Source organism: Dicentrarchus labrax, unplaced genomic scaffold (assembly GCF_905237075.1).
Source record: "Dicentrarchus labrax unplaced genomic scaffold, dlabrax2021, whole genome shotgun sequence".
NCBI classification, from domain to species: Eukaryota; Metazoa; Chordata; class Actinopteri; family Moronidae; genus Dicentrarchus; species Dicentrarchus labrax.
In genome coordinates, this window is record NW_026136701.1 from 17,075,267 (window position 1) to 17,347,433 (window position 272,167).

The following is a 272,167-nucleotide window of genomic DNA, read 5'->3' on the forward strand; positions in this document are numbered from 1 at the left end:
TTAGTCAACTGTATCATTGGTGGGATCCAAATATGTTTAAGGCCAAGATGTATAAGACTGAAAACCACACTGTGGTTAACATCTTTAAGCAGGAACAGCACTCCTTTCACTCCTTCCTTGGTTTCAGGCATAAAACCAAAATCTCTTTCTTTTTTGTAAGAACAGGGCTGGAGTGGATGTCAGTCATGTGGTCTCTCAGATGCAAAAGGGCAACATGTTATATGAAATAAACCAGATGACATCAGTTCATCTTTGTCCAGTTTTGGGGGGGGCTCTTTCAGATAAACAATATGATTGGCTAAACTAAAATTCCAAACCAATGGTGTATCATTTAGGCAGAGACAGGCAGTTTGATTTGATAGGAGGAATGGATTGTTCAAAAGATTGTGATGGCTGTATTGGTTGGCGTTTTCAGTTACGCCTACCAGTAAGGAGTGAGATCACCACTGAAAACACAGTCTTCCAGGAAGCAAGTTTTCTATGAAGTCACAATTTTATGGGCCTTTAAAGGTTTCCATTGGCTCACAGACTGTTTTCCAAGAATTTCAATTCCCCATTTCTATGAGTCTTTGATTCAGCCTATTAGCTCAAAAAGATATTTTCAGTAATATATTAATGTCAAATTATTATATTTAAGTGTGGATCACACCTCTTAAAATACATATAGTACAGTAGATGTACTGATAAAGTCCTCACATATATGTTATATGTGTTTGCAACAACAGATGATCTCATTGTGGGAGGGGACAGATCACAAAAGGTTTCTAGGAAAAATTGAATGGGAGATTTGTGATAGGGAAATTATATGTGATTATGAGCCTTATTTAAGGAAAACCATCCAGGCTCAGCAGGAGTCTTTTGCCCAGCAGACTGAATGGACAGCTGCACCAGGGACTAGGATTTGACTCAAGCTTTGGAGCTGGATTCTGGATAAAGTGCTGGAGGATCAACAGCCAAATCCAAACTGGACTAATTGAACACTAGAAACTCGTTCATAACCATTTAAACTTAATTTAAACAATGGTTTTCTGTGGTTATACTTGTTTATTCCGCGTTTGATGATTTTATGTTTTTTATTTATTTTAAGCAACTGGGTGGTGGAAACCTTGGAAGCTGTAAGTGTCATTTTACTCTGCTTAACAGACCAGCATACATATTGATTATGTACTTGACTTGCTTCAGTTTACTGCATGGTTGAGTTGTCTGTGTTCATCCTATAATCTCTGAGTTAAGTTGAGCTCATGACTTTTGCACCGGCTCTTGGCTCTGTTTTCAGTCTTTAGAAAATCTAGGCCATTGACGGGAGACTTTGATCAAACCAACTCATTCTGCTCCCATCCAAGCTTGTGGGTTTGGTGGGAGGGGCTTATCAGAGGGATAGGAAACAGCAGGGGGAGAAAAGCGAAGGTTTTGCATAGGTTTGCACAGATTTAGCCTATTGCAGCTTTAATATTTAAATAGCTGCTAATTTATTTGTATTGAGGTTAAGCCTTTGAACTTTTTATTTGATTTAAACATTATTTTACATTTTATCTGTGATTTGTATGTATTTCAGTCTGTATTATTCTCTTTTGGATAACACAAACAATGTGTTGTTGAGGCTGGTGATTTGGTGATTTGGTGGTTGTTGTGATAAATTTAGCTGAAGTTCTTTAGCTAAACTCATGTTGAATAAATTATTATGCAAACGTGGTATATGTACTTTATGTTACGTGTCAAGAGTCTGACCTCTTCACCCCTGGCAAGGAAACCCCAAGCTTAGCACAGCAGGGAGTGGGGCGGGGTGATGACTACTTCCTCCCTCTGTAGACTCAGACCCTACAGGTGTATGTAAGGGTGGAAGTGGAGCTTATGGAAGGCTTTACAGTAGAGTTAGATAGTGTCAGATATGCACCTACCAAAAGAAATGAAAAATGAAATATTGGTTGACAGATGGCAGGTCCGTGAAGCTGCTCATAGGGTTAGAAAGCACAACCTTTGTCCTTCTTGTCGGTACTCCACAATTATCTTTCCACTCTCTTATGATATTTGCTTTACGATGTGCAGTTCCTTACTATACTCCTCTCCCATCTTTCTCTTCTGAAGTAATGATCCTCCCAATTATGTTATCATCTCTCATCTCAGGTATCTTGGCTGCAAATGTTATACTACAGTATATCTGTAGTGTGGTTTTAAATGTCTGAAAGCAATCTAAAACGAATCTCAGACAGAATATGGGGGAAAGAACTATTAGATTTCAGAATAGAAAAAAGTTTAATGAATTAACAATATCAGGATGAAGAAAAATGGGCAGGTATCCTTCTTTATTGTTGGCCAAGTCAAAGGTGATGCTTTGACTTTTTACTGACAAGATGACAAGAAGCAGCGTGACCTTTTAACCTGTCAGTCCGTTCACACAGAAAAGCAGAAGGGGTGGTTGGTTTCCTTGTCGAGAATTCAAAAGGATCCCATTTCCTTCACAGCAGCATATGACTGATGTTAACTTCAATGCGGCCGGCCCTGCATGACACATCCTCAGAATAGAATAAGTAGATTGAAAGATAGGGATACCAAGTACAAAGACTTGTAAAAAGCAGTAATGGGCAGTGTGTGCCCTTCACACATTTGATGAATGTCCTTCACACATTTAAAATGTTACATGCCGGCAATTAAGCTAAGTTATTGAAAATGTGTTGCATAATTTAATTTTTTTTAATTTTTATTCCTGTGTCATTTGGAGGGATGGCCTATTTTTTTCTAAACAGGCTTTCTCAGTCATTCAGTCAACACATCTCACACAAAGTAACAGTTTGGTGTGGTTTCTAATGGGTTTGCGAGTAACAGTAAAATCAGCACCGCCTTCTGTTAAACTGGAAAAGTACTGAAGAGAACAGGAGACGTGGAGGTCATTCTCACTGGTTGCAATGCATATCTCTCAGCTGTTTGTAATTAGGCCTGATTTTTTAAAGCCACACACTTGATGAATGTTGGTGAATGTCACTCATGATGTTGTCAGTTGTGCTGCTGGTGGAACCAAATTTCTGCCTGTGCCACAGTCTTTGTGTTTCAGAACCTGTTTGTTAGCATGAGGCTGAAATTATCTGATGTGTCAGAAATAAAAACGTGGGTATTTTGGAGGGCTGTTCTGAGTCCCTGGGAATGATCATCTTTGTCTTCACTGGCCTCTCAGCTGCAATAGGGGACCCAAATAATTCTTATCCTGATCAGGAGATAAAAGTGGCATTTGCCTTTGGCTTGGCCATTGCCACATTAGCCCAGTGTATAGGTCATGTCAGCGGTGCCCACCTGAATCCTGCCATCACCCTGGGCCTCTTGGTCAGCTGCCAGATGAGTATCCTCAGGGCCTTTTTCTACATAATAGCTTAGATTTTGGGAGCAGTGGCTGGCAGTGCCATTGTGTATGGTATTAGGCCAAACACCACAGATTCACTTGGTGTTAACAAGGTAAGGTGGAATCCGTGTGCTTCCAATTTCCCTGAGTAATGCTCCCCTTAATGAATGACATGCACTGTTCAGGTTGAATGGCATTTGGGGAATTGTCTCCAGCCTGGTCTTGTTTCCTTGTGAAAGCCAGACACTCATTGTCTAAAGTTGTGTGTTCTAATCTATAAGAAAAACACATTTGCTAACTGCTGGTGATAAGTTGTTTAATTTAAATGTCAATTTTTAATTATCACTACTGGTTTAGCTGTCATGCAACAAAGGCAGGCCTTCTCTCACCAGGGAGTGTTTTTAGGATAATAGCTTGTGCTGTTCTTTGCGGTAATTTGTTAAGGACTGAACTCACGCCGCTAAATACTTAAAGCATGGTCGAACTGTTTTTTTTTTTTTTTTTTTTTGTTTTTTAGAAGCATGCTTGATTCCATTTAAGGTTTTTGAGGATTTTCTTTTTCATAATGCAAGAGTTACAGAAGAAGCAAAAGAGTCTCCTAATCATAATTAACTACTAATCTGGAGACAAGAGGCAAACTGAAGTGTTTTCTCCTCTATTGCAGTTAAATGGAATCAGCCCTTATAAAGGTTATGGTGTAGAATTCCTGCTCACCCTCCAACTGGTCCTGTGTGTGCTTGCAGTCACTGACAAAAGATGTGACGTTGGTGGATTAACACCACTGGCGATTGGATTGTCTGTAGCGCTGGGTCATCTTGCTGGAGTGAGTATATCAAAACCTTTCCCCCCTCATTAATCTAATAGATGGTTTCTCCATCTTGCTCTTGCCTGATACAATGGATTGGCGTAGGATGGACTGGCTGTAAATCAGGTTTGCATGTAATCTGCTCATGTACAGCCAAGAGAGCCAAGTGGTGTTTTCCTCTGATATGGTTTACAGATCAGCTACACAGGATGCGGTATCAACCCAGCTCGATCCTTTGGGCCTGCAATTATACTGGAGTCTTTTGATGATCATTGGGTATGTACTGTGGAGCTTTAAATCCGGTATTTTACAAGTGTTGGACTCATGAGTCATTCTTATTTAAACAGGGATGTGTCTGTCCTGTTTTTGTTCATCAGGTGTACTGGGCAGGACCAATGAGTGCTGGTGTGGTGGCAGCTCTTCTGTACAATTTTCTGCTGGCACCCAGAGATGAGCCCTTGAGCAAACAAACAAGAGTCCTATTCTGCTGTAGCTCACAAGAAAAGGAAATTCGTGAGCCCCTTCTGGAGGATGTCCGCGATTGTTCAAAAGAGCTAATCTGAGTAGATATTTCTACTGTATACTGCTCATTTGTATCAAATAAAAATTTTCTAGTGCTCAAATGTGACCTGAAGTCTTGTGCAGCACATCTTTTTCCTGTTTCATCTCTTTTCTCCTCCCCTCTGCACACAAACCTCTTCCACTATAAATACCAAAGCACCTACATGTTGGTTTAACACATTTGAAGCAGAGATGACAGAAATAAAAAGCTGGGCTTTTTGGAGGGCTGTGGCTGCAGAGTTTGTCGGCATGTTGCTGTTCATATTCATTGCTATAACTGCTGTCATTGGAAAAGATAAGAATAATGAGGGGGAGAACATTGCTCAGGAGGTGAAGGTCTCTCTGGCCTTTGCACTAGCCATTGTCACACTGGCTCAGAGTTTGGGGCACATCAGTGGGGCACACTTAAATCCTGCAGTCACTTTGGGCCTACTGGTCAGCTGCCAGATCAGTGCCATCAGGTGTGTTTGCTACATACTGGCTCAGATGCTTGGGGCAGTTGCAGGTAGTGCTATTGCGAACGGATCTGGGAATGGACTATCCCCTGGTGTTAACAAGGTAAGGGGTCATCCCTGTCTGTTTTATACATTTGTTTTGACAGGAAATGAATTGGGATTTTACGTAATTTCCATTTATCTTCTGTTGATCTTGTTTTGTACAGCTAAAGACGACTCTAGGACAAGGCTTCATCATAGAGTTCCTTGCCACCCTTCAGCTGGTTCTGTGTGTGATAGCAGTGACTGATAAGCGACGAAGTGATGTTAACGGTTCTGCACCGCTGGCTATTGGGCTGTCAGTGGGGCTTGGGCACTTAGCAGCTGTAAGTGAATCACAATCCCATATTCTGCTAAATCTGTGGTAGGATTTTACAGCAATTCTGACAAGACCAACAGCAGACTAAAATCATTTCAGATGTATGTTGTAAAGGAGCCTCTTAATGGAGAAGGTTACCACTTCAGCCAAGATAAGTGCTGTAGGGATGGATGAGGTTTTAATTTGAATGATAGAGGGTGCAGTTAACAGCAATTTGCTGAAGATTATTATGTTAGATTTGTTTTAAGACTGTCAGGTGCTGATGCTTGATTCCTTTTGTGGTCATTCGCAGCGCTGAGAAGGATATCCTGTTCAGTCAGCATCAGTAAGGGTCTACTTGAGACCACTGTTCCTCTGTGCCAATACAGTTTTCCTGTGTTTGGCAGGAATTGTCATGATTCAAGACTGTGTTACATAATTTTGCCGTGTGTGTGGCTGATGTGCCAGCAGTTCAGGAAGCGGGTGCAGCAAATCACAATTGCAACGACAGCTCCACAAATGTCATGTTATGTTGAATACAAATTATCAGCATGTGTCACATTTTTATAAGTGTATTTTCCTGGCACCATAAGGCAACTTGCAGAGCTACAAATGGGTCACTGCCTGGTGCCAAGACTAACTTGTATAATGTGGCTATGAGAAAATCATTAGTATCACATGTGTTAAACTGCATTACAAAGAGGAACAGTGGCCACAATTAGCCTCTCACAATGAACAACCTTAAAGATACTTGGTCATATATAACACTGAACACATCATTTTTAAAAAGGGTTTATTTTGGTCAATCAACACTGAATTTTTTTATTGTACTGTAAGATTACCTTGTGATTGCACAAATGGCCCGCACAGTTAATTTGCACATACATAGGCTAACTGCATATTCCCAAACTACTAATATGAATATAATTTGTTGAATAACTAAATCAATTTGCTATTTACAGATAAGTTTCACTGGATGTGGTATCAACCCAGCTCGCTCTTTCGGACCAGCCGTGATACAGGGTCAAATGACGAATCACTGGGTAATATCAGCAAAAAGTTTGAAGCTTTTCCTCTAAAATCCAATTTTGTTGACAAATGTAGCTGATCTCTGCTTTCATTACAGGTCTACTGGCTGGGGCCCATGTGTGGCGGCACAGCAGCAGCTCTTATCTATGATTTCCTTCTGTGTCCGCGAAGGCAAAACTTCAGAACGGGCTGGAACGTCCTGCTTAATGGTCCAGAAGATGAAAATGATGCAGGTGAAATACTTGGAGAAGGCAACAGCAGCCCGGGGCCAAGTCAGTGGCCGAAAAACTGAACAACATGCAACATTCAACATATGATTCATAGATGTGCTTTAAATATGGCTATTGATTAATTTTTATGGTTGCTTTTTTTCATGTGTGTATTTTTAACCAATGAATACGTTATAATAAATATTATTTTTCATCCAATTTCAGTAATTTCTTTAAAAAATTGCAAAGTTCAAAATATGGTCTACATTTCCTTATCTACATTATGCAGCTACCAGAATAATGCATTGTATATTTAGGTCTGCTTGACCCTGACATTATTTCTTCATAATGGATCACATACTGTATACAATATTATTCTATTCAAGGTGTTTGGCGACAGTCCCAAAAATCAACACAAGGATGTGGATCAGGTAATTGCACATAAAAGCACTTTAAATTCTTCATAAGAAAAGGCATGATTAGACAAGATGTGGACATCATGGAGATTTCCTGTTTGGCTGTGTCACAAGAATGTCCTTTCTCCATCTAGGCACACAGCCCCTCTCACATCCCGTTTTATGGCTTATGGGTATTTGATGATCCCCACACCCTGGGCTAATCATTGAATAACCATCAAGTGACTTTAAACTGCACTGTTGAACATTTCTCAATAGAAACCATGTGGTCTTAGGGCAATCCAGCCAAGGTCGTTTAAGTAGATGCAAGTTATTGTTAGCTTAACCACCAATCAGGGGCAGGATAGCCGCTGTGGTTGGATGCACATCCCAGTGTTGAGCGTTCCCATTATTCTGCTCTGTGTGAATGATCATTAACAAAATGTCTGTGTCCCAAATAATTTTACAATGTCCTGTGAGGGAGTAAAGGTGTTCCTTTTTGTTATATTATCATGTGCAAGTTCCACTTATTGCAACACAACTAGCCAGGTGAAATCCATGATGGAAAATCACCAATATATAACACAAACTTTAATGCAACATACAGCATAAATGCAAGAGATAGACACGCAAGGGGAAGAGGCTAAACTGATCTGCAAAACCTGCATAAATCAACATATTTCATTACATTTAGTTGCAATGGGTGGAATAATAATATGTATCTACAGTCAGTACATCAATCTGTATGGTTTTCCTCCCTTTAAGGAGGAATATTACTCTGCTCTGGTGTATGTTACTAAACACTGTCAGTTTGGTTACCCATACTAAGTTGCACTATGCTATTAAATTCAAACCCATCAACGCAGGAAAGCTGTGTTGATGGGTTTATCTCACTTATATGACATGACACTTCACATGATTTTTTATGGTGGAATTTCAGAGGCCAGTCATATGACGCAGCCAATCTAAAAACTCTTTCCTTTGTGTGCTTAACCTCGGAGGTCAGAGCATTGTGTTTAGCCTCTTGTTTTGAAGTTTGTCCTCAACAACATGGACAATGCTCTTTTTGTTGCCCCTCAGTCATTTTGTCTGAGACTGTCCTTCATCAAATTATTTGGCTCTCATGTTGAGCTTGATTATTCCATGACTTGGCATGGGACAGTGTTCAGTGGTCCTCTCATTATGTTTATCAAGACAAAATAAACAGTTGGGGATGAAGGCTTAACCTGATTTAAACTGATTTGAGTTAACAGTATAATATTCAATCCAACAATATGACATATATATATAACTCACAAACACACAACTTCACAAATGAATAGTAATACATTAAAGAACTGGAAATATCCTATAGCAAATGACTATCAATGAATTGATCCTAATAACAAAAACTGCCTGATATAACTTCCTCTGTGCCATAGCTCAATTATCCAAAAACTGAAACACATTAATGATTCACAGTGCTGCACTCAGTGACATTCCTCCATTACAATGAACATGGGCACTGTAGTTTATTTTTAGTTAAATCCTACATATACCGGCTTGCTGCTGTGCCAAACAAATGCGCTATTTATTTCTGTTTGAATTATATTTGCTGAACGCTGCAGTACCCAGCTAATTTACGTAGTCTTTTTTTAAAAACAAAACTACATATCTGTAACCTGTTCTTAAGGATTTACATCTTCAGAAGGAAATGTGGTGGGGGGCCAAAGACAGCTGAGAAAGAACTGAGAGACAGACTAACACGTTACTGATGTTGGTATGTTCATGTGGGTTTGTTGTCAAAAAGAAAAATACAGAGTATATACCTGCATTCAAATGGACATACACTGGCTCCAACTTGAGGACTACTTGCCTTTAACCTTAACCTGAAAGCCCCCTTCATCACTCTTCACCCCATCTCCACATACTGACTGATGCTGGGTCCTTATCTGCAACCTAAGAGTTATTCTTCATGCTCACTCCCTTTCTGCTTTTCATCAGTTTTTGGCAATGGTTCAATAAACGCTGTGTCAGAAAGGGAGGGTTGTGGGGGTCGGGCACAGCTAGATATCGGGTGAACTGTGTGCACAACTGTGCTGGTGAGAAACAAGGTGCCAATCAAAACTGCAGAGTAAAACAGTTCTCACTTCCTCTTTTTGTGACCACTCTGACCATACAGATGTAGTAATGACCCTTCAGCTCTTTCTGTGTAACACTACTGGCCAGCATTTTAACAGCTTTGGTGTTTTTCTCCAAACATCAGCACAACACCCTTAGGTTCAGTTAACTGCTTTTGTAACTGCAGGCCTGTAAACAGTTGTCAGGAGAAGCAGAGGGTGACTAGTCCTACTACAACAAATTACTTCAGAGGTCCTGACCCATGAAATTGCTTTGTAAACACAAATAAAAATGGGCCAGAGTTTCTCACATTGATTTACAGGTGTTTTAAGGCACATACTAACACATGGCATCAACCAAATCCAGGTTATTAATGCCATTATAAAAAAAAGTTAGATTTTCAACTAAACCAACAAAACAATAACTAAATCGATTGTTTGTGTGACTCCACCTTGAATTTATTTGTATTTGTATTTACTTGTATTTAAAAAATTACGGACAGGGCTTTTAATGATTGACGTTGCAGTCTAATGCACCGCTGGTTCTAATGTGCTGTGTGATCAGTACAATGCTATCAATGACTTTAGGCCCTGCAGCCCAGTAGTTGTAATGTAAATATGACGCACACACATGCAAAAAAACACACCAATATGACTGCTGTGACCTCTGTGGAAGGTAATGTCCATGTGACGTAAAATGCTACAAGGATTATCATCAGGAAAGGGTGTATTTCATGTTTATCCTGCCAAGGGTACAGGACTTACACACACTCACGCACACAGACACCACTTAGTTTTTATGTGTATGACCTGACAGCTTCAACTAGGAGGCAAAAATACTGTGCAACGCTGCCGCCCTCTGGTGTAAATTGGATTTAGGCCTGCATGCTGATAGTCACACTGAAGGTCATAATGCAATTACATCAGTAATAAAAGTTAGACTCGCATCTTCTCATCCTATTATGAGATTTAATCTTTCTCAAAATATCTTCCATTATTTCACTCAGGCCGTCATCATGCTTAGTACCACATCTTCCCTAGACACTAAGATGTGACAGTTTCACATATTTGATTTTTTCAGAAAGCATGTTTTTGAAGTGTGTTACTTAATATGCCCATCCAGTTTATCTAATTTTAACAGGTCATAAAACCGGGGACTGTGTTTAATAGTTGTTTCATTTATGAGGAAACATGATACGCTACAATTTGTTCTATTTATCATGGAGGAATTTGTTGCTCCTATTAAAATGAAGGGCAGGTGGCACCACACTTTCTGCATTATGTGCAATTACATATAATGTAACTAGTAACCTAATGATACACAATGGTAGTTACTGAGCAAATCAAATCACAAAGAGGTAGCAGTGTTTAATGTTAAAGCTGAGTTATGATTAAACAAATATTAAATTAAGTAAATTAAAAAGACATTGACAAAATACATAAGTACAAAATAGATAACTGGCTCCAGGCAATATGACAGACAGTAACGTTATGCTCCTGAACGCACCCTTACGCACAGCCGAAGAAGAAACCGGAAGAAGTTTAGCGGCAGTTCCGGTCGCGAAGGTGTAAAGATGTCGCCGTCCGTGTTTAATTTTGTCGACGCTAAAGACAAATTTACGGTGAGAAATCGCAGAGTAGCCTTTGTTTATCAGAGCAAGTGTTGTCACATACCCTATTCTGTCATTTAAGTCACAGTTAGATAGCAGGCTGGTTACTGCAAGTTACTGTTTGCGCTTCTGTTGCTGTCCTCATAGCAGGTAGCACAATGCTAGCTATCTGAACGATGTGTCCTCTCTCATAAACCTGCTCTGTTTACTCCTCACACACCTACAGGCGTCTGCCATACACGCCCTAGCTGCTAAAAACGGCAAGCAATTGGTAAATGCTTTCAACCAGATCCCGGGGAAGTAAGTAAAGCGAGTGTACCTTCTGTGTAAGTTATGGATTTAACATCAGTAACGTTGGTTCATGAAACATCTCTTCATGTGTCGTATGTTTACAGTGAGACAGAGAAGAAAACCACTCTTGACCAGGCGCTAAGGGGTGTTCTTGGTGATCAGATTGTAAGTAAATTATTAAATGTTATTGTTATTATTATTATAGAAGTGACCTGGCTGTATATTTTAAAATTTAAACCCGACATTGTTGCGTTTATGTCTGCAGGTAGAGCAGAAAGCGAGCTGTGATGAGTACTTGTCTCTCATCTACCTGAGCATTGATGCAGTTACAGAAGGTATGTTACTCTTACTTGTAGGAAAGACAGCAATGAATGAAGGAATACTTAGTTTTGTTTCGTACCATTCACATTACCCACCTGACATGGGATTACATGACACTACTAGGTTTTTATCTGTGGTACCTTGATGTCCAGCAGTTGCTTTTGCAGTAAAACAGAATTGAGACATTAAATGTAAATGCAAATACCTTCACAGCACTGGCTTGCAATGGTATTTAGGATGGATTTAGGAGCATTGTTCTTCTTGTTGAGGCCTCACTCAAACTGGCTTCATCTTATGTTTGTGACTTTTTGATTTCACATTGGGTTTTATTTTTCATTTTAAGTTTTAAGACTGCATGAAATAGTCCCTCATCCCGCTTACCACATACCGACTGCACTTGTTTACCACTGCCCATGGGATGTTTTTCATGAAAGTGCTCCTATTTGCCTAGTTGCAAACCTAATTTCATTTGTAGTGCTTGTGAAGTAGTAATGTATGTGTTGTTAGCGCTACCATGAGGTTGAGTTTACATTTTGTTTTCTTCACATTTATCAGTGAGTCCTTTTATGTGTCATCTGTTACTGCTACCAGTAATGTCTACATTAAAGGACCAGTTTGTAGGATTTAGTGGCATCTAGCAGTGTAGTTGCAGATTACAACACCCTTGCCTCATTCCAAGTGTTTAGGAGAAACTACGATGGCCACAAAACTAAAGGCCCTGTAGAAAGATGGCGGTTCGACATGGCGGCCTCCGTAGAAGAGGACGCCCTTCCTTTGTAGATAAAAATGGCTCATTCTAAAGGAAACATACCTATGAATATGTTATTCCATTCCTGCTAATATTCTCTCCTAAATATTACACACATCTTTAATGTCACCAATGTTGTCGTCTGACTATACACAAACCGTACAATTGTTCAGATAGCACCAATATCTGACCACCTGGTGCTGGTGGACATGTGTAGGTTTTTTTTAGTTCAGGCTTTCCCAACTCACAAAGCTTAAGATTTGTGCTCATCAGGCTTTTGCTGTCTTGTTTCAATCTCTTCATGTAGGTATCTGTTCTGCTACAACTCCTTTCCTTCTGCTGGGGGATGTACTGGACTGCCTCCCTCTTGACCAATGTGACAAAATATTCTCTTTTGTCGAGGAGAATGTTTCCACCTGGAAATCGGTAAATAAGCTATAGCCTCTCAGTAAAGGCAGTTGAAGTATTTCTCCAGCATAATATAAATTAATTTGATCACTATGTCTACGCTCCTCCATTTCCTAGAACTCTTTTTACACTGCCGGGAAGAACTACTTGTTGAGGATGTGTAATGGTAAGGATTGTACTTTATCCTTGTTGATGAATAAGACTTTTCATCTTTAAAAGACAGTTGTTTGTAACATACTTCTCAATCTTTCTAGATCTTTTAAGGAGGCTGTCCAAATCTCAGAATACTGTGTTCTGTGGGCGAATTCAGCTTTTCCTGGCACGTCTCTTCCCTCTGTCTGAAAAATCAGGTAGGAACGGCATTTGTGTATGTTATCTTTGAATAAATGAAACCATTCCAGCCACGTCAGATTAAACTTTTTTTTAACGTATCCTTTGTGTTAATTCCAGGTCTCAATCTTCAGAGCCAGTTTAATCTGGACAATATAACAGTGTTCAACAAAAATGAACAAGAAAGCACTCTCGGCCAGAAGGTAAAGAGTAAACACCTGACCGTAACAGAATTTTAAAATCTGAAAGTTTTGGCTTTAATATTATTTTATGGTTTCCATGTTTTTAGCACACAGAAGAAAAGGAGGAGGGTATGGAGGTGGAGGAAGGAGAAATGGGAGAGGATGATGCTCCTGCACCATGGTGAGTGAAGCTCTAAAATAAACATTCAAAATTTTCAATTTAAATTATGCTTTTGCTTGTTACTGTTTAACTATGAAATTTTCCTTTCAGCTCCATTCCAATTGACTACAACTTGTACAGAAAGTTCTGGACGCTGCAGGACTACTTCAGAAACCCTGTGCAGTGTTACGATAAATTCTCTTGGATGACATTTCTTAAGGTAATGCACTTGAGCACAAAAGCTGAGGACATTTTTTTTAATCGACGCTCACCATTTGTCAGAAAATAACAAATACCGAAGCAGATGCTGCGTAGTGACCCATTGCCAATGTGAAGTCCTCTTTGTCCTGCACAGTACTCAGATGAGACCTTGGCAGTGTTCAAGAGCTACAAGTTGGATGACATGCAGGCCTCTAAGAGAAAGCTGGAGGAGCTGAGAGCAACAGGAGGAGAACATGTCTACTTTGCCAAGTTTCTAACTAGTGAGAAGGTGAGAAAACTCTTTATGTTGGAATTTGACTACAGTATACAATATTTCCATACCATGTTAAAACAAAGCTATGTTCTTAAAAAAAAGGTTGGATATTACCTCACTATTTTTTTTTTCTTCATCTCCAGCTGATGGACTTGCAGCTCAGTGACAGCAACTTCAGGCGGCACATTCTACTGCAGTACCTCATCCTCTTCCAGTACCTGAAGGGTCAGGTCAAGTTCAAAAGGTGAAGCACGTCTCTGCTCTGACCTTGTAGAACAACAAACTTACATTTGTGTGGAAAAAAACAGTCATCAGTTGTTGGGTGCTTCATATTTTGTATTTCTTTTTTTCCTTGTACAGCTCTAACTCTGTTCTGAATGATGACCAGACTACGTGGATTGAAGAGACAACGAAACTGGTTTATCAGGTCAGTCACACAGATATCATGTATACTAGTAGATATTGTAATCCATAAAGTAATGGGCCTCACTGTCTTCACATTATCTTACCTTGATCATTATAGACTTACATAGGAGTCAGCACACTGAAATCAGCCATGCCAATAACTTTGGTTTGATTTGGGAAGGTTTTGAGATACTTGCCATTTAGACAGTTTTACTTTTTAATTGCATTTCCTTGACCTGTATTAATCTGTGACTGTTCTCTTGTAGCTGCTGAGAGAGATCCCTCCTGATGGAGACAAGTTTGCCACCATGGTTGAGGTAAGCTTTGGGAAAACTATATTAAATATTAAATTAAGATGGCTGTACACAGTCGCATCCTGTCAAGTTTGTTGTTCGTAAACTAGAAATGTTTCTTATCTTTTGACAGCATATCCTCAACACAGAGGACAACTGGAATAGCTGGAAAAATGAGGGATGCCCGAGCTTTGTGAAAGAAAGGTGAAGCAATTATTTTATTTGTACACTGATTAGTCAGTTGTGTTATGACCCAGCCCTTAGGCAGCAACAAATAGGAGACAGTAACGGTTAAACAAAAAGATATTTTATTAAACCAAATTAAGTAAATTAAAGTGCCAATTAAGGATTATTGTAGAGTGGATGTCCGTATAGTCAGTGGAGTGTGTGTATGTTGTAAGATGTGAGATAAGGCATGAGGATAAACTAATACTAAACAAACATACTAAACCAAACAGATGGGTACCTGTCAGGGTGAAAGCAGACAGAGAGAGCACTGCAGACAGAGAGAGAGAGAAATATTTGCTCTGCAGACAGAAATACATAACCTGGGAACACACCAGGGCCCTCAGGTGTTAACCTGACTGCACCAGATGCTCGGGAAATTGTTTGGAGAAGGGCTGGCACTCGCAACAAAATACTCTGCAGATGATTGGATGAACCATCTGTCTATTACAAGAAAACTTCAGTCAGATCAACAAACCATATGACGCTGTCAAACTATTACCGAAGTCAGTTGGGAGTCTGGGGGAAAAACATTTTTTCATCAGGAAAAGCCTTCAGCACACTACTTTTCTCTTCTTTAAATGAAGAAATACTCTTCAGTTCTGATATAACTGGTGCTGATAGCTCCTACACTAACCTCTTTAGCAGCTGCCATTGTTCACAATTCTCCTACATGTTGACACACGCACAGCTGCCAGTAGTTTTTCATAGGATGTTGATTGGTCCGATACCACTGTAGAAACACATAGATTGAATGTTAATTCCAGTTTACCCTAATGGTCACCTGTGGAGTGAGCAGAGAGACAGGTGAATCGCAAAGCATACGAGATAACACGCTTGTTTCCTCTTTAACAGGACAGTAGATGACAAACCCAAAAGACCAACCAGGAAAAGACAAGCTCCAGAAGACTTCCTTGGAAAAGGGCCGGACCGCAAGCTTTTCATGGGAAAGTATGTGACTTAATACAGGGGTGGGCTATAGAACACAATAACACACAGATGAAGGAGATTTTGATATATTAAGTCGGAAGTTTGAACACTGCTAAGCTTCCGTCCTGCTAAACTATACTACAGGATGACCAAAGCTCAAGTAGAGTGAACAACAAACCTGTGTTTACTTTCTTAATTCATTCGTATGTTTTGTTTTGTTAGTGATGAGTTGACTCGACTGTGGAACCTGAACCAGGACAACATGGAGGCATGCAAGTCAGACAGCAGGTCAGTGGTTCAGAAAACCAGGTAGCAACCCCCATCTACAATCACATTCACCTTAAAATCAAAAGCTTTTTTTTTTTTTTTTTTTTTTTTTTTTTTTACATCTTTTGTCTTTCTTTCAGGGAGTTCATGCCATCACTGGACGAGTTCTTTGCGGAGGCCATTGAACAGGCCGACCCTGCTAACATGGTTGAGGATGAGTACAAGTAAGTTGGCAAGAATCAAAATCTTAAAGAGCATTGGTGGCTTTGTTCCAAGTTTCCTCAACATGTGTTTGTGTGACTCTTCTGTATCTTCCTGTAATTTAACGCAGGGTTGTGCGGAACCCAAACTACGGCTGGCGCGCTCTAAGGCTGCTCTCCAGGAGAAGTCCACACTTCTTTCAACCAACTAACCAGAAGTTCAAGAGTCTGGCAGACTACCTAGACAGCATGGTTAGCAAACTGGCCAAAGAACTGCCGGTAAGGATTTTCTGGACTTTAAAAAAACAGTATCCCTAATTTTTAATAAGACCACACGATGGCCACATAAACTGTTGACAAGCGCTGATATTGTGATTTTAATTCCATACACGTAGAAGGATATCCCTTCTGAAGAGATCAAGACGGGAGAAGAGGATGACGACGACAATGGAGACAATCTTCTGAAAGACAGCAATGACAGTGAGTTTGAGTAGTTATTACAATACCTCTTGTTTAGGGTCACACTACTGTTTAACCCACCAGTAGCAACTCCTTTTTATATGCATGTTTTTACACAGATACATTCATTTAGAAGAGGAATAAATAATCTTGAATTCAAGCTTTCTGTAGGAATATATAGAACATTTATTTACACCCTAACATAGGATTAAGTAAAGAATTCAACTAAAATGTAACATGCCTTGGTTTATCCTTCCCCAGCCCCCACTTGACCCCTGTATTCCTTTAGGGTCCTGGTTTCAGTGATTAAATCGCCTCATCCTCCACTTCCGTCCTTTTTAGATTAAGAGATTATTTTTATACTCCCTATTGTCATTCTTCCAGGTCCGAGCATACAGAGCAAGATGGTGACAAACCAGCAGATGGATGACATGGCAGCCAAACTGGGTGCTCAGTGGAAGACACTGGCTTCTCATTTGGAGATGAAGGCGGCAGAGCTGCGGGAGATCGAAACAGACAGTGAAGATGTGGACATGCAGGCCAAACTGCTGCTTGTCGCCTGGCAGGACAGAGAGGGAACACAAGCTACTGTGGATAACCTGGTCACAGCTCTTAATGCTGCAGGATTCTCCCAGATAGCAGACAGCCTCAGTGAGGCTTAAAGTCGATCATTCATTACCCATCAGTACCTCCATAACATCATTGCAACATCCTTTTTCGTACCAAAAAATGGAGACTAAAATTTTTGTATGTACTGTAGGCTGGAACAAGTTTTTTCACTGTAGAAAAATCAATAAATGTTTTTTTTTCTAATAAAACAATTGTTAGACCCTTCATTATCTCACTCACAGTAAAGAATCTCACATTTTGGTATAACAGTTTATTTTCACCACCTATGAAAAGCGATCAGTCAATAACTTATTACAGAGTGGTGATGGTTAGGTCTTACACATTGTGGCAGAGTGATCAGAAAACCTGCAAGGAGAAACGAAGTGAAGCATAGCATTTTAATGGTACAGATGTCAAAAGTCTGAAATCAGTGTCGGCAAGATCAATGTTGGAGGCTTGGTGAGTAAACGGTCACAGTTGAATCTCAAGTCTTTATTTAACTGCACACAGTTCACCACAAGGGCAACCTGTTCTGAACCGGGCTCCCCACACACTTCCCCCAAAAAAGCATTAGTGAAGATTTGGCAGAAAGAACCTCATCTGTCAATACATTTGAGAACAATTCCAGGAGATGACGCAAGCCAAGCACTTAAGAAAAGACCTGAGATTGAACCCAAGTTTTCCAGAGGGCCAACAGGTGAACAAGAGCAAGTCTTTACAGTGTTACGTGAAAATCTCCATAATACATCTGAGAAGATACAAGCCAGAATGTCGAGGAAAACAGCTTGGCTAGGCATTTTTGTACAAGTTGATTAAATGACTAAAGAGAAATATTTTGCTTTTTATGATATGAGCACCTTATCAAAGGCTTTAAAAATATACAATGTGTATAAAACATTTAATGAAACTGCAGCGCTAGACTTAAAAACCTCTTTCAAGGATCCAGTCCAGAGATTGCCTCTCGTCATATCTCCATTTTCAAAGCCCACTACGGTTGAATATTTAACACCATTTGACAGAATTTGTTTTACAAGCATCCGTGTTGGTTACAAAAACAAAAACAAAAAAAATTAAGGTCATCAAATCTTTAAAGACACCAGTTTTACTGCACATCTATGCAGACAGTGCTTGGAAATGGCAATTTGTATGCATGTGTTGGATGTTGTCTTTGTCTTCTAGGCAATCTTCCACAACTACTGTTCCTCTTCAAGTATTTCCAGCCTCCGGGGGCCGTACAGTAGAACGTATGCTATATGCCAGTCTCCGCCACCAGACAGTCGCAAGATGTCCTCTGGAGACACCACACTCACTTTGTCATCATCAAACTTGACCCACTCATCTGGCAGAAACCACAGGAAAAAGAGGAAACATTAGGTTTCTGAACATCTGTGTACACTTAGGATTAGGTTCCTGTATGCTTTTATGATTTGTGACTAACCAAGTGTGAACCTATCGTCACCCATTGCTTTGTGGAGTATCGCTTTGAAGCCTCAGAGTTCAGTGCGAGTCAGCGGATGACGTACTGCGAGTTGATCTGCGCTCATTGGCTACGCAGTTTTGACTCGTCCGTAGCCGGAAATAATGGCGGCTCGCCTGGTCACACACTATCTCGTATAACAACTAAACGGTATACTAATGTTTCTGAAATGATTTTAAGTGAGAAATAGGCAACACAGGACCATTATCTAGCTTCATATTTGATCACCACTGCCTAGTTCGACAGTTCTGAGTTTTGTGCTCTGCACTGGACACTCACTCAAAGTGACCTCTCAATCAAAAGGTAGCCCCGCCCAAAAGCACACATGACTTTTTGTCTATTTTACTCTCAATTGGACCATAATTTACTAAATGAACATCATAATGTATTGAAGATTATGTGAAACTAGCGACTGAGACCCTAAACTCATCAGGAAACTGTTTACTGAGCTCATAAATGAAGTGACAAGTGTGGTATTGCAGCAAATGGAGCTCCCCCTGCTGTAATTTACATAGAATGCAGGTTTTAAGACACTTCTGTGTTGGCTTCACTTCAGACCTGGAAGCTCTATCCATTATATATACTGCCAATGGTCATGACCAATACATGCTGAAATACAGTGCAGTGTGAAACAACTATGGTTACCTTCTTTCCTCTTGACCCACCCCACGTAGTGACCTGATGAGCTAGAACGGCCTTGGTGTGTCAGCACACCCTGCAGGTCGTAGTAGCCACTGTTGTTGGAACCAACATCTGTAGGAGAAACAGCAGCATGTTACAGTTCAATACACTGCAATACATTGGCTGAAATAGCACACCTTAAAAGAATATTATATTATACAGCTAGATACTCAAGTGTGGTGCTTAGCAGTGTGGGATAATAAAATATTTCAGGATAAGTGTAACAGTGCTATTAGCACAGTGAAAGAAAACGGCTACCTGCCTATTCAACAACTGATCTTTATTTATGAATGTTAGAAAATGGTGGAAATTTTGTGATAAAGCAGTTTCTCTAATTCTGGAGAACCAAAATGTTAATATCTGAACACACTCTCTCCTTGGGTTGCTGTTAAAGGTTTGTGTACAAGCCCATATTTATTGAAGGATTTTTATTCTTAAACTAAATTTCAAACTGATATACATTACCTACAAAAGGCAAATAAGACCATCAGTGAGAAGATTGGCTTTTTCTATACGGTTATTAATTTAATGTCTGCCACCTGGTTAGATTCCCCTTGACTTTATTCCCCCTTAAAAAAGTGTACAGCGAGTTACGGTGTCATGTCCCAACCTACCATCAGGAAATGAGAACGGCTCATATTTCACTTGTGCAGTGTCTGGCTTCTTCACCAACTAATGCAAAAAAAAACAAAAACATTGTGAGACACTGTACAGAACTGGTAATTACACTGTACAGGAAGAGTGGAAGCTTATCAGGCATATATGGCATTACCTTTTGCTGCTGTTTCTCTAGCTTCTTGTCCTCAACCTCCTTAAACTTTGACCTGATTGGCAGCATTTTCTCCTGGAGCTCAGCAGTGCACAGCTCATAGACATCAAGCATGAGCGGGAATTTGACATCCTTCAAAAAAAAAAAAAAAATTTTTTAGACTTACTAATAAAATCACCACCTACAGAAAGCCCTTTTGTAAATTAGAGACTAACGTGGCTGAAGACAAACCTTAAGAACTTTAGCATTGACAGACTCCTTCTCTTTGTAGAAAAATCTGACCATTTGAACAGTCATGTAGGCAGGGAGACGGCTGAGTTTTGACTAGAGGGTTAAGAGGATGGTTTCAGAAATTAAATATAAACTCAAGTTTGCAGATAAAGCATTATATAAGAACTTCTGTTAAATTACAGGGAAAGAAAAAAACCAACTTACAGATTTTATATACAGGGCGTTTCTTTCCAAGGTTGTAGACATTTTTGTGATTTCTTCCTGCAGTCTCTGGAGAGATAAAACAAGCAGAGACAACTTGGAATACATTGGAGAAAAACTAACCATGTGCCAGATTGACATGTATAACTCCAATTAAACCTGAACAAACATAAAACATCCAAGTACAGTTTTAAATATCCAAACTAACCAAGTTTCAAGTGAAGGATTATCAAGTAGAAACTTCTCTCACAAAGAAAACACACACTTCTGTTTTAATACATTAAAAAAATATTCAGCTGCCTTTTTTTGGAGTCTGATACATACCAGCCTCAGTCCTGTTGCAAGGTATTTGACTTCTTGGTTGATGAAGCAGCTGAGCTGGAGCTGGCTTTCCTTGCCCTTGATTGGCTCCTCTTCCTCAGACTCTGTGCATTTCATACTGAACAGGAGGGTTAAGGAAAAGCTGAGCAATGTCACACAGCTGGGAGACCTTTGCAACTACGATACGACTAACTGCAGTTTATGACCGAAGCTTTTACAGTCAAACCAAGAAATAAAACGTGCAAAGATGCGTTCAACAAGGAAGGATACGTAGTTTCGAATTCTACGCCGAAATACTGGTCGATGAAGTTTTTCTTCGTGGACGCAGCTCCGCTCTCAGTGTCAGTCTATAGATTCAAAGACAAAAATGGAACATGTTATTTGTACTAATCAATTGCAAATAATTTCGTCATAAAAACACCACATGGTAAAACAAACACAAAAAAACCATTAGGTTTTACCTCCATGGGAGTCTCTGCCTCCAGTGGCTCCAACTTTTGCTGAAGCACTCTCATCATCTGCAGCCAGCACTCATTGGCATCCTGAGAGGAAAAACAACCCAAACAAATCGCAAGAAGTGAGACCATGTCTTTATATTTTCATTAAATGTTAATGATAATGATGATTGGTGTTCAATTGATTCACATAATTTTATTTCTCATGAAATCACTTAATGACTCCTTGTGTCCTATATGAAAGCATCTGCATTTGCCACATGGCTCCACTCACATTTTTCCTTTAATTTGTCACCCTTCTGCAGCTACAAGACATATGGCATGGCTGCATCCATTCCAGTAATAGCTTAACATTGGTGAAGAGTTTCTCACCTGCTGGAGGTACTGTCCCTGGTCACCCTTCTCAGCAAACTGTGGAAAGGCCATGTGAAGGAACTGCAGCAAAATAATGGGTGGGAGGCTAGATGAGGTCTTGTCCATGGTCTCATACAAGTCACGAAGGGCTGAGGATGCAGAGATAAGTACATATTCATTTTATATGCATTAGTAAGTTTAAGACATTAAAATATGCCTGTGATTTCACAAAGTTCGTTATTTGTGATGCCTCATACCTGCTGTGATGTATTGTGATGGTGCATTTGCTCCTGAAGATCTCAGAGCACCTGTATACCTAGAGAGAAAGAGATGAGTTCAGCAAAGCCACAAAATCAACAGCCAAAAGGAAAGGAAAAACAATGAGAGGCAAAATCTCACTTAAACACAATGTCCCTTTATATTTAGTGTGTTACATATTCTGAGCAGAATAGCAGAAAACTCACCTTCTGAGTGCAGTTTTGAGCTCTGGCACAGAGCGCAGACACTGCACTGTGGCATTCATGTAACAGGTATTGCCCAAGTTTGTCAGCCCACAAGGCAGCTCCATCTGAAAATGACAAGAGTAGGATAAGTTTCTTAACAGTTGAGAAAAAATAAAATAAAACAAAGCTTCTCATTTTCAGAACGTGATCTCCCAAAAAGGGGCACATACAGTATATTTAGTTCATTATGTCCTCTACTTGGTAAACATCACATTGAGGAAAACCTGTTTAATTGGCCATGTCAGTGCGGATAACAGCAATCACCATATTTGTTTTAGGCGTACTGGTAATTTTCAAGCTTACTCACCGCTGAGGCCAGCTGCTCCTCAGTCATGTCCTCTACAAACATGGGCCGGACAGCAGGCTCCTCAGGAAGGGCATCTGCTGAGCCCATCATCAGCAGAGTCATTCCCTGCAGAGAGAATAGAAATAAGCAAAAATTCACATTTGTTCACATGTATTTGGTAGTATGGCTCTGTGGACTAAGAAATGTTTGTTATTTCCAAACATATTTGAAAATACTCACATTTTTCAGTTTAATGTTTCCCCACTCGTCATCCTAGAATAAGGACAAGACATTAGTTAGCTTCCTAAAAACAATTAATGGACAAGGATGCAGTTATTTTTTTCCTATTGTCTCAAAATCCCAATAAAAAGTGTCAATACCGATTTACCTACCACTAAGCACATTAGTAAATCTTAAAGAAAAAATGTCATAATTTTCCATTTTCACCTGCAAATTAATACACATCTGGTGCTCTAGTAAATATTTACATCAGCAGGACAGTGTACTGCTGTGTGATAAAGAAAGGTCACGGCACATGGCTCACTGGTGTGTTTTAAAGTCTATAATGTCAATAGTATGCTTTGGCTAGACAAGCTTATTAGTAAGATCAATGAATTGTTGGTCTAGGCATTACCATGGGATTTGACACACAACCAGAAACATTATAGAACACTGAATCTCTTAACAAAAGAAAACCTACACCTCAAAATCAGATGCATGGCCGCTGTTCGTATGCCTACCTTCAGAGTACCTCCCTTCACCATGACCTTCTGTCTGTCAGGCTGAACTCCTGTCAGAGCAAAGAGCTGAGCCTTGAACACCATGGGTGGTTCCTCGGTGTTCAGCTCCACTGCATCAAACTTCTCTTTGCCCCATTTCACATTTACTGAAAGAAACAGAGGAATAAGCACATACGCACACGTTAGCTTCCCAGAATGAGTGTTGGCAGGCACCGTAACTTTTAACACTGCCATGTATGACACAGCATCTAGTGAGCAGCAATGAAATACCCCATGCACTCAGACAGCTAACAGTCCAACTGGCTGTCGAGCTAAAAACACAACGTGAAAGCTGATACACAGATGTTTGACTGTCAATGTTGTGAGATAAAACTGCTGATTAGACATTTTAGAAACCCGTATACGGTTGCTGTCATGTTAAAACGACAAACTCGTGTTCTTTAAGCCTTATTTTTATCCAAAAAGCCGCAGCTGCAGTGAAAAGCTTATAAAGTGTACACTCACGATTTGGCTAACTTGGTTAGCAGGGCTACCTGTGCTAATAAAAAAGGCGTGATTCTGTTAATTTCATATTCGTATGAAATTAGACGTGTAGCTGCAGGGTTTAACCTGACAGGAATATGAGTAAAATGGCTGGGTTGTGCTGACAAACAATGGCTCTACATTACAAATGACACAATCTTACTTCACGTTAACTGTTACTCTGCTAACATTGTTAGCCGACACTTAGCGGTGGTAGCTGCTTTCAGGTTTGTCATATGCCAGTTAGCATAGCCGGCTTCACCAGATACATTGTGTAAACTCCACTAACCAAAACAGCAACACACCTACAGCAGGGTAACACTCTCCTATGTTCTGTCTACAAATACAGATTTTTGTAATAACTCCACCAGTGGCCTAACAGACTACCAACTACCGTTAGCATGCTAACTGGATGTCATGCTAAAGCTAGCTAAGCTAGCATGCTAAATGTAATTTACGTTACTGCACAAAAACACGTGTAAAGGTCCTCGTTCAATACTCTTTTCCAATGGCAAGTAATATGTCGTGTTAGAACAGCATCATACCTGTAAACACCGGCATATTTGGCAACCGTTTACTTCCTGAACTCTATTTTTTCCCTGTTTCGATCCACCGGTGCGCGAATGAAGAGTTGGCTAGTTCTCAGTCTGAACTTCATTCAAACAGAATGACGCTGCAACAACACGCTGGGAACTTATCGATGCGTTCTGACATCTGCTGGCCACCCTGACGCATGCAATGCACCCAGACTACACACACCCAGATTGTCTGTGCTCAGATCATTCTCCCACATTAATTACAGTGTTTATGAGTCAGGGTTGTTGTTACTGGTCCACAACACTCAGGTGATAGTTTTCCCTTGTTACTAATATAACATTGATGGATTAAACCTACTGGAGAACCCAGGGCAAAAAATGAGCTGCACCCATTAAACCCCTGCTGCACCCATTCTGTGTGTACAGTTGTTTTTCACTGGAATACTACACAATATTAACTGTGCGATCCTCTGATTAAACACGAATTTGTTTGGAATATAATAAAACTAAATAATGGAGGTCTTAAACCGAGATTTTGGCCTCTTTATACAGGGTTTCAAACATATACTGTCAATGGTTATAAGACTATAAAATAAAAGAGGACTCAGATACTGTACTTCCACATATTCTCAATTAAATGATCATAAACCAGTTGGCACACAGGAGCGTTTGGGTGATCCAGTCTTGGGATGGATCGATGTACAGCCTGATAAACATGAACATGAAACCTGTGACGTGTGTCTGCAGTGAAAACTAGTAAACAATGAATGATACAGATATGTTTATTGACATATCCATCAGTGCGGACTCCAATGCAATTAACCATGCAAATTATCCAAGACAAGAGTAGATCATAGTTCCAGTGCTTTTTTTTAACTGAACAAAACGTTACAAATAAAAAGATTGCGGAGGTATTCCATAATCCTTGTGTCTCTCTCTCTCATTATATACACTGTGGGGGGGGTTTGCATTAACGGGACATTACCGTGTTAAGAGAAACAACTTGTAATTGTTAACAAGGACAATCATTGACACAGGTAGGCTCGCTTTCCCATCCCGAAATTTGTCATTATGATATGAACCGAGTCTGGGGACTTTGTTTTGACACGCTAACTCTATTGCAATGTGTCCATAAAGAGGTAATCTAATATATATATTTTATATACTCAAACCAGAGAAAATGAAGTTCCGATAAAACCACAAATGCGTGGCGCTTTCTTAAAAAATAAATGATGGAAGAGTTAAGATTTGTCTTGTTTTGGAGAAAAGAAAAACAAACAGATATGGCAGTAAAATCAATATCCAAACATTAAGGCACTAGGTGGGCCAAATGCTACACCTGTTTAGTCTTCTACAAATAATTTACAATTCAAACAGTGCAGTTTTACATTTGTTAACTTAATGTTTTCCTTTTGAACCATTTATCTATGAATCAATGTAAGGCAATACATTACAAAAAAAATAAACAATACAAGAAAAAAAAATATTACAGAGACAATGTACCAAATAAACAGAAAAAAAAAATCATTTAAGTTTTAGGACTCCTATATGCCATTACAATGGAATCTTCCTTATGGCTTGGAGTAATAAAAATAATTATAATAATAAAAATAATGCATAGATTTAAATGATGATCTTGCATGCTCCTCACTCAATACTCAAAACGTCTAATACTCATGTCCCAATACTCCGTCCCAAACCTGATAAGTGACTTGTAGAGTGATAAGAATAAAGGCAAAAAGGCCAGCGATATTAGATGAAGGCATCAGTCTTTTTTTTTTTTTTAAGCCGGAAACAGAAGTATGCTTGCATTTAGCTTGAGTATGTCAGGTGGGGAAAGAAATTACAAAATGGATATTAATTTTCCACCCCTGAGACACAACCACTCACTGCAGATCTGCAATCCCTGTATGACAGTACCTTTAACTGAACACATACTTGCAGTAGTCCCAGCAAAACCCCCTTTTACCTTCCCATTTCCATCATAATTGTCATATAATTTGAAACACAGAATGTCTCCATGACATGAGTCCCTCTATCGCTCCACTGTCCATCTTTAGTTAAAGACGAGTGTGCCATCTTCTGGTAGAAATGGAGAGCTGCGAGTTTGTTGAGTTGGATGATGGTTTCCTCTTGAATGCTGAGAGGTGGCGGATGGGGGGTATCAGGCGTCTTAATGTCCATGATGCCTTGTGTCTCACATGTGTTGCAATCTTCCAGCGCTTATTGATATATTTTTTCTTTTTAATGAATTTTCTATGTAATACAGTTTTCTCCGTTTTTGAGGATGAGGAAGGAGGGAGGAGGGAAAGTTTAGAGTCCAAACGGTTCAGATGGTTAACTGAAAGAAAGAACAGAGACAGGTGTCCAGTAAAAGAAAATAAACAATATATTTACCTTGGTTAGTAACCCAATCTAAGTCAACATATGACAGACAAGCTGGTTTACAGACACTGCAACACCATTAACACCTTTGCATCATGTTTGACAGGTAATGTAAAACCCTTTAACGAGAGTTGAATAGTAAGTCTGTAACAACACATTAGTGCCAATCAGAAAAATCCCAAGTGTCAACTGGAAAGAGCCCAGGAGTCAAACAACCAACCAACCAACCAACCAACCAACCAACCAGGAAGTGTCTCGTGTTAGAAACACCAAGTAACACAATTAATAAATAGACAAGTTTAAAGCTGTAGAGGAAAAGTCTAAAATTAAAAAAAAAAAAAAAAACACTTTCTGAAGGAGTTCCTGTCAACAAGTGCTGGATGTTGTGTCTGCTGCTTGGAGGCTGGACTGCGCTCTGCTACAACACAGGAGACAAACAGCAGGTCACGCGACTGACTTGACCACATCTGAGCCCACCAGATGGAACAAAATTAGACTTCTGACTCCAGTCCACCCTCACTAACTACCTACCACTAAAACAACATTACAATGCCTTACTGTATGTCAATTATCTAATTAAGAATACATCCAAGAAGCCTGGACATCAGTCACAAATTTGAAAAAGTTACCTCAGCTTTCCTGTATTGCTTTTAGGGTTCTTGCGGAAGGACTGGTTTGGTCCAGAGCGAGTGGACATAGAACGAGGTGAGGCTCTTGAAAATGTGGATGGCGGGGTCTTAGGGATCTTCTTTCCGAGGTGGCCAATCCATTTCTTCTGCTCATCTTGGGTCAGGGCCAGCAGGAGCATGTCCCGGGCAGAGGTCACATCGTAGTTTACTGTAGGGGATAGCACAAGTTGTTTGCAGACCAATTATTTAATTCTGATAAATAAGACCTCAAAACTATCCTGATCTCAAGGTTGCCTGTGGTTTGACGCTATTGCACAGCCACATACAGACTACACGGTATGTAGGCTGATGCATGTAATGCAGAACCACAGTAGCTGTATGCTGTTAGAAACATGTCCTGAGGTTAACACAACAAGCCTACTGGCGTGCGAGTCAGTCGCACTTTGTCAAGTGTAAATGCAACACTGGCGCTGGAAGACCTGGCGTCCTTTTAATCAGTTGTTTGGGAACAATTTGGGTTCCCAGTCTACAGCGAAGGAGAAACAGCTGTGGATAAGACGAGGAGGATGTGTTGCCATTGCTCCATCGCTGTGCAATATCTAAATGTTTGGGTGCTTTGAATGTTTATATATAGCCAAGGTGGAAATAAACACTCACATGTACAAGTTTAGTATTTTGTACTTTCAATTTCAAAGCATGTTTGTGATTTTTATAGCCCACAGTGACCTATTGCCTTTTGGGAAGGAAATGAAAATAGTATAGCAAAGCTGCCAGTGGGCAAAATGCTACCTCAGTCGCAAGCAACAGGACTTTTTTCTGTCTTTGGAACTGGCAAACGTATCCTTTTGCATTTGTTTTTTTCCCCCACTGTACCAAACTTGCACTGAACTGTGATTTGTGTGTACCGTTACTCCACAGATAACATTTAAGTTACAAAACCTTTTACCCATTTAATATCACGTTTAACTCAAATTCTTAAAGTCATTGTGAATATCACCAATGAGTATTCAGTCATTGCTAGGTTAGGGCCTCAACATCATCTGCAAAGTACCTTAAATATTTACAGTTAATGATAGCTCATATTCTTGGGAAAACAAGGTATGAAAAAAATAATATATTTGTTTATGATAACACCTTCGAAAAGCCATGGACAGGACTTTACCTTTGCAAGGAGCAATAACATCCTCCTTTTTGTCAAGGTGGTCCTTGTGGCACTTGACGTGGCAGCGGCGACACTCCAGGGCCGGAGGCGGCTTGAAGACGTGCCACAGAGGCTTGGAGCAGGCCTCACAGTTGGAAGGGAAGTGATATAGCGTGGGGATGAACTCGTGGCCTTTGTGTGGGAGACAGTTGGTCTTGTCGCCCTGAGGGACCGTCTCCATGTCCGCCTCCTTCCTGCACTCTCCCTCGTTGGCATACAGGATCTGAATACAGACGGAGAGAGGGCCACGTCAAAACAACATCGGCACAGAAATAAGCATTTCTGAGGCTTCACGGAATCTGACTTGACATTTTGACATCAGAAGTCCAGGGTGAATACAGAAACATCTAGAGAAATGTAAAGGACAGGAAGAAGCCACCCCACCTGGAATATCCTTGGAATCTCTTCTGTTTCAGCTCGGTACACGTCTCCTTGTGTGACAGGTCTTACGTGAAACAATTTGCTACACAAAAAGGCACAAAATAAGCAATTACATATCAATAACACTATGACCTTTCCTAATCTGCAAACACAACCCCTGCAGCATGATCTCTGTGGACAGACAGGAAGGAACAATACTTACTCGATATCTAGTACCATTGAGGGGTTGGATTGTTCCTTATCCTGCTCATCATTGTAGAACAGAATCTTCTTACTGCTCACAACCACATACTGCAAATATTGAAAGGACAATAAGAGGAAGACGGATATTGCCCTCAAGGGGATGGCAGCATTCTCAACAAAGAACAACAGACTTCAAAACAATGCAGGTACACAGAGGAAGCGCCAAATAAACACAACGTACCTGCTTCTTCCATCCGTATCGCTTGATATTAGCACGGTTAGGAATGGACAGCCAACCCTCCAATCTGGATTCTGAAAAGCAGTCCAGACGCAAAAAACAAACAAATGAATGCAGTGAATTAAATGCACTGTAGAAAAAAAGGCCATGCAGTGTTTAAATCCAAACTCAACTGGGGGAAAAAAAAAAAAGAAAAGTTAAGTGACAAAGAACATGATTGTTCTATAACACCATGTGAACCCCCCCCTTAAGGGGTTCTGCCAGCGTTAAGGTAACTGCCCTGGAGTAAGTTGATAAGAGATGAGTTAAGATATCCCATGCTGCTATTACACACTCCCCATGCAGGAGGAAAATATTAGACAAGGGTAAGTCCTTCTTACAGCATGTTAACACAGCATGTAAGATCTCATCATTTCAAATTATGTTAAAAAGCTCTTTTGAGTTTTGCAGCAGGGATTAATATTTGTTTTCTCTCAATCAGCTTGATCACTCACTCCTTTCAAAAGAAACAACCGTGTGCATCGCAGGTTATACACATAATTCCAAGTGCATGCAGCCGAAACAACATAAGTTAAAAGGGGGACCGGTGAACTAAGAGGGGGCTTGTCTACTAAATGTGACATTGTGAGGGAGGTGTCCAAACGAGCAGAGCTTCTGGGTGAAGTCAGAGTGTTAAGTGTTTGTAGCATACAGTGCCATGAATTAAAAACAGCTTTTTTCAGTTTCAAGACACGTTTTGAAAGTAGTTGCTGAGAGTGAGGCAGTAAAACTTATTCTGATGGTAACCTCAGATCTAAGTAAATTCACTACCAGCATCTTTTCTTAACATCCCATTAAAGTTCATCATAGATTTTTATGGTCAAACTGGAATGACAATTTGGAAAGATATTTTTCTCTCCGTTCCATCAGGCTTCTTTCAAAAGTGTTTCCACTTCTTTCAAAAGTGGTTATCTCACCTCTGACTAAAGAAGATTTAACAAAAGGGGCAAAAAGACAAAAAAAAAAAAAAAAAAAAAAAAAAAGACACACAAACAGCTGCGGCACAGGCCAGGCAAGAGGGGCTGGTCTACTCAGTTACTCACAGAGGGAAAGGAATAGAAGTTACAAAGATAAGAAGAGCAAGGAGAACCGGCTGGATGTGAGAGGAATAAAGAGAAAATTATTTGAATCACAGACACCAGCATATATGAAAACAGACCATATTTGTAAATTAAGATATGTGTTATTGTACAGCAGTACGTATGGCAGCGTAACGAAATTGAAAGATTACCTCCGCTTTCTTCCACTTAATGTATTAAACCTAAAACAACATGCTCCTGTTGAATAGTGTCTGGGAGGCAGGTTTTAGTGGGAAAGGATATATATATATATATTTTTTAAAGGAACCTTCTCCAAATACCACCGATTTTATATATTTGGCAAATATGATAAGGAAACACGAGGAGGGTACAGTATGGTATTCAAACGAGTGAATCGTGAATGCCCATTATCAACCCAGCACATCTTTTGTACATTGAGAATTAAGAACCCTAAAACCCTTGTTATCGTTTTGCTGATTTGAACAAGACTAGTCACACAGGAATCCTGCATTTGGGACTCGAGTTTATTATGCATAGTAAAAGTAGCAGCAGCAGTGTCCAGTTAGGCCCTGCGGTGACCCTACCTGCGAGGTTGCTGTCTGTCTCATCCGTCTGCAAGCTGGTGACACTAGAGTTATCCATGCGCTGTTGCAGGTCGTTCAGTTTCTCCCGAAGCTGCTCGATGTCGCTCTCTTTGCTGTCCAGCTGCATTTGCAGCTCGTTGCGATATGTGCATTCCTCTGCCAGTTGCTGTTGGTAGAAAAGCCACAAGTTAAAAACAGGGAAACTTTTGGATTTTCACTGAGCCCTTGTATCCTTACACTTCCTTAACTTACCGCCTGCATCTCGCTCAGCTCCTTCTGATACTTGATGGCCATGTGGTTAAACTTCTCCTTCTCCTGGTTAAGTTCCAGCTGAAGCTTGCGGTTTTCCTTCTCCTTCTTCCGCAGGTCAGCAGTACTGCCCTTCTTCTTCTGGTCCAGCTTCATGTCCTTGCGGTTCATGATCTCTGCCAGCTTGTTCACCGCCTGATAAATTAAAGCAGGTGAACAGTTGGAAAATCATCAGCCACCATTCTCTACTTGCATTACTACTGTTTGCAAATCCATTCTGAAAGATCTTTACCTGAGTCTTCAGTGTGCGCTCTGTATTGAGGACCTTCTCATAGGTGGCCTTGATTGTATTTGCAATCTCTTCTTTCTGAGCTTCATACTCTGTCAAGAAAAAAAAAAGACTTTGCTTGTACAACAACGTAATTATAATATAGCAAAGAAACATAAAAGGTCAATGACAGGACAGTACCTTCCTCCTGAGCATTAAGTTTCTCATTTAACTCAGCCTTCTCTTTGCTGAGGTTTTCCACATCTTTGGTCAGAGTTTTATTGGATTCTTCAAGCTGCAGAGAAATTTCAATATTAGCACCACCAAAAGTTGAGACAATAAATAAAGCTGAAACCTACTAAATGTACAAGACAAATATATATTGTGGAAAGGAGGCAATTTAGGTTGTGCTCACCCGTGCAATAGTAGACTCCTTTTCACCAATCTCCTGCTTATGTCTAGTCCCTGCCTTCTTGCTCTCCTGACTGAGTTCAAAGTACTGCTCCTCCTGAAGTGCCCGGGCAAGTTGCTCTGATTCGGCCTTGGTCACTGTCAGATCCAGCTGGGCAGACAGGGAGTCCCTTTGTGCAGGATAAAAGACATTTTAAGTTATATAACCACATCTCTTAAGCTGTTTTTTTTTAACCATCAGACCATTATATAAACTCAACAAAACAATAGGACATCAAATCATTCATAAATAATCAATATGTGTTAGCCTTGAAACCTTCGGTGAATAGAATTTAGTCTCTTACCTTTCACTGCACAGCTCCTGCACCTTTTTATGAGCCTCTTGTACCTGCCGGTTCCTTTCCTCAATCTCCTCCTTTAGTTCCTTGACCTGAGTTTTGTAAAGCGTCTGAGGGAAGGACAGAGATAGTTTAGTCACTGGCTTTCACACTAAATGAAGAAGACAGGAAAACTAGGGAACTGAGACTTATACTTACAGAAAAATACTGTTCGGCCTCAAGCTGGTCCTGAAGTTCCCTCATCTGTCCCTCGTTGCCTCTGTATTGTCTGTTAACACATTAGTACTTCGTTTTCATATATTCAGTCCATGTATCTAGCTAATTGTACACTGTCACTTTCCAAACAACACTCTTTAGCCGGGCAAACAGAGCCAATCCACCTCTGTAGTCAAATGTAACTAGCACCACATCCAGCAGCACTGGCTGCAGCACTAGCCAGAGGATTAGCAATGGAGTGGATGGAGCTGGACTCAGAGTAAACCCCTAATCCTTTGATGTAAACACTGTCGCAGAACAGCTTTGGCATAGCCCCCTAAGCTGGAATAATAGCACTTATTTGAAAATAGCAGGCAATTGTGGGGCAATTTACGCCTTGACTTCCAAAGAGCATTATTGGCCCGTGCAGCAATAACAGAAAATTAGAACTCCTGGCTGGAAGCTGCTGCCAGCTAGGTTCACAGTAATATTAACCGGCACACTGACCTATGTAACCTCAAATGTTCATGTTTTCCTAGTTAACATTATGTAAGTGTTTATTCTATTTATTACCTCAGACAAGGAGGTTTTTTGTTTTTGGTGCCGTTTGTGGGTTTGTTTATTTGTGTGTCAGCAATGTTATGGAAAAACTACTGGCCCGATTTTCATGGAAATTTGGGGGACGCTGTAGCATGGGCCAAAGAAGAGCCTATTACATTTTGGAGTGGATCTGAATTGCGGGGTGGATACACATAATTATTTTTCACTTTCCTATGGCAAAATTAACTGAATTCATGTGCAAACATGTCGTTATTGAAGGTAGGCCACTCACTTGGTCAACTGTGCCAGCTGGAACTCCAGCGAGCGTTTACTCTCTAGTGCTGTGTTGGTCTCCTGTTTGAGCTGCTTCTCTGAACACCTAAGGCGGTCCACCTCCTGCATGCGGCCCTTAAGGTCGCTCTGAGCCAGCAAGCGCTTGCTCGACTCCTGTTCGACCTGTACCCGCAGATTCTTCACCTGGAGAAGAAAAAAACATGAGAAAGATGAGATATCGTAGATGAGAGGCACAGAAGAGCTGTTCGCAGGCATCTTTTATCTTATATAGCTGAACATTCAAAGGGACTGCTATAGTGAGAGGGATTACTTACCTCATCCTCCAGCCTTTCTTTTTGCTTCATCAGCTGCTCCATCTTCTGCACAGACTGCTTGAGGTCAAACTCCAACATTGAGCACTGCTTCTCGACCTCAACTACCCGGCTCTCCGCTCGCATCCGCGCTCCGTTCTCCTCAGACATCTTCTGCTGAACAGCTGGAGTAAGACAGTGACGGACAAACAGTCAATTCCTTGTTCTACTGCCAACTGACAGGATATCAAGCCATCCTCAATGATCATTTCAGTGTGCTGGCCACTTCCTAACCCAACCAAATCTGACAGTAATCTTTCATTTTGAATAACAATAGGAAGGGAAAAAACAGTTAGAATACTATGTGTTGTGATCATTTATCAATTCAGCTGAACAAATATGACAAATCTGATCCGATCTGCAGCAGCTAATCCACATTCTCTATTACTAAGGGGATACTCTGAGCTGTATTTGTGGACTGTGAACTACACTGAACTGTGAGTTATTGGAGATGTGTGCGTGCAAAGGCCTTTCAGATGAAAAAAGGACTTTTTTAAGAAAACGCGGACAATGATGAGCCTCAATTATTAGCAAGTGAACTTGCCACGGAGGGACTGGAGTCTATTCCAGCCTGTACTAGGTGAAAGGCAAGAAACCACCTTGACAGATCATTATTCTATTGCAAAACTGCTTTAGAGTCCAGCGTTAATATGCAATGAGGCAATGTTCTGACATGCTGACTGGCTTGCACTCCTTAAAATTCCTCCTACCCAAACATACCCTTCAGGTGAGTCTGATCAGAGAGTAGACAAGAAAGATCAAACACGAAGAGGAAGACTGGGTCAGAAGGAAGTTAAATAAAATAAAAGGTGGAGAGGCAGTGGAGATGGGCATGCTCTGACATAGGACTAGCATACCATTCATGGCAGCTGATTTGGCTTCTTCAATAGACTCATATTTGTCAGTAAGCTGTGCCCGCGTCACCCCATGCTCTGTCTGTTCCTGCTCCACACGCTGCTGCAAGGTCTTCAGTTTGTAGTTCAGGTCTATCTCCAAGTTGTTCTTTTCCTATGGGGAGAAGTAATGACAAGGTAAACACCATGAAACAAGCTGAACACATAACTGTCCTATTATGTAAACAGAAATACACAAAATAACAGCAATTCCTTAAATTCAACAGGGTGGAAGCACAACTACACAAATACTACCACTTGTTGTGTGTACCTTCTCCAGGTTATTGCTCCTCTCCTGGGCTTGTTTGCGTTCTGCCTCCACTTTAGAGAGGCTGAGCTTCAAGCTTTTGTTGTCCTCTTGCAGCCCTGCCATCCTCGCTGAGAATGGATGATAAAGACAAACAGTCACCATCATGGTGTTTATGATATGAAGCTGGTAACCTTTTTATTACAGCCAGTCAGAAAGCTCTGAACTTTCTATAACTTTTCTTTAACTTTCACCACAAAGAAACTAATCTGACACACTTCAGAAAATGACTCAGCCTCCATCACGCTCCCTCCTTCCCTACAAAATCTAGGACTTTCATAAGCTTGTTCCTATTAAAAGATAAACTGGCTGACAGATATATCAGAGACTGATTTGACTGCTGCGGGTGTTGTGAGGGATGGCTTCTATTACACGGAATTTCTGCAGCTGTCTCAAATGTCTAAATGACAGTGGAATTAGTCTAAAAGAGCTATTTGGAACCACACTGAGATGGTTTAATGTATTCAAATGAATGTTTATAAAACTAAAGTAAGTTTTTTCCCTGACGTGATAAAGAAACAAACAAAAATTTAAAACAATATAAACACTGCAATATTGTTTGCTGTTTTTTTTGGTGTTGGAGTTGCATTTGTCAGCGCATCATTTGTGGGTCACCTTGCAGCTCTCTGATCTCCTCTGAGCCCTGGCTGTAGTTCCTCCTCTCTGAGTCCAGGGTGCTCTGAAGAAGCAGGAGCTCCTTCTCCAGCTGGGCCTTCTCCCCGTCCGCTGCACGGCTCCTCTCCTGCAGCTCACGGTTCAAGCTCTCTAACTGGCTCATCGATTTGGCCATCTCCGTGTGACTCTTCCGCAGTCTCGCTGCTGTGTCAGACTCTGCACGCAGGAGGTCATTGGCCTCTTCCAGCTTTCAATCAAAATAAAGAGGACCAGAAGGGAACGTATAGCTTAATGCATTGACCTCCACTCATCCAGACTGTGTGTGTGTGTGTGTGTGTGTGTGTGTGTGTGTGTGTGTGAGTGTGTGTGTGTGTGTGTGTGTGTGTGTGTGTGTGTCTACTGTATACCTGATTCTGCAGCTGGACAATCTTGTCATTTGAGGCCTGAGAGTTCTGGCTAATCTTCCTCATATCTTCTAGCTGCTCCTTTAAAGTTGAAACTAGAAAAAAAAAAACACACATGGGAAATCAGACAACGCTCAGGTTTCAACACGCCCCCAACTTCCTGATTAAACTCAAGTTAGATTACATGGACAGCATATCAAGTCTTCAATTAAAATGGCTTACTGCTTGTCAATCCACTTAATTGTGTCTTCTGTTGCGAGTCAGTGGGAAAGTCAGAGAGACATGTGCATAGTTTAACACTATGACATATGTCTTAACCAGATCAAATAATACGGACAGGATCAAGACATTAACATGCAACAAAACTATGTTCAAATACTGACTGCATCCCCCACATCACTCTGAGAATATATTTAAATTGTCAAGTGTAATTCATAAAAAGTGTGTATCATACATCGGCAGGAGCTCATCATTACCCTCATTCTCCAGATTGCGTCTCTTCTCTGCCTCCTGGTCAGCTTTTCTTTGGTACTCTGTGAATCTGTGCTGCAGCATGATCTTGTCTTTCTCCAGCAGAGAAACACTGGCCTCTGCACTCTTCCTAAGGTTTGCCTGTAGCAAGGAACAACAGAGCAGCTGTCAAGTGGCAGTTAGAAACCGATCCTAATTCTAGCCCCGATTTTAAACACCGAGCTTTATTTAAGTTCATTTTTTATTTTATTTCATTACATGTTATGAATGTATTACCAAAATAAAAGCTGTAGGTACAGTTTATGTTTTTTTATGGTTATAATTGCATTCAAAGCAGTAAAACATGGATTTATAATTTGTCTATTAGAAAGATGTTGAGAGAAAAAGTGTCATGTAACCTCTTCATCCAGTTCTTTCATGATCTTGTCAATCTTGGTGTTTGATGTCCTGGGGAGAACAGAATTTGAGAAAAAAGTATTTCACTATATTGAATGTACCTTACAATAATCAGAAAAATCCCATGTACAAATGTCTGGTGTACTAAACAATGAAGGATGCACATGCAATAAGGGGGCCATGTTGGCATTTATAAATATCTCAATTTAAATAGACACCATAAAATTATTTTTTCAGAAGTAAATATGTAAATGTCTCTCTGTCTATATCTTGAGCGGTCTATTTTGTGGCCGGTGTCTGATCCCTAAGAATTTGCATTATTCTGTACTTTGACTATGTAAGCGCCTACCCTTTTGTGTATGAATAAATGTCCTGCACCATACCTGCATTTCTGCTCCAACTCATCCTTCAGCTGCATCTCACTGTGGAGCTGCTCCTCCAGCTGGTAAATCCTTTTCTGCAGGTTCTCCAGCTAAACAGAAACACAAAATAAACTTCCTTAAATTCATCTTCATAGATGCAGACAGATATTGCAGATGCCTGCAATAAGGGAATCACAGCGATGATGGAAAATTGGCCAAAAACTTAATTGTGTTTTTCTTCTTGAAAATTGTAGCCATCTACTCACATGACTCTTGTCTTCCTTTGTGGAGCTGCTACGTTTGTCACTGGTCTTTGTGGCGGTGGTTGACTTTCGCAAAAGGCTGGAAACAGAACACATTTTATTATTGGTATATAATCATTACAGTTATATTAAAACCTCTCCTCAACGACTATCACTATTTCTTCATATAAGTATAAATAGCAATATTATAAATTATGAGAGCATTTACAGGCAAACAGAGGAGTTAGTGAAGCAAAGTGATATTTGCACCAAAAAACTACTAAGACATGTCTACCATGAAAACAGTACACTCTATGGTATGCTATTAAAGTCACGAGACATGAAATACTGACTGAACAATGCACAAAGTCACATACAACAGTGTAAAAATCCTATTTTTCATATATGTGCAATTATGCAGACAATTTAGTGTAAGAACAAAAGCAGATTGATCATGGACATAATCACTTACTGCTGATTGCTGTAGTAAGTGAAGCCTACAAAGGGGAGCTGGTTGCCCACAAAGGCCTTTGGTATGGGAAAGGTCTCCTCCTCCCCCCGGTCCTCCTCGATGTCATCAAAGTTACTGGTGTCAACATCACTGCTCAGTTCAGGCACTACTGGGGCAGCCGCTACACGAGACACAGAAAGATGGAAGATTCGTCATGATACGAGATAAAACAGGACCACAGCAGCTCATCACATATAATAAGTCAGTCCGTGATACAAGCAAAATTTAAAACACTGAATTAGAATGCGATCACAGCATGCTGTTAGTTCTTTAAATCAGTAAACACACCAGTAGATTAGGCCTATAATTTTAATTAAGACCTGTTAACAACCAAAATTATCATTACATGTGCAAATACATCTGTTATTTATATGCTCATAACAGGCCTTGAAAGTGGTCTGTTAACCCCAAATCACATATCATAATTTGTTCTTCTGCTTCAATTATGTTCAATAAATATTTTCACAATCATAACTGTGTTTTTAGGTAGATTACCTTCCAGATAGATAAAGAGACACAAAAACAGTGTTTCAGTTTTCTCTGCACAGAGTTTTTCTGGATCACAGATCTCTTTTGAAACCCTCTTTAAAACAAAAGGAAATCGCTCAGCTAGCAGAGCCGGTCAGCCAGTGGAACGACAGGGGTGGCAAACACCAAAGTGCTGACTTCAGCCTAGTAAAGTATTAAATATAAAGCCACTAAAGAACTGACTATAGCTCCTGGATTTAGCCCTACATTTCTAATCCCTCTTTGCTCCAGTGTCAATCCCGGCGCATTAACATTTGCGATGGACTGCTTCCCCCGTTATTGGCCTAAAAAAATGCTGTGCTGCCAATTATTGCTCTGAGCAGGAATCACGTTTAGTCTTGGAAAGGATACTGAATGAATGGCGCGTCTACAAGAATTTCCTGCAACTGTCTGTAGTAGGTCAAATGGAAAACATGATCGCTGGCTACATGATTGCAGTAACAGTTAGCAGACTGCCAAAAAGAAATGGGAGGTGTGAAAGTAATCAGCAATCTTAACAGAAAAAAATGTTCTTACTGTCTCTGATGACCTCCCATGTCCACTGGTCATTCTTGAAGAAAGGATGCCTCTTGATCTCATCTACACCATTGCGTCCAAGTCGAACTTCCCTGTTGGGGGGGGGGGGGGGGAGGACACACTTAGTTTGATGCTTGATCATTTCCACAATTATGTTTGAGAACACCAGTACAAGCCGTTCTTAAATATCTAGATTCTTTCCACTGAGGGTCCTCTAAGCTGGGAAACAATCAGTGCCAAAACAAGTGAAGGGTCTTGTGATAAGAACCTCTTCAAAATGTAAGTGCTTAGTCTGTCACTATCTAACCTGTCAGTCAGGAAAGCACAGATGAGATTCTTGGCATCGTTAGAGATCTCGCTATCGTCAGGGAAGGTCAGGGCATTCTTGTGGTTCATAATTTTGCTGTAGGTCCCCACGAGGGAGTCGGCGTAGAAAGGAGTGTCGCCTGTGCACAACACAAGACAAACAATGGGTTACTGATATGTCCACAGTACAAGAGCCAACTGTGTGAAACATACACACTGAACATGGAAAAAAATATAGGGGAAAGTTTCAGAATCTCATTTTGGTGTTTTATAACAGAGAGAAATGTAAAAATAACCCAAGATTGGAATTTTTAAAGACTCAAAATGTTATATTATCAATAATAATAATAATAATTATGACAGGTTAATATCATTAACGTTAAAAAGTTGAAGCAAAAACTCACCAACTAGCATTTCGTACAGGAACACTCCCACTGACCACCAGTCACACTCTCTGCCATAATAGCCGTCCCCTCCTTGGGATTTCAGTACCTCAGGCGAAATGTAGTCTGGAGTTCCCACTGCTGTGTCACATCGTACCATACCATCCTGAAGAGGAAAAACAGTACTTTTTTATATATAAAAAAAAAAGAATCCCTCAAAATAATTGTCTGTCAAATACCTAAGCAATCACCAAAACCATTTGAAATTTTATACTTAAAATATCTATTATTTATGCGGTGTGATAACATTCATTATGTCGATGGAATCTGAATGTGATACCTTGTTCATTTTCATGCAGGTCCCAAAGTCTGCCAGTTTTAAGTGGCCTGCTTTGTCTAGCAACATGTTATCAGGCTTCACGTCCCTGAGAAGGCAAAAATAATTCGATATGAAGCACACAAACAATACAAACTTGAGCGTATACCAAGAAAACCGAAGCACTTTGCCCGTGTGCAATGCGAACAGTTAAGGTTAGAGCCACTTGAGAGTGTCACTTGGAAAAATAGCTCTCCAAATCATAAGTGTCTGAAGGCGCTGCACTGTTCTGCAGCAATAGGTCAGATGTAATGAGGTATGAAGAGGCTGGGAGCTGAGAGAGCGGAATTTATGTTTTCTTGAAATTTCCTTTCACTTCTACTTCTTATTATTGAATACTGCTGTCATGGTGTGAATTTTCCACCATTGCAGCTGCGCACATAGCTTAGTGTGTAAAATAATATAAGTAATCATTTTATAAAAAGGAAAAAAAATACTATTTCAGGACTGTTCCAGATGTACAGCCAGCATCATGGAACTGAACTCAAGCAACTCTAAATCACTGCTGAAAGAACACAACAGAAATGTGAAAACAAAGAACTACAAAAAAACATTTTTATCTAAAAATGGTTTGAGAAACAGAGAAGCTGGATATTATACTGACAAAACAAATTACACTGTAGAAAGTGAAGGGAGAGAGTGGAATTTGGTGTTTAAGTAAACAGAGTCTGAGTTATGAAAACAAGTGGTGCAGCATGACACCTATAGTTGGAACATTAGCAAGTTACTAGTATTTATGCCAAAAACAGTGCCTCTGACCCTGGACTGTTTCCTGCTTATAACAAAGCCCCATTAGGTCGTAGGTTGTCACCACACCATCTAGATCCTACTGCTATCCTATCTAACCTGTCTCATAGTTACCAGTCACCATAAAAGATAAATGACTTTACATGTTCACTTGGGACGAGAGTGTAAGAAACGTTTTTTTCATCAGAAATAAATACACATAAAACAAACATAAATGTGACTTACTGACTAAAGCAAGCAACAAACAGCACGAAGGAGAAGGTGGAAGTTTTGTTGGTACCTGTGAATGAAGCCCATGGCGTGGATTCCGTCCAGGGCCAGCACCACCTCGGCCGTGTAAAAGCGGGCCCACTTCTCTGGGACATCATAGTTGCTCATCAAGTTAACTAAGTCGCCACCGGGCATGTATTCCATCACCATGTAGAGGTAGCGGTCGTCTTGGAATGCAAAAAAGAGCTGTGGAATAGAAAAGAGAAGACATAATCAGCTAAAACAAGGCACACAAGGCTGGATGTATGTGTGTGTGGTTTACAGATAATTATATCACACTAGTTTTAAAAAGGTTTTAAGATGCTTTCTTTGCCATCACATCATACCTGCACTACCCATGAGCTGTTGGCAAAAGCCATGATGTCCCTCTCCTCCCAAAAGAAAGCAGAGTCCGACCTCTTGATCATCTCAAACTTGCTCAGCAGCTTCATGGCGTATACCTTGCTTGTGGCTTTGTGTCTTACCTGGAAAAGACGATGAGGTGACAATCAAGACAGGCTTACTCACAAACTTCATTTGTTTTAGAGAAAAGCATGTTTATAGACAGTTTCACAGCACAAGAAACACAAAATGGTATCCTTACCAACTGCACCTCTCCAAATGCTCCTCTCCCAATAACTTTAACCACCTCATAATCTATCGCTTTCATGCGTAGATCACGAATTTTACTAATGGTATCCTTGTCTGGAAAAAACAAAACAAGCAAAGACATGTTAATAGAAAATAAAATCTGTTGTTGTTGTTGTTTGATATAGGTGAAGCAGAGAATGGGGTCCAGTCTTTGTTTTGCTGTCCCGTCTATGAGGATATAAGGGATGCACTGTTTAGTAAACTGTACTCCATTTATGATGATTTCTTAGGGAGCATTTCTCAACAGTTTCGTACCAAACTTTTTGTGCCAAGCAAGGCAGAAGACCGATGATAATCTATCATTTGTAATGGAAACAAACACTGTTTTTGTGTGTGTGTGTCTTGTAAACCCATGAGGTTTTGGGCACTTTTGTACATGACACGAAAATAAAATCAAAATTTAAAAAAAAGAAGAAAATCACATGCAGAGAGCTATTCTGCTCAATTACTGCATTGCACTTTAAGAGGAGAGTCTTATCCTTAGCCTTGTGCATAGAAGCATCACAGCAGATTATGGCTATATGTGGCTAAATTAGTTTCTTCAAGTAAATACAGTATGAGGTGCCTGAGGGAGCTTGCAGAGTATGGGTGCTATTTTGTTTTTAAAAACTCTAGAATGCATTTTATATGGACGATCAGCTTCCTTCTACCATTATCCAACATCATTTAGGTGTCATGTAATGTCGACATATAGCAGCGGTCAGGTTTCATAGGAACATCCAGCCTGTTGGAAAGCTGACAGCGCCTCTGCACAGCTGAGCTGGGATGCCGTTTAGGGAAAGTTTGTTACATCAGGGAGAGGCCAACTCTCAGTAAGCAGCAGTGCGAGCTCCCCTAGGGGAGATAGTATTCACTGTTAAGCCAAATTTGGTCATAGCTGAACTAGGAGGATAATTTTCAATTCGCATGGGTCACAACTGGCACGGGAACGCATGGAAAAGGGGCGTGCGGGGGCGGCCAAGTTCAATTGATCTAAAAATAAAAAGCAAGGCCTGAGGTATTAGAATAAGAACATTTAAGAGTGAGTCATTTCATCTCTCAGCATTGGTTCCCGGGCTCATGATCCCTTCTTAAAAAATCCCAGAGGACTAAAAAGACATATAAACCATGTTTAGAAAAGGTACAAATAGGACTTTATGTTGCTGTTACAAACATATACTGTGTGTGTTTGCATGTGCGTGGGGGTGGAGTAAAATTATTCCCAGTAGGTCCCAGCATACATACAGTGGAGCAATCGGCTGAGGTGACAGCACAATGCATGGAGGAGAGATTTCAGAGTACAGAGGCCTTCGGGCAATGCATGCTACTGACGACCAGTGTCTCACAAGACAGCTCGTCCATTAGTCCAAATCCATCGATGCATTTCTAACACTTGGCTGCTATACACTCAAGAGTGCTGTACCAAGAATAATAGAGGAGATGCCTAATGGCAGTTTTAGCCCAAGGGTTTACAGTAGGTTGGGTTAATTATTAAATGTGACATTTTACTTACTTACTGATACAATTGTTTAAAAGCACAGTAAAGATTGTAGCAGAAGTCATTACATGTACAAAAAATGTGTGTCAACCCTTTCGCATTTCCTCCCAACCATGTTTTATGAAGGCAGGCTGTCCCTGCTAATTTAGCAAACACCATAACTAAAGTTGTTTTGTTTACTTTGGTTAGAGGTGTTTTAGTTAAATTATATGTATTGCGTATGTGTAATTCAGGAAATTAAAAGGACGTATATCCCCCAAGATATAACCCTCATGCCCTGCCCCCACCTAACACATTGCTGGCTTTACAGGAACAAGTTCTGGGGTAAACACTGTAACATGATAGCTGCCATTTCCCCAGAAAAGTAAATGCCAAGAATTGGACAGTTTTACTTGATCTGATGAGGAAAGATCCTTTTAGCCTCACCGTCAGCCTTGTAATTGTGTTTTTCTTTGTTTTGTCTAAACATAGTTATGGGGGTTCCCCAGTCTGAGGGCACTGTGAAAAAGAGAAGCCATCACGATAGGCACCATGTGGGTCACCAGCCATTTATGAAAGCCCCTTTGTTGGGGACACTAAGCAGCAGACACCTATTGTGTCCAAGCCTACATAGAGGCGGTGACCCAAAAGCAGCCTTCTTTTCTGAGCCTAGGCTCATGCCCATATGTAACAGGGTCTACAAACACACATGGTTCAAGTGAAAGACATGGACAGATCACCGTTAAAGGAGGACATAAGGGGGAAAAGCATGATGTGAGCTACTTACATCTATTCAAAAAGTTGTCAATGCTCTTATTTTTCCGCAGGGCAGGAAAGTCAAGGTCATACACCAATGCATCCAAGCCATCCTGAGGAGAAAGGAGAAGGGTTAATAACCAGTCAAACAAAGCTACAGTGCCTACCACTGCAGCAACATCCCAGACAACATGTAAAAAGCAAACCGTCAGGCTGTTGGTCTCTGTAGAAACAGCTTTGAACAGACTTCAGTGTAAAGCTAGCAATGGGCTTCCAGCCTGGATTACATTCATAATGTCTAGCAGGGTTTTAGCTTATTACAAATATCCGGATTTCAGTTCTACTATAAACATTTACAGTTTCTTTAGTTTGATTAATAACAGATCCGCTGAAGGATCTCAAGGATTTTTTTGTAAACGGCATGTCTTGCATGTTGCCTGCCATAGAAAGTACTATGGTCAATTTAAATTCACAAAATCACTTTTCTCTTTAAAATCTGGCAGGAATTTTAAAAGTCATTTAAAATGCATGCTGTGCATCTGTAAATTCATGTTTTAAACAACTGCTGTTTGAATGGGCAAAACTGATTCCTCAAGCACTCATTTGTGTTTCTATAAGAGGACGCAACATTACTTACTATAACAAAGCTAACTACCAACAGAACTAAGGAAAAATGTCTGGTTTTATTGCCGTCAAGGTTAGGTTACTGATAGTCATACAGGTGAAAGTGCACATCTGCTCATGTAAGCATATGCATACTGAGATAGGTTGTTACGTCTGCGGGCTTGAGTCATCTGCTGACAAGAGACGCATTTATGACTGCTGCTGGAAAACCTTGAAGGTAGTGGGTTAAAGACGGACATTTTGAAAAGGAGCGTTTTGCAGCTCTACAGCTTTTATAAAATCTTACAATTGTATTTACATAAGTGTAAATTGTGTAAAAAGCGGGCTGGGTGACCAAAAGCAGAATTTCCCACCCTGGTCACTAAGTTTCTAATAAAAGCAACTGAGGAAACAAAGTACCTTTTGATGACTGGGGCAACAGGGTGGTGCCTCACAATAACCAGTGAGGTAAACTGTGTCACTTGACAATAAATACAGTGCTCCAAAACCCCCTGACATTAGAGAAGTTACTCCCACCTTGCCAGTTTCTAACCCTCATTATAACCCTTTTTATGACAATTTACACAAGTGTCAATAAATACAATTCAAAAGGACCATGCATAACACCCATTTCAAATAATGCTGTGACAGCTACAATGTTGTTATTCCGAGAACTACAAACATACGGTACAGTCTAGATTGGCTCAGGCTAGGCAGGGGAATAAGTGCTACTGGCGGGATTTAATCTAATCTTCCATAATCCAGAATGGCTGAAAGAAGACAGACACACAGGCCCTTGAACACAACATACCGTTATGCATTCCCTTTAGCGGCTGTGAGCCAGATGTTGAAACTGAGCATCTTCTGACACTTTGCCATGGGTCAGCAAGCCTACATTATCTTTCTTCAAAGGCCAGAGATAAATATTACAGCTGAATCGCACATAAAATGGAAAATAAACAACCTTTTTCTTCCCCCCACTTGTTCACATAAGTTACATCATCTCTGAACTTACTATCATAGCAAGATTCTTGTCATGAATGATCTGTTAAATAATGCCAGATTTCTTTTTGCATCTCTGAGCAAAACAATGATGACACATGGTGAATCAGCAGCTCAGACAAGGCGAGGAATCCTCTTAAGTAACTCTGCTTCTGCTCAGCAGTGGAGGTCAGGGCCATGCCCCCCCTCTATGAGACATAAAACGAGTAAGTGCCCTGCGGGATGGGTGGATGCAGGGGAAAAAAGGCATATGGGAGGGGAAAAGGAAAAAAATGGGAGGTGAAGAATGGCTGGTGGGAAGAATAAAAGCAGCATAGACATTCACCGGGACACAATGTGGGAAATTAATGACAGGGTAGGTTATGATCAACACACATGGCTGAGCTGAGACGAGCCATCATATACTCAGAACTAAGAAAAAAAATGTGACGCCAGTATGGAGAATTTACACAAGACAGACCATAGGTTGGGAGAGAAAGGGGGCCTTGTTGGCTATACAGTGTCCAGCCAGCCTGCACTGGAAAAAAAAAAGCCAAAGAACTGAGTCCTTCAGGACCCTAATCACAAGGCTCTGTGCTCAGCAATGCACGTTTGCATAACTTCCTGCCGCAGAGAACTCTGGACAGCCACAGTAACATTCCTTAACAGGACTGTACACGTCAGAGAGCTATTTTAGGTATGTGGCCAAACAAGTTCTCAACAAAAAGTGAAGGAAGGGAGGGAAAAAAAATCTATCCCAAGTACAGAGTCACATAGTGAGCCTTATTTTCAAGCAGCGGTGGTGCCTAACGCTACAGTATGACGGAAAGGAGGAGGGAGTGAAGGGCTGGTGCATGTGGGGCTGGCCGGGCCAATAGAAGAACAAATGAAGGAAAAAACAAAGAAAAATCGGAAGACAGCCATGCTTCTACTGACACAGTGTGACAAAAGAACCAGGTTTCAGCGAGTTATAAATAAAAAAATCACATTGTAGCATAAAAAAAACCCACGGCCTGAATTGCTAAATAGAGCAAAGTAGACTGAAGGAGCAAACTAGGCAACAATAAATTAGCAATTTTAAGTAGTAAGAGTGTGTTAGCACTGGGTGTGTGAGCTGTTCCAGGTTTGAATCTCAGCATCTGCATCTGCTGCAGTGGAGATGCAGATCTCTAGGAGGACAGGATAGGGACTGCATCAAGATATTAGGGGGGAATTTTATTCAGAGATCAAAGGTGTATGTCATTTTTATAATCTCTATATTTGTGTCTGCAAAATTAAGCAGCCTGTGTTTTTTTTTTTTTACAAACACATCTGTGTAAATACGATACACACACACAGACACAGGCAGGGTCACCAGGTTCAATTTATAAGTACAAAACATAAGTAACCTCTGCTGACTGGTTTGTAATCATCAAGGTTGAGGTTAGTAACCAAACATCATCTGTCACTATCTGGCTTTAGCTATCAGACCACTCTGCCGCTGGGCCAGATGGAGCAGCCAGTAGCACCGACAAAGCTCTGACCAAAATCAGCTCCAGATTGTCCTAACAAATATGAGGCTGATAGTCCAGGATCACTGACAACGCTCTTTTTTTAAGTAAGTAATTCAGGGTGATTTCCAGAGGTGAAACTGTTCCTAGATAAGCACTTCTATTTCACTTCTTGCAGCTCTGAAATTTCCATGTGCTCACGAGTTTCTGTGTGCTTTCCGGGCAAACAGAAAGAAAAATGCATCAATAATCAACAAAGCTGCACCACAAAATGGAATAAAAATGTAGTTGTGGTGCTGATAAACAGCATTACAACAAGGATCTATACTCTAAATGTATGTGGCTCTTGCTTTTAGCCTCGGGATACCATTATTCACTGTATTGATGGCCCTAAATCTATCAAGCAAGATCCTTTAACAATATTAATGGAATCTTAAAAGTTCGAGAGAATATAGTGAGAATATATCCTGTCAAAATAGGTCATATTCTAACACTACTAGAAACAGAGCACAACCATGCAGTGGAATCACTCGGTGCAACAAGCACTGGGCGGTTGCAGTCCACAGGCTATGTTTCATTATGTGGCAGTCTTGGGAAGAAAAAAAAAATGGCTGGGAAAACAAACCAGAGCTTGCAGGACTCCATGTTATCCTATTTCTGCTGATGCTGCTTCAGCCAGAGGGCAACACATCCCTGGGATTACTAAATAATAACATGAAAAACCATCTCATCACCCTATTAATGAAATGCGGTAATTATGTTAAAAAATGTATAGTTATACAAAACACACAAGCCAGTGGTTGACATTACATATGGCAATTATTTCTTTAAGCTTTAGGGGAAAGAAATCCACACACATCACACACACACACACACAACACACAAGCTCTTTTCCAGACATTAAAGTCTGAGTTAAAATTTCCATGGGAGACTCAGCCACATCATCCCTTTCTGCATGCCAGCACAAGGCATGTGGACTGGCCTAAGTCAAGCCCTACTTCTCACTTCCTTTTCTGCCACCTCTTCAAGACAATATGCTTTCCACATGTGAGCAATTGTGCGGCCATTCAGTTTACCGTGCAAATAAAAGGTAGTTCCATCGCAGGCTGTACTGTGAACACAAATGTGATCATACAAACCAGTGAAGCCATTCAAAGCACAAAATGCCACACTGCTTCCTCGCAGCTAACTTTCAGGTACGGGCAGTCGGATAGGAATGGAAATCTAAGGGAAAACCTATCCATCTGCTTAGGAATTTGTCAATTTGTTACACTTTGACATCCACCACAGAGATTCACTAAAGTTTTTGTTTTTTTACTTAGCACTTGGTTCCAACTCTTCTTGCACACTCCTGCTCTACATAATATCTACTGACAGGAAATCCCACTTACCTAGAAAGACTGCATATCTAACAACTCTACTGGATAAACGGCAGTGACAGTGAACCCAGGGGTGGCAAAACAGGGGCATTCCATTTCCTTATGAGGTCCCAGTGAGCGAGAATCACTGTCACAAATGCTTTCATGTCAAAATATAATTGAGTTATTCCAACAGTGGAGAGCACTCACGAGTTTCCACTGACCGAGCCTCTAGATTCTCAAGCAAAACTCTGCTGCCCTGCCTGCTCTGCCCAGGATTTCTGACCTCACCCTCGCAAATGACCATCTTATTACACATTTCGACCATCTTCCCTGGACAGGGGTCGTAGAGTCCTTTGTAAGTGGGACAAACTAACTGGGACTGTAGCCCTTAAGAAATAAGATGAAAGAGAAGCAGGAGGCTGTAAAGTTCAATGGGTGAATCAAAGGCAAAGGCGTTCCGTTATTAAAAGACTGGATCATTTAAGTATGCATTCCTGCACATAATCAGTCAGTTGAGGGAATGCAGAGCTACAAATAGCTCAGCCAATTGTTGTTCCCATAGCTGAATAGCTGAGGAGAGCAGTTTACAACTGGCAGCCCTGAACCTTTCTGACAATAGAGATGGATCAAATGCTGACTAGAGCCGTTGCCACAAACATGTTTTTTAACTCAAGAAGATGTAATTTATCATTAAAAAGAGAGTTTCCCATATTTTAGGCAACCAACTACAAATTACACATAAATTACATAATTCCGGATTATCTGAAGGATAACAAAAGTTGTTCAAGTGCTTTAAAGTGCTTTTGTTGCTTCCAGGCAGCCGGTTAGGAAAACTAACTTGCAGAGAAATGAAACGCGCTCGCAGTAGGTAATCCACCACAATGAAAATTTAGTCACTTTTGCTTTTGTCAGTTACTCTACATTAGCCTTGCAGGATAAAAAGTAGATGTGAGCATGGACCATTTTGCTAAAAAAAAAAAAAATGGTGGTGCATTCAAGGATACTGCGATCATCCAAGATCCGAGTGTAAGTTTCCAAATCAGTGCTTAGCAGTTCCATTACCATCTGACAATAAAAATATGACAAAGAGCAAAGAAAATCAATACTACAATGATATTACATTCCTGCCTCAATTACCACAAATTGACCTAAATGCTATACAGGCTAAACCCTAATTTTTAGCATCACAGGGCATAATTTGGCACACTCTTTTGAATGATTATGTAAATTACAAAACAAGACAAAGCAGGTGACTGAACGGCACTGAAAACAATAGCTGCCTGGAAAGTAAATCAAGCAAAGACCCTACATCATGCTTTAACAAATGGCCACAATTAATGTAAAGTATAAGCAAATTATACACAGAACACAACTTAACAGGCTTAAACATGGAAAACCACCAGTACGGTACTTGAAGGACAGATAATGGTTCTTCTCATGCATTGCTCCAAATAAACAGATTACAGAAAAGGAGGCTGAATAATTAGATTTTGCTAAATCTTCGGGTGATATGTCAAGTAAGAAGTATGGGGTTGACCCAGTACAAAATTTCATGTAGTGTAAATACACTTACACATAAATGGCAATTACTTCCCTCAGTCAAAACTATGCAGATCTGTTCATGAGTCTAGAATCAAATACAGACTGAAGCTGAGCTATCAGTGCTGACAACACCTTGCAGGTAAGGCTTGTCCATTAAAGGCAAAGGTCGCTAGAACAAGGGCAGGCCCTCTACATAAGCCAAACAAGGATGACTTTACTTTGGTTGTTACTCATGTTGGGCCTTAGCAGATTGCCTATGGAAGGCAATCAGGGCACCTCAGTAAAATGAAAAAAATGATTCTCAAGGCTTAAAATAAGGCAGTTATGACTGAAAACTGTCTCTCTCTGTACAAATGTTCTTCGTGGCCAGCTTTTGAAAACCCTGGTCTTGCTATATAATAGTTTCCTTTAAATGTTTTAACTGAGAATTGGGATAAATGTTGCTTGACAGTGAAAGCATGTCACATGGCAGTGGGGCCATAATTGGTGGAGAAAAAAACAAAAATCTAACAGAAGCAAGTAAAACATTTCACGCTAGCAATTCAAATTTCATAGCTTCTTTGCCACACAGCAGCATTATAATGACACACGTAGTAGTACGCACCTCCTTCGATTAGTCAACATACATATTGTTGTGGGACGAAATTTAATTGGAGTGGCAAATACTGCTAATGTGATTTTAACACATTCATTATGTCATTAATTTAATAAAGCAAGTGTCTCTTCATATGTAATTTTTTCATAGCTACAACACTAATAAGACCTATCACGTGAACTGCACTACTGGACAGTGTCGCTCATTTAGGAATTTCAGCTTATTCAACAAATATTCTAAATAATATGAAAATAAGAGCATCCACCCTAACATGTACCAGTAGCGTTCACACAGTCAATCGCAGTCTATAAATCTGGTTTGCTAGCCTTGCAGTTTCCTGTAATTACCCTTATTACAGATTTAGAGTCCAAATAACAGATGAAAGAGGGATCAAAACGCAGAGACGCTAATGCACCCCAAGTGTCAAAGTAAGAACAAAGACTGTGCCAGGAAACCTTTACATATCTCAAATAGAGGCAAAGCCCTCGCAAAACAAGTTCCAACGTATCATCTCAACCATTATAATTTAGCAAATGATGAACAGACTCTACCACTGAAGGACCAAATGAAAAAGCAACTATGGATTTGTATTCAATATATCCACAAATCAAACACAGAACTTCCTCTAGCCACTCAGAGACTGTAGCTGAGGTGAGTTAATCCAGACCGCATGTGATAAAATGATTTAATGCAAGATGTTGATTGTTGAAAACCAACAAACAAACAACAAAAAACATATATGGAATATGCTTAGACCCTTACTGTCAGTGAGCTTTCACGTCACAATGTCAGGAATTCTGTCTGTTCAGAAAGGCTCTTAGAGCACAGTGATTGAGGAGGGGGCAGCCCATCCAGATAAGGTGCTCTTCTCTCCAAGCAGGATTTATTTAGGGGGGTGAAGATAAGGGCGACAGGGTTGGAATACTGTGCTCAATAGGCCAGCCCCGGACTGAGTGGTAAAGTGCAGGCCAAATGTCACCATCGCGCAACACAGACCACGCTTCAACAGGAAAAAATGTATAATCCCAACAGTGCTATGTTTAAGACAGAAAAGTAATGCCAGCCCGAGACTCAGGTACAGAAACATGGCCAGTAAAAGGCTCGCATTGTGCATTCTGATGGAAGCTATTACTCATAGCCGAGCATGTTGGCTGCTTTATGAGTTAAATGTCCTGATTCACGGCATTCAGAAACATGAGTCTTCAGTCCACATAATTTTGGTTTATGGGTAGAGAGCAGAGCCCACACCCAGCTACCTCAGAGCTGCCTGCCTGCTCTCAACTCTCTCCAGACGTGCAGAATGGCTTTGGGACACACAGGGAACTCCGGGCCAGTCAAAGACAAGAGGTTATTTGATTAGCATGGAATTTTATTAAGCTGTGGGTGGAGTTGCATGGTGGCAGAGAGAGCCTCAGCAAAAGGCCTCCATTCATTGATCAGGCGAGATTGCAGAAAGGGGGGGAAAAAAGAGGAACAACACCCTTGTGTGTGTGGCTGCCAGCGGGAACAGTCCCCACAGCTTTTTGCCATTAAAAATGCAGAGTGTGTGCACTTTTAGGTGAGTTAATTGCCCCTTTCTGCAACAGGATGGGAGGTCATGGAGACTAAGCAAGTTTTCTTTTCAACAGACAGCTATCTACAGCAGCCTACACACAAACACTTCAAGTGGGTGGGGTTTTAGGACAAGCCCCCTTCCCAAAACAGGCTTCCCTGATGGGTTTTTTTTTTTTTTTTTGCTTTGTAAGTTAGCCTGCATGCTAATACATCCCATATCATACAATCAAGATGTAGGAATCGTTAATCAAAAAGAGTGTGCACATGCTGAATGAGTTACAATGCAACGACTGTGTGTACGGAGACACAGAACTACCAGTCATTCCTTGCTAGTTGCGAGCACTGAATCTGTGGCGAAAACTCAGATATACCTGTAAAAGCTAAACTTAGGTGCCGAGGTCAGTGCCTAGAAATTCAGGCCAAAATGTTCCATCCAATTACTCCCATTCATTTAGGTTTTTATCGCACCATACATCAGCGCGCAACTGCTCCCATGAGTCACCGAGAGCCAAATCCTTGTGAAAACACTGAGTGCCACTGTCACCCAAGCTGAGACGCTCCTGATATCAACAAACACTTGACACAACAACATCCCCTTGGCATCCACTCCACGGTGAGTCAGTTCCTGGGATTGCCGCGTGTAATAAAAAACTATGAAGGTGTTGCTTTAGGGTGTAGCACGTGGCAGCAGCAGCAGCCGCCTTCTTCCCTCAGACATGAGAGTCACTTCATGACTTGTCACCCCGTAGACAGGAAGCAGCCTGGGCAAACTCCAGCCAACAGGTGTACCGATGCAGCTGGAGGCCTGCAGGTTACAACAGGCTTGCAAGCAAGAATATCACTTCAGAATGAAGCTTAGATAAGTAAATCTAGACAAAACAGCACACCTAACCACCCACTTCCTAATGATCTAGATAGCACACTAGTGACATCACAAACCATCATCGGTTTGTACATGGGTGGCAAGTACATTAATACATAATGAACAGCACCAATAGTTTCAACTGGCCTAGATAGCTAAAAATAATCTGACAATGTGTGTCTGTATTGTGGAGAGCAGAAACACGGTTGCCATCTGTCAGTCAGTTTCAGTTACCATTGGGTTTTAATTACACTCTTTTATTGAAGATAGGTAATCACGTACTGTTAACACATCGCCGTTGACGTTAAACATCAAACCTACTGCTGTTAATTAAAGTTGCATTGGTTTTTGGCTGCGAGTTTATGCAGCATTTGACTGCAGGATGTCAGAAGTTCAAACTACTGACTGCTTTCTTTTCGCAAATCCTTAAAACACACACACACACACACACACACAGGTGTATGAACTTGATTAAGTATGTGAGCCAAACTGGCCTGTTGGCGTCAATATCAGCACATTCCTTCAGTGACAATTGAGACGACTTGTTGGTCTCCGAAAGAATTTCTGCTCCAAGGAGTAGACTGACCCCGAATGGTTGACTCGCTAGCTGCCTAGCCAGCTAGCAAGCCACAAACTTACCAGAAGACAATCCGTGTTTACTTCTGACTTTGGGTCCTTCAACATGGCATCGATTTTTTCAAATCGAGCCTCCATACTCTCCCTAGCAGTCATTTTTGCTGTCAAACTCAGTCCCGATGTTGGGTTGTGAACAAAAACAGCTCACTGGCGAGACAGAATGCTGGCTAGCTAGCTTTAGCAGCCAGCGGTAGCTAGCTAGCCAAATGTTCCTTTCTTCGTGTGAACTTTACGCCGCACGTCTTCACAGAAAACACATCGTTCTCCTGGAGCTTTCACACACGATGAAACGTTTAAGATTGCGCTGGATGTACAAAAGCCACATTTTCAGGGTCGAAAAGATGTTTTCCCCAGTATGAGTGGCAGACAACTTCAGTGGCAGAAGATAAATGCGGCGACAGATTAGTCAGCCTCCGCAGGATGCCACTGAGGATAAGGGCTTAAAATGTTGCTGCATCCAAACAAAAGGCAATTAAAACTTGTAATGTAATGTCTGTTTTTTTTGGGGGGGCACAGTTTGTAGGAAGGTTAGTCCAGGCCCGTTCCCATAACTGTGCCAGGTCCCTTTGCAGAAAACGACAATAGAATCTGACAGCTCAAAAGTAGAAGTGGTGGGAAGGAAAAAAAAAAAAAAAAAACTTCTGCTTCTTCCAAATTTCGATCAGTTCAAACACGGAGTCGTTACAACGTTTAACGGCAGTCCTTCCGCCGCCTGCCGTGCACTGTCATTGAGCGTCGACTGTTTCCCGTCCGGACTACTTTATCTCTCAGATCGAAGACATGTAAATCGGCTTTTTGATGTGTGTTAGTTTTCGGAAGAAAAAAAACAGCAGACGATGCCCGATTTTCTCCCACAGCTTGACCAACATGTCCGCCTTCCTGTTCAAACACCCCGGAGAAGCAACTTCAAAATGTCAAGTACTGCGCATGCGCCATGTCGAGGCGCGTTCAAAGAGTTCACGGACTGCTGAGAGCAACATGTTGCTGTTCACGGCTGTTAATATGTAAAACGGTAGATGCATCAAAGGGAGAGTAACACATTAAAAACTAATGATCAATATTTATTGTTTAGGTTTCCAGAAGTTAGAAATTTGGTCTATTTTATTTGGTAACTGGAATTATCCACATGGGTTGCATAATTTAGTTGTTATTTTACAATGCAGGGTTGTAAAATGCAATTTAAGTTTGTAGTTCCCTTTAAAAAGAACTATAGAATATATACAGTATAGGCTACAAAGATTTTCTGAAGTGGAAAAAATACAAATATATGTGATGTGTGATGATGTGTGATCAGAGTGCCATTCAATTCATTACTCAAGATAGCAGTCGCTCTCACCACTGTGCGTTATATTAAAAAGGCCAAATGGTCTTTGCTGAGATCTAAAAAGACATCAGTGCACCGGTGTTTAAATTTATTAGGTCATAGGTCATGCTGTCTAAGTTTCCAGGATATTTAACATCCTTGGTTGAGTTCAAAGTGAACAAATATGACTGCATTTCCCAAGAGATGCCTAAGACTGGAATGAACTTAATTAGATACTCCTTCCTTTACGAGACCTTTAAGTTCTATTCTATGACATTTGTTTTATAATATTTGTGTTTGATGTGATTTGTGTTACGACTGTTTATCATGACTGATTAATTTTATTGTGGGCTTTTACATATACGATATCTTGATGTCAATGAGGTTTCCTGGATAAATATCTTAACTAACTTTTCTTAACTAACACTTTTGGTAAATGTAATAATTCATATGGGTGCTCTTTGTATGTGCCATAATTTAATCGCATATTCTATTCGCATATTAGTAAGAAATTAAAATAAATTTAGTCATATTGGCTTCTAATGGTCTATTAAGTCTATATTTTCCTCTGTTTCACAACAACAACAGTTCTGTTTTCCAAATCCCACATTAGCTTGAACTGACCGGTATTGTAAATATTAAAGCAAACCATATGATAAGATAAGATCTGTGAGAAAATTATGATTGTTAGGGATTACATAAGGTTTAGGAATACAAGATAAGGTCAATAAACTTACTCTAGGAATATATATATATTATGTAAGGGTCAGTCGTAATCATATTTTCTAACTTGTACTGCAGAGATTTAAAAGTTAATCCTCAGAACACAGAGATTTGTCCCGTTAGATACCTCAGTTTGTACTTTTCTTTTCTACATTTGATGGTGGACAAGATAAGATTCAAGGATAAAAAGCTAATTTCATCATCTGCTGTTTATTTGTCTTCTGTGATCATGCATGATGTAGTTCATCTCTGAATGAGCAAAAAAGACAAACAGGAAATGCCTCTACAGCAGGAACTGCCTTAGTTGCTCCCAGGAGACTAACAGCAGGCCTCATCTATCTATCTATCTATCTATCTATCTATCTATCTATCTATCTATCTAACTATCTATTTATCTATCTATCTATCTATCTCTATCTTATTTACACCACAGATTTCATCAAGTGTCTGCACTACTTTAAAAACTAAATGTTTGTTCTCTTTTTTCTTTTCGTGTTCCTGCGAGTCTTCCTCAGCGTGTCACCCGACAGAGGGCAGTGTTTTACAACTATTATTATATTACAACTCCACCGTGCTCAGAAACCTGAAGCCCATGATCTTGATTTATTATGGCATTGAAATAAAGAGTTTACTGAACGGACTGTCACATTATTCTATGAAAATGGCAGCCCCTTTTTAATTTATATCAGTTTATATCGACTAAAGATGGGTTTTTTGGTTGTTTTGTTGTAAAAATGGTTTCTGCACAATCTGCGCAATACGAACAGTGCGGCCTGAACTGAATGCAGTTCCCTGTTTCTGCCAGTAGAGGGAGATGTTTTAACATTTGAAAGTGGGAGAAACACTGAAGCCTACATGTACTACTTAATGAGACACTTTATACAGGCACAGACTTCTATCTGCAGTTTAAAAGGAAAATGTAACAGGTAGGCTAATAATAATTTTCTAATATATAGTCGCATGCATGTAGCCTGTATATAATGCCTATGCTTGTACGCATATATAGTCTAGGCCTATGTATCAGAAATATTAAGTATTTTGACTTTGTTTGCACTTATGATATATTTCATGAGTTTATTTGTTTGTTTCATTTCTTTCCTAATTTATATCTCTGAATCTACCATTTTTCCCACGACGCTGAAGTTAGCTTCCGATTCGACAATTAAAGGGAAACTTAAGGGAAACTTAAGCGATGGATCCTCTTACTGTTGTGAAAGCGTATTACACGTTTTATACCCACTTTAAAATTTGTGAAACCTTTAGTCTGTTGTGAGAATGAAAAAAAATGTAAACAAAAATTCAAAAAAATAGAGAGACCCATATAAAAACCCACTATACATAGACTGGTCAAATCTGCACTAGATTACACCACAGAAGCCAGAGACCCTTTAAAACACAGTTTCAGATTTGAGATGCCTTTATTTGTGAAAATACTGAAAGGGGATAGCAAAAACAAACGCAACAGGTTCTTAAATAATATTGATAACTGTATTTATATAAGGAATGCAACCAAAAGTTGTAGCAGTACTTTCTACTGTAGTAATAGTGACAGTAAGGGGATGGGAAACTGAAAAATACTGCTTTCAAACCCAAAAGCCGACTCACACACTGAAAAAGAAGGAACATTACACTTTGTCAGCAGCCAAAATACAAGATACCAACAGGTTAAACAGGTAAAGAGGTTTAAGGCAGGCAAAAAGCAACCCAACAACCTTCCCAATACCAGGCAGAAAGATTCAGACTGTAAAGCTACTATAGGAGACATGATCCACAAAGTGTGGCAGCAGATGATTAGGCCACTGTTCAGGTCTATAAACTCTTTAGATAATGGGGTAATGAGGATCGTGTCTGCAGGCAGGTGCCCCTTAATGTGAAGATGAGAGGAGAGAAGAGCACGGTCTGAAATGATGGCAGATTGTATTGTACAGATCAAGGCGATGAATGAAATGATTTCTCAATTGAATTTATAGAATTCTGACAAAGTACTGACAAGCACACTAATGGTTGAATCGTGTTATTTCTAACACAGACCCTGGTAATGGTTTTTGGCAAAAGTGAAGAAAAAAACATCTACAGAGGTTGAGGTTGACCGTGGCCAGTTAAAGGAGAGATGAGAGAATAACAGTCATTTTATCTGAAAGAGTAAATTAACCAATTGACCACATTATGAGAAATAACAAATACAAATGAAATGGAGAGGCAATTTCAAACAGCAAAGGTTGCAATATGAATCAGTAATATAGCTGTTTTCCATGTTTTCACAATAGAATAAAGGTTTTGCAAACATGAAACTGCGTTTTAAAGAGTTTCTGGTTCCTCTGGGATAATGGTCTAGGTCTAATGTGGTCTACATGTGAAAACAAATGTGGAAAATCTCTAATTTATGCATTTCCATTAATAGAAAAACGATTTTACAAGTAAGAAACTGTGTTTTAAAGAGTCTTGATGATCTAGTCCAAATTTGCTCAGTCTCGGTATAGTGGTTTTTGATCTGGACCTGGTCTAATGTGGTCTAGATGTGAAAAAAAACTCTCTTATTTTTGCATTTTCACAAATAGAATAAAGACTTCACAAATAAGAAACTGTGTTTTAAAGAGTCAATGTCTTGATAATCTAGTTTAGATTTGACCAGTCTACGTAAAGAGGTTTTTATACAAAGACCTGGTCTAATGTCTTTTTTTCTTTTTTCTTTTTCTTTTTCGCATTTTCACAAATAGAATAAAGGTTTCACACATTTGGAAGTGGGTTTCAGACAGGTTTTACTTAAAGTGTCAAACGCTTTCACAACAGTAAGAGGTGCAAAAAAACAGAGGATCTTACAGCACTGCAAGTTAAGTTTCCCCTTAACTTCCCCCTTAACTATCGAATCGGAAGCTGTCTTCAGCGTTGCAGACTCTCTATCTCTGACATTGTGAGTGCGTCCTATTATACACAGCCCACAGTGTAGAATATAGGTTACATTTGCAATGCATTAGTTACTTAGGCCTCGCTTTTTTGCTTTTGTTTGTGTGTTGTTACCCTGCCATCGGAGCAACAAGTTGAAGTGAACTGTCTCTTCCGTTCAAGTGAACCAAACGGTACGTACAGTAGTTTCCTGACGTCACCTGGCGGCTCCCTCGCTGAGCTCAGATCAGCTGTGGCGGAGCGCGGCGAGCAGAGCTGCAGCGACAGCAGTGGGGGTTGGTGTTAGAGCCAGGGGCGCACATCTAAAACCACAGACCCGATTCCGTGCGTATAAAAGGTAGGCATGCATAGCTTTTTTCCCCCCCTGTATCCGCACACTCGCTTAAAATCACGTGTCATAAGTAAGCGCGTTACCGATTATAAACAAGGATTAGGAGTTGTTGACGCTGTCCGGAGGATGGGTCTCCCTGCAGCCTGGTGCCGGTCCGTCAGCGGGATTTAAACAGACCCTTTAAAGTTTGTTTTCTTTGTAAATTTCATTCGGTATTAAAGCTACTGCCGAGGAAACTCTACGGGATGTTTTATAGAAAGGGGTAATTAAAGTCGAGGCAATTAGATGTAATGAATTCATAAGTGAAGTCTGACAGTAAGAGTGTTTGAGTGCTCTGTAATACAGCATGAGTATCATTTTAACACTGTTATCTTAGTCTTTCATTTGCACATATTTGCGCAAATGAACAAGCTTTGCCTATTGTAGTGGCTGTCAGTGATGGTCGGCCACAAATGTGTGTGCAACCGATCTACATCCAATAGCCTCATTAGCCTTTTAACTAAGGTATTTTGCAGTGTAACGTGAGTGCCAGTATGGAACTTTTTGTGAAACCTGTAGCAGGGAAAAAAAAGGCCAGTGAAACTTCTTTTAAAATCTTTTGTCTCATGGGTATTTAAAGGATTGTCTGTGCTGCCTCAAAATGCAGATAGCTAGTATTAGATCTTTTAAAATGCCCCCCCCTTGCTGATTAATCATCTCTTAACAAATTAAACTAAAGTCAAATCAAGTATATCTGAAACCAGGCCCCTCATTTACATGTTTGCCTGTTGAATACTGTTGCAGTTGCCTAAGGCTCCCTGTTGAAACAGGCTTCAGCAGCCCCAGAGTCATATCAGATAAGAGTGACCAGGAGATGTATTTGGTGGTTTGTCATTGTAATTACAGGCAAACCTGTCTGTCTTGACTACATCTAATCTGCCATTCCTCATGTTTCATGTTCCAAAGGTTGCATTCCTCATGTCTCCACAACCCCCCTCTGTACTTTCAAAATGTCACTAGAGCTAATGACAATTACATGCACATTACAAGATCCTACACAACGCTACAGCAGCGTAGAGATGTTCATCTTAACAGATGCAGAGAGGTACTGAAGACTTGGTAACTGTAGCCCCAGATACCCAACAGCCACTTTTCATGTTAAAGCAGCATTTTAGTGTTGAGCAATTTCTAGTCCAGGTCCATAGAAAGTCACAATTCTGCTTTAAAATATTTGTATGCATGATTAGAAATATTGCTTCAAATCCTGATTGTTAACTGCAGATGCACATTTGTTACATCTACAACTATACAGAAAAAATAAGGAGTAACATGACTTTTCAGACAGGTAGTAAAATGTCACGTGAGTACATGTTCTGTACAAGCAGCGTGGATTGTGAATTTGATGCGTGGCCTGTCTTGCCTAGAGGATGCAGATCCATGTCAGAGAGGGCAAGGGCTGGAGGGGTCAGGGGGCTCTGAACGCTGGCCATCTGGCCCTTGGGGGGCTGGTTTCCTCACTGGTTGCCTTTGTTCCCAGCTAACAATTGGGACTTAATCTGGGAGGAGATAAGTAAGGCCCCCGCGACACCACTCCTGTGCTCAGACAGGTTCCCCTCTTTAGCCTTGAAGGAGACATCTCCGTCCTATGATGGTTTGTGAAGACCGTGAGTTGTTGAGGATTGGCAGTGGGCATTTTCTTTGTGTGATTGTGTGGCATCGTAACGTTTTATTTCTCAAAACACGAAAATTAAATTAGCCTAGGGAATGCTGCAAGTGAGTTGGATATAGTTTTGAAAACAGAAATGTGTTCCTCAGATTGGTCACACCTTCATTATTTAACCCTCTTTACACAGGAGATTTGCTGTAGATCAAAACTGAAAAGTGATACACAAATGCATGTTCTGTCCTTGTAGAGCAAAATGTTTAACAATTCAAATGAACCAAAATGGGATACACCAAACTAGAAATTAAACTATGTAGTTATAGCTCACCCTCTTTAAAATAATGATTCATCTTTTTTCAGCGCACTCGAAATAGTGTGTATCTTGTTATGACGTTGCTTCTTTTTAGATTTTTCGAAACTCTTTCACAGTTGTTTTATTGTGCACAAGACCTGCTGTGAGACAAAGAGGTTTTCCAAAAATGCAACATGTCATTTCTAATATGAGAATGTTCAACCCAGCTGTGTATAGATGGCTACTTCATATCCGTTGGTACATAAGGCAAATTGTCACCTGGGTAACAGCTGTTTATTCATTGTGTTTGCACAGTGTCTTATTGTCAGGGTAAAAATAGAAATGCATGTTCATTTGAAAGCCAGCTTTTTCATTTACATGTTGTCCTCTAATTATTTCTCTCTGTTATGACAAGCTAGCGTGTGATAGGTCACTCAGGTTTGTATTCAGTGTCATAACAAAAAGGCATACATGACAATTGATTGCCAGTCCAGTGAGTAACAAAGAGGTTCCAGTTTCTTTGACTTCAGCCAGCTCCAGAAGCATATCATTTTAAATATTGATCATTGAGGACAAATCTTTCACATGAAATACCTTTATGGATCATTCGCAAATACCAGTTAGATCACAAAAACAACACTGGGACTAGTCGGCAAAACAGGCGGATGCTTCTCTCTTGATCCTCTCAGAGGTGCTTCTTAGTGATTGTGGGCCTCTCTGATCCCGAGTACAGATGGTACAAGGGACAAAATCCCAACAAGAGAGATCAGCGCTATTGTTTCACACTTTTTTGAGCTTGATGTGAGAGGACCCAGAAAACAGGTGGCCTTCAAAATAACCATCATTCATCAAACTGCTGAGGCAGGAGTCAGGACCAATTTAAAAAAATATGTCCTTGCATGTCAACAGGCTTATGTTGACATGGACAGACACTGAAACACACTATATGATCTGAAAACAGCCAATCAAACACCAGTGGAGGTAGCAAAAAGTAGCAATACAACAGTGTTATCAATTACTTCCTTAAAAATACGATATAATAAATGAATAATATCAGCAGAATGTACTTAAGATATCAAATTATGACATATTGCCTCTATTAGGTGTTTAAGGTGACACTAAATGCTTTATATAGTATAATCTGTATACTGTCTGCAAGAATGCATCGTATTTTATACATATATCATATATTTTGTGGGTAAAACATGAATCGGCAAAATAACTGTCGCTATCACTTAAATACAGTGGAGTAAAAAGTACATTACTTCCTTATAAAATTGTTGTGGTGTATAAGTATAAAGTAAAATTTAACTACTCAGCAAGTATTAGTATCTCAAAACTGATCTTTTTCTATCTTTACTTATGTACAGTACTGTAGTTACATCCCACCACTGCCAAATTAATGTTACACAAACATTTATGTAATCATATTATGCCAAATACAAATAAATCACACAGAAATTGTGTATGCATTTCACTACCCAGCAAGATATTTTGTGATTCTTTGTACCCCCTTATGAACCTTTATTGCTTTAGCAGTGTCCAGTGTGAATTATTAACTCACACCGATGACTCAGACGCTGAACAGAACCGATTGAATTAGCTAATTACTAAAGCAAAAATGTAAAGAGTACCTTGCTGCTGAACTGCAGAGCCAGGCAGATGTGTTCTGCATGGATGCTTGTAAACTTTTAATCTGTCCTTTTTTATTGAGGGTCATGAATTCTCAGAACACCGTGTTCACTAGTGAGCATTAGTGTGAATAAAGGAAAGATAACTATTCACAGAATGTAGTTTGAAGGTTGTATGTTTTATTTTCTGTAGCAGATCTGGTTACATGAGTTCAAAAAGTGGTCATTTTAATAGATTGCCGTGATTTAGTATTTAACTTGAACTAACACTCATTCATCCGGAATCTGAATATTGTATCTATGTAATGTTTTGCTTCTTGCTATTTTGTCCACATGAGTTCCACAGAGCAAAAAGCTTCAAAGACATGTCTCAGAAAGTGGTCATTTTCTCCTGCCTTGGCCTTTTAAGTGAATCCTTCTTCAAAAACTGAAGCATGAAAGAGGAGGGAGGGAAAGCACAGAGATAAGGTCTGTAGATGAGCAAGGGAGGATGAGGAGGGAAAGAGATAGAAGACGAGGTTAAAACAGATGTGGGAGTGATGAAGAGCAAAACAGGGCAGCTGGATAGCTGGATGCAGACAGCAAGTGAGATACAGGGCAGCAATGTTTATTCAAACCTCACGCTTGTGGCTGGATGGTTTAGTGAATGAACATGCAGTGAAGGTGGAGTGTGCACGTTGTGGAGCACAATTTGAGACAAACTGTATGTACTGTATGAAGGTGCATGACACAGTCGACAATTGGATCATTAAAGCCAATCTCACAAAGGCCCTGTGTGCCCCTCCCCCGTCTGAAAGGAGATGTCAAAGGTCTGTGACCTCTTCCATTTATGTGCATTGATCCCTCTGGCAGGGGTGGGGCTTCTTCCTCAAAGCCCTCCACCATCAGCTGTTGTATCTTAGTTTCACCTGCAGGAAGCGGAGCAATTATTTCATTTCATTTTTAATTTCTTTTCAAATTTGTTTCGATTGTTCATGTATTGTCTTTATATTGATCTTTAAAACTAGCTGTGTATCCATGTTTCTTACTAACTATAGAGGGTATAGTGGGAAAAGTCAGAGGTATACTATAATATATCAGTATACAAATTAAAACCACTCGATATTTTTTGAGTGTGCTATGGTTTAGAGTTGAAACAATGAGTCAGTTTATCAGTCAATCAATCAAGATCATTTATCAGCAGCAGTTTTAATGATCAATTAATCATTTTTCAGTTATTTTCTAAGCAAAATTAATCTGTTCCAGATTCTGTTGTGTGGACATTTATTCTTTTTTACCATATTAGATTGATTAAATGATTAACTGAGATTATTGTCAGATGAAGCAATATTTTTATGAGTTGTTTCTAAATGTGGGGCACAAAGTAAATTGAAGAGCTACTCTGTAAAAAGTCACAGTTTAATCAGTGTATATCAGTTGTTTAATTTCCTTTCATTAAAAAACAGTGACAATATACTGACAATGTAGTGCATACTATTTACTATGTAAGACTGAACTGGGGACCTGCATGTGTTTTTATGAGTCAGGACTTTTGGTTAGAGTGTGTTTGAGCAAATACAGTTGTAGCAATTCATTAACTACATATTTTAGGTCTAGGACAAACTTCTCTTACCTAAATGTCTGACCATGAATTTGTGCTGCAGGGTGTGAGTCTACTTCACGCCTCGGCGTTTATGGCCTGCTCAGGAGTGAAGGGGAAAGGCTGTGAGGATGAAATTCCTCTAAGCTAACAAAAAAAGCCTTTCTTTCTCACAGTGTTATATTGTGACCTTAAGTGATGGAAGAAAGGAACTTACAGTCAGGAAGGTAGGACATGCAATACGTGGGAGTACAGCCAAAAAGACTGGCCTGAACATCCTGCTCTTTGTTGTAAGGGATGCTTGGGGTGCTGATCGCGCGTGTGTGTGTGTGTGTGTGTGTGTGTGTGTGTGTGTGTGTGTGTGTGTGTGTGTGTGTGTGTGTGTGTGTTTATGCATGAGTGGAACACGACCCCGGTAGATGGCACTTCCTGTTGTCTTGTTAGTTATCTCCGATTTTGACATGCAGGGCAGGTTCTTATCTGTCACTGCTGGATCTCCTGGTTGACCAACCGAAAGACTCAATGAACCCAATACCTAGTTTATCTAAGCCTTCCCGTCTCTGTAACAATAACAATACTCAGTCCTTTTCATTATCTCTTTTCCTGGCACTGTTACAAATTATTTTGAAAGGTATCTAAATACAAAGCTGTAATAGTCGTAAGAAGTTAAAACCCCCGAATTTGTACCTCCGTTGCATCCGTTTTCTCTGTCCTCCCTCCCCCAGATCAAAGTTAAAATAGCAGAATGATTCATAGAATGAATGGAACTTATCTGCACATGGCCCCAAGTCATTCGTCAGGAAGCATGTCAGGAGCAAAGTCAAAGGGTCGCCATCAAGCGTGAGTGCATTTGTGTGGTTGCAGGGGAGTGACGGCATGTCAAGGTGAAGGAGGAATTTCGGTCCTTTTGTTCCTTGAGCTGAAGTCTTCTCATTTGCAGCTCCAATAAACAAATGAGGCCCAATAATCTCGACACCTGAGTCCTTGAATCTTGCATCCTGCATCGCATCACAGGAGCACTGTTGTGGCATGAAGTGCATATCTCATGGCTTTAGATCAATCTCTTGGATTTGTGTGGGCTCCATTACATCAGTGCGAGCCCATGAAGGGCAAAGTGTGAATGCGGCTCAGTGGAGAGCACTTAGTAATAATATATCCTCATTCCTGCCATTGAAACCTGGAAAGCATCCAGCTGAGAATCCCTTCTCACACAGTACTGTTGTGGAACAGTGTGTTCTCACATGATGTACTGCTGTATCCCACAGATGCCAACCCGAGTAGAACAGTACCTGCGGCCAGAAATGAATGCTCGCAGCTTACGTGTTCTTTTTAAAGAGTACAGTGTGTGCTGTGCCCAAGTCAGTTAATGGTGTTTAGGTTGAATTACATTGTTTTGGCCTTTGCAACAAGGGCCAGTGTTTTTTTTTTTTTTTTACGTCTGAATGATTCATCACAATACTGGGTTTCTCTCTATTGATTAACATGGTAGTTAGACACACCTGTGACCCTCCTTACTTTAAAGGCCCAGTGTGTAACATTAAGGAGGCTCTATTGGCAGAAATTTAACAGAATATTCATAGGTATATTTTAATTAATGTATAATCACCTGAATATAGGAACTGTTATGTTTTTTTATCAACATATGCTGCTGGTTGCCTTCCATGGACTTCATAAACTGCCATATTTCCATAGTAACCCAGAATGAAGAAACCAAACACTGGCTCTAGATAGGAGTCACCATAATTTCTCCTTCACGCCTGGAAGGAGAGCATGAAGCGGGGGAGATACGATCTGCAATTACACCACTGGATGCCACTAAATCCTACACACCTTTAATTTTGCATTTCATCTGTGCCAGCTGCAACACTTAACATAAAAAAACAGATTAAATACCACAACTTGTGCGACACAACTAGTTGTAGTACAGTATGTAATATACCTTGACTTTCTTGCCCACACTTTTTGAGTTGTGTGGTGTGGTAGGTGTCATATCTTTTGTTTTAATCTGTTTTTATGAGAAAAACCCTGACTTATTCTCATTTTAGTCATGTAAAATGTTACTCTTCGTAGGAGATTAATTGTGATAAATTGCCATTTTATCTGACGCATCTGGTTAATTGTTAACGGTGCATTGCCAACAACAGCAACAACATCACTCATCACTACAGCAACATCATTGCCTTTGCACACATATTGTCCCTAAATCTCCTTACCCATACACACACACACACACACTTTCATATTGAAATACAAGGTCAGCGTGTGTTGATGCTGCCAGGGTTTGTGGGGGAGAGAGCTCTGTAGCAGAAGGCTTTTCCATAGGCTGTCACAGATTGTCCAAGGCCACGGTGACCAAGACCCAGCCCTCTGCTGCAAGGACTCAATGTTCCTTTGTGGCAAGGGAGGTCATTCTCTCTCTCTCTCTCTCTCTCTCTCTCTCTCTCTCTCTCTCTCTCACTCTCTCTTTTCATTCTCTCTCTGTGCACAATGAAAACTCAAGCATAAACAGAAAAATAACAGGCAGAACAGTACATAGAAAAGTCTTAACACAGGCAACAGATGACAGGAAAAGCCTTTATTAATGATTTGGGGAAACTGGGGATTTGGGATTACTGAATGGTGATATCACCAGATCTCAACCTAGGTGACTAACTGTTAGATTTTGACATAAGGAATATCTTTTGGGTGAATGTCGTTCATCCCTACAGTGGATTTCTAGAGTCTTATGTAATCTGTGCCAAGGAGCATTGTAGCTGTACTGGGGGCGTATCTGTGTTCCCAGAGTCCCAGAGATATTCCCAGGGGCCTAAATTTCCTAACCCCCTTACCCTAACCCTAGAACTGGGGAATAGAGGACTGCGTTGGGATTGGGATTCTACAAGATCCAATGCAAATTTTACAGGAGCAGACTTTCTGACTTTGCTGTGGGCGTTTACAAAATAAACTATGGGTCCCGGGATTTAGCTTGTGCCTGTAAGGAAGGGCAATATGACATTTCTCAGTACACAGTAAAATAACATATTTTCACACAAAATCTCTTTGTAGGTGAAAGTGTACACTCATTTGTGCGCCAATGGCATCATATTAAACTGTGAAACAAGAAGAAGACACAACAACAGGCTAAATGAATTCTTGTGGATGCAGTACACACAGAACACGCTGTCTGACGTCCTGTGAGGCTGCTCTGCCTCAACTGTGTGATTTACGGCCCTTTCTAATGGACAGATAGCTTTACTTGTTGCTAAAGTAACTCCTAGTCGGCTCAGTTAGCCATGCAGCTAGTGGTCCTATTAGTAGCTGACTGGGAGCTCTGAGGCCGTGTTCACACTGTTAGCACAGGAACGTTATGGGTTTATGAAAGCTAAAACTGTATTTAAGGTCTAAAGCAAATAGGATCACTGTTAGTTAGCAGCAGTTATCTGATAGATTGAAATTCTTCAATAGGGATTGATTGGCAATGCTTATATTGCGGTAATCCATATGAGCTGTAGCTGTTGTTGCCCACTTTCTGTGGACTCAATATGAAATGTGATCATACTTATTGTAGGAGGAAACAGCTGCCCTGAAAGTGTTGATTGAGGAGCTTTCAAGGTGCTTGGAGGTGGATTTTGTTACCTTTGGACAGAGCCAGGCTAACTGTTTCCCCCTGTTTTTCAGTCTCTTTGCTAAGCTAAGCTAAGCTTATTTGCTCCTGACTGTAGCCTTATGTTGAATGAACAGATATAAGAGTAGTATTGATCTTCTCATCTTACTCACTAAGCATTTTTTCCAAAATGTCAAACTATTCCTTTAAGTTAACACTATGGTGCATTACATATATTTTTGTTGGAATAATTTCACTTCTTTATTTTACACTTGTATTCTCATGTATTGCTCACAGCCCAGAGTAATCAGGGTTATAAAAATATCTGGTTTGGACGAACTTGCTCTGTGCTGAGGTATGATAGATATTACTTTATATTTTGGTGCAACATGATGATGATGAGTAGGACCATCTTGAAATTCACTTGCAAATGACTTATTAACTTCAGCATCCTGGTCGTTTTAATGAACATGCCTGAAAAGAAAGAAGGAACAGTTTTGAAATCATAACATTTTTCTTATTTTATTCACTTTTGCCCCGACTGTGTTATTAGCCATTATTTCTGCCTAGTACACCACATTGTCAAAGGAGCTCTGTCCTAACTGTCACATCTGCCAGTTGGTAAAGTATCTCATCTCTCACAGGGATCAGTGCAGGATGAAGTGCACCAGACCTGAATAGGTTTACTGTCACTTTTTCTCATCAGCCAGGTTTGTGTGTGGGGTCAAGCCCTCAACAAAGGATAGCCCTGCTTCCATTGTCCCATTAAGACAAAAAAGAGTCCTGCTGATACTGTGGCTCTTGCTGCAGTAAGGAGGACTGATGGGATTTAAGTGTGGGCCCTGTCACCGACGGCAACCTGGTGCTTATTAATCAGGAGGGTGGGGGATAATGGAGGAGATGTGGCAAGACAGCAACGGGGGTGGGGTGCTGCTGATGTAGCATTGCCGCCTGAGGTCAGGAGGAGGGGGCATGATGGATACAGCTGATCGCCCGGTAAGGAAGTTTTGAAGGAAAGGGGAGGAGGAATCTTCGTCGGGACATTAAGGAGCCTCTTTGTCATGGTGTCACTCAAATGGATTCAAGGTGGTGGCGACTTTTTCAGGGAGGAAAAGAAAGGAGAGGTCCTATTGTGAAAGGTGGATCTCTCTCTGGACGCCTGATAAACACAACAGACCTCTTTCTTATGTCCTCTCCATGAGTGCTCAGTGCTCCTGCGTGGCTAAATTGAGTTAGTGTGTCAGTTGTGGGAACTTTTCAGGGAAGCACTTTGACTGATCTGAGTGAATCGCCTCTCTTTTGTGTCTGTGCCTTTTATGTTTATTCCTTTATTTGGAAAAAAATAGTTAAAGGTATCCGAAATATTTAGTGACAATCCTTAGACACAGACAATGAATATCTTTATCTTTGACATTTCTAATAAAGAGCGGGGTAGGCCTGCAACGAATGACCTATTACGGACTGACTTATTAAAATGTCAGATGATAATGCTGTTTAAAGGCTTAAAACAATTAATTGATTATCAAATTAGTTGGCAATCAATGTTCTATTGACCAGGCCGATTTATAAACTAATTGGTTCAGCTCTAGAGCACTTCTGGAGTACTGATCAAAATATATTTGAGAATTGAGCAACTACCAAAAGCTGGCATTGAATCCTTGTTCATATTCATCGTCTTATTCAGTATCTTTTAAAGGACATTTCCTCATTTAGGCAATAGTTTGGGTTATTTACTTTATTTTGGAAAATGTCTGTTAGTAATGTCTTTTAGAAAGGTTGGGTATAAATTGAGCCTTTCTTTCCTTCTTTTCCATAATTAATGCTAGAAGCTTTGTTGGAAATGATCAGGAAAATATTCAGAAATGACAGAACCATAAAATAAAACAAAAAACATGTTGGTCACAAAACGATACCTGAGCCACTTCCATTAACTGATGAAAACTGTAAAATGTGGTTAAAAAGCTCAGAGAAAACTAATAAACTGATCTTGTGTTAAGATTTATTTTTTGTCACACATATGTTTGGGTGTTGGCATTAAAACTGAGGTGTATTGGCACCGATTTCAAACAGTACCAAGCCCTTCTAACATATTTGAAAGGTTAACCATCTCTGAAATCCCCTATTAGTATCACGTTCTCAGCACCTCAGTTTGACTGACGTGATGTGGAGGCAGGGTGGAGTGCAGCTCAAGCCAGCTCCTGGAAACAGAACGTGACCCCTTTGCTAGTTCTGTCATCTGATAAGAGGCAATGTTTTGATAGTGTTGGCCCTCTCAACGTGATCCATGGCTCTCCTTTTACACCCCATAACAAATAGGGCTGTCTAAACAACAGTTTATGGCCAGGACAAGGCCTGGTCAACCATCATCAAAGATCTACTCTGGGATGAGCCATTAGGTGTGGACCAGATGTTAGAAGAAGCTGTGGCGATTTCTAACTCAGAATAGGGGAAAACACAAACTAAAATTAAGGCACTGCTGTATAAGTGAATTTATGTGTAATACAAAAAATGTACCTCTTTTTTACATGTACATATGAGATTAGGGATGATTTTTCCCCGTCTTAGAATAAAAATGAAAATCTTCGGGAAATGCATTTTTACCAGTTAAAATCCTGCTCATCTTTTTAAGCTTCTCTTTCCCTTCTCTTGCCCTTTACCATTGACCGTTGTTTGACCACGGCTAGTGACAGCTTTACAGTATGAAATAGAACTCATTGTTGTCTTATTCAATATGGCTTAGCTGAATAAGTCCATAAATGCATTAGGGTCCTGTGTCTCTCCCTGTTGTTCCGACTTAGGTGAACTGGCGTTCAACCCGGCAGTGTTGTAAAATGCAGATTGGGTTCACTGACAGGCCTTCCATTTTATTACGCAGTCATGAACAGCATTGTAAACTGTCACTTTCATTCACTTATTCTATCGGGAATAACAGCCATGAGAACCGATCTCTCTGCTTACTGGTCACATTATCAAAGCACTAACATTGTTGGCAAGACATGGTGGAATTTTTCCTTTTTTGGTTATTGATGGCGAGATGCCATCAAAGGATGAAAAATGTATATTGAGATTCACTGTGATAACACAATATATTTTAGCCCTTGTCCAATTGCATTGTTTTGTTGGGTCAAAAAACCTTTGGGAAGGCATTATTTTGAGCTGAGCCGAACCAATTTATTGATTAATTGATTTGTTGTTTTGCTGAAATCTTCCAAGCAAAAATTCTAATCATTTACACAGCTTCTCAAACGTTACATACCTGCTGCCTTTCTATGTCATCTCTTTTTTGTGACATTTTATAGACAAAATAAATTACTGAATTATCCCCCCAAAAAATAATAATGAAAATGATCATTCGCTGCAGCCCTATTTTTGAGTATAAAAACGTATTCTTTTCTGGTTGCCTTTCATCATTCAAACACCCAGACACACTCATAGGTCAATTTAAAGTAAATTATTATTATATTCTATATTATTATATATATTTATTGAAAAAGTTTCCCACAATTAGATGATTGCTAGATGATTTTTAGCCAAAACAAGAATTTTTCTTCCTAGACATATGCTGGAATATTAGTTATGATATGGACTATGATTATACAGTAAGCGAGTAGTGTGAACCTGTCAAGTGTTGAATTGGCTACTATTAACAGGGCTTGTTTTCCATTTGTGTTGTATCAGTCATCTGTTTGTTAGGCCTGTGCCAATAAATGATGCTGACCTTTGTCCATGGCTGAGATTTAGTTTAAGGTTAAATGCCTTGCCCTTAAACTCATCTGCTGGGCCAGAGTGTGTGGCAAGGTCACCACTCCAATCAACCTAGTGTTAACACAAAGCCTGCTTGTCCCCTAATGAATTAGCGCTACAATTCCTCTGCAAGTCACTACGCCACCCTCCTGCCCCTCGCAGGCCTTCCCAGCCCTGCTGCCCTTTCACACGCACCCCCTAGCCCCTAATTTTGAAATGAGTTTTATAACTGGACAGTAAACTTCCAGTGGCTTAATGATGATGACTTCTTCATCTGCCCAAATGCTCCTTTTGTCCACCCCTCCTCAAGCCCTGGACCCTGCCCCCGTTCCCTCTGGTCACACCAGGCCTTAAACCCTGGTTCACCCCACTTTATAGTTCCACAGATAATCCCCTAGAACACACACACACACACACACACACACACACACACACACACACACACACACACACACACACACACACACACACACACATACACCCTGAGGCTATTATCTCCACTGAGCCCTGCTCTGTCTCCTTCTCCCTCTTTTTCTCTCTGTTGCTGCTGACTTCAGCAATGGCATTCAGCTGGAATGTTTGCCTTTGTTTGTATGGCCCACTGGAAAGCCATGAATGACCTTAGCTCATCTGCTATCCTCACTAGCACCGATTTGCACTTCAGGGCCCAGCAGGTAGTCCCGAGCAGTGGGAGGAGGGGGTTTTGGAAGAAGGTTGTGGAGCTTTTATAAGGAAATTAGAGCCATGGACTGCCACCCGGATAGTAAACAACAGTGCGAGTCCTCACACCCTCGGCGTCAGGTAGCCCACTTGAAGTGGGTAGAAAAGGGAATTCTGTTGCGGGAATTTTCACATGGTGGTAGCTTCGTTTTCTTGTTTTGTTTCTTGACAGTCAAGCTGCAGGATTGTTTTCTTATTATAAGAGTCAGACGTGCTAATTAGCACCTTGGTTGCTGTACTTCCTCCCCACCTGATACTCATCTCTCATCTCTTGATTTGTTGGTTGAACCTCATCTGCAGAGGACTTTTCCTGCAGTTGCAGAGCTTCAACTTGCCATGTTGTGTGATCAATGGAAGCCATCCTAATGTGCAAGGCTAGGTTGGTTACTTACTCCAAACAGTTGTCATTTTGGTTGAGTCAGCTAAGACAAAGCTGTGGCACTCCACTGGGAATCCTAAGAGAGGAAGAAGCCCTCTCCCCCTACATTAAGGAACCACAAGATCTCCCAGAACCCCCCACAGCTGATCATGTGACTCGTCTTTCCTCAGGTGGCGGTGGTAGGGATACTTCCCCTTTGTCAGGGACTTTAGCAGGAGCTCAATGCAGCGGTGAAGGATGGGCTCGGGGGCGGGCAAGCATTCAATCCACACTCTTTTGTTTTTTGCACAGTGTCTTTTGAGGCCAAAGAAAATGCCGGGTTTACTTATTATCTCCATTCTAAATGGGCTATTTAAGACGGGCCATGTCAAAGTCAGGGGCTTAGAAATAAATCACACTGACAGCTCTTTTCCCCCAGTTGAACTTGTAGCTATGCTAGTATCCGATCGGTCATTGTAGAGATTTCACTTTTGTTACAGCTGATAGCTACAGTTAAATAACACTATCGCTATTACTTCAAGATGTCAAACATAATCCAAGGCACCGCTTGCGACTCACCTGATATGTCCTGTGTGTGTGGTCTAAATCAGCAATAGCCGGACAAATTTCACAGTCAAACTCAAGCCCAATGTTTAGACAAATGTGGCTGATTGAGAGAAATGAGTGCATGAAAGCCCTGTAAGGACTAATGGAGGCCCTGATTGGCTCGTGTTGTGGTTTACAGCAGCCCTCACGCTGACTGCGCCCTAATATAACCATTGGAGAGGAGGTGAGAAGAGCTGCACACAACTTGATTAAAACAACTGTTGACTGTGTCTGTGGTAATGAACTGGAACATCAGTCACATGGCTCAGTGAGCAAGAAACCCGGGCCAGTAAGGGGAGATGTTTATAATGAGAGAATTTATGGCTACAGAAATTAAGCAACCAATGCCAGAGTTTATTTCAAAGATAAATTGTATTTTCTGTTTCATGCAGATTCATGCAAAACAACAACTAATTTCTAGGCAATTCGACATAAATAGCAGTAGCAGTTTTAACTCTTAATGAATGTAATCATTCAACCTGTGGGGAATTGCTGGTATTAAAGAGACACTTACAAACTCTGTGTCATGGTAAACAGATAGTACATCTTCCCTGCCATCAAGTAGATGTGAGTTTACTCAGACCTACTGTTTACCTGATAAATTCTTACTGACCTCACTTGACATTAATTAGTTGGCAGGAGAACAGGCACAGGAGCCTTACAGGCTGCCGTACAATTCATATTGTAACTTTACATTTACATTTACGTTAGTGCCACAGTAGATGATTCATACTGTATGATATTAGTGTTAGAAACTGCAGTATAAACAATGTCCTGGCGGTTCACAGTTAGACATGGCAGTCTGACAGCTGGTTGTGTTTACCATTCAAAGTCAGGAGATATTTTAGTGTGTGACAGAATTTCACCAACTCAGTGGCACCCCAATAGCTCACCTGGTAGAGCTGGTGCCCCATGTACCAAAAACCCCAGCCATGGCTTTGAATCCAAGCTGCGGCCCTTTGCTGTCACTATTGATTTAAGGCAAGAAAAAGATCCCCCCAAAAAAGAGTTTTACCAACTCTGAATAGAAACAATTTAAAATGTAATTACAGGTAGAAATGGCATTTTGCTCAGATGTTGTAGACGTGCATGTGAGAATTACAGTGTGATCAATCTTAAGCAGCTTTGGTTATTTCCAGCAAATGAAAAAAAACATCACTAGGCTATAATGACGTACAATCCCTGACATCTGCCCACGCCTGTTGATTTGTGGTGCATTTCCGTTTATTTATTTTGACCAGATGAGCCCCTGGTATTTATAACGGGAGTAAAAGCCCAGTGTGGGGTCAATCCCGGGCAAGGCTACGAAGACAAAATGCTCAAGCTGACCTGACATTCTTGTCCCCATTTTGCTGGGGACGGACTCTCCCGGCTCTGAATTGGCCCCCAATAAAAAAAAAAAGTTGGGAGTAGAAGCAAAACCAAGAGACTGAACTGAGCGTGAGAGCAACAGTTTGATTTAAAGACACCCCCCCACCCCCCATCCCCCACCCCACCCTACCCGACCCCACCTTCCCCCCACATCACTAAAACTCTTTCCAGAAAATGAAAACTTCCACCTGACACAGTGCCAACAGCGGATGTCTTGGCGTGCTGGGGGTCACGCGTGGCAGGGCGCCATGGATGTGTGGCTGCGGGGAAATGCGGGGCTTCTTCTTTGTTTCCCCACACAGCTCTGCAGGCCTCCAAGAGCATCTGTCACCACAGGGGGTCAGCAGGGCCAAGATGAATGAGCCCCCGGTGGATTCCCTCCCTCCTTGGCAAATGGCACAGGACGGAGGAGGGCATAGGGGACTAGGGGGAGGGGTCTGTGTGGATGTGTGTGTGTGTTTGTTTGCATGTGAGTGAGAGAGGGCGAGAGAGAGAGAGAGAGAGAGAGAGAGAGAGAGAGAGAGGGAGGGTTTCTGCTGTACTGAGGGGAAGAGTGGGATTCCTGTTTCTTTCTATAGAGTATCATGACAAAGGTGACTTGAGGCATACCAGAGAAGAGTGGAACTCCAGATGCTGTTTGGACTAATTCTTTCCACGAGGATTTATTGTCTAACATGGACTATATTTGAAGGAAAAAAAACAGCTTCACATTTTGGATTAACTGCATTTGATTTGGATTTTAAGGGTTCATCCAGCAGTTGAGTAGTCATGGAAGGTACAGGAGAAGCTTTTTTTTAACTTCTTGCTGTGTGTGTCACATGTGGCCCTGATGTGGCATTACTGAGATGGGCTTTTAGCACCTAATTTAGAGAACATGGAGAGATGTTTGTCTTTTTTCTCCTCATTTCTTACACCATCCCCCTTTTCTCTCATGTCTGATGGGCAGTGTCTTCTCACCGCTGCTTTTCGAATGTTAAGAGAGTGCTGAGCTCTTTCTCGCATTTCAGCTATTGGTATGGACTTTAAATGTTAATGCATAACAATGAGGTGAAAACAATTAAGATATTTATCAAATTTTCATTAACATTTTTATCTACAACTGAGGTGAAAAGACAAATTTAGTCAATAGGTAGTTTTAATTTATGTATAAATTCTGGATTAACCTCTTTTTTTCCTTACCTGTAGTTGTTTAATAAGCTCTTTTAAACAATTGCTAAGTTTAACTCTATAGGCAATATCAACATATTCCTACCTCTATTTCTTAAATATTTATATGGAATGTAAAAATTAAAACAGCAAAAGGATTTCTTCACATTTATTCAGAAATGTGTTGGCTTTGACTTGAAGGATCTGCTGAGTCAGAATGTGGTGAAACCAGGTTAAGAGGGGACGCAAGTTTGATCCTGCCTCTCTCCCTCTATTGTAAACACTAATGTAATTAGGCAGTTGAGGGAGAAACAACAGAAGGACTGGAGAGAAAGAAAAGGAAAGGGTTAAAAGTAAGACCATCTCATTTGGTTAGAGTTAAATATCTAAAAAGAAATTATGATAAATGGCTGTTATAATGTTTAATTGTGATTTAGGGATTTTAATCACATTGCACAAACCAACCATCTGTACTGCACTTAACAAGCATACCAATTACAGAATATTATATATTATATAATAATATTCATATGTTTTATTCACTTTTATATTTGCCATTGTTAACGTTTAATTTATACAATTGTACAAATAGAAAAGCTATAGATTTCTTACTGCCATATTTTTACATACCTCAAATTAGATTAGAGCTAATCATTAGTTTAGGCTCACATCATTTTTGTTTACAGTCTGTAATCTAAAATCTAAGAAATAATACCAGCTTTTAATGAAACAATTGATAAATGACGAAAATGAATTTGCTCAGCAGTGTAGTCTATTTTCTGTAATCAATGAAATTTTTCTATATACATGATTATACTGTGTATGTTATATTAAGTAGCCATATGAATGTAATTTACATATGTTGGGTGTGTGTACATACACATGCAGTTGCACTTGCATTAGAAAGTGTGTGAGAAATGCATGTCTTAAACCATTGCCTTGAATCTAGTCATTCCCTCAAAAGTCATTACTGGAAAAACAGGACCTTATTAAGCACCCGGGGCTGGGCTCACGTTAGTGTCTACGTTTTCGGCTCCTTCATCATCTCGGGAGCCATCTGCGTCTCCTGTGTTGTCTACCCTTCACAACTAGATAGGCATCAAAATATTTCAAGACTTTGCTCTCTGGGTAATTAGTAGAGTGTGAGACCTTTGGTTAAGATTCATATCCTTAGTTGAAACACCCACAAGAAGGGTAAAGCATGAACTTGTGTTTTGATTCTTCAGCCAGAATAGTACATTTCACATGATCAACACTACATTGAATTCTGATTTTCTGCTATCTTAAATTACATTTTCAGTAAGCGATTCAGAGGGTAAAGGGGTACAGGTTTCTGTTTGACATATTGATGTTTTTAACTCTTTACTTTGATTAGCTGTATCAAGCTGGCTAATCATTCACAAAATGAGGTCCAGTGTGGTCAGTAAAGGAAAGTTAAATCAGCTTGTGTACATTTGCTATTTGAAGGACTTGGACCCCAGACCAGCCTCCCTCTTATAGCATAGCACCACACAGTCAGAAGTGATGACGGGGTTGATTGTGACAGTCAGTGTTTTGAAGGAAACTTTGCCTGTTATATCAGAGCCTGAGTGGCTAAACAATACTTTGTCAAAGGGTCAAAGTAACTGGCAAATCCATTCAGAGTGAAATGAGTGTGTGTAGTGAGGCAGCTACAAACTGAAACACCCAATTGTGTTTTGTGAAAACAGCCCCAGGGCCATGGTGTCAGATAACGTCTTTTTAGCCTCGTAATAGTGAGTACATATGTCATGGTTTGAGCAACTCTTAATGTCTTAGTGGCTGTAAGTCCACCCATTCATTTTGTGAATGGGTATGTTCTTTATAACGGGTGACCTCTAGTACCAGACTATCTGTGGCATGTTTCAGAAAACACACAGTTAATGTTTTTGGCTTTCCATACAAAGTGTGACTTTTTAAGATAAGCTAAAATGTGTTGCTCAAAACTGGTTCCACAGACCCTGTTTGTTGAGTTTTTAATGAATTGAGATTAACACAAAGAAATGTATCATACTGGCTGTATTCATGTTCTTCATTGTTCCATTGTCAGTAACACACTGTGAGCTAACTAGAGATCTCCCTACTCTCCCCCAGGTCTCGAAGCACTGAGTAAAATGTCTTTGCTGAAAATTTCCGCTGAGTGGAAGTGATCCAGCATGTAGCAGAGGTGTACAAGTCCCTTCACGCCTGGGAACAATCCAACAATGTAAGTCACCTTGTTGTTTAATGCACTGCTTGTGTGCTGTTCAGATGTGAGCGTCTGTGCTCTCATATTTTCTTGGTCTCAAATCTGCTGAGTGAAGATTAGACTAGCTTATTTTGACCTGGGGTCACATTCATGCAATCTGTTGATGCCACCCACGAGCTGAGGAACGGCCTTGACTGACCATCTGACTGGCTGAGAGGCAGTTTTTAAGTCACCACTCAGTGTCATTGGTAGCCATTAGTCTTTGAACATTAAACTGCTTCTCCCCGGTAGAGTCCACTCATTATGTTTGACCATCCATCAAGCAGACTGCAGCCGCATGACTCACCTGAAATACCCCCCTACTGCCACTGCAACTGACCTTAGCAACCACCTGAGTCTCACCCCAGAGACATCCGTTAAGCGACCTCTGCCACAGTCACGCTTTGTTTTAAGTTGCGCAGGTGATAAAAGGTCCCTGTGTTCACCTCCGGCCCGCGAGAGGTTAATGATAAATCTGTCCACTGAGACTTGAGGGTCACCCAGCCAAAGAGGCCTCCGGAGCCTCCTTTGACTTCACAATCGAAACAGGCAGCGGCTGCTCAAAAACGCCCTGAGGCACTTTTTTCCCCCTCTGTCTTTGTTTCTCTGTGCAGCCACTTTCCTCCATCAGTTAAGCAAGAAATACTGTAGCTTCATTCTGTTAAGCTTCTTATCTCTTTGACAGCACAGTCAGGCACTGTTAATCTTGTCTTTTGTCTGGGTTGGTCAGATTCCTCCCCAGGAAGGTTGTTAGGTAAACACAGGGTCTGGAACCTGTCCAGGCGTGGGCAAATGAGACCTGGGAGAGGAAAGGCAGCTCCAACTTGATTCCCACCCTGCCCATTATTGACAAAATAAAAAGGTTCAGGGTGTCTGTGTGGCCAAAAGACACTGTGTATCTAGTCGATATTGATTAAGTGACTGACATATTCAGTGTGTGGTACAGATTAACAGTACAACTAACATGCAAATCATTGATTTAGTTGCTGCAAAGTGCTTTTTTAATTCTTATCCCAAATGAGTGCCCACCTCAATGTATTTGACATGATGTATACATTATGGTTACATTCACATTACAACTCATAGATTTTGGCTGTAAAATACATTCATGAAATTCAGTAATGAAATGTCAAGTCAGTTTAGAACTAGAACTATTCAATCGACAGATAATTAATCAACAACTACATTTATAATCAATGAAGAGTTTCAGTTGTTTTTCAGGCAAAATTTGCGGAATATTCACAGGGTCTAGCTTCTAACATGCAAGGCCTTGCTGTTTTCTTTGTCATATATGATAAAAAACTTCATATATTTTGGTTTTGAACTGTTGAATTTTTTACTACTTTCTAACTATTTGTAGACAAAATAACTAATCAATTAATTGAAAAAAAGAATCTGCAGATTAATCACTGATGAAAATGACAGAGTTGCCCTAATGAATTAAGTAGTTGTCATTAACTATTACAAATTACAAATCTAACACATGATTAAACTTTGAAAAAAAAAAAACATTTTTTTAATGGTAAATAGCTGCATTTGTATTATGTTTTCATTTAGTGAAATTGCTACAGCTTCATTTCTAGTTTAGCCTATGGGCACCCTAATGTTGTATTTAAAGGCTGCTTCAGCAATGTATGCATAGAAACATGCACATCTAGAATCCAAGGCTAATGTTGGATTGGAAAAAAACAACTTTGAAATAAATTCTGAGGTCAGGTGTAGGTCAGTTATACAACTGACTATTGTGGAAATTAAAGCTACAACACACAACCTTGTAAGTGCTTCAACAGCTGCACAGGATCTTTGTTAGACTTAAATGAGGAGTTTGTGCATTTCCCAACAGCTGAAGTCTTCAACCTGGCCTCTACTTGGCTGCTTTAGTGTTGATGAACCACAATTCTCGTCTGCACCAGTCGATTTGTAGTCCAAGGACACACAGGGAAGGCATTTCAGGCCAAACTTGTGTGTCAGGAAAGCTGCCAAAATTCCCTTTATTTTCTTTTCCACCCCACACAGTTTGAAGATCTTTGATGGCTTGGTATTAAAAAAAGGATCCAGTCAAATGTTATGACAAACTGAAAAATAGGAGTTTGAGTAGGAAGCCCCATTGTATAATGACACCGTGAAGTAGTGTAGCCATTGGTCAGTGCTGCCTTTTCACCATTTTTGGAGTACTCTCTTTCTTTCTCCCCTCTGTCGCTTTCTGGTGCTCTGTTCTTTGAGACAGCATGCTTAGCCCTCTGTCCAGCTGCCACCTGCCACCAGAGAGCCAGCCAACCTCAGGCCCACACAGCCGACCCCAGCAGATGTCCCAGAGTGGACACTGGGGTGGCGGGGGCACGGGGGCAGACTAGGCAGAGTGACACGACAGACAGAAGGAGAAAGAGCCAAAAAAAGATTGGAAAAAAGCCATTGGCCTTGGCCATTATGTTTGGGCTGACATAGTGAAAACTTGTGTGTGTGTGTGTGTGTGTGTGTGTGTGTGTGTGTGTGTGTGTGTGTGTGCGCGTGTGTACGTCTGAGTGACTGCACTTAATTTGAGTGCATGTGTGTGTTATTATTTGCAGAAGCCCCTTGTAAACCAGACACATTTATCACAGGACAGATAAGACCAGTAACAGAACATACAGTGCACACTTACAGGGCTGCAACTTTATTGACAGATTTATAGTTTGGTCTATAAAATGTCAGAAAATATTGAAAACATCCTACCACAATTACCCAGGGCCCAATGTGATGTCTTTAGATAGTTTGTTTTGTCTGACCAACTGTCCAAAGCTTTAAGATGTCCCATTTACTATCATATAAGTCAAAGAAAAGCAGCAAATCTTCACATTTGAGAAGCTGGAAAAGCAACTTTTTAGCATTTTTGCTTAAAAAATGTACATCGATCAACTTAATTGACAGATTTTTTCCGGTCTGAAGACTTAAGATAGGAAAGATACAACTAGGGGATGAATACATCATCGTCAACATAGCTGATTTGCCCCTTCTTTAAAAAATAACTGTACTCTTCAATACAGACAGCAAGAAGTGTCATTGGTAAGCTTGGGCTTTCTGGTGCTTATAGTGTGTATTGATATAAAAGACAATTTTCTCCTTTTCAGTAACATTGGGTAAATTTTCATTTCTTGATGTAGCAAACCAGCATGAAACCTATCCGAGTGCCACTGTATAAAACATGATTACTTCAAGTTTAAATGTACGGCACAGCCTGATAATGCTTAACACATTATCTAGTGTTGTGCTGGTGCAGGTTCAATCATTTTAACTAGACACTGGAGGCATCTACAGCTTGATGCGTAAAGCATAATGCTTTAAGGATGCATTCAGCTCAAGGGCTTCTAACAGACAATCACTACTGAACTAATTGGTTATACCATAATCAAACAATTGTCATGCATTAGGGTATGTCAAATTTTAAATAAAAAGCCAATATTGATCTACACTGACCTAACCCTCAGAAAGATCAAGCTGTGTTAATTTTAAAGCATAATTGCATTTGTGTGAGGCACCAGTTGCTGGTTTGTTGTCTTTGCTATAAAGGAATTAATTGATGAACTGAAATAAACAGTGCCGTGACTTTGCAGCCTGCTCTTTTTTGTTTGCTCCCATAGATAATGGGGAATTCATACGCCGGGCAGCTGAAGTCTGCTCGATTTGAAGAGGCTCTCCATAACTCTATTGAGGCGTCACTGCGCTCTAGCAGTGGAGATCCACAGCCCATCTTCACACAGCTCTACCTTGAGCCGGAGCCGTATCCTGGTAACATAGAAGGTAGGAAGCTCACAGCAAACAGCAAAAAAGGATCTGGTTTGACACTACATCAGGTTTATGGGAATTATTTATATTATTATAATTAAGAATGTATTTTTCTTTACACAAAAACTGCTTCTAACAGTCTAGTTTCAGGTTCACTGAAATTCTGTCTTTCCTGGTGCAGTAAAATTAAGTGATAAAACCTTTTCAATTATTGCACTTTTTTGGAATTGTTGAAGTTGAAATTAATGCATTTTCTTTGTCATGCACCTCTGGTTTACATATTACATAAAGTATTTAGTAACCTAAATAGTGACACATTATCAATATTTAGATATTAAGTCAAAGCTATGGTCATGTTGTTGTTTTAAACACATTTCAGTAATACTTTATATTATGTTTAATATGTCTGTATCTCCTAATAATTTCCTCGAAAATAAACAGAATTGTAATTATCATTTATCAACCCATGTATGTGTAGTTGTAGTTCTTTGTACCTTTTGGCAAATGTATTATTTTGCCTGTTCACCTCAACTGCAATGCACCAACTAAAATAATCTCTAGGTTATTGTTCCCTAATTCACTATATTTCCCTATAATTGCCATTAAACTACAGAGTTCTTTCAAGGAAATTACTAGAACATTTTTTGGAATTTGTAGAGCTGTAAAAACCAGTGTTACCCATGAATCAAATCCAGCTCCAGTGAAAATAATTTGGATTTTAAATGTCCAACAGACATGAAGCCAAAAACCGACCTCCATGGGGAGCCGCCAGGCCACGAGCTTATGAATGGCCACTCTTCCAATGATCTGGAGGAGCTGGAAGAGGATGATGACTCAGACAGCAGCAGTCCCCCACTTCCCTACCTACAGGCCCCCGCACCCGACGGCTGCTGCACACTAGATGGTAACATCCATACCCAAAAAAGCCTTAATTTTCAACTGTATAACTCAACATATTTCTATTGAATGAAACCTTTTAAAAAGATTTTAAAAAATACACATATTAAGCTTATTGTTAAAGATGATGTATCTTTGTTTTCATCTCTTAATACATAAACTGGATATACCCTAAAGTCCTTCTTTATTTCTTCACATTTATTACATCTGTTTCTTCCTCTCCTCTCGTCAGGCTTCTGTCAGGCCGGCAAGGACCTCCGCCTGGTCTCCATAGCAACAGAGCCCATCGAAGTCCCAGCAGGCTTCGAGCTGGTCGGTGCCAAGTCTCCCAGCGTCCCCGAGCACATCCTGGTGTGCGCCGTGGACCGTCGCTTTTTGCCCGACGAGAATGGGAAAAATGCACTTTTAGGTCAGTCTGTTCCCATGGTCTGAGATAAGAGAGTGAAGGAGACAGATAGCTCTCAGCATCATTTTAAGCTCCCGATAGAATGAATACATTCTGTTGTTAGGACTGTGCTGTCGCACACAGGACTGGAATAATGTTTGTGAAAATAAGATTATAATTCCTTTTTTCTTATATTATTTCCAGGTTTTTCAGGAAACTGTGTGGGCTGTGGGGAAAAGGGTTTCAGATACTTCACTGAGTTTTCAAACCACATCAACCTGAAGTTATCCACCCAGCCCAAGAAGCAGAAGCACTTAAAATACTACCTGGTGAAGAATTCACAGGGTGCTCTGTGCAAAGGACCCCTCATCTGCTGGAAAGGTAAAAACACTCCCAGCAAAATCCCAGCACTTCAATTCTGCATTTATATGACACTTCTGTCTCGCATTGCTCCAATTTGTTCTGTGATGTTGTTCTGTTACGTACTGTTTGTCCTCAGTTTTTGTCATTCTTCTCTGTGCCCTCTCAGACTGTAAAACTCGTCAGTTCTCCAGCAGCGCCTCATTGTCCAAACCCAGCTCATCGTCTTCGCTTAGCAGTAAAGAAAACGGAGGCACCAGTGGACACAGCTCCTCACCCTTTTCCCTTTCGGGTGAGACTGCACTGCAGGCTGGATGGATGATTAACCCCTGTGCAAAATGATTATACTGGCATTCAAACAGCTGTTTGACTAAAATTATGTAGAATTTATTTCCTACATTCTCACTAAAATGACAACGAGAAATAAATAAATTTCACCAAAAAGAGCCACTGCGTGACTGTTGGTATACGCTGAGGTTCATTTATGTTGTTGCCATAGAGACAGGTGATGGTGGCTAAGCCCGGAAATGTATTAGGTGAGCATAGTCTGACACTTGAACCACTACACCGCATTTAGCTTTTTATGACTCAGATCATGAGAAGGAGAAGGTTTTGTCGTGTTTCATCAAATTTTGTTGCTGTGATGCTTTGGTGTTTATTCTGGTAGCATACTGATATTTCTTCAATTGTAAATTACCTTTTCAGCACATTCTCTGTTATTTTGATGTTATTAGCTGTGGTTGTTCTGTTCAGTATCTGATATCAGTTGCCTATGTCATATAATATTTAAAAGAGCCATTTGAAAAGCAGTGTAATGTAGTAAAGGCCTGAATCATTTCCTAAGGGGAAACCAATAACTAAATGTCACATGACTCTGAGGCAGATTCTACTTCTCTTTGAGGAGAATATTGTTCTTCTCTGACCTTTCACATTATGAGTGCCTGTCCCCTCGTTGATTGAAAAAAGCTCCTGGGCTTATGGTATTGATTTGTTCTGAACCTGAAAGCTGCCTATCAGCAGAGCTCTCACACATTAACATGTTGGACAGCTGAGCTGTAGGGCTCGTTGTTGACATAACTCTTGCCTCAAATCTCCTGACTGCGACCTCCAGGTACACCCTGCTCCCAAAGAGCTTGCTGACTGTTGATCTTGAAATGATTAATGAAAAGGGGAGCTATGGTTTGTTTGTGTTGTAGAGTGGACATTGGATAGTGGCACAGAAGAGTCTTTTGGGATTTGGTTGATACATGGAAGCCAAAGGCAGCTACGTAAATTACCAATCAGGGGAACAGTGGGCATTTAAAACTGCAGTTTGAGTTTTGTGCCATCCCAAAGATTTGAAACCCATCTGTGGACAAGGGTGCATCAGGCACCAGCATTACATTGTGTTGGTGAGTGTTATATGTAGTTTAATGATAAATTCCTGAATGGGAATCTTTTTTTTATCTCCAGATTCTCCACCCACCAGATCAACACAAGCCTCCTCTGTCTTTTTCGGGAGTCAGGACATCAGCAGAGACTGCAGTTTCCTCAAACCTCTGGCGTCCACACCTGGAAACAAGACTCTGCCAATAGGTGATACTCTTTTGCAGTACACCTGCAATTTTATGTTGTTTTGTATCAGCTAATTACCTTGTCAGTTTATTTCCCTGGTGCACTATTCTTTACTTTGTATTATTACAAGAAACATGCACAATACCATGCACCATATACATTTTAGTCACAATCCCACATTCCTAGTTGCATCTAGGCTTTGACACTGGAAAAAGGGTTGCTTAGCTACAGTTTTTTTGTTTTTATTTTTTTTAACGGTGTAAGTATAAAGCAGATGGAGCCGTGGCTGACCGTGGAGCCAAGATTAACATCGTGGCCTGCTTAGACACACACACACGCACACACGCAGGCATGTAACATGTACACACAAACACATGATGCTTGTCTGTGCATTGTATATACACTAATCAATAATGGAGGAAGGAATGCTGTAATGACTTTTTAAGGCCTTGCTATCCATTAGCCTCTTTACAAGGCTGTGATATTGACATGCAAAGGCTACAGATACCAATCAATATTTTAGCGTATTGCAAACATAGTGAATATGAAATTGGAAAATGTCCAATGTGGTCATTGGCAATAGTCGTTCACATATAGAAAATCAATGAGCCACTCTTAGTTGCTCAGCCTCTGCAGATAGATAGTGATCAGGAAAATATTTTTATGTTTGCATTTTATTCATGCATTCATTACCCACTCTTGCGCCATCATCATGTCAAAATTAAAATTAAAATTTGTCAAAAACTATGGTTTAGGACTAAAACTAATGACATTCCCATCAGCCTCATGTGTACTTTGCATTTTGTACTAATTAGCAAATGTTAGCATGCTAACACTTTGCACTAATAGTGTGACCATAGTAGCATATTCATAAACATATTAGCATTGTTACTGTGAGCATGTTAGTGTGCAGATTTTAGCATTTAGTTTAGACTCTTAGTCCTGGTTTCACAATCATTAAATAAATAGTAAATATAGTAAAAGGTCTTTACTATCCCTATTGTATTATTGTGTGTATTTATGTGCATGCGTGTGTCTCCAGTACCCACAGCGCTGAGGGTGAACGGGCCAACTAATGGTCTGGGTGTTGATGGGCGTCCTCCCTTGCTGAGCCCCTCCCAGGTCTCTTTAGGGCCTCAAGGTCAGGCATATCGTGCTTCTGACTTAGGAGACAGTCCTGGTAAGTCCTAGACAAAATAAAGTGAATATTTTTAGATATATACATTCATTATGAAGGTTTTGTGCTCTATTTTGTATATCAACATTCTCTGTGTCTGTTTCTCATGTTCAGTATCCTCTGCCATGAATTCGGGGCCTCCAAAGAAGCGCCACCGGAGCTGGCATCCCAGCGCATTGGTACCTGTCCCACCGACAGCTGTCCCTGTGCCAGCCATCCGGCCAATAGTTTGTTCTCCAGGTCAGTTCCTGAACCCAATCAGGATGGCTCTTTGAGCTATAATGTATTCTACACAAATCAGTGTGAGATGGGTTATACATTTTGTGTCTCCTTTGTTGGGTAATTTCACTGAGTGAGTGTGCATATGTGCCTGTAAGCATGTGTTTGCAGAAGTGTGTGTCCGTGCCCTGTGTCAGCAAAGGCTGTGTTGTTTATAACTCCTCCCCTCCCTCTGGGCTGGGGATGAGTATGCCACATCCCTGACGTTCTGTGGTTGTCAAGGATGATTCAGCCAGCATCTCCATGGAGATAGAGTTCGAGAGTTTGTTGCTGAAATGATTTTTAAAAATTGCATGATTGAGGTAGATTTCAGCCACATCATGTAATTGTGGCTATATATACTACCGTCATTTCAAATAAATTGTCTGCCCTAGATTTTTTTCTATCATTCATAATGGCATAAGATATTATTGCAGTGTTTTCTGGCTAATGTTAACATTAATATGTTAAACCTCAACCCATGCCGTAACCTAGCTTATAGTAACCAATCTAACAGAACTGACATGTAATCTATTAATTCCCTCCAGGTTCTGTATTAGGAGTGTCCTCTCCTCAGCCACCTGTGACAGGAGTGATTCAGCCCCAACCTGTCACCGCTGGAGAGACGGTTATCGTCCCTGACAACCTGCTCAACTCTTCAGGAGTTCGTCCTGTCATCCTCATTGGTACAAGCATTATTTCAGTGATCTGCTCCTTCTTAAAGCTGCAAATTAATTATCATCCTGCAGAGCATATCAGAAGAGTAATCAATTAATCAACGTCAGAAAAACTGGGTCAGAGCAAGTTTTCAGAAAATATGAGTAGTTTACTGTGTCAGATGACAAACGTCCCTCATCATAACAATGTATGATACAATGTATGTGGCTTGTCACATAGCACTCTTTCAACAAACACCAACAATACTGTTAGAATATATATAGCTCTGAAAGCAGAAAGTGACTGTATGTTCCTGGTGTAAACAGATATCCAGGGTTTCTAAGGGCTTTTCTGTTGTCAGCACACATTTGGGTGCCACAATCAATTTGTTAACAATTTGTCATTAATCTATTATTTTGACTTGGTCTTCATTTTTATTTAGTTTGCTATTTCCCATCTGACTTGTCACAGCTAGCCTCCTTTTGCACCTGTGTTGTGTCTAAAAAGTCTCTTAAAGCAAGCTTATATTCATAATAACTGTTTAAGTGCATATGATTTGAAAGTGTTACTGTTCAGCTGAACAAATATTAAGCTGTTGTAACTTCTTGTTGTTTCTAGCTACTACACATTTCAGTTTTGTCTAATGATGACTTTTCTTTTCAGGGCATGGCACTTTACCTTATTTGTATGGGAACGTTGGGGATATAGTTGTGAGCCCCCTGCTGGTCAGCTGCTATAAGAGCAGCCAGCTGACAGAGAAAACCCTGGAGACATTGGGCCTCAACAGCAGCCAGCTTCTCTGTGTGGAAACAATGATTCTGCTCACTTTACAGTATCTTGCACGTTTAGGTAAGCAGCAAATGCAAAATAAAAGCCTCACTCTCACTGGGATCTTAACTAACATGTTGCATGTTTGCAGTTATCAAACAGAAGAGGGTAGCGGGGTGGATGACCGAGAGGCGCTGGTGTCTTATTTAAACAGAAACATCGCTGACAAAACAAATAGCTAACTTTGTGTATTTTGTCATATGTATGCTTCAATATTCTAACTCTGACTGAGTTGCACTAAAATGCAAATGTCTCAAACATCAATGCCCCTAGCTATGAAACGTCAGTTCGTCAGTCATTTCCGTTTTTCTTGCAGGCTCGGAGCAGATTCCTCTGAGGGAGGAGCTGGAGCAGATTGTTTTGAAGGCAATGTTGTGCTGTCCTGGGGGTCCTGCCATCTCTCCGTCCCAGCTGCCCTGGTTGGCACGGCTGGAAGCCAGCGTGTCTGGGGGCAGCGTCCAAGTCGTGGTTACCCATAACTCTTTGGGAGAGGGCATCTCTGAGTCACTTCGTTCTCTCAGTGAGGGTCCTCACCACCAGCAGTGCCTGCCCACATATGTAGTCATTATATGTGCCTCTAAAATGAGCGGCAACGAGTTCTGCGTGCTCGTTTTGGGTGAGTGCTGCAACCTGGTTGCTCACTTTGGGTATATGCAATCATTTAACGTGGTTGTTCAACCAGTCTGCACAAGATGTATGTTCAAATTGTAATAATCTAATTTTAACTTACATGTTTGATGCAGGAAAGTACCAAGCACGGGCCTTATCTGAAGGCATGCTTACAACCAATGAGTTTCTGAAGGAAATCAGCTATGAACTAATCACAGGAAAAGTCAGCATCTTGGCGTCTCACTTCAAATCCACGTCACTAGGTGAGTGCTTTGCCCATAGAACTATGCTTATTGTTTTATAGCTGATAAAATGGTATAATTTTGTCCATCAATCACAAGTGCTGTGAATTATTTAGTATGCATACATGTCATTTGCTTGACATTGTAGATATTTTAGTTTGTTGTTGCTGCAGAAACAACAATTACGAGGCAAAATCAATATGTAAAATATAAAACAGAACATTCCACCTCAGTTTGATGATTCCTCTGATAAACGCATTTTTGTGTTTATGTTTTCACAGTGACTGTATTGTAGAACAAAGCGAACATTTGTGCACAGCTGTGTAATAGCAGCCTGCCTGTATGCCTGGCTCTGTGTCTTTGTGTGACTATGGTTATTTCATTGTTTTTAGGGGATAATCTTGACAAGCAGCTGGTGCGATACCAGCGTCGAAGGAAGGGTCAGGTCATTCAGCCCTTTCAGGGCGATGTCACTGACTACATCCACTCCCAGGAGGTTGCCAGCATGTCACCACCCTCAGACAGAGGTTAGACTGCTCTCCATCGTACTAATTGTCCAAACATAACTGCTTGACTCACCTGGCAGGGGCTTTTTTTTATCAGTCAAAGCAATCAATACATCTTCTACATATACTGTAAATCCATATGACGCTGAGCCCTGTGGTGATTTATCTGTACTCCAAATTTCACTGGCACAATTGGGTCTTAATTCTAAACCATAACCACAATCCTGTTAAATATTTTCACTTATTAGTCAAAAGCTGCAGCTTTAGGGTGCCCTGATAGCTCACCTGTCAGAACTGGCGCCCCATAATAAATTCATATTAATATTTGGTAGCAATATTCTCCACATTTGAATGTCTGTATTACTTGAAGTAATTCTTATTTAGTTGCATATTGAATTGACAATTATATTGATGCTTATATTTTCTGTTTTCCTGTAGCAGAGATGTTAAGTAAGGTCTTTCAGATCTATCCAACCCAGCTGAGCGTGGCTCGGAGCCTCCTCTCTCAAGTCTGCTCGATCGCCGACTCAGGGACCCAGAATCTTGATTTGGGGCGTTTTTGTAAAGTGGATTTTCTTGTTTTGGTCCCTCCTTCTCACATTCTGGTACACCAGACAGCACAGCGCATCCGACAATCAGGTTTGTGTCCAACGGCAACTTCACAGATAAAGATTCAAGGATGACTTTTCCACCTTCTTGTATTTGAAATTGTCAGAACTTTGTGACTACAAGCATTTATTTTAAAATTAATTTGTCATTTCTTCTTTGTTTTACTCAGGAGTGCTTGTGGACCTGGGAATTGAAGATGTCTCCTTAGCCTACCAGAAATCAGACAAGTACGTGGTACGCCTGGATGGTGAAGTTCACACCAAGATGGAAGCCTTCATGAGGAAAGTCAAACAGAACCCCTACACCCTGTTTGTCCTCATTCACGACAACTCACACGTCGACCTCACAAGGTAAGACGACTCTAGGATCTGAGTTGTTATGGCTGCAAATCTAGCCTTGTCCTTTTTTAAACACTGATTAAAGTGGAAATAGGCGAACAGCTGCCAGCAAGAGAAAACAAACACAGCAGTATCTGTTACCTTGAGTTCTCGTCAAATGTAGGCCAGTATAGTTTGAGATCTGTATTATTTGTTAATTTGAGACATATTTGGTTCTAAGTGATATTTGACATACATTTTTGATTTGATTTTGTATTGATGCAGTTTGTAGTCATTTTATGACTTTGTTCAGAGATGGCTGCTTCTGCTGCTAGCTGCCAAGATCTTCTCTCTGTTCCAAGCAAACTGTTGTTTCACTGCCAGAAACATTAGAACAGATCATTTCCTGTTTTCCAGAGGATATTTTCTCGGGAATGACTTAAAACCTACTGGGCAGATAGCACGGCAAATATAAAAGCCTTCCTGAGCTGTATCCCTAATGGACTTGTTATTTGCATCCATGTTAAATGTCATTAACAGCTATGGTATGATTTGTACAGGGATCTAGAATATCCATGGGTTTTCAGGTTTCAAACACTTTGCCCTCCTCCCTCTCCAGTGCTCTGTCAGGTTCTGTGTGTCATGGGGAGCTGCAGGGTTTGGCTGACCGGGTGGTGAACTGCCAGGAAGTCCTAGATGCCATGAACCTCCTGGTCCTACAGGTCAGCTGCTTCCCTTACACACTGCAGACCCGCCAGTCCCGCATCAGCATCCACAACGAAGTTCACTGGCCATCCAAAGAAACTCTGGTGAGCATTATTTTAACGTCAAATATTCCGAAGGTAAAAGAAAAGGAATGCAAGTCAATATTCAAGTGTGTCTAATACTACATCCTTTAAAGACAAACAGCATCAACTTTAAGGAGGCATTTGGGGATACAAGGATAATTGGACATCTGAGCTATTACATTATTAAATGGCAGTGTGCAGAGGCCAGTTTTTAACAGTTGTGGTGTAGCTGCTCCCCCTGGTGGACTTAAACTACACTGATATTAACAGGAGAGGGAACATGATCCTTTTTTGGCAATGTTGCCTTAATTTTACAGTTGTAGAGGATAAACATGGGGAGGGAGAAAAGGGTGTGGCATGCAACCATTGTGCTACTAGGGCGCCCCAAGATATGCATTTTTTAAAATGTATTCCTGCTTGTGATACGTCTCTCATACTATTACTGTATGGTGCTATTGAGTTCTGTTTGGTCTGGTTTTCACGTCATTGTGTGTGTACACTTAATCCATAAAAGGGTTTAGGTTAGTCCTAATGATATTTAAGCATGTACTGTTCAATATTTAAATGCATAAATTAAATTCAGATATTTAACATGTTATTTTTGTAGGAGTTTCAGAGCAGAGGAGGAGTGTTAAGGTCATGCTGACATATTGAGCTGAATTTACAGCAGCGTTATATAATATCGAAGTATCGTCTGGATGACAGTATTTAGAGCAGTGGTCCCAAACCTAAAGAGTTAACAGAGCAGCAAAGCAGATAAAAGAATGAATCCACAAAATTATATTTAATTAATTAGACATTCATCTCTTCTTTGTTTTTGTTTTTTTATGTGAATGGCTGCATAATATTCAGATCGATGTTGATGGGTGCATAACCCATACACAGACGTAACTGTTGCAAGTAGACATTGCCTCATTTTAGAGGACAAATAATAATGAGGTGAAAACATTCACTCACAGATAAAGCATCATGCAGTGAGGCTCATTCTGTTCTTAGTAAATTTGTTCTCCTTTTTGACATTACAGCATTGTGATTGTATAAATGGAACAAAGTTAAAAATATCGACACTTAAGAGGGAATGTCAGTTCTTACTGAATGCAATTGCCTATGAACACTCACTCAGATATAATTTTCTTCCAGCAGGGGGAGCAGTCTCCTAATGAGCTGGTCTACTTTGGCCTGAGGGACTACAGCAGCTCCCTGCAGTGGGGCGTGGCCAGCCCCATTCTGCGCTGTGATGATGCTTTTGAAAAGATGGTCCACACTCTGCTGGAAAGGTCAGTATGGTGTCATCTGTGAGAAATCATTAGCACACGAGTTGCTATAATCAAATATCAAATCTTATAGATTTATAGTGTGTTTTATTTCTGGTTGAAATGGTGTTTACTGGCAGTGAGTAGGTTTAAGATTAAGAGAAACGTGTCAAATTTGCACCTGTGTTGATAGGAGACGTCATAATCAGTCATATCTTATCTATTTGTGTGCCAGACATCCACACCTACACAGCATGGTGATCCGCAGCTACCTGCTGATTCAGCAGTACACTGAGGCCATGATGGCCTTGACCTCTTCCCCCTCCCTGAGAGACCACATAACCCCGGAGACCCTGGCCATGGTGGAGGACCTGATCAACGCCCCAAGCAGAGAGGGCTCCCAAGGCCGAGGCCACATGCTGCTAGTTCGAGTCCCCTCGCTACAGCTGGCAATGCTGGCCCGTGAGCGACTAGAGGACGTGAGGGACAAACTGGGCCTCCAGCTGTGCTTCGCTGTGCTGCTGGGAAGCCCCGCCACCGAACTCAACCTGCACAGGAACTTCACCAGCCGCCTCAAGGTGAGAATAACATGAAACCAGAATCATAAGTCATCTATTTTTATTGTGTTTTCCATTAAACATTTTAATTCTTAAATTAAATTGAGATTACTTTCAAGCAAGATGTGTAAAGGATATCAGACCCATGAGTGAAACACTCTTCATCAGTGTTTGAATATTTGAATGAAACTGCATTTTACAGAGAAATTATCAGGGAATTGACTTTACTCTCAACATTCACTTCTCAAATATCTCAAACTTCATTTAAACCTCAGACCCCAAATATTTCTAGTGCCATCATTCCAGTTATTTTATTCTTATCTGCTTTGAACAGTATGACTGTTGACTTGTATAACAGTAAATAAATAATATGGAAGAATAATACCTTAAAATGAGGATTATAGAAAAATGTTTTCTTTAATTACATTTGTATATAACATTGGTAATAAACTAAAATAAATCCTCTTTCTTATGTACATTTGATATCTGAGTCCAGTATCAGCCCAAGATGCATTATTGGACTAGTTCTAAATGATAATTGTGTTTTGCTGTAGGCGTGGAGAGGCTGTGAGAATGAAGACTGGGTGCCGCACACTTATGAGGATCTGGAAGGGCTGCCATGCATCGTCATCCTTACTGGGAAGGACCCTCTTGGAGAAACATTCCCCAGGTAAGCTCATATGTCACATCAGAATTGTTAAAGTATAGTACGTGTCCTATTAGCTCATCTATAATTCCTCTTGGTGTGCCGTTGCTGTGTCTTTTATTTATCCTCCTAGTGTAGTTTTACACTTCTACATTCACAAAGTGTGTGTTGTCTTCTCCCCAAGAGAGGTTCAGTTACGTTATCTCACGCAGCCAGTGTGTCAGTCATGGGTCGTGTATCTCTATTGTGTCAGCATCAGTAAACCATGTTAGATTTATAGCACAAGCATTAAAATGAGTGATTTAACCCCATGTTCAATACGATTTGGGCAACCTGATTGTGTACATTTTACAAATAAACAGATTTTGGCTTAAAATCCATTTTGAAAATTAAAAGTCTTTGGGAGAGAACACAGAAATATGCATTAAATAATTATCCAAATATATGACCTTTTCTCAACAACAATCTTGTTCACACTTCTAGGTCTCTGAAATACAGTGACCTGCGTCTCATAGACTCCAGCTACCTGACTCGTACAGCTCTGGAGCAGGAGGTGGGTCTGGCCTGCACCTATGTGACCATGGGCGTGGTCCAGGAGCCCACGAAGACCATGGCCCCTCGGGAATCAGATGGAGAGAAGGCCACCACCAGCTTGAATGATGGGGATGAGCTGGAAAGGCCTCAGAGCAACGGCAGCGCTGCAACCAGAACCTCTGGTAAGTCCCTGACCTCCCTGAGATACTGTACCTGTGGTACCTTGCAAAATGTAAAAGATGTCAATGATGGACAGTTAGCTTTATTTATATATATTTATATTCCCCACCCAGGCTCATTGGCAGAGAATGGTGTCAGTTCCTCTGACGTTGCCGACGCCTTACAGAAGCCCTCCACCTCCGCCTGCCCCCCTGAAGGTGCCGTCACCTGTGACATGGGCACAGTGACACAAGGCTTCAAGCAGGAGTGCGATTCCCTGGGAAGCCAGCTCTCCTCCAACCCCTCCAAAACCTCCAAGGCACCACCTTCTCTTTACTCTAGTTCCTCCTCCTCCTCCCCCTCACCATCCTCCTCCTCCACTCAGAGGCCCAGCCAGTCCACACAGTGCGGTCGAGACCCTAAGCCCACCCGGGTGTCACCGCGGACAGTCATCATGTCACGGGCAGCGTACAACCTGCTGGCGGGGGAGTCGGGGAGTCAGCTGAGCTCCTTCTCCCTGCTGCCTCATGCGGATGTGGCCTGGAGCAGCCCGTTGAGGCCCGTTATCACTCACAACCTGCAGGGGGCGGATCAGAGCATGTACTACCGCCAGTGGACCATCGCCAGGCAGCATCACGCTGATTATGAAGCACCACCTGTGCCACATCCAAGACGCCTGCTGCTCAGTGGACCCCCACAGGTACCAAGACAGAAGTGCTGGTAACCTTTAAGTGCATCATCAGCTGTATTTCCATATATGTGAATTGGAATGATTGGCTATTGTAATAAGTTATTTGGGGGATACAGTCATTTTAATTACAAAACTTAAGCAGAAACTGTATTTTTTGCAGTTTTTATTTTTACATCCGGATTATTTTTTACTGTAGCTGACTTTGTAATTGAAGTAAAAGGCCTGAATATTATTGCTTCCTAATTCTTTGTTTGAAATTGTGAAAATAAAATCAAGGTCAATGCTTATATGCAATTAATTATGCATCTGGATGTATCATCATTGTAACACCGAGTACTTTTTTTTCCTGTGCTAGGTGGGAAAGACTGGTGCCTATCTGCAGTTTCTTCGTATCCTGTTTCGAATGCTCATCAGACTGTTGGAGGTAGATGTGTATGATGAAGAAGAGGAGGAGGAAGAAGGTGAAGATCACTGGGATTTACTGACTCATCTGTTCTGACCTATACATATTATTATTATTATTATTATTATTATTATTTTTTATTTATTTATAAACACACCATAGATATAACAAGGAACTGAATGTCATATTGTCCTTTTTATGGCGGTGATCAAGTTTTTGTTCTCATGTTTTCATGTTCTTTTCATCTCCAGAAACATCAGAGGTTCCAACTCCAGTATATAACCAGTTACCTGACATTGAGGATGTTCGAAAGCTGCCCTTTGACCCTTACCCTCAGGACCCTAAGTTCAGGAAGGCCAGCCCTGTTTACACTGACAAGATGCCAAAGTGCTCAAAAGGTCAGCAGAAATATGCAAACATACAACAACGGCAGTCTCCGAGTTAAACATCTTAAACTGACATTGTAATCACAGCATGGGTGTTCATTTACTCTTAGTTTACATTTAGTTTAATCTCAAAGTAGAAGTGTGAACATGTTTGATGCTGGCTATCTGCAGATTTTAAGCAAGAAGGAGAGAGCCAAACACCAGCCAAACGAGAGACCAGGTCCATACGTCTGAGCAGGTTTGCCGCCCACAATGCCTTTCATCACTGTGAACAGTGTCACCACTACTGTGAAGCAGGTCCTGCCACACAGGTGAGTGCATTATGCAGGCTTACATCAAACATCTAAGGCACTCATCTACTGCCTTCTTTGCACATATCCTAACCTGTCAAAATACTTTGACACTTGAAAGTTTGAGAGCTCTTTATTGTGTAGTCATGCTTAATGGCAATCTCTCTGTGTTAATAATTCATGTGCGTGTGTGGATGTCTGTGTTGCAGCTGTCGGAGTGCACCTTCCATGCTTTCACCTTCTGCTCGTCCATGCTGGGGGAGGAGGTCCAGCTCCAGTTTGTCATTCCTAAAGCCAAAGAGCAGCACTTTATCTTCAGTCAGCAGGGGAGCCACTTGGAGAGCATGCGCCTGCCTTTGGTCTCCACCAAGGTTAGTTTACTGTACACATTGGTGAGAATTTTTGTTTGTGTGTATGTCTGGGGAGGACGGGAAGTTTAAAACTGAAGGATCACACTTTGGACACTGTTTTTAATCTGTTTTTCTCTCTATGTCTCTCTCTAGGACCCTGATCTGTTAAAGAGTCCAATCTTCACCCCAACTACAGGACGCCAGGAGCATGGCCTGCTCAACATTTTCCATGCCATGGAGGGCGCCACTCATCTGCATATTCTGGTGGTTAAGCAATTCGAGATGCCCCACTACAGGAAGTACTGGCCCAACCACATTCTGCTCGTCCTGCCAGCTATGTTCAACAACGCAGGAGTTGGTGAGAAGCTTACTGAATTAATTCAACAGAGATTTTTTTTTTTTACTCATCCCCTCCATTCATTAATACACCAAACAACAAACTTACGCAAAAAAACTCACCTGGTAGAGCTGGCGACCATGTACCGAGTTGCTGCAGCGGCCCAGGGTTCGACTCCGACCTGCGGCCCCTTGCTGTGTTTCATCCCCTCTCTATACCCCCCTTTCCTGTCCATCTTCAGCCGTCACTATCAATAAATGCAATAAAAGGCCAAAAAAATACAATTAAAAAAGGCTAGATTTAGTGGCTTTAATGAAATTAGCATAGAATTGATCAGACAAACACAATAAACTAAATCTCCCACATGCTTTACTGATTTTTTACAGGTCAAAGATAAATAAGGTTAATGATGCCCTGTGGCGTTTTCTCATAAACAAACAAGTTATGTTCATGTTGCCAAAATGCAAATGTTTATCTTCGAGACTTAACAGTCACATGGACTGTGTTTCCTTCAACGTGCAATGTCGATTTGTGGAATATTTGAAATCCTCTCTGTGTGTTAGCTTGTAGTCTTCTTTGTTTTTGCCTTTGCTGCAGCATTGTTACACACAAACCATTATTCCACATTAATACTAGTGGTACCTTCAAGTCACCTTGCAACTTATCTCTCTGACTGATTTGTTACAGTGAGTGAACCACCTTGGTCATATATTTACTACACTCAGTCACGTTTGTTTACAGTAGGTAAAAGGTTGTCTTAACCAATTGGGGACAGCCATCATGTCTGAAAATGGGTCAGCGTCTACAGCACAATAGTGTGATTTGTAGCTAAGCCAATCAGGTGTATGGCCTTTCTGAAATGGGTGTAACTAAACGTAATTAGTCTCACATTGATTGTGTCAGGCTTAGTGAGTTTATGGGTCCATTTACCCTTTTACCCAGTTTGGTTTACCATGACGCGTGGTAGAGTGTCAACGTGGCTGCCTGCTAATATTTGTATATGGAACGTCTGAACTGCAAAAGTTCACTTTGTAATGCATACAGTCACTATGCGAATGTAATGTTTGCTCTTAAATTTGAAATGCACTGCTTATACCCTCCTGCAGCACTGCCTTTTGGGTTGAAGGGCACTGTAGGTGTTCTGAGTATGTGTAAATGAAACGCTAACACATGTGCTCCTGTCTGTTTAGGTGCTGCTCGCTTCATGATCAAAGAGCTGTCATACCATAACCTGGAGCTGGAGAGAAACCGACTGGAAGAGCAAGGTGTCAAGAGGCAAGATGTATGGCCTTTCATTGTCATGATGGACGACTCCTGCGTGCTGTGGAACTGCCACCAGTCAACAGACAGCAGGTAATAATTGTTAGAGTTTTTCACTTTTAGCTATAGTTACCCCGTTACTAAGCTTAAAAATGTGTATATTAAAATATTTAGAGACCACTGTTAAATGAAAAATGTTCATATTTCCACCCCCCAAAAAACATTCTCGTGTTTTTGTACCCTTCTCTTTCTCTCAGTGAGCCATCGGATGGAGGCTCAGCCTTCACCAACGTATCTCTGAAGATGGTGCTGCAGCATATGGAAACCACACCAAAGATCTCCCTGTACGCAATGTGCGGTACGCGCAAGTGGAGCAGCAGCCTGGCTCGCAGGTCTCCCAGCCACCCCTTCAGTCGCTGTCACCTCCACGACTTTGTCATGCTTAATGTGGACCTGACGCAGAATGTTCAGTATGACCTTAATCGGTAAGTCTAGTGGAGGGTTTTGTCAGTGGGTCACACATTCTGGGATCTGTGCGGAGTCTTAATGTTCTGGCTTGGCTGTTTTGTTCCTATGTGCAGGTATAGCTGTGAGGAGGTGGACTTTAATTTAAGGGTGAACAGCAGTGGGCTGCTGCTGTGTCGCTTCAACTACTTCAGCCTCATGAAGAAACACATTCCAGTTGGGGGAAACAAAGACTTCCTGGTCAAACCTAAACTCATGGTGGGTGTCATATTCATACAACATATGCCCATTTGTAAGTGGGTTTCTAGTGAATTAATTGGTCTTCTTTCAAGCACTAAACTGTTTTTTTTCTCTCTCCAGGAAATACAAAACCCCGCCACCATCAGTCCGTCCCAGTATGTTTGTGCCCCAGACAGCGAGCAGACCCTCCTGGATGCCCCGGCCCAGTTCCTACTTGAAAGGTTCCTGCAAAGCTGCAGCCACAGACTGTTTCCAAAGGCTGTTCAGAACAGAAACAACCCAGTTCTGTCCATCGACAGCTACCTCAACATCAGCCCAGAGGTAAGAGCTCCCAGGAGGTTGCGGCTAAAAGCAGAAGAGGAGACTATTAGCATCACCCCTTCGACTTTACAAGAAAACTATTGTGAAAACCTCTTTTGGGATAGAAGACAAGCCTTGTTGTGCCTGGGACTTGCTGAATTTCATACATTTGTACATAGTGTGCTTTGTTGTTTCGTTTCTTTTTAAGCGTTAACTATTACAAAAGCAAGGAAATTCTGCTGACTGAGTTTATTTCAAATGTTTTTCAGTCTTAAACTTGTTGCACGATTTCACCATCTGTTTTGCTTGGAACATTCTGACCTGCATCCATGCACATGTGCAAACAGTGAATGCTAACAATGCAGATTTGTACTGTGCATTTGTGCTGTATTATGTGCATTTGTTTGTGTATTCGCCTGTAATGGAAATAAATCATGACAGACAGTTGCACACAATGCAACCTATACATTTGCTTGTAAAGACGGCCCCAATAGCTCCCTGCAGGGATTATTAAGGTTTCATAATGATTAATTCATTCATGTGAACTTTTCCTTTAGTTTGCTTGAGTGGGATTAATGAAGTGTATATTCTCGTATCTATTGCCACAGATTTCAGTGTGCTACATCAACTCTCGTCCACACTCCACCAACCTGAACCACCAGGGTCTGTTGTTCAGTGGTCTGCTGCTTTACCTCTGTGACTCCTTCGTTGTCTCCGGACTCCTCAAGAAATTCCGCTTCCTCAAAGGTGACTCATCAGTGTAGTTGTGGTTATTGCCACTGCTTCTGTTGTTGTTGTCTCTGTTGTTATATCATCTAGTTTGAGATATCTTACAGTGGTAGGGCTGAGTGTGGTATGTGACAGTACTGTATGTTGCCATTGGAACACCCTGTGTATATACCCCTACAGCTTTTAGTGTGTGTTGACACATTTTTGTTAAACCAGTAAGTCAAGAACAATGAATGGTAGAAACTTTATGCATAGATAGCATAGATAGCTCTAGGGCATATCCATCACTCACTTTGTTGTCTTTCTTTTTTTTCAAAGTCTTAGCCAGCACAGCCTCTAAGGGCCACTAGCAGGGATTTTTTGAGACTAGTACTCCAGTTTTGACTTTTTTTTTAACCATGGTTGTGTCCACAGGTGCCACTCTCTGTGTGATCAGCCAGGACCGAAGTTCGCTGCGTCAGACCATCGTCCGACTAGAGCTGGAGGATGAGTGGCAATTCCGCCTGCGGGACGAGTTTCAGACAGCCAACTGCAGCGAGGACCGGCCCCTCTACTTTCTGACTGGCCGCCATGTTTGAACCTGAAATGTCCTGGGTCCACTGCTGTGCTGCAGAAACACAATCAGGAATGAGGATAGATTTGATTCCAAACCAGCCAGCAATCACAAATCTTGCCATTCCAGTGGAAGATCAGAGGGGATATGCTGGAACACAAGATCCAAAGTGCCCCACAAGGACACATGGCTGCCTAATTTGGCTTCCCCTACAACTGTACTACCACAGTGCACTATGCCTGGCTCCAAAGTGGGTCAGTGCATATTTTAACTCTTGCTTGTAGCTGGGCTTGTCTCCACTTGAGCTTGTGTTCTACTGAAAAAGACTTTGCTGTAAAAAGAAAGCACAGCTGAAACTGAACTTTATTTGTTTTGTTGTTGTATTTCGCAAAAATGGACGCTCGCCGATCAATGATGTGACTATTTGAAGATTGTATGTGTACATGGACTTTGACTGTATGTTCTATTCTGGACATGCATGTTTATCTCAGGGTTTTAAAGGGAGATCCAAAGGAGGTTGTTCAAAGGGGTAAAGCTTTCCTCCAACTTCATTTTTGGCATTAACCTATGTTGGCACCAAAGACGTCTTACCTGCTCTGCCTCTCAAACTCGGCAAAGCTATAAGAAGTCAGCTCATTACATTAAAAAAATAAACTTAAGAGGTTGGCCCGCATTGGATTTATATCATCATGAATAATTCTACTATGGGTTTCAAATAATAAGCCACTATTTGAGCTGGTACATTTAATCTGCAAATAGTGACCCCCTTTCCTCTTGTGCCTCCTAAAAATATTTATGTGGCATTGATAATCTGTCTGTGTGTGGTTTTAGTTTCCAGATGATTTACACACAAATGTATCCAAAGACTTTAATCACAACTAAAGAAAAGTACAACTTTTCAAGAATGTAGTACGTTAATGTTCTATCATGGGCTTGAATATAGAACTATGAAGCAGGTCTGTTGTCCAAAACAGATTTATCTGACTTGCCACAGGGATTTACTCCTCTGTTAATGTGGGATGCCAATCACATGGAGCAACATGGAAATAAGACTTGTTTACTGGTTTGCTCTAAATGACATATGTTTTGTATTTAGGCATCCACTGGCTTAAATATTGGGTATTTTAAGCATAACCACATCGCGTCAGTAAATGCTATATAGAAATCACTGCCAAATATTCTGCTACTGACTGTCTTGGCTACCACCCACACATTAAACTCATAATCTGCCATATTTTGCTGCCAAACCAAAGGGTAATCAAGGAAGCTTTACACACTCAAAAGCGGTTGACCAGATCATTCCATAAACTTGAAAGTGGAATGTTTTTATATGTTTCTGCACAGGGTTGTCCAAAGAATATGCCTTAAGTGACGTTTCATACAGTCACTACAGAACTACTACAGAATGAAGAAACCATTTAACTGTGAGGCGAAAAAATGTTGTTTCTCTGAGTGAAGCAAAATGAAATAATTGGATTTCGGACTACTGTACTGTTTAAAGCTTTGTTTACATTATTAATATATTATATCATCCCCTTAACCACTGAGGGTTATTGATGGTTTTTTTAGTCTTGTGTAACTTTTGCCAGTATATTTTGGTCATGATGTCTTTCTGCATTTTATGTTGCAAAGGCAAGAAGAATCTACCTAGATGTGTCCTTAACCATATGTCTGTATTCCTTCCTGTTCTTGTGTTGGATTTTTATTGAAAATGAAAATCAGGTCCATGAGGGATTCTTATTTATTTGACAAGCATTTTGGACTGATAATCATATTGAAGTGTTATATTTGATTGCATGCTGAGCTCGATTAAACCGAGGGAGTGTGTCCTCTTCAAAACCATCCACGAAGGCTTTGCAGAAGACCCAAACGAATGATTCTTAGATCTACTGAATGTCATTGGGGGTAGGGAATGTGAACTTGCACTACAAGTTGCCAGCAGAAAAATATATTCCCCACCATTAAATGAACCCAAAAATCAGTCCAAATGTAAGACTGGTGATCAAAACTTTTAACTTAAACTCCAATGGTCCATAGAATGTGTCTTTCTTATTAATAATTTAACACTTAATATGCAACTTGCTCTCACAATCTTCACTGAAATGTGTTTGATGACCATGTGCCCAGTGGTAGCCTTGGTGTCTGGGTGATCTACCTCATGTTTACCATTGTGATTGTGGGCTGTGAACATATAACATTAGAGCCATGCTATTGTTGTTGAAAATGTATGAATGTAATAAATTGTCTTCTAAATTCATTTGCATTTTTGTTTGTTTGTTTTTAATGTTTACATTGTATGTGTTTTTCATCTGGAAATCTGAAATCATGTCACAGTAGCACAAACACAGTATATCATATAGGACAAATAGTTGTCAGACATAGCCATTCTAATTTCTAGTTATTCTGTAACTAACTAAGTGATATCCCTTGTGATTAGTAAACTATGAACTCTGTGTGTAAAATTGGTGGAGTGCCCCTTTAAGCTCTGATTTCCATTTGCTTTGCCTATTTCTGTTATTTTGGTGTGCTTTCCCATGCAGCTGCTGAGTATTTCAAAGTGTGATGTGAGTGCATAAATACACAGCTTAAGCAGTGTTGTTAAAATGCATGTGCAGCTCTGTCTTTAGCCTGTGATTAATAATCCTCTCACTCTCCTCTGCATCCACTCAATCTCAGATCTTTTTATTAGAGAGTAAATCCCTGGGTCTTGCTCATTTCCCAGTCACCTCCTTTTCTGATATTTGTCTCCCCTCAACACCTCCCAAGCCATGCTTTGAAAATGCACAGTGACCCTCTCACTATCAAGAGCAGAAATGGCTGTGAAGAGGCTGCTGCAGGATCTTCTCTGGCTTCACTGTAAGGGCACAGGGGCATTGTTGGTCCAGGGACAGTACTATTTCAGCTCTTGCAAGGTAATATTAGACCACATTTTCCATCAACCTACAACCCCTGTGTGATATAACACAAGGCTATTTTCAGCTAGCTGCAGCAGGGTAGGATAAGGGAGATAGGGCAAAAAAGAGTGGCTGACATGATTCTTGCACCTCATAATTGCTCTTTTGAGACAAGCAGAAAGATGTTGTGCACAAATTGTCATTTATGACAAACTGGAGACTTCCAGTGCTTAAAAATGAGGGCAAAGGGGTAATTGACAGTTTTATGACTATAACTACACAATATGCAAACATTGGCTTTCTTTGACTTCTCTCGATTATGCCATAATTTTACACGCGGCACACAGTTTCATTGTTTGATTTGTCCTTTTAGATATTTCAACAAATCCTTTGAAGGAAAGAGAGGAAATGTCTCCTGATAATTCCCTCTTCCATTTTTCTTTCACTTGAGTCCTCAGGCAATGCAGTACTTAATATGAAACTACTTTCAAACAGTGACATGATTAAAAGTATCACTGCACCATACCACTGTGAAATATCCTTTATTCCACTTTAACACCAAGAACATTGTTTGTTTATTGATCTGTAACTCAAAAATTATAGTACATTCTCACATTAGCAGAGATATCAACAACATTTATAATAGAGGGATTCCTGCAACATAATATCAATTTTCGTAGATGGTAAGCAGCAGTAAATTACTCATCCCTTTTGGCAGTCTACTCTAATTACTCTCAGGCTTCAATAAACCATCTAGCTAAAACCAAAGCTCATCTGTCTGCGGGCTTATTGGGGGGTTGGGGTGAAGGTAAGTGGAGTGCCGGGGGATTACAGTTTGCCTTTGGTGGATCACATCCACTACTGCAGCAATGCATATCCTATCAACAGCTAAGCCTGTGAGTGTGGAGTAAGTCAATTCCAGGGACCAAAAGCCAATACTGTGATGTAAGAGGAGAGGGAGCATGAGCCTCCGGTGACACACTGGTCAGGCAGTAAGCCAGCTCCAGTGGTAAGACTGTAAAATGTCTTGACTTCAGGGCACAAGTCTTTGACCAATGGTGAAGTCCTGTGTGAGCTTGACACCTCACGTGACTGATGACCTTCTGAACTAGCAGTCCGGGTATTATCAGTATTCAGCCACAGGTGTAAAACCCCATTGTTTAGGCAAAGGAAGAAAGAAAGAATTGCTGACAAAAGGCAATTGCGGTTAATTATTCTAATGTGCAGTACACGGTCAGTCGAGCAATCAAATGTACTCTGTTGAGAAAATGCATAACAAGCAGAAGCACTAGAGACAGCACACAAATTGACCTAGACTCTGTTTAATCATTTATTAAATACAGCATATTACAATGTTGATAATGTGCATATACTGGTACTTATACTATAGACATATTTTAATTTAAAATCGTATTGCTGCACATGTTAAACAGAATGTTTATACATATATATATATATATATAATATATATGTAGTGTATAAAATGACATGCAGCATCCTATGAAAAACAAACAAACATGTCCTTTGTGCTACAGATTACGAAGTGATGTTAAAGTTCAGGACATGATGATGCTGATGACACACATGCTACTCAATGGACACTTGGCAGAACAAACAGACACCGAAATTCCACAGGAACAGGAAGTCATAATCCTTCATGCAGTGCATTACTGAAAGTCTGGCTGCAAGTCAGATCTGCCTGTTTCATGGATGCCAACTCATACACGGTGGCCAGCCCCTTGATCATTGTTGGCGAAACAAAAGCAACAAAACGACTGACAACCAGGTTTCACTAACGATACTATGCATCTTGGAAAGCAACATCCACCATTTCAAACAGCCAATATGTACACTCTCCGTCTTCCTATGTGCATTACTTCATTCACATTACTGTGTCTAGTACCCTCAGACTTACTTCCAATAATAACCACAAGAAGAAAACCTCATGGAATTCATATACTGCTCTGTTCAGCCTTTGGGATATACTGTCATATATCGAATGAAATGAAGTGCCTTGCATTAAGGAATAAGAGGCATGATAGTATCAACTAAAATAGTGCAATTTCACATTCCTTGTCATTAATTAATTATTCTCCTTATAATACATTTGTAAAACTATTTGGTGTGCGTAAAGGTAGAACGTGTGAAAGTAAAAGTGCATGCAGAAGGTTAAAGGAAGGGGTAGTTCAACATTACGGGAAAAAAGACAATTTGCTTTCTTGCCAAGAGTTAGATGAGAAGATTGATACCACTCATATGTCTGTAGGTGACATATGCCATTTAGCTTAGCTTAGCATCAGGACTGGAGGCAGTGAGGAAACAGCGACTTTGGTTCTGTCTAAAGATAACAGAATCCACTTACGAGCAATGGCTGGCAGGGTTTTTTCAACTATGGAGAGCCAGGGTAGCTGTTGCCCACCGTTTCCAGTCTTTATGCTAAACTAAGCTAATCGGCTACTGGCTGAAGCTTCAAATTAATTGAACATGAGTCGTATCTATCTTCTCATGTAACCCCACAAGAAAACAAATAAGCATATTTCCCATGATATCAAACTATGACTTTAAAGAAAAAAAAAACAACCGTATGTCAACTATTAAATCACATCTACCTTTAAAAGAGAAAAATACAAACAGAAGTATGATTGACAAAACAAAATTACACAAGAAGGAAAGACATATGAGTAAATAAAGACAATCCCTGAGGGCTAAAATCCTACTGATATGAGTATGAAAGGACGCTTCATGAACAAAGATGATTTTCATGTACAGTACTTGTGTTAACTTCAAAAGAGAATAATTGCACAAGGTAATTGCAGAATTCATTAGCTAGCTAATGCAATTAAACAAGATGGGCACAGATTAAGCTTTTCAATAGTGACATGAACAGCTACACTTGTTTTTTAATAAGCCTGCTATGGAGAGCATGATTACATACAATGACTTGTTAACTGTATGGAATAAATAAGTGACCATTGAATGCAACACAATAAGCTGCATTCAATAAGATGTGGCTTTCAAATGAGAAAGAATGTTTTTTTGCTTGTGGCAGGAGGAAGAATGGGACGGAAGGATGGAGGGCAAAGATAAAAATAAAAAGATAATGGAAGGAAGGAAATAGGCAGAATAGGATTATGTAGAGAGGGATGGGATATAGGATGGATGGAATGCAGTAAGGAGGAATAAAAGACAAGGATGAAAGAGGGGAAAACAGGAAGGTAGGAAAAAACAAGGAAAAATGGAATCATAAATGGAAGGAATAAAGTATGGAATTCACAAAGGAAAAATGGATGACAAAAATTAAAGATTAAAGAAAGGAAGGGAAGAAAGAATAAAGGAATAAGAGGAAGTAAAACTTCAGGAACACTTTTGAGTTTTCTTATCAGGAGAGGTCCGTGAGCCGGCTGCCTTGTTCGATGACCGCCTTAGCAAACTGCTTGAAGACTCGGTCCATGTACGTGCTCTGCCGAGGCCACAGGCCCTCGAGGAAACCAATATGGCCACCGTGACAGGTAATGAGCAGGGCCAGGTTGGGATTCTGCTTCACAGCCTCCACTGGAATGGCTGTAAAGGAAACAAAGAGGATTCAGATCCTGTTCTCTTCCCTGTGGACCAGATTCTCTGTCTTTATTGCACAGAAAATCTGAAGTTACTTGGACTTACCATGAGATGGGGAAAATACATCATCAGCAGCGTTCAGACACAGCATTGGCACCTGCACAGATTTCAGCCTGTGGACAGGACTGGCATCATGGTAGTAGTCATCATTGGTAGAATAGCCAAACATTATGGAGGTGAACCTCTCGTCAAACTCTCGAATGGTCCTTGCCTGTAGGGACAGAGTACATTGATTAAATGTTGCCTACTTCATTTAATTAGATTAGCATTTATGGCTGAGTGTCACTGAAAATAATCCCGACCTTCATGACATGATCGATGTCGTAACACTTTTCAAGCACTGGTCTGTGTCTGCGGGGGAGATTAAAAATAAAACTGTCATTGACTACTGTTAGGTGAAATGATTGCAGCTGAAAATGTCCCTTAAAAACGCTGACAAATATGTAACAAGAGTCAAACTCAACCTTCAAAGTAGTACTAAAAAAAGCATTACTGTGCATTTATATCAGGCCCATGTTAACACATAGATTGGAATTTATTGGGGGTATTATCATTTCTAAATGATACCAGGCTTTTTTTATATGTTTTAATCATCCAAGAAAAAAAAACAAACAGCAGAAGTGAAGTATTTTTGCCTCCAACTGTAAAAAGCAAACTCTTGATCAACATATAAAAAATGAATACATAAAAACCAGCTATTCAAGCTCCCTAAACATTTAGCCCGTAGCACTAGCAGAGAGTTAGTGGCCGAGTTAATCCCGCTCTGGCCCGGGCTGACCTGTGCACAGAGGCTTGTAGGCAGCTGGTGAGGTAGGAGTTGAAGAGGAAACGGTCCAGGGGTTTTTCCAGTGAAGCGGTGCACTCAAATACATCCCAGCCTGCTGAGAAGACTACGACCCCTTTCAGACAGGTTTCCCGGCCCTTGCGCCCCAGGTAGTTGGCCAGCATCATCCTGAATATGGAAAGAGGGCGAGAGAAAGGGACAGATGGGGAAAAACAGGGATTGGAACATGTTCCATTTCTGACCAATCCTTCACTTCATGGGATTAGTGCTGTGCAGTAAAAAAAAAAAAAAAACACCTTCTTTGGCAAGCTGTGCTGAGTGACTGGGACCATATTAAAGCACGGACTGTAATCCGACTGATACTGGATTTTTGAGGCCAACACAGAGATGGTGTTAAAAAAATATGAAAGCAATATATTGACAATTAATAATATTATTTTTAGTGAACACAAAACATGCACAACAATCCAGACATGGATATGTTAGATGAATTGTGACCAAGACATACTGAGGGGGACGGAGAGTCTTCTTTTTTCTTCAATATTTAATTCTAATTCCAAGTATCTTCGCTTCTATAAACCCTCTATAACAACTGTGAGAGCTGAATATTTAAAGCTAAACACAAACTGCTGCACAGAAAGAAAGTTTGACTTACTAGCATGACATCTTTTGCCTGTCTTGTCCTTCTGGTAACATTTGGCATAAACCAATCACCAACCAGCTGAATTAGTATTGTGAGTTCTGTGTAGTTTACTAATGTGGGATTATGTTATGTCAGGGGATTTCTGGGTTATTTTTTTTTTTAGTTGCAAGTTCAGTTATCGCTGAGTCGCCAACAAATGTGTCAAGTTGTCTTGTTCAGCTTTAAGTCACATTCTGAGATTTGTTAGCAGTGTCGCCAGTACTGAAATGTCCAGTCAGCTGGTAGTGAGTGGCTTCATTACCCGCCCATTGATACTCCAGCAGCCATGATTGGAGCAGCCTCATTAGTCCTCTGGATGTGCTCAATAACAGTCTCTAGATCCTCCGTGTTGGCTGCACAGTAGGTCCTTGGGGTCTGGGTGGGGCAAGAAGACAATAGAGTCACACCCTTTCTGTTTCTCTCTCTATGTTAAAATTATGAAGACTCAACATGAAAAGATTAGCACTGCCTTCAACATCTGGGCAATTTTTACTTTGACCAAACTCAACTTTCGAAGACATAGCAGCTACAGGGTCTAGCCCCTTTCTTTGGGTAGGAGAAACTGAATAACTAGCAGTATTAGAGCAGCTGTGGTAACTATGACAGTTGCAATAACTGCACTGACATTATGGTTTCTATTGGGTGAATATTAAGAAACTAATATAGTAAATAAAAAAACAATATTACAGTAGATAGGTGTGACACACAGACACAGAAATGATCCATACAGTCGCTAATGCACACAAGGACACAATGAGCTACAGATTATTATATAACAGACGCAATCTTTCTGGGCCACATTAGGACCTTTGTTATTTACAAGGAGAGATAGCAGCAAAGGAAGTGCACTGTTAGACTGCATGCAAACCATTCCCAGCTCATGGTGTTTTACCATCTTCAGGGAAGATGCTCTGATAGTATCCGTATAATATATAAGGCAAATCAAACTAGAGCTGAAGATATTAGTTGAATAATCGATAAGTCAAGGAGGTACAGAAGATACATCTGCAACCATTTTAATCTCTTTTTAATCAAAAATGCCCAATATTCACTAGTTCTAGCTTCTCAAATATTTGCATATTTGATGTTTTTATTCAGCGATAGTTACATTTAAAGATGGCACGTCAAGCTGTAATGGACAAGATTCACTTTCTGATGTTTTGTAGACCGAAAAAATGAGTCTGTGGTGTAGGCGACAATGGATTCCCTGACCTTACTTCACACAAAGGCTGCCACCCATGTCCATTGATAAGAAATTTAAAAAGGATTACATTGTCAATGTTACTACAATTGAATGCTGTCTTGTGCACATTGGCTCCACAGCAGCTGCAACAGCCCCATGGCCTAATCGAATAGGCACTGGTAAGCCAGAGATTGTGGGTCCCGTCTAGATATGCTCTGATATGTCAGATATTTTACAACTGATTATTTTGGGGTTTTGGACTGTTGGTTGGAGAAAATAAGACATTAAAACAATTATTAGTTGTATCCCTGCATAGATCAAATATCTTAAATACAAGATAAATATGTTTGGAAACAGGCAATTAACGATCAACACAATTCACTGTACCACCCGTTATTATGACTATGCCGTGTTGGTTTTTGCACCGTCACAGGTGTGACGCGTCTCTCCTGACATCCATTGGACTGCAGAAGTGAGTCCTCACTCTATAATTGTGTAAAGGTGTGAAGATTTATTTTTAACTTTTTTGCAAACCAAGAAAGAGTGAAGCTGCAAAGGCTTTTTTGAAAACCATTCAGGTATTTCTGGCTATAATACACATTGAAGCAGTTGGTCAGGTTACTTAACATTATAAAACAAACCAGCTCTAACTCGAATGAACCTGTTTAACAAGTCCATTTTCTCAGGATGCTTCAGCACTTCAAGACCCTTCATTAAGATTCAAGGAGCAAGATTAAGATTCTCAGGCAAAGTGAAGTCCTGTTTTTCTACACTTTCATGGCTCCTCTAATAGTCCTGCCCAAGATTCGGACTTTGCAGTGAAACAGCGAAGCTTACAAATAAAACATAAAAAGGTGGTAAAAAATAAAAAATAAAATTGCAATTACCTTGGGTGAATATTTGAGGAGACTTAATCTTTTTACACTGCAAAGCTCCTCCCCAGGAAAGTGTCATGTAATAGGCTTTTTTACAAAGTCTAGAAACAGGGTACTAGAGCTCGGGACAGTCTTTGAGGCAGGAGGCATCTTTCAAACAGCGGGTCATTCTAAAGCGCTGTCCTATTTGAACAATAGACGATATTCACACTAACTGGACACAGAGAAAACACTCACAGGAGCGTACAAATGCTTTGCATTTGCGAATATATAGCACAATTCCCAACTGAAATGAGGCAGAAAATTCGCTCCTTACCCCAAAACTTGATACAGTGCCAAGGTTACAGAGTTTAAACTTTGTCTGAGGGCAGCTGAGGCAACTCTCTCTGCTTTAGTGTCACTTTTACCCCCCCCTTTCAATTTGCAGCTAAGGAGACAGAATACGACAAAGACAACAGCAGGACACAGATCACCACTGATTCAGATTTACACCCACTAAGAGGAACATTAGATTGATTGTGGGCAATCCCTGCCTGTAATGAAACACCATTTGTGCTTTGGATGAGATCTCTGTATGGTAGGGTTGGTATGATTAGGTCAGAGTGATACTGTCGTCCATGAAGAATGTGCCTCTCTGTTCCAAAGGGGAGACGTACAGACAGAGAGATGTGAAAAAGTGGGCACACTGGGCGCTATCAGAGCTCGGGCCCATTTTGTTGGCTAAATATACCCCGGGTGTAAGAGGACAGATTAAGCCAGGTGTCAGAACAGCACGTGCTCGAAGAGGTCAAATTTCTGTGGATCGGCATTAAAATACAGTATCAGCCTGCAACTTAATCCCCGCTGTGCAACAACATTGTCTGTGCAGTGTACGCTTGGGCTCCCTGTGGGGCTCTGTGACACGTGTGGGACAGACATGCTCTGCACCGGCTGAAGCAATGAAAAGGACAACTCTACTGGGAAATGGGAAAACCGACTGTCCTTAACAAGTATCCTGCACGCATGGCTGTATTTCTGAATATGGACAGGCCAGATGAAGAAATGAAATAACAAAGAATGATAGGTTGAGACACGTTCAATCCTTACCAGCAGCATTTCACCCGAAACCCCTCTGTTGTTGAATACCACGCATCTGAAATACACAAAACATATACTTTTACAAATTATTAACGTCTCCTAAATGATTCCTTTATTAACTTCATCTGTTGACTGTGACTAAAACAAGCTCAAAAAGAGCTGAAGATGCGACTGGTTGACCAACAGAACTAATTAGCAACTATTTTGCTAATTGATTCATTATTTAAGTAAAGTGAAGAAAAAATGGCAGAAATTAGGACAGTTAGCTCACCAAATGTAAATGATTTCTGCTTTTCTTAGTCTTCTGTGATTATAGACTGAATATTTGAGCTTTGGACTGTTGGTCAGGCAAAACAAGACATCGTTTCAGATTATGCTCTATTGTTTATTTTGTTGTCACAACTCACGCTCATTACTGCAATATATTTCGCGATTTGGACGATCCTTTGCGTTTCCTACAGGGCACAGAGGCAGCCAGGAAAATCTGAATGTGACACAGAACGGGGTAATTCCTTACACATGGATGTGGTTTGGGGGTATGAAAAGTATGACTTAAAAAAACAAACCATACTTTGCAAATTATGCTGCAGACCCATCCCCACAGACGCAAATACCACTAATCTGTTTTACCACGTACCATTAACGGTATATATAAGCCACCTACGCAAGTGCTCACACCAAACCCCAGATTTAGAAATAGGCTTATATTAACTATTTATTCACCGTATTTACAGAAACTGTGCTGTATTGTGATATGTATCGTTATCTAGATAGGAAATAATCTATAGTGGGATATGTGATATCTTCATTTTTTGCAGACATTTTATAGATCAAACAATTTATAGAAAAAAATTGAGTTATTATGAAAATATTAGTTGCAACTCTAATGCAGTGAGTGTAACTGGATAAATTTCAGCGATTCTGATTTTATTCATTTTTCAAATAAATATGCTGGTACATGTGCTGGAACCAGCCTATTTAATGCGAGTATTTTGTGGTTTACCCAGTTTTATATAATTGAAAACTGAATATCTTTGGGTTTTCGACTGATGGTTGGAAGTATGAATGTGTCACCCTGTCAGGCTCTTGGCAACTATGATTTTTAAAAAAATATAATTTACTGTTATTTTATATACAAAAAGATTTCTCAGTTGATTAAGAAAATAAGGCAATACAACAAGAAATGGCCGGATTTACGATGAAGAAAAGTATATGTACAAGGAAGAACAACATTTATAAGCCCTACTATACTTATGCTTCACAAGTTAATGACTTTGCATGTTCAAAGGAACACAGTGGCCCAAATTCCTTTAAACAAATGTTCCTTACTTAAAAAAAAAAATTGAACTGGGAATATGATGAGCTATGCAGAGAGGCACAGCTGTGTGAACAGCATTCTGTTTGTACTGTAGAGCGAATCAGTGTCCCTCCTCGTCCCACATCTCTTGCCAGTCATCTATTATCTGGTGGAGTCAGACCTGCTGTTTTTATCGGTGTAACCCAGCAGCAGGGTAGGGCTAGATGGGGTGTTGCAAGAGGACGAGAAGGAGAGGGGGGGGGTGCTTAAGCACACACTGCAACATAGACTCGGAAACTGGTCTGGGCTAAGCTGCAAAGCTTGTACCGGGATAAGCTGTAATTCATTAAGCTACACAGACAGGGGTGAGGGGTGGAAGATGCTGAGTTTGCCGGCTCTCTTCCCATGCCTTCCAAAATCTGGGTGAAAGAATGAGTGCAGAGAACACAGAGAAAGGGCCTATTGCAGAGGGAGAAAGGGAGGGGAAAACTGCCTCTCTCTGCAACTCTGCAAGCTTGTGCTACGTTTGGCTATTTACAAAAGCAGCTCTTGACACAAAGCTGAGCTGCCCACTTTATTTGTGCACTTCACCTGAAATAACCCAAAGCCCCTGTCACTCAAGCACCCATTACATAAAAGTTACAAAATGGCTACAGAAGATGAGTGTCAGGTTTTACCTTTTAATTGATTGTTATGACTGTTGAAGTATTCTGACTTTGATTTGGGGAAATATCTGCATGCTAGGTGAATGGCAAATTAGAGCATAAAACACAGAGAGTGTCAGTTATGTGATTTAGTGCCCCGAGTGTGTGCTCAGCACTGGACCTGAGCCAGGGTCTCCGGCCAAGACCACCCACCTATAGCCCAGATCCCGGCTCTGTTGGACCATGTGCAGGATGTAGGACTCTCGGCTGGTGCCGGTCAGACCGGGGAGAAGGAGGACTGTGGGCCTGGTGGCGGGGTCGGGATGAGAGAAGCTGTCGTCGTTGTCAAACCAATCCAAAGAGATCTGTCCTCCATCTGCTGCCTCAATAAGCTCACTGCAGAGAGAAGCGGGACATGCAAGTCAGCCACGAGGATCTTTCCGAACATTATCCTCTATCTGTATCTCTGTATCATCTATTTTTTTTGTCTCCTTCAAACACATGCTAACAATCAAGCACACACATGGGACAATATTGATCAGAGAAAGTACCAAATGGATATGTGGCGCTCACTGACAAGCTGCCTCATTTCCCTTGTGATCAACTTGAGATAAAGAGGAGGGCATTGCACCAGTGGGTTCTTATGATCACTCAGCGTTTGACATTAAGGATGTCCAATTGTCCCAGGGACAATGAAAGTAGCAACTTTCTGAGACAATTATAGGACAGATATGTATCACTACAAATGAAATGATTACATTTATGTGTGGAGTAAATATAATTTTAATTGTTAGGTGTTAGGTGGCACCGGCATGAGCTCTACGCTACATCACACACACATAAAATCAATCATTGAGAGAGACCAGTGTTTCCGACTTTGCAACTTTCTCACTAGATTTAGTGACTTTTTTAGACCCCTCTTTACAACTTTATTTCTAAAAAGTGACTAGCAATACATTTTGTGACTTCAAGGAAAAGGCGAGAAATATATTAAAATATATTACACTGTAATTCCCATTCATGCTGCTTAGAGTAATCGCAGTCCTCTGCAGGGCCTCCTACGCAGGGAGTCAGTATGTGAGGTGTGTGGGGCACATTTAACCTTCTCTCTCATTCTTTCTCCCCGGATCTCTGGATGACGGTGTTCCTATAGCCTATTTGTAAAGAGTTTATTTGAGCTTGTATATATTTAAATAGTTTGTCTGACCTCCCTTTGTAGACTTAATATGATACCCCTGTAGTGAGTTTGTGATTGTTTGGCTAAATAATAATAATGTTATAAAGTGTGTTTAAGGGTGTGTTTTCGTGCAACAACTAGCTGAGCTTCAATGGTGGACCAGAGTGAGTCAATGAAGTGATACAAGTTACTGAAACAAAGCTATTAAAATTATTTTTTTATTACGTAGATGAAAAAAAGGACTTCAATTTGGGACAGCGGTTGTTAAGACTCGAACAGTTGAAAGTAGAATTCAGGACAGTTGCGGGACAAGGAAAAAAGTTCATTTTGAGCCCTGTGATCAATCAATTTCTGGGCTATACAACCTTAGCCTGGCAGATGAGGTCATTTAGTACCAGTGCTAATGCATTAAAAAACCTGCACAACACACACACAGCACACACACACACACACACACACACACACACACACACACACACACACACACACACACACACACAGAGTGGCCAGTGAGCCAACTTGGCCGGCCAGTGGTAAAGACATCAGCATGAAATTACAGAGACGCCATGAAATATACACCTGAGGCAAGACTTTAAAGTCAGCGAGAGCCAATCCAAAGTGACCGACGCACAAAGTGGGAGGGGACCAGGTGCTGATCCTCCACTCGGACAATGAGATGAGTGGAATTTCACCCAGACAGTCGACGACAAATAGGACAATTTTCGCGGTGTCCGTCCTTGAGGCAACCTTGGGTAACTTCATTATAGGGTGGACATCGTGTTGTCCCCGGAGGAAATGTAATAATAACTTCATTGAATGTGACCATCAGTCTCGCCACGATTGATAAGAGACAGTTAGACGAGGATGAATACAGTCCCTGTGCATTATGGGAGTATTTGTCTCCTTGATTAAGGAGACCGTCAAAAGCAGAGGCAGAGTAATTGTCACTGGGACACACGAATGATGAGACTAATAATTCAACTGAAGAATTCAAAACAACAAACTACATCAATAATCATGATCAACTTTTGATCAAGTATCTAAAATTAAATGAAACACATTAAAAACTTGTGTTAACTAATTTTGAATTAATCCATTTTTATTTAAATTTATATTAAGCTTTAAGCAACAGCACAACTACAGGAATATTCTTTTCTTTCTCCAACCCCAAGTACCTAGCCGACAAACAACGTACAACCACATCATAATGATACATATACTGTATACACACACTACGGAAATTATGGCATGTCAGGATACATGAAACTAATTACTTGAGAATGCAACGTCAATACATAAGTAATAAACAGTAATAATGAAAAATAAGTCTCTCTTAATTTGTTTTAATCTCCTTTATGTACATAGGGGGCAAGGAATGCAGTGCCAATTAATCTTCAACAGAATGCACATTACCAAGGAGCATGCTGAGCCAGCGTTGTGGCACAAAAGATCTCTTTCTCCTCTGAGCTTTTGAGTCTTGGTTAAGAACAAGACTGGGATTTGTTTCCAGTTGTGAAACTGGCAAAAAGAAATCAAGAAACAGGCAATGGCATTTTCTCAGTGACAAAGCTGGTGTTTAAACTTCATCAGAATCAGAATCAGAAATACTTTAATAATCCCAGGGGGAAATTATTTTCGTTACAACACTCCAGATATACAAACGAAAATAATATATCTGGAATAATAAAGACTGGAAACTGTAAGCATGGAGCAGTGGCATTTAAATCATTTAGAAAACCTGAACCTGTCATATTAAATGCACGTGTAACTGTGACTATGTCAAAGGTGAACTTTCTAGCCTCACATGTATCTCCTATAGGATATGACCTCTTGCACTGTTTTATGAGTTCAAATGTGCATTTTAACCAGGTGAGGCATGTCTGCATGCAAGGAGAAATACATTCTCAGTTTGGGAAAAATAAAACAGGACTTACTTTCTGTAGACAACCCCAGGTTTGGCTGTGACAAAGGGTCTTAGCAGAGTCTGGATGCGGCTCTCCCAGCACCAGAAGGTGGGGTAGTAGGTCTCTGACACTACAGGACATTGCTCCCTCAGAAAATGGTAGAACTTCTTACCCCCCGAGATGAGCTGTGGCTTCTGTAAAATACACATGAATGAAGTGTGGCCCAGGTTTTAGTCAAAAGAGACCTCAGGGATTAATTACTGTGACATTATTTAATACGACAATAGATCCACAGCTGTAATAAAACATTGTCTAGCTCTAAGCCGTGTTTTGTACACCATATGCTGTAAAAAAAAAAAAAAAAAAAAAAAAAGGGTCTTAAACTGCATTATGTTGCATTATTACCTCTAAACCTTAGATCAAATCTTTTGATGCAGATCTGAAAACATTACAAGTACAAAGTAGAAGATCTAATTCAGTTATAATACGTGATCAGAATTTCAGCATCCAACTGAAGGCTGACCATAAAGTGCAATGTGTATGTGATGAACACATCTGCTGCATGAACCTTTTATTACATTTGGACTCACTGATAATAAACGCGAGGCATGCACAGCCTTCCACATGTAATGGCATGGTGGTATGTAAATCCAGCAATATAGTTTTATTAAAGACATTTGCATAATTTGGTGTACTGGCTGCCTCTTTTGTTTGAAGTCATCCGACTGCAGAAAATGTTGCAGCTTTTCCAGTGCATTTCATTGCAGCTCCATTCAAACATTAACAGTTCATATTTTAGCTCATATTCATATTTAATGTTAAACTCATATATGTTAATAATTACACAATTACTCGAGCCTCTTAGCATGCGTTAGATAAACCCTATATACCGGCATTTTTAGCTAACATACAGCAATGTTAGCCTAGCTTAGTCGATACCGACATTTAACTGTAACTGTCTGGCTATGGGTTGATTTAACGTTACATAAGTGCACATGCATGAAGCTAGATGTTAACATTATCCGGTGAATATGCTGATTAATATATATATGTGTGTGTGTGTGTGTGTGTGTCTTGCTGCCTGAGATCCGTCCCACACATGTGCAGGGCAGTGTATGGTTAGCCCACCGGTGGACAGATGCAGCCTAATCGAAAACCTCCATCAGCAAATGCACCGGGTGAGTATCTTTATACGCATGGCAGCGAGGATGCGCCTCCATGAAGGAAAAAAAAACACGTCGGATTTAACAGAACATACAAGCTCTATCAGGCAATAACATAAAATAAAACTAGTCCCTTTTAAAACAGCCGGTGTGGTTTTAAATGATACGGGTCTTACCTTCGCTACTGAAATCAGATAGTAGCAGGTGTACGCTGCGCTAAAGCCCAGCACCAGAGACAGTCCTACTCCCGAACCGAAGAGCCCAACTTTCACTTGATTTTCCAAATAATGTGACAGGTCTCTTGTCAAAATGTTGAAGTTTAAGTCCAGCGAGATCATTGCAAGGTCCCTGTTTTCACCCGTAGTGTAAGGACAGCGGCCACCTCAGTTGAAAGTCAGCTGTGCGTCTGCCTGCAAGCCCACTGTGAAGGAGACAGTCAAGGGGAGCTGATGTGGTGGATATATATATATATATATATATATATATATATATATATATATATATAACTGCAATGTGTATCAGCGAGCGGTGGCGCTCTTTGACCGGCTATCAATGGAGCTGCTCCTCACAGTCCTGTCAGCCAGTCGCCCCCTGCAGTCGACAGAGGCGATGTGCACCATAGTGGAGCCGGGGGGGGGGGTTTGCGGCATGGCCGTCCGTCTGGAAGTCCTCCCTTCAGTGCCTTTAGTGGGGTATAACTCAGGTAAATAGGTGTGGTTGCAAAGACAGCACGGGCATCATTGAGCACCATCAGCTTCTGAATAATGATCATGGGGTTTTCTGCTGTGATAGTCCACAGTGGGACTGGATTACCAACCAGAAAAAGCAGTGAACTGTCCCAGGGGCTAAAGACCCACAGGGGGCCCCCAAAAGGCTCCAGGTTCACATTGTGGCAATTAGTTTGTGGTAATTTAATTAACTGAAAATGTGTTTGTTAACACTGTATGCACCAGTAATGATGATAAGGGCCTTAAGGAAACACCTGCAGAATTACTTAATCTTGAGGCACCATCTTGTAGAGAGGGCTCCAGGTATTTTAAGTTTATATGGTGCTTAGATGCTTAATACGTATACAATGCACAGAGAGTGAGAAAAACAAGGTATTAATAGGGGCCCATGGGACATTTTTGCCCTGGGGTAAAAGGTGTATGTCATCTGACTTCAAGTAGCTATAATAGAAGTGGGCTTTACCTTATCTTGTGCTAAAGTAAACATGCATCAGTGTAACATCATTGTAATATGTGTCTATGGATTAAATAGTCTTCATTCAGTAATGATGCTGTATACTATCTGTATATTTAAATGGCGTGTGCATGTGCCACTGGAAGAATTATAGACTTCTACATAGCAAGCTGTTGATTGTGTTTACATAAAAGAACCATTCCATGTGTCAATTAATAACTTTATTCAGCATAATTCATTACAGTGCTTAAAATTAGATTTTTTTGTTAAATAACATTTACTTAAACCAGCTGGTGGCGTTTGACACATTCAAGCTGCTGCTGTTTCTTCTCTGTGGGTTGGATCTCATGAGTATTTGAATTAATGTCATCTGCCATCAGCTGCGATCAGCTCAGTCAGCTGTAATGATACCACTATAGATCCAATGTGCAATACACACTATAAAGTCTATATTGTAGATATCTAGTGTGAGGATGATTTATATACTGTATGTCCTTACAGCTAAAATATATATACATTTTCTATGCAGTAAATTGAAAAAAAGGTTATTTTATTCCTCAAAATTTAAAATTCTACATGTTGTGACTCAGACATTGATTGTTTAGTGATGTTAAATCAACTAAAGTGTGTACAATGTCTGTGCAAATGATGATATTTATAAGAAGTGAGTTTAAATTGTTGTTCTGATTGGTAAAATGCCCAGTTAAAAAAATAATAAACATATCATAACATCATTAAAAGGCTCAGAATACAATAGATTGTGTTTTTTTCTTTCACACTTTGAACAAATAGTCTTGAACGCTGCAGGTGCGCACGCGCGTCGTGGGCCGGACTCGTGCTTGTTTTCCCGAGCCTCGAGTCTTCGTGCTTTGTCGTTTATCTCCGGAGCTAGTTGTTGCTCGTCTGAGGTCTGAACGATGATTGACAATAATGGCGACGCGTTTATTCTGAGTTGACTCCAGGGAACCAGTCTCTGGCTGACAAAGGGAGCACCTCGGATGAATTTTCAGCCCCACAGAAAACAACAAACAGGACACGCCGCCACCGAGAAGGACCACATTTACCTCGGCGATAAGGACTTGCTAGCCAGGAGAGGCTTATCTCGCTAGCATTGCGATAGCTAGCAACTCGGCTCGCTAGCTTGCTAAGTTGAAGAGGTGGCATTCTTGTGTCTGGAGTGGAGGAGAGAGCCAGCTTGCTGACTACTGAGATCTTGCTAAGCTAGCAATGTGGATACTTAATAGGCTTTTAGGGTAATTGGTGTCTTATTCTCGGAGGAAACGCTGATGAGACACTGTCTTGCAGTTGACGTTAGCTTGTGGGAATAGTTTTTCCAAGAGGGTCCAAAGAGCCTCCTTAGGTAGCTAACTTAGCTAGCGGGCTAGCTTTGTGGATCGTTCCTGTCTCTTTTCCTGTTGGGACTTGCTTGCACTTGGGTTTGGAAACTGTCCATCAGCGCACCGATAGCTGTCTAGCCAAGACTGCTGTCGTGCTAACCAACTCACTAACTTAACTCATTTCTGTGGCATTGCGAGATCCTCTTCGTAAATGACCACCGGCAGGAATAACCGGGCGATGATGGAAGGAGTGGGAGCGAGAGTGGTTCGCGGACCCGACTGGAAGTGGGGGAAGCAGGATGGTGGAGAAGGACATGTTGGCACCGTCAGGAGTTTTGAAAGTCCAGAGGAGGTGGTGGTTGTCTGGGATAATGGGACGGCTGCGAACTACCGTTGCTCTGGAGCTTACGACGTGAGGATATTAGACAGTGCTCCAACAGGTAAACTTTACATCAGTTTGATTTTGTTTACCAGCACTTTCAGACCCAATTTGTGTCTTCTCCAGGCAAGATATTGATCCCTTTGTTGGCCTTAGTTGGCCTAAGTTTTAGGGCTTTTGGTGAAAACCCAGACAACGAAAATCGACTGTTGCTCTGATTTAAAGATCACAGCAGCAACGCAAAGGTTCAGTCATTTAAAATAGTTAGGTTGTTGAAGAAACATCGGTGTATCAGGTAAATCTCGGACGCAGCACAAGTTTTATTCTGTAGAAAACTTTTGCTTGACTGCTTGTGTAAAAACAAGATGAGTATTTAAAGACATCCTGTCTGAACAGATATGTCACAGACGGCTCGCTGTCTCTGTCAAGACATGCAAATAAGCTTTGGGAAATATACAAGATACCGGCATGCATGTTCAGCATAGCTTATGACTCCAAATTTTACATTGAGAGAAAAAAAACATTCTTCTAGCTCATTATATAAAAGTATGTATTGTGTATGCATAGACATATGTTATCTAAGGACCTCTTTACCATTGTTTAGGTTTATCTGCCTGTACTTGTTATAGCATTACATGCCAATATAGTTACACTTTTCCGCACCTATCTAATTGAAAGGCTTCATTTAGTTCTTTATATTGCTGCATCATGGGATGAGGAGCAGTTAACTTTTCTGTTGTTCTGTTTTTTATTCGAAAGTATGAACCACATCTTGAAAAGAGAATAATAAGAGGCTTTAAAGCCAAAACTATTCTAACTGTTAACAGGTGTAGGATCTTGTGAGAATAAATATAGCCTCCCTAAAAGGCATGGAGAATATCGACAAGTAGCATAGTATCGTAGACTATGTCAAACACATAGAGTTCAGATTGCATATAGAATAAGTTTAATTTTATTTTTTGGACATGTTGTTGTTATTCAGATGGTTTTACTGATGTGCAATGTACATATACTATTAAGCAATACAACCCCAATTTCTTAATCTTAACTAAATGTTCCTCCTCAGGCATCAAGCATGATGGAACCATGTGTGACACCTGCCGTCAACAGCCCATCATTGGCATTCGCTGGAAATGTGCTGAGTGCACCAATTACGACCTCTGCACAACCTGTTACCATGGAGACAAGCATCACCTGAGACACCGGTTCTACAGGATCACCACCCCAGGCAGTGAGAGGTTAGTTAACCCAGCAACATTTACCATTATTGTGCCTCACCTTAGACCCATCAATGATAAAATAAACATAAGGAAGCCAGCTAATCCCCGCACTTCACTGTGATTGGTTGTCTTGCCTTTTACTCCTTAAGTTTGGCTTTATGTTGCTTTATGTGTGTGTGTGACATGTGAGAAGTCTTTTGTGCACCCTGCCTCACAGGCAGACATAATCTATCTCTATGCTCCCGGCCGTCAGTTGCCAGGCAACAACTCAGCCTCATTTTAAGATCCAGTCAGACCTTTTTAAAAATTATATTAATGCAGTGCTTCCCATTTATAGAATTTATTTGAGCAGATTTCCCATATTTTTGTTGTTTTTCTATTTATGTCTTCAGAAGCCTGCATGCTCATAAAACGTAAAGTGCACATTGATTAAAAAGTCTCTTTTGCAGCTGACTTTCAAATTTACTACTTTGACTCCGCGGAAAAAATTGTAATTGCATATATTAGAAATACTAATATAATGAAAACATTTTTTTTACTACATTACTAGGCAAGAGAGCTTCTTGTTGAACACGAAGGACTTACAAGTGTGTAATAACTGTCCCAGAAGTTACTAATCCTATAATATTAACAAAGAATAACACTAGACATGCACTGCCTGTTGTTTTCACTTCATTCAGTCAGCAGAGTGTTACAGCAATCCCTTGTGCTTAATATTGCTTTTTTTTTTATCACTATTTGCCTGTGGTCATTCTGTCACTCAAATGGCATTATCACAGCGGGAGCCCTGTTGATTCCTCTTTTGCTCTTTATTTGCTGCTGGAAGCTCATGTCGATGTGTAAAAATACCATCTACAGTATATGGACTCAGCACTTAACTGCGTGTAACTCACAATAAGCTCATTTTAGTGTGAATGTGTTTTACTGTGAAGACAACAGTAGGTTTACTGAAAAGTTTAAGTTTTCAGTCAGGACATTAGAAGTTGGTACAGAAGATTTTACAGTTTGGGCAAACGTCAGTCTAGGGCATGGTCAGTGCACAATATCATTAATCCTACATGAGGTGCTGTGTATTTGTATGTGTTAAACATATGAGAGTATGTGTAAGTGTATCTACCCTCGGGTCTAGGATTCTAGTGAAAACAATGTGTTAGGTGTGGTTTATGCAAAGCGGAAACATTGTTACCAATTAATTCATGTACCGACAAGATCAAGTCAAATTGGTCGAGGCAGCTTTGCATTCAGTGATTCTCTACATATAGATTAGGGTAGCTCATGTGTTGTTGGAAAAACAAATCAATCACTGATTTGATTTAAAAACTTTAAATGCATTATTTGGAGCTGTTAGTGAGTATGTACGCTCACTAAATTCCACAAGTTGCATTTACATGTTATTGCATAGACTGTCACTACTGTGATGATGCTTCATCCATTTCAGGTTTTTTCCAGCCAAACACTATAGTTTAGTAAATGAACACATGGCCCAACAGCTGGTAGCCTTTTCAACTGAGTACGACTTCATTTCCCCCGAGACAGACATTGCATAATGCACAATGGGTGCTGGAGGTCTCCCCAGCTCACACTGCTCCGACAGCGTGGTGGGGTGTTTTGTTACACCACATTAGATTCTGTCACTAACTGCTGAAGAGGGAGTGGTTAGAGGCCTCAAGCTGTTTGCATGGGTTAGACCTACACTGTCCAGCTGCCGTTGTCTACCATCGAGGCACATATTGAGGTTGATGGTTAGAGCTCAGCTGGATGTTTTATTTTCTATTGCCTTTTCATTGGTTAGGCTTGTAGCTGACCTGGAATTTAGACTTGGACTATAAAATTGCATTTGATGACTTAACCACTGGCTTTTCATTTGCAGTGCCATGATTGTTGGGTATTGATGAAAAGGGAAGGAATTGTCAGTGGTGTGAATGCCGTGCAATTACCAAAATTATTGTTATTCGTAATGTTACAACATGACACCTGATATTCAATGACACACAATGTGTTCCTTGAATTTAACTACATAAAATGGCATTCTTAAAGGCAGTGGAAAGTCGAAATTAATTTTGACCTTTTTAGATACCTCATCTCAATGCTCTTGTCATTGTGAAGTGGTGTGTTTTGTGATTTCAAAGAACTGAAAAGATAGGTCAGTAAGGATGTGGTGCTCGGAGCTCTGACAAATGTTTCTGGTTTGATTTCTTTTTCTGTCATTCAACATTAGCTGTTTAATGCTGAGACAGCTGTTATGATTTTCAAGGACTGCATGGTTGATACAGCAGATGAGATGCTGTTAAGGCCCAACGCTCACAGTAAGATTTTCATCTGTAGCCATGTCCCATTTGCTGAAAGTAATTTACTCCATGACTCCAGAACAGTAGGTGCACAGGGAAGAGCAGTTAAGGACACTGGTTAACAGGGGGAGCTTCTAGGATCCCCTCTGCAATGCATATTTGCTAGTAATTGAAAAAACAGAAAATGAATCCATGTAAATGGACCCCCTGTAAACACCTGCTGTTGAATGCTGTGACAGTGTCACACTAGTGGTTCAAGCTTAGCCCAAATGAAAATAATGGTTTCTATTTGAATTTTTCTTTTAATATGAACAGAGTACTTTTGGAATCGCGCCGCAAGTCAAAGAAAATCACAGCCAGAGGGATCTTCACTGGTGGCCGGGTGGTGAGAGGAGTGGACTGGCAGTGGGAAGACCAAGATGGAGGCAACGGAAGGAGAGGAAAGGTAGGGTACCAGCCGATAGAAGTGTCTGCAACTTTGCTACTGTGCTATTGATCACCAAGCTTACTGTTTTGACCGTTAAATTTGTGCAATACAAAGCTGGGAAAATACAGCACGCAGCACTTAACTAAGGCCAACAGGGATCCAGACTCGATTAAGTCTGGCAGTCACCCAGTTTGGCCAGTGCTTGAAAGATTTTTTTACCTTCACTATTTCTCATGTAGTGAAAAGCATATGACCTTTACCACTCTGTTTTGCCACTGATGTGTTTTACACATCACCAGAGGGCTTGTCTAGGTTCGAGCCCTGCAGAGTCGTCTGCAATAGACAAGACATCAGGGTGTATTGAGTACAACTTAAAGGTGCTTGATGGTTTAAAAAAAAAAGAAGGCCAACAGATAGAGTTTCCAATAAATCCTTGTGTGCAGACACCTTTCTATTTTTTTGTGGAATGAATGAATAAACAGCATGTTAAATACAGTTCTAGTGACAAAAAATGTAAAATCTGCATAATTAAGTGAATAAGATATCCATTGAGGCATGGTGGGCTTGCTGAGCCCACCAGAGGCCATCACCACCACATGTGTGCCACTGAAGGAGCGTGACCCTGATGACTTGTCCAAAACAATCTAAGGGAGGAAAAAACAAACTTGCATCCTAGGATATGACTCGATTTGAAATGGCTTGGAGACTCAACCAATACAGGAAGGGCTCTGACTGACTTAACATTTTTGTACATACAAACAGTCCAGTCCTGTGGTGCCTACTTAGGTGTGCTGCATGATGTTACTGCAGCCATACAATAATCAAGATAACTTTATCATTTATCTGCAGCCTCTTTTTTTTTTTTTTTTACGAAAATGATATCCCTTATCTGCAATCCATTGTAATGCATACAATAATAACCAGTCTTGTCTCACTGTGTCAATAATATATTGATATCAGCCACCTGTAGCTGGAGTGGAGAGTAACAAATCCCGTAAGTGAAACTGTACTATTTTTTTGTGACTTACTCCACCGAAAATTAGAAAGAAAATCAAAACTGAAAAAATATAGTGAGGGTAAAGATTCAGCATAATTTTCCACAAGTGAAGAATAATAATTTAGCCCTCTTGTTAAACTTAAGCAGCTACAGCCAATATTCCAGATTTAGTGGAAAATATAGGACCGTGTTCTTTCTAAACTCCGGTTGACGAGACGAGACTTCTTTAAGGATTTTAAAAAAAATGGATCATGTGTTGGAAGATTTTTGAAACGTAATTTGAATAGAACTGATAATAGGAACTAGTAAAATGTGTCACAGAAAACCCTTTATTCCTTGGTTACATTCTGCTGATTCCTATATATCTTTACTGAGGCTATAAACAGACTTCCTTGCTGCAGGTTATTCCAGGCTTAAATACATCATTAGAGAGTAATACAATGTCTGATGAGGTTGCATTTGTTTAGCACAGTCTATTTAGATTTATGCTGTAAATGTGCTGTAAAGTGCTTGTATTTTGACTCTGGTCCAGACCCCAGAGTATTCAATTTAAGAGCCCCTCCAGGCAATTTAAGACTTCATTTTGCTGTGTTATTTAATGGCATATCTCATTACTGTTTTATGATGCTGTAAGCAATATGCTCTCCAGAAAACTGCTATTGCATGTCCTGCAGCTTAGATGTTCCATTAGTTTAGCATGAATATTACCTCCTAAGGCCCATTAATCAATTACCTCTGTAAGGGGCCTGGAAATAATTTAACGATTTGATTTCTGTATTTACTTAAGGCACAGCTTTTAATTAAAGATTTCATTTACTTCAATACAGCTCTTTTCTTGACACTTTCTCAGTGTGATGAAAGTGTTGTGCTGCTTGGGATGAAGAGAGAACTGTCTTGTGAAAATCCTAACCATATCTTCCAAATTTGAATTGATTTTGCAGTCCCTCATTCATACATCGTTGCTTTTTTAGGCATATAATACATAATTCTTCTTGGCTTGCAGTGCCTTTCAAAACTTTTTAGCCAAAAGCTGTGAGCTGGCTCGCACTACAGAAGTTGGGTATAGCATTAGTCATAATGTAATATAATAAGTAGTAACCCGAAGAAAAGCCCGTGTAAAAATGTTGTCGCAGATGTGTCTTTTTGGATGATTTTTTGTGGTTTCGATTAAGTTTTTATGCTGGACCAGCAGGAGAGGCAGTCAAAAGATGAATGATTTTTTTAATTGAAGGGTTTTAGTTGACGGTTTCAGTGAAGCAAAGGTGAGGTCCCTGGATTTTTTAACACATTAATGGTCCACCTCACCCTGAAAAGCGTAAGGAGAGCAGCTTTTAGTACTTATGTTTGGCGTAGAGCATGCCTTTTATCTATTTAATGTAAAAGTTTTGTTTTTGTGTCTTTGTGTGTTTTCTATAAGTACTATTAGTGAAGAACATTTCCTACAGCAGACTTTCCAAGTTCTGTAAAACAGCGGAACTGCTGCGGCCAAAAAACATGGACTGACCATCTGTGTATTCCAAATATATGTTGGATATATCCACTAAATTGGTGTGACGATGAAGAGAAAATGATTTTCTGGCTGACCTAGGGATACTATATAACCACAACTATACTTTGGATCCAGCCCTTGAGTATGTTCCAATAAGGCTAATTGATGGAAACATACACAGATATTGAAGCGTGTAACTGTCCTGCATTTATCAAAGAAGATCCAGCTAGCCATATTTGGATACCCAGACTCTGATTTCCATTATATACTTCTAATTCTAATTCCCTTTTTAATAGGGGAGAAGGCTCTCTGAAACCTGTAGTACTAGGCTTGAATTTGTCTTTTTTTCTTTGCAAACTAACACAGTAATGGTTGCAAAAGGTTTAATTAAAACATTCTTGGAGATTTCACAACTAGTTCCAACTGGTGAAATAACATAAAAGAATAAAACGTTTAGTATTGACCATGAAATTGCAATGCAGGGAGAATTAAAATAAAATCTAATTGCGATTCTAAGAATCAAAGTCTAATCAAATTTGTTTCTTGATGAGAATATTTATATTTATAGTAGCTGGGGAATTACATTTTCCTTGAAGTCCAAACACAGTGAATGTGCAATGTACAGAGCTTCTGATACTACCATGTATAGATTTGCTACTTCAGCTTGCCAAGGACTCATGCTTTCCTTGGTTACATTAACAATTTTTCACAGTGTTGGAAAAAAGTGGTACATAAAACTAAAACTGTAAGTCTGACAAATTGGTACCCTGGATATGGCCAGAAGATACTGAACCCTTTGACTAAAGGAGCTCAAGTTCAACAGACATCTCCTGAGCTAGACACTGAATACTTACTTGGCTCTAGGATTTCTGTTCAGTAGTTCAACCTTGACTCTGACCTTCAATTTGAAAAGATAATTTCTCTACAGGGATCAATAAAGTATCATATGTATTGTCATCATGAGGTTTTAAGATGAAAAACACCTGCTTGAAACCTCCCAGTAAGAATACAATCCCCTTCTGGTCAGTATTATATTTTAACATACAGCCGGTCAAAACCTTTTTCACACTGAAAGTTGTCATGGGATTCTGAGAAAAACACAAAACAATCTGCTTCCAATGTGTACTTTTCTGTCTTTCTCATCTCAATCCTCCTCCTCATCCACAGGTGACAGAGATCCAGGACTGGAGCGCAGCCAGCCCTCACAGTGCTGCCTACGTACTGTGGGACAATGGGGCCAAGAACCTGTACAGAGTTGGCTTTGAGGGAATGGTGAGCAAACTTCCACCCTGACCCTTACGCACACACACACACACACACAAACACACACACACAAACACACACACAGAGTCTCACAAAAGATCAGCTGTCAGGTGGCTTTTGTGTTTGACCGCAGGGCTGAGGCTCTTTCTTTTGCTGCCAGGCCTTTGTGAGAGCCACGCAGCCAGCATGAGTAAGGCGCCATTGTACAGGCAGCTGGAAGGGGAAGGTATCTGCATGATAAAGGCAAGCTGTTCTTTCTGCATTTTAGGGGGAGAGAGTGAACATGGAGGTCAACTTTAGAGGAGGGGGACATTCTCTTGGGTTGTTGCAAAAGTATCTACACACGCGTCTCGGATGAAAAGCTCTTCTTTCTCATTGGTGGAGACGGCTCTTGTCTTTTTACAAAAGAGGCCAATCAGGTTTCCCGGTTTCGTAACAGATTTGTCCTTTGTTATTGTAATAGGCTAATAGGAAAGTAGATGGCATCTGCCTCTGGATTTAGTAAGTCATGGATGAGACCCCCCATCTTTGACAGTTTTATTTTGGCTTTGTTTCTTATTAAGACAGTGATCAAATCCTGCTAACAAATACAAAGGGACTGCAGATTAGTGTATGCTCCAAATGCGGCATGTGAGGCCAACACCTTTTCCTGTTTTGTAATGTCTCCTTTGTGCACAAAGCATCAAAAGTGCCCTGCTGGCTGTATACTGTAGGAAAGACTTGAGTTATTAATTTGTTGGGACTTGTACTCAGGACTTAAGTGTTCCATCAGTTCAGAGGAATGTTTGCTGTGCCTCACAATCATCTCTGCCCTCTAACTCTGCCACAGTGGCTGCGCATCTGAGTCATCACAAAAGATATGATGCTTTCTCTCCATAGCAATGTAGTGTTTCATTGTCCTGCCTTCCCCTTAGGGCACTGATATTGTTGGTTTTCTAGGCAAACTACACTGACACTCCAGCTTGAAGTGTGAAAATTCTCAGTTTTATTATTCATGATCATCATGCCCCTCTACTAATGGAATTACCCTAGGTAATTATCTAACCCTGTCCCTCTTTTCTCTCTCAGTCGGATCTGAAATGTGTCCAGGATGCCAAAGGAGGCTCTTTTTACAGAGACCACTGTCCCGTTTTAGGTAAGTAAGCCAGTGATCTGTGTCCACCGTCATTATTGCACCAATTCGCTCACCTATCGTTCTGGTGCAGTGAATTCAAGGGCATTAGGGGAGTTTCACTTGTAGTTAATCCTGTTTGGCCACTAGATGGCAGCACTACATAGTGACCTGGCTGCCAAAACCAGGTAAAGGCTCAGGTCATGCAGTTACAGCATTTCATGACTCCCAGGAATGAATTGTCTCTCTGCATTCAACACTGCAGCAGAAGTCCCTCATTAGGTTTGATGGTTCATCTTTCCGGTTCCGGCGCTGTGTCGAGCAGCGGCCAGCAACAGTTGCTCTCTCTCTTTTTCACACTTTTAGCTATTTTTTTCTTATTTATTGTTTTCTATTACCGTTTCTTCAGTAATTTCCTTTGGGATGAATCTTGAATCTAGTTATTCATAGATAGCAGCACTGTTGATTTATAATCTATGTATTAGTGCTCCTTCTGTGTTTTGTTGTTACCAGTTTGCTACAACATATGTATTTATTTTTAGTTTTGCAGTACAATCTTTTTCACAGATTTAGCACAATTTGTTTTTCTAAAATGTCTTTTCCTATTTGTGTCTCTATTTTTCTATTAAAAAATCAGATTCCTAATGTTGCTGTGGAAAACAAATACTTTTGATAGTGCAATTTCGTTATTAATAGCATAACTTTGCCCTCATCTCCTAGGTGAGCAGAATGGCAACAGAAATCCTGGTGGGCTCCAGATTGGAGACCTGGTCAACATTGACTTAGACCTAGAGATTGTTCAGTCCCTCCAACATGGCCACGGTGGGTGGACTGATGGCATGTTTGAGACGCTCACCACCACTGGGACAGTATGCGGCATCGATGAAGATCACGATATTGTTGTTCAGTACCCCAGTGGGAACAGGTGAGTCCCTAGATGGACTGGTTCAGGTTTCTTGGCTGCCAGTGAATGGAGCCAGTGAAATTTCATCGTCTCATCAGCATAGTTTTATATAAACCTTTTCACCTCAGCTCAGTCAATAGCCACCAAACACTTCTAAGTACATCTTCACTGTAATGAAATAATTGTTTGTAACACAACTGCCTTTCAGTGGAAACACACAGAAGGGACTCTTCTCAATTTCCGTCTGTTTTTAGTAAAAATGTAATCTCACCACTGCACTTTTTAAACAGTATTTTTCTTTATTTTGCAGTTTTTTATTACTTATTCGTAGCCTGCAAATCTTCAAATTTTCCATCTGACTGCTCAGAATCTATACTTTGTCATGGATCATATGTTATGAACTGAGATTTAATTAGTCTGAATTGTTTGAATGCATTCATTTCTGTATCCACAGATGGACATTCAACCCAGCAGTGCTGACAAAGGCCAATGTTGTGCGCAGCGGTGAAGTAGCAGCTGGGGCAGAGGGAGGCAGTTCCCAGTTCCTAGTGGGAGACCTGGTCCAGATTTGCTATGACATCGACCGCATCAAGCTGCTACAAAGAGGACATGGAGAGTGGGCTGAGGCGATGCTGCCTGTAAGAGATTCTCACATTCATTTGGGCAAATTTAACCCCCTTTTACCCTTTCTTTAGTTAAATGTCAATTGAAATGTTGAAATGAAATGCTAATGTGTAAAAGTTTCAGTAGCCCTGTTTCAATATCAATGGCTGATTAATGATTTCATGATTGATTTTCATAAAAATGTATGTTTCTGTGTAGTTTATTAATTGTCACATAAAACTATCCACCGTAGCTTTAAAGTTTTCAGGGTGACAAAACATCTTTAAATCTAAACTATACTTGATAGTTTAATTTAAACCTGGCCTGACCTGAGTCTGTGTTATGCTTGGTAAGAAAATTAGTGCTGTGGATATTGGCACCAGACACTTTCAGGATTTTAAAAAATCTGAATTTTTACTTGGACTTCATCACAGGCACACAATTTGCATTCAAGAACCTTCTATAAACTTGGCTCAATTCATCTAACTGTGTGTAATTTTCTTCTGTTCCCCTCACACTCAGCAGTGCCAACCGCTCATTTTCTTTAAAAGATGTTGCACCATTTATAACAGGCAGAGACACGATTCCTCCCCTCAAATCAGTCAATGGCTGTGTTGCTGACGATTTTTTTTATTTATCTTTTTTCAGTGTCAACACAACTTTATTCTTCGCTTATTATGAAGTTTATTCATTGCTGCCCAGCATGCCTTAGGTTATGTAACGCCAGTCTACTCCAATATGCCACTTGTCCCTGCCAAACTGGCCCCCCTCAGCAGCTAATGAGCCTTAAAACCCTGAGATGGGTTGTAGCTTTGATCACTAACCACGGCTGTTTGCCGCCCGCTGCTGCTTCTACTGCAGCAATCCCCGTTATTGATGGCATCCTCCAGGACAGCCCCAGACCCGGCTACACACACTCAAAGTGGCTCTTTCTCATATAGCCAGGACCTAGATGATATGATTCAAAATTGGAAAGCATTTTGCTCTGTCCTCTCTCTATTGCCTGTATAGATGAAGAATAGCCTCGCCAGTAAAAGGGTCTCTTTCTTGTATATCCATCTTTCTTCTCCTGCAAGTACATGTCCTCTAAATAATGAAAACACAGCCCAAATTTGTAATTTTTTTAGTTTTTTATTTTTGCCACAAGCTTTGTTTCTGCTCTGTGTAGGACAATTGCTTTGTTGAGCTGGCGTTGTCTCCTCTTTATCCTTTTTCCTCCACTGACCACATTTTTTGCTCATTCTAACAATATCTCTCTATCTTTCCTCTGCCACTTACAGGCTCTGTTACACAGAACATAGCCCAAAGACAACAGCCCTCCATATACTAATGAGTTTGTCGCAACATTTATCAACAGACCCTAGGCAAGGTGGGCCGTGTGCAGCAGATCTACTCTGACAGTGACCTAAAGGTCGAGGTTTGTGGAACTTCTTGGACGTACAATCCTGCCGCTGTCACCAAGATTGCCCCCTCTGGCTCTGCTGTCAGCAATGCCTCTGGAGGTATGTATGAACATGCACTACTGACATTAAAAGGGTGTCATCTTAGTTCTTTGTCCTCACTGCTCCCTGTTTTCTGACATCTACACGCAGTCACTTTTTTCCCTTCTGTTTGGCCAGAGCGTCTGTCTCAGCTGCTGAAGAAACTATTTGAGACACAAGAGTCGGGAGACATCAACGAGGAGCTGGTCAAGGCAGCAGCCAATGGAGACCTGGCCAAGGTGGAGGACATCCTCAAGAGACCTGATGTGGATGTAAGTGCTCAACATACAGCATTTAAGGAGTATTCTTTTATTAAAAGCAGCTGCTACCTTTCTAGATGGATATTGAAAGGAATGTAATTTAGATTTAACTCTGTGATATAAAACATTTATTGTTGTATCAAGGCACAAAGACATCAGTTTAATTTCACAAAAGGAAATATGCATTGCATATTTTGTTATTTGTTAAATGCAAAAATAGTGAGAAAATCATATTGTGAACCCAGCAATGTGAATTTTGGCGAATCGTGAGTTGAGTGTATTGTTACCCTAGTTTTTGATGAACACCAAGTAGTTCTTTCATTGATTATATACAAAATATCTGAGAACATTGATAATTGGAGCTTGAATACCTGCTCTCCTCTCAGTATATTGAGGAGGCTGAGAGTTTCATAGGAAACAGCTCTGCAATTCTCCCACTACTGCATCTCTCTCAATCTGAAAAGCATTAAGGCTGGGCCCAGAGGAGGCAGCAAGGAGCATTGGTGTGCACTGCAGCACAGACCCAATTCAGAATCAAGCAGAGATCTACAAACCCCATATGGTTGCAGATTGTGCTCTGACACAGGTTATAGGCCAGGGAAAACACTCGTTTGCCACAGGACAGAACCCTGTGCCCTGTATAGGTTATGAGAACTGGGTACGTCAAGTCTGCAATACTGTCTTCACTCAGAGGGCAAGAGAGAGTGAATGAGTTTGCGTGTCTGTCTGTGTGTGTGTGTGTCTGTGTGTGTGCGTGTCTCTCTCAGTGGCGAAGGCTGGCCAGATGCCCTACTGCCTTTCAGTGGAATTATTTACTTAAAGCTGAGCACACTGAGCTTGGCCAAGTGATCCGCCTGCCAGGACAAGAGACGTCTCAAGACTCCCAAAGGAGTCCACATTAATATTTATGCTCTGAGTTTTTGCAGTGCTGCAGTTGGTGATGAAACATGCACACCCAGCCGTTCATGCACGTACACACATACACACGCTTAATCATACCCTCACCAATCTCCTAGACCCTCAGGTGAACGGCTAATTCTGTAGATCCACATCTAAACGTGAAACACGATATTAACCCATATTGTCACTATTTTGACTCTTGATGTGTTTACAGGTGAATGGGCAGTGTGCTGGACACACTGCTATGCAGGCAGCCAGTCAGAATGGTCATGTGGATGTCCTAAAGTTGCTGCTTAAACACAACGTGGACCTGGAAGCGGAGGTTTGTATAATTACAAAAAATTCTTCTCTCTCATCCATATTCTCACAAATAAATCTTAACCCATGTAAATGCATGTTATAGTTTGAAAAAAAGGTGTGGAAGTCCACTCACAGATATAACACTGAGTCATTGTGCGGGTGTGTCACTGTATTCAGGACAAAGATGGAGACCGGGCAGTGCACCACGCAGCCTTTGGTGATGAGGGCTCTGTCATTGAGGTGCTGCAGAGGGGCGGTGCTGACTTGAACGCCAGGAACAAGAGAAGGCAGACTCCATTACACATAGCTGTCAACAAGGGTCACCTGCAGGTGGTCAAAACCCTGCTGGACTTTGGCTGTCACCCCAGCCTCCAGGTATCTACCTATGACTTATTTACCTATTGAGAAATGCTTTGTTATACAGGCTGTGACATTTAAGAAAGGTAATAGAAAACAAGTATGTACAACAGCACTGTCAAATATCAGTCTGGTGTATATTGATTGTTGTGCGCTAGATGGTTGGCGGTATGTTTGTTATAATACGGCAGTAGAGAGGTCATTTTAGGCAGGGATTGAATCACCGATTAGTAAGAGAGTAGTAACACAATGTTTCCCTTTTAGGATTCAGAGGGGGACACACCCCTGCACGATGCCATAAGCAAGAAGAGAGATGACATGCTGTCAGTGCTGCTGGAGGCTGGTGCTGATGTCACCATCACCAACAATAACGGGTTCAATGCCTTGCATCATGCTGCCCTGCGAGGAAACCCCAGGTATGACACACGTTATGAGTCCTAGCTGTCACACCTGTTTGGGGTCTATGAGGGGCCAGGGCATGTTTAAGTGGAATCTCTGGAAACTGTATCCTCAGGATCTGAATAAATATCTGTTTAATTCTTTTAGCAAAGTCTAGGTTAGATACAGACATGCTGAATCCCTAAATTCCTACTTTAAAAACCTTGTATATTTCTAATGTTCACACACTAAATTCATAGATAATAAGTGTGGTGGGGAAAATTGCCTTTGATGCATTCTGATTCTTTCTTGAATGTTTCAGCATTGATGCACACAAGTCCTCGATTAAAATTCAGTATAGTCTAACAGTAACAAAAAGTTAAAATCTTAGCACCCTGAATCAAAATCAAATGGGTGCTACCTTTAGATTTGTATCCCTATTAATGAACAACATATTCGACAGACATATTTTGACACTGAGTATTTGTCTTGGCTGAAACAGCTGTAACACAAGACAAATATCAGAGCATTATTATGATCAGGCCATATCAAACCTTTGAAAATAGTAGCCAAAACTACAACCACTAGACTTCATGTTTTGCTGCTTAGCAGCCAGAGGACAGCGGCCATGGCAGAATGACTAATCTGTTACTACTAATCCATTGCTTAATCATCCTCTGTTGGAATGAAAGATTTGGGATCACCACCTACAGGTCTAAACTAAGAGACAGACAAGGTCCAATCATTGACATTAAAAAAATGCACAAGTTTGATTAACTGTCAGTTAACTGTCAGTGGAGGCATCAAAAGTTTATAAAAAGATGGCACTTTAGAGCGTGCGTTTTTCACAAATTGTTGTATTTGTTGTAAAGATACATTTTCAGTCAAAGATTACTATTACATATATGTGTTTTGAGAAAAATATGCAAACTTTATAGATCAAAGTCACAGATTAATTGTCTTTTTTCAGTATCCCCTAAACATATTATGTAATACACTGCTGCCGTCTTGTGTCATGCTTCCCCCTTAAAATTGTTCTTATGAACAAATGAACTGTAAATCAAAATAAATTGACCACTTTATGAGGAAATTCTTCCACAGATTCCACTTAAATTTGGTAGTATAAGCTATTAAAGATAAAAGAAGTTTAATTCCACTACCTCACTGATCATAGTTTATCCTGCTATAAAATGTGCTTTGGAATCTCAATTTAGTTTGACATTGATTGAAGTTTGAAACAGGCCTATAGGCTTCATCCATCTCCCCAACAGATGGTATGGTCTCAAATTGATATTAGACTACCTTTGAGGCCTTTGAAGCATCTGTCTTGCATTGACTTTTTTTTATTAGTGTAGCTAATAGCCCTTGAAGTTCATTTGTTGTTTCTTTTTACTGTTATGCTGGTCCGTCACTGTGTGTTGTGAGCAGCGGCTGGCCTGAAGCGGCTGGTCCGTGCAGAAGCAGCAGTTCGCCTTGTCCTTGGCCATAGCTATTTCCGGCTCTAGCAGGTTGCTGCCCCACTCTTGAGCTGTTTTATTCGTGTCTCTCAACCATGAACATATTAAAGATGGCTCAGTGAGATGGCTGTCCATATCAGGTTGATCATCCATGGCCTCTTAAGGTGATGGACATTACAGGGTCGGTGTTATAAACTGGAGCGATTTCTAGAAAAGTTAACAGCTTCTTCCCGTTCGGAGCACTTTGGGTGTGTGTGTATTTTTCCTCATGAGCGTGGTTATCCCAGGCTAAATGTCATTCCCCTTCGCTGGCATTCATTCCTTTGGCATGAGGACAAATGGAATTGAGGTCAGAGGGCTGTGGAACACCTGCCACCTGCCACAAGCCTGCCCAGACTCAGCCATCCACCTCTGGCACTCTGCGGAATAGATTGTCTGAAGCCCAGCGACTGCTTCCTGTGTGGGACACTGATCAGTTGATTTGCAGATTGAATTAAACATAAAGAATAATTGTATAGAAACATAAAAAATAGCTTATCAAGCTTAAAATCAGTTGTTTAAGGGTTAATCGCCATTCAAATGAATTGACAAACAAACAAACATAGAGATTGTGGGTCAAGGAGTTAAACAAGTGACACAAACAAGTGATCCAAATGATATCTGTAATAGTAATAATTTGACAAATGACACAGCTTTTTAAATAAACAAAATCTGAAAAGGTATCAAAGGAAATAAAATGTAAGATTAACCTTTAAAGACAAAGTATATACAGCAGCAAAAGTTAAGAAAGACGCATATTATGAAATTATAGTAAAAGCAAATCTACAATAATGTGTTTTTCTACTTTTTTTTGCTTGCCCGAGCCCCCTTTGGCAGGTCGTTCTAGAGTTGATGATCCCTGAAATTCTATAATTAAATGTATTTATATAGATATAGATCTATCTGATTAATTTGCATATTAAATCCTTTTCAAATGATAACCTTAGATGACAATAAATAAAAATCACACACAGAATTGTCTGTATGGTCAGCAGTCGCAGCCTGACTTTATAATCCAAGAGAGAAAAAGTACTACAAGGCTACTGCTACTGTCTTTTATTGCACAGCTTTTAAACTTTAATGAATAATAGTAAACTTATTTAGGAAAGGTCACACACTGGTAGAAAATTGCTTGCATTATAAATATTAAAATGCAATGGGTGTGTAATGTGTACATGTAAACCAGGATTCAGAATATAAAGGAGCAGAAAGCTGGTCTGCTGTAGGACTCATTGATTAAGTGGCGAAAAAGTGCTGGAGTACAGAATTTTCTGTATCAGGGCTGCTGTTGTGGTGTGTGTGTGCGCGTTGCTTGCTGCGGTCCACGCTCTGTCCCCTTGCCTTCAGAGAAACGAAGATATATGTCGCCTTCTCCAGTCTGCCCATTTACTTTTATTTCACACTCGAGCTCCTGCAATATCGGGGAGACAGTCCACAAGTCCTAAAGCCCTCGAAAATCTCTCCCTTGGTTGAAGTGAAAGTACCTTGTCTTGTGTGTTTTTAGTGGAGAGGTTGTTTCGACTGAGTGCTTAGAGGAATTCCTACCATAGAATCATATTTCTAAAAAGTAGCTTCGATGACTGTCATGAAGAAGTGCTTGGAGTTGAAAGTTGATCGGAAGCCCTTTGGAAGGATGATATGAAGCTCCTTTAGCTGATGTTATTATTGCTTCTTGATAGCAGGTCGGCGCTCTGTCGTGGTGTTTAGATTGAGCACCGGCACAGAATGTTCTGGCATTCACGGCTTAAACAAATCTAATCTATAATTTCTCATCAAAACTATTACAATGCAACTCATGTAAAACAGGAAAAGAAAACGTCCAGATTTGTGTTCTGTTACACTTTCTCTTTGTAAGTGATGCAAGTTATCATCGTCAAATGCTAGCTTTTGCGTTCAAGTAGAGTGTGTGTGTGTGTGTGTGTGTGTGTGTGTGTGTGTGTGTGTGTGTGTGTGTGTGTGTGTGTGTGTGTGTGTGTGTGTGTGTGTGTGTGTGTGTGTGTGTGTGTGTGTGTGTGTGTGTGTGTGTGTGTGTGTGTGTGTGAGAGAGAGATGTGCCTGGGTGTTTTAAGAGTGCGGGTGGGTCTTCCAGCATTGGAAAGAAGATTGAGGAAGACACATAGGAAGATCCCTGTGGGTGACAGATGAATCTTTCAACTTGGAGTCCCAAATACAGAGACAAATCAACTCTACCAACAGGGGTGCAGGAGGAACTGGGGCTTCACTATATTTCACCTCGTTCATTACTCTCACACACACACACCACTACAGCGTCTAAAGGCATTTCCTCATAAATTAGACCTAGTTGTTAAGTTTTACAATCCCTAGTAAATTGAAAGTGCTGTTATAACCAGTAATAACATGTTCAGGAAAGGTTTTTCTCGGACATCCACATTGTGCGTTCTCCCTGTGTGTGTTTACCGCAGCCTTAGCCTGCAAGGGGAGCCTGGTTCGTCTCTGTGTCTTTCCCTCGGGCTGCTAGGAGCCAGTAGCTGCTACAATACTGTAAACAATACGATTAATAGCCCATGACTCATAAACAGGCTCCAAACAAGCCCTGCAGCGGCGGTCTGTACCCTTTTACGTGTCACCTCCTTGTAATATTTGCCCTCCTCCCTCTCTCATATAGTGCTCAGTTTTCTTTTAATATGGCAACATACAGGCAAACCCCATAAGGTAATTGCCTCACCTGAGCAGACAGAGGGCTCTGCAATCATACATGCTGAGCTCCAAAATTCAGACAATCATTCCGAATATGATTTCAGTACTAATAGGCAGCACCATCCTGGTAGTATTGTAACAGGGATCACTGTTGGATAGAAAAGAGGGGTATGGGCCAGTGGAAACAAATCTATGAAATGGGTCAAATGTTTGCATTTCTAGGAGCTTGCCGCTGTATTCACATTCATGGCTGCCATTGATTGAATTAGGAGTTTTTCACCCTCTCTCTTGCTCATTTCAGACTAAGCTAATCAAGTCAGACTACCGTGATTGAGTAAGCTAGTGCCTCTTACATTACCCAAATAGATTTCATGGTTATTGGTCCAATGGAAAACACTTAAACTTCAAGAGAAACTGAGAATACAGTGCTATTTACAAGAAATTTCATAATTAATTTCTATAAGCTAAACACACATCCTCAAATCATTTTGAGAAATTAGACAAATTATATAAATTTTGGAACAAATTCTTCAGCAGTGTATTTGTGGTCATGTTGTCTATTTGTAGTTTAAGGACAGGTCAGTTTGACATAGCGTTAGGCGCCGAATTAGGAAGACGAAAGGAATGGAGAGAATAGAAAAGGAGGGTCGGCAGGAGACACAGTGTGAAGGGAGTTTTAATCTGCCTGCCTGTTCTGCAGTAACAGCGAGTGAATGTGTGAGACTGTTTGCGAGCGGTCTGCTCCTGTGATTTGTGCGTTCAGCTCCTGTCCTCTAGAGCATCTGGCTCTCATCTACCCCAGCTTGTCCAACATCACTGCAGGAGGCTTCAAGGGAAGGAGGCCAAAGAGTTTCAGTATGTGTTTATGTGTATTGTACAGTCTCTAAACAAGTATATTTTGCCTCTTTTTTTTATTTCTTGCACTCTTACTGTCACATCTCTTCTTAAGATCTCTTTACAATGCCATTATACCCTTGCTGAGCTACATTAGCTTACTTTTATTTATTTCTTTCCCCTTTGCCCATTCCCACCCACAGTGTAATTGACTGTTAGCTTTCAGTGACAGCCAGTTTAGCAGGTGTCTTAGCAAGACAGCCGCACATTCTCACACAGACATGTGAGAGCTGTGTTTCTGAAATAGCACATGCTGCATGTCAACCCCCCCTCCCCCAGCTATTTTTGAAAACAGCCATTGATAGTGTGGTCAGAATATCAATCCCGTTGGAGTCAGAGAGGTAACACTCAGTCATGAAAGTGGACCATACCAAAGTTTTGAAGCTCAGATTGGTTTCTTTATTAGTCAAAAATTAGACACGTTTAGCATTGAACATGACAATCACTGAGCACTCTAGTAGTAGTTGTTGTTGGAGGAAAGCCAGTCATCGTCAAGAAGTAGCCTGTTGTCATAACAGTGACTGTTTTGAAGGCATGACAGCAAAAGGAGCTCCTGTAGTCATCAAAGCATAGCTACAGCTGGTTGAAGGGGACCAAATCCATTCAAGAGGTGATTTGGTTCCATTTTACCAGCTTTAGCAAAGCATTGTGGAATCACTGTTTCAGAGACGGACAGGGTAACTGCTGTGAAGTGAGATGAAGTGAAGTGAACTGTCTCCACAGCTCTACAGCAGTTACGTTTTATCCCCAAAAAACCAGAGCAACACTGAGCAGAAAAGGGCAATGTTTCTTTTAAACATCTTATTAAAACCTTAGATGTGGCTCATCACACCATGTCCACCCACTAGTCGAAACGGACGGTGCTGTGTCTCTCTCTTTGGCTTTTTCTCTTGCCTGTTCACCTTCACCCACTCTGTGTGAAACACAGGTACATTTAGCACACTACACCCCATTTACCACCACACCAATAACACATACGTACAGTTGATCAACCTTACCTAACTTTCTCCTTTGCTGCCTCCCAGGCAGCCTATTTATCCTCCTTTCTATCTTTTTAAGTTTTATGCTTGCCCCCTCCCAGAGAGTGAGAAAAATTGTTCCCTGAGAAAAGGATAATAATAATCTGTGGCAGTGCACTTGAGTCAAATGTCCTGGAGTCATGAAGCAATTACAGGCTCTGACAGATGGGCCCTGCTGCAAGCTCACTGCCGCTGCGGTCACCGAGACGGCCAACAGACAAATGCAGAAGCATAACCACACACACAAGCTCGTTCACTCATGTTCCTACAGCAGCACTCTGGGGTGTCAAGTCACAACATTAATTTAAACCAGTCATTTAAGTCCTAGAGACTGATTTGTAGTGTAGAGGGTACTGTTTGAATAGTGACTGAGGGCATATTATTTTATGTCTCTTTCAGGGCTCTGAGAAGTACAATATTGTAACATTTTCTGCTAAAAATCTGTCCCTTTGTTAATACAAAAATGATCACACTAGCAAGAACTTTGATTTAGTTTTTGTGCATGTGTGTATAAAGCTAGTGGTAGTTTTAGTCAATCATGAGATCATTCAATCATATTCATTCATGAAATATGATAAAAACAGGGGTAAAAAAGCGTCCTATTTGTATTCATTTCATTATATTAGAGCAACATCAAACAACATTTTCCATATTTTAGCCATGCATAGTATTCTAATATATATATATTTTTAATCTCACTGCTGCAGTATTTTTTTTATTTGTGAAACAAAACATTCAACTTCTCAAGCACCTGTGCTACCTCCCAAAAAGTTGTGGTGTAGCTCAGTCATTGCATTAAGATACTGTTAAGTGATGTTAATTCGGCCTTTTTTCAGCTTTAATTTCTTTAGTCAGCTGCTATAATTATTGACATTTTCTGCCAAGGCACGAATGAGGTGTGTCTCAGAGTGGCCAGCGACAGCTGAGTGATATACAGTACTGCTTGTAGACAGGATGGAGGTCAACATTGGGCCAGCTTGATATGGCACACCAGAGGCAGGTCTATTTGTAACATACACATGCACATTCATGCTTGCTCTCACACACACACACACACACACACACACACACACACACACACACACAGTCTTTCAGTCACTCAGAGTCAGGTGGCCGGGCTGCTCACCTCGTCTAAGGGCCATAACAGGGCAAAAACAGGGGGACGACAGGCACTGAGCATTTGATAATGTCAGCATCTGCTGTGTTTGTCACTCAGACAGCAGGTCAATGCTATTGAGGGCCTAGGAGAGACATGCAGTGCAAGCCATGCAATCCTACACGCCTCTGATGTCTTGACAGAAAAGATAGCTAGATAGACAGAATGTCGTGCAGATGGATCTGAATGAGGTAAAAACTGAAGCCTGAAAATGCAGCTTCGTTGTGATTAAAAAAAAGAAAGAATAAAAAAGAAAAAGGATTTTGCATATTGCATCTGGTCTGAAGTGGCCCTTTCTGTTGTTTTGCTATTTTTCTCAATTTCAACTCAAGTTGAATTATTATAAACTGATTTGATCCCATTTAGCAGCTGTTAAAAATTAACAGTTTATTAGTTTAACATTGTGTAAATTCTATTGAATTTGATACATGTCCTGCCTTCAAGTTGAGTCTTTCTCTTTAGTAGATTTCCCTTTAGTAAATTTGAGCTTCTTTTTATTGTTGATACAGAAATAGAATAGGCTACAAACTAGTATTATTTGTGACTTTGGTGTTTTAATCACTGTCAGTAAACTGTGGTAAAAAGAATGGAGATTAGTGTGGTTAGTGTTGGTATCAGTTGTGTCACCTCAGCTGAGATATTTCTTTCATTCAAGGGGAATACAGTAAGTGAGCCCTACACCAGGCATATTAATCAGTTCAGAATGAAATGCCTTGTTTTTCATTAGAATAGAGCTGTCGTACGACAGTGACATAAGTAGACTTTTTCATTGCTCCACTGCGGGAGAAATTTTGTAGGCACAAGTTACAACACCTCACATTGTTTTGACAGGTTATTGTGTTATATTAACTGTATTATTTGTTTCATATTTATTTTTCATTTATTTGATATGCTTTTTGAACCTAGAGGTGGAAAAAATGTCCTTTAGTAGAACAGTGGATCTACATCATAGAGAGGTAAACCTGTGCTTAAACTGGTGCCGGCATTGTCAATGATCCAAGCACAGGCCAGAGAGGGGGTCAGAATAGGTGAAAGTGCTAGATATGAATAGCTCGCCATGCAAACTACTCCCCACCTCCCCCCTCGCCTCATTTCTCTCTGTGCCTCTGTCCATATTCTGTTGCCTTTTTTTGTTTGAAGCAGTCAACAATTGGAATCAGCTGACAGGCCATAGTTGACTCTGATCCTGCATTGTCACTTTTTGATGGTCTAATCTGACTGCCATGCAGCCCAGCAAAGCATTTGGCAAGCATAGCAAACGTGAACAATGAGAGCAGGAATCAGGGAAAGGGAGGGGAGCACGGGGCAGCCGGGTTGATGCGGGGTGGGGGTACAGATAAGGGCAGCGGCATAAAGGGAGGGCAGCCATAGTTAAACACACAAAATTGTTAACACGGAAGCCCTATGATACAGCAGTAGGATAGAGCCAGCTTGTGGCAGCAGCAGCAGCAGCAGCAGCAGCAGCAACGTCAGTGCCTCTTCATTCTGCCTCCTCAGCAACTATGTCCTGCTCTTTCAGTTCCATGTTTAAAAAAAAAAGCCAGCAACAATGGCAGAGTTGTGGTTCAATTCACCTTGCTTTCTTTTCCCCTTGAGCCATGTGGTAGCACTGGAAAAGATTATGGTATTAATGGTCAGGAGCAGCTCCAGCATACCACTCGCTGCCTGCTGAAGTTGGTGCTAAGTTGCATCTGGCTGAATTTCAAGGGCTGTAATGCAGTAAAATCACCCAATAATGAAAGGAGGCCCTGTTCATATGGCAATGTCACAAGGCGTCTGTTTGCCCATAGTTGGTGTAGGTGGCTGAAGTAGTGTACTTAACTCACACTGCTGACAGAGCGAGCTCAAAACATGATTGCTATCATTTTATGCTAACTTACATAATTGTCTAATGAATTGTTGGAATATCTTGGATGAGAGATTTTTATTGGCCAAGTCAGCCAGTTTGAGAAAGCAGTAAGTTCCCTACAGCGATCATTGCTGCAGTGAGACTGCCCAGAGACAGTATAGCTAATGTATGAGCCTTGCCTCACATTCAAACTCTCTCTTCCCCCCCCTCTCTCTCCCCCCTCTCTTTCTCTGTACTTTGCCTGCTATTTTCTCACACACCATGATCACAGTCATATTAACAATCTGCAAAGCACAAACATTTCCTCAGGCAATGCTGTCCAACATCATTTTTCCAGAACGAGGATTTGCACCTCACCAAGAATACATACTTCTTTACATTCCATAGCTATCATATGTTCATATGGGTACATAAAGAAGTATGTACACCAAGGAGGTAATCTTAGGTATGAAATGTTCTCACCTTTCGCCAAGGTCAGGAAGTTATGAGCAAAATATTTTTCCTCGTCGTTCTCTCTCCCAAGTATGGTAGTCTGCACCGTAAGGTGACTTTGAGTGTAAATTCAGTTCAACACTCAGGGCTTTCGTTTGGTTGCCATGTAAGGCTGAACAGCCAGTCCCCCCCGCCCCTGAACATAACAGAAGTTTTGCAGTCCATACCATAGTCGACTGTCCCAGTGACCCCCGCTGTCCTCCAGACAACTGGGAGAAACCAGGAGGATCAGGGGGAGGAATACAGCTCCCTTTTTTATGGCAGATAGAAGGTTGTCTTTTTCTCTTTCCAGGAAAAAATGTTGAAGAGGTAGTTTAAGGGGTTGGATAAAAACAGCAGCAAAAAGGGGAAGAGTTTTCTCCTTGATAGAAAGTCCTTGGTGTAAGGTGCCTCTGTGTGCACCTTGCCTTGTATGATGATCATTTGCTGTGTCCTGGGAGCAGGGGTGCACCTATAAGCTGAACTGCCCTGCTGACATACTACACATTTTAACTTCTCTCCTCCCACTTCCCTTTGAGTCTGTCTCCCTCACTGCCATCTCGTTCTCTTATTTCACCCCCACTTTCTGTATCCTTTCCCCTTTCCTACTTCTCACTTGTACCGCTATGTACCCCTCTCTTGCCTGTCCCTCATCTCTCTTGTGTCAGCAACGTCCCCAGTGGCTAGCTAGAGCGCTTGCTGATGTTTGAAAACGAGGGTGATCCAAGTGGAACAGGAAGCTATTGTGAGCAGGATTTGGGCTTTAGGCGCAGAGGCAGGCCATAGGTCACATGAAGGCGCTAATGCCCACTCAGCACTTGTCGATTGGTCCTGGCTATACCCCCCCCCCGTACCTTGTTCTCTCTCTTCCCACAACAGATTACTGTTTTTATGGTCATCGTTTCTCACTTTCTATTTCCTATGATCAAACCTGACCTGTCTACAGTGAAACCAGCTGTTCTATTGCAGAGGGGGTGGATTAGATCAATAACCATTTGCATGGTGGCGAGAATTGTTCAGCAAGTCTCTAATGAATCTTTGCCCCAGACCAACACATTCCACAAGTCGACACTGCCTCCAACCACACTAAGCCAGCAAGCAGGCTGGGTGCTGAGGCAATAGGTGTAAAACGAAAAAATGGATTAGGGGAGACCAGCTTAGGGTTGGAGACTTGGTGACAGAGAACTGAATAAATGGGAAAAGTGGTGCAATGTTTTTGCAGTGGAAGAGTTTGGAATAGCAATGAGGGGAGGTTGAACTGGAGGTGACAGTTGGTGGATGATCCTGGTCCTAAAGGTGTGACGTCCTGTTTAGGAAATGTCACAGCCACCCGAGAGGGTGAGCAAATAGGAGAGAGGGGGTGAAATTCCTTCCTACACACAGCGGGATGGAGGTTGGGGAACGTGAACCAGCGATTTAGCCCAGTGGTTGTTGTGTCTGTTCTGGTTTGGGCGATAGCACTGCAGTACTGTGTGCCCTGCATGCCCTGCCTAGCCTATAGCAATCCGTTACAGAGAGAGAGAAAAGAAACTGGGTTACTACCCTAAGTGCTGTGGGTTCAGCCGGTGACACACATCTACTCAGCCAACCATTGCTGCCCAATATCCCCTCCCACCCATCCTCACCTTCCTCCCCCCTACACATCTGTGTTAATACACTTCTCACAGCTGTGTGCCGTCAATCCGCTTTTCCCCCTGTTCAGAACTCCCGATCTGCCCGCTGTTCATAATTCTGATGCTTCGTCATCCCTCTAGTCGCCACATTCCATCCTTCCGCCCCAGTCAGCCAACCTTGGGCTCAAAAGTGCGACGTGTTCTCAAACTTACCTCCAATCAATTAAGAATGGTAGTGACATCCCCCGCCCCTCAGTTAAATTGAAAAGTGGTCTGGTAAGACCACCAAGAAAGAACCAAAAAGATATTTTAAAAAAGACCAAAAAAATTTACACATTAAAAGTCCCAGTAATTATAGTATCCTTAGTCATGGTGACAAAAACATCTTGGAAGGTGTCGGACGCAGAGGGCGAATTGTGCATAAGGGAATGTCTCTCCACACCAGTGCAGGTCTGAGTTAACGAGTCCGTCATTAGATAGCGGCAGGGCTGCAACCATGAAGCCTAATGAGCCAAAGAGCTCTGCTGCTGCAGCATGTCCGGCCAGTGCCAGGAACACAAGAGAGGGGGGGGAGAGGAAGAGGGAGAGAGAGCAAGACAAGAGAGGGAGGGAGGGAGAAAGAACAAGATGAGAGAGATAGAGTGGAGAGTGCAAAAAACAGGGCTAAAATCCATGTGGGCCATAGCAACTCCCCAGCCTCCCTTTTCCCTCTTCCACCTCCTCCTGCATCCTCTTCCTCTTCATACTTTTTTCTTTTTTATAAAGCCTTTATTTCTCTCCTTCTTTTAAGACAAGAGGAACAGGAGAAGGAAAAGCCCAAAGGTGTTGGTTAAGTTCTGTCCCAGCGCTGCTGCTGCTGCTGCTGCTGCTGCTGCTGCTGCTGCAGAACAGTGCATTTCACTCCCCCTTTCGACTACGCGACTCACAGGCAAACCATGCGGTTAATAACTGATCGCATCCGAAGAAGAGACAGGGAAGAGACAGGACAGGAGACGTCAAGGCCCGTCAGGGGTAAACTCCATCCTAAAGCGAAGGAAGAGCATATATTACCTGTCAGATCAGTTTCTCATCTGAGCTGCTCCTCCTCTCTTCCCCTCCTCTCCTCCTCTTCCCGTAGTGAAGAGAGCCATAATGACCTAGAGAGCGCTCCAGCTGCTGCAGCCATCGTGTGTGCCGGGTGCACGCCTGACTCGCTGAATCAGCTTCTATGATTGGGGGAGGAGGGGTGGTGGTGGGCGGGTTGAGTGCCAGAGTCAGGGAGGGGAGGAGGGGGACAGGAGAGAAAGCGGGCATACACACACACACACACACACACACACACACACACACACACACACACACATACACATATGCAAGCAGATTCCCATACAAACACAAGTCATACCTTTAGAAGAGGAAGACGTAGAGCTGACATGAAGAGCTGCCATTTGGAAAAAAAAGGGGGGAGGCAGAGAGAGAAGAGGGAGAAAAGGAGGGGTGAAAAAAATCTGCAGCACTCTACTCTCCATCATGTGCATTCTGAGGGAGAGAGCTGGGAGGATGCCCTGGTCGGTGGAGGAGGCAGAAAGTGTACCAACCGTCCTCCCACCCTGCCTTTTTCTTATTCCATCGACACACACACACACATGCAGCCCCAGAGCTTTATCCTGCTCCTAAAATGCGCTTTTATTATTCAGTGGAACTTTATACAGCAGCTTAGAAGAGAGAGTTTACTGAATGTTTGAGAGCCGAATTGTGATGGAGGTATTTAAAAAAGAGGCGGTTGTGCCTCTGCGGTAGAAGACAGCTGTACTTTTAATAGTCCCTCGCGATCCATGCAAATTTGATTACCATTGTCAGGCAGTAGAAACGGAGGATATTGCAATATGGTTTTGGTATTTTTGGCGTTCAGATTTTTTGCACTTGTGAACCTTCAATACGCAGCTTATGCATTCTTGGTAGTGCATCGCAAGGGTCACCTTTTTACTAGGAAAAGATCAAGTAGAGATGCTGCTGCAGTTTGCAGGGCAGAGAGCACAGGAAGAACACAGTGGCAGCAAATTAGGGACATTAGGTCAACCAGCCAGTGGCTTCCTACCCCACAGTGTGGAGGGCTAAGCTAAACGGTTAGCACTTTGTGGGAAGCCAAGCATTTGAAACATGCCTCGGCCCCTGTTGCCGGGCTGCTCATGTGTCTTGTCTCACCACCTCCCTGACCATATTTAGTCAAGCAGTGCAAAAAATAGTTCCAGCTCCGCTTCACTCCACTCTGCTCCTCTCCTTGCCTCACCCCCCTCTCTCTCCCATATCCCCCCTCAGCAACTGTTGGCTACAGGCTCCGGGAAGCCTCCCCTACAGCTCCCTGCCTATCGATTCCACCGGCCTGGAAGGAGAGAGGAGCGTTAGGCCAGCTAGCCCCTGCTACCATTTGCTGCGCTATTTTTAGTAGCTCCAAATAAAGTGGTCTCTCGTGCTTCCACTTGTATATTCTTGAATCTTTCCCCCACCTCCCCTGCTTTACATCCTTCACCACCGCCTCCTCTGATACCACCCCCTCACTCTCTGTGTCCTTTTGACCCCTCCCCCAGTCTCTATCATTCTTCTTTTTAAATAGAGCTGGAACACACTGCTTATGGTAGGGCTTCCGTCTGCTCACCTCTATACTTAGAATAACTGCATATTCGAGAAATGGAGGAGAGAGTAAGAGTGAATGTGTAGTGCAGAGAAGCGTGGAGGGTGTTAGACAGCAGGAAATATTATTGTGTTTTCCCATTTATTTATTTATTTATACTGCTTTTGGCAATGCAGGGAGACTAGTGGCAGCCTCACCTCTAAGGCACTGAAAAGTTTGGGCTGCTCTCTCTCCTTTTTGAGCTCTCATTAATTTTCAAGTGTCTTTTTCAAGCTTTCCCGAGGCGCGGCCACTGAAGAATCTGTTTAATTAGTTGGTCTCATCACGGGGCACATCTATACTGTACGGAAGCAATGTCCTCTGTGCCCTCCTCTCTTTTTCACTCTCCTCTTCTCTCCTCTTATACCTCAATGACAGCACACAAGTCCTCTTCCTTACTTACCCCACCTGCATTTTTACTGCAAAATGCCCCAGGATGTGTAAGCCAATGTTTTTTGCTCTTTAAGGTGATCATATGGAAACCAGATTGTGGCATTTCTGTTGTAATGAATGAGATTGTGAAAACTCACAAACACCCCCGAAGGCACGTGCAGCATGGACATTTGTCAAAGTGTATTTTCATGAGCCAGAAAAATGTCATGCAATTCTCTGGTCCTTGATTTGATAAGCCTTTTAACAAGCTCCCAGTCATTCTGCCCTCACTCTCAGTTATATCTCAGGCCTTTTTCCATGGTGGAGATAATTCTGCATAGATTTAAGTGCGCAATTTAATTAATGTATTGTCACTGCAATTTATAGCTTTTCGATTACATTATCTTTACGGCTGTTACAAGAATTGACCATTTGCGAGGCAAAATGGATTCCAAGCTAATGTGTCTGCTCAAAACTTGACCTTACACGGCCAATCAAAATGCAGAATTGCAGCCACATAAATGGCAACTGTGAATGTCCACCTGTTATTGCCTTGCAGTCTCAACGTTTGCACACCACTTAAAATTGAACCAGCAGTAACTCTCCACCCAGCCTTAATTCCCTCATAGTGGAACTTTTCCTGTACTGTGTGTAAATTCACACACACACACACACACACACACGCACACTTCATGCACTTACTCTACACGTGTCTGCTCAGTTGGTTATGGTTTTTGTGGTGTATAACTCTCCATTGATGATGCCCCTGTGTGTTTTGTGTATCCCCTCAGTGGGTCTCCACCCTGCCTGTTCCAGCCACCCAACCCACCAGTTTAATCTTAATTACATCCCGACATCCCATCTGCCCCTGAAACTCAGCAGCACGGCTTACATCTTCCCTCCATGATGAATAGCGCAGGGCTGAATGTTTAGCTGAGCAGTTAATCGATCAATAAGAAAAGGGTCGACTAATGGATGTGCTTTCCTTCACTGGATGAAGGGGTGGGACGTGTTGTTTTCAAGTACTGCTTAAAAACATATCTCCATTTAAATTTAAAAAAATAGTTAAAACAGATGCGGATACAGGTGTGAGACTAACCATGTGAATATTTTAATGATTCTTTATGTTGTTCAGAAGATGCATTGTGTATGGAAAAAAATGCGACATTAATCAGCTGATAACAAGTTTCTTGTAGAAACTTAAATATTTGAAGCTATTTGTTTCCTGCTGTTATTTAAGAATTGTGAATGGATGCCATTAGGATTTTTGACATTGATTAACAGAAAAGGGGCAAACCAAATAAGTCTTTACAAATTGATCTAAATTAAGTACATATATAAAACATTATTAATTGAGTATTCACCCTGCACATAATTGTTCTGATTACCCTCTAATCAGTGGAGTAGCCAGCTGTTTTTAGACATTTTATAAAATGTTGAGGGGGCATCATAATTTTTTAATCAATGTGTAACAAATTATATTAAACTAAACATAAGTCTGGAAGAGCCGCCGCTCGTTAGTCACGAGTGAATGCTGTGTTTGGTGCAAGTCAAACACTGCACACTGGCACAAAACGCACAGTCCCCACCATGGAGCGTGGTGGTGGCAGCATCATGCTGTGAGGATGATTCTCTGCTGCAGGCCGGGGAAGGCTTGTGATCAAGAATTTGTGGCAGGACTTTAAAATGACTTGTTTCTCATAGATCTCATGCAACAAAACAGCTTGGGCAGTTTAGCAAAGAAGAATGGGGGTAAAAAAAAAAAAAAAAAATGGAGTGTGCACAAAGACCTATTCACATAGAGTCAAGGCTACAATTGTTGCCGGAGGTGCTTCTGCTAAATATTGACTCAAGAGGGAATTTGTTATTTTGTTTTTTATTTGTGCTTAATTATGATAAATTTTTACAGATTTGTTTTCACCTTGGCATTAAATAGTCCTTCTTTTGGTCAATTTCAGTAAGCCCAATTGCTTCCACTGTGATTCAAAGTTATAAAACTATAAAACATGGAAAATATCAGGGTAGGTGTGGATGTCTTTTAGTAAGCATTGGCTCTTTCATATGATGGGCCGTCCTGATGTAAGCTCGTCACTTGGAGTTTATAAAAATGACAGGTCTTCTCAGATTACAGTTTTGTACGGGGAATTCTAGTTAGCTTTAGATGGGGATGAATCCCCTGTTTTTACTTTGAGCTTCAAGCCTGCTGGTGAAGTCTTGGTCGGTCTTTCAGCTTGTCTTAATTCCTCCTTCTCTGTGTGCCTGCCCACCAGTCAACAACATAGAGGGATTAGAGCGATTTCTAATGAGTCCAGTTTGTGCTTTTTGAGTAAATCTCCATGCTCCTCTTCCATCAGCCTGGCTCTTCCTCATGCTTACTTTATCTCTCTCGTCAGTTCCTCTCTTCTCCTCCACCTCCCCCACACCCCCCTCTTCTGTCCCACCCCTCCCTCCTCATCCCTTTACACAGTGCATCATTTGAAGAGGTGAGGCTGTTGAGCGCTTGGAGGAATAAAAGTGATTTATGAATGGGCCAACCTACCTGGGTGCTGGAGGGGGAAGCCAGTGGCAGTCAGACTCTCTGATCCAGCAGCCCATTGTTCCCTCCAGCCTCACTGCAGGGGAAGCTCCTCTGCCTCTCCTGCCTCTGATCTTTTACCGTGCCTTACTGGTGCCGCATGTTGCCGATAAGGGACTCACAAACTGCACAAATACATATGCACTGCAGGGGCGCATATGTGTACAAGACCATTTACTCACACATATACTCATTCGCAGTATACTGCTTACGATCTATGTTTTATTTATATGGCCACTTAAGTGAATGTGTGCACAGGTTATAGTGTTATGCTTACCGTGAATTAATCTTTTAAGATTGTAAGTTTTCATTTTTCCAGATTTGAGAAGTTAGTACAGGTGAGGGCAGCCAGATGCACCAGCCAGCAACCCTATCGATAAAATAAAGAGAGGTGACAGGAAAGGTGTTGTAGCTGCTGAGGACAATGTATGAGTTCCTCCTTGTCACCATATGCTCGTATGCAGGTACACACACCACATACACACATTCCCGCTATACATGATTGTAGAATATTTGGGTTTTACAGAGTAAGATTGAGGAGGAATGTCACTAAGGCGTAGTGATTCAGCTGTTAGTGTTTGTAATGTATGATAATTCCTGATGGCAGGATGGTGGAGGCAATAAAGGCTATATACAGGTGCCCAGCTGTAATTCATTAAAAGATAACTGATCACAGAGATATGTCAAAGTAACCTTTGGAATCCAGATGAACTGCACTTAGTGAGTTCTTGTAGCACACAATGGGAGATAATATTCTTATGTTGGACAATTATCATAACATACTCTAGTCTAGAGAGACTGATCCTGCAGATTTATTATTTGTAATTACGTATGTCTCCCCAGTATTATGTTATTATCTTCAGCTGCTCAATTAGAATTCGCATTATGTTGCTGTGGCGTATTTTAGGTAAATTACTCATTAAAGAGTGTACATATTAAAGATGTAGTGCAGTGGCTGGTCCATTCAGTGGGCCTGGGTACCAGTTTGCTGCAGCATGCACTGTGACTTAATTGAAAAGTCGCCCAATCCTAGAAGCCCTCCCAGTGTCCACCTCTGTATGAGCTGGGACCAGTCCAACAGATCAGCCAGAGGACAAGCTGATACAAGCCCCAATCCCCCTGTGACCAATCAGAACGCCTACACTTCCGCCTAGGGCTGGGCCAACAGTGGCTCTGAGCCAATAGATAAGCTTAGCCATGCTGTAATGCTCTGTCTGTCCTGTGGCATGCTGAAACATTGAGTCCTGGCTGCTATGTTGCTATAGCACATGTTGGGAGAGGGAGGGGTGGGGGTGGGAGGGGGGAGGGCAGGATGGATGGATAGAGGGGAAAGAGAGAAAACGAGGGATCAAGGGACGGATAGAGGGAGACGGAGGGAGGGGTGCATCCTTTACTGAAGGGACTCAAGGACATAAAGAGCTTTTGGGAAAGTGACTATAGCATGCATAGAGAAAGCTTGCATTGTGAAGACGCTGTAAGCACTGATGGTATGGTTTTTTCCTACTCGCCAAACCTAGAAAGAGCAGGATTTATTTGTGGCACTTTAAGTGCCTCAGCAATGCAGGTAATAAATATGACAGAGCAAGGTGATATACTTCCACAGCACAGCTGTCAGGCATCTTTAATATTTTCTCCCCCCATTTAAAAACAAATGTAGTTTATCTATTTACTTGATGTATTGGAATAAGTAATAGAATTTATTTTTGCATTTGATGGTACTTTAACATCAGTGATGGTACTTTGGTTTATGTTTTTAATGACACACTGAGAAGCGTACTGAATTTGTCTTAGCTGAGTGAACGCATGTAAAACATCAGTATAAACCTTGCCGTATAGTAAATATGGTTTCACACAACACAAAACTCAAGAAAACATGTCACTGATGACATTTTTAACTAGCTGCTCACGTAGCATGATTAAATATTGTTATTTATTTTCATTTATTCCTGGTTTGTACATCATAGAGCTTGGTTTTATATCAGAATAAAATTTATGATATATACAATATATAAATAATATAACTATTGATATAATCCTGGAAGGTCAAGCTTTTGTGATCCCAACCCAAATCCTAATGTTTTTATTTTGAGGATCAGAAATGAATCATGCTTTATGAAATGTAGTTAAAATAATGTTTTATGGTTACTAGATGATTTTAAGGAAAGCTTGGCCATGCACTATATCAGCTAAAACCATTTTGAATTTGCACTGTAAAAACAATGCAATGACCCTTTTTAACAACATTAGGTGTCTAGGGAGCCAAATTCATAGATCTGAGCATAAACAGTTTTAACTGTGTAGTCGAATGTCGGAAGAACTTTAGCTCAATATCCCATGTCCAGACATATACCATTTTTGTCAGCAGAAGGGGTATTGGTAACCCTAATGTACTCTGAGGACACATTCAGGCCGACGTTCACATCTAAACCAGGCTTAGCTGTTGAATAATGCAGACCATGTTACCTTGGTAACCCGTACGGACACTGAAGTCAGTGGCTTCCATGTAAATGCGGTATGACAGGTCAAGGGGATAAGGATTGGTGTGTGTTTGTGTCATTTGGTTTGCTTGCGTGTGTGGATGCTTGCGTCCCTACATGCAAAGAATAAAGAGTAAAATCAACGATGGCACAGCACTTTCTGTGAAAAAAAGCATTACATTATTGGGATTAGGCAGAGTAGCTTACGTGGAAAATTGAAGGAGAAAACCTTCATTGCACTGTAGAATCATGGATATGTGTACATTACGTTCAAGTTTCTATGGAGCCCTATCTGTGTAATGTATAGTACATTCATATAAGCTCCATTCCCCCGCCATTAACAAGTTGGCTGTTAGACATTTTCTGTACTGCTCTGGGGCATATGGCCTGTTGTCTCAGTGCTTAGGGGAGACAGTAGCTGATACAAGGCCCTTTGATCCCTATTATTTTCCACTGCAAACAATAGATTTTAATTACCAAACTGCTCTTTCAGCCACAGCTTCTTCCTCTGCATGTGTGCCTAGAAGTGTAACTGCTGAAGAAGTCAGAGTCATCAGCTGCAATATGGCAGCTTGTGTGTGTCACTTTGGATCTGTTCTGCCAATTACTGCGGAAGAGAATTTGATGGTGTGTTATCCTTGTATTTCAGTTATGTTTAAGGGGCAATATTACTGCTGACTTGCTGTGTGTAAAGAGACCCCCACAGGTTACAACATACAGAGATGAGCGTTTCAGGGTGGTGTGAGGGTTAGCGTAATGTGTTTGTGGGGGTAGGAAGGTGGGAGGCAGACCGGGGTTGATTTAAAGTGGTAGATTTGCCGTGAGACTGTAGATCATGGGAGCCTCTCAGACTGTCTGCCCATATTGTGACAGTGTGGCACGCTGCTGAGTGGCTGTCGATCGAAGGACCTTCAGCGCGGCTGAATTCACCACCACTCTGCAAAACCCAGAGTCAATCCCTTCGTTCTATTTACCGCTTTGTACCTCTGTGTGGAAGCACTTGCAGTTAATTTCACCAGGTAGGAGTAAGTCTGATTTTGTTTTGTAGAAACTGAAGAAACTTTATAATGACAAAATGCCCAGTATTTCAGTCACAATAAAAGAGTCATTGTTGGTCAAAAAATTAAGCATTGGTCTCGCAGATAGGTGGTAATTTAGATGCTGTTAGATATTTGAGTTATGCCTAAAAACTTGATAAAAATTCAAATAACAACAGCTCAATAGCAAGTTAGAAAACATGTTTAAGTTGAAATTCAGGGTTTGCCATAGCTCAACCTGAGGGCCAAGAGGGTATCTAAAATATCTAAAATGGAGGTACAGGCAAGTAATTTTTTTCTACTTGTGTGACAAAAAACTTGGTGGTAATTTTAGGTCAGAACAAGGGATGTCCCGATCCCATCTCATTGATGGCTATCAGTGCCAATCAAGGCATTTCTTAGCTGATTGGTATCGGCTATGTTGAGCTTTATTGATCCGATCCTTTTGTGCTACGTCAGATGTCATGCAGCTGTTTTCACTCACAAAGCTTTCATTTACAGTGCAAGCATAGTCAACTCTCTCGCTGTAAGAGCAGGTGCAAACTGCCAGAGTTTCACCGTAGGCGAGGCTGCACCTGCCCGTGCTCGGAGCAGAGAGAGCAGTACAGATCTGACACAACCACAATCATTATGCCACTGCAAGTGCAACAGAAGTCCCACAAACAAAAAGCCAATAAAAGTAATCAATGAATGTAATATGCACAAAAGATGTAGCGCCAACGGAAATAAATGCTTAACAGAATACAACACAGTTAATTCAGGTAATTCAGGTAAAGGCTGCACCAAAGCACCAAACACTGGAGAGAGAAACTCCCTCCAGACTGTGACAAGGCAAAAAAATTACAGAGAAGAAAAAAACATTAAGGAATAGCTTCGATGCAGGCATTTTGTTTCTTAATGCAATGCAGAGCTATTAAATTGTCAGGCATTTGATTGATTTGGGTAACTTGAATGTACTTGAAGTGTGCAATGTGCACTGTATTTGCAAAAAAGTATCGGATCTGGACTCTGCAGATACTCAATATTAAATTACTTGATCGGCTCGGGGGCTAAAAAAATCTTGATCGGGACATCCCTAGTTACAACCTAACCAACGTAAGCCGTGTTGCTCCCAGTGTCTATGAGGTATCATTTTGTACACCTGCTTCACAGTAAATTCAGTTCCCTATGCTGTAAGGCTTTCACCGTGAAGTAGCTGCAGAAAGTGTCCTTGGACTGTAGAAATACAAATATTGAGCTTGTGTTACGTTACCCCCAGGTTTCTGAAGGGATGTTTTGAAACCTTGATTTGGATTCTCACTACCATCTTAACAGCTACAGACACAGTGGACGAGCAAAAACTGCATCAGAGATATATTGATATGTGTGCATAGGCCTACATATTGCAATTTAATTCCTGTATTAGACTAAATCTGTATTTGAAGCAATTGTACTAGTGGGCAGTGATCTGTAGCATGTTCCAGAGGGCTGTTTGTAGAAAAGGGAGTGAGCAGGGTGAAGGGGTCAGAGATGATTTTCTTTGCTCTGTTAGCAGCTTGTTTGAGGTGCAATGACTGTAATGATAGGAAAGAGAGGCCAGTGAGTGTGTGTATACTCTGGTGACAGTGAACTCAAGTCTGTTTGTATCTTTGGTTGATAGGTGATCTGAGCCTCGTTTTGTATACCAAATCTTTTTGTATGGTTTATTGCACATTTTCAAAGTGTATTCAGTCCCTTCATAATTGTCATTCATACAGCAAGTTAAATCCAATCCACTTTTATTAATATTTATTCAACTGTCCCCAGATTTGTATTATCAAAACACTAACAATGAATGCACTGCCTATTGCGTTATGATTCAGGCCTACCCAAGCCTGTGTGAAAAGTGATGTTCAGTAATTACATGGTTGTTTTATAGGTAATGATGCTATTGAGCATTTGTGCGATATAGTATGCATGATTTAGGTGTCTCTTTATTCTAATATAATCTGCATGTCCTTGCTTTATCTTTTATGTCATTCTTTGCTTTTTGGGTAAAAGGATGTATATCATGACTATTATGGCTGGTGCCGAAATGAGAAGGAGGCTTTTTCAAGGTACTGAGGAGAATAAAGTGCAAAGGAAGAGTAGCACGAGAAAATAATTGGGTCATCTCGAACCAATGGGACATTAACGCGCCATTGGGCTTCTCTGACTGTCTTGCTGCCTCCTTCTTCATAAATTGCTATGAATCAGGACACCCCATAATACCAGGTGATTTAATGCTAATTAAAGCTAAGCCTTTATAGGCCCCCACCCACTTTCCAAATGGACAGACAACTGTACCCGAGATGTTTGAAAATGCACCTGGCGTCTGCTAAACAACCTTCAAGGCACCAGCAATAGCTATAGTGATAACCAAAACATCATAGAAACGCACCCCTTTTCCGTTTTCCCCCTTCCCAGTTTATGCAAATAGTCCTTAATAAAAGCATGCTCACTCAGGGGCCTCAGGTACAGGCAGGCAGGGGAAGGTCACATTGTGGGGGAAATTATTCTCTTCACGGCATGGTAATGAAAGCCTTTTTTTATCGAGCGGAGCCAGTTAGGTTCTTGTCCTCAGCTCTCTGCTGCACTGCTGGCCTGGACGCTACCTGTGTTTATTTACTCTGTCCGCAGCAGGACGGCCAGTAGCTCTGGGACAGTCCTGACAAAGTGAACTGGTAACAGATTGCTTCTAGGGGTGGAGTGATGGCCTGGATGAACTGAAGTTCAACCAGTTATATTTACATGGGTATTATAAGCTATTTAAATTATTTCTCAAGTCCAATATCTGGTGTGTTATTTAGTGTCAGCAGTGGAATTGACAGTTAAGTTTCCCCGTTTTTGTGTTTAAGTTATGCCTGTTTCATTCATTTAAAAAAATAAGCCATACGTAAACCAATATTATCATTCAAAGCAGCGTGTTTTAAGATCAGTGAAATCCTGAACAGTTTTATGACTCCAACCCTCACAGCTGCCACTGACTTAGGGACTCTGTGCCTTCCAAATGATGAAGCGCACCTCCCTACCCAGAGTGGAAAGGGGGGAGGGAGGTTCTATTTGGAGTTGTAGTGTTTCATTTGTGAATGATTTGTTGGGAACAGGGTTCACTATTTCAAAGGACCTGAAAATATTGATCCTGTCCCCAGTGAGCTGACACCTCATGTATCGTCTGAAGTCGTCTCATCTCAAAAGGCTGTTCCAATAAGGACAGGAAAAATCCTATGCAGTGGGGAAGGACTATATAGACAAACCTCATGGAACAATGTGACCAGTTTCATCAGGACAGTATGGATAAGGTTAGGCAACTTTAGGTTGACTTACTAGTTTTGTTTTCTCAGTTGTGGAGATGGATCTTCTGATATGCCAGTGCAATTAGATGGTATAGTTTAATCCATTGTACTTTTAGGACGTCTTGTCCGTGTTTGCTTATAAGTTAAACATGTTTTGGTAAAGTTGTGGATACAATTATATTTTCTTCTGCTGATAAAAGTTCAAGGATTTACTTTGATGGTTAAAAACATTTTGTTTAAGGTATATGGAGTATTTCTTCTAGAGGTGGGCGATATATATCGTTTGCGATAATATCGTCATTGTTGTTTTGACGATGTGCAAATTTCCATTATCGAGTATTTAAATTCATTAATTCACATCATTCACATCCATTAATACACGGTGCAGCAGCGCTCTCTACAGCATGGCAGGATTCAGTCACACAACTAGTGGGCCTACGTGATCACATGACGTGTAGGGGTGGGCGATATGGGCCAAAAATAATATCTCAATATTTTTTGGGATTTTGGCGATAACGATAATCAGTCGATATCCTTTAAAATGTGATTAGAATTGTCTGAGCTGCACTTGTGTCCACCAAACGCGTTTACAGCGCTGAGAGAGCTCAAAAACTCATTTTCCGAGCGCCCAGCGGTGTTAAAAGTTGAACAGATTTCAACTTGAAGCGCTCTGAGCGCTGCGCTAAAAAAAAAACCATCTCCGCTGACATCTTTTTACCGCTGAAGGCGCTTAGCGCTCTGAACGCTGAAGCCCATAGGACCCACGTCTCGGCACTAAATCATCTGAAGTACCGGTAGCTTCAGGGACTGGAGGTGTTTACATTTTCTCTCTACCATGACAACGCGCTGCTAAACTGTTGCAAGGAGGATGCTAGCGAGAGGTCACGTGATCACGTCTTGTGATCACGTAGGCCCACTAGTCGTGTGACTGAATCCTGCCATGCTGTAGAGAGCGCTGCTGCACCGTGTATTAATGGATGTGAGGAGTTTCCGCGGGCGTTTCATTGTTTTTGTCAAAGTAATTTAAATACTCGATAATGGAAATTTGCACATCGTCAAAACAACAATGACGATATTATCGCAAACGATATATATCGCCCACCTCTAATGACGTGATCACGTGACCTCTCGCTAGCATCCTCCTTGCAACAGTTTAGCAGCGCGTTGCGATGGTAGAGAGAAAATGCAAGCACCTCCAGTCCCTGAAGCTACCGGTACTTCAGCTGATTTAGTGCCGAGACGTGGGTCCTATGGGCTTCAGCGTTCAGAGCGCTAAAGGCCTTCAGTGGTAAAAAGATGTCAGCGGAGACGGGTTTTTTTTTAGCGCAGCGCTCAGAGCGCTTCAAGTTGAAATCTGTTCAACTTTTAACACCGCTGGGCGCTCGGAAAATACGTTTTTGAGCTCTCTCAGCGCTGTAAACGCGTTTGGTGGACACAAGTCCAGCTCAGATAATTCTAATCACATTTTAAAGGATATTGACTGATTATCGTTACCACCAAAATCCCCAAAAATATTGAGATATTATTTTTTGCCCATATCGCCCACCCCTAATTTCTACCCACCAGCATAGATCTGATTTGTCTGTTTGACCATATAAGACTGATCATTTTCAATATCAGTTTTATAAAGCATTTTATTTTCCCAAGGCAGGTGGCACCTTTTGGTGACTAATTTCCAATGCAGAATTTGGATCCTTTCTTGAGCTTGAAGCCTTAGTTAATGGATGATGGTATGCCAAACACGTCTCCTACATCAGAGTAACCATATGTTTGTGCACAGCCATTAATCTCAGGCTGGATGTTGACTGTTCCCATTTTGCCCTGTCCTACCCAAGTTATTGTCCCTCGACTCTCACTTCCTGTTGTAATAACGGCTACTGACCACCACACAGATGGCTGTCAGCCAGGCGAGGGCAGCAGAAGGGCCCTGTCGACCCCTACACTCTCTCTCTCACTCACACACACACACACACACACACACACACACACACACACACAGTTGCACACACACTCACTTCCACTGTCTTACATACAATGACGAACGCCAACACACAGTGCTGAGAGCGTCAGAGAGCGTCCTGGTCAATGACAAATTGCAGCCCAAGACAACAGGCCCCTGTGTAGCTCTCCTGAGGGATTCTTGAGATCTCTCACAGGGTGACCCAGTTCCATCACATCTTCCCTTCTACCTCTCTCCTCTACCATTCCCTCTCCTCAGCTGCACGTCCTCCTGCATTCACAGAGACCATATAAAATATTTTAAAGTTCCGTTGCAGTAAGGAGATCCTCACTTCACTCCAAATATCGGTCTGCTTCTCGTAGCAGATAAACCTGAGTTGTCTAAATGTTAACTCCTAGGTCAAGTCAGTGTCTTCTGCTCAGTGAAAGGTCTGCAGCCTGAGCTGGGTAGACTCGCTCTCTTCGTCTGTCTCCCACTTGACAACCTACCTCAAGGGCCAACACAGTTTCTCTCATACCCCGTCAGTCACTGCTAACATCACTTACCCAAGAGATAAAAAAAAAAAAACTAGGATTTATTTCTTGGTCCTTAATTCACTCTCTTTTTTTCTGCCTTTACAGCAAATAGCTTAACTGCAATGCAGCAGTGCCAGTATGGGGCATTAATATTAATGTCCGCCCATTTCGCCCAGCGTGGCAGGGAGCCTGTCAATCTAGACTTCTATTGGAGGGGCTCCCTACACCAGCAAACACCTGCCCAGCACTCAAATGCCTGCTTCTGACACTAGAAGGCGCCTGTCTGCCCCTATAGTATATGAGGCGTGCGTTTATTGGCTAGTTGTTCTACATATAGGAGATATTTCCAGCCAATCCAGATCGCACAAATGTTATATGTTGCACCAATAGGAGGAAGAAAATGGGCACAAAAAGAACAAAGGCGTTTATGTGGGGCAATTGCCCTTGATTCTGGTGGAAACTGTTGTAGTTGAGAAAAAAAACTGCATTCCTGTATTGTCTATCAGTCTTATTTGAAAGAAAGCTAAAAGAGTCCTACATTTAACCACTGGGAATAAGTTTATGTTATAGCTTCAGGCAAGAATCTGATGTGGCAAGGTCTTTTCTTGAATAATTTGCTTGTTTAAGTCTCAACTCCTACCCAGTGGGAGACCGCCATGGATGAAATTACTCAAAAGTCCCCCCTGAGATGGTAAATCTACAGTACGCAAGCAAATAATTCTTTGTAACAAAGGCGACACATTATGAATGTGAGATTAGGCAGAATGGGTGCGGTTGCTATCACATTTAAGCAGTGCTCCTCTGCATTAAGTGGTTGAAGATAGCTGCAAGCAATGCAGGTGTGTGTGTGCGTAAGCCTCTGTGCAATGAGAGGTAGAGAGAGAGAGCGAGGGAGCCTGGGATCAGTGTGCTGCGCTGTTCATCACTGCAGCAGTACACCAGTCCCGGATCTCTGTCCGTACAGAGGTGCTGACTGCCTGCCCCCCTGCCTCTCTGCCCCTCTTTCTCTGCTTTCCGCAAGAGGGTGTGCTGATGATGCTCTCTTTCATTACTCAAGAAGGATGGAGACAAGCTGTAGGTTTAGCAAAAACCCGCAGGGAACCAACCATCCTGATTACCTTGAGTCTGAAAGCCTGCCAGCATGTTAGTTTGCATTTCTTTCCCTTCTCTGTCTTAATAGTTAACAGTTTTCATTGATTGTGCAGGCTGTGGCCTTCCTGCTCTGTGCTGGTGCCCATTTCCTCCCTGTACTGTTTCAGACCCTATTTACCTTACTGTAAACACTCCAGTGCTCGCATGGGGGCTGTTCAGCCATATCAAAGTCAGAGTAAAATCAGCTGCCTCCTTTTGTCGCAGTTCAAAGATATGCCCTGCATGATTATTCAGGGTTAATCAAGGTCAGAAGTGTTCCCTCCAGCGTTGCTGCTTTAATGCTTATTTGAAGGTACATTGTGTACCTACCTACAGACAAGATACAAGAACAGTTCAGCGATATGGCTTTAAGTGTCTTGCGTCATATTCAATAGTATTTGCACAAATTGAAGACCTGTGTTTGCAGCCTTTGTTTCTCATCACATATCCTCGACTGATGCACTGGTCATACATTAAATTAATGAGTCTCATTTCAGTATTCTCATGTACCATATGCCTGGATGTGTGCCCAGGGGCTAGAGCAAGAAGAGTAGGAAGAGAGGTAGAGGTTGGAGACCATGAGGAAATGGATGAGTTCAACACTAAAATAAAGCTGTCATGCTATGAAAGCTAGTTAGTAACTAAGTAGAAAGAAAGCTGTTAACTCACATTTACTTATTTCTAATTAAAACTGTATTTCAGCTTAAGACAAATCTATCTTTCATGGAGGTTTTTTTATTTTCTTCCTCTGCTGTCGTTTTTTGTTATCTTTGGATTTAATTTAAGGAATGGAAACGTGTGTGGCTTCTTTTTACTAGTTAAATGGTCTCTTTTCTTCAGTGTAGGGAGTGACAGTCAGCCTCCCTCTTTATCCCCACTGTGACACTGTGACTTCTTCTCAGCCTTCCTCTTGTATAGTCGCCTTTGCAGCCACGTCTCTCTGTGGCACACATCCTCTAAATGACCTTCACTGGCACAAAACTGGCTCTTTTCACCACGCCATGCCACCTCTGTTAAATAGCACTGTTTAAACAATGGATTTTTTTCCCCTTCCCACCCTGTCTGTGTCTTCCCCAGGAGGAGACCTGAGTGAATGCAGCTAAATCTTGTGTAATTACCATTTTGCCTCCCAATGATAGGCGCTTTTGCGCATCATCAAGGGAAAAGTGTCTTCCCTTTTTAACAGAAGAGATTGTAGGGGGACGGGTACTCTAAAATAACACACAGCACTTGTACTGCTCAAAGCTTGATGTAAATAACACTATGCTTGGGAAAGCAACTCCTCCCTAAGTTGATTTAGTATTCTTGTCCCCATGTGTGAAAATGGGATATGCTCTGCTGTAAAAAAAAAAAAAAAAAAGTCCATTGGAATATGCTGTGTATCAGCAGTACAGACATTGTGATGTCTTTGCTTACAACAGATTGTGTCTGGCCATAAGCCACCATAAGACAGTCATTAACAGATTTTTTCTGGCAGTTTACATCATAAACTATCAATTTACTGTACTGTCTGTACCTTCTTGGGCTTTTTTGTCATGCTTCCCAGCTTCGCCTATTCAAACACTTCCCCCCTCTCCCTGTCTCCTCTCTGTGTAGTGCCATGCGTGTGCTGCTATCCAAACTACCCAGGCCTTGGATCGTAGACGAGAAAAAGGACGATGGTTACACCGCACTGCACCTGGCTGCCCTCAACAACCATGTGGAGGTGGCTGAGCTGTTGGTGCATCAGGTAACAACACAGAAGCACTCGCATACATATAAAAAGCTTATTTTAATGCATGCTTAATCACTTAAACTGACAATAAATGTTATTCATAGTCTATGAGAAACCCAAAGCAGCCCAAAGCCTAACTGCATCAGCTCAGTCTGCACTCCTGGCTTTCCCTGACTACAGACCATTAAGAGCAGCTTCTACTGCACTCCCTGCAGCCAGCAAGCTGTAGACCACTTGAAGCTGCTATAACTGCCTTTTTTTTTTATTGAATCCATACGGTTCACAGGGCCTCAAGGGGTATTCTTTAGTGCTGTTGGGCCTCATATCCTCCTCCTCTTGCAATCATAGCTTCATGCTCTTTTTTCCCTTCTGAGATTGCAGGTTTAACTCCCTGAAGATTAAAACATACAGGAGTTTACAGCAAAAGTCACCTGACCAAGTGGGAACTGGGTTAATTAGGATATGGTGCAAGGCAGCAATGTTGCTGCAACATACCAACGCATGAACGCTCGCTGTGCAAACTACCTTTCAGCTGGGACGGCCTTTTTCCCAAGTCCCTGCAATGGGCTTGTTCGCAGTGATGGCTCAGCTTTCTATTCAGAAATTGCACCACACTACAAGGTGCACTGCAGATTCCCTGCCAGCCAGCCAGCCAGTCAGTCAGTCTTATTACTGGGGGATTTCACACACTGCCTGATCACAATGCTTATCTTCCCTCCACATCTCTTCAGCTGAGGTGTTCGCAATTGGAAATGACAATCACATGCAGCGTTATTGTTGGATGCATTTTTTTCCAGCCCCCTAGGTGATACTTTGTTGGGCGGCAGGGTTGAAGGAAGGAAGGTTCAGTCATGGCACATAAAGCCAGAATGGTTGTTAGAATCTTTCATGTGCTGAACACTTACTTTACTTTTTCAGTTTCTGTTCGTGTGCATGTATGTATCTGTGATTCATTTTGGTTAGTTGTTAATCTATGCAGAAATGCCCATATTTTTACTGTGTGTGTCTGTTCCTCTCTGTTTCCGCCTCAAAGGGCAGTGCCAGCTTAGACATCCAGAACGTCAACCAGCAGACGGCATTACATCTGGCAGTGGAGCGTCAACACACCCAGATAGTCCGGGTAAGTGGGCCCTCTTCTTCTTATCCTCCTTTCTTATGCTTTCCATCATTTTTTCCTCGTCCTTTCCCCTCTCACATCAACCACAAACTGAAGATTCTGTCTCTAGTTATCTCTTTATCAGTCGCTCATCTGGACTATAAACAAAAGGGAGCAGAAAAAACATCAGTGCAGCCCCACATTTAATTTATACTAGTTGATGTCCTGCAGTTGAATGAGGTCCTGCTTCAGATTGATGCTGTATAGGGAAAATATTCTCTGAGGCAGTGTCTTGGTTAGAGTCATTTGGCGTAGTGTTGGATCGAGATTACCACGTTGCCATCTTGTGGACTCAAGAGAAAATGCACCTCATAATTGGGGGAATACAGCACATACACACAATTTCAGTTCATTGTAAGCAGCAGCCTTATAAATCAGCACTGTGGCATTTGCATTGTAGCATAAAATTAAAGTTGTTTTATGGTTGTTGCAAGTGCTTCTGCCTGTTTGTGTGACTGTTAATGTGTTTTTCTTAACAGCTCCTGGTGCGGGCAGAGGCCAAGCTTGATGTGCAGGACAAGGACGGGGACACACCACTTCACGAGGCACTGCGTCACCACACACTGTCCCAATTGCGACAACTCCAAGATATGCAGGACGTCAGCAAAGTGGAGCCCTGGGAACCCTCCAAGAACACAGTACATATATATCTATTATTAACCTCACTGCTCCTCCTAGATTTTAGTAATTTACTTGGGTCAAGGTTCATTAAGGTATCATAAGGCATCACAGCATTAAGGTGCACATACATAAAAATGAAATGACCAAGAGATGCAGTTACCAACGAGGAAACAACTAACTGAAAATATGTGACTCCTCTACAGTTGTATGTATCTATGACATGATACATATGATGTACAATGATGTTGGACTAGGTGCAATAATTTTAGAAATCAGGAAATGTGGCACCTTATTATCCAATAGGGTGATGTGATTCAGTTAAATATTCCTAAATACATTTGGCTGGGAAAAGTCGGGCACACTACTGGCTCTGCTGCCACTCATGGCTGTTTAAACAGCCCAGTTTTAAGTTTAAAAACTATTTCCATCCCAACTTCAGACATGCTTTTTCCTATTGACGGACTCTTGAGTCTTAACCTGTAAAACTTGGGCAGAACACTGGGACACGGCACCAGTGTATTGCAGGGCTGATGAATATACAAACATATTCACTGCTAGGGACGGTTTATGCCACTTTTATACACACTTGTTGCAACTTATTGCAACATTTACACTGGAGATTTTATTATGCATCTTAGATTGAAGAACATTATTCATTGTTGAGAGTGTAAGAAATCATGACCAATACCTACCGTGGCTCTAGTAATCCTATAATAACTCTGTGGTAACTACATAGTTATAGAAACCTATGATTATCTTTCTAATAAGCTTTTAATTGACAGATCTGGTGTTAAATTTTGGTTGGGAGAAGGGTTATAATTCTCAGAATTTCACATTGACAATTTTCACAATTTTCACATTTGCTATATATCAGCAAACATGGGTTTTTACCAGGTCACCGAATTGATTTGACTAATTAAAAATATCAGACATAAGACATGCTCCAATTCATATCCCCAAATCTGTATAAACATGGAGAGAACACACAAACCACAGCACTGGGTTGTCTTGGCAGCATTCTAAAGAACCTGCATACACACCTGTATGAAGATCAGTATGTGAATCACAGCTCGATGTGTGAAAAATCTTGACAGATCACACATGACAGATCACTGGACAGCGCAGTGCGCACCAGCCCGTCATTCAGACAGCCCGCCTGACAATAGCACAGAGCAGTCAACCAGCTCACTGCTGCCTCTTGACCAGCCTGTATGAGCGTGTCCCTCTGTAGAGGCCAACAGGGGCATGTCAGACCTGAACCCTCTTAATGTTAACACCCCATCACTAGTCCCTACAGGGACGTGTTTAAGGCTACAGGCTCTAGCTGCGGCTACAGACTTACCTTACCTGTCACCTTCTGTCTCTCTCCCACTTCTTTCTCTTCTCCTACTCCTCCGCCTCTTCGCTCCTATCCCCCTTCCTGCCCTCCCCAGTTCCCCAGCAGAGGAGCGGAACAGACAGACAGCAGGCCTAATTGAGATATGTGCAGTTGGGTCACTCTCCCATAGCTCCCCCCTCAAGATGAGAATTGAATTAGCCGGGCCGATGGCTCCATCAGCAGAGATGTAAAAGCTACTGGTTGAAGACAATCAGACATGGAAGGCCCAAATTGCTAGAGAGAGAGAGAGAGAGAGAGAGAGAGAGAGAGAGAGAGAGAGAGAGAGAGAGAGAGAGAGAGAGAGAGAGAGAGAGAGAGAGAGAGAGGGGAGGAGGAGGGGGAAGGGGGAAGAGAGAGAGAGAGAGGGGAGGAGGAGGGGGGAAGAGAGAGAGAGAGAGAGAGGGAGGAGGAGGGGGGGAAGAGAGAGAGAGAGGAGGAGGGGGGGAGAGAGAGAGAGAGAGAGAGAGAGAGAGAGGCTTTGAGTTGGGGTAGACTGAGTGAGGTGATGAGCTGGAGGAGGGAGAGACGGGACAGTTAATGGGATTTTGGGTGGGGGTGAGGGGGTTACACTGCCTGACAGCCATCTTAAGGCATGGTTTGATTGGCTAATTAGTGGTGATCTGATAGTACTTTGACATGGTTCATCTGAATTTAACTCTGAAGCCATCTGAATAATATTAAAATCAGGACTCCTTACTTGTCTTACTCTTTACTCTGCATTAATGGTTAGAGTGCTAGTGTGTAAGTTAGAAATAAGACACTGTTTCCATTATATTCAATCTCTTGTGTCAAAAGTTGAAAGCCTCTGATTTTATCTGTTTTTGTGTCTGTGTGTGTCTTCTTGCAGTTAATCATGGGCTTGGGCACCCAGGGGGCAGAAAAGAAGAGTGCTGCATCCATTGCCTGTTTCCTTGCTGCTAACGGAGCAGACTTGACCATTCGTAACAAGAAGGGCCAGTCCCCTCTGGACCTGTGTCCTGACCCCAGCCTCTGCAAGGCTCTGGCTAAATGCCACAAAGAGAAGAGCAGGTAAACATCCCTTAAAGGAATAGTTTGACATTTCGGGAAATACACCTATTGGCTTTCTTGCCAAGAGTTAGATGGGAAGATCAATACCACTCTCATGTCTGTCTATTAAATATGAAGCTGGAGCCGTGAGACAGATAGCTTAGCTTAGCCTAAAGACTGGAAATGGGGGAAGCAGCTAGTGTGCTCTCTTGTTGTAAGTGACAAAATGAATGTAATGTAACGTAATACCTGGACTGTCCAAAGATAAAAATCTAATTGTCGTCAACAGTCATTAGGTTGTCCCTGGCCATATCAAAACACAGACCTAGATTTTTATATCATTTTAATTTATTCTGCTTTTCACATTTATGTGGCCAAATAGCATCAAACTGAATTACGATGCTTCTGAAAAGTCTTTAAACAACCACAAACCCCTTGTTCAACCCAGGCATAAACAAGATAAACTGACAGGAATGTCTTTGGTGCTTTTAATGTTCAAGCACCCACAGCGGCTGTAACAATACCTAAGAGAAAAAGGAAGAAAACACCACCTCAGGAAAATCAATGACTTCCTGTCTTTGCTAAAAATGTTTTATGTAGGGAAACACGTTTCCCTTTTCTTGCCTTTTCCGTCTTCTGTTTATTTTTTAGTCTCTCTGTCTCCCCCTATTTTCTTTGTTCTCTGTCAGCCTCCTTTCTGCTCTCACACACACTCTGGTTTTATTCTCAATGTTACAGCGGCCAGGTGGGCACCCGCAGCCCGTCTCAGAACAGCAACATTGAGTCACTGGAGGAGTGTATGGTGTGCTCAGACATGAAAAGAGACACTCTGTTCGGGCCCTGTGGACACATCGCCACCTGCTCTCTCTGCTCGCCTCGCGTCAAGAAGTGTCTCATCTGCAAGGATCAGGTCCAGTCGAGAACCAAGGTATCAGAAGGACTACTGTCCTACCAACAAGAAAAGGTACTTGACGAAGAGTAGATAGATGATTTTATTCACTTTATTGTTGTTTAATTTCTCTCTTCCACAGATCGAGGAGTGCGTAGTCTGCTCTGACAAAAAGGCAGCTGTGTTGTTCCAGCCCTGTGGTCACATGTGCGCTTGTGAGAGTAAGTACATATTTCGACATCATAACCTTGACATTTGTATCTCCTGCTCAAATTTAGCCTCTTTAAAAAAAAAAAACGTTTGTATCCTGGTCTCAACAATATGTGTTTTGTTGTCACCAGACTGTGCCAGCCTCATGAAGAAGTGCGTACAGTGCCGGGCTGTGGTCGAACGCCGCACCCCCTTTGTTCTTTGCTGTGGAGGGAAAGGTATGGAGGATGATGCCGCTGATGATGATGATGATGATGATGATGATGATGATGATGATGACCTTAGTGAGTGAATCTTCCACACATTCCCTTTTAATTCCCCCTTTTCCCCCTTTTTTCCTTCTTTCTTTTTAGTTTCAAAAATATGTTTTAGCCCTTATCTTTTGCTTTGTTGCTGCCTTGCTTATGCATTTTATTCCTTTGTTTGCATCACTGATACATTGTTGTTGGTTTTTTTTCATCCTCGTAGACATGTTAGAAATTTACAAATTAAGTAATTTGAATCAATCGATCCTACTTTCCAAACTAGTTTCCACTTCTAGATCTGGCATGTTTTAATCATTGCATCAATTTTGATCATGTCATCTGTTCTAGCTTCTATTTAGATATTGGCTGAAATGGACAGTGGCTTCACAAATGCTTCGCTACATTGTCTGAAATTTGCCATAGATCCTACATAGAGAGAGGATTTTGTCTTTGAAATCCTAATGTTTTTATAATAACCCCAGAAGCCATTTCTAGATTGAGTTTTGCTGACCTGCACTGAAGAATACAATAATGTATACAGACAACCTGATTACCTTATTCATGTTTCTGTGGCCTCTAAAAGTTTGACTAATCACATTCCCATAAAATGGATGGAACCTATTTGTAAGCATATGCTAAACATCCCGTAGTCATAATGGTATTATGCATATTAATACCCACATGAATGTGAAAGAGAACTGAATTAAAATACCTTCCACAGAGTGAAATTCTAAATAAGGACGCAGAACTGTTTTGAAATTAATTTATATTTTTGATAAAACACTTTATTTGTTAATAATGTATAATGTTTCTCAGTTGCACAGAAGCCCTGAAAGTTATCAATTTTACCCCGAATATGACTTTTCACACTGTCTAATGAACAGTAATGGGATGTAGTGAGTAAAAATATTTATGTTTGGTTGCATTCACAATCCATCTTCTTGTCTCCAAGTTGAACACAGTGTTTTATTGCCCACATTCTTCTTTTAGTGGTGTATCTCACTAGTGGTTATTCCAGATTTTATTTTGAGTTAAAAGGGAAACTGTTGTAAGTTCACTAACTTCATGTTTACCCCTGTATTAATTATTTGATATTTCTTCACGTGTTGTCTTGCTGGCATGCAGATCTTACTTGCAGTCGTTACCAGACATGCAAAAGTGGATGCAGACCCAAACACACATACACTCATGCAAGGGGCAGCATTATCTCCTTTCCCTTCATCCCAGTAACACCAACTGTCGATATCTGTTACAAGAGCAATTGTAGTGCACGAAATTCATCTGTCACTTTGATTATTTTGACTCCCTACTTCTCCAGTTTAATACTTGATTTTTGTAATGTTCTTCTAACAGAGTGAGCAGAGGCATTAGACTCATGCTTTAGCATTGGCTGATGGCAAAAAGAGAAGAAAAAAAAACTTGCCGCTATGCATTTCAACTATTAATTCTATATAGAGTAGACTCTATTTCCCTTTCTTTCCCTGATTACTGTTTCCAACTTTCTCTTCGAATCCTTCTCTGAACCTCCCTCAGAGGCTGTAGTGAGTAGTTTTGGTCCTCAGGCCCACTGTTGAGCTGGTGAGGACGGCTCCTGCTATAATAATGTGACTGGTTATTCCCAGCAGGGAGCTCTAACACTATGGCAGGGGGATCGCAGGATCTTCTCCAGCCCAACAATCTGGCACTAAGTTGGTGTAAGTATACCTCTATGATCCCCTCCCTTATCAGACCCTTTTTTTAAAGGGCACCCCACAGTGCTGCCCTGGCCCCTATCCCTTCCCCTTAAACCCCCTCCCTTCCTCTTTCAGTGATGCACACACACACACGCACCCTAAACAGTATATCCCAATATGTATGTGATGCACATGCCAAGAATCACACTGGTGCTCACTATTTGTGGCAGATGTTTTCCAGTCTGGAACGGAGTCCCCAACAGGGCCTCAGTCCAGCTAATTCTTGTTGAGTGCTCGAATAATATATTCAGGCAGTTTCACACTGGTATCATTATACACATGCATGCTGTGGCTGTTAGGATGCCAGTAGCGCTGTATGATGTTTTGTCCTGTGCCAGTTTATATTTCAAATAATTACAAAGTATCCATTTCTGAATTCAAGTAATTTAAAAGTGAACGCATTGCCAACACAGACTGCTAGAGCCCAGGTCTGATTTGCCAAATGTAATAAAATTGAAAGTATGTGTTTGTGATCCGGGCTTGTTTCATAAAACTGATGTTTTAAATATAATCTAGTTTCCAGCTTGTTTTTTGTTTAGTCTCTCTTAGTGAATTCCCTTTTTTCCCTCAACATGCCTTTGTGCTGTTGTGTCCAAGCAGCCAGCGGAAACATCCCAGCCTTGCAGAGAGACAAGGACAACACTAACGTCAACGCTGACGTACAGAAGCTACAGCAACAACTCCAGGACATCAAGGAACAGGTAAGCCCAAACTGCGCTGTAGAACAGAGAACACATAGCGCTCTCTCTTCTGCCGTTAATAATCCACATCGGAGGTACAGTGAATGTGAAGATGTTGTCGCATCCCATCAGTGTCGGACATTTTGCAACAGCCTTTGTGTTACAGTTTGCTGGCATCCTCTTGATTTGGGTGTGTCAGAGGTGAAAACAAAACATATGGTGAAATGATTCATTTATTGATGTGTTTTTCCAAATTCATGCATTAATTCTTTAGTCAAAAGAGTGGCAGAAAATGCTAAAAATCGGTCACAAGTTCCCACTTTATGACTTTAGTTTGCTTGTTTTGTTTGATCAGCAGTCCAAAACCGAACGATATTCAACTTACAATTATATAAAAGATAGAAAATCAGCAGAACATTTGGTGCACTGCCATTTAAAAAATAAGGTTTTACCATAATCTAAGCCAGACACACCCTTTTTTACGTAGACACAAACCAAGTGTGGCTCATGAACTACCAAGGAAGATCCAAATGTTGTGTGATCAGACGTCTGTCATAAAGTTTTTATGTAGTGCTTGGCTCAGTTAGTGATTCTCAGTGTGTTTTTGAAAGTTAAAATGACTTAATCACAACAAAACATGAACTGTGATTGCTTCCCTTCACCTGTCTGCAGACAATGTGTCCGGTGTGTCTGGACCGGCTGAAGAACATGATCTTCATGTGTGGCCATGGCACCTGCCAGCTGTGTGGAGACCGAATGAGCGAGTGCCCCATCTGCCGCAAGGCCATCGAGCGCCGCATCCTCCTCTACTAGACGCCCCCCTACAGACTCTTTCTCCCTTTCTTCTCTTAAAGCCCACACTGACCACGCCCGCATAGCCACAATCACACCAGCTGCTGCTGCACCCGAGTTAGCCAGCCAAGGGCGTTCTCTAATGTCTTACTCGACACAACAAATGCTCTTTTTAATGGTTTGATTGTGTTCAGATGGAATTTCTGTTACAAAACAAGGAAAAGATATGAACTGACTTTTATCAGTTTTGCTGTTCTCTCATCATGTGTCCTAACTGCAGCCAGAAAGACGCTCACATTACGGGGCGTCGCCTTTTTCTCATTTTTCTCTCTACCTTTCTTTTCCCACCATCCCCTTCTCATTCTCCTTTCTGTGTCATTTTCTCAGTTTTTACTTGATATGTGAAACCTTTTATGTCTCATTTGAGTCTATGGTGGCTTCTTTAGACTCATACTCTTACTTTAGGGCCTAAGTCCCATTTCTGGATTTCATCCTAGAACAGCTCTGGACATCAGAGGAGGTGACGCAGAGGTCGGCCAGTTACCTCTTGATGTAAAGTTTTCATGCATCTGTTGCAGTCAATGCCAGCTGCAGTCAGGTTTTATTGTATTTGTAAATCTTTATGCACGTGTATTGGTATCGGAAGCTCCAGATGTGGATTTTAAGTACTTCATCTTTCACGACAGTATGGCTAAGTTTGTGACACATTGCTGTTTGCACCACTTAAAGTTTCGGTGAGTGTTTTAGCTTCATGTCTGTGTTCAGTTTGGCTGTTGTGACACGCTGTATGCCGACTGTCCTTGCAGTTGAAGACCAGATGTTGGCAGTTTTGCACTAGAAAAGCTGAGTCAGGGAAGAAGCTCTTTTCTGCACTGACTTTGGAGGTTAACTTCAGCTCAGAAATAAAAACACAAAGAGTTGTAGTAACTGCCAGGTAGCACACCATACCCGTACTTTGTTTCCAAGCTGTACCGAGAATGACGGTAGATGTCACAAACACCATTTTTGGCTGCGAATTCCAGAGCCATTGTGTAAGGGATTTAAGAATTCAAGACAAACACACAAAAACTCATGCTTCTGTCCAGTGATCAGCCCCTTGAAGTACCTGTTTGTTGTACACACAAACCCACACGATGCAAACATTTCTGTAACAAGTGTATCTTGTCACAACTTGATGTTAAACTGTTGAGACTTGGTGGTATTTGTCTGACAAAAAAAAAAAGTACAATTCAATGAGCATTGCTAATTTACCATTGATGACTGTGCCATTTGCTTCCAAAAATCTACTTGTTAAATAACTTGTATGGGGATAAGGTGCTCTTTATCTTGTATTACTTTTTTATTTAAGTGTATTTCCTTTTCTCAAAATCAACATTTATTGAGCTAGAGAGTACAATCTATTAGAGCACTAAGATGAAAATGTAGAATAAATTATTTTGTATTGCTGCCCAAAAATAGGATTTGTAGGTATCACTGCCTTCCTAATATGTAGCCTCAAAATCTCTCAAACATTCTGCTTTGATATTAATGTTGAGATACGTTCGTGATGTTTTTTTATTTGCTTTTCGTTGGCAAAAGCTTTCTAGCAATCATCAGTAGAAGCATTTTTCTCTGAAATAGGTCTCTGTACGCCTAACTTGTTCATTTGTGAAACAGAAAAAAAGACATTTTGTTGTCAAAAGTGTCAAGTATCTTTTCACCAGTGTTTTATTTGGGAGGAAAGCTAATGGTTTTTTTAAAGACAGAACTTGCCTTACCTCTTTTAAAAGGCAGTTGCCCAAGTGGAGACTCAGCAAGGTGGCTCGCTTGCTCCGCTATGTGGGAATTTGCAACCGCATACAAGCATTTTTTTATTTTTTTTTCCTTTTCGTTTTATGACTGAAAGCAAACTTTGTTGAGTACAGTTTTGTTTCTTTTCATTGATCATGATAACACTTTAAGCTAGAAGCACTAATACGCTTTATGGTAGTGTTGTCTTGTTATGGTTGTTCTGAAAAAGCCGATTTTATACTTTTATTTTCAATACCTGTAACTGTCCTGTTGGAAATGTATCAGTAGTATTTTCTTTGGCATGAATGTTTGACATATGCAGTACGACATGTATCATGGAAACCGTTCAGTCTGTATTGCTATTAAGTGCTTTTAAAACAACCATATAGCTGAAATAAAGTTCTAAATGAACCATGGGACATTAGAAGTTTGTTTTTCTAACATCTTCTACTGAATTGTTCATTAACTTGTTTTGTTTTGTTTTGTTTTTCAAGTGGAGCTCTGATGTAGTTTGCTTCTTATGAGCAGTAAATTAACATTTTGTTGCTTTTCTCCTGCTGTGCGGTGTCTGCCTCACAGAGGAGACAGGGTGGCAGAGATGGGAGGTGTGAGGTAATTGAAAATGCTAACACCTAATAATGACTCAGCACCAGCGTGTGATAGGTCAGCTATGCAAATCAGAGAGAGAGAGAGAAAAGAGAGTAAAGAGCAAAGAAAACCACTCAGGGGAGATGAGAGAGACCTGAATAGAGTGATGCATCTTCTCCAGTGAGCGGTGTGACAGCGGGACATCTGACAAGGCATCTCCATAGCACTAAGGAATTATGACCAAAGGCCATTTATGTTCTAGCTCATTGACTAGTCCATTCATAACCTGGACATCTTTGGGCTTGGCTCACATGCAGCAGAGGTTTGCCGCTGCTCATAACAAGACATTCATCATGCTGTCACCCTCTCACTCTGTCAATACACGCTGACTGTAGGGGAGACTATGACACCTCCTTATACCCTCTCAGATCACTTGGCAAAAGGCCTAGACAGTTGGTGTATAGTCTGGTGTCATGTATTTGGTACTCTGTCATTTTATACTCTAGTACCTGTCTTTGAAACAATGGGCCTTCATATAGTTCTCCTGCTACAGTGTTGGGCAGCGAGTGAAAGGCTGCTGCTGGCCACTTCCTGAGTGGAGAATATACACTACATTGCCATAAGTGTGTGGACATGTTCACAGTTTATTGTTTGGTCCCCTAAATTCTACTTAAGAGAAATGTTAATACTACAGCACACAATGATGTTGTAAAATGAGATGTATTCTTGTAGTTTTACTTATTTTACAATTTTTTTATTAGGATGATTGACATACTGTAACGAATGGTAACTATGTATATTTTACTGTTCAAAATGTTCCCGTTTCTTTGAAGATGGGGAAGTATATAATGCTTTGCACATTGCTTATAGTGTCAGTAATTCTTAGGCTTGGTGGAGTGATGTATAACATTTGTTGTCAGAGTTCTGCTCTCCACTCAAAGCAGAACGAAGTTACCTAGAAGCATGGCCGCCACTAAGGATTATTTTCATTGTGATTAATTTGATTGTTTTTTGGATTCATAATTTCATTTTCTGGACTTAACATGTCAAGAAATGAAAAAGTCATAATTTACCCCACCAATTCCAAGTCTCGGTTTTGTCGCCCAAAATCCAAAGAAATTCCAGTTACAAATAAAACAACAATCTTCACATTGAATCAAGCTCAACCCTATATGTTGCAGCTGTAGTTGTATGCCGTAACATAGATTTTGTAGTGGCTGAACTCACTGATGCACTTGAGGCTGCATGGGAGCAAATCCCTACTTTTGGCCATGTAGTGTATGTGAGAATCATAAAAATCACAAAATGATGCTGTTAAAAATAATCTGCAAGATCAATAGAGACATTTAGGAACATGCTGCCTGTCCATGCAGACCAGCCCTGCTTTGCTGACTGACTGTCAGGGTGCTGGAGACGCCACTATCTCTCCTGATCCTGGGGAGGATCCCTGACCGCCGCGCCTGCCGGTTTCAGCTGCTTGAAGACTGCAGTGTTTGCTGACTGGACTGCAGGGGTTGTTACTCCCACACCGGGGGGTCAGCTAATCCACCGGCAGTGTGTGAGTGATGGTGGCCCGGCTCTGCAGGCTTGACTGAGCAGCAGATAGAGATGAATTGAACCCCTGGAGAGGAGAGCGGGCAACCACGATCAGGAAAATGACTGACCCTGCTTCAAGTCTCTGCTGTGATCACTGAGAAGGGTCAGTGACATCCATCTGCTGCCAGAGTCAGCATGCTGCAGGGGAGGAAAAGTCTGTGTCCCCCTACCTCAGACTTTGCCCTTGGCACTGATTCTGAAGTTATGACAGAAATGAATATATTCTCTCTACTGTGAAGTGGGGCTCTGACAACTGGGTATTGACATGCAGGTTTCATAGCACATCACAAGGTGGCAGTACACTCAATGACTACATTCTGTAGGTCTCTCCTGTCATAGATACACTTATGTTTGTGGATAAATCAACAATATTTACAGTAGGACACTTACTCATGCATTCTATTCTGGTCTGAGAGCTAGTTATAGACACGATAATTCATCTAGGAAGTTATTCTTTGTTGGTTTCAGAGCAGTAGGCTCACTTTGAAACGGAGTTGTTAATCATCACCTCGGCTGGCAGCAAAGCTTAAATTTACTACCACATCTTGATGCAGAACTTGAACTTCACTTGTTGTGATGCCAGTTGTGCTCCGTTGCTGCTAGAAACACCATTAGGGACATCTCATTAAACTGTCTGAGCAAAACTTAAGCCCGGACCAAGAGGTGAAGATCCTTCAGGGTCTCAGCATTGAGCTACGAAAACAGAAAGTTTGCTTGATGAACATTAAAAGCATTTTTCCGATTTTACTGTATTAATTTGTGAAGTCTCATTGGGAAATTATTGTAGGTTTGGCATTTCAACCCACAGAAATTCATTCAGTCACTGCCATCTGCAATGCATTTTTTTATAACATATTATTTGAAATTTTCAAATTCTCAGAAGTATGTTTTTTGTTTAAAAAAAAGAAACATAAAACCTGTAGCTGCAGAAATCAATTCTTGGATTCAGTTGGACCACATAGATAAAGAAAAACGGGAGAAATGCTTCTTTCCATCTGTTTTGGCCACTTGGGCCTTGCTTCCATGTTGGAGGAATTGATCGTGGACTGTCTGAAGGTCCTCTCCCTCTCTTTCTCTCTCATGTCATCCAGTTCAGAGGTCCTATTGAATTTATTGTCTCGGTTTATGGTTGGGCTGGGCAAAGTGCAATCTGGCTGTCTGGACAGACTCTTCGAGGACCAGAGAAGAAGGGAAGGGCCTGAAGTGGGGCCTGAGGATTTGTGTGTGTTGCATTTTGGGACCAATTTATTTTTTTATTTTTTTATTTTTTTAAGCCAGTGAATTGGGGACATTTGTCAAACTGAAGGCATAAACTGTTCTGCTTTAACTGCTAGTGCAATCAGGAGCTAAACTGTCTTCTTCGTTTTCATAATCATTTACAGGTAGAATTAAGCGTGGTTACGGTTATGGTAAACGTTCAGGGAATTGCTTGATGTCCCCTTATGTGATATAACCATACATGTGTTTGTCTGTTTGTATGGGTGGGTTGGTGTACCTGAAAGCAGCAGCCCCACCTCCACAGTAAAGCCATAAACTCAGTTATCCTCTCCCACAGATCCCTCCTCAAAACATATAGGTCCCTGACATGCTGATTGCTTTATTGATATTGATCAGGGCAAAGTGTCAAAGCACTCGTCCATCTCTCTCTCCGTGGGTGATTGTTATTTAAAGATGTAGAGGGAGAAGGTTTACACAAACAACACCTAGTAAGCTCCATTATATATGTGGGTATAAAATTCCTTTAACTAAAACAAGCAAAAACAAGTATTTTAGCAATACTTTTTTATAGTATATTGTCTACCTTTTTGTAATTTAGTTACATTTTTTGTGTTTAAATGTAATTTCAATATTTTTTTTATTATTCTTATAATTGCCTTTTGTATTTTACAAACAAAAAATCATGTGGTTTCAGGACAGCAGCGTGGTTTAAAGTTGTGCACTGGGTTACAACCAGTATTCCTTACTGATTATTTCAAGTTCAGCGTTTACGGGCAAATTGCGTCAGTCACAAATGCTTTGCCCGGTATTACTTATTATCACACTTAATTTATTTATTTAGACCCACAGGAGTTCATTTAATTTTGTTCATTTAATGATCCTGACAAAGTAAAACTTGGCTTTTAACATCCTGAAACCAAATTTTCTGTGGCTTTTGACCTATTGGTTTCAGCTCCACTCAGTGCTTGTTCTTATCATCACAGCATTGGAGGCTGGAGCCTGCATGCCACATTTACAGTGCAAATGTTATCGTTCCAATGACACTTTAAACAGTCTTTATCAATATATAGTCATTCAAGGTTTATGAGCTTTGATAAAATGCCACTAGCCAAGCAGGGTCATTACAATGTGTAGCAACGAGGTGCATGGTTTTTAAGATTATAATTATTATTTTGCAAGGATCATCTGTAACTTTTAATCCTTGACAGGTAAAATAAACACTCGGCATGTCGAGTGCAAAAGATATTGATTTTCTTCTCAGGAAGAGCAGCATAAGGGCAAACTACAGTGTGAGATTGGCAGAACCTTATCATCCTATTATCTTTAAAACAGTGGGTTATCATAATTGCTTACTTAATAATTCTATAAAACTGTGGAGGTGCAACCTTTGCCTAGGCAGTAAACTGTCAGGTGCTTTTGATGCTGAGATTTAAAAGATTCCTGACGGGGTTAGAAATGCTGCAACCTATTAATTTTATTGGGTAGATTACAAACACTAACAGAACAGTAATTTACAGTCATGTAAAAATGGTGAAAAATAAATAAGTAATTTAGGATTAAGTGGATTAACTAACGCAGAAAGCATCATTTGTAAAGAACCACTATTAGTGTGTTCATAATCTAGATTTATTTATTTGAAAAAGGCATGAATAGCTACCATATTACCCGGTTACACCAGAGCAACAAGTAAATTCTTATTAATTAAATAATTAACTAATAGAAACTAGAGCTGTCTTTAGATGTGATACATTTCACACCTCTGCAGGTATGTAGAACAATGGGGTAGACATTCTTAATCAACAAGTGCAAACCTCAACACATTCAACTCTCAACTAAGCAAACAATGTGGTGTTGATGACACTGTCCTCCTGCATGGTGCCAGGTGACGGTCTCTAAACAAGGTTGGCTCTGGGAGTAGTATTTAAGCCACATGCGAGAGTTCAACAGTTTGTAATCCTTGTGAAGTTAGACAGAGACAATAAGGAAACTCCCCAAGCTGAATTCCCCTGAGCGATCCGTTTTTGTTTCTAACTATTTCTTTCCATTACTGGAAGAAAAAAAAAAACAGGAGGTTCTATGGAGACAGCAAATGCTACAAAGACACGTAGTATAACAAAACAAGCGTACATCTGACAGGTGCTCGCCTCCGCCGAGCAGACAGTAACCTTGGAGGGAGTAGACAGGAATGCAGCAGCACCCTATCTGAGCTCAGAGGGAAATACTGACTGCAAAGGCCTGTTTTTTTGTTCAGAGAGAAAAATCAATATTCCAGAGTCCATCACACGGGCAGGCATTTTGGTCTTTTTTTTTTTCCATGTGGGTTCCAGCTATGTGAAACAGGCTCAGAGTGACCCCTGGAAAAAATAGTTAATGCCTAACTTCTTTATCTTTGTTTTACAGCCAAGGGTTGTACCTCCAAATCAATACACGATACACAAATATCCCCGGGCTCCATGTTCTAGACAGAGAGCGGTGACGAGAGCTTGAGAGTTAGCCGGCCTCACACCACCTGGCTGAGAGAAAGGGCCTTTTTTTTTTTAAGTCCAAAGGCTTCTGGTAGAGTCAGTGTAGAAAGAGTGAGGCTGGATTATATACCAGGGCTGCCATAGAAAGCAAAAGGCAAGACTTTATCAACATTCAAAAGTTGTCATGTTTTGACAATTTAAAGGTTAATTTAGGAATAATTGTACTTTTTGGGTACACACTTATTTACTTTCTTGCAGAGTTAGACAAAAAGATCAATGTCTCTCTGTGAACATGAAGCTAGTCACCAGCCGGTTAGCTTAGCATAGGCGTAAAGACTGGAGATTTTATGGCAGCCAAGAGAAATTCTAGCACACAAACCCCCGCAACTCTGATTTAGTGAACTAAGATGTCTGTAGGCAGATTTTATAACCTCTGGACAGAGTCAGGCTAGCTCTTTCCAGTCTTTATGCTGAGCTAAGCTAACTTGCTGCTATAGTTGGCATACAGACATGAGAGGTATCACTCTTCTAGTATAAAATGAATAAGTGTTTTCCCCAAATTACTCTAACTACTCTTTTAATACGTGTTTATATTCAATTATTCGTTTTTTAGTTTTTGCTTTGTGTCTGAGTCAAAAAGACACTAACATGATTTTCATGGAATACTCTCAACCTGCACTGGAACAATTTTCACACCAGAAAATCCCCCGTCCTGTTAATATTAGGTTTGAAGGTCTCAGCATGCATCCTGGGAATGCAGCATCTGGACCTTGATAGCAGACCAGCAATTTGCTGTTATTACAAACCCCACTGGATGGACAGTCGAAACTCACTCCATGTTTACAGCAAAGACCAACAAGCTTGAGGTTTTCTCTCCTCTTTGTGTCTACGCTGACCAAGATAGTTGATATCTGTCACTGTCTGGTACTCTGTCCCCGCAGACCTTGTAGCGAATCAACAGAGCAGCTCCCAGACAGATAAAACGCCAAATCAGACTCTCAGAGGCCTAAAGCAGGTTCCAGTTCCCAACCAGTGTTATGGTGAGAGAAAGGAGCATCCACTTAGGGAGGACAGACAACCCCCCTCCCACCCCACCCCTACCCCCCCTTTCTCTGATAGTAGCTGGTAATCTCTGAGGTCGACCTGTCAGTCAGGTCCTGGAGACAGATGACGTGAGGCCCCTGATAGGCTGTCTCCAACGAAGGAGACACCAGCCGGCCGCACGGGGCTGATGGGACAGAGAGCAGGACCCAGGGCGACGGACGGATGGCGGGGCTGACGGGGGAGGGCAGGAGAAATGAAGACAAGGTGGGTCAGGGAGGTGGTGTGGCAGAGGAATGCCAAGGCAGAGAGGTGGGGGTCATGGAGAAGGTCTCCTGATGAGCAGAGAGACAGTTCTCTGCTGGAGATCGTTGCATGGCTGACAAAGTTTACTTAACACCAACCCCTGGGAGCTCAGGTCACCATGGGGGGGAGGAGACCCCGTTCTCCTCCAGCTCAGAGAGTTAGGTTGTTGTCATAAAAGGATCTGAACAACAGTGAGGAGACAGAATGATTAAGGGCCTCTGTGGCACTGAGAGAAGGTTTTGCTGGTCCAATACATTCAAGCCATAACCATACGCAAATCAATTTGCAGTGATTACAGAACCAATTTTCAGTCAAGTTACATTGTTGTTATAAAGTTTGCAAGCAGGGACAAGGGAGAATTCCTCCTTGTTGGTGAATCTAAGACATCTGTCGTTTATGAAAAACTACAAAGCTCCTAATATAATTTTCACAACATCCGTGTTAACATATTGTTTGCCATCCAGGTCTGATTTCCCGACATCATAAATGTGAGGCTTTTTCTGTAGCTGACTTTTAAACCCCAGATGTTGGAGTTTCCCACAGTAAAGCACGCCAACAAGGAAGCGTTTAATAAATGCGCCGCCTCCTACAATATCAACCTCACAATGATAATACAAAAGAAAGTGGAGTTTATACAGTGATGACGTAAACTTAAATCCTTAAATGATTCTAATTTCTAATTTCAGATACATTTTACCCCCCATTAAAGGATCAGTGTAGTATTTAGTGGCATCCTGCGGTGTAGCTACAGATTGCAACACCCTTGCTTCACCTTCCCCTTTCAAGCATGAAGGAGAAACTACAGGTGACCATAAAACCTGTGTCTGCTTTTGGTTCTGTTTGGTTTGTCTGCTCATAACAGCTCATTCTAAGGTAACAAAAACACAATGATTCCTATATGCAGGTGATTATTCACTAATGAAAACATACCTATGCATATTATATTTCATTTCTGCCACTAGATCCTCCTAAATGTTACACACTGGATCTTTAAGGCAACAGCCATCCTCTCTGCCACATGCTGTTGTGCAAGGTTAGCCCTTTAATGCCTTTTAAATGTTTTTTGCTTAACCCTCATTACCCAACTCTCCTAATTTGTGTAGTCCGATTAAATTTGTTACAGTGTGCTGATTATTTACTCAAAGGTGTGATCGACTATATCAGAAACATTAAATGACTATCTTTCTTATCAAATTTTTACTACAGTGCTACAAAGTTAAGTTATCAAATCATTTAAAGAGTGACTGGTAAAAGTGCCAGAGAAATACTACCTTATTGTACTCTGATATTTTTCTTACTACTACCTTGTCTGGGTGCGGCACACAACCTGAAACGTATTGCTTTATTTTAACAAATTTTCTGAAACAGCAGGGAATTGTAGTTTTCGGCAAATGCCCCTCAACCAGGAATAAATAGTGAATTTGTGTGGACTACTTTCAGGTGCACAAAAATGCTCTTACAGCAGCAGGACGGTGTGTGTGTGGAATTGCCTCAAAATATATGAAACCGATCATGTTCATGGTAAGGAGGAATCATATAACAGTGTGGCTCACTGATGTGTTTGTGATTGTTTTTAGACAACAATGGAGATCACAAACTTGATCAGCCTTTGGCGACAGAGTGTAAAATGCTGTGCTGAAATTAACTGGGGTTTGAGTATGTCAAATGTGACTGAAAAGCACGTCACTGCTAAAAATAAATCTAAATGTAAAATGCAAGAAACCTCCAGTATTTCTTTCAATATTTAGATGGGTAAAGGTCCTCATCATCCAAAACCAATATAGCAGTATGGAAAATATACTGTAGTAATGTAGATATTTCCGCTTTAAACAAAAAATAAACTATATAACAGCTAGAAAATGACATGTATTGGTTATCTTACATACAAACCTTCTCTGTATAGGTTACATTTTCATCCTTAAACAGGTCACCATCGTGGCCCTGCCTCAGATAAACAGAATGTAATACATATGCCAAATGTTTCTACTTTGTTTCACTTTTGGCTGTGTGTGCTGTAACAGAGATACACTGTCACTAGGCAACTGACAAAGGCTATCAGTATTACTTTAACGTGTCAACAAATCCAAAGTAATCCTGAATAAGTAGCGATAGTCATTTGTTTAATGTAAAGATGTTATAAATTTTTACAAGCTGACAGTGTTGGCTCACTTCTCCCCTGTTCTTTAATCAGAGTAAGTCTTCACTTCAGTGCAGCAGACAGTGTTTCCTCGATGGCAGCTACTGCCCATGACTCCTATTAGATTACAGGGGAGATTTATCGAACTGGCTTCCGGTTTTTCAGATAGGATAGTGACAACACTTATCTCCAGATATTCCCTTATCAAAAAACAATTTAGTGAGAGAAACAGACATTAGCCCAGATTTTTTTACACTACCGAGTACTCCAGCTTTGCCTTCTCGGTACAAGGGTCTGTTTGCACTGTGTACACACGCACACTTCCATCTGCCTGGATAGAGAAGCATTAACATTGCCTTGGTGCGCTCTTGATGTCACTGCCATTACGTTCGCATCAAGCTCTTGGACTTTGAGACTTGATCAATTCTGCTCAGACGTGGAATACTGACAAAAGGTATATCGCAAACCAACTGTAGAAAGAGAAGACCTGACTGCTGTGAAGTTTCTGGAAGTACTGCTGTGTGTGTGTACATTTATGCACAAGTGTAGTGGTGTGTGTGTGTGTATGTGTGTGTGTGTGTGTGTGTATGGTTAACCTGGCAGCAGGGATGGGCCAACAGGCCAGACTTAGCAGCTGGTGAGAGAGGTCACTACAGGAGAAAGAGCCGGTGGGTCACCATGAGGTTATCCTGACCTGAGCTTCATTTTGTGCTGTCTCTATTTATCAAGAACCAAGGAAGGCATGTGTTTTGTTCGGGTGGGTGCCTGCCAGTGCTTGTGTATGGATAGAGAAAGCGAGACAACGGAAAGCAATGGCAAATTTTGAAACAGCTACAAGATTTTGACAGTGGTGTTTGTCAAATATTCATTTGTGTGTGTGTGTGTGTGTGTGTGTGAAGCCAGAAGGCCATCTGGGGGAGTTGGGCAGACAGATAGCACTCACTCCTGTTAGTGTGACCCTGGAAGGATAGCTGAAGAAAAACTGGACAATAAAGTTGTACAGAGCATGACGAGGTTTTATGGAGCTAATAGCAAAGTCGATCTCTAGTAACTGAACCTGTTCTAACCAAAGACCTTACTTTTTTCCCCAAACACCTGTTGGCATGTCAGATGAGATGGTTCACGTAAAGCTGATGTGCCCAACAAGCATTCAGACTATTTGTTCTTTCTGTGGATGATGCCTGTAAAAGGGGCTGCAGGTGCTTGGGCCAGGGGCACAGTGTCTAGGGGCCATGTTAACGATTAACACAGCCATATAACACTGTTACTGATTACCGCCTCCCGCTCTTGAGACTCCCACTGACCTGAGTCACAGGTAGGAATCCCACTAGGTGTGTATTTGTGTGTGTGTGTGTGTGTGTGTGTGTGTGTGTGTGTGTGTGTGTGTGTGTGTGTGTGTATGTGTGTGCATGTATGCACGCTCCTACGGTGTGCCTTTTACACACCAGCCTTCACCATGCGTGGTGTCGGAAAGCAGCCTACCTCCCAGTCATAATTCTTTTTTCTTCTTCCTTTCCCTCCCTCTATTCATCCCTCTTTGCTTCCTTCTCTCCCACACAGACTTGTGCACACAGTTCAGTCCTCACCCTCGCTGGATCTTTTCAACGACCTTCATGATGACCTTTCTCCGTTCTGCCATAAAATGCCAAGATGTATAGATGTTTTCTACAAAGTTAAGAGGAGCCACGTTTGTCATGTAGTGCTCCAGATACTTCATTTGGGGGCAAAAGTCTAAGGTGTAGAGGACACTGATGAATGACTCACAGAACATGTACAGCAAGGCTGCTGTGAGATGAGGAAACGTTAAGGTGTTGTACTTACATGCTTTGTGATAAGAACTCTGCTTATGCTACGTTACGTTGTAATGTTTACAACAAGCGCAGGAAGATAAAGACTGTCGTAAGCAGTTTATGAATTATTCTTTCACCAAATAAAATATCCTCAAAGCTCTGTAATGAGACGTGTTGTGATTTTCACTGTCATTACTGCTACATCCTCTTGTCTGGCATTTGGATGAGAAGATCGATACCACTCGAATGTCTAAAGTTTAGAGCTTGACCCAGGAGGTGATTAGCCTAGCTTAGCATAAAGATTAGAAGCAGGTGGAAACAGCTCGCATAGTTAAAAAATGCGTACCTAACACCTCTAAAGCTCACTAGTTAACATGTTTTATCTTGTTTGTTTAATCAGTGGTTCTAAAGGGAGTTGCCTTCATCCCTCCTTACAGCATGTAACTCCCTGTCGTTTTTACATTTCATTTTATGTACGGATTAAAATACAACACTACAATGTTTATTAGTAAGCTTTAGAGGTACGTGTTGGCTTACTTTTGATCTCTGGAGTGCATCACACTAACGGCTTCCCCTGCTTCTAGTCTTTATGCCAAGCTAAACCTTCTCATTAAACTCTGATCAAATAAACATTTCCCCGCAAAAGCTGAACAATTCTTTCATTTTTTTTCTTTCTTTCATTGTGTCAATAAACTCAACAATTTAAAATTATTCATATAATTTAGCTTGCAGCCTGAATCAACTGTGCAGAAAGAGATGGTTACACAGTTGACTTTTTTGTGTTTTCCCAATCATGTGTCATGTTGGATCAGTGAAATCCCCTTTAATAAAAAAAGACATTTGCAAAAATATTCTGGCAAAATTAGTTCACTGAAAAGATTTTAAAGATTACTTCTTTTTTGTTTACTCTATTCCTCCTGACTGACTCAGTGTCTCTTCTTTTCTCAAGTTTGTTGCTGTATAAATCTTTTTCACAGCAGCCATTTTGACATGAAATAGTTGGGTAAAAACAGGTATTAACAATGGCAACTATTAAGGTTCAGAGCCCTTCGAGTAAGCCAACATGCACAATAATAGCACCCTGACTCAGTTTGACCTTATTGGAACAGAATCTTAATTCATATCATTGGTAATACCTTTGTTTATCCTACTAAAATGGCTGAAAAAAATGCCAAAATGGCTACCAAAATGGTTTACAAGTCCGTTATCACTGTTTCACAGATTTTGTTTTTTCAACTAACATTGTGTCATGGAGTTACACGGAAGATACCAGCTGTGACAACCGCTCCAGCCTTGCTTTGATTCACCGGCATTATCATGTTATGTTTATTGTGTTTCATGGATAATATCAGCCAGTCCAGACCTCAGACCCCAGCGCAGTCTGCCTGCCTGGATGCAGTATTTCGGGGCTATAATGCTGCATTTTAGCAGATCTGTAAACACTGGGCTTAGTGGAGCCTAAGCACCTAAGCTGCTGACCGGTGTCTATCAAAACAAACCACACACGCTGGCCACGGTGTCTGGGGTCAAGCTGGAGGACTTCTCCTTTTGAAGTTCAGAATGGGATTCATTTTCACGTTTGTTTGGAAACACAATCAAATTATATTTCTAAGGCAGTTTTTTATGTTCATAAAAGTATCCAACAGTTTTCCAGCTTCAAGTGTACATTCAGTCTTTACATATTTATATTATAGTTATACAACTTTGGTTACGATAACAGCATTCTTGTGAAATAACTGGCAATGTGGACGTGACTTTGACACTGAACGGAAGTCAGGCCAATCGAGGACTGAGCCAATGGCAAGTCAGATCAGCCATGTCTTTCTTAGCCTCTTTTGTTGAGGCGTACAGTGCAAGTCACAATAAGGGATTTAACTGTACGTGCTGCAGATCACCCTGATATGGCCTAAATTTTTTTTTTTTTTAAATAGGAGACCCAGTGGTGGCAGTCAGAGCGTCAGTGTTTGTTAGATACGGGAGAAGGGCAACACGACTCATGTTTAATTTTGCTGTCATAGTCACACAAGGAAAGTCTGCATTCGAAACCAATCTGTTACTGTGAAGTAGAAGGGATTGTGACACATTGTTTTTCGACTAAGCCGCGTGTTTTCTGCCAACAGGGACACAAACCAGTCTGCGATATTATACTCCCACCATGGGCAAACATGCAAACACAGCGAGCCACTGCTCCGTGTGGTACAGTACACACCGTTAGAGAGGGCACAAAGGAAAGCGCATGATTGGTGTGTTTGACAGCGATCTGATAAAACCATAATTGGAGCATGTAGAATGCATATGTTTCTCAGTCAAACAAAAGCCCTGGTCACGCCATAGAAACTACCTCTCAATGTTTTCATTGTCTGGCAACTGACTAAAGTGAAGGAGAGGGCGACAGAAACCTCCAAGTCAGTCTGAGAGTGTATTTAATGTGTGCGGAAGGGGAGCTGTGTGAATGTGTGTTTGTCTGCATGTGTGTAAAGTGTGAGAGGCTGGGACATGGCGAGGTTGTACGGTCATGGAAGGACAAGTGCAGTGCAAAGTTGGCCAAGTCTGGTGGAGCTCCAGAGCTCTTTGAGTGAAGCTCAAATCTTATCAGATCTCAGAGGGCTTATTTGTTCTTCTGACTGAAAAGCTATAGACACATTTGAACACATTTTCCCCTGAAAGGAAAGTTTAACTGTATTTACAGAAGGTCAAGGCCAGACTTCGGAACTTCCTGCTTGGATAGACAGTTTCTTTGAGACATTGTTTAGCATCTTACTGCTATTCTGCATGCATTTAGAAGGCGGGTGGAGCCAAATTACACCCCCCCCAAAAAAAAATAATAATAATAATTCAAGTGGTATCCAGCCATAGATAGATATGTGGATAATTTTGGTTTTATCTATCCAGGTGTGGCAATATATGTCCCAGAGATTTTTGCCTCCACCACTGTGAATAGTTTTATAGTGTTGACAATGGTCTCTATAAAGAAACCACATTAAGAATTAGATAGATGGTATTGTATATGCTCAAGCTGTATCTTGCTTTCATAATATACCCCACAGTGATTTGTTTATTCACTTTGTTTTATAGCCTAGATATAATGGTATAAGTAGCAGAAGACTATTTTCATGCAATCACTGTATAAACATTCTGTCATGCAGTGTGACAGACAGCGACAGTTACAGCGAGCAGATGGCTTCGCTAGATGACTGCTGAACCTGTTTTTCAACTAGCTTGAAGCTCCTCACAATGGCATCAGAAATGTGTGGGTTGTGTCTACATGGTATAGGTGTGATCCTGATATGTAATTACATTTTTGAAGAGGTGCATCAGCTACAGTGGCTCCATATATAGGCTCCATATATTGTAACCAATTTCTGGTTACACTTTATGGGACTAGATTATTATTTTTTTTATTATTTGAGATCAAACAGCTAGAGGGATGACAGGAAACGAGAGGAGAGATAAACATACTCATTTATTGAAGTAGCGCTAAAGTAATGTGCAAATTAAGGTGAAATATAAGATCAAGGAGACATTGTTGACAATAGGTGCCAGAAAATTGTAGGTGCATGAAAAACAAATGCAGTTTTTTGAAAGAAAAAGATAGAGAAGGATTAAGAGAAAAATTAATATTAGTAAGTTCTCTCAGAAGAGGAATACCTTTGCCTTGAATTTTGAGCATTGAACCAGGGCCTTTGCGGCCCATGGTCACAGCCTTGAGCCCTCAGCCCCTGGGGTACTCCCTGTCCCATGACTCAGCCATCATTAAATATATTATCTACACTTGTGCTTCTACAATTTCTGCTTTCTGATCATTTATCTTAAATATAATTTCAGTGGGCAAAAAATCCAATCAGCATCTTAGGTTCAAGCAGTAATCTCAGCGAGAGATAGCCTTCGACCTGAACAAATAAAACAAAACTAATCTAACCTAATCTAACAATCAAACAACAATATTAAGAAGTAAGCTGGAAATTAGGTCTGCTTTTGAACAAATACGCCTTTTTGCACAGCAGACATTTTCAAACTAATATCATTAACAATGGCTGTTCCATGAAAAAGGTCTATTCCTGATCAACACCCAACACTGGCACCTGTATTGCCCAATCCGTCCCCCAATTCATATTTGAACAATTGGTGATTGTTTCAGTTACACCTCGCACTCCTCTCATATCTTTCTAACAAGCAGATGAGACTTCGTAGACCTTGAGAGCATGAGTGGGCCTGCAAGGTCTGCCAGCTGCTCTTTCCGTACTCCACTACAGTGGCAGGCCCAACTATCCAACCCTTCGTATCCTCCACCGCCACCACCACCACCACCACCCACTTACCTCTAAATTGTCTCTGTTTTGCTATCAGTGACGTCACCTCTGCCCAAGGCTGTTTTCTCTCGGCCTGGGGCTCCAAACAGCTGATTCAGAGAAAGTCACGAAGTGTACTGGAGCCCTGACCTTCTCTCCTGAGACAAAACACACAGAGAGGGACTGGCTCCACAGGATGGAGACGCTAGCATGGAAACAATAACACGGCCTCTGAATCTATACCAGAGACGAGGCTCCGTTTTCCAGAGACAGAAAGACGGGCGGTCAGACGTCTTTGAGTAGTTGAAACTCTGCGTCCACATTTGTTCCCTCTTTGATAACAAATCATATATTGAGTGGTGTCTACGAGTTGGTAACAGTTGAATTTATTGGATCTGAATAATTTTCTGAAGGCCTGAAGAACTGAAAAATAAAAGCAATAAAAAAGATTAGAGAAAAGTCATAACATCATTTGTGTGTAGTTTCAATAAGTTTAGGGAAGTACGCTTTCCTGCAAGAGATAGATGCTAAATATGTAGCTCCAGCACATAAACTGGGAAGTAACAAAACCTGCCAACCAGCACCTCTAAAGCTCACTATTTAACATGTTAAATCTTGCTTGTTTAAACTGTACAGAGCCAGACTAGCTGTTTCCCCTGCCTCCATCTTTGTTCTAAGCTAAGCTAATTGGCTGCAAGATGTAGCTTCTTTTTTGTGTACAAACATGAGAGTGGTATCAATCTTCTCATCTATCGCCAAAAAAGGAGAAAAAATACATTCCCCAAAACTATCTCTTTAAAACATGTCATGACCCGTAATATTTATCTTGTGACCCATTGGAGGGGCCCCAACCCCCAAGTTTGGAATTTTCCTACTAAAAGAATAAAGAATGTGCAAAAGTAGTATTTTTGGGCAATGAGACATAAATTAAATGTTTGCCACATGTTGCATTATATTTTGGACTTTGGAATGAAACACATAAACTTTGTTTGGTTTGAGTCAGTATATGGATTAATTTTTCCAATGTCTATGTTGCTCTTGTGGTGTGTCTCCTTTCAACACATAAAACAGTTCCACTGTAGTGATCACATCGTAAATACAATTAGTGTCTAAGTGTGTTGAATTGTTCACCTCTGCCTTATCTTGTTTTAATGGCTTTTTAAACACTTACGTTTTTTAGGTGATGAATGGGGGGCTTATCTGACTACTGGCTCTTTCCTTTTGACATGGAACCAGCAGTAAAAGCAGAAATTATCACGTCTCCCTTAAACACTGGGGAGATTCTTGCTATGAGTCACCTGCTTGTTCACCAAAAAGATTATAAGTCAGCTCCTGACTTGATTAAAACTAGAAAAACTAAAAATATTAAAATACTTACTTACTTAATTGCTGAATATTTTTCTATTAATTCTCCAGTTCCAGTTTCTTTCACAGCAAATTCTGTTTCCAGTGTGTCAAAACCTAAACCAAAAATAAAAGTGTCAGTGAAGCTCTCCTTCCATATCTAAAAATAGTAAATGAACTTTGGTCTTCTGCGGACAACTGATTGAAGAGTCCGCAGTAAAAATGAAGCACAAGCTTGAGAGGTGTACAAACTAATTTCATGATTCTGTGCAGCAGGAGATCATTCCCTCTTTATCCGCTTAATCCCACATCCAATATGACTAAGCACAACCTGATAAATGTGCAAATTAATATTATAATTACACACAGCAAGACTTTGCTTGACTAATCCACTTAATCCCTCCTATTACACAGCAATGTGCTTAGCCTCAGCTCGTCCTACAAAAGCTTTGTTTGAATTTTAGCTCCATAGAATAACAGAATAAGCCTTGTGTCTTCAATGAAATCTTAAAGTGAAATATCAAGAGTATATCAAGCAATGTTTAATTGTTGTTTTTTTATCTTTGTTTAACTGTAGTTCCCACTGATATCAAAGGAAGAAAACAAGAGCATCACAAACTGAGTTCAGAATACATAACATATTCTATAGTTGAATGATTGGAGCCAACGTTAACAGAACAGGTCAAAGAAACCTTGAAGTGTAAGGCTGATGTGACATTGTGACACTGATAAACTGGAGCTGATGGAGACACAAATAATAACCCATAACAACAGATAAATGTGCCTCCATCTTTCTCAAGTCACAGACTTGCCTGCATCTGTTCACTGGGTGTGCGTACCATCAATTGTGGCATTTATCGTTCTTCTTTATGGAGAGCAGCACAAACCCAAGACCATAAATACACAGACAACAAGCTTTCACTACTCAAATGAGCAGGAAAGTATTTGTCATTCATCACATGACACTGGCAGGGAATCAGTGTGATTGTGCAGGATTGTTAGCTGCCTCCAATTAATCCCCATCAGAAAATCCACTTCCAACACCAACACAAACACACACACACACACACACACACACACACGCTCAGTATAAGCAGGCAGGTGAGCAGGGCGTTCCGTTGTGGGCGAGCCAAGGAAGCAAGGACAGTACATGTCCAAAATGACAAAGGTTGCTTTTACACCTGTCATAGCCCGTTTAATCATCTACCACTTCAAACAGGAGAGTCTGAGCTCACAGCCTCCCAGCAGCCTTTGCTCCAGCAGCTCTGGACAAGCTGCCATTCAGTAGAAGACAGGGAGAAAAACAGACCCGTGCAGGTATAAAACTTAACTGTGTCTTCCATAAAATAAGAGCAAATAGGTCAATGTTTTAAAGGCTCCAGCAGCAAGGTAATAAATACAGGAAATGGCTTTCACAGGTGCTGTAGTATTTAACATTATGAGAAAATCAGAGAGCTCCCTCATTCATTTATCTAGATTGATTTGAAATGATGCATCGTGCATGGATTTATACATTTACAAGAAAGCAGTGAAATAAATGTGAGCCTGTTGCTTCATTCATGAGGTTTCCTTTTTTTTTCACTTTTAATATTGGGGCTAAACTTTTTGTTTGAGCTGTGCAAAGAAATTTTGAAATTTTTTTTTAGAAAATGATTCCTTTAAAGCTCACCGTTTAATATCTGTAGAATATACTGAACCACCAGTGTATATGTTTATATTTGTATACTGTATGTTGTCAATTAGGCGACATATTTTTAAAGTATTAATCTCCGTCTATTTAAACATTTTATTAGTTTATAAAACGCCATCAAATTCATCATATTGTTCTTTATACTATAAGCAGAAAGAAAATATATTTCTTCTTAAAATCTGTGTGTATTTTTTAAATGAATAAAAAAATAATTACTAAAATTACTTTTGGGAGGCGATTTGTCAGGAAAAAAGGTCAATTTTATTTTGATGGTAGCAAAAATTACCGCATGCAATCTTCCCCCATCTAAATAATATTATCCCTGAATCAAAATGAATCTCCCATTAAAGTGCCTATAGCAACATGAATAGCGTTAAAGATAAAAGAAAATGCGCCACAACCGCTGAGGAGTGATTCAAGTGATGAATTGAGTCTCTTTCCTGCATGTTTTACATGCACCTACAGTCGTTTCTCATTAATCATAATCGAGACATCAGAGACATTCTTGTGGATAGGGCGTGTTGAATGTCCACAACGCCTTTTATTACACTGTACGTGACAGAGAAGAGAGATCAATCTTACTTTTCAGAGGCTTTTTTCGTTGAGTCACAAAGAAACTGACGAGCAACCAGGCCAATTTTAAAATAGAGAAGCGACACAGTAACCACCAGGCCAGACTCACATTTATAAATAATTCTTCATGCTGGGTAACAATGTGATATTAGTGTAAACTCGGCGTTATTCCTGCTCCTTGTTATCTGCATAACATCGTGCATATTGCAGCAGTATTGGCTAATCAGGAGCAGGTTATAACAAGTGGAGTGTTGGAGATAATCATTATCAAGTCGGTACATAAGGCACTGACACCTGAAGAGGGTCGGCCATTACCCTGCACACCTCCTGAAAGAAACAAACATTATTCAGATAAAACTGAGGCCGTGGTCTTCTGGGCAAAAAAGAAATTTAAAAAAATCAATAAAACTAAAATGAAACAGAGAACATTTAAATTAAGGTGACGATTGATTGGAATTAGCCTTTATATTATTTTATTATTATTATTATTATTATTATTATTATTATTATTATTATTATTATTATTATTGTTTCTTTTAATTCTGTTCTAAAAAAATAAAATAATATTACTTCTAATTATAATATTTCAAGTAGGACCATAAAATCAGTTTAGAGCTAAAATCATGCCTTTATCATATGTAAATGAAAATTAATCTATACATTATTATTATTATTATTATTATTATTATTATTATTATTATTGGCAGCCGCCATAGTAGGCCCTATAGTCTACAATTAGAAGTGAGTCATTTAAAAATGCGTTTTCCAGTGAAATGTATGATAAAGATAATTAGATTATGGGCCTGTGTCTCTGACCACGCAGGCCCGCAGTGTTTGACCGTCTGTGGATAAATGTGGAGACAGGGCGGCGTCCTGCCACTTCTCCTCACAGGCTCCGTGTGTCAGAGCCGCACTCTTTGACATCACTGCGAAAACACCTCATTCATCAAACTCGAGGCTCCGCAGCCAGTAGAGAGTAAGAGGTAAGAGAGGGGTGGTGGGGGAGGAAAGAAGAGGAAAAAAACAACAGGATTTTGTATTCTCGCACCTCCCTGACAACTGCTCACTGAGACGGTGGGATGGGAGACAGTAGCGAATGGTTTGGTTACTCCCTCTGATAAAACCACATCTCCAAAACCTCTCCGGCTGTCACATGTTATAAGACAGCACAGTGTGTCTGCGTGGGTAAACATAGGCCTAGAAGGTCTCCAAAAAAATGAATTCATGGGAGCAGGGTTATGAAAGCTCTGTGGGAACTTGGACCTGCAGCCGACAATCAGACGCATGGATTCATTTCCATATTCTAACGCACACATAGACCCACAGAGCCACAGAAGTCCAGTACAAGGCGAGCACTGATATACATCCAAATGTACACAGAGCAGCAGAAATACTATAGTTCCCATTGCAGTGGTAGAGGCACGGTAAAGTTTCAGCAGTACAGTGATAATAAAAGCAGTGGGTCTAACTGCAGCCAGTGCCAGAGAGCCTTATAGGCCTCTCCATTGATCGTAGAAATAGTTTTCCTACATGGACTTTATCCAACAGTGCCCCCTCAAAAACGTAGTTAAACATGGGCCAAAATAAAAAATAAAACAAATCTTAATTAACAGTGCAGAAGCAGCATAGCAGCCTAGTAGTGGCAGTAGCAGCAGGCTCATAATAATAATAGTATTTGTAGCACCAGTGGCTCTAATAGTAGTAGCTGTAATAGAAGCAGTGGGAGTAATGTAGGCCTGATAGCCTAAAATATATTACTAATATATTAGTATTAAATACAGGACTGTATAAAGCAGTAAATCCTGTTTAATTGGAGTGCCCCTTTTGCATTATAGTAGATTAGTAATTTAGTAATATATAATGTACAATATCAGTGGTAAATTAGCAGCTCCTCGGTGAGTACAGCTGCACAGCTTCCATTGACTGCATGTAGGATAATGTTAGTTCTAGACACATGAAGTACACAGCCTCAGTCGGCTGTATTAGTATAAGTATTAGTGTTAGTGTTAGTGTTAGTGTTAGTATTAGTATAAATGGCGGAGTCCCTTTGCTCTGTGTGCAGCTCAGTTATCTCCCATCCAGACAAAATGTAAACAGAGACAAATACCTGCTGAATGGTTGACTGTGATGAACAATTTGTTAACCTCTGTGAGCACGCACGAGGAGACCTGTAAATGAGTGAATGATTCAATTGACACCTCGCTACTTTTGATCACTTCACTCACTCACAATGTATATTGTGGCTGAACGAATCATCGGTTCAAAGTAATGGTCTTCACAGCAGAGGCGTGCTGAGAGTTTGTGCTCCTGCACAGCTGAATCTAGTTAATCCTGAACCAAAGCGTCTGACTTAAATAAACTAATTAGGGAGGGGATTTATTGATCACCGCGGTGAGTATAGAGAATAAACAAAAACAAAAAAAAGGTATACATTAAATCAAGAGCTTGGATAAACATCAGACAGAGAACGAAAAAAATAAAAAAAATAAGACCACATTAAATTTTTCTCCTTGAAGAAATATGTTGTTTTATTTGATTAATATTATTTAACTGCTTTACAAAAGGATCAATATCCACGTAGCACTTTAAAGTTGGCGGTAATTGTGAAATTTAGTCATCTGAATGAATTTATCTAATGCACATGTAATAACCAGCCCAGTGGTGGGAGTTCAGATCTTTTACTTCTGTAAAAGTAGAAATAGAACAGAGTAGAAATACTCAATTACAAGTTAGAAAAATATATTTTGCTTTTGTAAATGTACAGAAATATTATCAGCCAAATGTAGTTCTTATGCACACAAACAGCCCGTGTGATTGTTATATTGTTATATTACCGTATTAGAGGATTAGGCTATTGTTGTTGTTATTGTGGTGCAATGGTCGAAGTAACATTTTACTGTTGGAGTTGTATCTATTTTTACTACATTTTTACTGGGTTGTTTAATTGTGCAATAATTTGTTATATTTTATTAACAGACCGGGTTATCTTACGCAAAAGTATAATCGGGGAAGTGACTGTAGCTGATAGCTGAATATAGAGCAGTAAATAGTACATTATTTCCCTCTGAAATTAAGTTAAGTATAAAGAAAAATAAAATGGAGACACTCAAGTAAAGTAAAAGTACCTTACATTTTTTTTTAAATAAATGTCAGTAATTTAAACCAACTTCATGGAGCAAAACAGCAGCATTAAAACACAGGAACGCTTGAAAAAAATATCCAAAATAATGTATATAGAGTAAGACTTAGTCCGATATTAGTTATTGATTAGGAATTGAATGGTGCAGCTCCATCTCTGCCCAAAGCAGTCATTTCTAAAACCCTCTAAAAACATGATTTAATTAGCAAATTATTAGAAGTTTCAGACGTGATCAAGTCCCCCCCCCCCTCTCTCTCAATGCCTCCCTCTCAGTTTCTGCGTGTGATTGATTGGAGGAGTTCATAGGCTGGCACCCCCATCGTGTTTCCAGCCGCTCGCTCTCCACATGATTGGTCCGCCTCCTGTAGCCGCAGCCACCAGAAGCGCCTCCTCTCATAAACCTCGTCAGTCCGCACCAACGTTTCCCATTACTTCCAGGAGAAGCAGCGGATCACTATTAGGAACTTTGCGTGCGACCTATGGCACATAACTAGCAGGTATGTTGGTGGAAAGCGTCTAATGTCTCCTTCTTTCTTCCCCTTTTCTTACTGTCTTTTCTCCTCCGTGCCGCACAGCTGCTTTAAACATCTGGCAGTTTAAGCCTAGCAGCACCGCAATCATCATTTCGGGGGGTATTGTTTTATCGCTCCAGCCTGCCTCTCGGTCCTTATCTGTTTTGGGTCTTATCAAACGGTTATCTCTTTTGCTGTGAAGACATATTGCGTTTTGTTTCCTATCTGTTATGTGTGTGTGTGTGTACTTGTGTATATATGTGTGTGTGTGTGTGTGTGTGTGTGTGTGTGTGTGTGTGTGTGTGTGTGTGTGTGTGTGTGTGTGTGTGTGTGTGGGAGGACAGAGATTTGACATGGACGGACTCAGTGCCTCTTTAAGAGCGCCTGATGGGAGTATGGCAGTCACTGTGGATTGGATGTGTTTTATTGGTGTTACGGATGACACAGAGTCAGTGAACATGCCGTGAAATTAAAAGTAAGATTCGAAGTTTGTTAGTTTTCGTATTGTTAAGTGAAGGCTGCTGTTTTAAAGATGAAAACAAGCTGTACAGAGGTGGATTTGCGTTTTTCCCCACTCGAAACTCTGGCGATGTTCTATAGGCTACAGATGTTTGTAGGGCGCATTTTAAATTCACGTGTCCATAACTTTGCGCCACACGAGTAAAACTTATTTTCTTCCTCTCCTCTTGTTTTGTTACAGGGTAGACTACTCCCTGACGATTTTTATTAACCCCTACGGTGTATGGAAAGTGCTCCTGGATGGACCTGGGCGAAAACAGCTGGTCCATGGTCAAGCGAGAAGTATCCAGCAGCCCAGGGTCACCGGCTGAGCATACCTACCTGCACGGTGACAGCAGGAGGGACGGTCCCACCTCGGATGAGCTGAGGACTCCTCCGAGCGACCTTGACGCACTGGGGCACCGACGCTCCGACGGTAGATCACTACACTCCTACGTTCACTTCGGACACCATAACAACACCCTGACCACTGCCGAGGACATCCCGCTGTTTACGGATTTAGACCAGGGCAGCAAACTCGTCCTCTCCAGCGGAGCGCACAAGGCGAGCTTGCTGGTGGACCCGACCGACATGTACCAAACACTGGCCATCGCCGCCGCCCAGAGCCAGACTGGATATGATTCCTCCTCTGGTGGTTATATGCACTCCAACCCCAACTCCCCCGTGTATGTCCCCAGCTCCCGGGTGGGCCCCATGATACCCAGCCTCTCTTATCTGCAGGCTAGTGGCTCTGCGCAGCCGAGCCACGGCGTCTCCAGCCACTCGGTCTGGTCTCAGTCCACCCCGGAGAGCCCCTCATACAGCACCGGGAGCCCGCACACCTCCAGTCGGTTCCACTACCCTCCAAGCCCGCCCATGAATAACGGGACGCCCAGGGACACCGGCTACAGTAACACGCTGAATGTGAGCAGCAGGGACCAGTACGGCCTCTCTCGGCCCCTCAGTGGGACCTACGCGAGCCCATACTCTCCTTATGTTGCACCACAGCTGTCCCAGCTGCCCTCGCCTTGGACCGGGGGACCTTTCGATAACACGATGCTGCACACCTTGCAGAGCAGAGGCGCGCCCTTGATCCGAGGACCAAACGGAGGTAAGAAAAAAAGCTAAATAAAAGAGGACATAGTGATGGAATAACTTTCATTCTGTCTGGAGGAAGAATGATTAAATTATATTAATCAGGCATGCAACTGCTGAAGCGTCTTTAGGCAAGGCAGTGCACTCCAGTGCACTCCAGTGGGCCTTTGTTATCCAAACTTTGTTTAATAAAGTACCATATAAATGCTCTTCTTATGTGTAATGATGTGTTATTGGGCTGCATTTGGTCTGAAAAGACATGCGTGTTTGAGTCCTGCTAGAAAAAAATAACCTATTTGTGTGCACAGGCCTATAACTGACCAAAATATGTATAAATATATAAGTTTAAAAAAGTATAAATATATTTAAATGTGTCAGGTCTATAACTCTGTTTTGCTACAGTTATACTATATGTATCCTGTAAATAGGGTAATTAATTATTTCACTACATTAAATGCGTGGAACTGATTTAATTTGCTTCACCTCACAGGAGAAAGAAACGCAAACTCTTATGATCACAACCTGTAGGAAGACTGTATGCTGATTTAAGTCTTTATTTTTTAGTTTCAGATATTCTCGACGACATGGGGGAGAGCAGAGAGTGCGTCAACTGCGGCTCCATCTCCACGCCACTCTGGAGGCGCGACGGCACGGGCCACTTTCTCTGCAACGCCTGCGGCCTTTACAGCAAAATGAATGGTCTGAGCCGGCCATTAATTAAACCACAGAAACGGACGGTAAGCAGGGGACCACTTAACCGCTCAATTTCCTGCCTAATTATCTCACACAATGGTTGGAGGTTATCGCCGATGATATTCATGGGGTATAATGCAGAAAAGAGACCTTTATTCCACATATAAAGCTTTAGTTCAGATTTTTAAAAAACATTTTGGTCTCATTATTCTCACTGACTGATCCTGTAAACTGGGAAGAAATATATTTGTAAAATAGCCTACATCACAACCCATACATTTGACATTTTAGTTAGTGCTAGGAGCTTTCTGTGCAAATTTATGACACAATTGAACATATTATACAATAATGTTAATTTATAAATCAACAATCAGAGAAATTAAGCCGATGCGGGATTGGAAGATTTGGTGCGAAGAGGTATTTTAGTCAATTTCACATAGAATTGAATGCACTCATTTAACTTGATTAAACACCACCCATACATGGAGATATTTGTTAACGTAATTAATCAGGCAGATAATCTGTCACCCTATTAAGTGCGTCTGTTGAGTAATTTAATCTGAAAAGCTAACAAAAAGGGCAAACCTTTTCCTGGTGCCATTACGCGCATTACGCACAGTTTTTACAGGGAAATCTGATGTGAAGTATGGCCTCCCTGAAAATTAACATCCTGTAAAAAAGCGGCGTGTAAATGGCAGTTGAATGGAGATGACAATAGGAGCCGTATTATTGTTAGGAAATCGGGTGTGAATGGCTGAATTGTAATTAAATTAGTGGAGTGTGGCTTTCACTTTAAAAAACATTTTCTTTAACTTTAGGCGACAGACAAAGACTCCAAGTCTTGTGTTCCACTTAGGTATTGATTATAATAATTAATTCAGTGTTACATTTCTGTCACCAGTCAACGTCCAGAAGAATCGGCCTGTCCTGCGCCAACTGTCAAACCAGCACGACCACTTTGTGGCGCAGAAACGCGGAGGGAGAGCCGGTGTGTAACGCATGTGGGCTCTACACAAAATTACACGGGGTGAGTCAAAGATTTTATTTCTTAATTTCTCTCAAATTTAATATCAAATTCGATTAATCAACGCATCACAAATCAAAGTAATAATTGCTGTTTATAAATGATCTGAAATCTGCAGGTACCTCGGCCGCTCGCCATGAAGAAAGAGGGAATCCAGACGAGAAAAAGAAAACCGAAAACTTTGAATAAAACAAAGGGCTCGTCTGGTGAGTCACTGATAATTATATTATTATATGCTTATGGGTAATTGTCATTAAAACCCTGCTTTTTGCAATATGATCTCAACAATATATTTTATATATTTTTAGGAAATAACAACTCTGTCTCTATGACTCCCACATCCACATCTTCATCTAATTCAGAAGACTGCTCTAAAACCAGCTCTCCCTCCGGACAGGTCTCAGGGGTAAGACTTAAAATTATTAAAATGTCTCCTGCTCCATTTTAAATTCAAAGCAATCAATTAAATAATAATTGGACATATGTGTGATGTGGCACAAGAGTTTCTTTTCAATAAAACCTGAAATAAAATGTATGGGTGTAATTTGAAAAATCCTTACAGTGACTTTCAAACTTTGTCCTTGATGCATCCTCAGGGTTGAATATTTTGTAATGAACAAACTGTAATTCGCTGCTGCAGGTGTTTTGCTTACAAAGATCACATGCAGGATGACTGCATGCTCTGTGGTGATGACTGCTGCTAACAAATGTGTCACCATAATATTACAGTAAGATGAGCTTTACATTGCTCAGGATCTGGTGCTTCTTTTTCCAGTGATGTATTGCAAGTGGCTTCTCAGTCCAAAACCCAAACATGAATCACACTCCAACAGAGACATGCTTATTTTATAACAAGAAATGTCTGCTTTGAAAATGCAATTTGGCTAATAATGTGAATTTTGTATTTGCTCTGATGTTGTAGGTCAGTTCATCTGTGCTGTCCAGCTCCGGGGAGGGAACGGGCTCCAGCTCAGCAGTGAAGTACCCGGGACAGGACGGCCTTTACACTAGCGTGGGTTTGTCCCAGCCATCAGATGTAGCTTCAGTGAGGGGTGAACCCTGGTGCCCCATGGCCTTAGCTTGAACATCTAAATCTTTGGGAGGACAGCAATCCCTGGCCCCTCTGTCTGGATACTATGTAGTATGGAAGTATTCGGGGGCAATTTTTTGTTTCCTTCCTCGCAGCTGATGCAAGAAGAGTCGGACAGGGGGGGAAAGAAGGGTGAGATGACCTTCAGTCGCAACTGCAAGCTTGAACCGAGCGTGGAATAGCTGGGATTGATTTCCAGATTGGTGTGGGGATCTAGTTGCCTTTAAGAAAACAAAGGGAATCACCAGGCCACATGATCAATCAGGTGGCGTGCTTTTGGATGGTTTCTGGACCTGCCGTGCACTCGATATCTCTCCCATCCCATGGCACAGAACCAGATCTTGTTTCTTAAAATAAAGCCATCGTGTACATAACGGATTTCCTCTCTTGAAGAAAAAGCTATTGATTGGATACCACTACTTCGTAAAGCGCTGTATTCTTTAAGGACATTTAGATTTTTTTTTTCTTTCCACAACTGGAATCATGCCACAAGTGCCAAGACAACTTTTATGAATCAAAAGAAAAGAATATTTATAAATCTTCCATTGTTGAAAACATGGCTATGATTGTTAATAAAGATATCAATATAGAGTAGAAGTTAAACCATTCTGATGTCTTCTTTTCTAATACTTTTTCTCTTGATAAGCGTTTTTGTAGTACAGTAGTGTTGAATCTGCACATGTTTTCCACTGAAAGCTCTTACTGTATTTGACTGAAACTAGTTTGGTTTAAACAGGGTATAAAAGACTATGTCATCTAGTGGTTTTGTTTAATTATTTACTGAAAAGAAATGCAAATAATCAACTTATTCAGACTAATTTTTGATATTGATATATTAATGTTGTGTCAGCTGTTGAGTAGCATTAAGGTACTATTCTCAAAGCAGAGCTACAAAACTCTTTTCCATGTAAAGCAGTTGGATGGCTTGTTTGAACAAAGCACACCCAGAATAGCTGTGGGCCCACTGACCTTTATGTTACAAGACATAAAGTACAGAAGAAGACTGTTGGCTGCACTACCTGACTCACTATAAACTGTTCACAATGCAAGAATGTAGTGCTGCATCATTTTATACCACAATTAGACCAAAGTGGAGCGTGAGGTCACCTCTGAACAAATTCATGTTACTTTGATGACTTTAACTAATCCCTGTCAGGATTAACAGCAGTGTAATGGCCCAATAGGTTAACATAATGAGGTGTTAAAGTCGACAGCTGAAAGGGGAAATAAAAGAAGTATGTATCGCAATGCAACATTTTAATCAAAATGTGCACTCTTTGGGGAAAAAACAGCTGCACAGGTGGCATGGAAAATCCAGATTTTATGAGAGGTTATGTTTGATTTTTCACACTGTTTGTCTGCATGTCCTCCTGCAGTGGTGTGGGTGGAGTCTCAAAAAGCCATTCCAGGCCACAAAACATTAATGAGGCGATTTAAACCCGAAAAGCAATCTGATGAGTGTCCAACCGAAAAGAGGGATATATTTCTTATTTTTGTTTTCATTTTTTTCTTTGACAGCTTGCTTCATCCCAAAAGGGCATGTCATTCATTCTTCTGGACTTATTTATTTTTAAGATATCATGTTTATTTTAGCATCATTTTTGTTGTTGTTATTTTTTTTTAATAAGAAATTATTTTATTTAAATTCAGTCCAATAAATTGTTCTGGTGATGCAAATGAAGTTACCCTGTGTTTTAAAAGAAAAAGAATCAGTATTTTGAAGTTGTGGAAAGAACCAATGTTCCTTGCATAATTTTAATATTACTCAGGCATACCTTTGTATGAGGCAATCGTAGCTTTAACTCCCCATTTCTCCCTAGCCAAACTAAAAAGGAATAGTTTTATTTTCTCAGATGTTTTCATGATTGGGAGGGAAGATCATCAAAGAAAAAAAAAAAGTCAAGACTCAAAAAGACATTTTGTTCTTTATTTTCAGAAATTCCAATATTCCACCTAAATGTTTCAAAAATTGCATGTCAAACCAAACATTATGCTTGCCGATATGGTTTGGTTTGCTTCCACATTCTGCTTATGTTTCATTAAAGCAAGCCTTTATTCTTTCTGACAGCTTTTTCACTTAAGAGTTTTTCTTGTCTACTGGCCCCTGAAGCTCAAAGCACAATCCACTTTCCTGTGTCCTCTTGAACCAGCAGCTCAAAGTACCTGTCACATTGTTTACTGTACTTAAGCGAATATGGCCTGTGAGTAATACCACATGAAAAGATTTTAGAGATGGTTACGATTTATGTCTGAGCTTAGTGTTATCTGTCTGCTCTTTGACATATTGATTTAGCTGAGTTTATTGAGTGTGGAGGAATGTGCTACACTGCACAACAGCCACATCCACAGACCCTTATTTTTCTTGCTTTTTTAAGAACATCAAACTTTTGTGACATTTTATCAGAATGATACAGCCGCCACCATTTGTTTTAGCTAACACACATCCATGATAAAGTTTATTTTTTCATTGTTAGTATTTCTTGTGTCAAGTTTGGCTGTAAATGGCAAATGGAAACATTTGGCATGTGTTCATTTGCTGCTGGGTGTTATATAAAACACAAGTTGTACACCGAGACCACCAGGCATTAAGTCCTTGAGCTTCCACGCAGATAAATTACCAAACCACCTTTAGATATGTAAATGCAAACTAGTGCTGAACTCAAAACACGAGCAAATATTTATAGGTTTCTGAATTTATGAGGTGGTCCTACCTTGGCACTGTCTGACTGGTATCCATAGTGCCGCAAGGGAGGAAATATAAACACAACAGCGCAGAAGTCCTCCCTGTGCTCTCATCTGGATAGATGTTCGCAGAGCTGAGGGTCACATCAACATCCACGTTCACACAGAGTGATGCAAACGGCAAGCTTACAGTTATTATCTGTAAAGTGATGGAAAGTAATTGTGAATGATGTTTATCACAGAGTTGCAGCTTTGGTGGGAATGATGTTCATATGAGGAAAAAGAGAGAGTATGTGAGAGATAGATATAGGCAGACAAAGAGGGAGAATACAGAGATCTTGATGGCTGTGCAGGGTTGAAAGTCCTCCCAAAGTAAACAGTACAATCTAACCCAGCGGCAGCCGCAGCAGCAGCACAGGCCCCAGGGCTGTTTGGCCATGGGGCAGCAGCACAGTATGGCCCAGAGGCTCCCTCAGGAGATGCCCGTTGATCTTTCCATGTTGCCTTTCAAAGGAGAGCATTGCTGGCCCTGCCTCCGGAAGAGATGGGATCTCTGACTCAGCCCTTTTGGGTTTCCTCGACAGACACGGCGGCACATTCTGGGAGAAAAAAACACTTAAAAACAAGATAGCTGTCCTGTTTGTGGAGTCTTTTTAGATTTGGAGTATCATCAAAAGATGTCTAATGGAAAGAGAGTTTGTGTATATAAATCATTTATTATTCTGTGATTTCTTCACCTTGTCAGATTCATAGAAAGCCAAACTGTGCTTTCAAAGGCATGTCCACAGAGCATGTTGCCTTCTCAGTTAGCAAACATAACCTCGACTTTAGAGAAAAGAATAAAGGAACCTCCTCCATCCACGTCACAAACTCTCACAGTCTTACTCACAGAAGGTTTGTTACACAAAAGAGGGAAGTTCAGAAGAAAATACTACGTAATGATGAGAAACTTTCTCTAATATTAAAACAGCAGGAAGGACACAAGTGTTAAAAAAACTAAATGACAGTAACATGTTTGGCTCCACATAGAGATGACATCATATAACTATGTATAGTCAGTGTTACTTATTACAGAAAGAGTGGGAGTGAGTTCAGGGAAGGTTGGGTGTCAAAACGAATGACACTCTTGCTGCCGAATAGTCAAAATCAGTGGGTGGGACACAGTGAGTGTGTTGTAAGGAATTCCAGGAAGTTGTCAGGAACAGGACCTAGTTACTGAAGGCTGAACGTGGAGAAAAAGACAAAAGGAAAAAGCTTTGTTATGACGAAAAGGGAAAGTTCCTTGACAACCAGCCCTTTAACCTGAACTCTGACAGTTGCCGATGGACAAACAGTTGAGCTGAAAAGTGAGCATGTACCACATTACTGCCAATAAATCATATTTGTTTAACTCACAGTTATCTGTCAAAATAAAATAAATGTTTTAAGTTGACCGTTTATTATTCAAATAATTGCTACGTTCTGGAGATTTGCATACAATTCATCTGTTTATTGATAAATAATGTAAATTTGTCAACTGCTCAAATTGTTCTCTTCTGATAATGATTCTGTTAATACCGACTACCAATCTGGTAACAGTGCCCTCTTTGTCCCATATTTAAAAACTGTATACCTGCACTGTGAACAACTCATTAGAATATTCTTTATTAAATATGATTGAATTAATTTAGTGAAAACAATGGATTTTATAATGACCCTGAAGAAACTCAATTTAAAGGATCAGTGTGTAGGATTTAGTAGCATCTAGCAGTGAAGTTGCAGATTGCTACTAACTGAACACCACTCACGTCTGTACTTGAAGACCTGGGAATGAGAACCGGCTGTGAATCTCACAGGAGAAACTACAGTGGGTGCGACTATCTGCAACTAGTGTTTGGCTTGTCTGTTATACTGTAGAAACATGGCGGACCCACGCTTTCTGTAGATAAATATGGCTTGTTTCAATGTAACAAAAACCCAATAATTCCTTTATTCAGGTGATCATACGTAGAGATATTATATTCCATTTCTACCAATAGACCCTCCTAAATGTTTTACACTGGACTTTGAGCCACTTAATAGGGTCAATATTGGTGCCAACTGTAAGCCAGTGTACTGAATCAGCACGCCCCTATATACACAGCTATACACAGACATTAATGTCTGTATTCAAGTTTCTCAGTTGGTTTTCAAGATAATGTACTATACCATGACACATTATGACTTCTCACTCACTCCTTCAGCACCTGTTGCCTTCTCTAATGTGTAACAACAACCTTAAATATAACATGGGGGCTGTATAGTTTTATATCTGGTTGGGATATTATAAGAAAGACTGATCACAGAAACATTACTGGATGTTTGGTTGAAGTCTTTGAATCTCACTTACTGCCTCACTTTCTTCTTTAGTTTTCGACTGTTTTGAATCGAGGTCCAGGATTTAACTGTGGTAGTCATCCAGGCTGCATCCGCACAAGGCTGATTTGAGACATTTTTTTAACATCTGTTCTTTGGTTGATAGAAATTCTGTGGTCCATATGGCCTCCATCCCTCATCAAACAATTAAAACTAGATGCTGCAGAAGAATAATACATACATGTGTATTGGGAAAAATATGTTTCTACTTGAATATTTTAGCGTCTGGCACTGTAGGCACAGTAAATAAAGCTCTACTCGGTTATACAAACATTCAAGACAAATGAATGCTGGGATTAAATGCCTTTCCTTCCAGTGAAAAAGCTGGTTACGTTTTATGTTTGTTCAATCTGTTGTGTTCCTCCTAAAGGTGGAGGCTGCTGGGAACTTTCTCTGATGAATAATGTGCCAAACTTGCACTTAGGCACACAAAACACAAGGTCACTGTAAAGAAAATTTGTTTTTGAAAGAGGGCAAAGCAGTAGAGAGTAGAATAGAGAATAGAGAGTAATAAGCTATTTTTAGAGGGAAATCAACAGTACATTTATCTTGTTTTGTTTGTTATTTTAAAAGTCTAATTTAGGTACATGAACCCAAATGGATTTTCACAAAACCAAAAGTGATGCCTTGAAATAAATGCTCTGATGGGCACAGGGAAACGCTGTGAAGGTTGTATGGGTGATGTTCCTACCTGCCCTGTGTTTCTCAGACATCTCTTTTACTTTCCTGTCTGTAGGCAATGCTGTTTTCTGTCTGTTCACTTGGCTAAAGCTACTCATGCTAACAACCATAACCCAGTTCTTTTTCTATTTATTGACAAGACTAACAACCATACTAGCAGCACTCTGTGGTGGTTGTACTTTGAGCTAGATGCTAACGTAAGCATGTGCACATACTCACAACAACAATGCTAATTTGCAGGTATTCAACAGTCAATGCTTTACCATGTTCTCCCTCTGAGGTTAGTGTTTTGTTTTTTCCACTGGATGGGCAACTTAGAGGGCACTTTATAGTATTTTCTCCACTGGGAGGGGACCCTAGAGGGGACATCATCACATTTTCTCCAATGGAAAGGCATCCTAGAGGGCACTTTATCATGTTTTCTCCACTGGGAGTGGCCCCTAGAGGGCAGTTCATTCAATCATGTTTTATCTAGCACAGAGGCATCTAAAAGGGTACTTCTGAGGCTTCCCCACTCCGTCATGTTGATACTTCGCCTCTGGTCTCCCTACTGGTCAGCTTTTCAGTAAACTTCCTCTCAACAGTAGAAACGTTTCTTTTCATGCTGTGTGTACTCAAAGGAACAAAGTAAAGTATGTGACAAGCCTAACACAATTTGACTATCAAATCTTTCCCTGTTTCTGCAATGCCAGTTTTGTCAGGCAACTGTTACACTCTAATGGAAAGGTTATTTCATTACCAAGCCCTCTGCCTAAAGGGGTCTGGGCTTTGAAACTCGGCCACTAAATCATGTAACTCTTGTAAGTATTTTCTGCTGGAGTACGCTGAGATTCTTGGGAGTTCAATGCAAGGTTACAGCTATCTCTCCTCTCCTACAAGCCCAACAGTCAGCCTTGTGTCCAAGGCGTTTTGAATTAAGTTCAGCGCTCTCGTGTATGGGAACCCGAGCTCGCCGCCAAATGCAATACTTCCCGGAGTATTTCTGTCAGAACCCTGGCCTTTAAAAACAAAACACAGTGAAATCCCAGCAGGTCTGTTTTAATCAATTAAACATATGTCAACAAGCAAAATGCTAATCACTGTCTTGACGGGGAGAGCAAATTCTCTCCTGGTGATGTATGATCAGAAGTCAATCATGACTGTGAAAGGACTAACAGAGAAAAAAACTGGGTTCAGTTTCAGTTTTTAAGTATACCATGTTGGTGAAAATAGGTGGAATAAATCTTTCAAAAACAATTCCTGTTTAAATCACACAGGTGCGGTGTGAAACTGATAAAACAATAATATGAGTCAGAGACAGGTTATTTCCATGCTCCATGATGTGTGTTGTATGTTTGTGTTTGTGAGTCTTTGTTTGTCTTGGATAAAGAGGTAGGGGGAAAAATGCCTTCAGTTGTATCAGCTCGAAGCTTCTAGACAATCTGTGAGTCAGTGTCGTAGTTAAGTCATTTGTGGCAGCTGAGGGCTGTGAAGTTTGGTGGGATTTTACCAGCCCCTCCTACACAGAATGCAGCACAGAGTCTCAGACTTTAGGACTTCAGAATGAGGTATGCTTGTGTAAACACCATTTGGCCTACTAAAGTCTTGAAATGTAATAAATTTACATCTAGAGCTCAAGATAGCAGCACAGCCACACAGTGAAGACGGGGGATAAATTGCAGGATGCAGCAGCTTGACAGAAGAGCCCAGTGAGGCTCCTCTCTTGCCTGCTGATTGGGCGTCTCTCTACTGAGACCTCTTATGAAAACTCCTGATAACCAAATGAGCATCTAAAATAAATAACAGGCTGACGCATGGCAGGCTCCCAAACTGAAGAGACAGCCACTCATTAAAATCTCACCAGGCATTGTAGTCAAATTCTTTAGATTTATTTAAAGTGTTTTACTTTATAAATAAAGTACACATTTATAAAAAATAATACCAATCCAAAAGTTGAGTTCTGTTTCGTATTCTTGTTATTGCTTATATACAAAGCTGACTTCTAAAGGGAAAGGTTTTGTAGCTTCACCCGTCTCTTATGATAATATTGTACTTACCAAAGTAGTTGCTGAGATCTCCTAACGTGGTGGTCATACTGCAAAAACAAGGGCAACAAGCAGTCAGACATTCATACAGGTTGTAAACTAACTCCAAAGCAAGCCAGACATTCTTTGATTACACTGGAATCACAGTAATGAGTTACTGTTTTTTCAAAAATAAATAGAGGCAACAGAATAAAGAAAAGCTGATGTTTTTCCTCAAGCTGGCAAGGCTACTGAAAACTAGCCTTAGCCTATATGTTTCATATATATGTCATTATTTGCCTTGCAGGTTGTAGCGAGAGTCTCCCCAGGGGTTACAACCTGACTTCCTTGTTCATTTTGATCTGCTATACTTGCACACTCAGTGCTCCGCTGCTACGAGGTACAGAGAGATACAGGTACGCTCACTTTTACCATTTTATCAGTTTTACCTGATGAGCTTGTTTACACCCTGTATGGTCGTCTGACCACTTTCCCCCCCTTTGGACCTTTTTTAACAATGCTGCTATGTTCCAGGATCAGCGATTACTGTTAGCTGATAGAACTGACGGCCAAAGCCACAAAATAATATCCAAGTTGTAAAAAAGCGTAGTGTTCGTTTTTAAAAACATCCACAGTGGCATAGACTGCATTAAGTCTCTTGTGAACCCAGTGACTGAACACAACAACAGAGCTGCTTCCTTGAGCTCCCCTGACCAGGCAGACCCTTTGGCTGAGGCGACCAATTAATTATAGACGTGACTTTAAAACTTCCTGTTTTTCCCTCCTTAATTAAGCCAATCTGCCCTGCTGCTCTAAAGAGAGGAAATACCTCAAAATAGTTCCCAATTTCAGCACATTCAATTATTTTGTGCCCAGTACAGATTGCATCAGCCATGTTAATGTACGGATCAACAATGTTTGATCACAGGGAAATTATGTCTGTCATTTCTTCCTGCTTCGCCCCCAAATAATGTGGGAATTGTGAGGAGAGTTGGTGCTCGACATGGGCACAGCCCGCATGCGGATTAGCAACTACGTGCCCTTAGTCAGGCCCATCCAACATCAATCTCTGCCTGAGATGTTTATTATTACACTCATGCGATCACTTATTCTGAGGAGAGAGAAAAAAAAATCCCTGATTTATGCCTCCACTGTTACCCTTTCCTGTCCTCATTTATGAAAACAAAATTCCAGTGAATTCCTGCAGTATTAACACTAAGCAGTTATAAGGTCAAGCTTTCACTTACACTGCACAATTCAACTGGCTGGCCACAGTATATGCACAGCTACTGCACTGTTAGCTGCAACCTCACTGTATGTCTTTTCTGCTGCCACGAAGGCTGAGAGAAGGAGTCTGAATACAAACTTACAAACTGACCTTGACAGCAGACACACTTCATATCTCGTTGCCTTTTTTTTTCTCCCAGTTACACTAAATCCACAGCCAGTGTTCAAGAGCACCAAGTCAACTTGACTGTTATCATAAATGAACTGAACTTGTTGAACACCTGCCAGTGGGTTTCAGTGGTGCCCTTTTCAACTTTGAACTGAAACTCACCTCCAAGCTTCACCCCTTGTGTTTTTCCCTGGGAAACAGGAAAAAGGAGGAGAAAGTGAAGACGTACGTGGCCGCAAAAACAGGTCTCGGTAGAGGGAATTTTTGTGGAGGGTTTCTTTAGAAAAATCTGGAGTTTAATCTAGAATTAAAGCACAATGGCAAGTGAAATTCTTCCATTAGCCATATCAGGTGAATACCATCTATTGTTCTGTGCTGTGGTATGTTGTGTCAGGCAGTAGGTGAATTTACTGTGAGTGTGTATTCTAAAAAAACACTATCAAAAAGAATTATAGTTTTATTTTATTTATTATGCCTTTGTTTTATATCAGGAAATAATATATTTGTTGAGGATGAAGACTTTTCAAACGAGTTTTTGAAATAGAGGAATTGACAAAATTAAGGTCATTTTAAAACATTTTTTATTTATTTATTATTATTAGGGTGTACTGCTGTGTCCTAAATGATGACAAATACCTGTACACACATATAAGTCCTTATAATTGTAAATTTTGATGTGAAATAGACATGAATAAAAATCTGTAAAAAAACAACACCAAAATGAAAGTTGATAAAATGTCTCTATAGCTGCTATCTGCCCTTAAGTGGAATATAATACTTTCTGACGTCAGATCAAGACAGTTTACATCACTGTTTGGCGTTCTTTTGCACATTACTCATGAAGTATTTGCTGAATCCAAACATCTTACCGGATCTCTCTTGGCTCAAAATCAAGTAATTTGGACCTTGAAGCTCTACTCGTATGAACTGAATGACAATTTTCTTTTTAAATATTCCTTTCCTTTCCTTTACAGCTACCAGTATAACTGTACTGTGCTTTTACAAATGAGAGGCCATGTAGGTGTTCTAAATTCAGGACAGATTTTTTTTATTTGTTATTTTGTGACTCTACAGAGCTGCAGTGTAAAATTGCTATCAGCTTTCAGAGTGTCTGTTAAATGCTAACCAAAAGGCTTGCTGACTAAAATTATGAGATCCTGCTTCCAGAAAGCGGGTTAAAGGGGGACCTATTATGCTTTTCCTACGTTTCTGTCAGATATATAACGTTACAATGTCTGTTGATATTAAACGAGGCCAAAGTGTCCAATAATTATGTAAATGTGGGTAAAAGTAATTCCCATGGGCTCAGAGTTCTGACTGCTCTGAACGTTTCCGACATCTTTTTCGGCTTTCCTTTACAGATTTCTTTTTATAGTTTTTTGCTCCAGGCAGAGCACGGCAGCACACCCACAAAGTACAGGGACACACTCAATGTGTACCTGTCTGCTGTGTTCAGGAGTCAGGACTGTTCCTTATTGTTTTTGTATGTCTTGCAGAAAGTGCTTTTGCGGATTGTGAAGATTAAAGTTACATATAATAATTTTTTTCCCCATAACAAAGTAGAAGTAGCAGAGCAGCTACAGGACATCAGAGTGAAGACAAGGAAATATTTTGTGCCTTTGTACAGTAATCAGTGAGGCCCGGTCACCAGAAAGACTCAGCTCCGGTGGCGTCCTCATATCGCTATCGTCCACGCTATGTTACTGTATCTGTCACGTCGTTGAGACCACACCAGCAAGAGGACACAGCAGCGTTCACAAGCATTGAGTGCAGCCCCTTGGCAGGCAGTTGGCTAATTTGGGGCGGGGGGGAGACTTGTTTCAGGATGAACTGAGGGGTATGTTTTTGAATGGTTTTTATGTCTTTAGTCTGACACTAAGAATACAGAGCTGGAAATGTCTATCAAGCCCTAATCCCAAAGTGGTGGAGTTTTGATTTTGTTTGTTTACTGCCATTTGAGTATTTCAGTGGGCTCAGAGGTGGCAGTGTAATGTAACATGGGCACAAAATATTGCAGCTTAATCATGTTGGTTTCACATTGTTCCTCAAGTGGCTGGATTCCTGTCATTCTTCAGAGTCTGAAGTGAAAGAAAACATTCTTGTAATTTGTTAATTTAAACACAGAGGAAAAAAGCCTGCTGGTTTATGACTTACTTGGCAAGATTAAGAGGATCCTGGCCTTGCATTCAGAGTACTGAATTACAGTCATTCTGCATTGATTGTCACAATGTATTTCTGCAAAGCTGGACACTTCACAGGTCTCAGTCGCAGTAGCTGACAGCTACCCTGAACAATATTCCTATTTATACAAGTATAAACCCTTAAATTGTGTTCCTTCAGTGGGTGCTTTTACAATCTCTCACTGTTTCATCAATTTAATTTATCTGAAGTCATGTAAAAGAACAGATGAAGAGAAATGGATGCCTGATTTGGTGGACTGGCGGTATGACATCATTAAAGAGGAAACCCAAGCAGGCTGGCTAGCTGTCCTGTTAGAGGCCCCTCAATAAACAGGCTGGTTATCACATCACTAACATTTATTTAACCCTTCTGCAGAAGGTGTTCTGTAGAGGGTGTGCAGGGGAGGGAGCTGTTCCCGAACCCTCTTTGGCTGACCTGTTACCAACCTTAACTCATATGCTAAACATTCATAATGACACACACAAGCCCACGCAGATTCATACACTATGAATAAAGAAACACCGTTGCTCTCTTCTTTCTGCCGTTAAGTGTTTCAGACTGCTCTCAAGACATCCCCCTACTCCTTCGAACTCCACTTTTCTCTCTGCCTCCCACTTCATCCAGTCCTCCCAAGTTTGGCTGTCTTTCTGAGACAGAGGACTGAAAACATGACTTCAGCAAAGAGAAAGGGTTTAGGGTCAAGAAGTGAAAGGATGACAGAATAAAAGCATGAGGGTAATGCTGCTATGCTTGGATACCTTGCGCCCAACTCTGTTCCTTTCCGGTTTGCAGTGAGACAGTGGACTCGGCTCTCTCCCACACATCTCCACAGCCCAGCGCCAGGCTGTGTTTTCTTAATTCATTACTTAAAGGAAAGAAATGCAGCCCATACCAAAATAAATATGGCTCTCTTGGATCGGGCCATGTGTCATAGTGCGATAGCTCCAAGGAAAAGACTGTTGTTTTAACCGGAGGAGGATGGAACTCTTTGGCTCTGCAGAGCGTCTGTCACTCTGCTCTCTGTCTCCGTCACACAGCACAGACCAGCCGCGTGCACCCTTATCGCATGATTTAGACCTAAATACATTATTTTAAAGAGGGCAACACTTAGTGGTGAAACCAGATTCACTGGTTGTCATTCTGAAGTTAATGACCTGAGACTGAGCTTTTGGTCATTTTAAGACATACAACTATACAACTTTTTAGCGTTGCTGGCGGCATGGTTTTGTCTGTCAGTTGGTTGGTCTGTACACCACTTTGTTCCAGACTGATATATCGGAACAACTATTGGATGGATTGACATGAAATTTAGCAGAGACATTAATTTTTCCCTTCTGCATAAGTTGTTGGTGATCTCCTATCATCTAACCCCACCACAATGTTAAAATGTCTATTTTTACCTGCAAAACTAATGACATTCCTATCAGCCTCAGCTCTACTTTGTGTTTAATGCTAGTTAGCAATGTTAGCATGCTACCATGCTTAGATGGTGAACATGGTAAATAATATTCCTGCTAAAAATGTGCATGTTAGCATTGTCATTGTGAGCATGTTGCCATGCTAGCATGGTTTGTTTGCCAGAGAGAGAGAGAGCATGAGAGAGAGGCAGTGGAAAGATACTCCGCCCACAGTGGCGTGAACCACGGGTTAGAAGGCCAATATTCATATGATGCACCATTTTTCTTGGTTACTTCTGGATTATTTTATGCAATTTCAAGCTTCAATTTCGGTATTGATATTTTGAATATTTGTTTATTTATAGCTGTCTCTGTCATTTTCTTCAATTACTTGGTGAATATGACACAAACTTGCATTCATTCTTCAGGGACCTCAGAGAATGCATTTACATTCAAAATATTTGCTTTGAGTTTACTGAAAACTTTACAAAAATGTATCAAGATCAGGACATGGGGTAATTATTTTCTTTCTATTTACAGTTTCTTTCCATTCCTTTAAGAGGAACCCGAGCACTTGACATTAGGAGTCTGTAGCTGTCTTCATGGAGCATCCACTTCGGGTGAGGTCTGTTAAATAACCAATTGAATGCTCTGTCAAGCAGAACCTTCCTGTGACCCACACACACACACACACACACACACACACACACACATGCGTGCGCACACACACACACACACACACACACACACACACACACACACACACACACACACACACACACACACACACACACACACACACACACACGCATGTACGCATACAAACATTTACTGCACTGGCACAGTCTAGCACAATCCTTTGCTAGAACATCAATAGTTTGTTTATAATTAGCCCTGGCACCTCTTGACTACTAGAGAGAGTGATTGTTTTTGAAAATGGCCCCTGGGGTCCTGTTGACTGATTGGCCTGAGGTGGTTGGGGAGAATAACGGTGGTGGTGGGGGAATTGAGGGTCTGCAGTTGCAGTAGAGGGTCTGTTGCTGGCCCACAGTTGTAGGCTGCATTCCTCTCAAGGCGCTCTGGACCCTCATCTGACAGCCACTCCGATAATATCCCAGTCAGATAGAGTCACAGGGGCGGCGTGTCTGAGCCCTGTTCTGAATCACTCAATTAGTGCAGCAGGAGGAGGAGGAGGAGGAGGAGGAGGAGGGAGAAGAAGCAGGAGGGATCTGAGATCTTTGTTCTCCAAAACCCACACTAGCAACACAGAGTAGCACACAAACAGCGTGAGCTCAATTAATAGCAGCAGTGTTTATGCAAAGCAGTGCAAGGTGTAAATACAGTTTGTGTGGTCCTGGGGGTAACTCTGTGTTGGCGGGAAGAGGTGTGAGTGTGTTTGTGCTGACTCTGTTTATAAAGTAGCATCAATTCACAACCTGACTCCACATGGGTGCCAACACCTGCTAAATAGATCTATCACCCTACTATGAAGTCAAAGATACCCACAACTGCATGTTCTTGTGAAGAGTGCATTTATGAAAATATGCACGTTATTCTACTCTCATTTTAAAGGTCCGGTTTGTAACATTTAAGAGGATCTATTGGCAGAAATGGAATATAGTATATAATTACCTGAAAGTAAGTGTTTTTGTTACCTTAGAATAAACTGTTTATATCTACAGTGGGAGCGGGTCCTCTTCCACGGAGGCCAGCGCATTGAACCTACAAAAGCCCAGAGCAGATAAACCAAACTCTGGCTGTAGATAGGGCCTTCTACATTTTTCGAGAGTTTCACAGCTACCTTAGTTTCTCCTACACACTTCACAGCCTATTCTTATTCTCAGGTCTTCAAATAAATACAGACGTAAGCAGTGTTTACACAGTGTCTACACCCTTGGAACAGGAGGGTGAGGCGAGGGCGTTGTAATCTGCAACTACACCACTAGAATGCTATTATTTATTACATTAAAGTAATTTTCTAAATAGACGTATAACAAAGCATGTAATGTACTCTATGTCAGGAAATTATTTATAATCTATAATATATTTTTGAGCTATGAGAAGATAATAGTGATTCACAAAATCAGGCATGTTTGGATGACTATATAAAAAGGTCCAGGGTGTAGCATTTAGTGGCATCTAGCGGTGTAATTGCAGATTGCAACTCTGTTGCTTCAACCACCCCTTCCAAGCCCGAATAAGAAAATATGGTGGCCCTATCTAAAGCCAGTGTTTAGTTTGTCCCTTCTGGGTTACAGTAGAAACATGGCAGACTTGGTGGACAATACTATCTTTTTCTGGGGATTTAAACCACATCTCTTCAGTGGATGTGGTTAGATTAGCTGTTATGGAGTACAGTGAGTGCTTTAACGCTGTACTGAAATGGCTAACAGAGCATCCAAAGCCAAGTCAGCTGTTTCAAGAGTCTTATTTTTAGTCTAAACAAGCAAACAGTTTAGACAGAGTGTTTTAAACCACTTTGAGACACTTGAAGTGTCAGTAATAATCCCTTATTGTGCAAGAAAACTGTGTGCAATACAACTACTGACCTGACTGAATAGTTTTACGGTTTGCCTTCATTTTCTGTTTCAATATAAGTTTGGAGCTTTGTTTAAAGCCTGTAAAACTGCTCTTTAAGTTTACTTCTTTTTATCGTTAACTTGGAGACTAAAATGTTATCATAACCAAAAATAAAACTGAAACCACATGGTCTTATGCTTGTTCATCAGTTTTAAACGAAACTTGTATTGTGTCTTAGCATTCCTCTTATGTGTGATCAGATTGGTGAGTGGTTTCTTTCATTTGCTGGTGTTTTTGCAGATGTTATCTCAAGTGGCAGAGAACAGAATTCTCTTGTCCACAGTAAAAAAAAAAACACCATTAACTATTATTATCCTTTACAATGTAAACTGCATTTTTAAATTTCCACCAGAGATAATTGTAAGCCTAAAATGAGGCACAATAATTAAAAATTAAGAGAAAATGTATTGTTAAGCCGTTTGGGGATAACTAAATTAAAGAAATAAAACCATTTCTGTAATTATGTGAGTTATTGGAACAAAAACACATAATATGCCATTTTAATCTGTGCATTCTTGCGTTTTAAACATTATATACAATTCATATGGATACTGGATATGATTTTCATACTTAACATATAGGTATATGTTATATTGTAAAGGAGGGTAGATAAATAAGTCACAAGAACAGCATCTAATAAGCAGCAGCAGTGTTTGTTGGGTCATTTTTCATCAGGCACGTTGGGACTATTTGGTTTTAAAGGGTTTAATTTCACAGCTGTGGTGGAAGAGTGAGGATTCAATAGTAAAAAATACTCTCAGCCTGGCCTTCCACTCAGCCATCCAGCTTTCTTCTTTGATTGTTTTCTCCATCCCTGCTCAGACTGGCTGCTCTGCCAGCCTGTGACTGACCCTTCACCTCCCACTGACCTGTCACCTGCAGACACCCTCTGTGGCTGCCTTTGATGTGGTGTTTGCTCTTATGTACAGTAGGGGTTAATCACACACCTTGAGAGAGCGACGTGGAATTCCATACAATGGGCCCGTTGGCCTGTGTTGTCTGAGGGCTAAGAGAGGGATTAGAGATTAAAGGGCAGCCAGTGTGTGAGGTAAACAGCCGAGAACAATATTTTACCTACTCCACGTTTAGCCAGCGGATGTTGATGTCAGTCGACCTTCTTGATATATAGTTTTGACTGAAATGCTGGTGGCTGCCAGGACTGTGTGTGTATTCTCTCCTTGTTTTCATTTTGAACTTTAGTTGGATGTAAATAAGTGGCAAGATTAAGTATATTTTAGGCTCTGAATACGAAAATATAAGAATACACAAGCCTATTTCACATTACTTACTTTCTTTAACATAATTACATTTTGATGATAGTAGCTCAGCTTAAAGGTGTTAATGGCAGGAACTGGTACAATTTCTTTAATAATATATAATTCTTTAATAAAGCAAGCTGATTTGTTTTTTATTTTATTAGATTAATACAATTCAATGTAAATATGTTTTGGTTTGGCAATTATGATGGTTTTCTCCATACTTTTCTCTTTTCATTGACCTGTGACCCATAAATTTGATAGGAATATATAATTATTATTATTTACCAGAGATAACTGTGTCTGAATGTTGATTTTGCATTGAGGATCAATGTTTTCTTCATTTTCTTTTATGTCAAATTAAATGTAAATGAAACATACACATACAGAAAGAAATATACTTGGCCACACCTCACCTAATTAACATACCGTAACTCACACTTTTGATGAATGTAACATTTTATTCAATATTTCCAAACATACATGAAGTGTAGTTCATACTGAAGCTGCACAATTATAGTGTTACATGTTTTGGGGTTATGAACCATTTATGTTCAACTTTTATCCAAATTAAATAAGGATGCATTTCAGTGAAACCTAGGATAGCTCAGCCGTAACCACTACAAATATGCCACATCTGTCACACTAATGTTCCTCTCTCAGTCTCATAAGACTTTGGGGGAAAAACAATTTTAGCATCATTGATCTTCTAATCTGGGAAGTAACCCAACATTTTTGTAATATTCATTCAATCTTTTAGCTTTGTTGCAAAAACTTGCTTGTGCTGAAAGACGAGCTCCTAAGAACAGAAAACATATTCCCTCGATCGCTGAGCGCCATGCTCAGGAATGACGCTGTTTGAATGTTAATTGTAACAAGACACTCCCTCAAGAACATGGTCATTCACATGCTAATTGAAACTGAAGTACAAGAGTAATGTTGTAACAATTTCTCATAAAAAGCACCATTAATTTTTGTGACAGCAGAAAACAAACCAAACTAAAGAGTACAGTAGATATCATCTCACGGGAAGATATGTGCAACACACAATGAGTGGACAGTGAATACATATCCCCAAAAGGAATTGTTAAGATTAATAACTAATCATTGCTCATCTTGATGCAGACCACCAGCAGTGGTGGAAGAAATACTCAGACCCTTTGCGTAAGCAAAGCAACACCAAAATGTGAGTAATCTAGTAATTAAGTGTTGCATTTTAAATTGTACATTTTATGTTGAAACAGGCTGGAGCTGGTGGAGCTATTTTCTATATTGTTGGATAGATAAAGAATCACACCAGCATTTTTTCTGGTTTTAGCTCTTTAACATTTCTGTCACACATGTGTCTACAAAATGAAAATCTATCAGCACATTTACTCCACATTTACCACACGAGTTAAGTAATCCATCAGGTCTGCATTCATTTTTTTATCAGCTGCATAATCACCTTTCAAACCAATCAGTTTAAAATTTTACAGTTCAATTATATACACAAACAACGTCATTTGGGAAAAAAATGACATGTTTGTAGGATTACAGCAAGTTAAGCAAGTTTCAGAAGTTGCTAAGGGATGTTTGTCTTCATTTGCTCAAAGTTGTGTGAAATAAGGCTTTAAATACTTGGATGAAGTAGTACCTTGGTGGTATAAACCTTTAAAATTATAATACAAAGTATTATTAACTAAAACGAGGTTCCTAGAAATGCAGTCCTGAAAGTGCAGCCTCCTCTACTCCAGGAACATATTATTGCTGTTTGCATCTGTATTTGACGACCTGGGAATAAGACCGGGCTGTGAAGTGTGTAGAAGAAAGTATGGTGGTTGCAAAATGAAAGCGGTCCAACATGCAGGAGTCAATGAAAGGTGACCTGTGGCGTCTGTGGGTAAAAACAGCTCATTCTAAGGTAACAAAAATAATGATATAACATATATTCAGTTGATTAATGAAAACATAACTATGAATATTATATTCCATTTCTGCCAACAGATCATGTTACACACTGGACCTTTAAACACTCCTTGTGATAGGTTTAAGTAAAACAAGAGTATTTTCATCAAAATATATAAAGTAAAAGCACTTTTTACGCAGAATCAGGTATATTATGTTATTGAATTATAGTTGTTGATGCATTAATAATTTCATCATTTTAAATGGATTTTGATTGTATGGGGTACTTGACCAGAGTCACTATATTACCTACAGTAGACCAGCAAAAAGAAGTCTCGGCACAGAGGCAGAGCTATGTGCTGCTATGGACGGGGTCACCAGAGTAGTGTATTTTCACCACATAAAAAAGGCTCAGATCAAAAAAGTCCATATGAGTTTAAGAGCACTTTAGGTACAAGCTACTTTAGGCACAATAGAGGAGCCATAATCTTCAGAAACAAAGTGTCATCTGGAGTATGACAGTTTTATTTAGACATTGGAAAAAATCCCCCAAATCTCTTCATTTTTTAAAAAGTACTGTGACTACACACTGATGATGAAGCCACAACACCACCAGTGCACTTAAGAATTTGAGCGGTGAATCATGTTATGACAATATTTCCCCTGGGTGACTGCCTCTCACGCCTTGTGCAATGCAACCGGAAATTCATAGGAAGACAACAGGGACTGTGGCTGTACGCAACATTTTTGTCTTTAATTACATTGTTCCCTTACTACTACTACAACACCTGATGAGAGCCATCCCTGACATTTCCAGACCCACATGGTCATCTTAATGTGCCTCTATGACCCATAATATCTCCCTCGTTGACATACAGTGGTGATGTTTGTTAAAGAAATTACTTAAATGTAACTTTTGTGAATTTTAGTGTTGTCACTTTAAAAAAAGCAATCGTTTTACATAGACAAATAGAGCATTGCTGTAAATAATACTTCTGAATTCACAATATGAGCATTTGGCTTCAGAACACAGCTTGTAATGAGTTGCATGACCTGTTTGGTGTCTCTTTCTGCCCAGATTAGGTGATTGCGGTCATAAATTCTTGCCATGACCTGATAACCCATTGGATCCCTACCAAAACTTGCTGTCTTTCACAACTGCACGACCTACACAGGTGACCCGGAACAAGGTGCCAGGGAACGACTTAAACGCTCCACCTGACAGCGCCAACACTCATCTGTGAAAGAGGGTGAGTGTTGGGGTGCTCAGCATGTATATATAGTGTGGAGAAGATGACATTATACCCACAGGTGTGATCAATCGGTGTAATGCTTCTGACCCTAGCGTGATAATCAAATCAGTGAAATAATACGATTTGTTGCTTAGTTGTCATGGAAGACTACATAAAGGCTGTCATCTCATTCGAAAAATCATTTGTCTTTTTTATCAAGACAAGGTGACACAATCCAGATTTTGTGTCAGTTACACTAACTTTTGTTCCCAGTGCCCCCCGTCTCTGGGTTGTACCATTATTGGACTGATATCATGTCATCTGATATTGGCATAACATGCAGCTAATTGACTGACACCAGAGTCAATTGACAGATGAGGAAGGTGGGTAGGTGAGCTACTCCATTAAGCCCTTTCTTGTTGGATGTCATTTACCATTATGGTGGTGGACAGGTGCATCTTTGAGTCATAATAACCTAAACCTTCAGCTCACTGGGAGGTTTTTTCTTTGTAACAATGTGTTGTTTGTTGCACAAACATTCAATGAATCACCACTGACGGTTTTGTTCTGTAACAGATCTGATTCATTTGTGGAAAAAAAAAAAAAAAGTTTAATTAATGTGTGAGGAAGACAGGTCTGTTTTCAGTTGTTCTTCTTTTGCTGTCTGCCATCTCTGAGCTAGAGAAAAATAAATGGTTGATCACTTACCTTAAACTAGAAACAACTTCATTTTGTTTTTCTCATAATTTGAGGGCCTTAGATAGAGAAAGATGTTTGCCCCACAATAATTTTTCTCTGGAAAACTAAGCAAGAAGAGGAGTTAGAGTGCCGAAAGTCTTCTGGTTTCAAAGGGAATTGCTGATGAGATTTCCTAGAAGAGGTGTCAGTAGGAGTCAGATCCTGCCTGTGAACAGGCCTGGTTGCTCTTTGCACAATGTCTTCATCCCTTCCCTCCCACTGGTATCTGATGACAAACTAGGTTTAACCTCCCAGCTATGAGTAGCTAGGTTCAGCTTCTTATTGCTTGGGTGGAGGAGTTGCTTGTCTGGTGAAAAATGAATTCTAGTGGTAGGTTATGATTCAGGGCAGAAGGAGGTATGGATTTATGTTCCTCTTGCATATTGTGATTGAGTCACAAACACCTCTGGTCACTGTAGCACCCAGGGGACAGATTTCTGAGTCTACTATTTAAAATGTGATCAGAATGAAAAATAAAAACATTGTAATTTCTGCAGTGTCACAAGTTGAATCTAAGTCTGATACCTTAAAGCATTACTTTAAGATACTTAACTGACCAAATATTAGTGGAATTCAGGGAAAAGCATTTAGACCTCCTTCTGTCTGAAACCTGCATTAATTATTATTATTTGTATTATTATTTTTTTTTTTTTTTTGGGCCACTTGGGGTCAGCACATCAAGCTCTAAACACAACATTGATATTTTCTCACCTTACAAAGTTGATTTGCTGAACTTGTTAGCACAGTTGCCTCACAAAACCAGCAGCAGGGTTTCTGGCTGCTTGATAGATGTAAGTCAAATATATATTCTCTGTTTAGCTTTAGATTTTAGCCAGTAAATGCTCCCCTATGTTAACCAACTAGCTGTTAACTGTGTCTGTCTGCCGTTCGGTGCTGGCAGGTAGCCTAGGCCTACAGTCAGAGCTATATTTGAAACATGAGCTGAGAAATGCTCAAATGCTACACAGACCTAAAGAAAACTGCAAAGTCAGGTAATAATTATCTAAATATCTGTTCGTCACTCACATCACAACCATTGTTAATACAACAAGACTTTTCAGCCACTCTATACAACCATGCTAGCAGTTCTGTGAGGCTGTATTTGGGCACAGTGGTACTTTGAGTTAAATGTTAACATATCTTAGTTTAGTATTTTATCATGCAATCATTTGATAATTAGCACTAAACACTAACTACAGCAAGCTTTAGCTCCCTAGCTGCAATTTTTACATGTATGTTTAACTTTTTTCAAATGCACTATAGACAGCTTTTTAAATGGTACAGAAATGAACAGTGTAAGAGCAGGATTGTTCACAAAATGATAAGTTGTGATGTCAAGTACATAAGTGAATTGTATTGGGCTGAAACATGCAAAACCACTGGTATGGTCCTTTAAAGTGTCCTATATATGATTTATGTTTACAGAGATCTGGCCAGTGGTTTGCCGGCAAGATCTAAATGACGCTGGCCAGTGCACGCTGGTTTAAATATAGTCTCAGGAGGAGATAAAAACTAGTGAAAGCTCTATTATCTGAACTTCAAAGCAGCCAAATTGTCAATACTTCCCCATGACATTTCAAGTCGTGCCAGGTCTTTCATCTCTGCCCATGGTCCTTTAGGGCCGGGCACTTAGATGGAGTCAGGAAGCGGTACTGCTTGGCATTCTGGGATGTGCGCGGCAAAGCGCTATATAGTGTATAGAAACAGTTATCGTGGTTGGAGCATTTATTCCGCCAGATCATGTTTCTGTACTTTATGATCTAGTTTTGTCTTTTCCTCACAGGTAACTTCTCTCTCAGCTTCACTGACCCTATGAATTAATGACTTAAGACAAGAAGAAATCCTGTTGTATACTATTTCTGCTGGGGAAAAATCCTGACTATACAAAAGCTTTCTCTTACAGTCACCACTTGGTGCCACCAGCTATGCTTTCACATGACAAATCATTCACATTTCCAGCCTAGGTGTTTCCTCCAAAACCATTTCACAGACAAAAGAAACCAAAAAGTGCTGATGTAGCATGAAGGATGATGTTTTCATAAGTGGTTCGGCGTCTCTGTCACAAAGCCTGCCACACACCACAGTCCATTATCTTTTCGTGGGACAGGGGAAGTTATCTTGGGGACCTATTGTGTGCTTGTTGTAGTTTTGGCTGTGTGTGTGGGTGTGTTTGTGGCACCTCTACTGTGCATACAGGAGGTGTCGAGGAGAGCAGGGCTGGAGTCTCGGATCCCAGAGGAAAGTCTTGGCTCCAGGGGGCCTGTCTTCCCCTCTGGCCCTTGCTAGGCTGCTGGGGAAGCCAGGCATGGAGACAGTAGGATGGGGAGGGGAGGGGACAGCATGGAAGCAAATGAGCAGAAGAGGTGCTAGGCCGGCTCTTGCCCTCTCACTGACAGGATCTGGTCAATGTCCTGCCGCCAAGGGTCGCGGCCCAGCTTACGCACACAAACTTATCTCCAGTGCATCTGCCGGGCCGCCTGCGCAGTCAGGCTGTCTCCATTGCTGGCCACAAGCGTTTTCCTGCTGGGGGTGAGAGGAGGATGGTGGGAGGATGGAGGGAGGAAGGGAGAATGGTGGGGGAGATGCAGGGGGAGAGAGGAGCTTGAGGCAGGGAGGGATGGGAGGGGGCTCAATGTGAAACTGCCCCTGTAGAGGCCTGCCAAGTCGCTGAGCTATATGGAAAACACGAGCTGCCTCCAGGGTAACAGGACCACTTCTGAATTTCTACAAACAAAAATAGCTCTGATGTCTGGCTACGACCTTTTTGTTCTCTGGCCCTCGTCGCTCTCTGCGTGTCTGTCACATTCGAATTCCCACATGAAGACATAGCTCATGTTCAAACCCAAACAGCCCTCACGAGCAACTTCATTTACTGTTGAGTACGAGGAAAAGAAGGAACGCAGAAATTTAATAATTGTGTGGAGCCGAGCGTATTTATCATTCCTTCTCTTCACTCAGATGGAAATGACCTCTTGGTGACCAATTGTCTGGACCTCAATCGAGGTCCCTTTGGTGAGCCATTTCATCATTTAAGCAGCACGAGTTCCAATTCTCATGACCTAATGCGTTGTAGAATGCCTGAAATCTGCTGCTTGTGTTTTCTCTTCTCTCCCTCAACCCTTTCTCATCAACAGCAACGGGATCCATAACAGGAAGAAGTGGCTGACAACTCTGAGCTGTTGGGGCGAGATGGTGATCTTTCAGTCGAGACAGGACTCACACATCCTTCGCTTTTTTAAAATAATTCTAATTACCCAGTTTTTGTCTTTACTTGATAGTTGACAGCATAGATGCAGACAGGAAACAGTGAGAGAGAGGGTTATGACATGTAACCAGGGTTCCCGAGACATTATCAAACCAGGGTTGTTGCAGTTATATGGTAGGCCACTAGGATACACCATAATAATGATCTGTTGTTGCAAAGAAAAACTATGTACTTGCACAACGACAGCAAGTAGCTGCTCTGCAAACCTTGATGGATGTTTACAATGGATAATTTGCATAATAATTTATTATTAGACTCCTAATAAGTCTGGCTAACCTGGGTTTTTTGTTTAAATCCCAATTGTATCGCAAGACAAGAACATAGGTATTGATCAATGCTGCCAGATCAAACAGTTCAGTTACAAAACATTGTAATAAATATTTTTTTCTCCAATATCTGCACATGAAAACTACTGTATGGTTAAAGTTCTGGAAAGATTGTGGTTATGGTAATAAATCTGTGGTTAAGGTTTGGTAAAGATAGTGGTTTACAGTAAAGTCTGGTCTGGTGCGAGTCTGAAAGTTAGACCTGCTGCACACCCATCGTCCTGACCTACACACACTTGCCAACCATGTTGCTACATAATAAGCTCTCTATATCCTGCACTGCCTCTGAATGTTGGACGTAAATTGTGAGCTGTGGAATCGTCCAATATGGACGTAATTGATACTCTTTAAACTTCTTTTCCCAGTCTGCTTCTTTTAACAATGTCACCACATTCCCGGATCCCAGAATTACTTTGTTGAGTTCAACGTTATTATTAACAATAACAATGATGGCCAAAACTGCAGAAATGAGACCCAAGTTTTAATAAACCAGAAATATCCTTTAATGCAGGAAAAACAGCTGAATAAATTACTTAAATAAACATCTGAGCATTAGCGTGTGTATTTTACAGTTCAACCTGACCTTTTTAGCTTCCTTGGCTTCGATTCTTCTGCGGCCTGTGGGTCAGTTACCTTTAAGGGTAACGTTTCAAATTTTGGCTGTAAAACAAAGAATTATTCCTCCCATACTAATTCTAAAGTCCCAGGACCTGCAATAGATCGTCCAAGTCCAACATGACAGCACACTCGACCCTGACACATGCACACCTATAAACCTTACACACACAACTCCCCTCATCTGCTACTCATTGGGTGCACTGTTAAAGCAGGACATTTAACACAAAGATAAAACCATGCGTTGGGTGTTTACAAGGCAAAGTAAGGCCATGTGACCTTCAACGCTAAAAGTGTTTGACAGTGACTGAAGGAGGAAGGGAGCAGCAGGGCGAGGGCTTGATTATGGTGCACTGGTCTTCAACCTTTAAACACTCTTGATGTTAAGAAACAAACATGACAGTAAAATGGAGCCGGTGCTATTTGAGCCGCATTTTTGGGTGGCAAATTGTCGCTGATTTCTCTCAACTGTAAAGCTAATAGGAAGTAACATAAAAGAGGAAGCACTGCATTTACCCACCAACACTTCAGTTCAGAGATTTTAGGGAACTTTTTTTAATACTCACCATGTAGTTAGGATGGAGGGAAATAAGGAGAAGAGGGGAGGAAAGACGACCTCCTTAATGTACATTCTGTTCTGCTTTGGCTGTGATTCCCAAGGTTGCCTGTCTAGTGTGTGTTTGTGTGTGTGTTTGTGTGTGTGTGTGTGTGTGTGTGTGTGTGTGTGTGTGTGTGTGTGTGTGTGTGTGTGTGTGTGTGTGTGTGTGGCGGTGCCAGGCACAGCGTCTCTTCTGGCTCACACAGTGTTGACCCTGCCCTGTACTCTCCTCCTACTATGGGCGAGGCTTGGCGGTGCAGCACGTAGCAACACTGTGCTAATATACTGATATGTGCAACACAGATAGGTCAACAGACAGACAGGCACACACACTCACCCACACACATATGCTCACTGAATAAAGACTAAGATTTTTTCTCATTGCACAAATACATGCACATTTCAACATTTGCAGGAATGAATTCTGCTTTCTAATGTTTCTTTCTTAATATTGCTGCTTTTAACGTGTAGCGGCAGTCTCTCATCATGCTCACTGTTACTCTATGAACTCAACAATGGCTAGCAGGCTGCCAATCAAAACAACGTAGTAGTTTTATTAAAAAGGTCAGCAGGTCTCTTCTACTTATAGTTATTATGGATTGACTGCTTTAGAAGAACATAAGAATTCAAATAAAAGTCTTTTCTTCCCTTCATCTCACTCCTCCATTAACATCACCCAACACTCTCAGCCACAGGTTTTATAAGTGAGACAAATATTCCCATGTGAAATGAATAGCAAGGTATGCGAAGATACATTCCTGCGAGTGTTTTACTCTGATTTAGGGCTTTCTTGCCCAAGTTCGGGTATTAGCTCGTTTAAAAATCTCCACGTTCGTGTGTGAGAGCCCACGTCGCCCCAGTTACAGCTCCCGATCGTATCTCACCACCAGTCCACTTTATGTCTCTCACCCACTCAATTCCAAATGAATATAAATGAGTGTTTTCATTGTGAGACAGAACAAAAACAGCAAAGTATGTTACCAAAAACACTGGCTAATACTCTTAAAAGGAGCAAAGTCGTCTAAAAGAAAAACAAAAGTAGGAAATTCTTGCAACAAAAAAAAAAGTTGTGGCCAAATTGTTTTTCATGTCTGCATTTGGCTAATGTGCAAACTGCAGAACAAAAGAAAGATGAGGAAGACCATTTACAGTCAAATGACACATGGTTAATAATTAATACTGACATTGTTATCCACGTGAAATTCTACATTTGTTTTTTGCATTTAGCTGTTAAATAATCCAAAGCGTCACAATACAATAAGTATAACAGGCCTACATTCCGAGACCAAAAACATTACAAAGTGACTAATAGTAAGGAGTGCAAAGGTCAAAGCAACAGGAACAAGTCACTGGATGTGACATGAATTTGTACGAAAGCGGTTCATATTTTCTCGTCCAAGATTAACTATAGATCCCATCTTACTATTTAAAAGGAAATATGAAAAAATAACTGACCTAATGTTCCCAAAAAGTGATTTCGTCATTACTGTGGAATCTTGAAAGATGCCAGGAACATGTCAGAAATATAAAGGAGGTTTTGAATAACTTTAACCCTGCCTGCCTCACGGTCTGAAAGAAACTATGTGCTAATGTGTTTATGGTGTTAGATGATACTGCTGAGCATTTACAACAGTGCATATGTACGGAGGTATCTACATGAAAATCAAATTTATGGGTAATTTATCAAACATGGTGGACAATCATGATATCAGTATCAGCTAGCTAACTGCTAACTGAATTTACTGGATGTCAGATTTAAGGCAGACGTCACAGAGCCTGAAATGTCTTCTTCTGGGTCTTACTACGATCTGAAGGTTGTCTCAGTGTAAATCTCTCAGTTCAGGACCTGGGCTGACCCTCAGAGTTAGCCTTTGTTTGGCAGACGCCTTGGCCCCCTTTAATCTTGTGAAGAGATAAATCCTTTGATGGACCTGGCCTGACTCAGTTGAAAGTGCTGCCCAGCCATCTCCATAGATCAACGTAATACGGCATGTTTGATGTTGGGGGGCTGTGGCACACGGGTGGGCTCTTTCTCCACGACCTATAACAGAGTCATCAATCCCAGGCCACGACCGCAGACCCCACCACCTCTCCACGCCTCCTGTCCCCTCCTCCTCCTCCTCCTCCTCCTCTAACCGTGGACTACAACCAGCCCTGCCCTCTTGACCACAGAGCACTAACACTCAACCAGGATAAGCATATCTATCTGTGTCAGACACAAACAGGCAAACTTTTGACACACAGACACATTCCTTATTCAATATAATTGCCCCTTTTAAATAGACATTTAACATTTTGGGAAATGCATGTTTTCACTTTCTTGCAGAGAGTTAGAAAGTTAGTTGCTCACCTCACTGACAACAAGACCTCAGGAAGTCACTGCTCCCAGAAATAGTCACATAACCCCTCCGTTTTTTACACTTAAGCTAAGCTAACCTGCTTGTGGCTCCATATTTATGTGAATGAGAGCGGTATTAATCTTCCTATGTAACTCTCAGAAAGAAAGCAGTGTATTTCCTAAAGATCAGCGCAAATGATTTCTTCATAATTTTCTTCTGAGACTGTTGACTCATCAGCACTCCCTGGATACAATAAAAATATACATTGTTCTTCATGTTTGTCGCTGAACTTACTACCCATTATTTTCACTCTTATGAAAGAGAATGATCCTTTCCACTGAGTACATCACTGGGCTATATAAGTGTCAACCAAAAGCCTGTGATTAAACTGAGGTGAACTTCAGGGAGCTCTTTTGATTCCTCTGATAAGACCCCAGTCCCATTAAGACGTCCCGTCCCTGTGTGAGAGCTCAGTGCTAGCCTCACACACTCGCTCTTATCTAAATCCTTCATCAACACACACCTAATCTGACCACGGCTGCTAATGTTGATAGATTTGATTCTCCTCTGGGGAACATGGGAGAATTCAGTGTCAAAAATCAATCAATGACAAAACATTTCATAATCCCAATGAAGAGAGGATCGGGTATTATGTATTTGCTGAATTAAAAGCTTTTTTTTTATGTTTTAATTGTGCAGTATATTAGTATGGTATAGTTTTCATGCTGAGGTACAGTAGAAGCTAAGGCACTCTGTAGTAATACTGTCAGGCTTTCCTAGCCCTGTGCGTGTGTGTGACATGCATGTAAAGAGTGTGTCCCAGCAAGACCAACTAAGGCAAGCAGCGACATTAGCACTCCTGAAATAGCTTGGCAGGTATTTTAATTGCTTTACCCTGCAATGGCTCAAAATGTTATTGCTGTATAAAAAACAAAAAGGTGAAAAATTTCCCAGGAATACTAATGAAATGTCACTGACGGGAGTTTCTCCCAGTGACTGTTAAATTCCATGATTTTAATAAAACAATAAATACTGAGATGACTAAATTGTATTTCCCCATTGTCGTCTCTAATCTTCGCCCAGTTCCTTCCACATTTTAACCTCTCACCTTAATCCCATTTTTCTTTCAACCCTCTCCTCTCTTTATTAAACATTACACTACTCTACAATGTTTTATCCTTGGTACAGTATTGTGTCTCTACCTCTTCGGGGAGGGAGGGAAAATTTATGATGCATGTTGGCATGTTTGTCTTTAATCATTGTGAAGTAATAGGAGAGTCATGTGCATGAAGCCTCACAATGAGGTGCTGAAGCACTTCATGAGTAGGAAACTTCACACAAACACAGGAAGCTCAGTGTTTCTCACCGAGGGCAGGAGTCTTTGCTGCGGCGCTGCAGAGACTGATGGGCTGTTCAGATTAACTGGGGCCAAAGAACCTGCAGTTCCTACACTTTATTGTTGCCCAAACTGTCTACAGAAAGGCATCAGAGCATAGATCTGCAGGGTATGGTGTTGTTATCCCAAGCTAAATGTTAAATGTATATATATTGTATAACATTCTGGTTTTAAATATTGGCTACACTTTCCCTGAACAGAAAGAAAGTGAAAGAATTAAAACATCATTGGGCATTTTAGAAGGACGAGCAAATTAAAATGAATATATAAAACATAGAATGACCTAAAGATTAATCATCACCAGTGCTGTGCTTGTATATATCATTACCTTAACCTGGATGAGTGAATAAAATCCTTAAAGAGTCTATATCATATATCATCAGGCACTTCTAACCTCTGTCAGTTACAGTATTTCAGAAATAAAACAGACAGCCTCAGCTTTCAAGGTAAGTATACACACAGGACTGATATTATGAAGTACATCCACCCAGGGGCTTTATAAACATCAGTTACTTTGTGCTTTTTGTGCACTGCAGAATGTAGGAAACATGCTGAACAGTGTAGATTTGAGATCCAACAGGGACCTCTAGTGGTAAAGACATGCTATGTTGTTGACAAGAGTGTTCATATGCCATACATTTAATGATATTTCATTCAATTTATACCAATTTAATTGAATAATTTAATTTAATTTCTGTATGTGATGTATTCTGTACAGGACTAGTGGTGTTGGGGGTTGGAGGAGAGCCTTATAATGTCTCCACTCAGCAGGTTTATGAATTAGAGGACGAGATATATACAATGATGTCTTATTGACCTGAAATAACTATTATACTATACTATATTATTTCTGTAACCATGTTAAAAAAGCAATGTAATAAAACTAAATAATATTGGTACATTTGACTAAGCTCAGCTCACTTCTGGAAAAGCCAGTGGGATTAGAAAAGTAAATTTACAGAAGAGGCACATTACATTAGATTAGTAGTGCTATCGAGTTGTCACTCTGCAGGTTTTCATTTCATTCAGGTTAATGTGCTGATGTTAATGATTAGTTCCCTGTTCTCTGGCTGAGGGTGTGCAAATTGATTGTTGGAACATGGCTGTGAGCTGCTGAGCAAAATGTCTTCCTCCGGTAGCTACCAATATTATTTCCCATCAAAGTCAGAGCATGATTGTGATTATGAACATGTCAGTTAATTACAAGACATCGAGGCAGAGAGAAGAGCATCTTTGTAAAATGGGGCTGAGAGGTCGTCAGGAGCACGGCTGGATTATCAATTAGGCAAAGCAGCCAACTGCCCTGCTTTGAGGCCCCAGACCCTCGGGTGCCCTCGAAGCCAGAAGTTCACTGTCAGTCAGTTTGTGGTCATTTGGTTAATTCCAATTTACCGATGCCATTTTCTCCGCTCAATTCAGTCAGACTCGTCTTGGATTATTACCAAATCATGTGGTTTTGTGCAGTCTTATGGCCTCAGTCTAGTTTTAAGGATTCTAGTTTAAATTGTTCTCCCATGGTGTCTAATCCAAAATAAATTTGTCTTTTTCATATGAACATATACTAGCACACAGAAAACCTGATTGTTTTCCTGCAGGTTGGTTGTTTTTCTGGGTCTAGAATGAAGAAGCTGCTGTGGGTGATGTGCTGCTTGCACTGTACTTGGTGGGAACATGGCAACAGGATAACGGGGGTCAACAAAGGCCCAGTCAGTGGGGGCCCAGGAATTTCTTCTTGTTCTCCCAGGGCCACACATTTTGTCTGGGCTGCATTTGTGCTTCATTTTAACTTTTCAAACATGATTTTGGGACTTTTAGGAATTTAAAATCTTATCTTAAATGTGACTCTTTGAGATACTTCCCTCTGGCAGGAGGCTGTGGTCCATCAGGACCAAAACCTCTCGCCACCTTAACAGTTTCTTCCCATCTGCAGCTGGCCTCATTGACAAGGCCCGGTACCCCCTTTGTCACTGACTCTTATACCCACCCTGCATATACATACATACATACATTCTGCACAGTTTTCTTTTCTTATCTTTCTTATCTTTATCCATTTATATTTTGAAAGTACTTATATTTGTATTTGTATATTTTATGCACCAATTGCACCAGGACACATTTCTCATAGGTGTAAAAACCTACTTGGCAATAAACATAATTCTGATTCTGATTCTGATTCAAAACATATGTAAGAGATTTTACATCCTCAGTCAAATGGCCAAAGCCTGATTATTCCTCCAATCTTGCGCCTCCAAAGTTCTTCATCAAAACACTGCACAGGCTACTGCGGCTGCCACCTAAAAACCACTAGATGGCAAATTTAATGGGGTTATGGCCAAAAACAGCACACGCAGTGCACGTCAAGCAGACAGATGGCGCAATTGCTGCAGAGATGCTGACTTGTGCGGTTCAGAAAATGATCTATTTTCTCAAAACAAACAAGTCGGGCCCCACTGTGTCAGCGCCCATTGATCATTGCGCATATAACTACAGCCTGTGCTGATTGAGGAAATTGCAAGCATCTCTTTCTCCATGCTTGAGGGAAATTTGTAATGCAGAAAAAGCAGGAAGTTTTCGTGCCATTATGTTAAGCGTGTCTTGTTCTCGTGTGCGTTATCCAAATTGATGGAAAGGAATGAAAATGTTCCTTACATATTAACATTGTGCAGCTCAGACTCATTTACAGACGCCGTGCTTAGACTGTGTAATTTTGGCATACCATGAAGCGAGTGGAGTCAGGAAAAGGTACAAAAAAAAACACATGTATTCCTGACAGCCCATTGGTCCAAATTTTCCCTGTGCTGCCACAATACTGCACACACGTGACCTTCCTGTTTTCACCCAGTTAAACGCATGTACTTAAAAGACAGGCCACTACCATTCACCAACACAAGCACGATTAAAACACAGTATTCATGTCAGCAAGGTAAGATCGCTGGTGTGTGGGGGACTCGGATCACTGGAAGTGGACCATGGCGGCTGCCACGAGCAGCAACACATCCACAGCCACGCTACAGATCAAGCACTCCAGTCTCGAGCATACGCGGAAACGCATAGACCCGAGGAGGAGGCAAGCGGCGCTGTCTTTTCTCAGCAACATTTCTCTGGATGGACGACCCGTGCAAGACGATGCAGACAATCAAAACGAAGATGAGAACTCGCTTGAGGCTAGGACTAGACACAGCCTGGTTTCTCCGGAGCGCTCGGCGTACGGGGCTGCTGGCGCCGCCGGAGCCGCCGCCGCTGCTGCTGCTGCGGCGGCGGCGGCGACCACGGCCGCCCAGGCGCTCGCTTTTGCAAACCAGGCTCTCCTCGCCAGCAGTCGGACCAGCTTTGGGACGGGTCCCGCAGCTGCCCCGACGGGTACGGACGCGGATGGCGACGCTTTCGTGCCCTCCACGTTCAGCTCGCCTTTCTCCGCGGTACCAGCCTCGGCTAGAGGGAGGCTGCAGACGTACACTCAGGGAATCCTACCTGCCCCTTACTCCAGGCAAACCTCCCAGAACTACAGCCTGGAGGGCGGACAGATAGCCAACTCTGCGATAGAGCTGCAGAGATCAAGGTAACTGTGTCTGGTGTTTTTGAGGGGACATGCAGTACAGTACAGTGCGGATGGTGTAACCGGGGTTTTTAAAAGGTTTATGCTCGTCAGCAGGATGTCATAGCAAGCAAGCAAAAACTCTGCCATACCCCCATACCCCCCAAAAAAAGCATAGGGACAGTCAGTCCTCCAGACAACTGTCAAGATTTTATTTGTTGATACAAAATCATGCCACATATATAATGTATTGCATTTTATTTTGTTATGTTCACCACCAGTTTACAGTAGCAACCAGATTATTGTTTGATTTGTTACATTTTAGTAGATTAGCAGGTTACTTTGTGCATCATTTGGTAAAATAGTTATAAGGCGTGAAACATAGTGAACAACTTCTATCTTGAACTTCCTGTTGGTTATGTGTTAACACATGTACCAGGGCCCTGAATGAATGAACTCCAGGAACAGTCTTCTGGCAGGTTTTTTTTTTCCTTTTACAGTCAGCTGTTTTTGAAAAGTCGCTTTTGGTTCTTAGCAACACAGTCTGCCCGGACGCAACAATGCACCTGCAGGAGGATAAAGTTCAGCTGTTTGTATATTTACTCCTTGCAGGTGGTTGTAGCCCTATGACTCACTGGTCTGCACAGGCAAGGATAGATAGATAGATACAGTATGATCACAGGTCCAGCAGCTGTGGAGCTGCAACCTAGTTTCCACAGAGAGGGAAGTCAGCAGCACACCTCATCAGCTTCTTTCTTTTGTTTTTTTTACTTGCGCACACAAGTTCTGTCATATTTACTCAAATTATTTTTAGTGAATGTCATTGCAAAACCTGGTGCACACCTGCTGTCCCTCTCCTCTGTAAACATCCTGTAACTCTACACCTCTGTTCAACTACATATAGAACAGGTACTTGCTGCTCTGTATGGATTGGCTTTTTATTTTCCCTCTTTTCCCAATTTGTCTTCACATTTGAAGGCACAAGGAGAATTTGGAGGGTCTCACCTCGCAGCAGGACAGCTGTCCGTGACAGTCTCATGGTCCTCTCACTGTCAGAACCTGCTGTCAAATCCTCTCTGATCTTTCAGTTCAGAGCCCCTCTCTTACCCAAATCCTCTCCTCCCTCTGGCGCCTCTGCCAGACTTCTCAGGAAGCTGTGCTTCATGGTGAAACACTCAATAGGCATTTAGTTCCCCTTCCTGACCTCATGGAAATTGCACTGCCAAACTAACAGCTTCCGAAAGTCTCAATCTGTACTTTTTGATAGAAAGAAGTGCATTAAAGAGATTATATAACACCCAACCATTAACATTTTCTGAATGTGCTCTGTATTTCCTTAGAGAACATTTATAGTTTTCTGATGCTCAAAAAGTACAAAACAACAGACACCTCACAGTGAAGCACAATCCAATACACTGTTAACTACAGCCTCAAAAATAAAAGATACACAGGCTCAAGTTAACATGAAAAAATAATCTCACCACAAAGTCCATTTAGTAGCTCTACTGTAGATTGATTTCATACAGTCTTGTCCAACAGGTGGTGTTTGCCCAGTTGTCATGTCATGTGTTTTTGTTATTTTTGTTAAAATGAATTTCATTAAAAAGGTTCAGTGTGTAGGATTTAGTGGCATCTGAGGAGCCAACTGAACCTCTCATCCTCCCCTTCCAAAGCGTGTAGGAGAAATTATGTTGGCTGCAGAAAATGTAAACAGCTCTCTCTAGAGTTTGTGTTTGGTTTGTCTTGTCTGTTCTGGGCTACTGTAGAAACATGTCGGACTGTGTGGAAGAGGACCCGCTCCCCCCTGTAGATACAAACAGCTCATATTTCTGCCAGTAGATTCCTCCTAAATTTTACACACTGGACCTTTTTTAATAGACACATTATTAAAACAATTTCAAACGACGCCCCAACTGTGACGGTAACGGAGAATTTAAATGTTTATTGTGCAATGCCATTCATTCTTGACCTTGAAAACCGCAGTTGACTGAACAGTCTCACCAGAAGGTCCATTATTAGCTTCAGCTTCAACTTTTGAACCAACATGGACGATAAGTCCTTAAAGGGCTCAGAAAAATGGAAAATATGAAAATCAACAATTCCATGAGAGCTGGGAAAACTCCATCCGCTGAGGAAGATCATGTGATAAAATTGAAATCTCCAGAACAAATACTAAATGGACCTTATGTCAAGGTCAAGAGTTAACTTTTAGTCATAAAGTGAAAATCGTTTGGTTCAAATTGGTATACGTGGTAGCAGTGATAGTGTTGAGTTGCTTGCTTGTTGCGTGCTGTTTTGAATGGCGTTATATATTATACATTTAAATACTATCATAAATTGCTATAATAATTAATCTGGTTTTATACGTGTGTATACACACTATACATTATATGTAAAACGAGCAGCCGTGCAACAACTTTGCTTGTACAAACTGTCACAAATTGGCAAAATTATTATATAAATCATCAACCAAAACATTCTCTGCCAGCTTTTAGGATGTGTCAATTTTTGTTACTTGGTGCTATGAACACATTTTGGTTGGTACCAAAACTAACATTGAGGCTCAACACCCAACCCTAGCCACAGTGCTGCATGTCTGGCATCTAATATCTGCACAGCCACTCTGTTGCTCAGTCTGTATATATACAGTAAGAAGTTGTTAAACCCTGACTGTACCCTGCTTTTGGAATGTGCTTGGAGGACAAAATGAATTCTGATGTGGAGAAGTAAGCAACCTGTTGATGGAGCGCGGCCATATTCTGCCGGTCGCGCAGACAGACGAGCTCTCTGCACAGTGCCTGGTTTGTTTTCTGAGGGCAGCTGGTGGAAACGTGTCCAGAGGTCCCTGGCTGGGAGAGGCAGGATGCCCAGGCTTTCTGAGAAGCAGCCTGGCTCTCCGCTCTGTATTTTCTGTCCTCTACTTCCTCTCCCAGGGGCATCAGAGACACACTCTCCCCTCAGACTATTGGCCTTCAGTCCTGCTCCCATTCAGGAAGTCGCAGAGCCTCTGATGTGCCGCCAAAATAGACTTTCTGAAGCCAAAGCTGCTTTAGACCATATCCTCATCAGAATCTAATGAACGAAAATGATGGATGCTTTCATATTCAGCTTTCCTTCCACTGCTCAGCCTTCGTACACCATAAATCAGCATGCTAAGAGCTGCACTTTAAATATAGCATACCTATTACCACTGGCATTGTCTGCCTAAGGTGCAGAGCTATTTTCATTTTGTCTTTTTTAAACATAGGCAGGTTAAGTCTTCTCATGTCCTCTTGTAGTTATGTTCCCACCACCATTAGGTAGTGCAGAGTCATGTACTTGACAGTATTTTAGCAAGATGTTTTTAGCATGAGGCAGCAGAGGCTGTGGCTGGAAAACAAGCAGCGTAAGTCATTATAGTGCGATTGGGTCACATACTTCTGGTTATGAGGTTGATTGTTGTTCGCTGAGGTCATGGTTGGCATAATCACAGGATTATATAAGAATGCTTCATTTTCCTTTGCAGAGTCTCTCAATGTCTGAGCTGTCAACAAACACTCAGGAAAGCCCTAAAGATTTGTCAAGTGCAGAATAGAGTAACAAGGGTCAGCATTTGTTTTACTTGATGCTCTTTTAAGTTGGACCCTAGAGTTAAATTTCCACATCACGACTTGTTCTGTTTCTCACTCTGAACAGCTAATAGTGCTACACATTGCTGTTTCACACAACATGATTTTCCGTTTCTGATTCTTTGACTTCCTTTTTTTCTCCCCCATGTATTTTTCAAATCTGCTGATGCATCCCATTTGTACCCCCGGTGTGTTTGAGGATCACAGAGGCTGAACTGCTCTGACTGGATTTTTTTTATCTGAATAATCACATTTCCGTTTGCCTGGGCTGTATTTGTCTGAAGAAGCCCAGAACATAACATTTATTTCCACTCAGCGCCTCTCCGGAAAAATAGAAGACTATATCCTGTGGCAAGCTGCCAACAAGGGCATACGTGTGAAACTGTTTAATCTCCACATCTAAATAGTCCACTTGAGTTTTATAGCTTCATTGTATGGTACCACTGGGCAGGATTATCAATAGCTTTTTGAAACATTTTCATTGCAAGAGGATGGTATTGTGTTTGCAGTAGTGCTACATGCGGTGCATTTATGAAACATGCTGAAACAAAATCAGTTCAGCAGGCAACAATAGCAGGAATTGTGTCAGAGATACTGAGGGATGCCTGTTGTTGCTACTTTGCCTCTGATTTATACTGAGTCTCCTTTGAAGCTTCTGAAGGGGCCTTGTTAATGTCAAACTGGGTAGAAATTGACTGTTCTAACCCTGGTTGTTAGAGTTGTGTTTGAGGTGAATGAGTGGCCTGGCCTTTGTTATTGTTTCCAGGGTCTGCACCGGCCTGGAAAACATATCTTGCATTAAAAACACGTCCCGCTGCTGCTGTTCAACTACAGCGCCTGGATCAAAGTCCTCATAGTTCATTTGTGTCCTCATGGACTGGAAACATGCCCTTCGACCAACTGGTGAATGCTTTTTGAAGAGCAGTAACAATTCAGACAATTGAGATTTGGACTGAAAAAAATACAAAATGTCACACAGAATGGAGACGGATGGCTACAATGAGACGTTATTTCTGTTTTGGGCACAGATTGTGGATATAGTGTAAAACTCTTTGCAGAAAGGACAAGTTTAGATTTGTCTTAATACAATGCTCTACTGCCTATATGTACGTTAAGAGAGATTGGCTTCTATAATAATATCTCCTGTCCATAATAAAGTGGCCGCATCTTCACTGTATGAGATGTACAGTAAAATGTAAAGTGAACTGCAGTGTCAAGTGATAAAGCGACACCTTTTACATTAAATATTGTCATGTGATTTATGAAAATATTGATTTGTTCAGATTTAAATTAAGCAATCGGATATAAACTCGTACAGTAATTTTTGTACGTTTTGTAATAAAGACTAAGATGAGGTGATTTTTACTTTCTCTCATTAGCTAAAGACCCATTTCACCTCTAAATACATCAAAATATAGAAGCATGACACCTTTGAAATGTTTTCTTATTACCTAACTTCTAGCAAAAGCTTCATTAAACATAAAGTAATTCTAGGAATGAGGTGATGCACCATTAGAGAAAACAAGAAGCCTTGTCCTCTTAGACTGCCTGTAATCTCAGATCCTTATCCAGACAATCCATCTCTCAGGGTTGTCTCTGAAGAAGGATGATGTAAGACCACAAATCACATGATCTGACCTTCAGGCAAAGGTCACACCCCGCCATTGTGACCCTTTTGGCTCACACTAACATAAACAGTGTTGATGTCAGCTGTTCTAATAATTTGGACTAAAAAAGTGCACTTTCATGCCCTTTATCTGAGCTTAATGTTCTTCCCTCCACTTTATGGTTATTGGGGTCATAATATACAGTGCAGAAGATTGGCCAGTATAATGGCCCTCTGGTTTCTTGTCTGCTTCAACAGTCTGGCTCCTCATGTAAACACTTATCTCACCCCATCTCCTCTGGTACAGTGTTCACTCAGCTTGTGTTGGCTTAAACCCTGGGAGATCCTCAAGGACGGAGTCATTTTTTGTTAATCTGTCCTCATGCTCTGTCATTTATTAACCAGCCACTCTGCCTTATGCTTCACGGTCTCTCCCATTTGCCGAAATGCTCCGCGAAGAAGGAGGTAGGTCAGTGCAAGTTTCATCAGCTTGTCGTAACGCTGCAGGGTCCACAGTGTTCTGAATTGTGAAAAGAATTAGTCCAAGATGATGTACAGTACAGTGGTTTGAGCAGTTATTTGTTCACACCAGAGTCATTTGTTCACACCCTTACTTGGCCTTGCCGAGTTTTAAGAGTCTGCTGCAGGTTTATTTAGTACTTGATGACAAATAGACCCTTTGGGAGACGTTTTGTCTTTTGACCACTAATGTGTTAATTTCCACTACTTTAAATGTGGCCACTTTGTAAGGCTGACTAATGAGTTGGATTATGTTGTTATTGTTGTGCTAAACATGCAATTACAACCTAATTTTGGAAAAGCTCAGGCATATTTAGCTATCACATGTGGGTTTGTTTCTTAAACTGGCAGCCGATCATATTAAAGTGGTCCAGCAGAATTAGCCTGTTGAGTCGTGCAACTAAAGTGAGAAATAAAGGCCATCTGTGACAAAATGTATTACACAAAGTGCTTGCCGAGCCAGCTAGTTATCTTCTTAGCAGCTTTGATCCTGGAAAATTCTCTGTGATCTATGCAATCTACGGCTGAGGAGCGATCATTGACCACACAGGCACACAGTGGTGTTGATGGATGGCCATAACTCGACCATCCGAGACTTGTTTTTGTAAATTAACCACAGAACATGCAATCATTTTACACCATTGTTTGACCTTTGTTCCAAGGACTTCATTGACCAGGCACATACTTTGTTCCAGGGATGGGTGTCAAACCTTAATGCTTTTTCTGTACCGACTAAAATGTGTTCGTAGGATCAAGTAATGGAAGGTGTGAAGAATCAAAGGATGGCATTGAATGCATGGTCAAATTCATAGGCTTGATTACTGTCTTTGACCAGATCCCCGTCTGAATAAAGAAACCTTTGCACAAACACTGATGCATAGAGCAGTTTAATGTATTTTGTCAAATTTGAAAAAAGTGGTTTCAGCATGTTTTTACTCCTCAAACTAAGGTATTGAACAAGGTATTGGTTTGATATCATGCTATACCCAGCCTTACTTATTACCAACCAATTGTTTATTATTGGAAAATGAATGTTAGATATCCTCTACGCTCTTTAGTTTCTATGTAGTTGTGTAAAAGTACATTGAGGTGGTTAGAGGCTTTTTAACTAACTGACACATTGCTTTGCACTAAATAGGTCAATGGAGATTATGGTTGAAATTCCATGTTCTGTTTGTGAATACTGATACATTGTTTTATTCTAAAACCTAGGACTTCAGTTTGTGAGGAAAATTGATGGACTTTTGGTGCCCACTCTTGCCATTTTAGGTATTGCTGTGGAATTGACTTTGACTTAGTGTTGTGCCTTTTAATCAAATTGCTTTGCAGAGCCGTGTGTCCATGTGTTTGGGTAAAGTAAAAAGGATTATCGTTATAGAGAATTTGTTTTTCTAAAGGTTGCTTTGCAGAATGGACATTTGGTGCTGTGTTTGGTGTGATGCTGTTTCTTCAAATCCCCTAACTTCAAACTTCCCCTCTTCCCAGACGAAGACTCGTCTCTCAGCGCTCTTCGCTTGAAACGCTAGAGGACATTGAGGAAAATGCTCCTCTACGAAGGTAGTAAACTGCACAGAAATACCATTCACATTGCTCGCTACTGTATTTGTGTGTCTCAGCTCAGTGTAATGTGTTCCATTGACACAGTTTATCTGTTTTTAGAGGTACTGATGATTTGTATTTGTTTTTACATTTTAGATGCCGAACCCTATCGGGTTCACCCCGACCAAAGAGCTTCAAGAAGATCCACTTCATAAAGAACATGAGGCAACATGATATGCGCAATGGAAGGTATGAAGGCAAACAACCCCATGCCTTAGTCAATACAAGTCCTCATTGGATAATGGCAGGCTGCCCCAGTCAATGAACTGCAGTTTGGATCTTTCTCACATTACAAGCTACATTGTAGGCAAGCAGGCCTGGCCCATTCACTGCACGCCATTCTGACTTCTAAATGAAATGTAATAGATTGAGAATCCTGTCCATTTACACAGAGTATAATCTGACTTAACTTTATTTTAATCTTTATTTGATCACTGTTAAAAAATGTTGGACTCGCACCATGAAATCACTCTGCTAAATCACATATTATTGTGTCACAGTTTACACAAGCATGTATTCAGCACACAAATCTCTAAATATAAAAACATTTTGGCACAGTGGTTTTAATGTTGATGTTTTACTGGGTCTGCAGAGTGTAACCAAAGGAAAGATGGCTGTTTAATCCAGGCCAGGAGAGGAAGTGTTACTGAGTAATACTGTTCTGGTGATTTTCATCATTATCAATGTCACATTTCTTGGATTTGAAATTTAATTCAGTTAGCTTATTTTCAGGGTGTTTTGTGACACAGAGTCTAGTTCTAATGCTTTCTGAGAAAATACCTTTTACCTTTTTAAGATAGAGAGCAGACATTATGTGTAAGTTAAAATAATATCTTTTGTTTAGACAATCAGGCAAAAAAGTCTCACTTGTTAAATTAAGTAACCCTATAGGTAACGTTTCTTGTCCTCCTATCCAGACCCATGACTCCTGTGTTGATTATGTCCGGAAGTTGATTTTGGCCAAGTAGTAAGATTCATCATGTGTCTGCGAGCTGCAGCTAGGTCGTTGTAGTGTGACAAAGTCAGAGCCATTCTGCTCTCTGTGCTGTTGACATCTGGTCACTGGGAAACTGATTGGATGCTGTATGCATGTTTACACAAGTACAAGGCAATTTAGGTTAAAAATAGCATATGATAACTTAAAATATTATTAAAATAACATCTAAGAAAAATGCATCATTGCTGCCCCCAAACCACTGACTACATGCTACATGTGCTAAAATACAAAACAACACACACTCATACTGAAGTTTCAGCTCATTCTTTTCATACTTATTTTTACTGCACACTCTCTCCAACTTTAACCTGTGGATCTTATCAGATAGATGTTGATTAGCTTGTTTATCATTTTGTTTTTATAGGATAGTCCTTATCAGTGGCAGAAGATCCTTCTATAGTGTATTTTCTGTCCTGCCCTATCGAGATTGTAGCCAAGCAGGGTATGTATCCTACAGCATGCCGAACCCCGTAACTTCCTCCAGCCTGTGCTCCCTTTTTCCCTTTGTTTTCTCATCCCTCTTTTTCTGTGGATGTGCTCTCCTTTGACTGGTGCATACATTGCTAAGGGTTGGTTTTGGTGGATGCATTTTTACCATTAAGGTTTAATGAATAAGTAAACAGTGGGCTGAAATGGTATCTAGACTATATTGTAGCCCAGTGCTTGTTGCTTGTATTGCTTTTCCATAATTGCTCCGGTGGCTTTTGGGCACTCATCCTTTTTGTTTAAGTCAACCCATTTTTGTCTATTGCAACTGTCGCTGGCTTTGCTGTTTAGCATTTAAAAATTCACTTTTCCCAGAGTTCCTGCTCTTCTTAGAAACTTACTTTGATGTGTCGTCTTTGGTCTGATTATATAGACTTGAGTCTCTGTCTCAGTGATGACAGTTTGTTATTAACCATTTTTTTTGTTTATACTTTGCCTCGGTGTAGAGTTAACATTTCTTAGTGCTTAAATAGAAAACACGTCTGGCTTATCTGTAGACAATGCTTGTCCTTTTTTTTTTTTAAAGTAACGGGAACCAACCTGGCTTGGATGGGGATAGCTCTGGTGTGACCTTGGTAGTGGTGCCCCCCAGTCACAAGAAATGGTGTGTTTTGGAGGAAGTGAAAGAGAAAGGGAAAAGATAAACATCAGAGAATACAATGAGCAGAAAGGAAAGCTTCACACCAGGGCTTAGTGAAGAGCATAAAAGGCCCAATCTGTTAGTGGAATTTCCTAAGCCAGCCAGTCAGTGCAAGGTCAAGGGTTAATAAACCCCCAGGGCTATCCAATATGCACATTTGATTGCTCATTGCTGCTAATTGACAGTTTACAGTTTGACTTTGGCTGACCTAGTCAAGTATTGTAACTGCAAAACAACATTTTATTAAACAACTGGGCAGAAAACTGCTGATTGCATGTATTTTTCCTCTTTTTTTCCCCTCTTCTGTCTCTCTGTCCTTATGCTTACCATAACTATTGCCCCATGAACAAAAAAATCAAAATTGGCTCAGCAGCCAGGTACGGGGAGGTAATATGGGGACAAGTAACAATGGTAAATAGTTAAATTTAAATGAATGGTTTGTCACTTATTCGCTTTAATGCCAAGAGTTAGATGAAAAGATTGAGATTGGTACCATTCTTGTATCTGTTTAAATATGAAACCACAACCAAAAGCATGAAGGCTTAGCATAGCATAAAGACTAGAAGCAGGGGAAAACGACAAGCCTGGCCTTGTCCAAAGGTTAAAAAAAAAAAAAAAACCCTTCTAAAGCACAAAGTTAAAAAAAAAAAAAAAACTTTTGGTTTAAGAGGTGACCTGTAATGTAATTTATTACTTCTTGGAGGGATGCATCGACTGCTCTCAGTCCCGCACATAACCCTTGTTTTTACACTTTGTTTTTTTGTACAGAATAAAAAAAAGACATATAATGTGTAAATTAGGGAGTTTTAGAGGTGCTGGTAGGTGGAGTTTTTTAACCTTAGTTTGGAGAGAGCCAGACTAGCTGTCCCCTGCTGCTACAACTCTTAACGCTAAGCTAATTTAGCAGACTGCTGGCTCCAGCTTCCTATTTAGTGTGCTGTCATGAGAGTGGTCTTAATCTTCTCATCTGACTGTTGGCGAGAAAGCAAATAGCCATGTTTTCCAAAATGTCAAACTATTTGTTTTTAAGAGAAACAGAGCATTAAACTATGCAGACTAAAAGACTGTTTAATTGGACATCTGTTTATGGGGCGTCACTGTCTCGTGACAGCTAGATGGTCAATTCCAAACCCCGCTAGAGTTGACTATGGCTCTTGTGTGTGGAATTGCATGTTCTGCCTGTGTTGGCATGGGTTTCCTCAGTTTCTCTGACCCTAAAAGACATGCATGTTAGGTAATGCTCCTGGCATTGCAGTGTAGTTGATGTTGGCTTCCAGGGTAAAAACTTAGATGGGTCAAATGCAGAGGGCAGATTTCCTCACAGCGATTAAGAAAGTATAACTTAGTGATGCTCGTAAGTTTATTGTAATGGGTGAGGCTTGGGCAAGACTGGGAGAATATTATTATAAGCCAGTCAACCCAGCCCTAAACTGTTTATGTGAACTGTAAAATATTCGGTAGTAAAGTAGCCAACAGTGGTGAAGATTCTTTTAGTTAATATTTATTCTTTATTCTGATTCTAGATTTAGAAACATTTGGCAAGGCATGACGAGCACTTTGCACAGATTGTAACACTACTAACTTACAGATGTTTGAAGCCAGTGATTCCTACCCATGCATGTTACTAAGCAGTGTCAGCTTTTCTTATGATTTCCTTTCATTGCTGCCTATTCTCAGCAGTCAACAACTTATTTTCTGGATCGCTTCATAGAAAAGCTCTCTCCCTAGAAAGCTTTCCATCTCTTATGTTTCCCCCTTTTTATTTAATCTCCACTGTTCTGTAAGACGTCTGCTGCCTGGGGATCTCTATGTCTATGATGCATCTGTCAACATTGTGTCCTGATGTGCCTGTCTGCCAGATAACACTGTTTTCATTATAACAGATTGGCCCTACATGTCATCAAAACACTGGGAGAGTCATGTGAGGGTGACTGTGTAATTTCTTCCATTTATCTGGTCACCACTTTAAACAGAAAGCAAGACAGAGCAAGGAAAGATAAGGGAGGACGAAAAACAAGACAGTGTTACGATTTAATGTCTGCTGTCATTCTGAAATTTCCCTGCAATGTTAATATTGAGCTAAATAGAAAAGAATAGAAATATGAAAGGCAGTTATTTTCCAGCAAACTTTTAATACAATTTAAATTTAAACTTAAATTGCTGGAAAGAATTAGAGTTTTCAGCCTGCCATTACCTCTTTGATATCAGTTATTCAGTATGGCAGCGTGTGAAAGTGGACTGCGGGCATGTAATCTTCTTTGTCAGTGCACACGCCCATTAGCCTCGAGTGGCAGTGACCTAAAATCATCAAATTAAGTTAAATCATAGCAGTAACCAATGTTTACTTTAATTGGTATATTTTACTATGTAGTTCGCTGATGGGATTTTATCCTCCTATCCAAACATTGAAATGCCAATTAAATATGACTTAATGGGCACACACAGTTTTTAATTTGCGATCGCCCCAGTCTACTGGAAGTTCTCAGCAGCAGACATTAAATACAGAAATATCTGGCCAATACAAAATGTGTTCAATTGAGAGCTCTCTGTTTGCTCCACTGACACACTCTACTCTCCAGTCGTCTGTTTTCTACTTCAGCATTTGACCTCCTGCAAATCTCCCACAGCAGTAAGGCATTTCAGGCATTGGTGAAGCAGCAGCTGAGACTGGCCTGCTAGACCAAAACTGTACTACCCTCCATTGTTCCTCTCAGGGGTGCTCTTTATTTTCTGATTGCCCGGAGATGTACCCAAAGACACAGGCAATTACAGAAACAAGGCCAACTGGTGAATACAGATCAATACAGGGCCTATCTCTGCGGTAGAGATGTGGAGGTGAGCTAGAACAGGCCTCAGCAAGAAGGATAAAGAAAGGGATGGGAGTTAAAGGAAGCTGTAGGATTTTTGTACGGTGAAAGCTCTAAAGGTCTTGTGCTCATTAGGGATGTAAAGCCGGAAGGAGGGCGTCAGCGGCACCCGTCCGGAGGCGTCAGTGCCAAGGAGATGGTGATTGGGCTGGAAGGAGTGGAGTTGGGAGCTGATGGAAAGGTGAGAAGCGAGCTGAGGTGTGAGTAGAGGCAATATAATGACTATATGACAGTATACTTAATGTGACTAGTCAAATCATCAGTTCACACAAAATAAAACATAAAAAAAAATATTGGAATGATGTATCATTTTCTAGTCGTCTTTTCTGGGTAAAATAAGATTGTGAGATTGCATAATTAGTACTATGCATACGTGAGTCCTTACTCATATTCAGTGTTGGGGATGCTCTTTAAATGAAATGACATTACATCTACTTAGATGATTTATTTCAAAGCAACTTAAATTAAATGCATTTAACCATGTAGATACAACCCAAAAATGAACAAAGGTACCAATTACTCTACTCTCTGGAAATAGGATAACGAAACATAATTATTTGTATTAATAAGGAGCTCTCTGCATTTTAGTTGCTTAATGAAAAAAAAAGGAAAATGGCCATGGTAAAGTTTTTGAACACCAATACTAATTTTAAAAAATGGTTAATATATTAAATGTTTTCCTCGTAGACTAGCTTGAAGGAATACTATATATTTTATAATAATTGTATTATTTTTATAGTATTATGGTAGTTATTTGACAAACTACTTACATTGTTCTTTTTTCTTAGTAACTTGTATCTAGCTAGCTACATCCCAAACACGCCCTTCCCCTAAAATAATGCAAAATAATGAAAAAATATTTTTCCACTGTATCCGCTCATTCATGAGTGTGATAAATGTGTGTGTGCACCAAAGACATTCACTCAGTCCCATCTCACCAATGTCTGAATTTCAAAGGAAAATTTGCTAGACAACAGCTAGTGGCATCTTTTAACCACTTTTAGCCATTTTCCAAGTAGCATTTTAACATGACAAATCCCAGCTGTAATTAATCACATTATTAATTAACTGCACTCCATTTAGGCAAGCCAGGTCCTGTTATTGTGCATGCTGGCTCATTGGTATGATATACTGGGACACTTAATGAAACCTAGCTGTCGTTAATGTTAGTGGTGCCACCTCTGTGCTTTGACTAAGATCTATTAATCTAACAGATGTAATATAAGAGCAAACATTTGTAGGGGTTTGTGAAACAGGCTTTATAACCAACACTTGTGTCTGCAGACTGTGTCCTACACCCAGTTCCTGTATCCCACTAATGTGCTGGGGGGTCGAAGAAATACCATCGACTCCACCTCGTCCTTCTCTCAGTCCCGTAACGCCAGCCATAGAAGCCTCAGTTTGGGCCGAGCCAACAGCAACCAGAGCAGCTTAGACACAGGTGGATTCCTCGTCCTCAGTTGTTGTTTTTTTTTTTTTTTTTTTCCAATATCCAGTATATTTTTATTAGAAAAGATGTAGTGCAAATGTTTATGTCTGGCTCAACCTCTGTTGTTGTGTCGGTGCTTGTGGCAGGGAATGACTTGGGGGACTTTCGCGAATACGACCCCAATCTGCTGGATGACCCGCAGTGGCCTTGTGGAAAACACAAGAGAGTCCTCATCTTCCCCTCCTACATGGTGAGAAAATACTCTAGATGTGTCTAACACATCACCACCACCACCACCACCATCAAAAACAACAACAATAACAACAGCAACCACAGCCTCGTCCTCTTGAGAGCAGAATGGAACGTTTGTTATCATTCAGGACATGACTTGCTGAAGCAGATCCACCTCTGTTAGGACATATTTGTTTTAATGTCCTTCGGTATTTCACTGTTACTGCTATTTCTCAATGGTTATTATTGTCATTATGGACCTTTTGTGCTCCGTTTTCCCACCGCAACCAGGAACAATAACAAACCAGAAAGATTTGTCTGCCTCGACAGTTTATTCCTACAAAAGATCCTCCTGAATTTTTATCTGTTGTTTTTGAAAAGGATCCAGGAGGATGTTTCAAACTGGTTTAATCAGCAAGGTCACTCTCTCCCACCTTCTGGGACCTGAATGAATACACATACTTTATCCCAGTGTAGTGGGCTGGAGCTATTAAACAGCCACTTCTCCAGAGCAACAGTTGGTGTTTGTGTCTCAGCACTAGCACTTTTCCGGAAAAGAGCGGATGTTTTATCGTGGTTGGAAAAGGGAAAACAAACCTGACCAGACTCCCACCTCATTCTTTCCTGGGCTCTGTTTTTGTTACGGAGACTGGCAGAATATACAGCAACGACAGACATAGTTGAAATATTCAGTCAAAGCCAGGCTATGTGTTTTTTTTTTTTTTGTCTTCCTCCAATTACAAAACCCAGCATCTAACAACAATAGCTATTGTGTTTACACAGGACTGGAACCAGTAAATTCTCAGCATTTCACTGGTTCTCTCTAACTGAATTTCAAAGTTCAAGCTGGGGATACTATTGGCTTTGTTATACTGTGCATGCAATCAAGGAACATTGTATGAGCTAGAATATGAATATAAAGCAAGGAAAACCCCACTATAGACATTTTAAATGTGGTTTTAAAAAAAGCGTGCAGGGCCTGCAATACCATACATGCATATTGAGAGTCATTATTTTTTTAAGCACCATTCCATAGTGTCTTTGGTCTTCTTTTTAGTACATTTGGCATAATTTGTTTCAGCTAGAAAGACATTGTATTCACCATAGTAGAGCAGCAATTAATGATTTTGATTAATCTGCAGGTTATTTTCTCGAGTAATTGTAATGAATTGAAATGTAAAGAAAAATAGTGAAAATGCCTGTTAGAACTTTCTTTAGCCCAAGGTGACATCTTCTTCAGCCTCTGTACATCAGTCCAAAACCCAAAGATATTTTATTTACTTCAAGCAGCAAATGGTGTTCGGCACCTTTGCTTGAAAAATGACTGAAATGATAAATCGAGTTGCCAATTAACTTTATTTTAATTGACTACTGATGAATCGACTAATTGTTAGAGCTGTAGAACAAAGTCATTGCTCAGATTTGAACACGGCAACAATGCTACAGTAAAGTCCGACTGGGAAAGAAACGGACAGACACTCATATAATTGGTAAACAATTCAACACTTAGTTAGTAGAGATTAGAGATTATATTATTTTTGGTGTTAAAAATGCTGGAAAATGGATGCGTAATGTGTGTGTTTTGATATGCCACTCTGTGTGAGAGGGTGAAAAGAGAGAGAGAAAACAGATAAAGCAGGATAAAAGGAGCAGGATGAGAAAATAAATACAACAAGCCAAATAAAGTGGTTTAGATAATCTGGCTAAAGTGTTGGAGGTCAAACTGAAAGTGAGTGCAGCCAAAATGTTGGTAATAATCCAGCATGCACAATAAGTATGGTGGGCCAGAGTTGAACCAAGAAGTTGGTCTGTAAACTGTAGTGGGTGTTCACAAAGGTCAGTTTGAAATCCATGTTTGATCGTCTGAATGTTATTTTTGGCCCAGTCTGACTTCTTTTCTTAGCAATGTTGCCATATTCTTAGATCTTAGAAATTATCTTGGTGATTGTTATTGTTACTCAGAGGAATAATGGCCGTATATACAAAAAGAAGACGCATGTTGTGATAAATCAGAAATATCTTGCAGTAAAATTCCTTTTGCCCCAACATGTTTAAGTTGGGCAAAGTTAGGTTTTAAGTTGTGGATACAACAAAGTGCTAGAAATGAGAGGTGAACTTTGTTCTTCAGGGATCTTGTTCCAAGCCCAAACTTTCATCCCCTCATTATAGTATCTTAATGTGATTCACTTTCCTGGTACTCAAAGCGTGTTAGAACAAGCAGCAAGTTTATTAGAGGCCTGACGAAAAGCATGGCAGTCTCTTTCTCATCGTCAACATATCCAATGAAAATACCTTCTCTCCTCTCGTATACCATATCTCTTCAACATCCTTAAACGTTAGCGAATGTTACTGAAATAGGAGTAAATAATGAATTTGTAGGGGACAGTTTTCAGCACGGGGGTGATGCACATTTGGTGTTAAAAGGTTTTACAGCGGCACATGTGATGAAGGAACATGTGTGGCTCACTGATGTTTTTAGTAGTGTTTGGACAACAGGAGCTCTATGGCAGAGAGGAATAAGCTACATTAGACTTTAGATACACGCAGTAGGATCAGTCCATTGTTGTTTCTGGTCTTTTCATGGGACTTGTTGACAATAAGTTCACCACTATCACCACTGGTAACACCAGCTCTCTGTAAAGCCTCATTATGAGACAGTGGAATCCAACACTAGTGTGTGAGGATCCAGTCACCTCTCTCAGTGCTGAAAGTGTGGTCATTCTGACACCACCTCTGGTTTTTCTTTCCAGACTACGGTCATTGAATACGTCAAACCCTCTGACCTCAAAAAGGACATGAACGAAACCTTCAAGGAGAAATTCCCCCACATAAGGCTCACACTCAGCAAGATTAGGAGGTAAAAAGAGACTAGAGGATTTAACTTTACCGTCAATTGTTTTATTTCTTAAACATCAACTTCCTCGTTATTTACCCATTTCTCCCTCGTTCATCCTCATTCTCTGCTTTTTCATCTCCCTGCAGCTTGAAAAGGGAGATAAGAAAGTTGGCCCAGGATGAATGTGCTTATGAGGAACCGACCGTGGCCATGGCTTTTGTCTACTTTGAAAAACTCGTTCTTCAAGGCAAACTAAACAAGCAGAATCGTAAACTCTGTGCTGGAGCTTGTGTCCTTCTGGCGGCCAAGATTGGTGGTGATCTCAAGAAACACGAGGTCAAGCTACTTATCGACGTAAGTTTCCTCACTCGCGCCTCCGAAAGTCACAAATTTGTAATCATACTAACTTGTGACCACACCCAACATCACTGCTAGGTGTGGTCAGAAATGTGCTGTGCTGCACCTGTGTCCACACCCAGATGTGATCTGACAGTCTGCAGCAAGGTTAGAAAAAAAAAAACAGATTAAAAAAATGATGCAACTGATGTTCAGATATCCTATTTTTAAGTTAAAAATAAAACGCAGGGTCCTAAAATTCCCATAATGCAGCTCAATAGCAATTGTACCCTCCCTGCCAAGTAAATGCCTTCATCATCATAAGGGGTTATTTTGACTTTTGAAAGCCCCTTCCAGAGCCAGGGAAGACATTTTGCATCTTTTTTTTTCACTGGCTAAGTAGTAATTATGAAAAGTAAACAGATTTTTATGTGTACAATCAGTGGAGTGCCCCTTCTTAATGAAAGCTTTTAGAGCAGCAAATTTACTTACTGCTACATTTCCGCAGAACTGGCAATAAGTAAACATTTAGTTTTGTCTTAGTGAAATCATAAACTTTCACCTCTGCTACCATTTAGTGGTTGGCTTGCAGAGTATAGTGATTGCATCAACAGTAGGTTTGTCAACCATCCAAACAGGCATCTCCTCTTGTCCAAATCTCCTGTGAGGCAGAGCTCGACCCTCATGAAATGCTGTTTTAAAAAAGCGTTAAAAAAGTGGCATGTATCTGTTGCTTACTCTTTACTCTTTTTTTTTTTTTTTTTTTTCCTGGCAGAAACTGGAGGAGAGGTTCAGAGTGAACCGCAGAGAGCTGATAGCCTTTGAGTTTCCTGTCCTGGTGGCGTTAGAGTTCAACCTGCACCTGCCAGAACACGAGATCATGCCCCACTACAGACGCCTGCTGCAGGCTTCCTAGCATTAGTGACCCATCAGGGGGATGACCACCAGGTTCTCCTCCTGATCCTCTGCGTCCCACGGTATCCATCCTCCCCTCTCTCTCCTCGTCCCAGACTGACCGCTCTAAGGTACCGCTGGCTGTTGCTCAACTGCAGTCGCTGATCACTACCAACAAACACGCTCATTCCTCTCTCTGAGACCTGAAAGCAGCCAAAGGGACGACACATTTCCAAAACCTTTCTCCGTTTGTTTGACTTCCTCGTTCATCATCACTACAACAGTCTCCTGAAAGAAAAGGGTTAAACTGTCTGCAAACAAGTTGTTTTTCTAGTTTGCATGTTTTCACACGTCTTCATCTTCACTTTGTACATTTTAGACCTCTCTTGTTGATTAAGAGAACTTGAATCGGATGGTGAACTTTTTTTTTTTTTTCTCTGTTCAAGCAACCAATGATTGTAAACATTTTTTCATTTTCATTAATCTCCTTCTTGTAAACTTTTGTATGATTGGTTGCCTCCTGACCTGCATCAAAATTTAAACAAAAGCCTTTTTAAGTGGCTTGTTTTGGCTGGACTTGTATTCCTCAGAGTGACTCATCTTTTTCGCAAGTCATCGTCTTAAAAGTGCACTTTCTGAATATTGCGAGACGTGGGGGGAAGGGGGCATTTTTTTCCAGACTTTTAATGAGCTTGGGAACTAACCCTGAAAAATAAGCTGTGTTCATAAGCACCACACACACAAGTCATTTGAATGGACCTTTTTGAATTGTTTTTCTCTCTCTTATGGTTTATCCACAATTTTCTAGCAACAGCTATCTGCATGAATAGTATTGATTATTTGTACACAGGTACTTGCAGACAAAATGTGACTTCCAATTTTCCCTGAAGTATTCCATTCATTTTCTACTAGTCAAATGCTTGCTATTTACCTATGGAGACCAGACCCACTTTTATCAGTGTCGAATTTCCTGTGCTCTATGTTAGAGTGTATTGCTAGCACGTTTACGGTGCTATAATGGGGGTCAGGAAGGTCGTTTTGAAGTTCATGAGTGCAAAAATGCCATTAAGCAGTGATCGGGATAAGCAGCAGGGTTGCTCTAGTGTTAAGAGAAAAATGTCATGTCACCTGTTGGGTGTGGGCTAAGACCCTGCTGAAGTGTCCTTGAGCAAGAGTCCATACAGGCTTGAGGCACACTTCTCTTTAGCTGACCTGACCTCTGACCTCTCTAAGAAACCTAAACAAGATCTGAACGGAGATGAACATTTGCATATAACTTGAATCAGCAATTGTTGATTTAAAAGGTGTTATTCCATTAATTTGGCATGTATCTATACTTGATTTGCTTTTTTTTTTTTTTGGGTACCTTTTGAAATTGTCTCAAACACTACTGCCGAGTATTGCGAGGCCACCAAATCAGGAACGTACAGCGTGGCCTCCTTGGGAAAAAAAGGAAAGATTTCAAGGTCAAGTATTGCTGGTATTTGAGTTGAAATGATCAACAACCAAATTATAATGTGAAAAGCATGGATTATGCTGATTTTAAGGTGGAAAAAAATACTGAGCTTATTTCTGTTTGCAAGCCCAAAGATTTTGCGATAAGATGCACACTAAATACTCTGTGAGGAGAGACTCATGGGCGACACTTGTTACCTGCGTATGTTTGTAAATAAACTGCTTTGCTTGTTCAATCAAAACAAGACTGGGACATGTGGTTTTTTTTTTTTTGCTTCACCTCAACCTAGCATGTATTAAGTGAACAGAAATTGTTCTGGACTGGCTCTTGAGGTGTGTTCAGACAGAAAGTGATGTGAATTTTTAGTCACTGTACTGATGCTAGCTGGAGCCTAACTAGCAAAAGATATCCTGTTCCCTCTCGTCTAGTTTATCGAGTAGATTAGCAAACTGAAAATTTTCTGCTCAAGTTGAAACATTCTGAACTTGCGCTGACAAGTTTTTGCGTCAGGTCATGCCGCCCCAGGCTAATTCCTTTGGCTTTGCAGCCTCTAAAATTTACCTCGCGTTCGGTCTCAACAAACAGTTGGCACTTGTATCTCACAGCAGCGAGTTGAGAAGTTAAACCAGTCAAAATGTAGTTAAAAGCTGAGCCCCGTCCACTTCAAACCTGTATTTCTGCCGAGGACAAAGTCACAAATAAAGTTTTGTCACTCATAGTAAGTACCTGATTTAGGAAATAGGTTTGCATGGCCTTTAAACACATCACTGATGCTGAGGGGTGTTTCGTGAAGAAAGATGACCAGTTATGACAGACTTACTGACAGTAAATCAGTAACTTTGGAAATGTATCTCCTCAGACGAGCCTGGTCCTGGTTGGACTAGTTTTCAAGCTTACTGTAGCTTCACTTCAGGTTGAACCAGTGTTACAATTAATCTGCCAGACTGGAACAATGATATCTCTGAAGTCCCTCCCTAAAGGTTTCTCCAACTGCTGTGCTGCAAACAGGAGTCACTTTATGGTACACGTCAAAGTCATCTCACAAGCATTTTACCTTTTTTTTTTTTATCACAGTTTGACATGGGCTGCACTGCATACTTAAAATATAAGCTCACACGGTAATACGTGCTTTTTAAATGCACTGCAGTTAGCCCATGGCTGTAGCCCTGTAGGTAGCATTTTCTTAAAATGTCACTTTAGATCTGTTTATCAAAACACAAGATGGACAGACAGCTATTTTATGGTATTTTCACCATAAAGTTACTTGTAAAAAAACAAGTAACAAAATCTAACTGTATGAACTTATGTACTTAACTGTAATTATTTTATTGCTGTAACATAAATGACTTGTCTGGGCTACTATTTGATACTTCAAAGTTGTGTAATGCACATTCATTTCCAGCACTTAACAATACAAAGGAAATTACTCACATGGAACTTGTACTTGTGTGAAAGTCTGAGCTCACTGCTGGTCTACAACACGCTGCCAAAAGTTCTCTGTCCTTTGTTTATAGCAGTAGTTTTGTTCATTTTTGTTTCATCACTTCATTCTGCCTATTATACATTTAATATGCACTGCTCCACGGCCAAAAACAATCTCAATTTTGCCCTTACAATTCTGTTTTCTTTGTCACCAAAGCAGTTCTTAAACTGACCGACTGCTTTCCTGAGCCATGTTTACAACCCAACACCCCTCTGTCTTGTAAATGCATAACTTGGATTATCAAACTGTCTGGTAATCTCAGTACAATAAATAGGCGAGACTCCAGAAACCTCGACCGGGAATGGATGGCACCTGTGGCTCTGATGCAATCTGAGAGGTCAGTTTCTCATCGAGTGGGAACTCTCCCGCTTGACACACATCCAATGTAAACAAGGCCCGCAGTCACGCCAGTCTCGTGCTGCCATCAAAACAAACAGGCCAGGACCGAGAGTGGACACATGGCATACGTGGCTTAGTCCCCTCCATTGACAGCCTAATTCCCCCCTCGCTGCCTCATAAAGGGGTCTATTGACAGCCCTTCCTGAGCCCTGCTCACACATAAGTGACCCTCATTGTGAAAATATGTGTACCATCGTTTGGGGCAAGCTGCGTTCTATTGCCCTTCCCTTTAAAATAACATTTGGCTGAAACAGCATTTTGCCCCTTTTCCTGTCATGATACTGTGACTCAGGGCTTTTCCACCATTTACTGTAGTTTGTAAACAAGGAAGTAGGGAACACTAAAGGATTGTGACATTTTAACTGTGAGAACCTGTTTGATGCACTCTTGGATTCTATTCCGCACTTGCTAAATCTTTGTCACGCATAAAGTACAGGCATGTTTCTAATGTAACGTTAAAATCCACAAACTTCTTTCTTCACTAACTTGCAATGTTGTGTTGGACTGGTCCACGGTCAGGAGGGGAAAGCACTGCAGGTGGACCTGAAAATCTGATCCTCTCTTCATGTTTGACAAGGCTACCTAATCCCTTTTGTTCCACCCCAAGAGTCTATTTCAGAGACAGCTGAACCTGCTGTAACCGAAAACCGGTGACGCAAAGTAGGACATTAAACGCTTCTTACACTTACTTATTGATGGATCTTTAAAAAACACGCAGATCAACTTTTAAGTTGGTGTGGTGGAGGCCCCAATGTGAGTTCAAGGACAGCTGTGGGAGGACGCACAGTGGAGGGCTATTGGACATACATAGCACTTGTTTTGGCACAGAATACACTTTAACAAATTAGTTTCAGAAGCAGATGTGGTGATGTACTCATTATAATAATGTAATAATCATACTTAAAGACTGCTCTCTGAGTAGTTTGGGTTAAGTATTGTTAAATTGCTACTTCTAAAAGTGTAATTTTCTTTTCTGTCCCAAATATCAGGGAAAATTTTAATTAAATTAAACAGCATTTCCTGAAATTGGAGGAAAAACATTGTGGTTCCTGTACCTATATTAAACAGTTTGTTCCGGTGGAATCACACTTGGATAAGTACTCTATACAAGACTATTTTTATCCCACACATAACCATTAAATTAAACTTGATTGTTGTAATTAGAGTTCCCTTAGCTGTATTAGTTAACAGATTACCGACAGATTATTTTCTAGATTAGTCCTGTTATCTAAGAAAAAAAGAAAAAATTATTCCAGGGATTGATAATCCAGGGCCGCTGTCATTCAGGCAACAGACGTTCAGTGGGCGGGACATTCAGCACATCACAACAAATTATGAAATGAGGAGCTCTTTCATAACAAAACATCCTGTGCGACTGTATATGCAGGAGAATATTATAAACTATAGTATTGTATACTATAGTATTGTGTTACTGCTGGTCACAATATCACATTTCCTTCTCTCGTCTTTCAGTTTTGATATTTATGTCTTTAGTTTCATTTCTTGACCATGATTTGCAACTTTCACTTTGGTTTGACTTTCTAAAATATTTAAGGAATCTGCCAGGCAAAATTTGTCCATCTAATATTTAAAACAGCATAAGATCTTCACAGTACTCATACAAGCAAAGGTATTAATTTCAGCTATAACTGGTTTATAGCCAAAAACATGCGGTTCATTTTACTCAGTTACATTTGTCAACAAGCTATTTAGGTTCTTTTTTATGTTCCTAAAATGTTATTCATACCTTCTCGAACTACAACACCCTTGCTGTGCAGTGTATGTCGTCTGTGTCATAATGAAGGATGGGGACAGGTCAGAGTCTAGTGTGAGGCGAGCCTTGCACATCTTACATAATACTCTCCCCAACCTGTATATTCTCCCCCTGCAGACAGCACAGCAGACCTGCAGAGGAAATTAATATTTTAATCTCTCAGCCAGATTCAAAGAACAGTCCCCGCTCTCACAGGGAAACGGATAAATAAGTCATGAGCTGGAGGTTTGTGTGACAACAGAGCTGAACAGACAGACACAACAATAAACAACAGGAGGAAGCACGCAGCTCAGGGGTTTGGCAGCAACTTTCAAATGGGATGTGAGTGATTGATGGCCTGTAAAGTTTTGATATAAATATCAAAAAGCTGCATATTTACATGCTTAACAACAAGCTCCATGCAGATGCTTTAGTTAATATGCTCTGTGGACTACTTGCACACTGCAGAGATTTAGATCACTGACAGTGTAAAAGCATGGCAACACTGCTTCCCTTCAAGACATAAAAATTAGGTCACTCCCCCAACATTACTGAGAGCATGATGCAGACAGAGCTTCATGAATGGATTCAGGCGCCACACTGTGGTCAGTCTAAACAACCTCAGCTGTGAGTGGTTTCTGCTACAGAAGCATCTGCTGCTGTTTGTATTAACCTCAAAAGAATAAAACTATTGTTTTTGTTCCAAAAAGACTCCTTCCAGCTGGAGACTTTATAGTGGCTTCTAACAGGGGTCATATTACATCACATTAAATCAAATTTGCATCAGCAAAAACAAAAGAATAGGCCAAACTGCATACTTCTATGATAACTATTTAATGTGTTAAAATACTTAAAATGTTTGGTTTAGTCTCTTTTACCAAGATCATATTCTTCAGTGTCAGAGATGATTTGTCAATGTCAATGCACAGCACTGTTAACAAGCACAATTCTTTGTTATTCCAACTTTTTCAGTTGGTTACTCACAAAACTTTTCCCGGTTTTAAACTTTTCATCGACACATTCAAAAAAACACATGACTGCAATGTGGAAAAAAAATAACTCTTGAAAATCAAAAAGCATGGTGCTATTCCTTAAAAAAAAAAGAAAAACAAAAAAGGTCCCACCAGATTTCATCCACCTTGGGTAAAACGTTAACATCCTCTTCCAGTGATGTCAGCATCAATTTGGGACAACCATATCCAGATTAAACTAGTGGGAGTGCACCACCTTGAGTCTCGACTAGTTATGACCTCAGACATGTTGAAGAGCAGGCGATGCAAGTGTGTATTCACTTGCATCGCCTGGACCGTATTGTCCTGGGATATACAGTTCAATTTGCTTCACAAAAAGTTGTTGTTTATCTTTTAAAACAAAGTGATTCCTTTGGACAAATTGGAAGGGTTTTATAAGACAGCAATACATGCTAAGAAAGTGTTAATAGTTAAATAAAAAAAAAAAATAACTTAAATGTGTAGGAATGAAAAACTCTTTTACCATTATCTAATCATTGAACAGTATTCAGTATCAACATACTCTAGATGACTAAAGAATCAATCTAAATTAGTCTCGTGTATGATATTTACAGTCATATGTAAAGCTTCTCTCTTCACTTCTTGATGCAACAAATGTTTTGTTCAGTAACTGCAGTGTCTAATTTACACTTTACTATGTAAAACCACTATTAGCATTAAAGCACCCTTTACACCTGGAATCAACATGTATCTTGACTGATGTCGCAGCAGAGATGTTTCTGCTGTGACCATATGTAAAAGCACTCCAGATGGACTAACTCTGTAGTCATGCCAACATTTCAAAAGGACACTTAAGATACATTAAAGTAGCTCTAAAATGAAATGTTGCACTGGATCATTTAAATAGTTGCTGAGGTGGACATAAAAGACCAGGCAGTTTGGAGAGTATGCTATGATGCAGTACTTGGACTGTTTGTTTTGACTCTGTATTCCAGTTCTCTCACTTTTAAATGAGGTGTCAGCTTTGAAGCAGCTTTTACGTCTACATCCATGTAGAAACTGTAGCCTTTTTTAAGTAAAGGGGTTTACAATTACAATTCACTGCTCCCCCGACGTGCATGTGAACATGCCAGAAAACTTTTAAAGCTCAAAGTTAATTTCAAGTCTTGTTTCCTGGAGTCAAAACATTATAGTTAAAAGCTGCACATTATTGCTATGTAAAAAAAAAAATGCTACTACTAGCTGGCCTGTAATATATCACAGTATTTAGACACAGCCCCGGCTGTGATACATGTTAATCCCAGGTAATATGAGGGCCTATCATTATTATCTGTTAGCTCCAGTATGTGCATTGTGCCAGTCAATAAATGATTCATAATATCAAGTAGTTCTGCAAAAGTCCTGTGTTAGTAGACGTTAGCAAAAAAAAAAAGTCCTTTTCAACACATTGGTTTTTTTTTCCTGGTATACATTTAAAAAACATGAAAAACCTAACCAGATTTACCCTTTTGAGTTTTCAAAATAGCTCATAGCATATGGAACTGAGAGTCTGTCAACTGATGTTGGGGGTGGTGTCTCTCCTACTTCCACACTGTCAAAGTGGTGTTTTTGTTCAGAGGTATGTCGCTTATGCTTCACACACTGAAGTCAGGTTTGTCCTGTAGTGTGAGGTGTGAGGTGGGGAGGGGGGAGGTGGGGAGGTCCAAAGTCTTCTGAGGAAAATCAATAAGTATGCAATTGGACAAGGCCTCTGGCACACCTTTTCCCAAGTATATTCCTGAGTTAAATCTGTGCATAGTAGTGGCAGCGATGATGAGTGGGTCAGTAATCACAGAAATGGCTTGCGCTCACACCCACACAGTCCCTCCCAGACAAATAGTTAGTTCATTGTTCATTGTCCCATACGGCCTGCTAGTAGTTGAGGAGGCGCTCCCTTTCTGTACCAGCATAGCGCTGGTTAGCAGCAAACACCTTTGCTTTGTTCACTGTAGGACCTGTGGAAAATAATATTACATTTAATTAAAACAGTGTTAAATCTTGTATGCTTAATGTGTTTTCCTTTAAACATTTGAAATTACTGACCGATATAACTAAGCAGCACAGGGAGGAAGATGAGGCCATGCGTTGCTCCCAGCAACACTATGGCCAAGTACATCCTAAAGTAGAAGACCTGGAAGATCTGGGACTTGGAAAGCGCCAGGATCAGAATACCTCCAAACTTTGTTAATGTGATCCCACTAAATACCTGTGAAAAAGAAAGAAATTTCATTAAGTATCAGGATATTTGATGATTAGACATTAATCATTGCTTTATCCTAAGCTTATTTACACCGATATCCACATTACCAGCATGCAAAAATGTATTTACTTCCTCTTGTGAATTTGTAAGCAGTATAACAAGACTTACAGAGCTGCCCATGTGAGCCAGGGCCTCTTCAGCCCGCTCCACTCTGTTTTTCTTCACACTGATGGAAAACGCTCGCACAATGTGGCTGCAGAACTCCACCGAGATACCACAGCACTGCAACAGAGGACAGGAAACAACTCAGCACCAAAACATGGAAACGCTGAATTAAAAACCTACTGATTCCAGTTTCCTGCCTTGAAATTAATATGTGTTATAGGTGAGATGAAGTCGTTAACAGTTAGAGGAAGATCATTTCCTGATGGCTATCACAACATTTTTTCACCAAGTGCTGTCATCTAGGGACAGGCTGACATTGCTAGAACAAAGTCCCTTAGTCCCTTAGGGTAAACAACACAAGGGGTCAGACGACCAGACCGATTGTAAAGAGTAAAGTCCTAAGTTTAAAAAGGCACAATCTATGATCACACCATCAATATTCAAAACACAGGAATGTAGCAGCAAGTCTTTCAGAACATGGATATAATACTATAGTAATACTATGCAAAATTAAACTTAGTTATTGATGTATTTATGTCAGCAGGGATGGTAAACACAGGCTTTAAAAAGCATTTGCTTTCAACTATTGGAGTTAAGAAAGCTGCAACATTTGTTCATACACCTCTAATTTATATGATCAAAATCACACATCGTCCTTTTACAGTTATAATTTGAAAGTGAACATTCCTGAAATGATTATGAAATCATTACAACTAAAATTGGTCATTGCAACTATAGTAAGACGAGTCAATGTTCAACCAGAAAGTAACTGTAAAATCTAATAGACAGTTATAATTACAACAGACATCATCTTATGTGTGCTTTTCATGTTATCTCACCATGACTAGGTTCACCAGGGATACTGCGTTGAGGCTGATGTTCCACAGCCACATGACACCAAACATGTTGACCAGGATCATGGCGATGGTAAGACTGACAATCACAGCTGACCACAGCTCGAAGCCCAAAAGCACAGTCGTCACCACAAATATGGACGCCAGTGACACGCTCAGGTTCAGAGCTGTGTCATACGCTATGGTGAGGTACTGCTCGTAAAACACATAGAAGACGCTGCAAAGAAGGAAAATATATATTAGTGAACAGCCCCTAAAGAAACTGCTATTACATTTTCTATTTTTATCAGTAGCTATTCTTGACCTCATATTGTTTGTCATTTCAATAGAGAAATAGCAAAACTCATTTTTTATCCACAAACAACTTTTTCTTGAAATATTTGGCTCAACCTCAGTGTCAGGGGGCATGACTGTTTTGCTATATAGGAGACTGGGGAGAGGGAGATTATGGTCAAACATTGGCTGTGTTGCCATTTATAATGTTTTATTTGCTGTGTGCTTATCTATGACCTATTTCTACCCTTGAACCTTGAGTTCAAAACAAGCAGAACTTCAGTTAAAAGTATTTCACAACCAGAAAGACCTAAAGCAGTGGGTGAAACTGAAAACACATAAACGTTGTCACAAAGACAACAATGGAAGACATAAACGTTGTCACAAAGACAACAATGGAAGATATAAACGTTGTCACAAAGACAACAATGGTTACACTATAATTTATACAGCATATCAAGCAAGGTACAACAGGACGTACCTGTAGGCAAAAACTTTGTGGTCCATGGACTGACTGATATTTTCAGCTAGGATTCGGGCCATTTTTAAGGCGTCTATGTAGTCTGGAGATTCTTTCAGGATGGTGTGGTAAGTCATAAAGTAAGTGGCTCCGACCCCTGTGTTGTTGGGATGAAGGTCAACTGCTGTGGCATAGGCTGCGTGGCCGCTGGAGAAGAATTAACACATTGTGGGAAAAATAAAAGAAGGGAAAATTACAAACCACAATGGGATACTTTAACCACATAAAAACAGAAGTTAAAATGAAAGTATTCAATTTCACGTCATGTGCTTTCAAAAAAAAAAAAAAAAAAAAAAAATTACAACATTTCAGTAGAGCTATAAAATTACCCTTTTCCACACTTGACATTGGGATTGTCTGACAGAAACATGGGTAGAAACCGCATGAAGTCGTCTCCTTCTGGCCTCTGCTTTCCACTGGGAGTCATGGGCCGGCAGTGAACGCAGGAGGAATTTACCACTGGAAAACAATACCGGGAATATATTCATCCATTTAACCAAATTAACTGGAGAAATATACAAATTAGCTCTGAGACAAAGGTGTGAACTGAAAACATAAATACTACTCTTAAATACTACAATAAATAATAACCTCTTTACCAGTACCAGTGTAAGACAATACTAGAGGCAGCATTGCTGTAATAACATTTTGGTTATTAGCATACTTTTCCTAAAACTGCATGTATTTTGAAAACAAAGGCACGAAAAATGAGACACAATTTACATTGGAATTTTACAGTTTGAGTTATTAGTTCCTCCTTTCACTATTATTTGTCACTTCCTTAAATACACTGGCAACTGAAATTCAGGTGACTTTTAGTCATTTTATGAACTACGGATCTATTAATAATCAAATGCCTCAATTTTATGCATTAATAATTATATCAACATTTTGTTAACCTAATCTAAATAAATACTATTATCCTTTTGAGATATAAAATAGCGTTAGTTTGCATAAATCACCCATACAATTCTAATATTGCAACACCTGAATGTAAGTTGAATGCATTATACAAGAATAATGTTGACATTAATGTTTTGTTTAGTATTGCCATAATTCTGCTGTTCATTTTGCAAAAATGCCCTTAAATGCTAATTGTGTCACTGCGTTTTGTGTATGAAAAACATGTTGAACTTATGTAAACTTGGGACACCAGGATCATGAGGCAAGGGTTCAAAGCATGTTGACGTTGGATATAAATTTACCCGAGGCATTGCAGAAGGTTCCAGTGTTGTTGTAGTATCGACAGCAGGTGGACTGAGGCTTCACCCAGTCAAAGTAGTCATCAAGCCAAGAGGATGGGGTGAAGGCAATGGTTGTGCTGGGAGTGAAAGGAAAAGTGAAATTGAATAGATCCTAAAATAATAGGTTAAATCAGTAATCTTTTTATGACCTTCACCTAAACTTAACTCTCAAGTTTTGAAGTTGTGGTGCCTGGATGCCATTTACATTCAAATGTATGTTCAAAGTAATAAAATTAAATAATTGTCAAACAGGTTCTCAGACAATTTTTGTTAATTAATGTTTATTTTTTATCTTTAATATCATTTTTGATATGTGCAATTGTACGATCTGTGATCTAAATCATCATAGCTCAGACTTACTAGTTGCTGATGAGTGAGGCGGCATAGACCTGCTGGACTAGAGAGTTGTTGTTGCAGCCTACCCCTCCACACACAACATTCTGGCCCTCTGGACTACTGTAGTTGAGACCGTCCTCTACCACAAAGTACACTGGAGCTCCAGTGTGGAGATACTCAGTCAAGTTCTTAAAGTAGTCCAGCACATACGAATCCTAGATGGAGAGACAGATCATCAGAATAGACCTCCACAAGTACAGGAATGCAAGTCAATGCTATTATACTTCTGCAAAAATGTAATGTTATGGAAATTCAAATAATCACATCACATGCAATTGCGTTATCTTCATGGATGACTGACAGGAGAAGTAAAACTAAAAGTGCAACTAAAAATGTTAACCATTAACCATTCTACTTTGCCCATATCTATTAAAAAAGACTTACATCAGGCATGGAGAGTTTTTGGTCCAGTCCAATCTCTACTTTATTCACCACAGCAATACTGAAGGAGAGCATTCCCACAAACACTGCCACCTAAACAAAGAGAAATGAAAAAACAAACATAATCATCATATAGCCAACAACCACTATGTTCTACTCAATGAAAAATATGAGTCGAACTTAATCTATCAACACCTTAGAATAATACATAGCAGGGGGAGTTGAGAAAACAGATGAGAGATGTGCATGAGTGGTAACGTATCACTGGAGGTACTTACTATGATCGGTCGCACCCACTCTTTGAGGATGAATGGGGCATATACTTTCTTGAAAAAACGGAAGAGGAAGCTCTCTGTCTTTGCTTCCTGACCTTCTGGCAGCTTTACACAGCAAATGATGTCAAGACGATTCCCCTTTTAAAACACAAGAGACAACACGGCATTTGATTAAGTGTAACTAAGTCTGTATCTAACTTGAAGGTGGAGTCATTTAGAACAATGCTTCAGCCATGTGTCACTTGGGCCCAAGAGCAAGTTTTCACTGCTACAATCACTGCACTGACTAAAACAATCAACTAGAGAGGAGGACCGGTTAAATTAGCTCAAGCAGAGATTGGTTAAGTCTGCAGGAAAGACCCAGTCTCACCTCCTGTCTTTTGGCGTCCAGGCCTAGCAAGCTGACAAAGCAGCTGATCTGCAACAGGAAATCAATAAAAACCGCCAAGCCAGCAAACAGAGAGAATGTCCTCACTGCAGGCATGTTGGACAGGGCTCCTACGGAAGACAAAGTCAACAATTTTATCAGCATGTGACTAACCAGGAAACTATTGCACTTTTTGTGCGTCAATCTTGTCTACAAAAAACACGTTTCTTAAATGATGGTGGAACCTTATGATTTTTAGAATACATATAAATTAATGTACATTGTCTGTGTACATATAGGGTGTATTTAAGAGTGATCTGTTTTACCCAAGAAAAAGGCCACTGTCTCGGAGAAGGAGGAGAGGAACATGCTCGGGGCTACGTCTCCAAGAATACGACCAATCTGTTGGTGAAGTTCCTCTTGGGGCATCCGCTCATCCCTCTGTTGAGAAATACAAATGGAAATCACTTTTAGCAAGTTTTATTGGCAGCATGAAAAAAAAAAGGTATCCTCACTGAAATTAAGGAGTCTTTTTAAAGAGGAACCACATGACAAATCAAGGGGTAATAATGATAAGTAATAATAACAGTTTAATGGATTGGGAGAAGGGGCGTTACCTGATATGTCTGTACTATAATAAAGATGTTGTCCACTCCAACAGCGAGCACCAAGAAAGGAATGACTTCGATCACAATAAGGGTGAGGGGGATACCAAAATAGCTGAAGATCCCCAGTGAGGAGGCTACAGAGCTGAGCACAATCAGGATACCCGCTATACCCAGTGAGATCTTAGAGTCCACCTGTACGGGCAAAAAGATAAAGGATCAGTCAGATTCTTCCCTTTGGCTGCTCTCTTTTACACTTGAGCTGCAGGAAGCTGTCAAGCATGTTGTACTAGTTTTGTTGACGTCAGGCTCTTACTTCACAGGCAGAAACTGTGCGTAATGTGTAAAACTATTTTAGATATGGATTATGGTAACACTTGGGTTGGAAAAAATGCTTGACACATAGGACAAAAATTATAAACGACAATAACTTAATTGCTTAGGCTCTTACCATCACTCTGTTGAAGCTGTGTATGTGACCCAGGGCCAGGGAGATATAGATGAACATAATGGCATAGCTGATTACTATGGTCCTGATGTCACTGTTGCTCTCTCTGTCTAATTCATCTTCAATACTCCTCTCTGCACTAAAGGCTACGGTCAGGTTGGGGTTTTTGTAGTTCTTCATGAAACTGATGAATCTGGAATGCACGCACACATACAGAAGAAAAACAATAAGTACATGCAAAGACACCACTAAACAGTGACTTTTGTTAGCTAAACAGATAGTTGTCTCACTCTTTCTCCCATGCCAGAGCTTTGCCCAACTTGACTGTGTCATTCAGGTAGTTGTTGAGTGGAAAGGTGATCACTAGAGCAGTGGCATTGTTGTAGTTGGTTTCTGTAATGTGGAAGAAAAAAAATCCTTACTTACACAATTCTGTTATCAACCACATTAATAGATTACTGAACTGGCAGCTACAGCTAAGCATTCCTCTCGTCTCTGTGGAGACAATACATAAAGTTCCCCATAAAAGCATGGCATTTAAATCATAAATTGTTGGTTGCTATGACAACTCTCATGTTTATCAGAAAGAAGTGGAAATGTTGATGACCAAAAGAGCACAATTTTTTTCCTACAGTACAATGAAATAATCTACGGAGGTTGTAAACAGATTATGTAACTACTATAAAAGGAAAAAACTGCTGCTGTTTTCTCTCTGCCCACTAAAAGAGTTAATCCAGCTCACCGTCGTAACCTCCCAGGGCCAGCCAAGGGAAGACGGGGCCACCAAAAGTGCCTAAACAGGGGTCATGGAGGAGAGTGGTGTCATTGAGGGATGCTGGCGCACTGTAGAAGAAAAGACCAACAGTTAATAGCCTGAAAAATCACAGTCATTATTTGATGAACCCATTCACCAGTGAATGTTTTACTATTGTCTGACCTTATTGTAGTGCAGTCAAAAAAAAAAAAAACAGATAAAGAACAACTGCATGACATTCCTGAAAAATTTCAACACTGGTGTATTTTCTAGGTCTCTGCCGGCAATTAAGACGTGTTTACAAGGGAAGTTTTAAGACCAGAGGAGCACCAGCTTATTGGTTAACATCTGAAAAGGAACAAAGAATAACATTTAACCAATTTAAAGAAAATCACCTGACACAGTAGAGGAAGTGGCTGTGAAAGTCAGCATAGACAAAGAAGTCGTCTCCTATGCTGTGGTCCAGTACAGCGTGGCTGTTCTGGAAGTAGTTGAGGACACTCAGGATGGTACAGTTGTTATTGTACGGGGCCAGCGGAGCCAAGCAGAGATCCTTCAGGGTGACGTTTTGGCCCTCGTATGTGGCTACAAGTCCTTCGATGTCGAGCTGCAGATCCAGCACCTGGTTGGGTGCGGTTAGAACAAAGAAAAGTAGAAAAAGAGGAAACAATAAACCACAGTTTCAGAGATGCAGCTGCTCTTCACACGGAAAGTTTACATCTAATCCGGTAACATAATCAATACTTCTACACAGTGGCTTTAATTACAAAATATTGCTAATGATCCATCCTCCCAAATTCACCTCTCCTCACTAACGCACCTGGTGTAGAATGTCTTTGTCCAGGACAGCTCCAAATGGGACATCTGATCCTCCAAAGTATGGGGAATAGGTGAAATTGATTTGGAGTGGACTGGTTATAATCAGCTGCACAGTTCTAAAGAAGGGTCCGAAGTGGCTGTCAAAGTAGTCCTTCTCTTGACGAGCCTGGCTGGTGGGAGCCGACCACAGATCAACGGGGTCTGTGGTGATGCGCATATAGACCAGGCCCCCGGAGGAGGCGACCACCAGGATCAGGCTGCCCAATAGGACCACAGAGGGATGCCGCACACAGAAGGAACCCCAGGAGCTAAAGATGAGCCGCAGAACATTCTCGAAGCGTTCACCCAGTGTTTCACAGCATGATGCGTTTACTGAGAGGAGAGAAAGAGTAAAAGTTAGTTTACATCACGCAGCAATGGTGCAGCAAAGTTATTATTTGTATTACACCTAAAGACCAATGCAATAACTAGTACGACAAACAGATTACAGAAAGAATTTGACTCAGTATCTTGGATTACAATACCTTGGTCGGGGTTATCACTGTTGAGAGACAGTGGATTATTGCTGTCCAATATGGGGCCATACTCGGACATGATGGTCCTTTTCCTGTATGCACAAAGAACCACACAGGCCAATTCAATATTAACTTCTAAAGCAAGCATCAGAACCAACATATTTTTTTCCACAGCAGGTGAAAAGGGTTTGTGGGTATAACACGATTCCTAATAGAAAACACCACCAGTTCTTTACCTGTAACACCAAGCTCCCAGTACAGCTCCAATAAAGATAAGCAGGAAGGCAATATAAGAGATCCACATGATGACAGTCATGGCATCGATGCCAAGGATAGTCCAGGGAGGAGGGAGAGGAGGAGGGACAGGTTTGGGGCCACAGGCCTTTGTGCAATCCTGACAGGAGCAGGGACCCGAACCGTCTTCCAGGCCCTCTGTGCAGGCATATGTCTTGTTGTTCATGGGAGTGTAACCAGACACAGGGACATCTAAAGCAAAGAAACAGAATAACATGGCATTGTGCATTAATCATACACAGCAGAACAGATGTAGCAAAGGTACACATCTGTTTAACTTACTTAAAGGAATATAAATATTTGTCTGCAGTAGGAACATAACCTAATACATTATTATTTACCTGAGAATATTGGAATGATAGGAAAGGGCGTCTGTCCATTCTCAATGTTGAACATGTACTGGATCCAGTTAGTAGCATTGCAGTCCTTTGCATCCTTCCCACAAAGCAGCGATAAAGCCTTCACATTGCTGGATGGTGCCTGGACGTCCCTACAGGCATTGTACATGGCTGAAAAAGTAATATTGAATTATTTCTAGGGAAACCTCAAGATTTTCAATACGTCGAATTGTCCATCCCTCCTTGTATTTGCTCAAAAATGAATCATTTATGAGTTAGTTAACAACAGAATTACACAACTGAGAGTACAACTTCATGTTTGAGAAGGGAACTGATGAGGTTTACACAGCATGAGGGTGAAGCTGTGAAGCTAATTTCTAAATGAATATCTGGCTGTGAACTTACCATTAGAGAATGTCTGTCCAATATAGTACTGCACTTCCAGTACATTTATATTGTCGACCTTGGTGGCATTCATGAACTGACTCTGGTGGGGGCTGCATGTCAGCTCACAGAAGAGGTTCATCAGATTGAAGAAACAGGCGGGACACCTGCACACAGACGTAGTGCGTGTGAGAAGCAGAATCTAAAAAAAATTAACCCTAACCCAAAGAACATATAAGATTTGAAAATAAAAAATACTGACAGATTTAAAAGGACAGACAGTCTACTCTTTGTGTTTCAAAGACGGGGAATGATAATGCCCTTTCCAAGTATATCATGTGCTTCATTAGTTAATGTTATAACTGCAGTGCATACCGAGACAGGAACTGTAGGGGCAGCTGGAGACTCCCTTTGAGAGTGCGCAACTGGTCAACATTACAGCAAAGGCTTCGGTTTCCATAGTCATATCCAGGACAAAGCTCCTGTATGCAAACACAGAAAGGATGACGTCACTTTGGTAGAATATTTCCACAGTGCAAAATAAAGCCCAGCTGGAAAGCAGAAGTATAATACAAAAGATTGGTTTGAGCATCAAATGTCAGAAATAACAGCACAAAACATCATGACACTGTATGTACCGTGAGAAGGTCATAACCCTCAGACTGGAGCGGGATGGGAGAACCAGTGTATTTGCAGTTGTACTTTTTTCCGGGCACCTTTACGGACTCCCCACACTCGCCATACCACACACAGTGCTGGGCCTCGACCTGACAGAAAGACAGCAGAAACACAGTGATCATTTGTGCAGTGTTGGCTATTTGTGTGCTGGTGTGCCTGCAGTATATTTCTTTTTTCTGCAGAGTCTGTTGAATCTTATTTCGCTTTTTACTGATAGAAACCTACTTTGATTTTTGTCTAGTGAGGACAAGAACAATGTCTTGCAAACAAATCAAAGATATCACAAACACACAGACTTCCTGTAAAGGCTAAGGTGGATCAATGTAACTTAGTTTTGGCAGAAACGGACGAAACTATTCTGAACTGCGGTTAAACGTGTCCCCTTTTAGGTTTTATATTTACCAGGTTAGACCTCTAGGCATGTTTCATATCCTGTGTGACTAGTATCTCATACCTTGTATGTCTGAAAATACAAATTTCACTTCTGCAAAAATGTTTCTTTGCAATCATGCATTTGGAGAGTAGGTCTTGTAAGAAAGCCAGAGGGTCATCTTGACTAACCCGACGTCAGTGCCAAAAGGAGGGCCAGAAAAAGGAGAACTGTGGTCAGGTTACTATGGCAAAACAACAATTCGGCCACTGTTGATATGGCTACAACCAAGATCAATTTGAGAACTTGAAATATTCATTTTAAATCTGATGTTTTTAGAAATAACAATAACATACAATCACCATTGTTTAGTACTATGTTTAGTACTATTCATAGCTTCTGCAGTCAAAGTTTTCCGTCATCTGCCTATTCAGCATCAGAGCTCACGTGTTCTTTGTTGGGAGGGCTGACTTAGGGAAGTTAATTCACTTACTCTACAAACTGTTTTATAAGTAAACCCTGTGTTACACTCTGTCCTACTTGTGCCTCGTGGGATTGAGTTCAAGGGTAGCCTTCGAATGTTATTATTACCTCAGTTGGAGTTTTATGCAGCTGCAGACTAGACCAGTACTCCAAGTATACTAACTATTTGTTAAAAGTTCACTTTCAAGACTCAGAGCTAGATGTAAGAGACTTGTTTATACTGAGTGAGAACCAAAGCCCTGCAAGGGATTCATAAACATAACAGAAAGCTGATTTACAACCCTGAACCCTGCAAAAGAAACGGGCACACACACAAATTCCAGTAAAATACTTAAATGCTTGTTCACTGCAGTCTCCAAATAATCAATATTTTCACCCCACAGCTTTGTTGTTTTTTACTAGGACGCTGATATCTTATCTTAAAACAGTAATGATTAATCAGATTCAGATCTGGTGACAAGAATGCGTAGTTTTGGAGTAGTTATATGCATTGCAGTGGGTTGACCTAATTACCTCATGAAAAAGAGGCAAACAATGCCACACAGGGAGCAGAGAGACTAGTAATGACAAGCAAGTGAGTGATTATTTACATCTGATTAATTCAAAGCAAAAGGGTGGAGCAGGAACACGTGTGACGTAGGTTTTTGTCTGGCTTGTTTTGAAATTTCATTTAAAAAAAATACCCTCAAATGACGATTGGATTCACATCATTTATGGTTAAAGGATAACAGTCTCCCAATTAAACCACAGCAGCACACATTTGCTACACAAAAGGGGGATCTTGTATATTACACATTCAAGTCCATCATTCATTTGATCCTAATCTATTTTTGTAATCGCCTCAAGGATTATGGCGTTTTTTTCTCTGTACTTAATAGTTTATGTATCGTTTAATATTACAATTTAATCCTTTAATACAGCTGTTGGGACATTCAAGCATGTTATGTTTTGCAACAACTACTAACGTTACATTATAATATAACACTTCAGCTACAACCACATATCCAACTGAATGTTCAATTTAATCGAAGTCAGCTATCGAAACCATCTAAAGTTTTCCCCTGCTTGGCTAAATAACTTGCACTGGATTTGCAAACGATGCACATTCCGTTTTCATTTCAGTTTTGCAAGCCATTTAAACTCGGGTTAATATGTATGGCTTGGAGTAATGAACGGGAACACTTTTTTTTTTAATAAAGTTAAGCATTATCTTAACACCAAGTTGAAACAGGGTGGTGATTTTGATCGAAACCACAGAGCATGGCAGTAGGGAACTTTCTTTTCGACACCAGCTCTCCGGGATACAACCTGTGTCAACACCGGCCGTCGCTAAGGAATGTCAAAGCTAACGTCTATCAACGGTCGGATTTCGCTAACGTTACGAGGCTGGTTCAGTTTCCAACTAACGTTAGTAATAACGGTAGCTTTTTTTTTTAAAAAAAAGGAGTAAAAACCCCCAAATAGCAAAAAAAAAAAAAAAAAAACAACCGAGACCTGGATCTCAGTTTCGTTAGCCGCCTCATATAAACATCACACTAAAGTTAGCAACTGCAGACCGAGCTGAGTCATGTTTTAGTCACGAAACCACGAACGTTAAGTTGAACTTACCCATCGAAAATGTCGCTCTGACAGCAGTATAATGAAGAAAAGTAAACATAAAACGCGACTCCCTCGCAGGACCCCCATCCCTCTGACTGAAGAGATCGATTCAAAGTGACACTCTGGTTAGTTTCGCATATCTTGTTGATGCTTTCTTCTTCCTCTGATGTTTTTTTGTTTGGGGCGGAGACAAACTGTTGCCTCAGTGCTGCCACCAATCGACGCTGAGGACGCACTGCAGCTAAACCCCATAACTACTACTACTGGTCTACTCTACAGGCCCTGGAAATAGTTTTTAATTATCTTAATTTACACCCCTGGACGAAGAGCAATATTATAAAAAATAAAAGTAAAGAGATGGAAACTTATATGAACAAACAATCTATTATATTTCAGAAAGCAGGGAGTATTCCATTTGGGAATAATATCCTAAATTATTATTGTTGGCTTGAAGGGACTAACTTCCCCAACCTTCTTGAAATCATAGGAAAACTTGTGAATGCTTGTTGAAATCCTCTATGCCACGTTAAACAGAATATGATTAATATACTATTGAATGCCAAAATGAGAACAATTCTTGGTTGGTTACACCTACAGTGACATTGTCTTTATGCAGAATCTTTATGGAAATTACGATATTAGGATTATGATTTTATTATTAATAATATTATTATTAATAATAATAATAATAATAATGGGGAAATACCACAGCCATAAATATACAATTTCAAAGCCCTCACTTTTTATTAATGAAATCAAACATTGATCTCCTCTTTCAAAAGGAAGCCCGTTAACTATTGATGTGTGCTCTTATGTGTGTTTTTATGTTTTCATGTGAACACATCCTTGTGCTCTGTTACTGTTAATGATATGTTACTCCAAATAATGTTTGGGGAAACTGTCAATCCAATCCAAACTGATCAAAGCACACCCAAACAGTCCTGATGGAGCAGATTAGCTGAGTCTTTGTGTTAAACTTACATTAATGTTATCATATGAATGTTTTTTTTCCCCCTAACCTTGACTGTTGCTTGTTAAGATTTGAAGTTTTCAGCTGCTTTAGATCCAAACTCAACATCTGCAACCTATAATGCTTAAATACAACAGTTTTTCATCTCTAAAACCTGCAAAGACTGAACATAACCCTAATCCCTAACACCCCAACGTCTAACATCATCTTACCATCGTCAGTTTAACCACTCTGAAGTTTTAAATTGGTCAGAATCTGCTGTTCTGGCAGTTCTTTGAGCTTACAGCTTATTATAATTGGAAAGTTTAATATAACCTCAGGTGAACATTTAAATTTCACTTATTCTCTTATGTCCC

At 40.7% G+C, this 272,167-nt stretch overlaps 10 protein-coding genes, 1 long non-coding RNA gene and 1 pseudogene across 25 annotated transcripts; 8 read left to right on the top strand and 4 right to left on the bottom strand.

Annotated features, from left to right (window-relative positions):
* The first annotated feature begins 3,036 nt into the window (after nucleotides 1–3,036).
* On the top strand, nucleotides 3,037–4,764 carry LOC127366034 (aquaporin-1-like; annotated as a pseudogene).
* A 98-nt stretch (nucleotides 4,765–4,862) lies between these two features.
* On the top strand, nucleotides 4,863–6,946 carry LOC127366027 (aquaporin FA-CHIP-like). The gene is made up of 4 exons (XM_051404714.1): nucleotides 4,863–5,255; nucleotides 5,359–5,517; nucleotides 6,452–6,532; nucleotides 6,616–6,946. The coding sequence occupies exons 1-4, from the start codon at nucleotides 4,890–4,892 to the stop codon at nucleotides 6,808–6,810; spliced, it is 801 nt and encodes a 266-aa protein (XP_051260674.1). The 5' UTR covers nucleotides 4,863–4,889; the 3' UTR covers nucleotides 6,811–6,946.
* A 3,782-nt stretch (nucleotides 6,947–10,728) lies between these two features.
* thoc1 (THO complex 1) lies at nucleotides 10,729–17,346 on the top strand. The gene is made up of 21 exons (XM_051402264.1): nucleotides 10,729–10,843; nucleotides 11,058–11,131; nucleotides 11,227–11,287; nucleotides 11,388–11,457; nucleotides 12,499–12,617; nucleotides 12,717–12,765; nucleotides 12,854–12,949; nucleotides 13,050–13,132; nucleotides 13,219–13,292; nucleotides 13,383–13,491; nucleotides 13,627–13,761; nucleotides 13,890–13,990; nucleotides 14,107–14,173; nucleotides 14,418–14,468; nucleotides 14,578–14,648; nucleotides 15,525–15,620; nucleotides 15,822–15,887; nucleotides 16,007–16,090; nucleotides 16,198–16,345; nucleotides 16,462–16,546; nucleotides 16,910–17,346. Exons 1-21 carry the CDS (start codon nucleotides 10,796–10,798, stop codon nucleotides 17,185–17,187), a joined length of 1,965 nt encoding a protein of 654 aa, XP_051258224.1. The 5' UTR covers nucleotides 10,729–10,795; the 3' UTR covers nucleotides 17,188–17,346.
* A 44-nt stretch (nucleotides 17,347–17,390) lies between these two features.
* On the bottom strand, nucleotides 17,391–24,385 carry usp14 (ubiquitin specific peptidase 14 (tRNA-guanine transglycosylase)). The gene is made up of 16 exons (XM_051402277.1): nucleotides 24,220–24,385; nucleotides 23,153–23,298; nucleotides 22,653–22,685; nucleotides 22,434–22,538; nucleotides 22,088–22,191; nucleotides 21,881–21,939; nucleotides 21,642–21,772; nucleotides 21,276–21,356; nucleotides 21,085–21,161; nucleotides 20,818–20,932; nucleotides 20,497–20,562; nucleotides 20,293–20,385; nucleotides 20,065–20,193; nucleotides 19,907–19,964; nucleotides 19,257–19,364; nucleotides 17,391–18,473 (listed from the first exon to the last, which is right to left on the bottom strand). Exons 1-16 carry the CDS (start codon nucleotides 24,233–24,235, stop codon nucleotides 18,328–18,330), a joined length of 1,467 nt encoding a protein of 488 aa, XP_051258237.1. The 5' UTR covers nucleotides 24,236–24,385; the 3' UTR covers nucleotides 17,391–18,327.
* A 591-nt stretch (nucleotides 24,386–24,976) lies between these two features.
* On the bottom strand, nucleotides 24,977–54,238 carry rock1 (Rho-associated, coiled-coil containing protein kinase 1). 3 transcript variants are annotated; one of them, XM_051398766.1, is made up of 34 exons: nucleotides 53,332–54,237; nucleotides 43,736–43,817; nucleotides 41,446–41,546; nucleotides 41,189–41,326; nucleotides 40,873–41,048; nucleotides 39,810–39,894; nucleotides 39,491–39,635; nucleotides 39,088–39,226; nucleotides 38,781–38,872; nucleotides 37,698–37,857; nucleotides 37,250–37,325; nucleotides 37,005–37,093; nucleotides 36,624–36,672; nucleotides 36,231–36,366; nucleotides 35,758–35,849; nucleotides 35,351–35,597; nucleotides 34,700–34,806; nucleotides 34,393–34,543; nucleotides 33,500–33,660; nucleotides 33,184–33,368; nucleotides 32,355–32,424; nucleotides 32,163–32,266; nucleotides 31,823–31,988; nucleotides 31,609–31,702; nucleotides 31,432–31,520; nucleotides 31,143–31,334; nucleotides 30,891–31,056; nucleotides 29,231–29,301; nucleotides 29,009–29,097; nucleotides 28,810–28,888; nucleotides 28,387–28,648; nucleotides 27,225–27,432; nucleotides 26,944–27,013; nucleotides 24,977–26,551 (listed from the first exon to the last, which is right to left on the bottom strand). In XM_051398766.1, the coding sequence occupies exons 1-33, from the start codon at nucleotides 53,422–53,424 to the stop codon at nucleotides 26,962–26,964; spliced, it is 4,146 nt and encodes a 1,381-aa protein (XP_051254726.1). In that variant the 5' UTR covers nucleotides 53,425–54,237; the 3' UTR covers nucleotides 24,977–26,551; nucleotides 26,944–26,961. The 3 variants fall into 3 exon arrangements, with proteins under 3 accessions (XP_051254726.1, XP_051254737.1, XP_051254746.1); XM_051398777.1 differs by lacking the exon at nucleotides 26,944–27,013 and having other exon boundaries at nucleotides 53,332–54,236; XM_051398786.1 differs by lacking the exons at nucleotides 24,977–26,551; nucleotides 26,944–27,013; nucleotides 27,225–27,432; ... (2 more) ...; nucleotides 29,009–29,097; nucleotides 29,231–29,301 and adding an exon at nucleotides 30,237–30,359 and having other exon boundaries at nucleotides 53,332–54,238.
* A 4,245-nt stretch (nucleotides 54,239–58,483) lies between these two features.
* greb1l (GREB1 like retinoic acid receptor coactivator) lies at nucleotides 58,484–101,865 on the top strand. Of its 6 annotated transcripts, none has more exons than XM_051406115.1 (34): nucleotides 58,484–58,595; nucleotides 77,374–77,485; nucleotides 81,124–81,283; nucleotides 82,002–82,172; nucleotides 82,398–82,574; nucleotides 82,755–82,931; nucleotides 83,080–83,202; nucleotides 84,363–84,485; nucleotides 85,507–85,644; nucleotides 85,756–85,881; nucleotides 86,448–86,585; nucleotides 87,220–87,405; nucleotides 87,701–88,000; nucleotides 88,128–88,256; nucleotides 88,628–88,762; nucleotides 89,180–89,380; nucleotides 89,520–89,700; nucleotides 90,287–90,476; nucleotides 91,596–91,732; nucleotides 91,944–92,286; nucleotides 92,820–92,935; nucleotides 93,395–93,627; nucleotides 93,739–94,304; nucleotides 94,651–94,756; nucleotides 94,950–95,096; nucleotides 95,256–95,395; nucleotides 95,584–95,745; nucleotides 95,878–96,082; nucleotides 97,252–97,414; nucleotides 97,579–97,806; nucleotides 97,903–98,044; nucleotides 98,147–98,347; nucleotides 98,935–99,073; nucleotides 99,470–101,865. In XM_051406115.1, exons 3-34 carry the CDS (start codon nucleotides 81,127–81,129, stop codon nucleotides 99,631–99,633), a joined length of 5,844 nt encoding a protein of 1,947 aa, XP_051262075.1. In that variant the 5' UTR covers nucleotides 58,484–58,595; nucleotides 77,374–77,485; nucleotides 81,124–81,126; the 3' UTR covers nucleotides 99,634–101,865. The 6 variants fall into 6 exon arrangements, with proteins under 6 accessions (XP_051262075.1, XP_051262065.1, XP_051262102.1 ...); XM_051406105.1 differs by lacking the exon at nucleotides 58,484–58,595 and adding an exon at nucleotides 74,658–74,890; XM_051406142.1 differs by lacking the exon at nucleotides 58,484–58,595 and adding an exon at nucleotides 74,658–74,890 and having other exon boundaries at nucleotides 91,599–91,732.
* Nucleotides 101,866–103,808: 1,943 nt separating this feature from the next.
* On the bottom strand, nucleotides 103,809–117,477 carry abhd3 (abhydrolase domain containing 3, phospholipase). The gene is made up of 9 exons (XM_051406288.1): nucleotides 117,080–117,477; nucleotides 115,771–115,934; nucleotides 112,873–113,055; nucleotides 110,728–110,773; nucleotides 107,846–107,958; nucleotides 106,896–107,069; nucleotides 106,420–106,468; nucleotides 106,163–106,328; nucleotides 103,809–106,063 (listed from the first exon to the last, which is right to left on the bottom strand). Exons 1-9 carry the CDS (start codon nucleotides 117,239–117,241, stop codon nucleotides 105,882–105,884), a joined length of 1,239 nt encoding a protein of 412 aa, XP_051262248.1. The 5' UTR covers nucleotides 117,242–117,477; the 3' UTR covers nucleotides 103,809–105,881.
* A 1,474-nt stretch (nucleotides 117,478–118,951) lies between these two features.
* Nucleotides 118,952–173,607, top strand: mib1 (MIB E3 ubiquitin protein ligase 1). Of its 5 annotated transcripts, none has more exons than XM_051406187.1 (22): nucleotides 118,952–119,862; nucleotides 120,868–121,039; nucleotides 123,625–123,754; nucleotides 127,390–127,494; nucleotides 128,554–128,620; nucleotides 129,317–129,521; nucleotides 129,955–130,138; nucleotides 131,461–131,605; nucleotides 131,723–131,856; nucleotides 132,959–133,066; nucleotides 133,222–133,419; nucleotides 133,666–133,817; nucleotides 162,542–162,674; nucleotides 163,693–163,779; nucleotides 164,295–164,453; nucleotides 166,662–166,843; nucleotides 167,561–167,786; nucleotides 167,854–167,932; nucleotides 168,053–168,205; nucleotides 169,789–169,860; nucleotides 170,500–170,600; nucleotides 171,252–173,607. In XM_051406187.1, exons 1-22 carry the CDS (start codon nucleotides 119,634–119,636, stop codon nucleotides 171,390–171,392), a joined length of 3,162 nt encoding a protein of 1,053 aa, XP_051262147.1. In that variant the 5' UTR covers nucleotides 118,952–119,633; the 3' UTR covers nucleotides 171,393–173,607. The 5 variants fall into 5 exon arrangements, with proteins under 5 accessions (XP_051262147.1, XP_051262155.1, XP_051262170.1 ...); XM_051406195.1 differs by having other exon boundaries at nucleotides 169,792–169,860; XM_051406210.1 differs by having other exon boundaries at nucleotides 168,053–168,139.
* A 6,746-nt stretch (nucleotides 173,608–180,353) lies between these two features.
* On the top strand, nucleotides 180,354–184,770 carry LOC127366889 (uncharacterized). The gene is made up of 2 exons (XR_007885405.1): nucleotides 180,354–183,807; nucleotides 184,053–184,770. It is a non-coding gene; the product is annotated as an uncharacterized LOC127366889 (long non-coding RNA).
* Nucleotides 184,771–195,673: 10,903 nt separating this feature from the next.
* On the top strand, nucleotides 195,674–202,294 carry gata6 (GATA binding protein 6). 3 transcript variants are annotated; one of them, XM_051406250.1, is made up of 7 exons: nucleotides 195,674–195,814; nucleotides 196,530–197,438; nucleotides 197,987–198,159; nucleotides 199,017–199,142; nucleotides 199,258–199,345; nucleotides 199,448–199,545; nucleotides 200,062–202,294. In XM_051406250.1, exons 2-7 carry the CDS (start codon nucleotides 196,589–196,591, stop codon nucleotides 200,221–200,223), a joined length of 1,497 nt encoding a protein of 498 aa, XP_051262210.1. In that variant the 5' UTR covers nucleotides 195,674–195,814; nucleotides 196,530–196,588; the 3' UTR covers nucleotides 200,224–202,294. The 3 variants fall into 3 exon arrangements, with proteins under 3 accessions (XP_051262210.1, XP_051262232.1, XP_051262221.1); XM_051406272.1 differs by having other exon boundaries at nucleotides 199,502–199,545; XM_051406261.1 differs by lacking the exon at nucleotides 195,674–195,814 and adding an exon at nucleotides 196,101–196,304.
* A 29,711-nt stretch (nucleotides 202,295–232,005) lies between these two features.
* Nucleotides 232,006–252,163, top strand: cables1 (Cdk5 and Abl enzyme substrate 1). Of its 2 annotated transcripts, XM_051406228.1 has the most exons (10): nucleotides 232,006–232,754; nucleotides 239,949–240,020; nucleotides 240,159–240,251; nucleotides 241,424–241,501; nucleotides 245,128–245,233; nucleotides 246,337–246,493; nucleotides 246,628–246,731; nucleotides 249,463–249,569; nucleotides 249,695–249,902; nucleotides 250,660–252,163. In XM_051406228.1, the coding sequence occupies exons 1-10, from the start codon at nucleotides 232,165–232,167 to the stop codon at nucleotides 250,798–250,800; spliced, it is 1,656 nt and encodes a 551-aa protein (XP_051262188.1). In that variant the 5' UTR covers nucleotides 232,006–232,164; the 3' UTR covers nucleotides 250,801–252,163. The 2 variants fall into 2 exon arrangements, with proteins under 2 accessions (XP_051262188.1, XP_051262197.1); XM_051406237.1 differs by lacking the exon at nucleotides 241,424–241,501 and having other exon boundaries at nucleotides 232,011–232,754.
* Nucleotides 252,164–256,687: 4,524 nt separating this feature from the next.
* Nucleotides 256,688–271,001, bottom strand: npc1 (Niemann-Pick disease, type C1). The gene is made up of 25 exons (XM_051406162.1): nucleotides 270,851–271,001; nucleotides 268,350–268,478; nucleotides 268,087–268,193; nucleotides 267,733–267,878; nucleotides 267,331–267,498; nucleotides 266,932–267,181; nucleotides 266,705–266,787; nucleotides 266,182–266,552; nucleotides 265,757–265,983; nucleotides 265,350–265,450; nucleotides 264,898–265,000; nucleotides 264,611–264,800; nucleotides 264,172–264,354; nucleotides 263,881–263,995; nucleotides 263,558–263,685; nucleotides 263,191–263,325; nucleotides 262,916–263,005; nucleotides 262,496–262,686; nucleotides 262,097–262,212; nucleotides 261,221–261,350; nucleotides 260,853–261,038; nucleotides 260,084–260,315; nucleotides 259,248–259,361; nucleotides 258,923–259,085; nucleotides 256,688–258,834 (listed from the first exon to the last, which is right to left on the bottom strand). Exons 1-25 carry the CDS (start codon nucleotides 270,926–270,928, stop codon nucleotides 258,752–258,754), a joined length of 3,819 nt encoding a protein of 1,272 aa, XP_051262122.1. The 5' UTR covers nucleotides 270,929–271,001; the 3' UTR covers nucleotides 256,688–258,751.
* Between the last annotated feature and the right edge of the window lie 1,166 nt (nucleotides 271,002–272,167).

What these genes read in the sequence shown, in the direction of transcription:
- LOC127366027 (XM_051404714.1), top strand. Translation starts at nt 4,890, where the DNA reads ATGACAGAAATAAAAAGCTGGGCTTTTTGGAGGGCTGTGGCTGCAGAG. An exon ending in TATCCCCTGGTGTTAACAAG is followed by an intron (nt 5,256 to 5,358) that starts GTAAGGGGTCAT and finishes TGTTTTGTACAG; the next exon opens with CTAAAGACGACTCTAGGACA. An exon ending in GTCAAATGACGAATCACTGG is followed by an intron (nt 6,533 to 6,615) that starts GTAATATCAGCA and finishes CTTTCATTACAG; the next exon opens with GTCTACTGGCTGGGGCCCAT.
- thoc1 (XM_051402264.1), top strand. Translation starts at nt 10,796, where the DNA reads ATGTCGCCGTCCGTGTTTAATTTTGTCGACGCTAAAGACAAATTTACG. An exon ending in ACGCTAAAGACAAATTTACG is followed by an intron (nt 10,844 to 11,057) that starts GTGAGAAATCGC and finishes ACACACCTACAG; the next exon opens with GCGTCTGCCATACACGCCCT. An exon ending in AGTTTGCCACCATGGTTGAG is followed by an intron (nt 14,469 to 14,577) that starts GTAAGCTTTGGG and finishes ATCTTTTGACAG; the next exon opens with CATATCCTCAACACAGAGGA.
- usp14 (XM_051402277.1), bottom strand. An exon ending in TGAAGGGAGGTACTCTGAAG is followed by an intron (nt 22,686 to 23,152) that starts GTAGGCATACGA and finishes TCCTTATTCTAG; the next exon opens with GATGACGAGTGGGGAAACAT. An exon ending in TTGCAACAGGACTGAGGCTG is followed by an intron (nt 20,563 to 20,817) that starts GTATGTATCAGA and finishes TTATCTCTCCAG; the next exon opens with AGACTGCAGGAAGAAATCAC.
- rock1 (XM_051398766.1), bottom strand. Translation starts at nt 53,424, where the DNA reads ATGACTGCTAGGGAGAGTATGGAGGCTCGATTTGAAAAAATCGATGCC. An exon ending in GAGTTGGAGCAGAAATGCAG is followed by an intron (nt 36,673 to 37,004) that starts GTATGGTGCAGG and finishes TGTTCTCCCCAG; the next exon opens with GACATCAAACACCAAGATTG. An exon ending in TGAAAGAACTGGATGAAGAG is followed by an intron (nt 36,367 to 36,623) that starts GTTACATGACAC and finishes TCCTTGCTACAG; the next exon opens with GCAAACCTTAGGAAGAGTGC.
- greb1l (XM_051406115.1), top strand. Translation starts at nt 81,127, where the DNA reads ATGGGGAATTCATACGCCGGGCAGCTGAAGTCTGCTCGATTTGAAGAG. An exon ending in ACTTCACCAGCCGCCTCAAG is followed by an intron (nt 92,287 to 92,819) that starts GTGAGAATAACA and finishes GTTTTGCTGTAG; the next exon opens with GCGTGGAGAGGCTGTGAGAA. An exon ending in CGCTGCAACCAGAACCTCTG is followed by an intron (nt 93,628 to 93,738) that starts GTAAGTCCCTGA and finishes TTCCCCACCCAG; the next exon opens with GCTCATTGGCAGAGAATGGT.
- abhd3 (XM_051406288.1), bottom strand. Translation starts at nt 117,241, where the DNA reads ATGATCTCGCTGGACTTAAACTTCAACATTTTGACAAGAGACCTGTCA. An exon ending in GCTGGAGTATCAATGGGCGG is followed by an intron (nt 107,070 to 107,845) that starts GTAATGAAGCCA and finishes TTCCATATTCAG; the next exon opens with GATGATGCTGGCCAACTACC. An exon ending in TGTATTTTCCCCATCTCATG is followed by an intron (nt 106,064 to 106,162) that starts GTAAGTCCAAGT and finishes TTTCCTTTACAG; the next exon opens with CCATTCCAGTGGAGGCTGTG.
- mib1 (XM_051406187.1), top strand. Translation starts at nt 119,634, where the DNA reads ATGACCACCGGCAGGAATAACCGGGCGATGATGGAAGGAGTGGGAGCG. An exon ending in GGGAACCCTCCAAGAACACA is followed by an intron (nt 164,454 to 166,661) that starts GTACATATATAT and finishes GTCTTCTTGCAG; the next exon opens with TTAATCATGGGCTTGGGCAC. An exon ending in TGATGATGATGATGACCTTA is followed by an intron (nt 168,206 to 169,788) that starts GTGAGTGAATCT and finishes GGTTATTCCCAG; the next exon opens with CAGGGAGCTCTAACACTATG.
- gata6 (XM_051406250.1), top strand. Translation starts at nt 196,589, where the DNA reads ATGGACCTGGGCGAAAACAGCTGGTCCATGGTCAAGCGAGAAGTATCC. An exon ending in GATCCGAGGACCAAACGGAG is followed by an intron (nt 197,439 to 197,986) that starts GTAAGAAAAAAA and finishes TTTATTTTTTAG; the next exon opens with TTTCAGATATTCTCGACGAC. An exon ending in TCTACACAAAATTACACGGG is followed by an intron (nt 199,143 to 199,257) that starts GTGAGTCAAAGA and finishes TGAAATCTGCAG; the next exon opens with GTACCTCGGCCGCTCGCCAT.
- cables1 (XM_051406228.1), top strand. Translation starts at nt 232,165, where the DNA reads ATGGCGGCTGCCACGAGCAGCAACACATCCACAGCCACGCTACAGATC. An exon ending in GAAAATGCTCCTCTACGAAG is followed by an intron (nt 240,021 to 240,158) that starts GTAGTAAACTGC and finishes TTTACATTTTAG; the next exon opens with ATGCCGAACCCTATCGGGTT. An exon ending in CCAGAGCAGCTTAGACACAG is followed by an intron (nt 246,494 to 246,627) that starts GTGGATTCCTCG and finishes TGCTTGTGGCAG; the next exon opens with GGAATGACTTGGGGGACTTT.
- npc1 (XM_051406162.1), bottom strand. Translation starts at nt 270,928, where the DNA reads ATGGGGGTCCTGCGAGGGAGTCGCGTTTTATGTTTACTTTTCTTCATT. An exon ending in CAGAGCGACATTTTCGATGG is followed by an intron (nt 268,479 to 270,850) that starts GTAAGTTCAACT and finishes TCTTTCTGTCAG; the next exon opens with GTCGAGGCCCAGCACTGTGT. An exon ending in CTGGGAGCTTGGTGTTACAG is followed by an intron (nt 266,788 to 266,931) that starts GTAAAGAACTGG and finishes TTGTGCATACAG; the next exon opens with GAAAAGGACCATCATGTCCG.